General features: G+C 43.0%; 3 protein-coding genes across 10 annotated transcripts; 1 reads left to right on the forward strand and 2 right to left on the reverse strand.

Annotated features, from left to right (window-relative positions):
- Positions 1–18,911: 18,911 nt before the first annotated feature.
- On the reverse strand, positions 18,912–67,298 carry CD79A (CD79a molecule). 2 transcript variants are annotated; one of them, XM_066607112.1, is made up of 8 exons: positions 67,210–67,226; positions 66,964–67,073; positions 61,599–61,656; positions 44,166–44,262; positions 42,158–42,472; positions 37,470–37,588; positions 22,096–22,158; positions 18,912–21,035 (listed from the first exon to the last, which is right to left on the reverse strand). In XM_066607112.1, the coding sequence occupies exons 2-8, from the start codon at positions 67,062–67,064 to the stop codon at positions 20,922–20,924; spliced, it is 867 nt and encodes a 288-aa protein (XP_066463209.1). In that variant the 5' UTR covers positions 67,065–67,073; positions 67,210–67,226; the 3' UTR covers positions 18,912–20,921. The 2 variants fall into 2 exon arrangements, with proteins under 2 accessions (XP_066463209.1, XP_066463210.1); XM_066607113.1 differs by lacking the exon at positions 66,964–67,073 and having other exon boundaries at positions 67,210–67,298.
- A 26,479-nt stretch (positions 67,299–93,777) lies between these two features.
- ARHGEF1 (Rho guanine nucleotide exchange factor 1) lies at positions 93,778–187,997 on the forward strand. Of its 7 annotated transcripts, none has more exons than XM_066607115.1 (33): positions 93,778–93,934; positions 128,998–129,058; positions 135,067–135,138; positions 136,830–136,943; positions 139,435–139,533; positions 140,808–140,850; positions 145,948–146,053; positions 149,868–150,008; positions 154,422–154,451; positions 155,060–155,162; positions 156,673–156,748; positions 161,526–161,561; positions 163,349–163,513; positions 163,800–163,905; positions 164,814–164,825; positions 167,009–167,185; positions 168,915–169,093; positions 169,842–169,985; positions 170,069–170,151; positions 170,786–170,911; positions 171,691–171,805; positions 172,080–172,180; positions 172,424–172,501; positions 175,682–175,757; positions 175,869–176,036; positions 176,470–176,557; positions 178,942–179,049; positions 179,778–179,845; positions 181,281–181,436; positions 182,242–182,439; positions 182,677–182,801; positions 183,509–183,588; positions 185,084–187,997. In XM_066607115.1, the coding sequence occupies exons 2-32, from the start codon at positions 129,041–129,043 to the stop codon at positions 183,581–183,583; spliced, it is 3,186 nt and encodes a 1,061-aa protein (XP_066463212.1). In that variant the 5' UTR covers positions 93,778–93,934; positions 128,998–129,040; the 3' UTR covers positions 183,584–183,588; positions 185,084–187,997. The 7 variants fall into 7 exon arrangements, with proteins under 7 accessions (XP_066463212.1, XP_066463211.1, XP_066463213.1 ...); XM_066607114.1 differs by having other exon boundaries at positions 93,779–93,934; positions 182,242–182,448; XM_066607116.1 differs by lacking the exon at positions 164,814–164,825 and having other exon boundaries at positions 93,779–93,934; positions 182,242–182,448.
- Positions 187,998–192,898: 4,901 nt separating this feature from the next.
- ERFL (ETS repressor factor like) lies at positions 192,899–204,691 on the reverse strand. Its single transcript, XM_066609395.1, has 5 exons — positions 204,626–204,691; positions 200,763–200,997; positions 196,512–196,689; positions 195,693–195,807; positions 192,899–193,446 (listed from the first exon to the last, which is right to left on the reverse strand). The coding sequence occupies exons 1-5, from the start codon at positions 204,687–204,689 to the stop codon at positions 192,899–192,901; spliced, it is 1,140 nt and encodes a 379-aa protein (XP_066465492.1). The 5' UTR covers positions 204,690–204,691.
- Between the last annotated feature and the right edge of the window lie 83,667 nt (positions 204,692–288,358).

Genomic DNA, 288,358 nt, shown 5'->3' on the forward strand with positions numbered 1-288,358 from the left:
AACACAAGTCCACTATTAAAACTGGTAATGTAGAAGTGACGGCGGCCAAACCAGTCATTCGATCAGCCAGCTTTGGTACCGCATAATTGATGGGGTCCCACACTCTCTCCGTGGTGGCGATAGAAAAGGTAAGCTGAAATACTTGGAGCTAATGTGGATCTTTAGGCTGGATACCCTCCAGCCTAGAGATCTCAATAACGAGTACAATCCGATACCATTTTTTTTAACACACACCATAATATTAAATGATCTGCTTCTCTAGTATTTATATCTGTTTTAGGTTTTTGTATATTGAACTTCATTTTTGTTACTTGGTTTGTTTTATGTATACAATTTGCATGTTTTATGCGTTCTTATGTATATTTTCTTGTATTTTAGATGGCTGCGGAGGAGGCATCTGGGTGTGGAGCAATTTTTTGTCAAGCATACTATTGATGGACATATTTTTTTCAATGTAATTTGTATGAATTGGGTGTGTTTAAGTCTCTAGCTATCACTTAGAGTACTACTAATTGATCTATGGGTGCTGTTAGGGCAGAGTGGACACCTGGTTTTGGGGTTTAAATTTTAGCACATAAACATTCAATCATCTCCATAACTGTTAGGGCGCCCACCCACTGGCGTTTGCAATTTTCGTGCGTGAAAAACGCCGCGTTTTTCGCTGCGTTTTTTGCCGCGTTTTCGCTGCGTTTTCGCGGCTTTTCCATTAATTTCCATTGACTTTCATGGGTGCATTGGGAGAAAAATAAGGACACATATGCAACTGACAGTTCCTATGTTAAAAAACGCAACGCAACGCAAAACGCCAGTGGACAGGAGTACATTCAATTCTAATTGCTCTGCAGAAAAAACGCAAAGAAAAAAAAATCGCCAGTGGGTGGGCGCCCTTACGCCCCACTATGCGGTCACCAACTTTTGGTGAGTGTTCACTATATACATTATGTGGCCCTCAATGACCACCTCTATACTGCCTCTACGACTATCACACTGTGCCTTCTAAGGCTGTGTGTGGTCAGGAGTTGTATACATTTTTCTATTCACTATTATGGATTAGCCAAATACTAGACTTGGCATTTTCTATTTGGATATTGTATAATAGGTTTAAAATGAACACATTTTGAGGTTTGCTGCCAGTATACATTATAGTGATTACTATGTATCTCATAAATTCATCACGTGCTCTATTTTGAGCTTCAGCGTAGGCGCATAGGTACGCTGCACTACTACTCCAGCTGTGACAGCTGGCATATGCATTGTCTTTTCCGCTGAATCTAAGTGAGCGTCACTTTGGGGACTGCCTTTTTACGCCTGCGCAGCATGTTCAGATTCTATCGCGAGATCCAACGCGACTACTTCACGCTGTAAGCCTTGTAGGTTGTGTGGAGTGCCGGCAGTCCATGACGGACTTATTCCATATGCGCAGATTGTCCCGTTACTATTGCAAGAACTGCCGTGGCTGACCTACTTCGCATACCCCTTATGATGACACTGCACTGAGGACGGATATAACCATCTTAGCCTTGGTAGCTCTGCACCTGATGCCTCGTCTATACGGCCCATCACCTGGGGGAAAGATGAGGGTGTGTTGTCATACGTGTCTCAGTGTTAGTTAGATTGACAAGACCGCAGTGTCGGTCGAAACGTTGAAGATGTGTTCGTGATTTACCAGAAGGTTGTTTGAAGTTTCCCACTGTGCTGCTTCTTGGAATTTCTCTACAGCCTGTGTGAAGGATTGGAGGAATTCCAGATCCTGGACCTAGAGTGTACTATATTACCACGGCTCCCCATGCATTTGGACTTCTCAGGTTGTGCTGCTGGCACTTGGTTTCTTTGGGTTATCTATCTGTTTGGTAGTCACCTGTTTGACTCACTTCTGACTTCATTGTGCAAAAATCGGAGTACCACTTACAAATCGCGTATCCACATGGTGGATCTTCACCAAACTATGTTTGAAAATTACGTTCCACACTAATAACAGATGGAAGATGTGAAAAACGAGGACACAAAATGCTCTATTGTGTTGGATTGCAGCCATTTTGTCTTAGATCCTTGTAGCAAGGACGACGGCAGAATAAGTTTTTGGGACCCATGTCACACAACTGTCTAACAGTAAGTCTCTCCTTGTTGCCCATTACAACTAATTACAGCACAGCTTTCATTTTACCTCAGCAGCTTGAGAAATGAAAGTTGCACTGTGATTGGTTGCTATGGGCAACAAGGACATCTTAATGTTGATCAATGAACATTTTTGAGTTTTTGTTTCCATTGATACCAAATTTCTGTATCTGAGTATCAGTAAAAGGGAGGTATGAGGGGTTTGAATAATCAATGCAATCATTTCTCAATATCTACATATGCATGCGAGAGCTGAACACTCAAGAAAGTAGACAGAAGAATGATGGAGGCCTTTGAGCTCTGGTGCTGGCAGCATGTGCTGCACATATCATAGACTGAGATGGTCACAAACAAGGCGATCCTAGACCATGTCAGATCTAAAGTATCACTAGAAAGCGAAATCACCAAACAACGGCTTTCATACTTTGTCATGTCACGAGCCAGTTCTCTCGAAACAGGATTAATGCTCGTCACAGTCCGTGGGTCCAGAAGAAGAGGATGCCAAAGAACACGCTGGCTAGACACAATCAAGGTTGACACGAACATGAGTGTGGAAAATCTGAAGGAAGCGGCCAAAGATAGGGAAGCAGGGCGTATACTGATCCACAAGGTGACCAAAAGTTGGCAACGACTGAAGGTAAAAATCATCATCCTCAAAGAGCATTTTACATTGGAAAGATCATTTGTAATTACCCCATGTATATTGTGACAGATGATGTAGAGACATTTTCGATGTAGGGTATATTTCTCCCAGATTTATAACGTCATCCATCTAAGTGTACATTCACACAGGCGAGTGCATCATGAATACTGTAAAAAAAGGAAAACATGTAATGCCAAAATTGCGCTTTTTTGGTCACTCCGTCTCCAAGAAGAACTTGATCAGTGATCAAAAAGTGGTATGTACCCCAAAATGATACCAATAAAAACTACAGGTCACCCAGCAAAAAAGTGAGCCTTCGCACAGCCATATTGATGAAAAAATAAAAATGTTATGGGGTGAAAAAATGGGGACATAAAGCAATTTTTTTAAAATAAAAAAAAAATATTTTTAAGTAGTCTTATATAAAAAGCTCTATAAATTTGATATTGCTGTAATCATATGAACCCATAGAATAATGAAAATGGCATTATTACTGCACCATGAGCGCCTAAAAAACAACCGACCCCCACAAATTGTATAATTGCATGTTTTCCCCATATCACCCCACTTAGAAATGTCTTAATTAGAGATGAGCGAACGTGTTCTTCCGAGCTTGATATTCGTGCGAATATTAGGGTGTTCGGGATGTTCGTTATTCGTAACGAACACCATGCGGTGTTCTGGTTACTTTCACTTCCTTCCCTGAGACGTTAGCGCGCTTTTTTTGGCCAATTGAAAGACAGGGAAGGCATTACAACTTCCCCCTGTGACGTTCAAGCCCTATACCACCCCCCTGCTGTGAGTGGCTGGGAAGATCAGGTGTCACCCGAACATAAAAGTCGGCCCCTCCCGCGGTTCGGCTCAGATGCCGTGTGAGTTAGATGAGGGACAGTGCTGTTTGTACCGGAGCTGCTGTAGGGAAAGAATTGGTAGTTAGTGTAGGCTTCAAGACCCCCCAAAGGTCCCTATTAGGGCCACTGATAGCTGTGTGTTGGCTGCTGTTAGCAGTGCCATTTTTTTTCTTCTCAAAATCGCCTCTGCAGACCGTTGCACCCGGCATTAGGGACAGAAGTGCTGCATAGGCAGGGAGAGTGTTAGGAGTGAGTGTAGCCTTCAAGAACCTCAACGGTCCTTTCTAGGGCCATATTTATCCATGTGCAGTACTGTCCAGGCTGCTGTTAGCTGTGCTGCATTTTTTTTTGCTTCTCAAAATCGCCTCTGCAGAGCATTGCACCCTCCATTGATACTGCAGGGAAAGAATTGTATAGGCAGGGCCACAACACAGTTATTATTCATTGAATATACGCAGTGCTGCCTTTTGCTTGTAAAACAAGTGAAAATAATTCTATTTGTCCTGCCTCTGTCCGTCCTAACGCCGGTGGACATGTGTCGGCTGCGTGTGCAACCTGTAAAAATCATACGCACCCAGCTACGTTTTACTCCTGGCTTCGCCATTTGCTTTCCTTAATTGGGAAAAAAAATACCTGCTCTGCCACAGTTAATAACTCTGCTACCCTCACGTTCTGTGACACATTAGCAGGAAAACAGCACAGTTATTAAACTTCTCATGTTCATAGAATATACGCAGTGCTGCCTTTTGGTGCAAAAAAACGGAAAATAATTCTATTTGTCCTGCCTCTGTCCGTACTAACGCCGGTGGACACGTGTCGGCTGCATGTGCAACCTGTAAAAATCATACGCACCCAGCTACGTTTTACTCCTGGCTTCGCCATTTGCTTTCCTTAATTGGGAAAAAAAATACCTGCTCTGCCACAGTTAATAACTCTGCTACCCTCACGTTCTGTGACACATTAGCAGGAAAACAGCACAGTTATTAAACTTCTCATGTTCATAGAATATACGCAGTGCTGCCTTTTGGTGCAAAAAAACGGAAAATAATTCTATTTGTCCTGCCTCTGTCCGTACTAACGCCGGTGGACACATGTCGGCTGCGTGTGCAACCTGTAAAAATCATACGCACCCAGCTACGTTTTACTCCTGGCTTCGCCATTTGCTTTCCTTAATTGGGAAAAAAAATACCTGCTCTGCCACAGTTAATAACTCTGCTACCCTCACGTTCTGTGACACATTAGCAGGAAAACAGCACAGTTATTAAACTTCTCATGTTCATAGAATATACGCAGTGCTGCCTTTTGGTGCAAAAAAACGGAAAATAATTCTATTTGTCCTGCCTCTGTCCGTACTAACGCCGGTGGACACGTGTCGGCTGCGTGTGCAACCTGTAAAAATCATACGCACCCAGCTACGTTTTACTCCTGGCTTCGCCATTTGCTTTCCTTAATCGGGAAAAAAAATACCTGCTCTGCCACAGTTAATAACTCTGCTACCCTCACGTTCTGTGACACATTAGCAGGAAAACAGCACAGTTAATAAACTTAGATTATTCATTCACTAGAGGCAGTGGGGCCTTTCGTTTTCAAAAAAGGGAAAAAATTATATTTGGCCTGCAGTCTTGCGCCAATTTATTAGCTGCCTGTGAAATCAAATCACTGGTAATACAGCATGCTGAGGGGTAGGGGTAGGCCTAGAGGACGTGGACGCGGCCGAGGACGCGGAGGGCCAAGTCAGGGTGTGGACACAGGCCAAGCTCCTGATCCAGGTGTGTCGCAGCCGACTGCTGCGCGATTAGGAGAGAGGCACGTTTCTGGTGTCCCCACATTCATCGCCCAATTAATGGGTCCACGCGGGAGACGGTTATTAGAAAATGAGCAGTGTGAGCAGGTCCTGTCCTGGATGGCAGAAAGTGCTTCGAGCAACCTATCGTCTACCCGCAGTTCTGCGCCGTCCACTGCTGCCAATCCGAATCCTCTGTCTGCTGCTCCTCCTTCCTCCCAGCCTCCTCACTCCACTACAATGACACCTGCTCAGGAGCGGGAACACTCCCAGGAACTGTTCTCGGGCCCCTGCTTAGATTGGGCAGCAGCGGTTCCTCTCCCACGAGAGGAGTTTATCGTCACTGATGCCCAACCATTCGAAAGTTCCCGGGGTCCGGGGGAAGAGGCTGGGGACTTCCGCCAACTGTCTCAACAACTTTCTGTGGGTGAGGAGGACGATGACGATCAGACACAGTTGTCTTGCAGTGAGGTAGTAGTAAGGGCAGTAAGTCCGAGGGAGCAGCGCACAGAGGATTCGGAGGAAGAGCAGCAGGACGATGAGGTGACTGACCCCACCTGGTGTGCAACGCTTACTCAGGAGGACAGGTCTTCAGAGGGGGAGTCAAGGGCATCAGCAGGGCAGGTTGCAAGAGGCAGTGCGGTGGCCAGGGGTAGAGGCAGGGCCAGACCGAATAATCCACCAAGTGTTTCCCAAAGCGCCCCCTCGCGCCATGCCACCCTGCAGAGGCCGAGGTGCTCTAAGGTCTGGCAGTTTTTCACAGAGACGCCTGACGACCGACGAACAGTGGTGTGCAACCTTTGTCGCGCAAAGCTCAGCCGGGGAGCCAACACCAACAGCCTCACCACCACCACCATGCGCAGACATATGATGGCCAAGCACCCCGCAAGGTGGGACGAAGGCCGTTCAGCGCCTCCGGTTTGCACCCCTGCCTCTCCCCCTGTGCCCCAACCTGCCACTGAGATGCAACCCCCCTCTCAGGACACAGGCACTACCGTCTCCTGGCCTGCACCCACACCCTCACCTCCGCTGTCCTCGGCCCCATCCAGCAGTGTAGTTCAGCGCACCGTCCAGCCGTCGCTTGCGCAACTGTTGGAGCGCAAGCGCAAGTACGCCGCCACGCACCCGCACGCTCAAACGTTAACCGTCCGCATAGCAAAATTCATCAGCCTTGAGATGCTGCCGTATAGGGTTGTGGAAACGGAGTCCTTCAAAAGTATCATGGAGGCGGCGGCCCCGCGCTACTCAGTTCCCAGTCGCCACTACTTTTCCCGATGTGCCGTCCCAGCCCTGCACGACCACGTCTCCCGCAACATTGTACGCGCCCTCACCAACGCGGTTACTGCCACGGTCCACTTAACTACGGACACGTGGACAAGCACAGGCGAGCAGGGCCACTACATCTCCCTGACGGCACATTGGGTGAATTTAGTGGAGGCTGGGACAGAGTCAGAGCCTGGGACCGCTCACGTCCTACCCACCCCCAGAATTGCGGACCCCAGCTCGGTGGTGGTATCTGCGGAGGTGTATGCTTCCTCCACTAAAGCACCCTCCTCCTCCTCCTCCTCCTCCTCTGTCTCGCAATCAAGATGTGTCAGCAGCAGCATGTCGCCAGCAGTCGGTGTCGCGCGGTGTGGCAGCACAGTGGTGGGCAAGCGTCAGCAGGCCGTGCTGAAACTACTCAGCTTAGGCGATAAGAGGCACACGGCCCACGAACTGCTGCAGGGTCTGACACAGCAGACCGACCGCTGGCTTGCGCCGCTGAGCCTCCAACCGGGCATGGTCGTGTGTGACAACGGCCGTAACCTGGTGGCGGCTCTGCAGCTCGGCAGCCTCACGCACGTGCCATGCCTGGCCCACGTCTTTAATTTGGTGGTTCAGCGGTTTCTGAAAAGCTACCCACGCTTGTCAGACCTGCTCGTAAAGGCGCGCCGGCTCTGCGCACATTTTCGCAAGTCCCACACGGACGCTGCCACCCTGCGCACCCTGCAACATCACTTTAAGCTGCCAGTGCACCGACTGCTGTGCGACGTGCCCACACGGTGGAACTCTACGCTCCACATGTTGGCCAGGCTCTATGAACAACGTAGAGCTATAGTCGAATACCAACTCCAACATGGGCGGCGCAGTGGGAGTCAGCCTCCTCAATTCCTTTCAGAAGAGTGGGCCTGGTTGGCAGACATCTGCCATGTCCTTGGTAATTTTGAGGAGTCTACCCAGGTGGTGAGCGGCGATGCTGCAATCATTAGCGTCACCATTCCTCTGCTATGCATCTTGAGAAATTCCCTGCAAACCATAAAGGCAGCTGCTTTGCGCTCGGAAACGGGGGCGGGGGAAGACAGTATGCCGCTGGATAGTCAGGGCACCCTCCTGTCTATTTCTCAGCGCGTACAGGAGGAGGAGGAGGAGCATGAGGAGGATGAGGAGGGGGAAGAGACAGCTTGGGCCGCAGCTGACGGTACACCGGCTGATTGCCTGTCATCCTTTCAGCGTGTATGGCCTGAGGAGGAGGAGGAGGAGGAGGAGGAGGATCCTGAAAGTGATCTTCCTAGTGAAGACAGCCATGTGTTGCGTACAGGTACCCTGGCACACATGGCTGACTTCATGTTAGGATGCCTTTCTCGTGACCCTCGCGTTGCACGCATTCTGGCCACGACGGATTACTGGGTGTACACACTGCTCGATCCACGGTATAAGGAGAACCTGCCCACTCTGATTCCCGAAGAGGAAAGGGGTTCGAGAGTGTTGCTATACCACAGGACCCTTGCGGACAAGCTGATGGTAAAATTCCCAGCCGACAGCGCTAGTGGCAGAAGGCGCAGTACCGAGGGCAAGGTAGCAGGGGATGTGCGTAGATCGAGCAGCATGTACATCCCAGGCAGTGCAACAGTCTTTAAGGGCCTGGCCAGCTTTATGGCTCCCCACCAAGACTGTGTCACCGCTCCCCAGTCACGGCTGAGTCGGCGGGAGCACTGTAAAAGGATGGTGAGGGAGTACGTAGCGGATCGCACGACCATCCTTGGTGACGCCTCTGCCCCCTACAACTACTGGGTGTCGAAGCTGGACACGTGGCCTGAACTAGCGCTGTATGCCCTGGAGGTGCTTGCTTGTCCTGCGGCTAGCGTCTTGTCGGAGAGGGTGTTTAGTGCGGCTGGGGGAATCATCACAGATAAGCGTAGCCGCTTGTCAACCGACAGTGCCGACAGGCTAACACTCATCAAGATGAACAATGGCTGGATTTCCCCAGACTTCTGTTCTCCACCAGCGGACAGCAGCGATACGTAAGCAATACGTAGGCTGCACCCGCGGATGGAAGCTACGTTCTCTCTCACCATCCAAAACGGGGACATTTCTGCTTCATCAATCTGTGTCTAATATTCCTCCTCCTCCTCCTGCTCCTCCTCCTGAAACCTCACGTAATCACGCTGAACGGGCAATTTTTCTTAGGGCCACAAGGCTCACTCAAATAATTTTTCTGAACAATTTTTATAAGTTTCAATGCGCTTAAAAGCGTTGGAACTGTAACTTGAACCAATTTTTCGTTACACTGGGCTGCCTCCAGGCCTAGTTACCACTTAAGCCACATTAACCAAAGCGATTAATGGGTTTCACCTGCCCTCTTGGCTGGCAATGGCCAATTTTTGGGATGTACATTAGTACTGTTGATACAGCAATTTTTGTGGGCCCTCGCCTACAGTGTAATCAAATTAATTTTTAGCCCACCTGCATTCCAGCTGACATTACCTCAGCTGTGTTGGGCAATGCAATGGGATATTTTTGTGTACCGCCGGTGGGTTCCAGGGAGCCACCCATGCTGTAGGTGCACACGGAGTTTTTAACACATCTGTCCACTTGTAAAGAACCCCAGTCTGACTGGGGCATGCAGTGTGGGCCGAAGCCCACCTGTATTACGCACGACATTACTACCTCAGCTGTGTTGGGCAATGCAATGGGATATTTCTATGTACCGCCGGTGGCTTCCTGGCACCCACCCAGGCAGTGGGTCCACAGGGAGTTTAACCTACATGTGTCCACTTCTAAAGAACCCCAGTCTGACTGGGGCATGCAGTGTGGGCCGAAGCCCACCTGTATTACGCACGACATTACTACCTCAGCTGTGTTGGGCAATGCAATGGGATATTTCTATGTACCGCCGGTGGCTTCCTGGCACCCACCCAGGCAGTGGGTCCACAGGGAGTTTAACCTACATGTGTCCACTTCTAAAGAACCCCAGTCTGACTGGGGCATGCAGTGTGGGCCGAAGCCCACCTGCATTATGCACGACATTACTACCTCAGCTGTGTTGGGCAATGCAATGGGATATTTTTGTGTACCGCCGGTGGGTTCCAGGGAGCCACCCATGCTGTAGGTGCACACGGAGTTTTTAACACATCTGTACACTTGTAAAGAACCCCAGTCTGACTGGGGCATGCAGTGTGGGCCGAAGCCCACCTGTATTACGCACGACATTACTACCTCAGCTGTGTTGGGCAATGCTATGGGATATTTCTATGTACCGCCGGTGGCTTCCTGGCACCCACCCAGGCAGTGTGTCCACAGGGAGTTTAACCTACATGTGTCCACTTCTAAAGAACCCCAGTCTGACTGGGGCATGCAGTGTGGGCCGAAGCCCACCTGTATTACGCACGACATTACTACCTCAGCTGTGTTGGGCAATGCAATGGGATATTTCTATGTACCGCCGGTGGCTTCCTGGCACCCACCCATGCTGTCGGTCCACAGGGACTTCACAATAGGGAGTTGTACCTGCCTGTGTCTATGAATTAAAAAGCCCGGTCTAACTGGGGCATGCAGACACCTTGACAGAATGAATAGTGTGTGGCACATAGGTTCCCCATTGCTATGCCTACGTGTGCAGCTCCTGATGGCGGTGGCACAGGATTCTATTTCTCATTGCTTCTGTACAGCATTGTGGGCTATCGACCCGCCACTTTTAAAGAGGGTCGCTGCCTAGCCGTGCCAACCCTCTGCAGTGTGTGCCTGCGGTTCCTCCTCATGGCAGACGCACTTCTAAATAGACATGAGGGTGGTGTGGCATGAGGGCAGCTGAAGGCTGCGCAGGGACACTTTGGTGTGCGCTGTGGGGGTTGGTCAGCATTTAACCCAGGAGAAGTGGCAGCGGAGTGTCATCCAGGCAGTGATTGTGCTTTGTTGTAGCTAGTGTGGTGCTTAGCAAAGGTATGCCATGCTAATGAGGGCTTTTCAGAAGTAAAAGTTGTTGGGAGGGGGGGGGCCCACTCTTGCCGGTATTGTGGCTTAATAGTGGGACCTGTGAACTTGAGATGCAGCCCAACATGTAGCCCCTCGCCTGCCCTATCCGTTTCTGTGTCATTTCCATCTCTTTCTTGAATTGCCCAGATTTTCACACATGAAAACCTTAGCGAGCATCGGCGAAATACAAAAATGCTCTGGTCGCCCATTGACTTCAATGGGGTTCGTTGTTCGAAACGAACCCTCGAGCATCGCGGGAAGTTCGTTCCGAATAACGAGCACCCGAACATTTTGGTGTTCGCTCATCTCTAGTCTTAATGTTTTCCAATACATTATATAGTAAGTTATATGGTGCCACCGAGCAATACAATTCGTCCTGCAAAAAACATGCATTCATGTAGATCTGTCACTGGGAAAATATAAAAGTTATGATATTTTGAAAGTGGGAATACCAGAGCTGCAGAATGTGACCTGGACACAGGAGCATCAATGACCCTCGGTCATGAGAGGGCTAACTGAGACCAAATATCAACTTAGTCCTATAGCTTTATATGCCTTTGTGTCTCACACTCAACCCCGGTTTTCAAATGGAAATCGGACTGTATATTGGATTTCACATATCCAGATAGCATCATCTCAAATGTGCAGCTGGAATTTCTTGTGGTAGATAAACCAAAATGTCCTACCTTCTATATGCTACTGAAGATTCACAAGTCTACAATAAACCCACCAGGTCAGCAGATTGTAGCTGGAGTTGGCAGGATCTGTGAGCAAGCTTACATTTATTTGCATTTTCACCTGCAACCGTCTATGGATTCTTTACATTTGATTGACCACTTAGATGGTTTGACTGTTCCAACCAATGCCATGATTGCTTGTCTAGTCTTAGAATCTTCTTCTACTAATATAACACATGATATTTATACGAGGGGGTGCTGATAAGTCTTTGGCTTTGTGTTCTTTTTTTTGTTTCTATGGTAACAAATGTTACATCTAGAGATGAGCGAGCATACTCGCTAAGGACAATTGCCTGAGCGAGCATTGCCCTTAGCGAGTACCTGCCCGCTCAAGAGAAAAGGTTCGGGTGCCGACGCGGGGGAGCGGGAGTTGCGACAGTCAGCAGGGGGGAGAGAGGGAGAGTGAGATCTCCCCCCTGTTCCTCCCCGCTCTCCCCCGCAGCTCCCTGCCCGCCGCCGCCTCCGAACCTTTTCCCTCGAGCGGGCAGGTATTCGCTAAGGGCAATGCTCGCTCGAACAATTGCCCTTAGCGAGTATGCTCGCTCATCACTAGTTACATCACATGAAAGCCTTATGTGTCTAATATATGTTTTCAAAATGTTGTGTTTGTAGCTTATGGCAACAGTGATCTAGGCACGCGGGAAAACAACATGGCGGAGTCTAAGGCGATATTCACAGCAAATGAGAGCAGAGGAGTGATAAAATTCTTGTTTTGCAAGGAAAGTCCGTGAAGGATATTTATGGTGATATGTCGCAGACATTGGGGAATCAATGCCATTCATATTCTATTGGGAATGGAATTTACACTGGATGAGTATCATGTTAGAGGAGTGTTAAATTATATATATAGTGGGAGAGGTGAGCATGTTCGGGTTTGTTGTTATAGTGCATGGGGACGGGTTTTACAGAAATATGACAACTTGGACAACTTCTTTAACTATTGTGCAATCTTATGGAGAAAAAGCGTGAACTTTATTGTAAAATGTTATGCAAATTTTAAGTCTTTTCCACCTTTCTGAGGAGCGCTGAAATGTAATTAATATTGTTGCCGTTTAGAAGAAAACTTTTTTGCTGCAAGAAAACCACCCCTTCTGTCACCACCACACCATCACGATCCATCCAACCTGCTGTCTCTTACACAAACGCAAAGGGATACAAAAGAACATCATGAGGGAAAATGACGCAAAGGGATACGAAAGAACATCATGAGGGAAAATGACATTTACCCCCCATTACAAATTTACTAGATAAGGAATTATTTACTGATGCTGTAGAGACCAATGAGGCCTGTACTGTGGGAATCCGAAAGGAAAAAATCCTAAGGTTCCAATAGATGCTGCTTGTTTCTAGAGGTAAATATCTCTGTACACGTGGCACTTGACAGAGATGGTATGGTAACACGGAGACTATACCGAACAGCCTCCATACCCTGAGATAAGGCTCTGTGCACATGTGCATTAGTCGTAAGTAATTGGTCTTGTCACATTTATTGATTCCAACCCGAAATGTGACAGTTGAGGAAACGCCTTGTCAAATAAACATTTGTATTGGAATAAAGCTAACCTTTTAAAGTAAATTCATGCCTTGTTCACTCTCGTTATCTGTGAAGGAAGTCCTTATTGTGATTTAGTACAATTAAAACAAAGGCAGCCAAGGATCCAAAAGATGATAACTGAAGATAAAAGGCTTCTAACAGAAGACGACTCACCTGGTGTGAACAGCCAATCCTATGAAGGGATGACTGCCACACCTGTTCCGGGTTAGCATAGAAATTATATGGTTTTTCCATTGGCAGGAACCCCTCATTCTTCCAGAACATACAGTAGTGGAGAGCGACTTTCCACTTTTTTACTTATACTGCCTACATCATTGTGATTTAGAGAAGTCTGAGTCTTCTCTGTAGATATAACATATAGTATAAATTACAGCTGTAGTGGCCCGGAGTGAGCACTACATAAATGCTATATTTAATTACATTTTAAAATATGTATATATCATTAAATGTGTTTTATAGTGATAGGGTTTTCTTGTTTGGAGAACACCAGTTGAAAAAGGGTTAAGTATATTCTGCTTGACAACCAATCCATTTCCACATTGGCTTTCAGCTGCCCTACTCCCTGTTGGCTCCTTTGCAGGATGGCAACAGCTGTGGGATTGACTGGCAGACAGTGGTTGACAGTGAGAAGAGGCCCGTGATTGGATCATCACTTTCCAGTAGAAATCCGTAGGTGCACATTAAACCATGGCTGCAACATACAATAGAAGCAAAAACCAAAAAGTGGCAACAGCAGGCAAAATACATTTACTATCTGAAAAATACATACCTAAAAAAATACACTAACCACATTAAATAATTCGAGGTTCTTGGTATATAATTTGATCAAATCATATTGGCCCATCTACCAACGTCCAGGTGACCAAGCTATCAGATGGGTCCTAACACTAATACCAGGTGGTCTAATCTTAACCTTGAAAAGATGGGTACCTACCTTTAAGAATGCATCTCGAGATTAAGCCTACAAATAAACCCAGGAAAGTAGGATACTATTAATATGGTCCAATAGGAGGGACAGAAGGTAAGTCGGCAGGCGTGATTGATATTGCATACGACTGCGCTATGATTGAATGATTGATTGCACACAGGATCAGATCAAGGTCTGTGGAGACCCCTAGCCAAAACATATAAACCAGCACACCCTATAATTTGTTTGCAAATACCAGTAGTTCTTTACAGACCTGCATAAAACAGCCATATAGTGCAACATTATAGCGGTAAAGTACCAAACAGTGGCCAATAAAGTGCTATGCCATACCTACACAATGCCCTACACTATTGGTCAAAAGTTTTAGGCCCCCTGTCCACGGGCGTTGCGGTATCCCGTGGCGAATCTCAGCTGCGGGAGCCGCTGCCCGGGAGCAGGAGCCGGTGAATTGCCGGCTATGAGTGGAGAATCCCAATGATTCTCTGCTCGTAGACACGGGCCTGGCGCTTTCCATAGCAACACTATGGAAAGCTTCAGCCGGCATGATTCTCTGGCCATTTACAGCCGGCCAAATCACGCCCGTGGACAGGGGGCCTTTGAGTGGCTCAATTTTTACAGTTATTTTTTACATTAACACAGTTTAACTCCATCAAATAACGTGAAATGGTTAAAAGGTTCAAAAGTAAGTTGAAAACATATAATATTATGAATTTTTTACCTGAAACGCAACAATAGTCTGAATTTATGATTTTAACCAAATGGCTTTTTCAGAGAGCACATCAAGGACAGCTGCTCTTCAGAAAGCAAATTATGGTTTGAAATTGGATGCAAACTATTACTACAGATGTCTCAACCTCTGTACATTACTTTCAAACAATCTGATTCTTAATAACCAGTATTGGAACAGACTGCATTACAGCACGCTATAGGGCAGGATTTGGACAGTTTTGTACTTAAAGGGGATGTCCCGCGGCAGCAAGTGGGTCTATACACTTCTGTATGGCCATAATAATGCACTTTGTAATGTACATTGTGCATTAATTATGAGCCATACAGAAGTTATAAAAAGTTTTTCACTTACCTGCTCCACTGCTGGCGTCCTCGTCTCCATGGTTGCCGTCTAATTTTCGCCGTCTAAAATGGCCTAATGGCCAAATTAGACGCGCTTGCGCAGTCCAGGTCTTCTCCTGTTCTCTATGGGGCTCCGTGTAGCTCCGTGTAGCTCCGCCCCGTCACGTGCCGATTTCAGCCAATCAGGAGGCTGGAATCGGCAATGGACCGCACAGAAGAGCTGCGGTCCACGGAGGTAGAGGATCCCGGCGGCCATCTTCACCGGTAAGTATAGAAGTCACCGGAGCGCGGGCATTCAGGTAAGCGCTGTGCTGCTCTTTTTTTCAGTCCCTGCATCGGGGTTGTCTCGCGCCGAACGGGGGGGGTTGAAAAAAAAAAAACCCGTTTCGGCGCGGGACAACCCCTTTAAGGACAGAGCACATTGCTATTGGGTCATTCCATGTCAATTGGCCTAATTTGGTAGAGGGTCCCTGCTCAACCACTTCCAATTTTACTGAAATTTTTACAGCATGGTCATATACCACCTGTATGAAGTACTGCAAAGTTTTGGCGTGTACAACCAGGTAGAGGCGCGACTACACATTCTGGCTGGCTGGCCTCCATGCCCCAGCCTCCAGATTGTTTTGACTAGCCTCTATGTTAGACTAGTCCAGGCTCCACACTTCCAAGAAGAACCGAGTCCCTAGGTGTAGGACTACAGTCCAGATAGGGTGGTTGCAAGACATAGGGGGAAAACCTTTTTTCATAGTATCTTTGACGAGAGGCTGTATTGCCGGCTCCATTGAATTCAATGGGCGTACATCGTTCTTCTCTGCCACAGCTGTTACAGAGCAGATGCTCGCAGACACTCGCAGAATTCTCGCAGCCGGATCCGACCTGGCCGTCTGCAGGCGGCCTTACATAGAAAGAAACTAAGGTAAAAGAGAGATAAACTGCTGTGAAATCAACTAAAATCAAAGTCAGATGCAGAGAACCACTACTGATAAGTGCTCCTGTATGTAGGACACAGCAGGGAGTGGGGAGAGGTGAGTATATTTGGGTTCGTTATGTTAGTGCATAGGGAACAGGTTTTACAGAAATATTACAACTCGGACAACCTCTTTAACTATTGCGCACTCCTATGAAAAAAACCGCAAATTTTATTGTAGGATGTTAGGTACCTTTCAAGTGTTTTCCACCTTTCTGAGAAGCACTGAAATGTAATTAATATATGTTGCTGTTTGGTAAAAAGCTTACTTTGCTGCAACAAACTGCCTCCGTCTGTCACCGCCACACCATCGCGATCCATCCAACCTGCTGTCTCTTAGGCCTCATTCACACGGGCTACAAAATCTCACTACAAAACGCCTGTATGTGAAGCTCATGGTTCCCAATGGGTTTTTTCAGGCTACAAAACAGCGATGATTTTGTATCAAGATTTTGTTGCCCATGTGAAAGAGGCCTACACAAACACAAAGGGATACAGAAGAACATCATAAGGCACATGTGCATGAGTTGTAAGTAATTGGTCTTGTCACATTTATGGATTCCAACCCGAAACATGACGTTCGAGGAAATGCCTTATAAGATAAACCTTTGTAGTGGAATAAACCAAACCTTTCCAAGTGAAATTCACGCCTTGTTTACTCTGGTTATCTGTGAAGGATTGGATGTCCTTGTTGTGATTTAGAGAAGCTGAGTCTTCTTTGCAGATGTAACATATAGTGTAAATTACAGTTAGCCATGCACAATAGACTAAGGCCCTTTAACACATGATGATCTATCGTTCAGATTTCTGTGACCAATGGCAGCCATGGCATTTGACAGGTGACATAACTTGGCAAAATGGCCCGGTGATGTCCAATACACCTGTCAAGTGGACTTCTAATGTAGAAGTCCCAATACAGTTTTATGGCACATCACTGATGATGTCTCTGCCCAGCCTCCTATTGGCTGCAGCAGTCACGTGGCTAAACAAGCCATATAACTGCTACAGACCAACAGAAGCTAGAATGATGGTGGGGAGGCAGCACGGCAAGCAAGGAGGTATTTGTTTATTTTTTATATACAACTCATCCGTTTACTCTCACCAATGATCTTGAATGCGGAAAACCCCTTCAATCCTTTGGTAGTCCTGTGGATTTGCGGTTAGTTAAAAGACAGATATTAGAGTGTTGTTGTTAGCAGTGTGTATTCTGAACAGGGACGAGTTACAAGTGGTGACCACAAGGGTCTGTCCTGGGTCCTATTCTCTTTAATATGTTCATAAGTGACATAGGAGAAGGTTTAATAAGTAAGGTCTGTCTATTTGGTGGTGACATAAAAGTGTGTAATAAGCTTCACTCTCTTAGCGATGTCTTGAACATAGAAAACAATCTGAGAGCCTTCACACGTGATTGAATATTCCACAACAGCATTGCGGAATATGTCCTCCTGCAGAATATTCAGCACCAAAATCCATACTGCTAACATGCAGATTTTGGGGTGGAATTTAAAATAGTAGAATTCTACCAGTAATTCCGCATCAAAATTCGCAGTTAGCAGCTTGGATTTTGGTGCAGAATTCCAAAACGGCATATTCCAAAAAAATGTTGCAGAATATTTTGTTCCGTGTGAAAGGTCCCTTTAAGCTTTACTGAATAAATGGTCAAAACAATAGACACTGCAGTTCAACGTTTCCACATGTAAAATAATGCACTTGGGGAGAAGGAATCCTCAGACTGAGTAACATATTGGCTGTTCTGTGTAATCCAAGACTTCAGAAGAGAAGGATTTAGAGGTTCTGATTTCTGACAAGTTTTAAGTGAGTGCACGGTGTGATCAGGCAATAAAGTAAGCAAGGAGCATGCATAGAGGTATGAACAGTAGAAAGAGGGAGATTATGATTTCATAGGTAATTAAATAATTCTTGTATGGATAAGCGGGACTGACTTCATATTTGAAATAAAGGCTTTTTGAGTGCAATTCCTGCCGACAAATATGTCCGTTATCTCCACAGAAGTTTTTATGCTTTTTATGATGTCTTCCTCTCTCATCATTTCCACCGACCGCAGCTCTACTACAATGTCCAGCATCCTTACTGCTGTCATCTTAGTCAGCGCTTCGTCTGCCCACTTCCACCTCAGCTGAAGTTGGCTGCGGTGAGGTTGCTGAGTGCCGTGTGCAGTTCCAACAACATGATGGGAAACTGTGAATGCTCTGGGACACCATCTGGTCCTGTCCATCCACACATCTGATCAGAGATGACAAGCCATGGACTGGACTGGAAATCCACTAAATCAAGCTGATGCTCAAGATGTCAGTGAAAGGGCAGAAAATGGAATTAGATGGTGTCACATGATGGTCAATAAAGTATATAAAAAGTGCCTTATTAACCATAATTAACATCAAAATTGCCCAAAGGGCAAGAAAGACCCCGATTGAATACCGTCATTAAAATCAAACTTTTATTAAAACTAAATTAAAATACTAAGAAGCATAAGAATTAAAAATACAACCCCCTGAACAGCAAACCTGGGAGTGCTAAGACACCTATAATATAAGTGCTGCTACAATATGCTTTACACTGTGCTTTATAGAGCTCTTCTAAATAGCTAGTAGCTATATAAGACATCAAGCAGGTCACTGCTGCAGACTAATGACTCAATATAATGCTTAAATAATAATGCCCGGTCTGCGTGCTTGAGCTAAAAGAGACATAGAAACCCCTCCAACATGTTTTGCCAACATAGTGGTGTCCTCGGGGGTCTGGGGTTACTAGTAGAGATGAGCGAGCATACTCGGTAAGGCGATATACTCGAGAGAGCATCACCTTTTTCGAGTACCTTTTGGCTTGTCCCAGAAGATTCGGGGGGGGTCGCGGGCGGCGCGGGGCAGCGAGGGGGAGCGGAGAGGAGAGTGAGAGAGATCCCTCTCTCTCCCGATCCCCTCTGCAACCCCCCGCGGCCCCCCCGAATCTTCAGCTACAAGCCAGCAGGTACTCAAAAAAGGTGATCCTCTCTCGAGTATATCGCCTTACCGAGTATGCTCGCTCATCTCTAGTTACTAGGATGATGGTTGATGGTAGATGCTAATTAACATAGAAACAGTACTTGGAGGCATAGTGAGAAAACTACTGCTTTGAATTGTAAGATTTAAAAGGTCCCAGAATATCCTTTAATATAGGATCATTGGCCTAGACCAATATTATCTGTTACTTTCAATCACTGGCCCTAAGAAACCAAGTTGTACATCTTTACTGCACTATCATACTGTACTTTTCATACTTCGCTGGAATTGTCCTCAAAGGGGGGTATCCACTTTAGACACTCTCTACTTGTTAGAAGAGTTCCTTCACAATCAAATGAACACAAAGTGTCCCCCTGCTTGGATACCAATAGATCAGCCCTAATCTGTGGGGAAACCTGGCAGTAAGTGTAGAACATTCCTGCAGAGCCAGCATAGGTGAAGTTACACTTTTATCAATGGGTTGTCTGTCTAATGCAGGACACGATAGGTCATCCAGAGTCAGAGATGCTCTTTGTAACTGCTTTCAGCTCTTGCAAAGAGATGAGGGTCCTGAACAGAGTACCCCCTCTAATAACTCTATTATAGGGATGTATAACAATGGGTTTTCTAAATTGGACGACCTTTTTAACCCCTTAAGGGCATGTCCCTTTTTTTCTATTTTCGTTTTTTCCTCCCCCCTTTAAAAATTATAACTCTTTTATTTATCTATCGAATTAGCTGTATGAGGGCTTGATTTTTGCAGGACGAGTTGTATTTTTGAATGGTGCTATTTATTGTACCATATAATCTACTGAAAAACTTTTAAAAAATTCTAAGTGCAGTGAGATGGAAAAGGCCTAAAATTAAGCTATCTTTGAGTGCGTCTTGTTTCTACTGCGTACACACTACATTAGAAATGACATCATAACTTTATTATATGGGTGAGTATAATTACTACCATACCAAACGTATATAATTTTGTTTTTGCTGTACTACTTTTATTTTCTTCAAAGATATTTAATTTTTTTAAATTATTTTCTGCTGCCATCTTCTGACCACAATAACTTTTTTATTTTTCCACTGACTTAGTTTTGCACCAGTTTATTTTGTGCAGGACGACCTGTAGTTTCCGTTGGTAGCATTCTGGAGTACAAAATTACTTTTTGATCACTTTTTACTACATTTTTGTTTGAAGACAGGGTGACCAAAAAAAGCTCAATTCTGGTGTTCTTTCTTTTCTGGGGGCATTTTGTTTTACATTTATTCCTTTTTATTTTTTTTAATAATTGGTAATACTTTTTTAAACTTATTGTACCCAGAGGGTACAAGAACTTGGGATGCATTGATCGCTCCTGCAATAAGATGTAATGCCATAGCATTACATTATACGGCAATCTGACAGGCAGTCTATCAAGCCACACCACATGCATAGCTTGATAGACATTCTACTAAGACAGCCCTGGGGCCTTTCAGATGGCCGCTTGGCTGCTATGACAACTGCACAGCAATCCGCGATCTCTCTTCATACATACCTTAAAGCTGCAGGACGTAAATGTACGATACTATTTCGATTGAAAATGATTACATTACTTATCATTTATTGCTCATTTTAAGCAGACATAAAAGTCATCATTCACTCGATTGTGAGTCGTTATGTGTAAAACGTGATCATTAAGTTGTTCCCATTTATTGGCACGGTTTCCTGAAAGATCAATGATCGGGTGAACGAGCAAATGACGAAAAAAGTTAAATGATTATTTGCACTTGAAAACTGATCTGTCATCATTTGCTCGCTCCAACAATTTCTCGCTCAATGTAAAAGGACCCTTAGTTGCACTTTACAAATACTGCAGACATGACAGAGGTGTACACAATATAAGAACATTTAACAAGTTGGGTGATACAAGGTGAAGATCTGTAATTTTTGGTGATTGAACACAATGAGGTCATCTTGCAGACTCTAGTGATATAAACACAAAAGCTGGGATAGTTTCAGATGATCCACTATTTGTTTTTCCCATGTGGCACAGATTTCAGGAGTCAAGGCTTCTCCAACTGAATATCTGTTGCTCGCAGGGTGCCCACATCTTCATAGGTGGCTTGTAGACCACGGCAGATATCTTCATACAATGAACAGTCCTCCAAGTTAAGGCCCTTTAAAGTCAGATAAATAATAACTTTTTAATAGTCTTTCAATAAAGAATTCAATCAAGTATAGAAAAAAATTCCAGGCCCTCAAACATGTCCATAAAATGCCAAACATATACCAGGCAGAAGAATAGTGGATAATAGTATGAATGTGGACCATGGATCCAACAAATGTGTGCCTAGGAGGCAGCTTTATGCAACTGGAAACTTTCTACATTGCTCTTACTATAATGAATGATCAGACAAGTTAAACCTCACTCCCTTAGCTAAGGCCCATCGTGCCTGCCATCATCTGCTGAAACACAAGATATTAATAAGGACTCCCACTGTATAAAAATGCCAAAACACATTATATGAATGTCAGCTGAAGCTGCCCATTTCAATAGAAACATCCAACCATCTAATCTGGATGACGGTATTCCAATTCTCCCCCAATTGCCGATATTTAAAGATAAACTGTTGTCAGAGTTTTCCAGCAGCAACTTATTCGCTTCCCTCTATTAAGAACACAGGCATGCTTGATCAATCCCATCATGCATGTCTTTAGATAGTTTGGGGGGAATAGCTATTAGCTATTGGCCAAATAAGAATTTGGCCAACAGCTATCTAAAGTATATTGCCACCTTTAGCCAGATGACCACAAGACTGTGCACGACTGGCAAGAAGTATTGCAGATTGAAAAGTACTAGTGAATGCGACTCGATGAAGTTTTAGTGATATTAAGATAACTATTGCTTGAGGAGAATCTATCAGTTTCCATTTCTCTTGGGACCAGCTCCAGTTGTACATAGGTCCTTGGCCACTAGAGTCACGGTGAGCTATCAAACTGCCCTATCTCTTGGCTAGCATAGACCATGTTTATCCAGACTAGTATGGGTCCCTCATGCTCAGTGGGTTCTGACATCTGTCCTGTCTGTACCAGTTCTAAGACTTCTCCCACCTAGAGATTACAGTACACATGTCTAAAGCTAGGAGACAAGAAATATACCCCATCTTGAAGTGAAGCATTTTGTTCCCAACATTTCAGAAACTAAAATGGCACAAATGTTACCAGCAAAATTCTCACCTCATAAAGATTTTCTCCTTCAGCTTCTTTCAAAGATATTGAGTTCTGATATTCCAAACGTTTCTGTTGGCAGAATATGCAAGATCATGAGTCAATAATGAACCATGTGCTCCTTTGAGAAATCTCATTTGTAGATGGAGCAATTAGTAAATAGGAGACAGATTATAGACATATTGGTTGGCAATAAAAGAAAGAAACTCTGAATAATTTCGCATATGATTGCACTATGATTGATTGCACACGGGATCAGATCAAGGACTGTGGAGACCCCTAGCCAAAACATATAAACCAGCACACCCTATAATTTTTTTTTGCAAATACCAGTAGTTCTATACAGACCTGCATAAAACAGCCATATAGTGCAACATTATAGCGTTAAAGTACCAAACAGTGGCCAAAATGCCTACATAATGGCAGGGTTGTCACCACGATCTGCACTATGGATCAAAAGTTTTAGAGTGGCTCAATTTTTACAGTTATTTTTTTACATTAACACAGTTTAACTCCATCAAATAACGTGAAATGGTTAAAAGGTTCAAAAGTAAGTTAAAAACATATAATATTATGAAATTTTTACCTGAAACGCAACAATAGTCTGAATTTATGATTTAACCAAATGGCTTTTTCAGAGAGCACATCAAGGACAGCTGCTCCTCAGAAAGCAAATTATAGTTTGAAAGTGGATGCAAACTATTCCTACAGATGTCTCAACCTTTGTAGATTACTTTCAAACAATCTGATTCTACATAACCAGTGTTGGAACAGACTGCATTACAGGACCCTTCAAGGCAGGATTTGGACAGTTTTGCTCTTAAGGACAGAGCAAATTGCTATTGGGTCATTCCATGTCAACTGGCCTAATTTGGGAGAGGGTCCCTGCTCAACCACTTCCAATTTTACTGAAATGTTTACAGCATGGTCATATACCACCTGTATGAAGTACTGCAAAGTTTTGGCTTGGTGTATAGCCTGGTTGAGGCACTAGAGACTCTTCTCAAAATTGAAGGTGGTCGAGCAGGGACCATTAGGCCACTTGACATGAAATGACTATTATGAACAGCAAAAAGGCAATTAACCAAAGAACACAGACAATCATCACCCTGTAGGCCTGGCCTACAGAGAAATCGCCAGGCAAGCCAAGGTGGCAGACAGTAGAGTGCCCTATACTATCAAAAGGCAATTGAAAACTGCAGGAAACTCTGACAGGAAGAGGTCTGGCAGATCACAAGCCACTACAAAATCAGATAACTTTTTGAGGGTCAACAATTTGCATGATCAGCGCCTCACAGCACAAAATCTTCAAACACAGTTTCATGTAGGAAAAAATAAATAAGTTTCAATTTCAACTGAGAAGAGAGGAATTCCATCTGCAGGTGTAACAGGTAGAGTATCAGTAAGCAAGTCACTGCAAAGACTTCAAAATAAAAAAAAAGACTTGCCTGGGCAAAGCAGCACCTCCATTGGACTACTAAAGAGTGGCAGAAGGTCTTATGGACTGATGAATCTTTGGTACATCACGCAGGGTTTTTGAATGCCATTGAGTAGGTGAAAGAATGATTCCTGATCCTCTGACACCAACTGTCAAACATGGAGGAGGAAGCATGATGGTCTGGGACTCTCTTGCTAGTTCCAGAGTTGACAACTTGCACATAAGACTGCCGCACTGGGCAAAAAGGACTACCACAATATCTTGATATGCCATGCAATACCCTCTGGTGTGTACCTAGTTGGTCAGAGGTTCATATTACAGCAAGACAATGATCCAAAACATACTTCTAGATTATGTTAAAACTACTTAAAAAGACAAAATGAAACTGGTAGGCTTCAAAGAGTGGAATGGCCGGCATAGTCCCTAGACCTAAAACCCAATGAGCTTGTTTGGGATGAACTGAACAGAAGAGTGAAAGCAAAGCAACCTACACATGCAGAACATTTGTGGGAACTTTTGCAACAATGTTAGGAAGAAATTTCTAAACTATATCTGAATACAATTGTAGAAAGAATGCCTCAAGTGTGTATAGCTGTCATATTAGCTAGGAGGTGGATACTTTGAAGATTCGAAAATACAGATTTAATTTGGTAAAACAAAGTTAATCCATTATTTTATTCATTTTTTCTATGCTTTCATTTCAAAGTACATTTGAGCCATTAAACTATGTTAACATCAATAAAAAATGGAAAAATTGAGATGTTCTAAAACGTTTGACTGGTAGTGTATGTTTAAGATGATCTACCATTGAAAAAATTTTGAGTAGGCTGCATGTGGTGGTAGTTATGGCGTGCCAGTTATGGCCTTTATTATTGAAGGACTAGGGAAAATTGTGTATTTTTGCCCATGATATACTCCACATGTAGTGGCCCGAAGTCTATATATCTGGCCCCTCCATAACTGTCATACATGTCATGTCTTACGTGGATGCTCTGTGCAAATTGTCCTGTCACTAGTCATGTGTGATAAGCTGATCACGTACTTTATTAAATAAAAGGAGAAGTTTTCCACACCTCTGGTCACTTCCTACATGCTTTAACCTGGAGTGTTGCACCTTCTCCCCTACCAGTTTTTTAGTCCTATTCTCTTACTCTGTCACGCCCACCCAGGTGGTGCGTCATCTAGTCACGCAGCACCTCCACTATTGAAGTTACCACTTCACTCTCTTCACCACATATGTAGTGTTATTGTTCACAACAAACACAACTGTATGGGTTTTGCTCCACCCCTCTTTTTCCTTCTCGTCCACAATGTCTATGAATGTCTGGGATATGTCTGAGAAAAGTAGTAATTTATGTTGTTACCTGGGTATGTAAGATATAAATATGAGTGCGAGGTGAGGTGTAAGAGAGTTCCATTTCTTCAACTGCTTTCCAATGAGCTATTAACCCTTTCCAATCCAATTATTTTTTCTCATCCATTCTCCCCAGCTCCAAATAAACTGGAGCTAGTGAGAATGGATGAGAAAAAATATATTTACCTGCACCGTCCTGAACTGACAGAGTTCAGGAGGGTGCAGATGCTCACTGCACCATGGGGGGGGGGGCTGCTTACCTGTCCGGCATCTTCCGCATTCTCCCTCTGCCTCCTGGCTCAGCGATCATGTGACCGCTGGGGTCAGGTGGCACCCAGCGGTCACATGATCACCGAGCTGGGACACAGAAGGGAGAATGCGGAAGACGCCAGACAGGTAAGCAGGCCCCCTCATGGTGCAGGCTCCCGGCTCGGCGTTCATGTGATCACTGGGGGTCAGGTGACACCGACGGTCACATGATCGCCGGACGGAATCTCCGTGCATTACATAGCGCTAATTGAGGGCTATGTAATGTGTAAAGGAGAAGGCAGAAAGGGTTAAAAACTCTTTCTGCCTTTTCCTCGGGGGTCCTCGATGAGGACCAGTGCAGGAGTGCATCTGCACCCGATGTGTCTGATGATTGGGTGCAGATGCACTCCTGCACTGCAGTGTCGGGCCTGCCCCGACATCGGAGCTGTGGAGGGAAATTATGATGTCGGGGCAGGCACGACATTGGATTGGAAAGGGTTAATGAGGACTGTATGACAGTACTGGGGGATGATGGAGGAGATCAGGAGGACAGAGCAGCAGAGTAAGCTACTATTACAGAGAGCTGTAATTTACTCTGGGTGAATTTCCTACTCTTATCAGCAGTAAAGGGAAATGGGAATAGAAGTTCCTCAAAGATAGGATGAGAAATGGTTGTGTAGTATTAAGTGGGCATGGTTATGCTACACAACCTCTGAAAGAGAAGAGGGGAGGGGGAGCTAGGCTGAGAAAGACCAGCTGATGAGTGTTGGGAACGCTCCCTCAGCCAGAAACATGAATGTAGGAGAGCCTGCAAACCAAGTATGATGTTTTCTAAATGCATGAGAAGGAAAACTCAATTCAAAAACAGATACTGAAAGTATATAATTTTTTCTGCAGGCACTTAGTAAGATGTGTGTGTTGATTTTTCATGCAAAAAGGTTCCCATGGCCTTTAAAAGAGATCCATCTCTAGAATATGTCAAAGCTATTGGGTACACACACAAAACATACATACTACAGCTAAATAGCATGCACCAGAGTCTTCTAGGCCAGCAAAAAGCTCCAAGAGGATCAATGTAGGTGTATGTAGGGCAGTGTTCTAGTGTTCTCCTTTAAATGAAAATGTAAACAGAGATAGATATAGAGTACAAGTTCTTTAACATTTCTTAGAACTGGTTCAATAATACTTGGCAGTTTCAGTAAACACAGTGTGTAGAAATATTGGCAGTTGCAAGATGCTAGATGGCACCATAACTTGAACATTATGATTAAATGCCAGATAGTGGCAGTTCACCATACCAGTAGGCAATGTACCAGGAGCTGAGTGCACTGGTTCAATACTATAGTACCTGTTTCCTTGAAAATAAGACATACCCTGAAAATAAGACATAGCATGATTTTCCAGAATTTTTGAGGATGTAAAATGATTTTTCAGGCTTTTTGAGGATGCTTGAAATATAAGCCCTACTCCAAAATTAAGCCCTGCTAACAGTTAATTAAAAATTTAAATAGTGTCCAGGCAGCTATACATGTAAAAAAGTTAAACCTTTTTGAACAAAAATTAATATAAGACACTGTCTTATTTTCGGGGAAACACAGTATCAACACAGAAAATAGTATGTGAGAACAACAAATAAAACCGTCTCTCAAAGCTACAGTCACTACAGCATATTTATATATGAATGTAATAACATAAGAGGAGCAAAGATCTGAGTACTCTCTTAGGTAACAAATTGTCCATGTAAAAGAACATGCAGTCTTTTTTACCTGCAGGGGAGAAGGAGAGACATGGTGTCCCACCCCCTTCTCTCATATGCAGAGAAACTCTTCAGGCAAGTTTTGTTTTCTTCACATATTACCAAGCAATATGTGACTATTTAATTTAATTTACAAAAAATAAAAAAATGCGCAATTTGCCCTCGTGATATATGCTTTTAAAGTCACCACATATTAACTAGTTGCTGTCATGTATTTTTAACTTCCTCTCTCTGTGCATTGTTAGCATGACAGAGACAATCACTTCCTACTATATGATTGGTCAGTCGTCCACTTTAGGGGTAGTGACTCAATTAGTGCAATCATGATCATGTGACATTAGTTTTGATTGGAAATCCTATTCAAATCAAATAATGCATGTCTGCCAAAATCATATTTTGAGATGTCACTTTGTATCCCTACCCAAAGCCTATTCAACTGTAGTGGGACCGTGGTATTCTGTATTATGCTAGGGCTTGGAATACAACTGAGAAGCCAGTTTGTAGTATTTCTTGTATTCAGAACAACTAGATTTTGACGGGGTATAAACAGTGTGAGTTAACAGTGAGTTATCAAACCTGATGCTTTTCACAACCAAAATATATCCTAAATGTGTCCACTCTAAAGGTAAAGTCCCCTGGTGTAAGCACTGAGTCATGACTGATTTCTAGGGTTGATGTCACATTGTGACGTTTTCTTGGCAGACTTTTTTGCAGCATGATTTGCCATGGCCTTTCCCAGTCATCTTTTAGCCACCGGTAAGCTGGGTACTTATTTTACTGACCTTGAAAGGATAGAAGTCAACCTTGAGCCAGCTACATGAACCACACAGGGATTGAACCCACAACCTTCAGGTTGTAAGCCACACGGGTCACTACTCATTAGTAATTATAACAACTTAACATTATACTGCTCGACCAGGACAATAAAAACACTGTCTGATTAGTCTGTTTATATTGTTGTTAAAATGTGGATAAATCCAACTCCTTGTAATATTTTGAGTCTAATAATGTAACCTCTCATAGTGGTTTGGGTGCCCTGCACAGCTTGGGAAGCCCACCAGTACACAGCAGGTCAAATGAAGGCAATAACAGTTCCAAGTTCAAAATGACAGTGGTCGGCGACTTGAAAGTTACAGTTTCAACTTGATTGCTTTTATGTTCTTAAGTGTGCACACTGTAGTCCTACCTTAGAGACTGGTCTCTATAGCGGTTCTCTGTAACATGACTAGGTACAACGGAGTCGTCGCTGTGACCACTTACCCCCCCATTACCCCTTTTAACCTAGCTTATCTAAAATAAACACCGACAACTTCTTTTTGGATTAAATTTGGCCACAGCAGCCAATTTTATTATAACATACAACAATAAATCCTGAATAACACTTTTTTAACCCTGATCCTAACTACTATGGAGAGATCCTTGGAGTTCCCCACAAAATTATCTGTCGCCTCACCCAAAAAACAAGGAAGATAGGTGTAACTGTCTCCCGTCTCCTAAAAATCCTGACTCGGGAAACCCTATCTTCCAAACTACGCCTCCCGTCTCCAATCACCTGACTCAGGAGACTCGCCATTTACCTCGAGTCACCAACCTCCCGACCCCGAGGCTATCTAGCCATACCCCGGCTATTAACAACCACAACTTTAGCAGGTAACCCCCTGCCAAACAAGAGGCGACAGACCCACCTACAATTTAAAACTAACCAGAGGGGGGAGGAGGTAACTCTACTAACCCCTGCCTCCCCCCTTACCCCCTCTTATATTGACTCCAAGGACCCCTCCCTAACCGCTGCTATGACGATTTACCTAACCCCCTCCTACCCCTAACTCTAAGGGCGGGTGGGTGGGACTCTTCTCCCCGTCCAGGTTCCAGGTCCTTCTTCTTCCTCTGCTGCTCCCGGAATGACTCCTCCCCCTTTTCTTCCCGCTCTTTCTATCCCATAAACCTTTGCTCCCCCTCATTACACCCCCTCCCTTTTAACCTCCACCTCACCTTATTTTCATTTAAAATATTAACCCTTTCCTCCCCGTTAACCCCGTCATGATCGCCTTCACCTACGGCCCTGCGGGCCCCGGTTCCGGCCTCCCTTTTGCAATGTTTCTATGAGTTGTGTATGGCTTCATTGCTTCTTTTCTCTCTGGCAGTGCTGACCCATCCTCTTTTAAAAGACTGGCAACCTGTGCTCTTACTGAACAATTTTCCTGTGCTCTCTCAGTGCAGATAGTTGTCCTTCTACCAGCAGAGTAGACTTGGGGGACCCGTGTTCACTCCTCCTGAGTTACTCCAAAACTAACTGTATCACCAGTTCTCTAGGAACGCACCTCATAAACCCTGTTTCACTCCTTTTCTGTCAGCTTACCCGAAGACTACCAGTCAGAAAATTGTCCAGAGTAAAGTAATTCAGGGGGGTTGTTATACAAAATAGCCACTAGAGTTCATCATAACATCAAGTTTCTCATCACATTCAAAATATTACAGTTTACAAGTACCATCTATGTTTTCTTCATACATTCCGGCAGCATAGCTTCCTACACAACAGCAAACTAGAACTTCATGAAACTCTTTACAAAAAGTTGTATGTTTACTCAACAGAAATGCTTCTGATCAAAGTCTTCAAGCTCAGGAGTTGGAGGCATGGGGAAAGTATTGTGGCACCTGGCAGGCATGGGTGGCTTTTAGGTCTTCAGATGGGCTTGGCAGGTGGATAGAGACGGGCATTCCCTGAGGAGCCTGGATTTGGAGTGAGGCCCGGTCAAGGGGGGAACCAGATCTAGGATCTGGGTGTCTGTCACCTCCTCGCCCGTTCTTGTCACTTATGTTCAATCCTGGATGTGACCCTTCCTGGTCTGTGTATTTGTCTGGAATCCTCCCTATATTTATATGTTTATCTGTTTGGATTCTATTATCGGGTTTATTGTTGGAGGAGCAGGTTTGTGGGAGACTGGTTGGCGGGAAGGCAATTTGCCGGCAGAGAGGAGAAAGCCTTAGCTGAAAGGGCCCATATGGGTACGTTCAAACTGACGCCCAGAAGGGCACTGGCTTACCCCAGCACTGATGGTTTTCTCCACTCGGATTCTTAGGGGTCAAGTTGATTGAGTCTAGTTGCAGTCTGGTGACCCCTGTAAGGTACAGTTTTATTCTTTGCGAACCTGTCAAGTTAATGGTCTGTACTGTCCGATCGGGAGGTTTCCCTATTCTGTTTTATTCTTTCACTACCAATGAAACTGTAATACTGAGTAATGCTTATGAATGCCCTCACTACCTTAACCTTACCCAATTTCCTTAACCTTTGTTAATGTTATTATGTATGTTGAAAAATGTTCAATAGAAACTTTTTGAATCAAAAAAGTCTTCAAGCTTAACCCAAAAACTTAGCCCATGTTTTAGACCTGATCTGATTTGCTTTTTATTTTGTTGAAAATGACACAACAGCACATTATAGAAGAGACCACATTTTATTGTTAGCTTTCTACCAAATACATGAATTTGAATTCACAGAGAACACAACACATACTAGTTATCTCTTTGTCACAAGTAGAGATAACTGAAGAAATGAATGGCTAAGCATTAAAGTAAAAGTAGTAATAAATATATTGATATAAAATGATTAGCCTAAGGCCTCATGTCCACGGGGAAAATCAGATCCGCTGCAGATTCTACATGGAGAATCTGCAGCGGGTCCCTCCTGCCCCGCGGACATGAGCGCTGAAAATAAGAATTTAAAAGCATTTACCTATCCGTAGCGGGCGGGGAAGGTCAGCTGTTCCTCACGGCCGGATCTTCATTTTCGGCCGGCGGATGAATTCGTCACGCCGGCGGCACGTCGCCGGCACGTCGGCAACGTGCCGCGCGCATGCGCCGGGCACATCCGCCGAGCCGAAGCAAGAAAGATGCGGCCGTGAGGAAGAGAAGACCTTCAGCGCCCGCTCCGGGTGAGTAATTCTTTTAAATTCCTATTTTTGGTCTCCCGCGGATCCGGACGGCTTCCATAGGCTTCAATAGAAGCCCGCGGGAGCCGACCCCGCGGGAGACCCGCATGAAAATGGAGCATGGTCCGGATTTTTTCATGCTCCATTTTTTTTTAAATCTCTTTTATTGACGATCCGCGGGTATTTATCTACCCCGCGGGTGGTCAATGCATCCCTATGGGGTGCGGATCCGCGGGCAGAAGAAGAGTTAAAATCCGCTGCGGATTTTAATTCTTATTTTGCCCGTGGACATGAGCCCTTAGACATAGTAGTAATGATGAGATCAAAGGGTTTGCATATTAGAAGGATCCCTCAATGATAAGCTGAATCAATTAATTGTAATTTTTTTTGGTGAAGGTGGTAAGTGTTCAATTTTTCTATACCGCCACCCTAGGGCAAATGAAGTATTACACATTTTCCATTGAAATCAATCTGTTGGTTGTGTAATACATTGATATTTTGAGTTCCCCCAGAGAGAGAGAGATGTTCTTTCAAGCTGCTCTCCAATCTAGTTAGTAGATCTTGGCTAATCAATGGGGTCCTGAATAGCAACCCCATCTATAGAAGTAATATTAGTAGATTAACACTTTTAAATATACATGTTAAAGTTGCAGCCTATTCTAGACTGCTGTCACCCTAGACACTGTTTATTTGACAGTCGATAGGTGGCAACATGACTGATGTGTGGACTATGTCACTCCTTCATATAGCGGATGGCATTACACGGTTGCCATTTAAATCAATGAGCTGTCCATGTAAAAAACAGACATGTCCGGTCCTCCAGAGTGAGAGATGCTCTTTTTAGCTGCTCTACAATACAGCTTACAGATGAAGGTCCCAGAAGAGGGATCCTCCTCAATTCTTTATTCCTGAGGAAGGGGGAGGTTCCCTGAAACGTTGGTGCTGCTGCCAACGTGCCTCCACGCTCAGCTCTCTTGTCTCATCACTCCCTTCTTTTGCTGTGCATGAATTGAAGCACTTTATGCTGAAAAAAAGCCTTGTGTATGTATGCCTCGAAAGCCATGAGATAAAAAAGTAAAAGCAAGCATTGCATTATGAGGTCTGTGATTTATTATGCCAAGCCTTTTACGCAATCTGTCTAGTGATGAAGACATGTTAGTCCATGTTAGTCCTCTAGGACTATCAACAGCTGTTCATCAGTCAGGGACGTGTAATCATTGCTGCTGGCTTTGTTTGTCGTGAAATAAGCTTCCCATATATGCTTGGGCACTTCAGCTTTTTGGCATCGCTATAAGACAGGAATGGGAAGAATTTTCTTAACTTTGCAAAAATGGTTGAAAGGGGGTAATTTATAATCTTACTTACAAATGTAATGTAAAATAATAAAATACTTCTAAGATTTCCTGAAATAAAATACCAGTAAATAGTCATCCTCTCCTGTCTCTTTAGTATTTCTGCGCCTTCCAAGTAACTGCTAATTCTTTAGAAACTATTATCCCTGGAGGAAAAATTTTGGAAATCATTGCCCAATGTTTGTAAAATTCCAAAAGAAAATCATGGCACCAAAAAAAAATTACTATAGCTTTTTGAATTTACCTTATTTTATTGGTATAATAGCAATTTTTATTTACAGCAAACGGGCACAGTAATGGGGCAAAATACACCCCTAATTACACCAATCTTTTTATGTCTCTTTGAAAACAGGTTTTTTCTTCCCCTTCTTATTGAAAATGAAGAATTCTGTTTATTATGTTGGAAACATTATATAGACAACTGTATTTTTACTTGGAGGGGGTCAGAATCCGAATTGTATGTTCTCCTTAATGGCCTAAATGTGAACAAATAGGATATACTATTTTCTTCTAAAACATTTTCTTTATATTTGCAAATTCACACTAAAGTTTAGCAAAAGTTTCCATATTTTGTTCTGGTCATTCTTAATATATAGTCTTATATGACTATATAAGACATATGTAATATATAGTCTTAATGATTATAAGGTCACTGTAGTAATGATTTGAGTTGGTGTGGGCTATTTTTTTCTTTATTTATACTTCTTTTTTATCTTTTGTGTGAATATATATATACGCACATAATAATATGTAATAATATAAATAATAAGATCCCCATCCGGTCATAAAATACTACTGAAAGACATCTAGGCCTCATATTTTTTCTTATTTTGTCATTTTCCATTCAAATTGGGGCATCCATAGAAGCTCCGGCTACAGAAGAACCCTTTTAGTGCTAATGCCCTTAATGAGTAAAAATACTATGTTGTTCAATAGGTTATTGTAATACTTATGCCCACACAGTCCGAGCACTCATAGTTGCATTTCAGTAGGCGCTGGGAAACTGTTGTGTTAATGGTGTCACCATTTCTGTGTCAAGGTATCTTTACACAGAGCAACTATTGTTCAGATAGTAGCTCAGAAAAGTCATTGAAGTGTACGAATGACATTTGTACACTTCAATGCTTTTATACAGAATGATGATAGTTCATTAGTTGTTTGCCGAGATATAGTTCAAAGTGGGATCTCCATGCAAATTTGTTCACAAGTCATTCAAATACGACGGACGGTGACTTTACACCAGTTGACTTTTGATCAACCAGCAGCTAATATTTGTGGTAAGCTGAAACAAAACATTTAATGACTTATCACTCGTCACCCTGCCAGTGGCCATGTTTACAATGAATGACTATTGTTTGAATTCACTCTTTTGAGCGGTTATTCAGCCGATGCTCAAAGTACAGCAGATCAGAGATTTTTTATTTTTTTTTATTTCTTTTTAATATATTTATTAATGACCTGGTAGAAGGATTGTACAATAAAATAGCAATATTTGCAGATGATACAAAACTATGTTAAGAAATAAACACAAGAGAGGACTCAAGCAGATTGCAAGAGGATCTGGATAAGTTGGGAGTTTGGATAGAAAAGTGGCAAATGAGGTTTAACACTGATAAATGTAAGGCTATGTCACCATTACACACTAAATGGGAAACACTGGCGTGGAAAAGGAGTTGGGGTTTTAGTTAACTGTAAGCGTAACTGGAGCAACCAGTGTCAGGCAGCTGCTGCCAAGGAAAATAGGATCGTGGGATGAATCAAAAGAGGTCTAGAGGCACATGACAAGAACATTGTTCTTTCTCTTTACAAGTCACTGGTTAGTCCACAAATAGAATATTGTGTACAGTTTGGGGCACTGGTACTCAAGAAGGACATATCAAAGCTTGAGCGGGTACAAAGGCAGGCAACTAAAGTAATAAATGGAATGAGCGGACTACAATACCCAGAGAGGTTATCAAAATTGGGGATATTTAGTTTAGAAAATGGACGGCTGAGGGGCGACCTAATAACTATGTATACATATATCAGGGGACAATACAGAGATCTCTCTCATCATCTATTTATACCCAGGACTGTGACTGTAACAAGGGGGCATCCACTGCGTCTAGAGGAAAGAAGGTTTCATAACCAACATAAAAGGGGGTTCTTTACTGTAAGAGCAGTGAGACTATCTGAGTATGTACTGAAGGGGCTGTGTACCTGTTGGGATGAGATATGAAAGGGTTATGGATACCTGCTGTGTTGCCTACCATTATTGGGGTCGGTTCCTCTGATGGTTGGAGGGAGGGGGAAAAAGAAAAAGAAAAAAAGGACAGTGATGTGGCACCTGTGGATCTCCAGAGTAGGGGGGACTACTCTTACGACCTATAGGGGACAATAAGAGAGATCTCTCTCATCATCTATTTATACCCAGGAATGTGACTGTAACAAGGGGGCATCCACTGCGTCTAGAGGAAAGAAGGTTTCATAACCAACATAAAAGGGGGTTCTTTACTGTAAGAGCAGTGAGACTATCTGAGTATGTGCTGAAGGGGCTGTGTACCTGTTGGGATGAGATATGAGAGGGTTATGGATACCTGCTGTGTTGCCTACCATTATTGGGGTTGGTTCCTCTGATGGTTGCAGGGAGGAGGGAGGGGGAAAAAGAAAAAGAAAAAAAGGACAGTGATGTGTCACCTGTGGATCTCCAGAGTAGGGGGGGCTACTCTTACGACCTATATATGCAACCAGTTTTGACAGTTGATTTTTCCGGAAGAAGCATAAATATATATATATTTATTTTTTCTCTTTTCTAAGTTTCTTCTATCCTGTTTGGACTTACAATTACAAGAGAGACTTTTCAGGGTAGGTGGGGAGGAGCTGGGGGAGTAGTAGGGGGGTGGGTGGAGGGTGGTATAATGTTCTGTTTTGTACAATTATTTTGTCTATTTTCTTTATATGTGTTGTGTTGTGTTTTTTGTACACCAAAGTGTGTGTTAAGAGGGAAAAAAATGGAGGCAGCACATTTGTGTTGTTTTCACCAATGTTTTCTAAAAAAATTATTTGAATTATTTGCCTGAGGATGTGGTGATGGTGAATTTGATAAAAGAGTTCAAGAGGGGCCTGGACGTCCTTCTTGAACGTTACAATACTATATATTATAATCACTAATTACTTCAAAAGGGTTGTTGATCCTGGGATTATTCTAATTGCCAGATTGGGGAAAATTGGTTTCTATATCATTGTTTTGGGGTTTTTTTGCCTTCCCTTGAATGAACATTGGGGGGTAATAGACTGAACTGGGTGGACATATGTCTTTTTTCGGCCTTACATATTACATACTATATTAATATAGTATATATTAATATATTACTATGTATGAACCAAACCTAAGTGGCACAAACTAGGTGTGGACAGTGAAAGTAGATTATGTCTATGAGAACACAATTATCAGTGATTACAGTTAAACTAAATTGTCTAATGGAAGTATGAGGTAGTCTAACATCCACTTACAGTCCCGTCAGTCGATCTGACGCCATTTCTTAAGATGGTCACATTTTATAAAGTCCAGTTGTGGAGTGTTATTATGAGTGTGCTATATATGGGATCATATAGGACATGTCAAGACATGGCAGAGTCTTAACAACCCCCATTCATGTATGGCAGACAAAAGCTGCACATAAATTAGAGCATGCTGTGGATTTTCAAATGTACAGCTTGCTCAATTTGTGAAAAAAGCTGCTGATTTTCACATCAGATTTCACCATTTATAATGCCTAAAATAAGGGTGCACAATATTTACCACAGAGGCCACATGCAGCCCACAATACCATTCTTTGTAGCCCAATTATCTGGACACAGAAATATCTAAGTGTGGCTGCTCACATGTAGTTTCCATGTCAGGGCGAAGAGGAGTGGCAGATAGCAGGGCAACAGGAAGAGACAAGTACTAAGGATGCACTGTATAGCCATGTCTGGGTATATTAGGACAAGTACTAAGGGTGCACGGTGTAGCCATGTCTGGGTCCCCTATATATAAGGACAAGTACAAAGGGTGCACTGTGTAGCCATGTCTAGGTCCCCTATATATTAGGACAAGTACAAAGGGTGCACTGTGTAGTCTTGTCTGGGTCCCCTACATATAAGGACAAGTACTAATGGTGCTCTTTGTAGCCATGTCTGGGTCCCCTATATATAAGGACAAGTACCAAGTGTGTACTGTGTAGACACGTCTGGATCCCCTATATATGAGGAAAATAAAGTCCATTGACCCATTTGGCGCTCCATAAATTAGTTTATGAGTTAGAAGCATCGTATCTGCATGCACGTCTCCATTGTAGATTATGGGACTGAAATGCCAGGCCATTATTTCAACATCCACCATCTACAATGGAGATTGGAGGGGAAGATGACACCTCTCCAGTCCTGACACCTCTCCTGTCCTCCTAAAACTTCGATTTATTATGGCATATACATAGAATATACCAGAAATATCTCAGATGGGAATATCTTTGTGGCCCTTGGAAGTGGTTCAGTATGACAATGTGTCCCTCAGATCAAAAAAGGGTTGTGCATCCCTGGCCTAAGGCATTAGCCATGATGAATCTGCAACTCAATGCACCACTATATCTCCTACATAAGGACTTCCATAGGACTTAGGCCGGCTTCACACGAGCGTGACGGGCTCCGCCGCGGAATATTCCGCTGCGAAGCCCGTCACAGCGCCTCCCAGAGACCCCATACTTACCAGTGGAAGATAGCGTGAAGACGCTTCCCCGCCCACGGCCGGCCTTGTCACGTGACGCGCCGGCCGCGTCACATGACGTGGCGGCGCTAGACGGGAAAGCATTTTCACGCTATCTTCCGCTGTGTTACAGCGGGAGATAGCGTGAACGGACGGCTTCCATTGACTGCAATGGAAGCCGTCAGCGCGTACACCCGCGGCAAATAGAGCATGCCGCGGGTGAGGACGGGAGATTTCACGGTGCGGAATTCCGCGGTGGAATTCCGCATCGTGAGCATTGTGCTATTAGGTTCAATAGAACCTAATAGCAGCGGGCAACGCAGCGGATTTTCGCCGCGAATTACGCGGCGTAAATCCGTTCGTGGGAAGGAGGCCTTATGCATACGTTTTTCTGATGACCGAAAATGCTAAAGATTGAGAAATGTGATCTCATGTGTATAGAGGAAGACTGACGGACACCAAAGTCTGCCACAAGGGAAAAGTAGGATTGGATATGTTCAGTTTAATAAAAGGCCAATGCCTTGTCATCAATGTGTAATATGTCTGTATCACAATACTCCAATAAAATACTGCTATGCTAACCTTATACAGAAGGAAGGTCCCAGGGAGAATAGCACAGAGGAGCAGTATGATTCCCTCTGCAGAGATAAGTCTGTTTTTTGTGGCGTCTGCAACATTAAAGAACAGGTAAGCAGGAGGATCTGAAACATAAAAAAACAGGAGGTTAACACCATGAAGGGTTCAATAACAAAAAGGGCAATGATATCTACAATATAGTATATAGCCAAGTAAAGTTTAAGGTCATGAAGTCCCATCTGAAAGTGATGCTCCGCCCCGCTGCCATCTCACAGACACTTTTTGGTGCAAACACAAACCATTTACTTCTCACAAAAGCCAGAACAATCTTTTTGGTTACTGTCATAATTGTGAGGCTGTATTTACACAGGCAATTTCCTCGTACGATTTTCTTCCAATTGCCATATGGACAGAAATCGCACAAGAAAATGACCCACCCCCCTGCACTATTTTCAATGAGAAAAGGCGGGACGAGGGCAGGGCTAATTCCCGAAGCTTAGCCCCACCGTCTCTCATTGCAAATAGTGCAAAGGGGCAGAGAGGAGGCAGAGAGGGGGCGGGAGCTCAGAGCACTGCTCCCGGCTCTTCCAGCCTCCACCCCCTGCAGAGAGAGACGCCGTATATCGTCGTCTGAATCTGCCCTTACACTTATGTATTTACATGAGTGAGTGTGATATCAGTTTGAGAAACCTGGACCAATATTACTCTTGTAAACTTGCAATTTTTCTGCGAACACAAAGAGTTTTGCAAGACAAACACATCGCATCTCTGTACATATGAGTTTCACGTGCGTGAAAAAATCACGTAGAGATCGCATACATCTTTTTTGCTTTCCATAGCAAATAATGGGCGATATTGCCCAAAGATAGAACATGCTGGAATTTTTTTTAACTTGGCCCCTGGGTCTGAGATAAAAATTTCTCATGTATATTAATTAACTCATTTAAAATAATGGGTTCTTTGTACGTGCAACACACAGAAATCATGCGTGTAAGTACACCCTAAGGGCTTAGTCAGACGGGCGTTTTTTCGCGCGATTTGCGCATGCGCATGCGTCCGGCGATTTTATAAAACCATTGCTTTGCAATGGTATCGGACACATGAGCGCTTTTTATGCGCTCGTCCGATAAATTATAGAACAGAAATCTCAGATAGCACCTATCTGCGATCTGCGATTCCTGTTCTCTTCTGTATATGCGCTCAATGGGGCCGGCGGCAGCAGCGCCGACCCCATTGAGAACATATAGTAGACAAATCATTCTTCTCTGTCACAGCTGTAACAGCTGTGGCAGAGAAGAACGATGTTTGCCCATTGAAGTCAATGGAGCCGGCAATACAGCCGGCTCCATTGAAAGCAATGGGCTGCCGGCGAGTGCAGGATGAATTGTCGGGAAGGGCTTAAATATATAAGCCCTTCCCTGCAATTCATCCAGAAATGTGTAAAAATAAAAAAATATATATATACTCACCTTGTCCCGGCAGACGGAGTTCAGCCGCGGCCGCCGGCAGTTCTCCTGAACTGCTCTCATGAATTCATGAATGGGTGTGACTGAGAGCTGCCTCTGATTGGTCAGGCTGTGACCAATCAGAGGCAGCTCATTCAGCAGGCGGGGATTTTAAATCCCCGGCTGCTGAATACTATAGAGAACAGTTCAGGAGAACTGCCGGCGGCCGCGGCTGCGCTCCGTCGGCCGGGACAAGGTGAGTATATATATATATTTTTTTTTTTTAACACATTTCTGGATGAATTGCAGGGAAGGGCTTATATATTTAAGCCCTTCCCGACAATTCATTGTGAGATCGCCCGCAGCGCATTGCTTTCAATGTTTCAATGGAGACGGCTGTATTACTGGCTCCATTGAATTCAACGCGCTGGACAGCTCCGGCCCGTTTCTATTGAAACGCGGCTAGGAGCAGTTTTTTCGGGCGATTTTTCGGCCCGGTCACGCCATTTGCGGATGCGCATCCGTCATGCGATAGGCAAATTGCGGGAAAAAACGCTCGTGTGACTAAGGTCTAAATCTTTGACTTTGTGAATGTGTACATGCAATTTTCATTTTTTATGTTTGTCTTGTATTACTGTCTTAAATGTTGAATGCATCAGATGTATGTGTATTGGATGTCTGCAGGCATGAATGGGTTAATGTCTGTTCATGTCTGGTGTTGTCTGGAAATTGTATCGTTTTGTCTATTCGTGGATTGGCTGTTGATCATGTGATGTATGTTTGATAATGTGGTGGTATGTGAGATCCAGAGAGCAGAACAGAAATCCGAATCACAGAGAGAGAGTTCTATGAGTTCCAGGGAGAGGGGAAGCAAGAGCTGGGAGACATGGAGGAGGCCGAAAGGTCGTCTGCTGTTCCTGCTTGGGCCTATCCTTCCCGAGACACTCCCTATACCAACTAGCTACCGAAGTGTGCATGAGCCCGGACTCAGGAAGAACCGCGCGTGTCCGGAGAAATAGTGAAGTTGCCAAGGAGTGACTGACAGGAGAGAGTTACTGGGAGACTGAGTTCCTGCTGATAGCTATGGCTGTAGATGTACAAATACCCCGTGAATGCTCCCTACGTCACTACTGTAAGGACTGCTTTACTGTTATTTATTAACATGATTTAGGTAAACGGATGGAACCGAACGTTCCTGGTTCTTATTCAGAAAAGACACTCTGTGCATCTGAAAGATTCACCGCAGAGGATGGAACGTTGGCATCACGAGTGAGAAACAGGACTACAGGTAACTGTGGTTACTAATTCGTGATCTCCCCCTGTGGGTAATGAGATCGGGTCCCGGGCTACCCTTAGGGAGGAGACGGTAGAGCCCTGTGACAAGGTATTTCTCTACCCCACTGTCTCCTCGGCTGAAGGCCTGCTGCTCGGATGCTGCACACTGACCTGGCCATATCCTACAGAATACTTTTTTGTTAGGTTTTGAAAATGACTCGATCTTCTAAGTTTATACTTATAACACCTTTCCGCTAGAAGGTTCTTCTAAAAGGTGCCCTGCTGAGACTCCCAGCAATTTGCTGTAATCTGTAGGGGAAACTGTCAGCAATCTTTAGTTCTCCTGCAGAACCACCACACTGATGATAAAAAGTGTTACATGGTGCTGGTGCTAATTTGAGTCTGTGGACTGTCCATGCCGATTCCTCCAGAGAGAGAGCTGCTCTTTATAACCGTGCTTTTGCCTGCTGAACTATCGACAAGTAAGTAAGAGGGTAACCCTAATTTTTGGTGTCCTCCCTTTCATGTTAGTATTTGCCTCAGTTAATGTGTCATCATTTGCTGCTTCTGTGTGGTTGCCTGTTTCTTTTTGAATCAATGCCTTGCTCCTTACCTTGACTGGCCGGCATACTGCTGTACACAGTGGTGCCACTAAACCCAGCCAGTGTCACTGGTCACCAGCAAATGTAGTTTTTTTGCTGAGAACTTGCAAGAGGAGGAACCCAACATCAGCACGGGCTTATTCAGGGTTTGATGCTGATGTGAGGGTCAGTGTGGTGGCACAAGTGTTGCACTGTGGCATTGGTGCATAGCTAAGGACCAAGAGGAGGGCTTAAGAGTCAAAAGACGGAAATGAGTCAGAGGTAAGGATGGACCTGCTGTATAAGGTGCAGAGCAGCTAGCCTATCTGCAGCCACTGTAAGACAAGCCCATGGCAAATGCTCAGGGACATTGGAAGCCATTGCATGATCAGCATGGGCTGAGAGTGTCCCAGAGTCGGACTGAACCATGGACTGAGTGGCTGTCCCAAGGCCTAATGTAAGGCCTACTCCTCCAAGCTTAGCGGAGGGAATGAACTAGTGGGGCAAAAAGGATAATTGCAGTACTACACCTCCTCCTGAGTATGGAGGTGAAACATTCAAAAGTTAACATTGTGCTCTACAAGTACTCAGTACCCTGTCTTCAAAAGTTATACTGCTATATTGTTACTGCGATATATATTAAGCAGTCATTTAAAGAGGCAGTACCTTGCTAATAATAACTTGCCACAGCCCATCTCATGGGTTTCATGTAGGTGGGGCAGAAAGTTGCTTCTCAGAGACCTTAAGCAGCACAGTAGAATGGGCTAAAAGTCAAAAGTTACTTTGGCATAGCACAACATGTTGGAACCACTGGTGTTGGGTGAAGTCCTCAAACCCAAGTGAAGGACCAGAAGGTTGCTCAATGTCTGTGTTGTTCTGGTTAGCCCCTATTACAGGTATACCTTCTTTCTACACCCCAGCCATTCCTTGACTCTTCTGATAGAAGTGAGACCAGTGATTAATGCACAGGCTTTTGTAGCCTTAGATCTTGTTCACACAGCAGAATCTGCCACAGAATTTTCAGTGCAGAATCCACCTGTACAATCGCGGCAGAAATCTGTGGCTATTCCGCCGTGGATCCGCATGTGGATTTAGCTCTGTCAATAGACAAAATTCGCATGTGGACTTCCATCGTGTTTCTGCACAGATAGCAGTCAAGAAGTAACACGTTGCTTCTTCTAACGGATCTATGTGGAATCACGTCGGAATTCCGGACATGGATATTGCCATTGACAGGGCTAAGTCCATGTGTGAATCCACAGCAGAATAGCTGCAGCTTGCTGACGCAGTTTTAAGATCAGACTCTGCATGAAAAATTCCATGGCAGAATCCACCATGTGAACATGCCTTTATTCTACAAGTTAGTGCTCATTGCCCTTTGCCTACTACTCACCCTTCACTCTCAGGTAGGTTCCACAGGACTCATGAGTTCTATTTCTTTCAGTCACGCTGCACAAGTAAAGGCCACTATTTAATTTGTTTGCTTTGGTGATGATCAGGTTTTTTGTAGTGACTGATAAATTCTTCCGTATTGTGTCAAAGTATGATATATTGCCTGCTTTGTTATCTGTTCTGTGAATCAGGGCCCAGGAGATTGTCACATCTTCAAACAGCTTCTGGTGGAAGTTGCATGGAATTGTAGCATTCTCTCCAACGTATATGGATATTGAGGTGGGTACCCACAGCATCTCCAGACCCCAGCATGGAACTGTAGAGAAATAGTTTATAGATGTTGTTAGGGATACATATCTATATATACATTTGTATTAATGACCAGTAGGTACTCTATGTGCCTATTCATTATTGGTTACTACACTTATTGGAACACCACAAGATACTTGGAAGCCTCAATTCTGCAGAAAGTACATCCCCATCATTCTTCCCCCCAAACATCTGTCATTGGGGGGTGGGGGGGGGAGAAGTCGGAAGAAGTCAATACACACTAGATAGATGGCTGATGCTGTGGAGATTAGCGAGATCAGTGGCCATTTCTCTAATGTGCATGGCCAGCTTTAGAGATTCATGAGATCAATTTTTTTCTGTAAGTAGTTTAGATGATTTATTTTAGACAGATATAAAATATTTCTCCTCCTTCATTCATTCAGTCAGATGTTGTTTTAAATTCAGCATTTTTCACAAAATTGATGACCTGTCGATCATCAATGGGACAAAGTCTAAAAAGTCCCAGAATGCTCCTTTAAGTCTAAAAGTAAAAAGTTCATGCATGACAAAGGCCTCACCCAGTTCTTCTTTTCACCTGTAGTTATGCTCTCTAGGGAGGTTCACATGATAAATACACTGACGGCAGCTGCTTCCTGTTCCTCTTTCCATTGCATTCGCAATGAAGAAGATATAGATACTTATCTAAAGTGTTTTATCACTGTGATATCAAGTCTACTGTGGTGCCAATTAAAGATTGTGGGGGGAGGGGGAAACCAATCTCAATAGCCAGGACTTTAGACTACTACTTGTGGCCACAGGTTGCAGAAGTAGTCTGAGACATCCTCATAGATTTTGTTGGTGACCAATAGTAGACATTAGCAGAAGCTATGAACTGGTGCGGGCAGGTAAACATGTGTAATGTCATCTACCCCTCTATATAATGTTATATGACCACAATAGATAAGCACTGGCTCTATTAGATCTGGTGCTTTCTATAGCAAGGTTGTTTTTTATTAGCTTATATTGACACATTGTTCCCAGGCATCACAAGATGCCTTTAAATGTATTAGAAAATAAACAGCAACTCCAAAATATATAGCAATTATCAGAATTTCACATTTCCCTCCTGTACATCTTTTAGTAGAATGCAGAATTCCATTTATTTCCTCTATTCTACCTTTGGACCACCAGGTACAGGCTGTTGTAGAACATACTGCTAAAATAACACTTCTTTAATATATTAAGAAAGGTATCAAGGAATATATTAAGGAATCTCAAAATAAAGCAATGAGAGTGACATTCTTGGGCCTTATATCCTGCCCAAATTTGCAAGTGATGGCAGGAGATGTATCATAAGAACATTGTAGGAGCCCCAAAATACTGAACTGATTAATTTCATAACACATCATCGTTATGAGGATGAGACCAAAAATCCAGAATGGAGCAACAGCAACACACATGGAGCACCACTCCATTTATTTCAATGGGGCTGACGGAAATAGCCAAGTACAAGAATCGGCTATATTCGCCAGTCCTATTAAAGATGAATAGAGTGACAACCACTGCATTCAATCCACTCCTCACTGTGGGGGGTGCAGATAGAAAGAGAAAACCCTTGTTCTTGGGTTCAGTGGGAGTCTCAGTAAGTCAGCCTTGCTACAGCCCCTTTAAAATAAATGTTTTTCTCAGCTCCTGTCCACCTACCCTAAGTTGGGTCAATAGTTTACCTTTGAACATACCTGTTAGGAGTACAAGGAACATGACTACAGGTGGTGCCCATGTCAAATGCGGTGCGTTCAGTGGCATCTTCTTCATTCTGATGTCTCTCAAGACGACCTGCAGAAGTCAGCCAAAAATCTTGAGCTATACTGATGCCGGTTGTGTTTATTTCTATGTGGCTGTTCGGTGGGAGGGAGGATGTGACAGGAGATTTGCTCCATTGCTTCAAAGAAAATAAGTAAAAAAAACTCTCCGTTGTGCTGAACCTAAATATATAATACACCAGAACAGCGGGTGAGCAAAGTGGTGAAAACTGGGCAGGTTTATTAATACTTGGAATAAAGGATGAGGATAGTTATAAATAGGGCTCCCTTATAGTGTTAGTTGGGATCACACCCAGTGGTGTAACCATGGGACAGTATTCTGCAACCTATGGCTAACTGGCTATTGTGAAACCACACACTGCGGCTATCAGGGCATGATGGGAGTTGTACTTCCATAACAACTGCAGAGTTATGTGCTGCTATAGGAAATGGAAGGGTGCATCACAAATAGTCCTTTGCAACAAAAGTGAATAGCACTGGTATAATGACCTCCAATGTTGATTGTATAATAAAATTAGGACTGACCAATGAACACTTGACTGGTTTAGTATACATGTAAGGGGGCTAATGAAAAGGTATTAGCGAATATTGGTTCACTTGTGTGACTATTCATTCACCCATAAAATGCAAAATCTGTTTGTTTGTGTACAAATCCACACTGCTGCTCCGATTTGAGTGACATTTTGCATGAGCGTTCTTCAGCACCCGGTGACGAATACTGGCGGAATTAAAAATTGAAAACTCACAGACTTCCCCTGTAATTTTTATTGCCAATAGTAACCAATCACAGCACAGCTTTCTTTTTTTATACTGCTGAGGTAAAATGAAAGCTGCGCTATGATTGGTTGATATTTCTTACACAGCTGATTTAAAATGAAAGCTGTGCTGCGATTGGTTGCCATTTCTTATACTGCTGAGGTAAAATGAAAGCTGCGCTGTGATTGGTTGTTATTAGAGATGAGTGAACGTACTCGGTAAGGGCGATTTCGCAATCGAGCACCGCGATTTTCGAGTACTTCACTACTCGGGTGAAAAGTACTCGGGTGCGCTGTGGGTGAGCGGGGGGTTGCAGCGGGGAGTGGGGGGGGAGAGGGAGAGAGAGAGGGCTCCCCCCTGTTCCCCGCTGCTACCCCCCACTCCCCTCTGCAACCCCCCGCCCCACAGCGCCCCCGAGTACTTTTCACCCGAGTAGTGAAGTACTCGAAAATCACGGTGCTCGATTGCGAAATCGTCCTTACCGAGTACATTCACTCATCTCTAGTTGTTATATATTATACTGCTGAGGTAACATGAAAGATGCGCTGTGATTGGTTGCCATTTCTTATACTGCTGAGGTACGGCCGATCTCGATTAAATACAAAAAAAAAATCATGATCACTATACATAAATGGCTGTAATCTGGCTGGCAAAACCTGTTGAGCATCTGCATTGTCTCTGTGAATCAAAATCCAGGGTGGCCAGTAAGAATGTGCAACTTCTCCCGAATCCAAGAATGGACGTTGACTCACAGTCCCAGCAGAAGGCAAGCTTTCCACCACCTCCACAGGGGCAGGCATAGCCACCACTTCTGATTCCACACTAGCTTCCCTTTGCACACTGGCAGTGTCAAGTCCTTTACTGTCCTTCTTCTGCACTCCCTCACTCATGGCTTGGTACTGATGTAGGGCACGTTTGAGTGCTAACTGTTGGAGTTTCATATCCATTGTGGGTATACAGATGGTTTCCAGTGTGGGTTCCAACATGGCTTCTCCCTCAGAGCTGCTGCTGCCAACCGCCACCAGATCCTTCTCCATCTCCTCAGGACACTCCATCAGTTCTCTTGAGCGCACAATAGGAGGGTTTTTCCAGTGGGAAGTTTTGGCAAAGAAGAGGGGGTGGGCTGGATGCAATTTTTAGAGTCCATCTCTTCCATGGTACGAACGTCCAACAGTGCCACATCTTCCAATAGCACCACACCGTCCCTTTGCATTCTGTAGGGCATTTCTTTCACATACATCCTGTCCCAATCGAGGCTTCCAACGTAAAGCAAAAATAAAGGACAAAGAAAGTCTCTTTCACCATTAAGGCCACAAAGGTGTCATCCTGTTAGTGATAGACGGGCACAGAGGGTTCATCCTATTCGTGATGCCAAGGTGGGGCTCTGCAGCAGCCCAGTACCATCCTTGGCACTGGGGAAGATGGCGGGATAGAACACTTATTTTTGTCACGGGCGGCTCTACCATTTTCTCATTTAAGGCTGCAAAGCGTAGTTAAACCAGCCGCTCACAGGTCCCGTAAATAACACCTGCATAAGGAACCGTTCAATACCTGATTGTCTTCATGACGCCAGTGCCCCTTTCGAATGTTGAGTGTAAATAACAAAGTCCACAGACAAAGGAATCATTTTTCCGAAACCGGAGGTACTCTTAATTCAAATGGTGCCGTTCAATTACACAGTTTCAACACTATTAACTAAAAATATGCGAACACTTGTTCTTAAATTATTCCCTCCAGTTATCTAACAGAGCCTTATTGGAGTGTTACCGTAGAAAAACTACAGTTTTTCTCTTAAATATCTCCATACTCCCAAACCCCAGCTGTACAGTCTCTCTCATGTGCACTCCTTAGTGAAGCAGACATATGGAGGAACCATGTGCACGCCACCGCCGAGTCCAGGAAAACAGTATCTGCTCCCCGATCTCTCCCAAGGAAAGGCCTTCCACTGCTGCGGGAGGGTGCCCGGGACACAGCAGGAGTAAGCTCCAAGACTCCTGCCTCCTCACGCAGTTCCTTTTCTCGATCGCATCTCCACTCTCGAACCACCTCCTTTTACGTCTTTCTCCCCACCACTACACCACAGACTAACTCCTCCCCCTGTCACCAGACTCACTCCACCTCAGGCGCACACACAGAAGGTTAGGAGGGACAATACACATAACTAGACCAAACTGATACAATACCAGACATTAACCCTTTCGTCACCTGTCTGAGTCAATACACATCGCACTACACAATCCACCTCTCAGGACAGAGACATACATAGATACACGGCAGGAACTATTACACTCTCCCCTACAATTGGGCCACAGGAGACGTGTAATTGTTTGAAATTAAAATTGATTGTTCAGAACTTAATTCTTTATTTGTGTGCTGAGTTTTATCTTACTTTGGGCATTTCTTGATGATGTGGCATTTTTGCAGATAGGCGCGATCTGCGATTCCTCGTGTCCTATAATTTATCAGACATCCGCATAAAAAGCGGCCATGTGACCGATCCCATTGCGAAGCAATGGTTCTTTTAATGCGCAGATCGCATGCGCAAATCGCACGAAAAAACGCCCGTCTGACCAAGGCCTAAGGCTGGGTCCCCACGGGACGGAAATCTTGCGCAATGTCCACAGTGGGACTGCATGAAAGTTCTGCGAGATTTCTGCAGCGGAAAGACTGCTTCAAAACCCATGCCAGTTGGCGCAGGTTTGCAGTGGCTAGAGAGGAGAGCCTGCAAACAGTTATACAATTGACATGTCATGGATTTGAATTCCATGCCGCATGTCAGTTTCCACGCAGCTTGTCCGAAGCTGAAATTCCACAGCAATTCTGCCCCGTGTGAACCCAGCCTCAGAGCTCATGTGCTCAGCCATGGACATGAGCCTGTATTCACTGTGTAGATATGCGCAAAAAATAGATTGCAGCATGTTCTATTACTCCACGTACCACGCAGCGTGAGCCCTATACATTTATTTAGGCAGCGTATGCAAAGGTTTTCCATGCAAAATATTTTGTATACAAGCGATTATTCATATGCAACCCCGATATGAAACAGAACGGGGGATTAAAAACAAAAAACAAAAACAGTCACACTGCACATGACCGTGTGCATGAGATACACGGGCATGCATAGCATACTCGCAGCAATACACGGTCTCTGCCGGCAGAGCTGAGATCACAAACGCTGGTAAAACGCTGTTGGGACACACACAGCATTTTAGTTACCAAAATGTCCGTGGACATGAGGCCTTTGACACAGTCAGTCACTACATATAAGCATGGCTGCAAGCACACTGGCTGGATACATACACACATAGATGCATGTGCAACGATCTGAAGTTAGTAAAACCAATAAGACATTTTAGCACATATTTTCACTACTTCTTCTCTTCTTCATTAAAGGTTTTTTTAACACAAACAGTCCCATAAACTAGCAATGAGCTCCTTGGGGTCGGGGGCTGCTTTTAAGCCACCCATTGGGACGGTAATTTTCCTGGTTGGAACTTTCAAATTTGAGTCCATAATTTATAACCCAGGGTAGCAATGGGTAAAGCACATTTCTTCACATTTTGGCACATAAGGCGCAGTGACATCATCCTGTTCGTGACGCCAAAGAAAAATCTGTGCTGCAACGAGTGAGTATTCTAACTCAGGCCTAGTCTTGGTGGTGGCTACTCTGTGTGGAACATTGTACCATTTGCTGTCACCAATCACCCTTGTGAAAATCTGCTTACTGTGGAACATTGACTCGCACAGCAAGCAGATTTTCACAAGGGTGATTGGTGACAGCAAATGGTACAAGTATGACATGATGCCAGTGCCTCTGAGTATGGTGCAATGGTGAAATAAAGAGTCCAGACCAAAGAGCTTTGGTAAAACCAGAGGCACACAGTTTTTACTGACTCTTGCAAAATGACAGGTCACAATTCCCTTGACAGTTTTAGCAGGCAGCAGAAACTTCAACAGTTCTTCTCTCACACACAAAACGACAGATTAGGTTTCCTGAAATCTCTCTTGGAGGATAAGACTGCCAGGCTAAGTTAGCAGGTTGCTGCGCTGGCTGGTTATTTTGGGGGAATGGAGGGACAAGTGCAGGCTCTCTCGTGGACACCCTGACTTCTGACTCAACAGGGATGTGCTAAACTCACGGTTACTAGGCTTGATTTCCTTCTAGCTGTGCGGGGTCTGCACTGACTCAGATGCCTTCTGGTAGGGTAGAAAAAGACTCTCCTGTGGCCAGCTCTACAACTTGAATTCCCCAGGCACCTGACTTGAGCTCAGACCCCACCCAAGCTCTGACCATTTGTACTATCACCACCAACAAAACCTGAGCTAAAGGAAGTTTCCAGTACACAATCCAAGGGCCGGTTATGGGTGATTGACACGGGACAGAGTGAGTTAAGGTAAATTATGCTCAGTCAGACCCAGGTTAGTCAGAGAAGATACCAGACATTGACCTTTTTTGACCTATTTAGGCCAATACACATAAATTAACCCAGTTGACAATACACGCATACATACATATACACACACAAATGAGGTAGCTAAATACATGCTATGGGGCCCCCGCTCTGGCCACTATACATGTTCAAACTGAGTTCATACATGGACCACACATATGAATCCAAACTGCATACCTGCAAGTGCTCACTCACTCTGTAAGTACATGCACAGACATTGTTACATAAAATGAGCCAATGAGTGGCTGTCCTGATGAACTGTCATCCTACTGACCGGGCAGAGGTCTGAGCTCCCATGTGGTGTTTTATAAGTACAGAATGGTAGGCACTGGCTGCTGCTGCCTCTATTATTATCTACAATGCATATAGTGGGGGGATAACCCTGTACAGTGCTGGAATGGGATGCCCAGTAAAATTCATTCTGGAGGTGCACTGTACAGCTGCTTGCAAATTTTACCCAATTACCCAATCCCCATTCACCAATTCCTTACTGCTGCATTCTGTATATACTTCAGAAGAAACAGGGCCATATGCACATGCAATCACCTTTCTGTTGACTCAGTTCACCCAATATGTACAGAACCTGTGTGCCAGGTCAGGGGTTGGGGCCCCACCTTGACTCAGGACCCACCGGGTATTCATTTGTTCCCTTGTGGGCCAATCTAAGCCTGACTCTGTAATATTCCACCTTATGCACAGATCTTGTATATAAATCCTATGATAATTATTGATATGTGAAAACATTGGCAAATAAGTGGTGATTAGACAAGAGGATACTTTCCCACAAATATTGTGTAGCTTCACATTCATATCCCAGGATATGAAGGCCTGACGCCTCTCCCAGTCCGTGCAAGACAGAAGGACAGCACGGCCCTTGGCTCAGATGTCCTTCATTCTTGGAAGCGACCATTATGATCATCTTTCTTTTTTTACAGGTTAGAGCTTTACTATTGCAGCTCTCTGAATCCACTGCATGGGCAATTAACTACTAAGCCGAATGTTGGCTGAAATGCACTGCCAGAGTGATACAGTGTCAGGTGTGTAACTAACAATAGTTTCGCGTGGAACATTTGAAGAGGAAGTGAAATTTTCACATTGAAGTAGAAAATATAAATGGAATTATAAACCAGAACACTCACTTCTTCTCCTTTCAATAGACATTGTGAACTCCTAGAATAAACTTCCAATACTCCTTATGACAGTGCTGATGGAACTATTCAAATCAGAAGTCTGGGGAAGGCACAGAGTTCTTGTGGACTGCAAATAGACACTTCAAGAAAATGGGCCAAAATGCAGTTTGCTGCATCACCAGTAGATGGTGACATACATCTATTTATGGGTGCATTGCTTTACACCAAGATACAGAGAAAAACATCCTGTGACAGTTCCATAATAGAAGTTGTCAGCCACTAGTCCTCAGTGCTAAGTGCTGGACCGCAGTGTATTTTCATGATGTAACAGACTCCCACTTCCCTGACTTTGTTCTGTTTATACATGTGTGAGGAGGGAGGTTCTAAACTATCCTAGAAATATAGAAAATTGATGGCATAAAAAGCCCACATGGTCCATGTAGTCCAGTGATGGGCAACCTTTTGAGCTCAGTGTGCCAAAATTTGCCAAAAAAACCGAGCATAACTCGGGTGGTGTGTCACTTCAAGAAAAAATCCATAAATTCGTGATATTTATAGTTTAAATAACAAAAAAGTATAATTGTAATATATAACTGGATTTAGTAAACCTAAAACACCCATAGCACAGGCTCTCGCCTCTAACAGCCTCCACTTCAATTATCTTAGTAATGATGAGCCCCCAGCAGTGACAGGGCCCCCCCCCCCCAGCACCCCAAGCAGTGACAATGCCCCCAGCAGTGGCCCCCCACAGCGGCACCCCAGCAGCAACAGTGGCCCCCAGCAGCAACAGCACCCCCCCCCCCAGAAGCGACAGCGGCCCCCCCCCCCAGCAGCGACAGCAGACCCCCCCCTAGCAGCGACAGAGGACCCCCCCAGCAGCGACAGCGGACCCCTCAGCAGCGACAGCGCCCCTCAAGCCCCACGTACTCACCCCATCCACGTCCTGGAAGTTCTGCTCCTCCGCTGGCCTCCGCGCCCCCATCAGAGATGATCTCCGGCGCACACTGACGTCAGGGTGCTGCCGGACTCCTCCTCCCCGGACGCTCTCGCAGAACCAAGTGGTAAGAGACGTCAGGGGACGGGGGGAGGAGAATCCCAACTGCACACTGACATCACAGAGTGCGCCAAGATCATCGCTGCTACTGGTAGTAGCGCTGGTTAGTGAATACCAGCAGGGGAGCCACGGCCCCTGCTAGCATTCACCAACAGGGTGAACGGCCGACAGCGGCCGCGTGTCAGCGACTATGGCCACGCGTGTCAATGCTGACACGCGTGTCATAGGTTCGCCATCACTGATCTAGTCAGTCCTTATATTATTCCTTTCTTAGGATAGATCGAGGCTCATCCCATTACTGTTTTAGTAATATAATATTTCCTGACATTACTTCTGATCTTCCCCCAACTAATCTCAGATTGTAGCTCCTTGCTGTAGTGTTTAGTTTCCTAATAAATACACTTCCCATCTGAACCTCATTTATACTGTTAACATATATAAAGATTTCCATCATGTCCCCCAGCTCCATTCTTCCCTCCTGTAACATAAATAAAGGCTTAAATCATGTTCCCTCTCTCCCTTCTACACCAAGCCAGGATTGCAAAGGCTCATAGGTGTCAGAATGATAGATACCCCCACAAATGACCCCATTTTAAAAACTACACCCCTTAATGTATTCATTGAGGGGGGTCAGGGGTATTTTGAGCCCACAGTTTTTTTTTCAGGAGTCAATGCAATTTAGAGATTTTTTTTTCATATTTTTGAAAATATGTAATTTTGAAGACATATTTTTTTCCTATAGTGCACATGAAAATGAGGATTGACACCCCAAAGTGGATACCCCGGTTTGTCCTGTGTTCAGAAACATACCCATTGTGGCCGTAATCTTATGTCTGTTATGCACAACGGGGCCCAAACTAAAAGGAGCAGCCAGTGGCTTTAAGAACAGAGATTTTGCTTGGAGGTGTTTTAGGCCCCATTGCGCACTTGTTGAGCCCTTGAGCGGCAAAAACGATGGAGAACCCCCACAAACTACACCATTTTGAAAACTAGACCCCTTAACGAGTTCATCTAGGGGTGTACTGCATATTTTGACCCCACAGTTTTTGAATTAATCTAAATAAATCAGAAGGAAAAAATTACGATTTTCATTTTTTTGGGAATTATATAATTTTAAAAAACTTTTTTTTGTACAGCACACATATGAATGAAGACTTGCACCCCAAAATGGATATCCCCGTTTGTCCTGTGTTCAGAAATATACCCATTGTGGCCCTAATCTTATGTCTGTCTGCACAACAGGGCCCAAACCGAAAGGAGCAGCCAGTGGCTTTCAGAACAGGAATTTGGCTTGAAGTCAATTTAGGCCCCATTGCCCACTTGTAGAGTCCTTGAGCAGCCAAAACGATAGAGAACCCCAACAAATGATCCCATTTTGAATACTAAACCTCTAATAAATTCATCTAGCAGTTGTCCTGTTTGTCCTGTGTTCAGTAACAAACCCGTTGTGGCCCTAATACTGATGGTAAAACTGACCTAAGATGATCGCTCAAAATTTGCTCAAATGGCAGTTTGAGTGACAGTTTTGAGCGATCACTTTGCATAAACTCTTTAGTAGCTAATTTTCTACTTCAGAGCTTATTGGTGTGTAAATGAAGGCTCCCACTGAATGCATAAGACAGCAGGAGCGCTGTTATCTGCATACAGCTGCTTTGTTCTCGGAGCTATCCAGCTGAGAGCTCCGAGCGGGATACCAGCTGAAACAATACTATCAGCGGTAACTTGGCGCGCGGCACTAATAAGACTCATCACTGACTTTTAGCTTGCTAAAAGTTAGCAATCAGCAAACAGTGCACGAAGAGTGCATGATGGCCACGCGTTTAGACGCAACGATTATTGCTCAAAAGATGGCTTTTGAGCAAATTTTTAACCATAATCGTTGTGTCTAAATGCGCCTTAACAGAAATCTTTATGTATAGGTTTGATTGCTATGTGTCTTTGCTTCCACCATGCTGCTGATGTTCCTTTGCATACGAGAGATTGAGAAAAGAGAGCAGTATCTTTCCTTCTCTGTGTGTACAGAAGATACCATAGCAGCTAGTCTACACCCGCTGGCTCATGGAACTGACAATTACACATATAATCTGCAGAAGAAATTACTGATGAAAAATGTCAAATGAAAAGTGATTTTTTGGGATGTACAACCCTCGATAATCAGGCTTGTAGGGTGCCCTACATGCAGGTGGAATAAAAGATGGAGCAACGAACTTTATTTTGTGGCTGTTTCTGTAATATCGTCACTATAAGGGCTCCCACCCACTGGCGATATTTTCTCCACTGCGATGCGAGACTAAAGTTAAAGTCTCGCATCGCAGTGCGAGAAAAAAAATTGGCATGAAGCCGGGATATCTGCACAGCCCTTTCAGGAGGCGGGGATTTTTAAATCCCCGACTACTGAAAGAGCTTAATAGCAGTGCCGGGGAGCCAGCAGGAAAACGCGGCTGAGCGCAGGAGAGGTGAGTATGATTTTTTTTACCACTTATTGATGATTATCGGGGAAGGGCTTATATTTCAAGCCCTTCCCCGATAATCATTCTGCGGGGCTTGCCGATCCCATTGAAAGCAATGGGCTAGAATGCTGCGGACTTCTGCCACAATTGTGACAGCTGTGGCAGAGGATTCCTTCATCCCCGCGGTCCCCGCGGGGATGAAGGAAACTCCTGCCACAGCTGTCACAGCTATTACAGCTGTGGCAGAAGTCCGCGGCATTCTCCCTATGCTTTCAATGGGGCTAGCGCTGCTGTCGCTGGCCCCATTGAAACAACTTGCGATATGCCGGTTCTATACCAGCCTCTTTCTTGCGCTGCGAGGCGAGAGTTTTCTCGTGCTCTCGCAGCGCAAGAAAGAAAATATCGCCAGTGGGTGGGAGCCCTAAAGGAGATTTTTTTTGCAAGATGAACTCTAGTCTTCATTTACCAAATTTTTGGGAACACATAACACTTTTTTGCTTTCTATTCCATTTTTTTCAAGAGGCAAGATTAACAAAATCTGCAATAATGACATGTTTTGTGTACTAGGAAGTCTACATAATTCACTCGCTACACACAAAGGCTTGTCTATATATTACATTCTACATGTAAAAGCATGTCCCTTAACACTCACTCCTGCTATAATACTCTTCTAATATACATTGTTACAGATACAGTACAGTAGCTCTCCAGGTAATTATTCTAGCAACTATATCCGAACGCATACACAATAGTTGCCCAGATAAATATCCAAGCAATCATTGCATTATCCTAGTACATAGCAGCATTATTAAGTTTCACTACTGTAGACATTGGAAATATGGTATTTCCTGGTTAGCTTCACATTCTATACATCCTATCCAACTAGAATCTATTGAACTTTATACAAGATTATTAAGCATAATAACTTTCCTACTTGCAAAGGGCTCTTCCGACCCCCCTTACAGGCTAATTACCCATATTCACAGTTCTAAGTGTGCCCTCTTCAGGGCAAGATGGATGGCATTTCAGGGGCCATTGAATATGTGCAACTGCTATCTCTGCACCCACTATAGCTACTCCCCTGGCTGCACCAGTTCAGTGCAATGGTTCTTGTTTCCACAAAGCAAATGAACCATTTGATCATAACTTTCTATATCTGTCGGGCATTCTTTATTAGTTTCCATGCCACATGAATGGCACAGATGCTTTGTGACATCTCACTGTACATCCGTTCTATGGTTCATTGTTTACAGTTGAAGACATTTGGTTATTATTTGAATGTCAGTCTGCAGACAGTAGAACAGCTGAAAGTCTACAGATATTTATCACCACCCTCTTGTCTTCTCAGCAGCCCCCTAATCTCAGTGATCACCATGAGTCTCAGCAGCAATAGCTTCAATGATCAAAACTGTTGACATGTTACTCTGACATGTTAAAAGTTCATAAAAAGTTCAGTTACTCTTTAATCTACACTTCCAAAGGCCGAATTACTTTAATTTTTCAGTCTTCATACACAGATGAGGGTTTGTTTGTTGCGGAGCTAGCTCTTTTTATTAATACAATTTGGGGTGCATATAATGTACTGTATAACTTTTATCAATTTATCGTTTTTTACTGTGGTCATCATGTGATATAAATATCATGGTAACTTTTTTCTGCAGGTTGGTACAATTACAAAAATACCAAAATAACATATTTCTTGATATCACATGACTAGACAAACTTGTTACATTTTCCAGACATACCCCAGCCGCTTGCAGACTTTAACCTCTTACATGCTACAGCTGTGCAATACACATTACTAAAGAAAAGACACTTTGCACAGTGCATCCACAATGAAGACATGACATATATGACAATTATGGAGGGGCCAGATATATAGACTTAGGGGCACTACAGTTCCCCCCTACTTAAAATAAGCCGACCCCGATGCCTCTAAAACAGGATGTAATATGCAAAGAGGGGATATCTCAGTGCACTACTCCAGTTCCCTCTAGGAACATTACACAGTCATGGAGCGTGCAAGACGAAACCTGTAAACACAGCTCCTACCTTCCAGTTACTTATACAAAAGATTAAGCCATTCTAGTGTTCTAAGACCACCTGAAGAACGTTACTTTCTGAGTAAGGCATTTTATTATGACAGCATGTATAAAATGGTTTGGCCAAAACCATGAGAGAACTACTACAACGGTGGGGAAAAAACCTCCAAGCATACGCATGTATTACTCACGCCATTCGCTCGTTCACTTAACAGGGGAAATGTCTCTTATGGAAAGAGTGTCTTATCAAAACTGGAAGCAGTTCCTTGAGTGTACCAGCATGACTTGTGAGTCGTCGCTCTCTGAATCTGTTGCGATGCTGATCGGCGTCGGACGACTCTCACTGGAGCTGATTTCTATGATGGAGTTCTCCAAAGAATTGGCTTGAGTGATACTGCACACCTCTTTGTCACATTCATCCATGGAGTCTGATATGGCATAGCTGGTGGTGGATTGTGATGCAGCCAATGATTCTGTTAGGAGAAGACTCACCGCAGGCTGCGCCTGTGCCCGGCGTGGGGGCGTTGTCATTCCTGGTGCCGCTGGCAGTCTCGCTGATGTCTCCACTTGGGGATCCCCCGTGCTGGTGGTCGCTCAGGCTGGTCGGCGGTGCGGGTCCCTCCACGTGCGGGAGCGCATTCGTCTTGGCTGGTCTCGGGACTCTCCTGTTAGGAGGCATGGCAGGAGGTGGCCGGATTTATGACATCACCGGCCCGCATGTCATCTTGCTCCGCCCAGCTCTAGGCGGGGACTTCTGTATTTAGCCTGTCTGGCACTGGATCTCGTTGCCAGTGTTTGATTTGGTTTCGTCCAGCTAACAGCCGTGATATCAGTTCTGCCTCTAGTTTTGACTCTGCTATTCTCTGACACTGAGTTTGTCTATTCCCTTGGCCTGACGTTCCCGGTTCGTTTGACTCAGTCTTCCTCTGACTCTGAGGTTGTCTGTGCCCATGGTCTGTTGTTTTCTGTTAGCTTTGTCCACAATTTGGTTACTACTTTCTCCACTTGTCCCTTCTCTTCCAGGGGTCCCGTTCTTAGTGCAGAGTAGGGACCATCGCCCAGTTGTCGCCCTGGGGGTTAGCCCAGAGGGGCAAGTAGGCAGGGACAGGGGAGAGGGCTGGCGTAGGGACTTCCGCAACCCCTGTTTCCTGGCAAGTCCTGACAGAAACACTGGCCGTACAGTTTTCAAGTTTTGTATTTTCTGGCTCCAGGTATTTCCGGCTATGGAGACTGTGTCAGCATTGGTTAACCAGGTACAAACTTTGACCAAGGTGGTACAGGATTTGTTGACCCGTCTCCAGCACCAGGAGCAAGCTGTAGCTGGTGCCCCGGTGGTGTCTTCTCGTGGTCCTGTATCAGTATGCGAACCCAAGGCTACACTTCCTGACTTCTTTTCAGGTGATCGGAAGACATTTTTTGCTTTCTGTGAAGGATGTAAATTATATTTTAGTTTGCGTGCACACTCTTTTGGGTTGGATTACCAGAATGTGGGTATTGTTATCTCTCGTTTAAGGGGTGAACCACAAAATTGGGCCTATTTATTGCCACCTGAATTATCCTCTCGTCAGACCGTTGATGCCTTTTTCGCAGCCTTGGGTCAGATATATGATGAACCAGACCGAGCAGGCTATGCTGTTTCCAAGTTGTTAAGTCTTCGTCAGGGTAAGAGCTCAGCAAAAGAGTTTTGTTCCCAGTTCCGACAGTTTTGTGTAGATTCTGGGTGGAATGACCGGGCCCTAAAGGATTTATTTCTCACTGGGTTGTCTGAGTCAGTAAAGGACCTGCTGTTGTCTCATCCTGAGCCTAAGACATTGGAGACTGCCATGACTTTAGCAGTTAGGGCTGACACTCATCTTAGGGCCAGACGTAATCCTAGTTCTACCAGTTCCTCCCCCGCACCTAAGGAGCAGAATGCCGTCCTACCCAGCAACCACATTGAAGCCATGGAACTGGGGTACATGTCGTCTCTAGAACATAAGGCATTTTGTCAATTTGGAGTTTGTAAAGTCTTTTGCGTCAGAATTGCGGGACCTGAGTTCTCCCATACTGGTCTCTGGGATTGATTCTACCCTGTTGATTGTGGGGTTAATTAAGAAAACCACACCTGAACTAACGTTCTCAGTGGGGGCCCCACATACAGAGACCTGTACTTTTCTAGTCATGGAGAACTTATTTGTTGATGTCGTTTCGGTCTTACTGTAATTACGTCTTCACAACCCTGTTATTGATTGCACAGCCTCTGAGTTGATACAGTGGGGAGCAGGCTGTGGAGACCATTTAACATCTGTCCAACTGAATTCTTCCAGCTGTGAGGTTCCGAGCCTGCCCAAGTATTTAGAGGAGTTCGCTGATGTATTTTCTTAGCGACTCTCAGAAGTGTTGCCCCTGCACAGGCAATGGGATTGTAAAATTTACCTCGTTCCGGGGGGTAAGATTCCCAAGGGGAGAATTTACAATCTTACCGTCCCCAAACGGGAGGCCATGGAGTATGTAACCGAGAGTTTGGCCAAGGGGCATATACATCCTTCAGAATCTCCTGGGGGGGGGTGGAGTCTTCTTCATGGAAAAGAAGGATGGTAGCCTCCAGCCTTGTATTGATTATCGAGCGTTAAACTGTGAAGAATCAATACTCACTTCCGCTGATCCCCAATCCCCTCAATCAGGTTGTGGGAGCTAGATGGTTCTCAGGGGGAACATACAACCTGATTAGAATCAGAGAAGGGGATGAATGGAAGACCGCATTTAACACCCCTTATGGGCTTTTTGAGTGTTTGGTGATGCCGTTTGGATTATGCAATGCCCCGGCCGTTTTTCAGGGATTTATGAACGTGATTTTTCACGATATTCTGGGTACCTTTGTGGTGGTGTATTTAGCTGGAGAAATGCAAGTTTGGGGTCCAAGAGATCTCTTTTTTGGGATATGTCATAACGCCATCTGCTATTCAGATGGATTCTGATAAGATCCGGGCCATAACTGAATGGTGTCAACCTACCAATTTAAAAGCTCTGCAATGCTTTCTAGGCTTTGCAAATTTTTACCGTAAATTCATCAGGAATTTTTCAGTTATGGCCAAACATCTGACGGGCCTTACTAAGAAGTGTGCTGAGGTAAATGTCTGGTCACCCGAGGCTAAGGAAGCCTTTGTACACCTCAAGAAGGCGTTTTCCACTGCCCTGGTACTGGTCCAACCTGATCTCAATTGTCCGTTTGTCGTTGAGGTGGATGCTTCCGAGCATGGTGTGGGTGTTGTCCTTATCCCAGCGATCTGTCTCTCTCTCCAATCTTCAGCCCTGTGCCTTCTTCTCTAGGAAGTTTAGTCCAGCTGAACGTAATTAGGATATTGGCAATAGAGAATTGTTGGCTATCAAATGGGCATTTGAAGAGTGGAGGCATTTCCTGGAGGGGACCAGACATCAGATTACTGTTTTCATGGATCATAAGAATTTGATTTACCTAGAGTCTGTCAAGCGCCTAAACACCCGACAAGCTTGGTGGGCTTTATTTTTTTCACGTTTTAATTTTGTAGTTACGTATGTACCAGGGTGGAAGAACGTCAAGGCCGATGCCCTATCCCACAGTTTTGGGGTGCCTGAACAAGAGAATTCTCATTCTGAGAGTATCCTATCTCCCGGGGTGGTCGTGGCGGCTTTGACGTCAGACATCTCTGGCCAAATTCTTACGGCCTAACCAGGTGCTCAGAGTGCTCTTCCTGAAGGGAGATTGTTTGTACCCAGTTCCTTGTGTCTGCTTGCCCTAGAGGAGATTCATGCATCGGTTTTGGCTGGCCAGCCTGGTATCTGTGGCACGCTAAAGTTATGCAGACGCCTGTATTGGTGGCTGCAGATGGCCAGGGATGTCAGAGTTTTTGTCGAGTCCTGAGCAGTGTGTGCTCGAGGGAAGAATGTTAAGAGACGACCCGAGGGGCCGATTCTGCCACTCCCGGTTCCATCCAGACCATGGTCCATTTGTCCATTTATTTTGTCACGGATCTCCCTTTGTCTCAGGGACACTCGGTCATACGGGTGGTAGTTGACCATTTCTCTAAGATCACACATTTTGTCCCTCTTAAGAAGTTACCATCGGCTCCCGAATTAGCTTCCATTTTCATGACGGAAGTAGTATGCTTACACGGCATTCTGCATTAGTGTCGGACCGAGGGGCTCAGTTTGTCAGCCAGTTTTGGCGTGCATTTTATAAAAACATCGGTGTTGAGTTGTCTTTCTCTATGACCTTTCATCCTGAATCAAATGGTCAGACTGAGTGCATGAATCAAGAACTTATTTATTACCTCAGGCTATATGTCAGCGATCGTCAAGATCAGTGGGTGGATTTTTTGGTGTTGGCAGAATTTGCTATTAATAATCACTGGTGAAGTTCCAGAAGCAGAATTAAAGTTTTCTGCAATACTGGCTATCATTCTTGGTTTTCTTTTTCTGTTTTTCCTGTTTTCGAGAATCTGTCTGCAGATTCGATGGTTAAGTGGCTTATAGAGATTTGGGGTGGCGTTAATACGTTGGATCAAGATCCAAAGTGGGTGATCCGCCTAGATAAGAGCCTCCGGCACTTTAAAAGTACACATCGGAGGAGAACAGGCCCTGCAGCTTTGCCAGCTCCAGTTTCCTCTAGGCACTCCTCTAGTGGAGGGGAGGCTGGCGAGTCCCTAGGCAACAGTGGCAAAAGTGGATCCACTCGCCAGTAGTATTGGTGTTGACATGGAGGCATTCCTTCAGGTGCTACTTGCACTGGACGTAGTCTGAGATCCCTACGCGGGGAAAACATCTTCACTGCTTGATTGCTGAAGGGGTTCTGTAGTGCATTGTTCAGTGGCTATTCTCTAACATTGGACTCCACATCTTGGGGGCGGTCTTGGATTTCGCGCCAGAGTCCTTTGGTGGGGGTAGTCCTTCCCCTACTTATTTTTACAGTGTTAACCATATGTGGAAAATAACAAAATATTTTAATTTCCTGGGTCATTGTGAATGTGGTAATACCTATTATGTGCTGCTTATTTTAAATTTTCTTCAGTATTTTATTCATTCAAAAAGTGGTTTTGTGGGGAAAAAAAATGTTTATTATTTTAAACTGGATTTTTGTGTGTTTTAATTAAACTTTATTAAATTTTTTCTATGCTATTTTTTAGACCCTCAAGGCGACTTGAAGATGCGATAGTTTGGTCGCTAGGGTAGAACACTGCATTGTTCTACGAAGTCTATGACAGCAGCCTGTTAGACTCTTCCGGGCACGGGGTCTAATAGACTGAGTTACATGGCAGACACGGAGGACTTTGTCAGGTTCTGGATGCCATGTGTCATGTCTAACCAGGATGTACCGAAATCAGTCCCCTGAACAGTTCCCAGGCTATATTTACACAGTGGAACAAAGAACATAACCCACCACAGGTAACTTGTGGAATAACAGATGGATAGGCAATCTTTCCCTATATGATTCAGAATAAGAGACCATACCTGCCTGTAGCGGATGTCCTGTCCTGATAAGAACGCATCTGACCCACGATCATTATCCCTACATGGAACAGAAGTAAACAAATAAGTAAGAATACAACTTCCACTAATAACCAACAACCATCAGATGAAGACTGAGAATAATCAGCACAGGTCCACAGCCAAGACAGGAATAAAAGCCCTCCCTAATTGCTAGGCAGGTTCAACAGGTAGCAGAACACTCCCATAGACACTCTGACCAGTGCTAGAGAAAGATGAGAGGAAAATGCAAAACAGCACTAGCATAAACCATACCTCCGTGAATGAAAACCAAAACCTGCCACAACAGTACCTCCTTTTCTAGAAGGAACCCCTAGGATCAGGTCTATTTTGATTACGTCTAAGAAAATTCATAACTAGACAATCCGCATTGACACATGCAGCCAGAACCCATGTCTTTTCTTCTGGCCCATAACCCCGCCAGTGCACCTCACTCGATGAGAGTCAACAATGCAGCTGACCTCAAATTGAAAATCCCCACCAACCATTGGTGGGACAGGAGGAGACAAGCCATTCCCTGGATCTACATACTTTACAAGATATATGAAACACATCTGTAATTTTCAAAGAGCTGTGAATCTCCAATCTAAAGGATACAGAATTAATTATTTCCGTGATTTTGAAAGGACCAATAAACCATGTACCCAGTTTGTAAGACCGTTGTTTGAGTTTGATCTTTTTTTTAGTTGATAACCTGACCAAATCTGCTTGTCAATTTTGCACCGACCTGCTAAGGTTTTCCTGGATCTCATCTCAAACAGTCTTAATGTTAGAGGAGAATTCATTCTCCTCCGGAACCTCTGAAATAGTTTTGGAAAAAGAACCAAAACATGGATGAAATCCATAATTGCAAAAGAAAGGTGATGTGTGTGTAGACTCCAATGATCTACTATTTAGAGAAAAAACTCAGCTGAAGGTAAAAACTCCAACCAATCCTCCTGATTAACCGAAACATAACATCGCGAGGACTGTTCCAAACTTTGATTACACCTCTCCATCTGGCCATTAGTCTCATAATGATACGTGGAGGAAAAAGAGAGAGTTGTATTCCTAATCGAGTACACACAAACCACCAGGACCTGGAAACAAACTGGACCCCTTGGTTGGAGACAATATTAACAGGTAATCTCACAATATGAGAAAAACAATTTCGCCTAAATTTTAGCATTAGAGAGACTGTGCAGAGCCACAAAATGGCACATCTTGCTAAAAAAGATCAACCAGAACACAGATGACCATGTTACCCTCAGAAAATGGCAAATTCATAATGAAATCCACAGCCAAATGGGTTCAAAGTTTCACAGGAATCAGTACAGGTAACACCTTCCCGGCTGAGAGATTCCAAGGTGATTTAGTTCTAGCGCAAACCTCACACACGGAAACAAAACTAAATACATCCCTACATAAGCCGGCCACCAAAAAGTTCTCATAAGTAGTTTACAAGTGTTATTAATGCCAGGATGACCCGCCAGGACCGAACTATGCAGGTTCTTTCGGAGATGCCGTCTTAAATATACAGGGACAAAAAGCTTTCCCTCAAGTAGAAAGGACTTGAATTTAGCTCCCGGCGGAGCTAAATCTTGTGCCTTAAGAGCTTGTTCCTCCAAATCTAATGATACCGCCTAAACCATATACTTTCAGATAGAATGGGTACTGGAGGTTCATTCGAGACCCCCGTCACAAAACTCCTGGAGAGCGCATCCGCTTTGACATTTTTAGTGCCCCGATGGTACGTAACCACGAAGTCAAAATAGCAAGAAAACCATGACCACCTTACCTGCCTTGGATTAAGTCTCTTAGCTGATTCAAGGTAAATCCGATTTTTGTGGTCAGTAAAGACTGTCAGCTTGTGTTGACTCCCTTCGAGAAGATGGTGCCACTCCCCAAAGGCCCACTTAATAGCTAACAGTTTTCTGTCACCTATGGCATATTTTTTTCAGTCACAGTAAATGATTATGAGAAAAAAGCACAAGGATGAAGACTCTGCAGTGTGCCAGATTCCTGAGAAAGTATTGCACCAACACCAACCTCAGAGGCATCCACCTCCACCACAAAAGGCCTGGACAAGTCTGGCTGCACCAGACACGATGCCATTGCAAAACATTTCTTAAAAACCTGGATAGATTACAGTGCTTTCGAAGGCCACTTGGAAGGAAAACAACTCTTCTTGGTCATGTCCATAAGAGGTTTAACCACCTCTGAAAATCCCTGAATAAATTTTTGGTAATAATTAGCAAACCCCAGAATCCTCTGGAGGGCTTTCACATTTTCTGGCCATACCCAGTCCTGCACAGCACGGATCTTTACTGGATCCATCTTGAAACCCTTTGGGGTGACAATATGACCCAAAAATGTATTGTCTTGAACAGCACAGACTCATTATTCTTTTCTAACAAATAAATCCTTCTACAACAGTTCCTGTAGTACCTAACGAACATGCAAAACATGAGAGTCACAATTAGGCAAAAAGATAACAATATTGTCAAAATAAGCTAGCAGAAACAGCTGATAACCTAGTGAAGTACTTCATTGATAAGGGCCTGAAAAACAGCAGGAGCATTTGTCATACCAAAGGTCATCAACAGGTTCTCAAAATGTCCCTCAGGAGTGTTAAAGGCCGTTTTCCACTCATCACCCTTTTTGACCCAAATTAAATTATACAGACCCTGTAAATCCAATTTTGAAAACCAGTTGGCACCATTCAATTGACTAAACAGGTTAGGGATGAGTGTCAACTTGTATGAGTTACGCTTAGTGATGTTATGGAGCTCCCTGAAATCTGGACAAGGCCGTACACCCCCATCCTTTTTCTTTTTTTTTTAAAGAAAACAACGTAGTCTAGCGGAGAGTTAGATAAACATATATGCCCTTTTTCAGACTATCCTGAATATAAACCTTGAGAGACTGTCTTTCAGGAGCCGTTAGGTTGTACACACGAATTTTCAGCAACTTACAGCCTGGGATAAGGTCTATAGAACAATTCACCTCTCTATTAGGCGGCAACCTGTCTGACCCTTCCTGAGAAAAGATGTCAGCATACTCAATGGTAAGCTCATTTTGTAATGTCCCTTTTTTCCCAATTCACCACTGGGTTGTGCATCCATAACCAAGACAAACCCAACACCACCTGTGTAAACCCTTTACATGCCACGATGTACATAGATCGCCGCATTTAGGGGGTTAACAGCAAGGATTTGTGTTCTTATCTGTTTACTTAATAAATTGCAGATTTATTCTAAAAAAGACTAGCAGTGCCAAACATTTATATATATACAGAAAAAAATGTTACAGTGGAGATAAGGTTTACAGGTATACACAACAGACAGTTCTTAAAATAAAATGAGGAAATAAAGAAAGATACCAGATTTGGGATGTTCAGCCAAAGGTTCTGATTGTGTGGAGTCGCTGGAAACAAACAGGACAGTCAGTACGCAGTAGCGCACCTCTAAAGGTCTAACACCCGGTCTCTCTGACCCCCCCAGTTTCTAAAGTTTCCCCAGAACACACCTCCCCTGCCCCTTCTGAAATTATTCAGAGAAGGGTGGGGTAAATGCGTACATACCTGTGAAAAAACATAATTCCCCATTTTAGCCATATCTCCGCAGGAGATCCTCTGATGTGCTTGGCATATTTTCGGTCATAATTTTATCTACTCAGCGATGTGAAATGTGATACAGAAATTATAATCAGGTATGGGGACATGCCATTTGGGGGAGTTCTGGGACTCTTACCGCAATGATTTCGGATGCATTTTATTCTACTGGCCCACCTGATTCCAAAAATATAATTCATATCAGGCTAGGACCTTTAAGTGACCAATAATCATTATTGAAAGATTTTTCCCTAATTTGAACCTTGGAGCTGGAGTGTCTGTGAAAAACCAGCTACTAGGTGAATGATTTTCCTTGGACTTCATTAACAAGTAAATGGTCTTATAATTTGGTATCCTCATGCTAACTCTAAACTAAATAGACAAGTGGAGTGAGGAGGCCAAGAGGAGTGGAAGGGGCTCATTTACTCTGGTCCAGAGTAATGCCAGACAATTGGGGGAATTGAGAAACTGTACAAAATGGATGACAGTAGGCCTGACACACATTGCCAACATTGCTGATGTCCCACCAGTCTCTATATCACAACTTGGATTTGCAGAATTAATATTTTCCACATATTCGTGTAAACTATTCTACCAAAAGTACATTGGACACCTAAGCAAGAGTAGTAACTATTTACATGTCAAAGCGGCATGTTAAAAATTTTGATGTCTATAGATGTCTGTAAACCTCTAGGCATCCATCTTCAGCTGCCAAGAGCCAAAAGGCGCTTCTACGAATGGTTTGGTCATAACGCAAATGATAAGGATCATTGCCTCATAGTCTCTACTGTATGGAGACAATATCCCCCACTCCCACCCCCCATTTCACCACAAACAAGAAACTGTAATATCTTGTTAACACATTGAAGACTTTGTCAGCATTTTATATCAGTATAACCATTAGCAGAATGGTCTTAAATCCAGGTGAAATCTAATTCGAGGGGTTGTCCAGTTACTGAACAACATTGCCCCAATACCGCCAACTGTGTTAAAATAACAAAAAAAGCTGTCATTTCCCAATCTCTGCCATTGGGATCCAATGCTGTAGCTCCACCGTCCTTCTATTCTCCTGGCATCAGCTCTCACATTCTAGGCGCTATCATGCCAGGAGTTTAGAACTATGATGCTGCAGCCTCCAATTGGCTGCAGCAGTCAGGTGACGTCCTGTGACTCCATCTTCCACAACAAACACTATTATTTGATTATTTTGCCATTTGTAGCACTTTATATTATAAGTATTTGATCAGTATGTAGTACAGTTGTTTGATTAGTGTATGTGCTCCTGGTGTGGGCACTGTTATGCAGGCATTGTATGGTACTGTTATTTGGCACTCTACCGGAGGTGGGCTCTTGTGGTGATAGAGTCTAACTAACACACGCAGCAGCAAAACTGCAACGGTGTATTCAATAGTTGTTTTATTTTACCTGAGTTACTAAAAGATGAAACGAATGTGTTAAATTTATTATATGGGTCATTTCAATTTCAGCTTTAACATATATGTGCAGGTCATTGAAATAATGCTTTAACACATTTAGAATATCAAAGCATCACTGGCAACCCATCATGTACTATAGTTTCTGATATAAAACTACAGCTCCCAGTATGACCCGAGCAATGGTACAGATATGCTGAGAGTTGCAGTTTCACAAACTAAAATGCTGCGGTCCTTACATGTGATCACAATACTGATGTGACAAAGTCAGACACGGACTACACAATAACACTGAGTGACTCACAGACGACATCCTCTGGGTTCCTTCCTTCTCTTCTCCATCTTCTCCAGATGTTCATAACTTCTCCAGCCAATTCTTGCCTCTGGAGTCTGCAGCCCAGACATCTATGGCTGCTGTGAAAATAATAGTGCCACACACCGTCTCACCTGAATATAGTGCTACTCACTGTGTTCCCTGTAATTCAAATATACTGTGCCCCCAGAAATAAATTACAATACAGTGTGCCCCCTGAAATAATCTACATTGTACCTGTTGAGGCGTGCCAGCCGCAACCAGGAAGTGGAACTGGGTGGCATCTCTACATCATCTCAGTCCAAGTGACCACACCTTGAATGCCTCTCTCCTGTCACTGCAGGAGGTCCTTTAGGTGTGGTCTGTCAGAAGTCCCTTTGCAGTAATAGACAGCAATGAGGGATTCTGCACAGACGACACCCAAGGCGTATTCACATGGACCAGGAGGACTTAAGAGCCACCACCGTGGTTCCACCTCCTGACTGTGGCTGGCACGCTGTAACAGTACCCTCGAAATGAATAATAATACACACTGAGCCTCCATGAATAAAAAATGATCTACTGTACATTATGCCCAAAGAAATGACCCTACTGTGCACCCTGAAATAAATAAAACAGTAAAATACCCTACCCTGAAAAATGAATAAAACATTGTACCCCTTAAAATAATAATGCACTGCATTCCCAGATATAAATTATAATACACTGCACTCCCTGAAATTAATATTCTTTTCTTCTCTTTCCAGTTCCATACTGCCATGAAGACTTCTTCCAGCCACAAGTTGGCTCTACACACTATCCCTATCCTAATGCTACCTTGAGAAACCCTCAGTGCCCTACACAGTAAGGTAGAGTTCTTCACTACGCCATGGGATTCGGTCTGGGGGTTATATAACAGCTGCTGAAATCAGAACTATAGCGGAACTCCTGAATGGAAATGATCACAACCACTCCCTGTCATTAGTGAAATGGACTCCATTCTGGTGTCCGTCTCACAAGGGTTCCATTTGTTTCTCTTTTATTTGCAGTATAGAATATTGTGCTCAACGACATTATTTTATACTCCAAATATACTGAAGACGAACAGAACCCTAATGAGATGGACACCAAAGTGCCATCCGATTCACTAATAACAATGACAATGGTTCTGTTTGGGGGTTCCATCACAATGCTGGTTCCGGCATCTGTAATGTAACCACCTAACGGAATCCCACAGTGCAGTGAAAAACTCAGTGGGAACATCCCCTAATGGTGCCCCTATACAGTAACTAGTCCTCTTTGTGGACCCCACACAGTATAATTAGTCCCCTTTAAGGAGGAGGAGGGGGGAGTGCAATTAATCCCCTTTGTATTTCTTCACCACAAAGTAATACCTAGATTTGTGCCTCCCCTTATGTTGTTACTGCCCACATGCTGCCCGGCAGGGTTTGTAATTTCAACCTTGTACCCCTGTCGATTTGCATGCAAGTGTGATTCAAATTTTACCATTGAAAACCATTGCAAACACTTGTGATTTTTTTCATGTGTGTAAAAAAAAAAAAAATCGCAAGTACATAGATGTGATGCGGTTTGTAAACAAAAACACATCATGCTCACATTGCAGATTGCAATTTTATAATTACGATATCGGCCTGAGGTTCTTGGCCCGATATCACGCTTGCCCGTGTGAATGCACCCTTGGACAGGATGCCGGGTACTGCCAGTGATGTAAAGAGCAAATGCACTAATCTTATGTCTCACAGACTCTCTTCGCCACTTTCAAGCAGAGGTGGAAGCTGTGCAAAGTTGTCCCCTCTAGACAGTGGACCCCGGCAGCTGCCCAGGTCTGCCAGGTGCTGGCACCAGCCCTGCACTCTACACTGGTATCTTTAAGGCACTTTATGGACCTATTATTTGAGTTAAACAGTTTGATCCCAATGTGCTGCAAGGATCCCCCACAAAGAAGTGGTCGACTAGTGAAGCAAAGCTTTATATAGTGCTTATTAAAGTCTATGGGTCATATGTTTAACGCACATGCAATCAGAGGAAGAATCAATTGCATTCCTGGAACAACCATCGCTGGTTTCCATGGCGTGACAAGAAAACATATTACGCATAAAGTCAGCAGGATGGTGCAAGAAGACACAAAAAAAAAATTAAGATCAGGAAACAATACTGAGTGACGTGAGTCATGCTGGAAAGAATTCAAATATCTGACATCATCTGTGTTCATTCTATGGTATCACCACCAGGGGGTGCAAGCACACAGAAATGAACGCACAACTTGCTGCAAACTTAGTTTGAAGGTGCGCTTTGCTTAATGTGAACTAGCTGCGTTCCCACAACACTATAAAATAAGTTCTGATGCTATTATGGGACATGACAGTGAGCAGGGTGATGTATATTTTTATACTCACCTGCTCAGGGGATCGAGTGGTGTCCCCCTCTGAAGATTGCGCGCGGCATTAAAATCTGACTCTTTTCAGTGTCTCGTGCGTCTGGACTCCCCTACAAGTCTATGGGAGAGCGCACGCATGGTCAGATTTTTGTGCCGATTGTGGACTTCAGAAAGGGACACCGGTGGGAGCAGGCGAGTATAAAAAAGACATCACCTACTCTCTTTCACGTCCTCTAACAGCACCATTACTTAGTTTATGGGGATGTGACAGCCTCTCTTTAAGAATGTAACATAACTGCACTGGTATTAATTTACTGCAGCATTTATTGCTTCCATTTAACTATAGTATCTCATCACACTAAAGACTCAGAGTGATGCATACAGAAAATTATTGCATGTAGATGGGAGGTTGGCTTAAAACAATATTTAATTGATGCCCATTAAAGGGAATCTGCCACCTACTTTTAGCCCTATAAAAAAATCTTATGGGCTGAAAGTAGGTGACCCGCTGAGTCCGGGAATGTTAGTGTTATACTTATCCTCCCCGTTGGTTCCCTTGTGTCATCGCTGAAAGATGCCACTCAATGTATTCTAATGCCTATAATTTTATAATGGATGGATTACTTAGCAGTGACGCTCAATGCACTGCAGCAGAATCTTTTAGCACTGTGTAGCCGGCAGGGTGAGTCCTTTGGCTGGAAAAGATGGTGAGATAAAATCAAATAATTGGTGACATGTGGCTCTACCATCTTCCCTTTAAAGACCCAATGTGGAGCAGGCCCAGCCGCATACAGGGCCTGGTATAAATAACAGTGCTGGGTAACTTTATTACCTGTTTGTCCTCGTGACGCCAGTGCCCCTTTTGGTAGCCGTTACAGTCAAGAAATGCTTGACAAAGACCCGGTTACTTTGGGTCGAAACGTCGCCATCTTTTGTGACTATGAGGTGTGTATAATATATGCTTATGCATAAAATTCTTTAAGCACATGAAAATCTGCTGCCTGATCCCTTTCTTCATTTGGACACTACAACTGACACTGGCAGAACGACAAGGGAGGCAAGTATAACACTGACATCCCCGGACTCAACGGGTCACCTACTTTCACCCCATAGGCTTAGCTGATGGGACTAAAAGTAGGTGACAGATTCCCTTTAATGCTGTTATGAGACAGGAGTATCTATTCACTTGAATGGGGCATATGGAACTGTGCCTTGCAAACATTGAACAGGTCCCAGTGCTCAGCACCACAGCCCCTTCAATCAGCTGATTGGTAATGGTGTCAGGAGGAAGATACCCACCTGTGTAATATTCATGGATGGTCCATCCTTACGTTCGAACCTCTTCTTTCAGGACAAAAGTTTGTCCTGGGACTGGATGGGGTGGGAGTATATTACCTGCAGATGTTCTTCTCTGACTCCCCCTTTCCCATCCACTGGTTTCAGGTATTATTTTTGGCCTTCCAAAATGGCCAATGCAGTCTTCAGACTTCTTAGTGCTCACAGTGCATTGGCAGTGATAGACTAACCAATGGACTATACCTGCTCTCGGATTGACCAGAGCTAATCACATTATCAGCACTGACCAATCAGAGAACAACACACAGTGTGCGTTAGGTAGTTAGAAAATTGCTGCAGCCAACTTGGGACAGCCAAAAATGGGGAACAGAACTAGCAGATCGAACGGGCTTTATAGAAAAACAAAAACAGCTAATATAACCTTCTCTCCTTCCTCTCCCACAACATAATTTTGTCTCTTATCAGGAGCATCACTTTAAAGGAGTTGTCTACAATTAGAAAAAGTGGTCAGATTTGTTTTTTTCCACCAAAACAAGCGCCACTCTTGTCCATGGGCCGTGTATAGTAATACACCTTTTATTCTCTGCTGTCTCTCTGATTTGCCAGTTCCCGGTCCTTTTTTCAGTCTTCCTAGATGACCAACGCAATCTTCAGACTACCAAATCCCCTCAGTGCACTGATAGTACATTGGTAGTCTAACACCATACCTGCTTCCTGATTGGCCAGAGCTGCTCATGTGATCAGCACTGACCAATCAGATGGCAGTGCACACTGGAAAAGAACAAATGCAGGTATTATACTCCCCTATGTCGGGAGTCCGGGACAGAATCTTGTCCCAAAACTGGAGGGGTGCTTTAAAGTCCTGAAGCTGTAGAAATCAGTATGCAGTGAGATCCCTAGTGGGGGCTGCGTGACAGACAAACATTTTAATAAATTGTAGATTACAAATGTATTTTCCACAGAATGCTGCTTTAGGACTATCCCTTAAAAAAACATAGAATATTTACTTTTATATCAGAGAAAGCTCAACATGCACAAAATGTACAAATCTGAGCCTAAGAAAAACGGAAAATATAAATGTCCATTAATCTGGAAAATCCAATAATCCATAATCCAGACAGTCTTGAATTATTCAGTTCCTCAGAATAATCTCCTTTAGGGATTTGTCAAGATGGGAGGGGGGGGCATACTTGAGTAATGCAGTATATTCCATTATACAGTAACTCGGGTCCTAAGGTTCGCAGCCCTGGACATTTTTTCCTCCAATATACTGTACACCTTGCATCAGTCTTGTAAGGTGTTGGACATTGGCTTCACTGGACCAAAACAGGAGCCTGGGACAGCGCCACTTCAGGCTATATTCACATAGGTGAGAATGATATTGGGCCGAGAAACTCAGCACCATATCACGCTTGCCAACATACGATTTTCACGGCGATGCAATGCGTTCTTGATTAAAAATCCCATCGCTTCTGTGACATTGCAATCTTCATGCATGTGAAATGATTCCAAGTGTTTGTCATAGACTTCAATGGGAAAGAAATCACATTGCACTCGCATGACATGCAGGTGTTTCCAAGGTCCTATAGTAAACAACAGGCGATTTCTCCCGTGGGAATGTCCTGCAATCCTGAGGAAAAAAGTTGCTCCTGTGAATAAATTCATTCAAAAGCATGGATTTCATATGCAGGTCACAAAACTCGCACAAATTTCTCATTTGTGTGAATAAGCCCTTAAATAGTGATCCGGACCGTATGAACACAATACGGGAGAGGAAGTTAAAGAATCCTGTGTGATGCCGTCTTCTTCCAGTGATGACACTTCCTATTCTTGCATTGGAAGACTTCACAGCTGCAGAAAAATGTTTGGAAGCGTCTATATAAGTTCATACAGGTAACAGGGCAGAAGAACAATGACTTGTATAGAGTTAAAGGGGTTGTCCCGCGCCGAAACGGGTTTTTTTTTTTTTCAACCCCCCCCCCGTTCGGCGCGAGACAACCCCGATGCAGGGAGGTAAAGAAAGCTCACCGGAGCGCTTACCTGAATCCCCGCGCTCCGGTGACTTCTCTACTCACCGCTGAAGATGGCCTCTTCCTCCGTGGACCGCAGCTCTTCTGTGCGGTCCACTGCCGATTCCAGCCTCCTGATTGGCTGGAATCGGCACGTGACGGGGCGGAGCTACACGGAGCTACACGGAGCCCCATAGAAGACTGCAGAAGACCCGGACTGCGCAAGCGCGGCTAATTTGGCCATCGGAGGGCGAAAATTAGTCGGCACCATGGGAACGAGGACGCCAGCAACGGAACAGGTAAGTATAAAACTTTTTATAACTTCTGCATGGCTCATAATTAATGCACAATGTACATTACAAAGTGCATTATTATGGCCATGCAGAAGTGTACAGACCCACTTGCTGCCTCGGGACAACCCCTTTAAGGGGGCTATGGGCGTAACACAACTAATCATTTTACAATCATTTCTAAGATTCTGCCCCTGTAAGAGGGACAGACAGATGGGCCCGATGCAACTGCTACCTCTACATCCATTATAGTTATCCCCTTATGTAAGAGGGCATGCAGTGTGAGCTATTGCCTCCATTAGTGGTAGTGTAACGGGTGCCCAGGGTGGCATTCAGTGCCATGGGCAGTTATTATAATGGGGGGCCTGCGCTAACGGGCTGCATACACCTTGGGTGAGAGGGGATGCGGAGTAAAATGGGTTCTGTCACATGGGTGAAGCTTACCAACGGGCTGTAGTCAATTAGCGGAAGAATCAAAGGTCCATGCTTTTTCCATGTTTGCTCCAACTGGTGTTGTAGGCCACTGAGGGAACTGAGGTGAGCGTGCAGCATATATCCTGAGGGTTGTTTCTAATATCTTCTCTTTGGTGGAACCCAACAAGGCGACACTGCAAAGGGCTTTGCAAATGTGTCAGGCCTGTATGGAGAAAGCTAAGCCAGAGCCTCTTTCCACACGCAATCCAATGCCTGGGCTTCCCCAAAAAAGACGTGCAGAGCACAACTAATTATATATCGTGTCACACAGTACATCACCGCGCTCCCTCACATGATCACACTGTCCAATAGTAAAAGAGAAATAACTTAATACAGTAAACCAGGATACCCATGCAATACTTCATATGGCCATAAGGGCCGTGCTCACATCAATTAAACCAACAAACAGTTTTGTAAGGCTGTGAAATGACCCCTCTACAGTAATGTGACAAGCCCTCTAGGTGCCCAAGGCAAAGGTGCCAAGATGTAGATCCAAAGTTTTTGCCTCATGAGTATATACAGTAGCTCTATCTATCCAATGATAGATAGATAATCTTTATTTGCACAGCACTTTTGAGGCCCATGGGGAACACAAACAATACAAAAATGACAGAAATTACAAAAGTTACAGTTATTCAATTATTTGGAAACAAAGGGGGTGGTGTGATACAGAAGGTACAGGGGCAGGAGGTGGAGCATGGGGGGACATAGCAATGCAACAATAATGTGATATATATAGTTTTTTGGGACACGAACGGGGTGGGGGTAAGACAGGAAGTGAGGTGCAGTAAGTGTACATGATAGGCAAAAGTGGAAAGCCATATGGAGGGGCAGGGGGTATATTGTGGAGGTGGGGGACTAGATCAGGAGGTTTGGTATGCTTCTATGAAGAGGTGCGTCTTTACGGCGCGTCTGAAGTTCCGCGCATCGTGGATTGTCTGGATGTTTTGGGGTAGAGCTTTCCAGAGGTTCGGTGCTGCTCTAGAGAAGTCCTGGAAGCAAGCATACGAGGTTCATATTAGAGGGGTTTTTAGCCTGAATGTGTTAGCAGTTCGGAGCACGCGGGATGGGTGATGTATGGACAGGAGGAAAGCAATATACGTTGGCACGGCGCCATGGAGAGCATTCTGGGTGAGGGTGATGAGTTTGAATTGAGTTCTGTAGTATACAGGCAGCCAATACAGCGACTGGCATTGTGTAGGGGGCGTCTGAGAAGCGGCTGGACAGGAAGATGAGTCTAGCTGCTGCATTTAGTATGGATTGGAGAGGGGAGAGTCTGGTGCGGGAAGGCCAATAAGTAGCGAGTTGCAATAGTTGAGTCGGGAATGGATGAGGGCGACAACGAGTGTCTTTAGTGTGTCTGTGGTGAGAAATGGTCCAATTTTAGCATTATTCCTGAGGTGCAGTTGGCATGTTCGGGCCAGAGATTGGATGTGGGGGGTAAAGGAGAGATCCGAATCCAGTGTGACCCCAAGGCAGCGGGTGTGCTATCTGGGGGTTATGATGGTGCCAGATACCGATATGGAGATGTTGCGGGGAGGTGGGCTGGTTCAGGGCGGAAAGACAAGGAGATCAGTTTTTGAGAGGTTAAGTTTGAGAAAAAGGGAGGACATGGGGTTAGAGACAGCAGACAGACAGTCGGGGATATTTGGGAGGAAAAGTGCAGAGATGTCTGGAGTAGAAGGATGGATGGATGGATGGATGGATAGATAGATCTCCAGGTGCCCCTAACTGTATATAAGCCCACACACTATCTATATGTGCTGACGCTGTATATGTAGCATGCCATGCAGTTGCTCCGGCCCCGCGGCCCTCCTCTCCTGCTCCATTGTGTGTGAACATTTCTGTGAGCAGATTCTTTTGTGCAATGACTGAAGTTTTTCATTTTGGTGTAAGCTAAAAATAGTCATGTGAAATTGTTCTCGGCACGTCCCCCTGCCCTGTAATCCTGCGAGGGGGAGACATATTTGCTGTATCTGTTCTCCTCGGTCTGCCCCTGTAATCAGCGCTCGGCTATTGTCAGCCGTCTGGCTCCTTTCCCTTTAATATTCCAATTCCCATTTCTCTTCACTCCAAACTGGGACAAAACTTTTCTGCAACAGAAAACACAACTTGTAGGGTTATTTATCACGCAGCCCCGTTGTAATGCAGCCTTTCCTCCCTCCAGCCTCCCCTTTCTGCCTGCCCCTGTGTGTCTTTCCCTCTCAGCATGCTCTGTTACAGCCTTCATTTCCTTTTTCTGTTTTCAGGCTGTGGGGGTCCCTGGAGGATCCAGAAATAACCCCTTTTATCAGCAGAGTCGATGACTAAAGCGAGCAACAACAGAGACGACATAAGAAACCGGGCCGCATTCAAGTACCCTAAGGCCACTCTCAGCCGAGCGCTTTTTACCGCAGCGTTTGAACGCCGTGCTAATCGTGGTACAACACCCATTGATTTCAATGATGCCTCGCAGACATGCGCTCGAACGCAGCGTCTTCTAATGCCACAATTTTGGAGCGCTGTTGGCTCTATTTTGCCACATCTTTGCGCGTTTTAACGGAACTTGTCAGCCATCACAATGATGGGGTGGATTTAAAAACCGCTGTCGAACGCAGTTGCCTGCATCTGAAATTGGCAGAAAACGCCGCAATCAAAATCGCTGCGTTTTGCCAACGCTGTGTGTGAGAGTGGCCCTAGGGCTCAATCACACGGGCGTATGCAGTAAATACATAGCACTTATGCACAGAAGCAGAGTTGCAAGAAGAACCGAAATATGCAGGGAATAGGTTGACCAAAATCTGCCTATTTCCTGCATATTTGGTCCTTCTTACAATTTTTTTTTTTGCGTGCGTACTTACGGACTAAAAATTCTCCCATTTCCTGCATATTTCAATCATTTTTGTAATTTTTTGCAGCATACACACTGTGTATTCACTGCTGAAGATCAAACAATGCTGCAGCATAGGACTTATGAAAGTTTCACTGCAAATTGCCCTGTTCGCACTATCTTCATAGTTAATATTTTTCTCAGCAAATCCAGTTGGACCCCTTTAATTTTATTGGTTCTTTTGGATAGAACCAAGAATAAGACCAAAGACTGAAACCTAATGGAACGCCATCCAAGTCTAAACAAAGCCTAACCAGTCCGATGTACCATAGAAGAGATGAGCTTTTCCAGGTACAGAAAGACCTTAATAGTATTTTTCCTGATTTGATAGAAGGGGGCGACCCAACTTTTTGATTTTAGGCATTCTATATAAACACAGCAAAATCCATAAGCTTTCGTTATGCTGTATGATGTGTGCCCTTGACTGGCACAGTAATGAGAGGGCTGATAGACAGTCAGGGTCAGCAGAAAGTTGGTGCCAAGAAAGGGTGACTGTCCGGAAAATTATTTGCCTGGAATCAAACCCTCCCTGTTTCTACGAGTGTTTTCTTTGTGATTTTGTGCCGTGTTGGCAGGATTTCTGGAACAGGCGGACTGCAAAGTCTGAAACATAAATTTTAGACATGTATTGGACGCCTGATCAGAAGCCAAGGGTGTAACTATAGCCATAGCTGCCTTGTAACTGCTCCAGTGCCCAGCGGGCAGCAGAAGGGCTTTTGACCCACATGGAGACTTATTTGTTTTCTAAAATGTTGATTTAATTAGGACCTAATTAGTAGTCGTACAGAGGAGAAGTTAAGAATTTGATTATGTCGCTTGGCCGATGCGCTATATTTAAAAGGTCTTAAAGGAAACCTGCACTGGGATCAACCACATAACACAGAGGGGTATTGTGAAGCTCCTCGACACTAGTGACTCCACCTAGGACACATCATGTATAGCCCTGTTCCTTCATAGAAGATAGAAGGAAGTTTTGGCCCAGGTGTAGACTACAGCTTTCTCTCCATCCTTCAAGCGGTATTCCAGGCTTTTAGTATTGATGACCTACCCTCAGCAGTAATTGATTGGAGGGGGGCCACCAATTGGAATCCTCGCTGATCCTCTGGCCTGCTATTAGTGCAGCGGAGCAGGAGATCAGTGGTCAGGACTAGAATTGTATTAGGCCGCATGCACACAGCCGAGTCAGATCCCGCAGCGTAATTCATTCCGCTGCCCGACTGGTTACCCCTGCGTACCGGTCCGGCGTCTTCTTTCATGTGCTGCGGATGTGCCGGCTGGCGCACATGGGCAGTACAGATGATGCCACGCCATCGCAAGGCGATGAGGCGGATCCCGCGACCATTCTGCAATGATGATTGCGAAATGGCCGCAGGACGGGTGGCTTCCATTGACTTCAATGGGCGGGGACGCGTAATCACGCGATACTTCCGCTGTGCTCACAGTGGAAGTATTGACTACAATCGAAGCCGGCCCCACGTTTTCCCACGGTAATTAGAGCATGGTGCGGTTTCTTTCACTCTGCGGAATTCCCTAGTAGAATTCCGCAGCGTGAACATTGAGCTATTAGGTTCAATAGAACCTAATAGCTGCAGCATAACGCCGCGGATTTCTGCTGCGTAAAACTTGGCAGAAATCCGTCCGTTGGGCATTAGCCCTTAGTGATGAACTTTATTTAGGTTTTTGAACCTTGCACTCTATATTATATTGTGTGCACTGCAGGTCTGCGATGGGTTTATGCCTTTGTTTCACATTAATAGAAGTTTGCTGGGGATAAGAGAGTCATTCACTGCCTTTAATTATGTACCTATCATTGTATAAACTTTTTGACATGCCAGAAGTTTCGATCAGTGGGCTTCTGGGTGCTGAGACCTACAGTGATTACTGAAACAAGGGGGCAGAAGCAAGCAGCTGAGCGCTGTGCCCCTTCCCTTAACTCTCCTCAATGAGAGCAGAGTGGTGAACGGGCTCAGGAAGTCTACACGTCACCCTGCTCGCTCTTCAAGGTGAGCTGAGCAGAGTCAATCAGAGCCAAAGGGACAGAACGCTCAGCTGACTGCTTCTGCCCCTTCGTTTTAGTGATTAATGAGAGTCTCTGTACCCAGAAACCCACCAATCAAAACTTCTCACGTCACTCTGATCTGTCAAAAGGTTTAAAAGATGAGAGTTACACATTAGGGTGTATGCGTAAAATGCTGCGGACCTCCCCGTAGGGCTTCACTCATTTTGTAACTATACGCACTGCCAGCCAACACCACGTATGGCTGCGTATGGCACTGCCCATGCCCACCTATCACACACACAGTGTGACTTTTTTTTCAGTCCCCCTTTCTGTTCATAGGGCTCAGGCTGCGTGATACACAGAGACATAGAGCATGCTGCGATTTATTTTTCTTGTGTATCGATGCACAGTGTCTACACGCTGGTGTGCATGGATCAATGAAAGTCCATTGACTTTCATTGACTCCATTCATCGCCCATCACACGTCCGTGCATCGTAGTCAAGGCCTCACATCCAGTCCAGGAGAGAAACGGGAAGTATAGGAGCGAGTGGTGCTGCAATCCACTTGAATGGAAGTGTAGCTGGCACTTGTACTTCCTTCTTTGTCTGCACTGGGCAGCAGGGCGGATGATCAGCTGATGGACGGACGGGTGGCCTGAGATGCGGACCCCCGTCCAACTACTACTCTCCTATCTAGAGGACAGGTCATCAGCAAAAAGGAGGGCAGACAACCCCTGTAAGTCCAGACAGTTTAGTGCATTGAGGATTCTGTAGAGGGCTATCATTGTAGCAAATCCTCACCTGAGAGAGTATGAGGCTGCTTTCACACCTGTGTTAGGTCTCAGTTCAGGGTGTCCTTCTCCCTGCTCCATTGTTGGAAGAGAGAAATGGACATAAATCAGAAAAAAAAAGACTGATCCGTTTTTTGCCCCATTGATTTCAATGGGGTTTAAAAAAAAAAAACGGAAAGGGAACAGAAAGGCTTCCATTTGTTTCCATTCTGTTAGGTTTCTTTTTTTACTTTACGGAAATATAGTGTAGTCTTCAGCGTTCTTTTTCCATCCAAAAAACGGAAACCTAACAGATTGGAAGCGGACAGAAGCCTTTTTGTTTGCTTTCTGCTTTCTTTCCTTTTTTTTTTAAACCCCTGTTAAAATCAATAGGGAAAAAAAAACAAAAAAGTTTTTTTCTGGGTTTATTTCAGTTTTTCTTCCAAAAACGGGGCAGAGAAACAGAAACCCTGAACTGAATGCTGACGCAGGTGTGAGAGCAGCCCTAGGCCTGCTTTTCAAAGTCAATAATTCACTAACAACAAACAGATAAAAAGTATGTATTAATATTTCTAAAACATTTCTCTATTGACAAAGAATAGAATTATTGATCAGAGAATCTGCAAGGAATACGCCGGATTAAATTGCTCCCCCGTGTAAAAGGAGTGATTAGGGTAAAGGTAACAAGCAACTCCCCAATACAGTGTCCCCAACCTGTGGCTCTCTAGCCATTGCAAAACTACAACTCTCATCGTGTTCTGACCACCATAGTGTCTATCCTGCAGGAAGCAGAAACAAATCAGTTTAATTAAAAACTGGACAACTGCTCCTGGTACAATTCTTCTCCGCCTCCTTATGAGCCCCCCTGTATGTGTTTTACTTAGTTTTCACGACTACCAGCAATGTTATTGTGATACATTTATCTTCCTCGCACGAAAGCAAACATTTTAGGGCCAAAAAGTTACAAATATTATTTGCTAAAAGTCAGACTATTCCACAAGTGCAATGCAAACAAATCAAAGGCCATGCCAGTGCATTCTGGGAGAGATTAGTGCGCTAGAGGGGGTCAATGGGGGAGGGCCAGGCACATCCCTTACAGACTGACAGACATAAAAAAAACGTAACCGCATGGCTTCTGTGAAATGAATGTTGCATTATAGTTTCCTGTTCTCAGCGGAAGTCAGATAACAAGTTGTGACAAGCCAAATGTAGAACGGCTTCAGGCAGACAAAAGCAGAATTCAAGTGAAGCTCTGGTTAGGTGCCGTCTTACATTTCATATTAGGGAATTGCACTCTTAACAATTTCCTAGTAGAATTAACCACTAAAGGGATCTAATCATAATCTAATAAGTCATCCGTAGTATATAAGCCGCATTTACAGAAGTCTGTGTGATTGGGCAAAATAGCAATTCATATAGCAGAACTGTATTGGGAAATTGCTCAAAATGCAATTCTATTCACTTTTTATATCTTTTCCACATTTCCCTAGTGTAAGCTCCGTTGCATTGGTAGACCTGCGGCGGAGGATTGCATCAGAAGAAAAGTTAGATCTTCCCGCCTCAAAGTTTATTACCTTGATGCTACTGAATGTCATGACATGTGCAGCAAGTCCAGCAGTTCTATAGGCCTGTGTCGTTTGCTTGCCAGTATTTCCTAGCCCCCTACTGCCAGTAGTAGCTGGGTGTTGACTTTCCTTAAGCGGCTGTGGTTTTAGTGGTTCAGGGTGGAGCATGGTTAAAAATGTATGGAATTCACAATTGGTAATGTTGGCAGTTACATAAAGGCATTGCTGAGTAGAGATGAATGGATGGACGGACGCACAGATAGGAGCTGAGTTACAAATCACTTTATCCATTTACTGTCCTTTGGCTTCAGATTTCAGGTGTGTATCTAGCAGTTTGTTATGTGGAGAAGTGGAACGAATATCATGGGGACTGTATATGCTAAAGATAAGACCATAGTAATGATGGCCATAGACATTACAAGAAAGTCCATCAGCAACTAAGCACATATCAAAGTCTGTAATTCTCTGGAGTTGATCTGTGGTGTTCTAAACAAATTTTGGCGCTACTTATGTCATACTGGACAAGGTGCGGTCTGTTGTGACTTACTGCATGCAATTAAATTCACAAGCCAAATTCTGATTAATGTCTGACCACATTTAAAGACTTGGACACAGCTAGTGCTGGGCCTCCTGGTTTAGGAGTATAATCCAAGAACTGCAGTGAAGACTGACACATACACAGGGCTGGGAGAGCAGGAGAGATTTCATTTTGCATTTAGGGTACATGGAAAGTTTGGTGATGGCACTTATTGGCATGCAATGTCACCCAGTATCTGCAACCTGTGAGCCATGGTAGATAATAAATGGCTGAACACAAATCGCAGATGAGGGTAATTCAGAAACTAAAAGGTATAGTCAGAAGAAAGTATGGCAAGCCAAGACATAAAGAGAGAGAGAAAAAAGTGTCACACTGTACATGAATGCTTGGAAATGAGGCCTAAGGCAATATAGATGTCCCAGGGCATGCAGCAAATATCAGCCCAACTGCATAGCAAGGTGACCAGATTTTCCCAGGATCAAAGAGTGACAAAGGGGTGTGCTCAGGGGGCGGGGCTTATCACAACATATGATTTTTACCTCTGTCGTTATAAAAAGGCTGTTTCAAAATAGACTAAGAGCAGTAGTATGTGGCCTTAATAGTGTCGGCTATATCAGCCCCAGTAGTAATAGTGACACCTACAATGGCCTCGGTAGTAATAGTGTTTCCTATATCAGCCCCATTAATAATAGTGACCCCCATAGTGGCCACAGTAGTAATAGTGTCCCTCACAGTGGCCCCAGTAGTAATAGTGTCCTTCACAGTGGCCCCAGTAGTAATAGTGACCCCCACAGTGGCCCCAGTAGTAATTATTGTTCCCCACAGTGGCCCCGGAAGTAATAGTGTCCCCCACAGTGGCCCCAGGAGTAACAGTGTTCCCCACAGTGGCCTCAGTAGTAGTAGTGGCCCCAGTAGTAATAGTGTTCTTCACAGTGGCCCCAGTAGTAAGTGTCCCCCACAGTAGCCTCAGTAGTAAAAGTGTCCCCTATATTGGGCCCAGTTGTAATAGTGTTCTATATATTTGCCTCAGTAGTAATAGTGTCCCCCATATTGGCCCTAGTAGTAAAAAAGTGTCCCCCACAGTGACCCCAGTAGTAAAAGTGTCCCCCACAGTGACCCTAGGAGTAATAGTGACCCCCACAGTGGTCCCAGGGGTAATAGTGAGCTCACAATGGCGCCAGGAGTAATAGTGACCCCTGCAGTGGCTCCAGGAGTAATTCAGACCCCTACAGTGGCCCCAGTAGTAATAGTGACCCCCTACAGTGGCCCCAGGAGTAACAGTGACTCCCACAGTGGCACCAGGAGTAACAGTGGCTCCCACAGTGGCACCAGGAGTAACAGTGGCTCCCATAGTGGCACCAGGAGTAATAGTGGCTCCCACAGTGGCACCAGAAGTAATAGTGGCTCCCACAGTGGCACCAGGAGTAATAGTGGCCCCACTGTGGCACCAGGAGTAATAGTGGCCCCAGGAGTAATAGTGGCCCCCATAATGGCCAAGGAGTAATAGTGGCCCCCACAATGCCCAAGGAGTAATAGTGACCCCCACAATGCCCAAGGAGTAATAGTGACCCCCACAATGCCCAAGGAGTAATAGTCTCCCCTATATCAGCACCAGTAGTAATAGTGACCACCACAATAGCCCCAGTAGTAATAGCACCATGAAAAGACCGATACACTTAGCTCCTTCTCGTCTTCAGAGTGCTGCTGATTCTCTGCTCAAAGCTGCTGCAGGTAGAAGTGTGGGCACCAGGACGCCTCCTCCAGAACCAAGGAGGAGAAGTCACAGGAGGAGGATCTTGGTTGCACACACTGTCATCAGTGTGTGCGTTCCGCAGCAGCTCCACTGAGCGATTACCAGCCGGAGAGTTGCAGCACCTTGGCTGGTAATCCCCTTCATGGTGACCAGACATCCCGAAAGCTGGTCAAAAGGATGTCCTGCTTAGGGACTCCCAAAGCTGGACTGTCCCGCCTAAATCAGGACGTCTGGTGACTTTAGCATAGACATATAAAAATGTCCACATACTGTATGATGTTTAGAGGTAGTTTATGGTGCTCTGCTGTAAGTAGACCTGGCCATGCAAACATGTGGTCATCAGTAATGCAACCTCTTGGGAGAAAAATACTTTGTATAGTCATAATATCCATGAAATTATTTACAGGGGCCACTTTATTATAGTAGTGAACTGCACTAGCAGCAAGTGCCTCGTATAATGTCATTAGTGGAACCACTCCCTTTACAGGTAGGAATTTCAGTAATAACCTATAGCAGTGATGGCAAATCTTTTAGAGTGCCAAAACAGCAATTTAGGCCGAGCGCAATATCAAGATGTTAGACTTTGCCCCATATATCACGCGCTAAGCACATGGGATGTACCTGCGGATGCGCATGGCCGCATAACGGATGTGAGTTTTTCTGTAAAAAATGCCTCCCATCACTTTGGTGAGGTTGTAATCCTCTGGCACAGCTTCCAGCCATGTCAGTGGATCAGCAAGGGTTTCCCATTGTTTTCAATGGGAAACCTTGCATTGCACTCATGTGCAAATCACAATGTGGGCGATGCGTTTTCCTGTCTCATTTGAAACAATGGGCGATGGAACGGCCAAATACAGGGCATGCTGTGATTTTTTCCGACACTGTAAAGCCGCATGTAGTAATAGTGACCCCCCCAGTGGCCACTGTAGTAATGCTGTTACTACTGGGGCCGATATGGGGACACTATTACTAATAGTGTACACTATATCAGCCTAGTAGTAATAGTGCGCCCCTGAGACAGATATACTTACCTCCTCCTTGTCTTCAAAGCGCTACTCTTGCAGGCGAAGTGTGCACACCCGGACTTCTCCTCTCTTCTCTTCTCCTCCTGCAGAACCAAGGAGGAGAGGTCTGGGGAAGAGGATCCAGGGTGCACACACTGCCGTCAGTGTGTGCGCTCCGCAGCAGCACCACCGAGTGATCAGGCGAAGAGTCGCAGCACCCCAGCTGGTAGTCACTTTAATGGTGACTAGACATCCCGAAAGCTGGTCAAAAGGATGTCCTGCTTAGGGAATCCCAAAGCTGGACTGTCCCGCCTAAATAGGAATTTCTGGTCTGTTTAGCATCGGCATATAAACATGTCCACATACCACCTCTTTGTTGGCTTAGTTTCATGACAAATTTTGCACCACAATTCTGATGCATTTTGGTGTAAAGCCACACCCCTTTTCCCATGAAGCCACGCCCCCTTTTCAGACTTGCCCAAAAGCATGTCTGTCTAAACACATAAATGTGATGTAAAGCGCGCAAGATATTAATTTGCAATTTGCACCAGAAAACTAGCTCATCGTCAATACTAAATCTGCCCCAATATTGTAGCAGACGCAGAAGCCATCCATTCAATAAGATACAAACTACCCTAACAGGAAAGCAGCTAAAGGGGAACTCGAACAGAGTCCTCTACTAATCCACTCTAGTCCTGTTCAAAGCCAAATATATGCCCACTGTGGTGTCCTCCTCTATAGACCTGTGTAATGTTGGTTCACAATGGCTGGCACAGGACAGGGCAGTACCAGCTAATACAATGGGACCCCTGTGGAGCTCTGCAGGCTGCATTAATAGTATGCTCAGTATTGGACGTAGCACCCATAAGTGACATATCGGGGGAAATTCACATATTTCTTCACAGCACAACTGACTCAATACCCCATAGAGCGACAGTGGAAAGTGTCATTTAAAGGACTTCACCATTCATGAGAAAAGGAGTGAACTTTGCCTTATGTAGGAAAGCAGGGAAGATCGTACTTTGTAGATATACAGGCTATTCACGCAATTACCTTTGTACAATTTGGGGAGAGTTTCATATTTTAGGCAGCAGAAAGGCTAGATGCACTGCAGGGCTATCACTCCCTTATGTTGCAGACGGGTCGAACTAAGGGACTAATGAGCAATAGCTTGCTCAGCACCCCGTCGGGTCCTGTGTTTACATGGGACAACTATCCATTAATCTAATAGTTTGCTTCTGAGCCCACACCGTCCACTGCCGAAGCTAGCTGTGACTGGCAGCCAGCTTCCCACTGCAACAGCCATCATTGGTGAGAACACCAATCCCCACGGTTAACCTCCCACATGCTCCGATCGGCATGTATAATATTTACAGAAGGAGGGCTCTATCTCTGTAACGTCATTGGTAGAGATGAGCGAGCGTACTCGCCAATGGCAAATACTCGAGGGAGTATTGCCTTTTGTGAGTACATGCACCCAAATCTTTTGAAACGAGCAGGCAGGTACTCGCAAAAGGCAACACTCGCTCGAGTATTTGCCCCTAGCGAGTACGCTCGCTCATCTCTAGTCATTGGCCATCCATTATGTAATCGCAGAGATCCGATGGGTTACCATGGCAACCAGATGCCAGACAGTGGTGTCTGGGTCTGCCATGGCCTGTGATTGCTATGATTAGCAATAATACATTGCAGTACAGTAGTACTGCAATGTATTAGCACAGTATCACAGGCTCAAGCCCCATACAAGGGCATAAATGTAAAAAAAAAAAAAAAAACTGCATGTGCATGTTCTCCTCTGTTTAAAAAACGGGGGGAAAAGCCCCTTATGCAGCATGATTAACGCTGTAAAAAAAAAAACACAATACATGAATTGATATATTTTCCTCCCTGATCCTCTTCTCCCCAAATATATAAATAAAAAAAAATGCTATCAATAACTACAACTTGCCACGCAGAAAAAAAGTTCCATGGCAACGGAAAAATTAAGTTATACCTTTTGAAAAGTGAAGATGAAAACGACAAAAAAATCTTTGCTTCCTTAGGTCTAAAATAGGCCACGTTACGAAGGACTTAAGAAACCCAGCCGAAGAAGCGGAATGTTTCGCTAGACCTGGGCCAGCAACCATGAAGAGTAGTAGGGACAAGGGCCCAAGCGGAACTTTTTGCTACGCCCCTGTTGTGGTCTGCTCCTCACACCCTAGTGCCCTCTGCACCTTCACCTTGTCCAAAATTATCTAACATATTAAAACCTATAGTTTACATACTACATACTTGTTGGTGTATTCATATGTACATTTACCTTTCAGCAGACCTCTTTACCCCAGTGCTGCCTTTAAGTAAATCCATCCCTGCTTCTAGTTCTGTTCTAGTTCCTGTGTGCTTCATTTAGAAGCATTCATTCATGTGACCACGATGGACGAGGGAGCACACATGACAACATATCACCCACAGCAGCATTGTTTAAGACCAAGAGGTGGCCGAGATAAGTGGGGACAACTTTAAAGAACACCTGTAAGGGGATTTATTTTCATTGCACACTTGTGAGATTGGGGGAGGGGGGGGGTGCAAATTTTACAGAGTATTAGTAGTATTAGCGTCATACGGCAGAGCACACAATTCATCCATTAGCAAATACATGCACATTGATATCACCGGTGTGCAGTACACCCCACGGGGATGCATTATCCTTATTCTTTAAGTCGCTGTCATATCATGTGTCATAATAGAGCCATTTATCACAGAAAGCACCATCTGCTTGCAACATGCATAAACTATGAAGCAAGATTTCAGCTAGGGCCAATGAAATCAGGAAGATGGGACCAGGTTACTGAGAGTTCATCATATGGCAGAAGTTACATAGGGACGATAAGATTATATGCCTTAAAGGAAAAACACTCACCATGGCCCTATAGATGCTGTATAGAAGCTTAGCCCAATTATTTCCCACTACTCTCATATCACATTCTAGTCATCACTATTACAATGTGAGCACTGATATGGATAGTCATGTGGGACCAACAAAATAAACAAATGACAATACTTATCTGCCAGGTTGCACAGGTAGAAGCATTTCCATATTTCCACCAGCACCAATGACCCTCATTGTGACAGTCTACAAGATTCATTCTTGCATACATGGGCATAACTATAGGGAGTAAACCCAGGCTCTGATGCCTAAGAAGGCTGAAAAGGTCTCTTGCACATTAAAGCCTGTCTGGATCATATTACCCTATTAATTAATCCTAACATTAGGCGGGCAAATTCAAGGCAAGTATAAGCACACCTCTGTTGCACTTCAAAGTGCTGCCATGCCACTAACATCGTTCTTCTGCAGCGCGCTACATACGATGTCTCAAGCTACTATGGTGCCCATGAGCTGGCGGGGGGGGGGGGGGGGGGTTCAGGTGTGGGCTTCAGCAGCAGCAGCAGCATCTCCATTGTCGCCCGTCTCACGTACTGTGGCTGCGGGAAAATGCCACAGCGTGAACTGTGTTTCTAGTTTGGCGTTGGGTGCTACCCTCAAAGACGGGCAGCAAAAGATGGTGCATTGTCAAGTTCATAACACCAGTCCTTACATAGGCCGGGACCCACACCGGACAAAATAATACTGAAAATGGAAAACACAAGATAAAAGGAAAATTGTCCTTTTCCTCCTGAAGTGTAGTGTGGTACCTTAGTGCAGAAGTTGTAGGGGATGGGAAGGGACTCTAGGAGACAGGATTAAACAGTAAAAAAACAATTGGGCGTTTTATGGGCAGAGAGTGATCCAAACTTTAAGGCAATTATACATGTTCAATTACGTTTACTTGATACAGATGATTACAATTGAATACAGGGTTCACTTTTTCCTACATTTGGGAGTCATTGGTTGGAATCCCCCTTTGTCCACTTTACTTTACACTCCAGGTTTGCTGTCTGGTGTTGACTATAAAGATTCCCTTCACTCTTTCACTCTTACTTTCTCTAGGTTCTTAGTAGAGTTTTCTTCTTTCTAATTTCTCTCCTACGCCATCCCTCTCTTCTGACTTTCTGTCTGTTACACATAAACTGGTTTTAGTACTCTTACTTTTTCACTTCCCACCGCACTGGCTCCTCTGTTCTTAATTCCTAGCTCGTTCTTCTTCCCCCTCACTCAGCTCTCCTTTCTCCTAGACCCCATTAAGCTCCACCCACTCACCTTTTATCTCCATCCTCTCACCCAACCTGTGTGGAGGGCTTATCCTCCAATCATGGGGCCTCTATCTTCCTACCATCTGACTAACCACTCCTCAGGCTGTTAGGTGATGAAAACCAAATGAGAATCAGGGAGATGTCACTCGATAGAATGGTGGTGAAGTAGAACATGCAAGGAAAAACACAAGCTTTAAAAGACCCTCTGCACACTGCAGAGCCAGACTCCACATGCAGAATCCCGCAGTGGATACCAGCTTTGCCAGCAGCGGCGCCAACGCGTACCTCATTACTTTCTTTTTCTTCTGTACTGTCGATGGTCCACAGGGTGCGCCAGCAGACATGTGTAGTACAGATGGCATCCACGACCTTTCCACAACGTCATTGTAGAAACGCCGTGGATTGGACAGCTTCCACTGACTTCAATGGAGCATGCTGCGATTTTTCCTCAGCTTGCGGAAACTGCAATCATTTTCCGGAATGAATCGATTTCCAATAGCATGCTAGGGGTATTAATTGCTGCAGAACCACAGTGCGGACGCCCGCTGCAGATTCTGCAGGAAATATCTGGCCATGGGCAGGAGCCCTAACACTTACAGCAATAATCACATTTTACCATGAAGTAGCCATAAAAGTGCTGTAGTGACGCTAATCCAGGTCACTACACTACCAGCAAGAAGGACATAGAAATGTCAATCATTAGGCAAAAAGCAGGTTTAAGGGAACAAGCAGACCACACATCAGACAGCTGGTGACCAACTTGCATGTAACACGCAGCAAGCCCCCACACCACACAATTTCAGGGGCATGATAGCACTTTAAAGTGAAACACTAATGCTTGTACTTGCCTTCATGTTACCCACATATTGCTTGGACTGAATTGTAGGGTACGATCATCATGACAGACTCCCTCTAACATATTGCGTATAAGGAATAAGCACATTTATCTGGACCTCTATACAGGTTATATTGATTTATGTGGGAAGCAACCTGCCTTACAAATCATATACATTTTGTAATAATTACACAGGATCTAAGGTGGAGCCTGCCACTGGGATACAAAGAACACCAACGAGTGAACTCTATAACATGTATGCCTACCCAGACATAGCACATTGGGGCAGATTTAGGAGACTGTCTAGAAGAAAACAGTCTTTGTTGCGCATAACCACCAATAACAGCACAGCTTCCATTTCATACAGTGCTCTTGGGATATTAAAGCTGCGCTCTGATTGGTTTCTAAGAGTAACTAAATTTTAGACAGTTTCATAAACTTGCCTCTTTGAGCTTAGAGTTTCTTTAACAAGAAACTTTGCAATCTACAGTAGTAAATCAAAGGTAATTGTTAAGCATTGCAGACTTGGTGCGACACTTACATATACTGTATATATTGGTTGATGTGTTAGTGAAGTTTGCACTTCTGTTACTAGGCACATGTTGTTCAGAGTACATCTGATACTTTGTTCTTCAATATTTGTTCAGATTTTCAAAATATATAATATTTACTTTTATTTGCTACAGTTGAAATATTTTTAAATTTATGATCTAAACACTGGGGCTATAGAAGAATCCAGGCCATGCACAGTATAGATATATATTCTGCCTTTAGGGATAATGCCCACGGACAGATTTATGCCGCGTTCCCCACGGCATAATAACGCAGCCATTAGGTTCTATTGAACTTTATAGCTCAATGCTCACATGCCGGATTCTGCTGCAGATTTACACCGCAGGAATAAAAATCACGGCATGTTTTATTTTACTGCGTTTTTCAGTGGTGGGAGGTGTCCATTATTATTGTATTAATGGAGACCACGGAAAAAAGCGCATTTTTCCACAATCACCATCGGAGACATTTTTGTTTAACCTCGCGAGATTCCTGCGGCGTAAAACCGTGGGTGTATCCTGGTCCATCTGTGGGCTTGAGCCCTAAAAATTGCAGCAGAAATCAACAGCTATGCATAGCAAAATACATGGCCTCTGCTCACAGATATAGCCCTTGTGAACGAGCAAATTCCACACATAGAATTTCTCTTGCAGATTCTGCAAAGATTTGCATAAGACTGCCTGTCCATGGGAGTTATGGTAGCCCACCGCGGGAGCCGCCGCCCGGGAGCAGGAAGCGGCAGACGGATCTCCGCTGTCAGCATGTTGCGATTTGCCGGCCGCGAGTGGAGAATTGCATTGATTCTCCACTCCTGGACAGGGGGAAGTGCTCTCCATAGCAACGTGGGGAACGCAATGAAAACCCGCCCGTGGACAGGCAGGCCTAAGAAGCGGCTTTTCACTTCCTTTTTTCAGCAATGTTGATTTCAAATCTACGGTGAAAAAATATTTACGTTGTGAAAACAGCAACTTGGATTCCCATTCAAATGCATGGGGCATGGATTTGGTGTGGATCTTGGTGCAGAATACATGCCAAAGTCTTCCGTATGAACATATTACCACACAGGTGGGCATGATATCACACTTGCCAACATGGATTTTTGATGCTAATACAAGGTGTTTTTCATTCAAAAATGCCTTGCATCATTTCTGTGAAATTGCGATCCTCAGATGCTTGGTTCACATGTCAGAAATTCTCAAGTGTTTGTCATTGCAAGCGCAATGCAATGTCTTTTAAGGTGGCCCCCTTGAAAACAATGGGAAAGGCGTTCCGAGGGGGTGCCAAAAAATAGAACATGCTGTGATGCTGATCATCGCAACATCGCTGTGAGAAAAAGAAAATCACTTATGTGGGTAAGACCACCCAAAACAATAGAGTTTATTCATGCGAGTTTTGTGCGTCTCATAACACTTTATTTTAAGCATCACGAATGTCTGTTAGTTGACAGAGGATAGACTAGCATCATCTAGAAATAGGCCACTTTTGAATTTTTTTATATTTAAAAGCTGACCAATCTTTCATCCTAACTAAAGATCTTTCACAAACAGTTGCAGAAAGATCACTCAGCCACGACTGTGCATATATGTCAGTTTATTTCAATGCAGGAAGTGCAGTCCAGGTAAAAGGACCACCCCTTAAACCTACTTCTATCTAATGCGCATGGCCGCATAACGGAATTGTTGCAGAATTTCAGCTACGAAAGGCAAGCCAAAATTCTGCAACAATGTACAGTACAATGTAAGTGAATGGAGTTTTAGCAAGGCAATGAATGAAATCTGCAGCAATGTCACATGTGGATTTATACTCAGACATGTGATCAGTCCCTTAATGACAGAAGCTTCAGACAAAATCCATGAATCTGCATAGAATGGTAGAGAACAGCTCTGTGGGTTCATAGGTTCATTGCATTAAAACGAATAGTGGACAAAAACAGTCAACTGGATACAATTGTAGATGTGTACTAGTAAAAAAAAGGCCCAGGATTCTTAAGCCACAGCCTCTATTTTCTGTTTTTGCACAGTCCTATTTAAAAAAAAAAAAGGGGGGTTTTCCCCGGTTTCTTTTGCCAGAATTTTAGTCTGCTTTTTTATGAAAAAAAAGGTTGCATTCAGCCCTTGGTTGTAGCTCAATGGGAAAATGTGGAACACACCACAAACAGGGCGCTTTTTGAGGCATTTTGCCTTGCTTTAGATGCATTATTTAAACAAATGGTACTTTTTGCAAATTGTGACATGCTGTAGGTGTGCATTTACCAGGTGGTTTCCAATAGATTTCTCTACAGAAAAAAAGAAGCAGCCTAAAATACGCAAGAATTCAAAAATTTTTTTACAAGCTATAAGAAACTCTGCAAAAGCTGCATGAGAGGGAGGCCTGTGGGTTGTAAAATAAATTCTACAATGCAACTGAAAAGTGCAAGGCCCATTTAGACACAATGATTATCGCTCAAAAGCCGTCTTTGTGTCTAAATGCACTGACATCGTGCAGTTTTCGTTAAGCCGTCGCTAATCATTGTCTTTCAGCATACTAATAGACAACCATCAGCCTTACCAGGAATTCACAGCGGGATACAGCTGATACTATTGTTTCGGCTGCATTCACACAAACGTATATCGGCTCGGTTTTCACGCCGAGCCGATATACGTCGTCCTCATGTGCAGGAGGGATGGGGGGATGGAAGAGCCAGGAGCAGGAACTGAGCTCCCGCCCCCTCTCCGCCTCCTCTCTGCCCCTCTGCACTATTTGCAATGGGGAGAGGCGGGACAGAGGCGGGCAAATTCTCGGGACTTAGCCCTGCCCCCGCCTCCTTTCATTGCAAATAGTGCAGAGGGTCGGAGAGGAGGCGGAGAGGGGGCGGGAGCTCAGTTCCTGCTCCTGACTCTTCCATCCTCCCCCCCCCCCTGCAGATGAGGACGACGTATATCAGCTCGACGTGAAAACCGAGCCGATATACGTTCGTGTGAATGCAGCCCACAGCTGTATCCTGCTCCCTGAACACATGCTGGTATGAAGAACACAGCGGTCCAGCTGTGTTCTTCATACCCCGCTTGGAGCGCTCAGCTGTATCCCAGCCGGGTGCTCTGAGCAGAGAACAGCTGGATGTAGAAGACAAGCAGCCATGCTTGTGTTCTGCATCCCCCGCTCGAAGCGCAAGGTGATCGCTAAATGTTTGAGCGATCACCTTGCGCTGAATGCACACAACGATTATCGCTCAAAAGACATCTTTTGATAATCATTGTTTCATACAAACTGAACACATCACATTTTGAAAATTAATAATTTGCACAACTGGCACATTGTTCTGAACACCTACAGTAACAAATGAAATTTTGCCAATAATTTTTGTCTTCTGCCTAGAACACAACGCAGATACAAAGTCATGTTTTTGTAGCTTGGTTGTAGGGGCGAAGGTCAAAAAAAGAGTTACACAGCAAAAAAAAAACAACAAAAAACATGCAATTTTCCAGCAAATTGGTCCAATTTTCATGTACGGTTTTATAGGTAAAATACACTTGGGGGGGGGGGGGGGACACATGCAGCCAAATACCACAGCAGAAAGCGATGTAGAGTACTACTGGCTAATGCAAGCACACCCTTGTGACAAAAGAAAGATGCAATATGGTCCTAAACATCACAAAAACGTCTCAAGATGTGCCCAGTGCACCAGTTTCATTATAGAAGTTGCCAAATCTAATACCCTCCAGTAATTGCTGCACACCTTTAGTCTACTGGCCAAAGAAAAAAAAAGTTTGCACATGCTGCCAGCCTCCGCTCTGCTTTGCTTGGAATGCAATTATATTACATACAGCAAGAGAAAAAAACTTTTGAACAGTTTTTGGCAGCAACCCTACAGCAGCTGCATTGCCTTGTGCAGTTTGTATGCTGCATTCTTCAGACATTATGAGAACTATGCCACTTTCTATTGCCAGTCTACTGCCCACATGAAGGTCTTCCATGAGCTCTGGCATTCCACAATGCAACTGGAACTGCAGGTGAGAGTGCCTTTATCTGCGGCCCATAGGCAGGAAACAACTGATACATTGTATCTACTGAGAACGATAACATAAATGTTTTGTTTCCTGGTACATTCTACCTTCACTGTGCAGCAGAGGAAATGCAGCCTGTGCAAACCAACACACAGACACCATTCCTGCATTAGTCCTCCCTCCCAATCTAACTAGTTCTCACCCCCAGCCACTCACTCATTACTCCCCACCCTGCCTATCTGTACATGCAGCCCCTCCCTGGTGTTTCTGCCCTCCCCTGGTCTCTTTCCCAGTAGCTCCCTCCCCTCCCCCTGTCCTCCTTCCTGCCTGCCCTCCCTTCTGCTCATTGCAGTCTACTTTGATGACAACTGGAGCTCTGTGCAGGGACTTTCTCACCCAGTTTAGCACCCCAGACCGGGTCCCTCCATGTGCAAAGGATCAGAGTAAAGCTGCAGGGAGCCCTGTGCCCAGGGAAGAGGTAAGAAAGGAACTGGCAAGTTGGCATGAACACCTTTTGTACCCCCCCCCCCCCCCCCCAAGACACCTCTCAGCCTGAGGAGCTCACCTTTTTGTTGTTTTTAAAGCACTTATTGTTTGAGTTGGGGGCTGGAAGTGTCCTTCTAGGGATGATACAAATAGGCTCTGTGTGTATTTTATACTAGGAGCCCTCTACTATTGAGCTGGGTTTACTTTGATGTAATGGAAGTTCTTGCTACGACTTGTATGTGAGTGGGTATTAGGAACATTGCACCTTTTGTGCCCTGTACTTCCCCTACTGATTCTGTGAAGGCTGATGTTGGTATTTGCGCTATAGGGTGATACTAGGCATTTATTTGCTGTTTGTCTATTCATATTATGGCTATTCTTGCCTGTTCTGTCACTGCCATAGATTGTATCTGTCATTATGGCTCCTCTTAGTTCATCGCTTCCTGTAATATACATTGCTTATTTTCTATGCCACCTATCGTTATCACTCTACTCTCAGACTCTTCTTTATATACCTTCCTTTCTCTGCTCTCTCCATAATGTTCCTCCATTGTGTGGTTGGCCATGGAAGTAAAACTTGTAATCGGTACAGTGAAACAGTATTCAGTGTATCTGCCTGGATATTTGGCTACAGTCTCAAAAACCATTCCTTCTTTGTAGTCTGTGTGGTTGAATATTTACCTGGTCCCACATGGGCAATCCTTGGTCATATAGTAGTGACTTGCCATCAAGAGTAATTGTGGGGTATGCAATACTAGCAAAGCTATGGGCCATGTCATCTGCCTATCTGCCTCACCAGTGTGACTATGATAGGTAGGCCCATGTACAATGGCCACTGTAAAGTAGTTCTCCTATCATCTCATATAGATTGTATTCTTCACACGTAGGCAAGATTTGTATAAAGATGTCCTGCTATGGCAGGTTTGTGGTTCTCTACAGATTTTTTCAGCTGTGGTGTCAGGCTATATCAAGTCTCACCAAGCCTATGTGGTGTGCCATTGCATAATTTCACCGGAATCTTTCCACCACTAGAATCACGCGCTCATAGACAATAATGTTATCTACTTCATACCTAGTGCTTGCTTATCGAGTTGTCACTGTTCCCTGAAGGCCTTTATTTGCATCTTCACAGTACCTGGCTTATAGCACCTGCTGACTGCTTTTTATGGCTCTTGTTCTTACCGTATCCATACCAGATCCCATCTTTTGGTTATGCCACATTGCCCTCAAGTCATGTGCTGTTGGTGCTACTACCAGTAGTGCCAATTTCTCGCATTACATATAGCTGCCCTTCTACCATTAGTACTAGCCATACTATACCTGCTCCTGCGCTGGGTCTTGCACCCCATTTAAGATTAAACATAGACATCCAATTGGTTGACAGATCCACCTAATTTTGGTAGGATCTGTCAGCATTTGTAAGCTTCCCATATATATTAGATGAATGTTGCAGATCTCCTTCCTTTTGGTGAGATCTGTCTAGTGTGTATGGGGGCCACTGACTGGCCACAAAGGCTTTCAACATGCCCAATCTCTTGTAGTGCCAGGAGATGAGCTGCTGCAAGAGGTGTCTGCCAGCCAATTGTCTTCTTTTTTCCATTGAAATAAGCATGCAGAATCAGCCAAGTTTAATGTGCTGTTTAGGTGAATGGGATGTAAGTAATTGGAAACACTGACCATTTCACCTGCAATTTCACAGCCATTTTCCTGCATGTACAATGCATTTTTGGGATAAAACCACATAATTTGTATTAAATTTACATCCATTTTTTGCACGCCTAAAAAAAAAAATAAAAAAAAAATCGCATGTGATTCCAATAGTAAAATGCTTGAAAAACACATAGTACTCCCATGCAAATCTCATGGCACGTGAGAGTGATGCATTTATTTCATAATCCCATAAAAAATGAGCGATTCTTGTAGCAGAAAAATAGGATATGCTGTAATTTTTCAATCTTAGACTATCTGTCTGAGAGAAAAATCACTTGAGTTAAGCCATTGAAATCAATGGGCTCTTTTCCTGAGCAGGTTCTGCCCATCCTGCAATTGGACAGATCTAGTGCAGGAAAATCACCCGTGTAAATACAGCCTTAGGGCTTATTCACACTGACGTATGTCAGCCAGGTTTTCACGCCCCGGCCAATATACGCTGCCCCTCTGATGCATTGGTTCACAATTCATCAGTGCACAGGTGCGTATTTCCGCAGTGTAAAAGCACCCGGTTGGGCGCCTCTACGTCGGCGGCAGCTGCATTGACTCCTATGGGAGCCAATGACACCTGCAGGAGAAAGGAGGTGAGAGGAAGTTTAGCACTGTGAATGTTAAACTCTGTCCACCTTCTCTTCTCCTCTCATCACACGGTAGCGTAATAACAGCCGATATACACTCGTGTGAATAAGCCCTTATGAGGTGAACGGCGGCGTTCGCGTTTAACCAACATCTCTCAAAATGTATCACGCTCATGTTCCATCGGATAGCTGTATGGATGGAACTCGCATGTGAAAATAACGCATTGACTCACATGAGAGATTTTTTTTCTGGCAGCAATGCTGCGAGATTGAAAAAAATCGCAGTCCTATTTTTGGGCGATTTCTCTCAAGGAATCGCCGATTATTTCCTATCAGGCCTTTTTTATAAATTGAATCGCACTTGCATGCCATGTGATCTGCATGCGAGTGTAATGTGTTGTTTACCATTGAAACTGTTGGAAACACTTGTGATTTTTTTTATTTTTTTTTCATTGCAAGTACATAGATGCGATGCGTTGGTTAAGCCAAAATGCATTACACTCGCACTTATAAGCGCAAGTTTAACTCGGACCAATTCTCATACTTGCCCGTGTGAATGCATCCTCATGCGTATGACCTGCTATAGCGAACCATAGATATTAGACTATTGACAATTCCCACCAAATCGGGCTGACTTTGCCCACACACATCTTGTGTCTATGGGCAGCTTGTTGCCAGCTTACCTACTTTGAAACATGGATTTCGGACACCATTTGTTTGTCACTTTGGAGCTTGAACAGGGTGTCCCCCCTGCCCACTTGTCAATTGGCATGGAATGAGGTAATTGCAGAAAGTCAGATTCTTTCACGTGGAGCTTCTGCGCTTTTTCAAGCGCACCAAAGTTTTAGGCCTCTCTCACATGGGTGATGCGATATCTCTTGAGAAAATCGCAACAATATTGCATCAGTGCTCTGTGTGATATCACTGCGTTTTCTCATGGCGAAATCGCAATTTTGTGACGCTGCAAAGTCGCACAACTTCGTAGCGCTCTTTTGCTGGGAATTTTTTTCGGGGGCTTGAAATATAAGCCCTACCCCTGAAATAAGCCCTAGCTGTGTTGATAATAAAAACTAATAATAAATCTCCACTCAGGCACTGTCAGCTCCCTGTGTGTCTTTCCTGAAGCTCTGGCAGACTTGCTTGATGTCTTCTGCCAGCACTTCCTGGATTGGACGTTCAAATTCCCCACCTACAGGAAGCGCTGGCTGTGATTGGTTCTCGAGCGTCGTGGCTCAGCCAATTAGAGCTAGTGCCTGATGAACCAATTACAGCCAGGAAGCGATGACAGAAGACTTTAGGCAAGTTTGATGGAGCTTCAGGGGAAACACGCGGGAAGTTGAACATCTCCTGTTAGGTGATGGTCTCAGTTGTTTTTTTTTCTAATGCCCACAGTACACGTTGACTATAGAGTCAGTCATTCCTGCACCCAAAGTCCTGCATCTTCTCATCTCGTAACCCTTTGTACTTGACTCAGGGTTTGCAGCTTCACACTGCTGTTTGGAGCTTGCGCCCCATTGACCCCAGCTCTCTTCCGGCTTGGAGTGTCACAAAGCTCTATAGTCCCACTGGTGTATAGAGCTGACCCGGCTGGTTTACTCAACCATTGGACAATCTACCATTAACTCCTTCATATTACAACATGTTTTCCTCCATAGATAATAACTTTTTGGATGACATTTTAGTATTTTTTATGGCTTCTTCGCAGGTTATTATCAGCAGGTTATGCTGTGGTCGCAGCTAGTTAGTAGATCATGTCTACACACCAATTTTTATGCCCTGCTGGTTTCATACGTCGTTCATACAAGGAACTGAGACGTTCAGTTTTTCCAGAGAGCAGGCCACGCTTCTTATGGTGAGAGGATATGATGCTCAGAATATTTCCATCTACCGTTTTCAGGCCCTTATGGTACATGTGCAAGTACTATTTATTTTGTTTTTTATTGCTTGAATTTACTGGATGTTAACCCTTTCCAATCCACTGTCTGACGTCTGAAGACATTCTAATTGAAGGCTGTAAAGCTTTGATGTCGGAAGATGTCCAGCAGGGTATTCTTACTGTAGATTACTGGCCGCTCTGTTGTCGGGGGCCTCTCCAGCATGTCCCATACCACAGTACTGGCTCTAGCCAGCAGACGGTGCCATCATATAATGGCAGAAAGAGAAAGCCCAATAGGAAACCCTGAATCCAAAATTGGATTGCAAAGGGTTAAAGTATTACACATCAAGAAACTCTCCCCAGAATGTGCCCTCACAGTTATCGCTGGGTTACCTTGCAGGCCTTCACACTAAGGGCTCCTTCACAGTGGCGATTGTGATATCGCTGAGAGAAAATCGCAGCAAAATCACAACCTTTTTTTCTGCAGTGTTTGAGCGCCCAAAAACATCGCTGACCTTTTTATTTTTTTTTTCCCTCGCACAATTTTGCCGCAATCTTTCAGCGCGAAAGTCAGTAGGACTTTCTATTGTTAAAATCGCATTGCATAAAAATCGCAAGTTTGAGCTTTGTGATGTGATAAAAAGGAGACTCTGTAGGGAAACATGGGAGATTTTTTAAAAACGCAGAATGATAGGAAATGCCACCATTTTTATTCTCTCGCAACGTTGCATGAGTTAAAACATCGCAAATGGGAATGAAACCATTGAAAAGCATAGGTTTCATTATTCTGCGTTTTCACTCACTCTTGCATCGCTCAAAAAACGCACAATTTTCTCGCAAGTGTGAAGGCGCCCTTATGATGGCAAAAGTGATACACTGCAATACCGCAGATGCTATAGATGAGATATTGCTTCTGCTGTCGACGTTTGTCCATGAGGATGTTATCGGCCTTTAGTGACAGGGACGCCGATAGTCAAGGTGCAGGAGCGGTGTGGATTATAAAAGGAAAGTAGATAACAGCAGTAGCAGCAGGTCAACGTATCGCACTACTTCACCACTGTTGTTTAAGCATTTTTTGGCCAATATGACTGTTTCCTCAGGCCATGTTCACTTGGGACGGACTCTCTGCATGGAAAATTCATGAGATTTACAGAAGCAGCAAAGTGGATGACATGTTCCAAATTTTGACAATCTGCTGTGGAAAAAATCTGCGCAAAATCGGTGCAAAAAATAGTGGTGTGAATTCTGGATCTGCCGCCTGTCAGTCATAGCAGCGGGTTTGTGCTGTGGATGCCACATATTCAAATGATTGGGTGAATTCTGCACCAAAACCCACATGTGGATTTTGACACTTCCTTTGCGCTGCAGATTGGCAACGGACCCTCCACAGCGAATTCTGACCTTAGTGTTGGCCTACTCTCACACACAGTGTTGGCAAAATGCTGCAATTTTAATTGCAGCATTTGTCAGTAATTTGTTACTGCTTTCAACAACACTTTTTAACGTACCCCATCATTGTGATGGCTAACGAGGTGCGTTAAAAAGCATGAAAATGCACCAAAATAGTGCAGACAGTGCTTAAAAATTGCGGCGTTAAAAAACAAGTCTGCAAGGCCCCATTGAATAAAATAATAATCTTTATTTGTATAGCGCCAACTTATTCCGCAGCGCTGAAATAAATGGAAGCCTTGTACGGCGGTAAAAAGTGCATAGAGTGGCCTTTGAGTACATGTATTTTTCGAAGCTGAAGATCCACAATAAATCTGCAGCAAAATCCACGTATGTTACATGTAGATTTAGGCCTCTTTGACACCGGCTACAAAATCGCAAGATTTTGTAGTGATGCAACATTGCTACACAGTGCATGTATGCGACGTCTGTGGTTTCCAACGGGTTGAGTGATGTTTTGTAGCCTGAAAGAACCCATTGGAGACCATGAGCTTCACATTCATGCATTTTGTTGCAACGTCACATGACTACAAAATCTTATGATTATGTAGCCCGTGTGAAAATGGCCTAAGGCTGGGTTTACACGTACATAATTGCCACAGAATTTCTGTGTAGACTTTCTGCACGGAAATCCCGCCCGTGACTTTTTATCCCGGGATAAGATTTGCAAAAATCTCGTCCACACGCTGTGGCCGATCCGTTGCGGCTAAGCTGCGCGGAATTCAAAGACGCAGCATGTCAATTCTTTCCACGTTTCCACGGCGGCCTCTATGGGGAGAGATGGCCACAGCAGAATGCAGGTGGCGAAGCTGCTCCAAAACCCGCGGTCTTGCATTTCTCCCGCAGAAATCTTGCGCTATTTCCGTGCAGTCATTCCATGGGATTTCAGTCCCATGTGAACCCAGCCTAAGGCTGGGCTTACACATGCTGGAATCCCGGCGGAAATCTCGCGGTTTGGCCGCAGTGAAAAAACGTGAGATTTCCGCCGGTAAAAGCGCTGCTTCAAATCCCGCAGCACTTAGCTGCGGCAAATCCACCCAGTGTCAACCCAGCCTTAGGGTGGCTTTACACTGGATGACTGTCTGTCACATAAGCGCCTGGTAGTTGTTCCAAGACTTTCACACACACAGGAGCAGTGGTCATTCAGAGAATGCAGGCAGGTCGCCCCATAGATCTCTTCTAGTCGCACGCCTCTATTCACTGTGAACAGGCAGTCACTCATAGATGACCACTGCCTGTTTACACTGAGCGAGAACTCTTCATTAGTCGCTTTGTTTCCGTGAGCTAAAACGAAGCGATTAGGGACTACTGAGCAATTTCTCGCTCTGGTTCTGTGTTTACACAGTACGACTATTGCTGAAAATCACTAATTTGAGCAGTTTTTCAGCTGGTAATAGTCTCATGTTAGGCCACCCTTTTTGGTGCGTAATTACTGCCGATTTCACCCTGCAGCGAAAATCTGTAGTATATGTTGACATTCTGCAGATAAATCCACACCGCAGGTCAATTTACACCGCGGATTGTTTTCTCTGGGTTGAAGTTCAGTAAAATCTGATCACCTATTCTGCTACTATAAAAGATGCAGATTTTTTGCCTGCAGTTCTGCAGTTTAACCCCTTCCAAACCAATTTGTATTCTGGTTTTCCTAGGGGACTTACTCTTTTTCCGGCATTATACAATGGCGCTATCTGCTGGTTAAATCCAGTACTGCATGAGGTGACACGTTGGATAGGCTCCGACAGCAGAGAGGCTGGAAATATACAGTAAGAGAACCCCGACGGATTTTCTTCCAACATCGGTGCTGTACAGCCTTAAATCATAATGTCTTCAGAGGTCAGACAGTGGATTGGAAAGGGTTAATCTGCAGCATTTAGGCCCTGTGTGGATACAACCTCAAAGGGGGTTTTCCAGAGCTGGCAAAAGGGTCTGCAGTTTTTCCAGAAATGGTGCCATGTCTGTCTATAGACGGTGTCTGTTATTGCCATTCAGACCCACTCATTATAATGAGGATGGGCTGCAGTGATAGATGGCCTTATTCCAGTCCTGGACAACCCCTTTAGCACAGGAATATGCTGAGACTGTAGAGGGTCTCTTGATTTCACCCACCCCCATTTTTAGCTGAGATCTAGTCTGACATAAAAGTCTATGGAAATTCCCTCCTCCCTTAATAACAGCTAGACGATGGAGATCGGCATTAAATGTGAGAAGTAGATGATAGAATCAATACCGCAGTACAGTAAAGTCCTTTTATTATACTATTAACCGTTTCATCAAACATTGTCGACTATCAAACTGTGGTTAAAAAACCTAAAAAATTACAAGAACCTTTAGGGATGAACAGCCAGAGGTTTGGTGAAGTCTCTAAGTATATCTGCTCAACCTTCTTTTGAGCTTCCAGATTGTCTTCCATGTTTCGGTCTATCAGAATTGCTGGATTATAGCAATCTTACTATAATACCGCTGCGGAGATTTGTGGCTCTATTGACTATATACTTCTTTGTCTGCTGCAGCCAATTGGACTGGGAAGGTACTTTTAGCCACTAATAGATCACAACATGTGATCATTTCTCATTGATCGGGGAAGTGATTGGTGTGGATCACAAGGATGTCCATCCTACTGAGGACCACATACGTTCATTTATTTTCATTTTCCAAAATGGTTCACCCTCTGCTTATCAATTAAAGGGGTTATCCAGTAGTAAACTATTAGTGGCTTATCCTCAGGATAGGTCAATAATAGATCAAAGGGGGTGATTTAACAGGAACCCAAATTAATCAGCTGTTCCCAGGGCCAATGCCCGTTTGTGCTCTAAGCTGTTTTCTGCAGGAAGTAGGCAGCTCAGTTCGCACTGCAGTGGTCAGTCTTGGTATTACAGGAAAAGTTCCCAATGACATGCCAAGCCACTGCAGTGGGAATGGGGCTGTCTGCTTCATGCAGAATTTGGCTCAGTGTACGGGCACATAGGCAAAGTGAACAGCTGATTGGCTGGAATCATGGGCGGTAGCCCCTCCCTCATCTATTATTGATGACATATCCTGAGGACAAGCCAATTCCAGAGGAATTCACCATTAGCAACCTGTTTTGTGCATATCCCCCCTCTTCCCCTCTGTATCCCATAGAGTGCATGAGCCTCCGGTGGGACATGATGCCACATGGATGACTTTATTTGTTGCTATATTGTTTGCATACAATTATACAGTTTGAGCAGGCTACAGGTTAATGCACACGGGTGGAAATTCCACAGCGGGATTTCCTGCAGAATTTCCGACCATGTCCGCTGCCATAGGACTGCATTAGATAATGCAATCCTATGCAGACAGCCGCGATTTGATCGCGTGAAATCTTGCGTGGTAAACAAATCGCGGCATGTCCTATTTTTGTGTGAGCTTCGCAGAGGCCCACGCAGGAATGTCACTGGTGACGCAACGGCTCCGCACTGCGCATGCGCCTGCTGGGCGGCAGCCGACACATAGAGCGGAGAAGACGCCAGGGAGGAGGAGAGCCGCAGCAGTCACTGCAGGGGCACGGGTCGGATCTCGCAGCGGGATCTGACCCGGCCGTCTGCAGGAGGCCTAAGGCAAGAACAAAAATGTTAACTCACTATTGAGCCATTACTTTATTAAAGACACACATCCATGTATTACTGTAATAAGTTGAAATCTCGTTTGCAATTGTATAAACTGAAAAAATAATTAAAACTCCCCTTACCGATCCCTGTTGGATACTCTCCAGACCACCCATTTGTCTTTTGTTTTCCTAGTTCCAGCACTGTTGTGTCATCTTGGCACTTGACTACTGCAGCCAATCAGTGGTCATAGTGGGGGCCTCAGGGGTGTTGACATCTTTGACGCCCAGTAAACAAAGACTGCCAGGAGACCAGGAATGTTGGGGGATTGATAAAGTATTACTCATTTGGTTAGTTTAGCCCTTTAAAGAAACACTATGGGGTGCAGAGGTAGGTCGCACCTGGACCCTGGTTTCTGCCATGTAAGTATTATATATGTTGATGTTGGGTATTGTAAAAGCCAAGTGCTCCATATCTCTTGGTATTTTGTATCAGTTTTTCTAGTGTAGCATGTGATGACATCAGATCGCGGAGATCGCTCCCTTTGGGTGGTGTTACATCTCTCCAATGTTTGGCTATCAAATAAGATGTGGACATGCAGACCTTTTTCTAAGAGGTGGAGGGAAACTTTCAAGGTTCCGGAGCAGTAGAGCCTTTTCTGGGTCTTTGGAGATATTGGAATTTGAGATGTCTTTGATCAAAAAGAATATCTCACTCCAATATGTGTTCAAGCATGGGCATTCCCAAAAGATGTGGAGGAGTGAGCCCTTGTGACCACAGCCTCTCCAGCACTGATCATCCTCACAGAGGCCTCTGTTTTTAAGGACTGCTTGGGTTAGATACCAATGTGTGGCAATCTTGTGTCTCCAAAATCCCTGTACCCTTGGTTTCCTGGGTGCCAGTTTGAATGCAGCTCCCCGAGATTCCACTTTGAACACCGCCCTGAGGTCCTTTCCCCAATTTAGCATATGTATTTTTGTAATTAATTTTATAGTTTCCCGTCAGGCAATCATTGATGTCTCCTATATGGGATTTGTTTGTTGAAGATATTTTCTTTAAAATTTGGAGGACCAATTGGGGAATCTCGATTTTTGTGGATGTTTGAGGAGCGTAGAAAAGAGCATATCTGAAAATAATGCAGCCTTTCACCTTCTGGAAGGCCGAATCTCTCCTTCAGAATGTCAAAGGCTACAACATCAGCTCCCTCCATTATATCATCTAAGTGGGTTATTCATTTAAATCTCCAAGCCTTTAATGAAACATTTTTTATATAAAATTCTAATAGTTGGATAGGTAGTTTGGGTTGTTTTGTTTGATCGGAGGTGTGTAATTTTTTAACAAAACATTTCCAGTTCTCTAGTGAAGCTTGTGTGGTAGGGGATCATTTTAAATTAGAAATTTTTAATGCCCACCAGTATTTTATAAGAGCAAGACCTGTCCATTCATGGGTAAGCAGTGACATCACTGATGTACCTCTGGCTACTGCTGAAGAGAAACCATTAAGGGTCCTGGGGTTGGTAGAGTCTTTAGATTGGTTGATCCCTTTTTAATAACATGTAAATGGCTTCTACTAAATGCAGCAGTGGTCTTCAGCCTTTACCTCCTCACCTGTTGGGGAACAAGTCCAGCGTGCTCTGACATCCGCTGGCCATAGGTATGCTGGGGGTTGTAGTTTTCCCCACAGATGGACATCTACGGGTTGCACTGCAGTACAGGAATGCTCTTCGCTCTGTGCCAGTAGGAGGGTGCCTGTGGACTGTCCTATATACTGTACATAGACTCCTATGTAGAAGATACTTCAGTCGCTTCTTTCTTTCAGTCCCATTTAGAATGTCTTATTTTCCATATACAAACACCTGTCCTAGAAGAGAAGCTTTGTACATGAAGACAAGGAGTTTCTTGGTAATGTGGCCATTGACAAGGGTGCTAATGTGTCTGTCATGGTAATTTTTGGTAACCTAGCAAAGCCCTTTTGTTACTGAGCAGTCACAATACATGCTCTTCAAGGTAGACATGGGAACCAAAGCCTGACTCCCGGTAGAAGCCATTGGTAATTGTCACCTTTATAGATTGTGGTTCTATAACCTTCAATAGTCTGCTATGGGGCGTACACAACTAAATTAGTTTGAAACCAATTGATGATGGTGAGATACCTTTAAAGGGGTTGTCTCAGCTGTACAACTCCTGCCTATATGTTCTTTTCAGGCATATGGATCTTATAGTGGGTAGGGGGGGATAGAGTATGGACACCCTCCATGAGGCACAACGATACTACACCTTGCCTCTAGTAGACACTGCATAGGCCATGAGTGCAGCAAGCAACTTTTCTCCTTGATAACAGCTAATTACTGGAAAAACTAGACTTGCAGGTTGGGAGTTGTAGATGTGCAACAGCTGAAGAGCTGTAGGTTGGAGATGACGACTAGAGTGTTGTATGTGTGTTACATAGACGGAAACTATAGACTTCAGCAGACCATTTGTTTATCTTAGTGGTCCCACAATGGGAATTTTAATACATGGAAAAATTTTAGAACACCGGCCTCTTTAGAGTTCTTCAGTCTTCATACATACCCCATTATCAGTGCTTCGTTTTGGTAGGTCACAATAAGGGTATTTTTACACGGGACAATATTATGCTGGTTAATAAATGCCAACCAACAATGTGTCATGTCAATTAGTCACGGGAAGAGGGTTGGTAGTATGGGGACGAAAGATCATTGCTACGATCATTTGTCCCCATACATAATGCATTAGTCTACTGCACATCTCCCTGCTTGTATAGGGTGATGCGCTGTCAATAATCTAACATTTTTATACCCGCCTAAAAGATTGTCATCCGACAGATGAACTTTTGCTCCTTCATCAGTTGATTATGGTCATGTGCACATGGACTGATGATCAGGCGATCAAACGTTCATGCCCAATCATCAGCCCGTGTAAAAGGGTCTTAACGCAGTGCTTTCTTAAAGGGGTTGTCTCGCGGCAAACATCTAAATTTTACCTTAGCCCATTCCCCCTGTCACCCCCCTGGCATAAAATAGCAATTTAAAGCGGTTTTTAAACCGCTTGCTACTCACCGATCTGACGAAATATGAAGTTATAAAAATCTTCTCCCTAAGATGGCCGCCGGTCCTTTCCCAGGGATGCACTGCGGATTTCTCCCATGGTGCACCGCGGGTCTTCTCCCATGGGCTCTGTGCGTTCCATTGCCGATTCCAGCCTCCTGATAGGCTGGAATCGGCACACGTGATGGCGCGGAGCTACGATGACGACGCGGTGACCAGCTCTCCGGCACGAGCGGCCCCATTCACCAGCCAGAAGCACGGACTGCGCAAGCGCGTCTGAAAACGCCAGAAGACATCAGAATTAGACGGATCCATGGCGACGGGGATGCCAGCAACGGAGCAGGTAAGTGAATAACTTCTGTATGGCTCATATTTAATGCACGATGTATATTACAAAGTGCATTAATATGGCCATACAGAAGTGTATAACCCCACTTGCTGCCGCGAGACAACCCCTTTAAAGGGGTTGTCTCACGACGAAACGGGTTTTTTTTTTATTCAATAGGCCCCCCGTTCGGCGCGAGACAAACCCAAGGGATGGGTTAAAAAAAAAAAAAAAGTTTATTACTTACCCGAATCCCTGCGGCAACTTCTTTCTTCCTTTACCAAGATGGCCGCTGGGATCTTCACCCACGATGCACCGCGGGTCTTCTCCCATGGTGCACCGTGGGCTCTGTGCGGTCCATTGCCGATTCCAGCCTCCTGATTGGCTGGAATTGGCACACGTGACGGGGCGGAGCTACAAGGACCAGCTCTCCGGCACGAGCGGCCCCATTCACCAGGGAGAAGACCCATCTGCGCAAGCGCGTCTAAAAACGCCAGAAGACAGCGAATTTAGACGGATCCATGGCGACGGGGACGCTAGCAACGGAGCAGGTAAGTGAATAACTTCTGTATGGCTCATATTTAATGCACGATGTACATTACAAAGTGCATTAATATGGCCATACAGAAGTGTATAACCCCACTTGCTGCCGCGAGACAACCCCTTTAAGTTTGATATTTGCCTCTTCCACACCTTTTTAAAATGATCGTGGCCAAACAAAGATGGCTACACCGGTTTTCTGTGCATTGGTAGTTATTACCGTACATTCTGCACTGACTGGCCAGTGCTGCTCACATGGGCATCACTGACCAAACTAAGCAGTGTGTAGTATCTTAGACTAATGAAGCATACTAGTATACAATGTGCATTAGATAGTCGGAGAAGTGGTGTGGCCATTTTTAGTTGTACAGGACTGGAGGGTTGCTTTAAAGTGAGTTTTCTGGGTTACTTTTTTTTCTAAACTAGTGTTCCCCTAATGCCAAAACATCATAAAATTACCTATACTCACCTTTCCCAGTTCCCCGTATATCCTGTACTGGCAGCTCCAGGTCTCTCCCGTAACTCTGTGTTTACAGACTGCAGCAGCCTGTTCACAGGGTATTACATGCTGCTGCAGCCTATCATGGCATGGAGGAAGGAGAGGCAGCGCGGGACATGCAGGTAGCCAGAAGAGGTAAGTAAAGGCTATTTTATTATGTTTTAGCTCAGGGAACACTCATTAAAAAGAAAACTTCCAACTTTTAATAACCCCTTCAAGGTCACTAAATGACTCTTGAACCAACATATTAGTTTGCAGTTCTCTGACATGTAAGGCCTTGTTAAGTCTATATAATCTTGTGTAACCTAAACAGACTCCAACCTGATATAGCCGAGGGCTTGCTCACATTATCGATTAGCTCTCTATTCTTCTGTTCTTTCATGTGAACAAACAAAAACAGAAAATCGGATCTGTCATATGATAGAACCGAGCAGAATTGGATAGATCCCATTGACTATAATGCTGGAGGAAATAGCGCAGCATGCTTCACTACTTCCTCTGGGATTTTAGGACAGATTTATGCTGGGGGATCCGAACTGAGCCCATAGCGCAAATGGAGCGAACTTTTACCTACACTGATACATTAGAACAGTTATCAGGAGAGAAAAGAGATTTGTGATGCTGATGTATCTGTAAGATTGGCTCTACTAGATACAATTGTAGCACATTCCTAGTTATGAAATAAATGTGTTAAAGGGGTTATCCAAACTTGTAAAATTAATGACCTAGGCCAACAATTGAGGATAGGCCAACAATACCTGATCGGTGGAGAACCCTGCCGATCAGCTGATTGAAGAGACTGTTGCAAGCGCTGCTGCCTTCGCCTCAATGTTGACATCTGAGCATGAACCTGTTCATCCTCAGAATGCCATATTTATAGCACTGTTATGACTACTACATTAACTTTAATGGGACCGGCCAGTAGTACTCAGAATGGCTGCTATAAAGAATCCGAATAGTTTTGTGCTCCGATGTAAAATTGAAGAGGCTGCAGCACTTGCACAAGCGTCATGGCCCCTACAGTCAGCTGATCGGAGGGAATCCCAAGTGGCGCACCCCCACCAATCGCATACGGATAGCAGGCCATCGATTTTAAAAGATCGGCTAAGTCCTTTTAGATGTACATGGTAATATTCTATTCATTGTCAGTCAGCAGAGATATAAGGAAATGAAACACAAAGTATATATCAGACTGTTTTATTACACAATGATTAACCTTATACAAAACCAGCACATCCAGTTATATCTGATGAGAGTTCTGGAAACATCTGAAGATGTGTGGCCGCTCTCCTCTCATATTATCTTAGCGGCCGCTACCGGCCAAGTATGTATGGCACACCGCGCCTAGGGATCCCTGTTCTCCCGATAAGTCCCAAAGGTTAATATGCCATGACTGTGACCGCTCGGGATACTGCTTTAATATGTGACGTTGGGTTGTTGGCAGCGGTGGAGTCAGCTGCTCTGGATGTGCATTGCCATGTGCAGAAGAGTCAATTGTTCTCTGCAGAGTAAAGTAGTTGTTTGGCCTTGACCACCTCCTGATATTGTAAAGGTCTTGGCTTCCTGGCATTTTCCTGATAAATGCTCTAGCAGAACATTGCTCCCTCTCCAGGCATCGCTGGAGGTTTACAGACGTGGTAGCAGAGGAACGTATCTGAGGAAGGGGCTGTCTGCAAACAAGGGCCTATGTTTAGGCCCCCTGTTTACATCAGGAAGCCTGGGACACATACAAGTGCATTACTAATGGGGGCTGGGAACGGCGATCACCATTAATAAGAAGGGTAGTAGGCTTAAACGTCAGCTGATTTAAAAAAAAAAACAAAACAAAAAACATTCGGTAAGTACATAAATACCAATTCCTTAATATTACAACCTATACAAATTACTCTATTTAGTTGCAGGAGGTTTCCAGTAATTGCCTGCAGGGATGCCGGGGTTTTCTATGTTCTCCATAAAATGTCTACGACTTGCCTAGCGCTGGGATTAAACTGGGGTCTATAATGGGGTCCGTTCTGTTTTCGCTCAGCTGACAGTTTGGTTTCCTTTTTTATTTGTTTTTTGGTTTAAGTGGAACAAGTAGTGCTGCAGTCTGCGCTATTTTATTTGCGCCGTTTAAAAACCGTAAACCAAACGGGATGGAAACAAATGGGAAGCTTTCCGTTTTTTTTCTTTTCTTTTTCAAACCCCTTGAAATCAGTGGTTGGAAAAAACATCAGTTTAGGGCTGCCTTCACACTGCGTGATTTTTGCACAATGCGAGAATTATGAAATTATGAAAATGCAGAAGTATGAAACCCATGCTTTTCAATGGGTTCATTCACATCTGGAATTTTTTTTTTTTTTTTTAATCTCATGCGATGTTGCAAGATTTAGCACTGCCTGCACCATCTTTCTGAGCTTTGCTCTTTATCGCCCATGCTTCCCTATGGAGCCTCTGTTTTATCACATTGCGACGCCCGAACTTGCGATGTTCATGCGATGCGTTCTTAACATTAGAAACTCCTATTTTCTATCGCGCAAGAAAATCGCAAGAGGCAGTGATGCAAGATAATTTGCCAGGAAAACGCATCTCTGACGCTCACACATCGCATGAGCACATATGCGTTTTGGGGGGTTTTTTTTGCCATGATTTTTTTGCAGCAAGATTGCGATCGCCATTGTGAGGGGACCTTAGTTTTGTTTTAATTCCATTTCTCTGCTTCAAAACCAAAAGAGAATTACAGAAAGCCAAAATGAAGATTAAACACTAGTGTGAATGAACCTTAAAATAAAATCAGATTTTGTTAGTTTGACAAATTAAAAAGGTTGTTTAAGATTAGAAAAACAGGGCTGCTTTTTTCTGAAAAATAGTGCCACTCCTGTGCAGAGGCTGTGTGTGGTATTGCAGCTCAACCGCATTCACTTCAATGGAGCTGAACCATAATACTAGACACAACCTGCGGAAATGCGTAGCGCTGTTTCTCGAAAAAAAGCTGCCATGTTTTGCTACTCTGTACAACCCCTCTAAATACCTATTGAAGTATCAAAATGTATTCAATGTAGTAATTGCTTAAATTTCAGCTACAATATTAATGCGACCCTCCAGTCCGGGCCAAACAAAGATGGCTGCACCGCGTCTCTGACTGCCTGATCCACAAGGTCCATTATTATGTACTGGTAGTCTAAGACACTACTACTATACAGCAGAAGTATAGCGTGACGGCCGGCTTTCATTGACTACAATGGAAGCTGACCACGCTAATTGCCGCAGCAATTAGAGCATGCCGTGGTTTGTTTCACGCTGCGGAATTCCGTGGTGGAATTCTGCAGCTTGTACATTGAGCTATTACATCCAATAGAACCTAATAGCTCCGGGGTAACGCCGTGGATTTCCACGACGATGAACGTGGCAGAAATCCGGCCGTGGGCTTTAGCCCAAAGGGCCCATAGCTAGATTATTATTTTAGTATAAATTGCCAACCTCCGTGGCCGCCCCTGGTGCCGGACATAAAGCAGGTCCTAAGGAGTGCCAGTATCCTTGTGCCTCCCTCCTGTGGTCTTGCTGTATTGCTGCTGTCAATGGGGTATTTTATTTTAATGATGTTTCATATATATTTTTTGTATATACAACTTAATTTCAGATATTCTCCTTGCTTTGAAGAAAGGAATATGACACTGTTTTCGGGAAGGGGGTCGTAGTGCATGGAGAGAAGTGACAGAAACTTTCACTTTCTAGCTGCTCTTGTAGTGACCGTTGCCTGTGACTGTAGATAAGACTCCGCGGCAGGCATGTATTGGGCTGTGTTCACATCAGCATTTTTAAATCCATTTTTAACATCTGTTGTGTTTTTTTTTTTTTGTTTTTTTTAATTAAAAAAAAAATGGATATCCAACTGATGCAAACCAAAAAAAAATCCTCCGAACTTTAAGGCCTCATGTCCACGGGGACAGATCTGCAGCGGGCCAACCGCACGCGTGATCCGCACCCCATAGGGATGCATTGGACACCCGCAGGTGTTTAAGTACCTGCGGATGTCATTTTCCCCTGAGGCGCGGATTGCATGTGTGGGAAAACACCCGCTGCATGCTCCATTTTAGTGCGGGTCTCTCACAGGCTTCTATTGAAGCCTATGGAAGCCGTCCGGATCCGCGGCACACCCACAGCTGAATTCCCGCTCTCCGGCGCAGGAGAGCAGGTGTTTAAAAAAAAAAAAAAAAGTGCGCGGCGCATCGTGCCGCGTACATCTGCCAGGCCGAAGAAAGAAGATCCGGCCGCGACGGAGGGCAGGTAAGTAATTCTTCTTTTTAGGCCTTATATCAGCGGGAAAGGTGGGACCCGCTGTGGGATTCTGCATGAAGAATCCGCGGCAGGCCTGATTTTCCCCGTGGACATGAGGCTTTAATGAATCTGTTGAGCAGATCAGAAAAAAACTGTAGTTAAGTTCTGTTTCCATTAGTTTCTCTTCTGTTGTTAGTTATTAACTCATCCGTTTTTTCCTGCCTCTGCTCTAGTTGGTGTGCGCAGTGTGGTTTAATGGATCCCTTAAACAGGAGCCCAAATAAATAGTTTCTGTCTGTGCATTCCCCCCCCCCCCCCCCCCCCACCACCTGATGAGTACACTTTAAAGAAGAATGGAAAGCTTCATTGTATTCGTTTTTCATCCTTTTCGATGGACGAGAAGGTCCCGCACGTCAGTCTTTTCTTACCATCACAGAAACCAGATGGAAGGGAAGTGGGCCGAAGCGAAATAAGTGCCATGGAAATTTTACTGGATCCATTTTTTTTTTCAGTTTTTTTTTTTCAGCTCTTCGAGTGAAACTCAAAAACAGAAAATGAAACTCGGACGTATTTTTGCTATATTCTATGTATGGAGAAGCCGGCAGCGCTTCCCTGCTCTGTTGTAACACTCCTTCCTACATATCACAAAAATAATTCTGATAAGGCCGGATTCAAACGTGCGAGCGCGATATCAGGGCGAGATGTCCCGCTTGCCAACGTGTGTTTTTCACGTAGATGTGAGGCATTTTCCATTCAGAAACGCCTCACATCGCTTCTGTGGAATTGCGATCCTCAGGCGCATGTTTCACACATTTCAGAGTATTGCTAGTGTTTCCCATTGATTTAAATGGGAAATATCGCATCACACTCGCATGCACATCACATGGCATGCGGTGTCTTCAAAGGTTCCATTGCACTAAACTTGCGCAAGATTCTCGCCTGTGTGAATGTAGCTTAAAGCCGCCTGCCCATGGTAGAACCGGATTCCGCATGCGGGAGCTCGCAGTCGAATCCGACCCTGACAGTAGCGGCATCTGCGTATACCTGTCATTTCTTCTCTTCATCTATGAGATGAAAATAGTGACGTGGTTAAGAATAATGTTGACAAGGCCGAACTTTTAAATTCCTATTTTGTATTCATTTTCTCTCAAACAGTAGATGGAACATCAACTGATCTTCCCTGTGCTATTGGTGGAATAAACGCAGGCTATCTATAAGCAGAGAGATGGTGAGGGAACTTAGCTAACTTAAATTAATTCAAGTCTCAAGGTCCAGACTAGGATACTAGGATACTAAAGGAAGCAGCGGAGGTATTTGCTGAACCACTCGCCATAATCTTTGAAAATTCCTGGAGAACAGAAGTCCCAGAAGATTGGAAAAGGGCAAATGTTGTCCCTATCTTCAAAACAGGGAAGAAGGTGAATCCAGGAAACTACAGGCCTGTGAGCCTGACTTCTATACCGGGAAAGCTCTTTGAAGAAATTATTACACAGCATTATGCAACTACTTGGATAAGAATGGAGTAAAGCCCCCTGTCCACGGCAGTGTATTCGCCGATGGTAAACCGCCGGCGAATCACGCCGGCCGGCTCTTTCCATAGCATTGCTATTGAAAGCGCCGGCCCCTCTCCACGAGCAGAGAATCATTGTGATTCTCCGCTCGCGGAGGGCAATTCACAGCATGCTGCAAATTGCCATGATTCTCCGCGGCCAGCCTATCTATCAGATAGGGCTGACCAGCGGAGATTTGACGTTTGTCGTCGCCGCCCGGGACTTCGCATCACCTATGGACAGCCGGCCTTATTCACCAAAGCCAGCATGGGTTTGTAATAAACAAGTCATGTAAGACTAATCTCATTTCATTCTATGGCAGAATCAGGGAAATGCAGTGGATATAGTATATCTTGACCTTAGTAAAGAATTTGACAAAGTATCTCATACCATACTAATTGAAAAAAGGACCAAATATGGGATTGACAAGGCAACTGTTAGGTGGATTCACAACTGGCTGAGTGATCGTACTCAAAGAGTCGTCATAAATGGCTGCACATCCAAGTGAAAGAATTTATCAAGTGGGAGGAATTGGGCTAAGCGGTAGCACATCTGAAAAAGACTTGGGTATACTAATAGATGATAGACTGAACATGAGTGAACAATGTGATGCAGCAGCCAAAAAAGCAAACACAATTCTGGGATGTATTAAGAGAAGCATAGAGTCTAGATCATGTGAGGTAATTATCCCCCTCTACTCTTCCTTAGTCAGACCTCATCTGGAATACTGTGTCCAGTTCCGGGCACCCCACATTAAAAAAGACAAACAGGAGCAAGTTCAGAGAAGAATTGCCAAGATGGTGAGCGGTCTGCAAATCATGTCCTATGAGGAACGGTTAAAGGATCTGGGAATGCTTAGCTTGCAAAAAAGTAGGCTGAGAGGAGATTTAATAGCCATTCAGATATTTGTAAACAGCTGTCACAGTGCAGAGGGATCAGCCCTATTCTCATTCGCACAAGGAAAGACTAGAAACAATGGGCTAAAACTGAAAGGGAGGAGACACAGATTAAATATTAGAGGGTGATCAATGAGTGGAACAAGTTACCACGGGAGGTGGTGAGTTCTCCTTCAATGGAAGTGTTCAAACAGAGGCTGGACAAATATCTGTCTGTGATGATTTAGTAAATCCTGCACTGAGCAGGGGTTGAACCTGATGACCCTGGAGGTCCCTTCCAACTCTACCATTCTATGATTCTATTATTCACTCTGGGTCAGCACAATACTGGTGATGCAAAATGTAGAAGTTTTCATGTTTTTCCAATTTTGCACACTAAAACACTTTCTTTCTATCGCTACATTCATAGACTCCTAATGGTTTTTCTATTTTTGGTCAATGGTGCTGTGTGAAGATTTTTTTTTTTCCACGACAAGTCGTACTTTTATGAAAATACCATTCATTTCAGTTTTTTTTTACGGCTTTCACCGTGTATATCTACTACCTTCTTTACTTGGATCACTACAAACACGGGAAAACCAAATTTGTGAAGGGTTTTCTTAGTGGTTTTTAAAAATTTTTTTTTTTTTAATATGTACATACTAAGGAGGGAAAGGTGGGGTTTTGAATTGAATTTTAGTTTAGGTTTTTTTTTTTCTTTTTTTTTTTCCTATTGTCTGGGGGGGGGACTGGGGGACTTGAACGTCATCACTTTTTCATTGTTTTTATAACACATTACTGTACTTCAGTATAGCAGTTGTATTACACTCATTTAAAAAAATCAAGCCAATATATAAAATAGAAGGAAATCAGCTCACCCATTCTTCTTAACTCAATTTGGTTGATTCAATTTACAGGAGTGCAAGGAAAACCCTGTGGACTGCTGGTAGTTGTGTTACTCCGGGAATGACTGCATAAAATTCCAGCGCTTCCTTAAAAATGTAGCTTTTATTTGTTAATCCAAACAAACAGTTTCCGTGGTGTGTACACCAGAGCGCCTCCGCTTAGTCATCACTGAGAGCGGTAATGCTAGAAATCAAGGAAACTGTTGTTATGGATTAATAAATAAAAGCAACATTTTTAGGGAAGCGCTGAAATTTTATGCAGTCATTCTGGAGTTAAAAAAATATCAAGCACTTAGAAGTTGTTTAGGTGGAATGAAACTTTCTCTGTGTGATTGTAACGATATAAGTAAGTGATTACAGTATCAGAGCAAAAGGATCATTTATTGCAGAAAACTGACCCCTGTTGTGATACGGGTGGACATGGAGGCTCTAGTACCCTGTTGTACTGCCTCTAGCTTGGATGCAAGATGTGATACGGGCCGGCATGGAGGCTCTAGCACCCTGTTGTACTGCCTCTAGCTTGGATACAAGATGTGATACAGGTGGGCATGGAGGGTCTAATACCCTGTTGTACCACCTCTAGCTTGGGTGCAAGATGTGATACGGCGGGCATGGAGGCTCTAGTACCCTGTTGTACCCCCCTCTAGCTTGGATGCAAGATGTGATACGGGCAGACATGGAGGCTCTAGTACCCTGTTGTACCGCCTCAAGCTTGGATGCAAGATGTGATACAGGCAGGCATGGAGGCGTACAATTTCTGTATGGTATCCTGATGTATAACGGTCCACTTTTCCTGTAACTGATCCTCTAGATCGTGGAAACTTATAGGCTGTGGAAATTGGTGTTCCTGATGGTCCCATGCATGTTCTATTGGCGTTAAATCTGGTGACAGTGGAAGTGTGGAGTGTTGTGGAGGCATTCCTGTGACCCCCTTGCTGTTTGCGGCCGAGCATGCTTGACAAAGACAACTCGTGTTGAAATGTCGCATTTTTACGGAGTTACAATAAACCTGATGGATTCTCCTTTTTAAACTTTAAAAAAAGTGGAATTGAGTTCCTGAGTGCCGCTCCTGTCTGTGTATGTAAGATTTGTAGCAAAATCCACTTAGGTGCTAGATTTTCTTTCTTTTTTTTTTTTTCTTCATCCCAGTTCCTATGTTTTTGTGCATGGTTGAGGTGCTTGGCCTTTTTGGCCGCAGTTCTTTCATTAAGACAACTTCTCCTGGCAGTAGATGGGTTTACCTGGGTCCTACTGGAGGGTGACGTATAAAGCCATGCATGCTCCTCTGGGAAATATATGCAAATAAAGAAGATGGCACAGTACCTCTGCAGTGCCACCAATTGGATTGCAGCATTCCTTCAAATCAATGTCCAACCCTTTATATGGGTCTTTGTAACACTGATTAGGAATTCACAGCAAAATAGATCCTGCTGTGATTTCTTTTTTCTTTTCTTCCACTCCCAGAAATCGCAATTTGTTGCTGCGAGTGTGAATGAAAGAGAGAGTTTACATGGCATGTCTTGAGAGGCATTTGCTGCGGATCATCCATGCAGATTTCACAGTGAAAATCTGGTTGTGTGAAGCCAACCTTATTTGAACATACATATGAAAATGATGATCATAATCCCGTTTGGTTATATTTGGGTAATCACACACCTGACTAGAATTCTACAAAATACCTGACTTTAGGCAAGTGTACCTAGAAGAATTGGATTCTGCTGCGGGCTCTGTGTATGATTGTGCATAGAGAAATGGCTGTCAATCACTGATTGGACCGCCCACTGGACCCCTAAACTCAGAGGGAGCAGGGATTTCAATGAGTAAAATATAAGTTCTGCTGAATCTTTCCCCATTAAACTATATATTAATCTTCTCAGCTCCTCCTGCTCTACAACATGATGCCTGCAGTTTGGACCGCATGTTCAAGGTCACAAGTGGCCTCTAATATTTTACCGGTTTCATTGACCCTTGTATACTTTTAGTATTAGGATTTAGTAATGAGGAACTCCGCTGTGTAATGGGCTTGTCAGCCTGTGTCAGGACAATGCTATGCTGTATTACATAGAACATATGCTGAGAGGTAGCTATGTCTTTGTCTGGACAATAATGCTCTCAGATATTGGGCTCCTTCCAGATGATGTGATCATTGCCTCTGCTTTCTAACAGTGGCCGACTGTGGAGCGCAGGGCGCTCACCACCAGCCTGCAGAATGAAGGTTTTGTGAGCTGTCTCCTGTGAAACGAGGCTGGGTGTTCCTCTTTCCACCAGCCACTGGGTGGAATGGCAACTTGGGCATCTTAAATTACCTTTTTCCCTTTCCTCTTGAGTCACTGAGAGGTTTTTGTGCTCTTACAGACGGTGTATTCATTGTGAGCGTCAGGCTAGAAGGGGCCCAGGACACTAGAATAACAGACAGGGGTGCTGTCAGGACTATGACTCACTGTACCCGTGTATGTGGTGGGTACGTGTGTGCTTGTCATAGTGCCCATCTGTGCTGTGCCTGCCACATACATCTTTTCAATGCTTGCATTGTAACGTTGTAATACATATATTAGTATAATAAAGTATTATACAAACATAAAACTATAAAATATGTATATTAAAGCACCAATGTGTCGCTGCAAGTTCTATTGAGCTACTTTTTTTTAAAATTGGGAATCGAATAAAAAAATCCCCCTCCCCATACTCAGAACAGCCCTAAGGATGCCCAGGCTGCAGACACACTGTCAATTATTCCCATTGCTGCAAAAGTTTTCAAAAACTTTCACTACAAAGTTTTCAGAGAGCCACAAAGTTTGCAGCGAGTGAAGTGTAACTTCAGAATTAATATTCATTGCTCTCCCTCACAGAGAGATGTGCAAATCAGCAGCTGGGGGAGCAGTAAATATATAAATATTAATGAGCCGCACTGGACTTGTTTCTGTGGCTTGCAGCAAACTTTAAAGGCATCCTTCACACGGGAGAAAAAGTCGCGCGATTTTGTCGCGTTGCTACGATGCTACAAATCGCATGTATGTGAAGCCCATGTTTTCCTATGGGTTCCTTCACACATGGGAGTATGGCAATATGCCCGCAACATGCGAGGTTTTGTAGCCCATGTTTCCCTATGGAGCCTTCCTCTCTGTTGCATCTCAGCACACGAAAACGCGATTTTCATGCGATGCAACTTTAACATTAGGAAATGCTACTGTAGAAGCCCTAACCAAAGCCCTAGATGCAGAACACAAAGGCCATACATCACCTAAGCAGCACTGTTGGCTGCATCTTGTTCTCTGGGTCCCCGGTACTATTCTCCTTCATCTCTTCTGGCTGGGGTTTTGAAAAACCCCGCCTCCTGGAAGCGCTGGCTGTGATTGGCTGACGCTTAGCCAATCACAGCCATTCATTGAGCACTGGCTCTGATTGGCTAAGCATCAGCCAATCACAGCCAGCGCTTCCAGGAGGTGGGAATTTTCAATCCTCGGACAGAAGAGATGAAGAAGACAAGTGCCAGGGACCAGGAGAGAAGCTGCAGCGGAGCTCTGTACAGTGCTTCTAGGTAATGTATGCGTTTATTTTTATTTATTTATTTATTTTTTTCTGCAGTTAGGGTATTCTTCGGGTAGGGCTTATATTTTGATTTTCTCATGGCGATGCTGTGTCGCCTGTGTGAAGGATGTCTTATAAATATAAGTTTTCCAAACCAAAACTTATGTAGTGATTTGTACAAGTGAAATCAGTGTGTTTGTCACTATACTGTAGTGCCTGCAGTACAGTGTAGTGACAATTAATGGTGCATCTTGGTGCATCCCAGAACTGTGGATGGAGACATGGGTATGTCCTGATGGAGTAATAGTGAACGCCCACAGCTTATGATCGGCTACCTGGACACCGGGTGAAGACTACCGATGATGGCCTGCGTGGGACGGGGAAACTGAGAGCAGCCCTGACTTCAGCGTTGGTGATGGCTGGGAGGATTACAGAGCCGGCTTCTGCGGTGGACGGGAAGAGACATTGGCTGCCAGCGGGGAGAGTGACAGAGGCCGACGGGAGGGTGAACAAATCCATCACATTGTACATATCACATGAGAGCATAAAAACAAAAGCAAGTGACTTGTCACAGTGCAGTCTGAGACTTGAAGGGATTAACCAGTTTTGTGTGATTGCTGGTTTATTTTTTCTTTCTTAATATCAAAGGGGTTGTCCAGTTGCAAACTATTAATGGCCTATGCTCAGGATAGGCCATCAATAGCAGATTGGCAGGGGTCAACAGCAAGGACCCCCAGTGATGACCTATTTGCTGGGCTCATGCACAAAGCTCTGTTCTCTCTGCAGTGGCCAGACTTTGTATTGCACCCATTCACTTCAATAGGAACTTTGCTTGTAATGAGGAAATCGGCTCAGTTCACAAGCGCATCAGCCCCACAAACAGCTGATCAGCGTGGTTGCCGAGTAGTGAACCCTCGGCAATCTACTATTGACAACCTATTCTGAGGATAGGCCGTCAATAGTTTACAACTGGACAACCCTTTCAGATATGTGTTTGCATTAAGTGAATGAGAAGACCCTTCTGTACAGAGCTAGTCCTGTTTTCAGTTGAGAAGTGGATATAATTGTATCCAGTTTAGGCACACGCTAAACTGCACAAATCTCACTGATAGTTTGCTGTATGTATCAGTTGCTCATAGAGCATTACCTAGAATGGAAACAGTTGTATCTACTTCTCATTCACTGACCGCAAACAGGTTTTGTAAGTCCCTAGGATCTGAAGCACAGGCTATGAGAAAGTTTTAGAACTCTGCATTTATACATTGATTTAAACTATATGTACACATCCAGAAAACTTTTATAAATTACCCGTCTGACTGCTGATTAGTCTTATTGGCAGACATGACATCATGATGACAAGAGCACTCCAACCAACAACCATTAGTGAAGAGTACCAGTCTGGGGGTTGGATAGAAGAACATTTCTGAGTTTGTGCCCTTCAGAATGCAAATCGTAAAAATATGGAAATATAGTATAACTGTAAATAAGCCTAGAATGGGGCATCCCTGGGGAACTGTGAGCTGTGCAGGCAATCTTTATCGGTATCGTGCTAATGGTTGTTCTCCAGCTTTACAACATATGTATACCTATGGGACTCGGTAGGTCAGTGATTGAGTATGCCAGGTTGTGACCAGGGGAAGCTCAGTATCCCAAAGTAGCTGATTATGCCAATTTTTGCTTCACAATTTTATTTTTATAAGGGAGAAAGTGATTTCTCCAGTAACTGGAGGGTGCAGTTTATAACTTGCCAATGAACTCTAATTTACCAAGAATGTGTGAGAAAGTTGTGACCAAGAGTGGTAAATTGTTTTGACTTTTGGCCGGTCATCTCCCTCCCAGGTTGGAATTGCTGATGACAGGGAAATAGGTAAAATTCAACTACACTGCAAAAGAAGAAAAGCTCAACTCTAGTGGTTTAGTGACTGACTCTCTTCTGGTGTGCACATATGTATATCATTTGTGTATTGCATTTGTCAGTGCAGTTAAATCATTAATGTTGTGGGTATATTGGTAGCCAGACATCTGCTCTCAACAATGATTCAGTTCTAAACTGCTCAGACCAAAGCCAAGACGGTTAATTGATGTCTGAGGGGTTTCCCTATTATTTTCTTGTTGCCTGTAAACAGTATTGTGTCATTGCGGATGGCAAACCCGAGCTGTGGAGTAAGCATTTCATGTGGCATGGGTCACCCTCAGGCCTTGCGCCTCTGGATGTTTGTGAATTCTTTGTCTTGATCGCCTAGAGATGCACATGAGGTTGTATTATTGGCCATCGATGCTGTGTTCCCTCTCAGTTCCTCTTTTAAAAAAAAATATATATATATATTATATGACTGTCTGCAAATAATGAAACCCTCTTGTGTATTACTACCTACACATTCATAATAATTGGTTCTGCTCTGTTATACATCTATTGATTTTTCTCTTCTGCTCTTTTTTTTATTTTTGCACCTTCTTGACACCCCCTGCATCTCATCCATGCCACTTTCACATTCCTGTCGACTTTTGCACCCTCTTGCCCCTTCATTCTATCTTTTGCCCTTTTCGTCACCTCTCCTCCATGTTTTGCTTTGTCATCCAGTATTTCACCCTTCTGTCTTGCCTTTCCCAATCTTTCCCCTCTCACTTTATGGCTTATTCACATGGCGGTTTTTTATGAACCTTGTGCTGTCCATGTATTTGAGAGAGCATGCAGACCCATTATAGCGAATTAGACTATACACACAGGTGCCTTTTCACCCACATGAAAAAAAATCATAGCATGTCCTAGTTTCATCCATATCATGGACAAGCGTCAGATATGTAATGCCCACTGCGAGGACAGCACACCCTGCTTTTCACCATCTCACTCACCTCTATCTTCTGCCCTCTTTTGACCCCCTCACTATTTTTTGCCTATTATTGTATCTTGTCACCACCCGGAAGCTAGGAGTTTGACAGGGCCTCTTTCTTGCTCTCTAACCTTCTCACTTGTTCACTTTGCACCTTCTATCTCCTGTTCTCTTTAGCACGCTCTTGCCCCTCTACTCTCAGTTGCACCCCCTCTGTCTCATGTCTTTCTTTTAGCTCACTACCATTTATCTCACTCTCTACTCTGTTTCCATTGTAGTAGGTCTGTTTTTTTACTTCTATATAAGTGTTTGTATGCGGATGAGAACATGAGATATCCAGGGCATATACCACTACTGCCCCCCTCAGAGCACGTGATCAATGCATGGGCCCAGGATTTCCAATCTGCTCCAGACCCCGATTGCTGTTTCTTTGCCAGCCTTAGAGCGTTACTCCAGTCAAGTGTCAGCATGTTGGCGGTTCTTCATATTGGATAGTGAAAGCAGCGCTTTGTTCAGGGCCGATTGTGTGTCTTGTTGTGTCTACATGTGGTCCGTTGTTCGTGTACGGTATATACTGTATCAGTAGTTCTGTGTTTGTCTGTGGTTAGGTGGTGTTTTGTATGTTGTCTTTAGGTGTGGTTTGCCTACATATCTGTGGCTACCTGTTCACAGCTGTCATGACTACTTCCTGCCTAGTATACAGCATGTGTCAAACCTAACCGCTGTATTTCTTCCAAAGAAGAGTAATACAATTTAATACCCAACTATACATAGTAATAATTAGATGCTTCCCCTATGAGTTCTGAATGTTGCAGCTAATGCCATATAGACTGGACCAGTAATGGCCAAATAAGCCAGATTGGTGGACACTAGTGGTCTTTTCTCCTAGACTCCTCATGGGTGGGGAAAGAATTGAGTAACGGTGAAGACCAATGGTATGTTGCAATCTGCTGTACTCATCAGTCTTTGTGTGTAACAGGGGACTCCTCTTTTTTTTCAGTTAAGACATATATGTTCCCCTGTTTGGTTTTTGTAAGTTGTTGGTATGGCTTGACTGCTAGGCCAAGGGAGAAAATATTCTGTTTTTAACTCACTTGGCATATTTTGTTTTTCTGATTTGGTTTTAGATGGTCAGGTGCGCAGATGTTAGGACCTTAGGCACGCTCAATTTAAGGAAGCTATGCCATGACAGAAGAGTTCTTTGTCTCCAGAAGCCTAACGTGATAGCAGGGATATTGTAGCTGACCCTCTGCTAACAGTGTCCCATCACGACCCGGTGCCCTGGTTGTGATTGCTGATAGCGGAGTGGTAGTTGCCACCGCCCAGCACTGCCAACGGCCGTAGATCCCAGGTTCTGAACATAGAGCTGAACTTGGCATGTGAAGAGGTCCTAGCATCTGCCCCCCTCCTAGGCAATACCTTTGAATCTTAAGGAGTTTGTATTCTCCCACTACTGTGAGTTGACTGTTCGGAGTTCTGCTCAAGAAAACAATTTGAATCATCGGACATGTGGGTCTTGATTCTGCATCTACAATGCCAGAGACCAACTCTACTATGTGCCACCTGTGCAACCATGCTCATTTATCCCAGTACGGCCTAGAGACGGGTGTTCGACTTCCTGCACCTGCAGACCTTCATATCTGAAAACCTGCTGGTGGCCCCTGCTTCAAATTGGAGCCCCCTACAAGTGTGCTAAAAAAACTCATCGTGTGTACATGGAAACAGTCTTCCAATTTGGTGCCTCAATGTTGAAATCTGAGAGGTTTTATTTTAATCATGCACCAAATGGCTCAGAATGAATATCGCTCCCACCCAGACAGGACTGGAAATATTAGTTTATATGAAGGTGGAATTTCAATTTTCCTGCTTGGTTTCCATTCTCCTTGCGCTCCCCGGTACCCTGAGCTCGCTCTCTTCATTGCGCTCGTCTCGTTACCACAACTAAATAAGTTTGTGCATTAAAGTGTATGATTTTCTCTGGATATTTGCCAGCCTAGGGAGGGGGCATGAGGAGATCAGCAGACGGAGGGATTGGGATAGAGAGTCTGGCGGGGGCTGGGCACATACCTGGGCATTTCAGCCTTATCTTCAGCTGGTCTGCTGCATAGTTGCCATATTTTTACTCTTCGGAGGAAATTGGTGTATAGCTGCACATGTATGAGTGCACAGAGTGTGCATATGACTGTATGTGCAGAGGTAGCAGGAATGTGCCTGTACATGTACAGGTTGTAGCAACAATTACGTATAGCTTCAATAAACTAATAAACCTTATACAGGGCCTAAAGGAACAAAATACATAAAGAACTACTTGGTTTTGCTCTTATTGCATGTCTCGGATTTGAACCGGTGAACGTCATTTAGATATTAAGCAGAGCTTTCCCTTTTAAATGAAAAGTGAGTCCTTGAAATCTAAAGTCTTGAGTCGCCATCATACGTGACGTCTTTAAATATCCTCTTCAGCCATTTCTCAGTTTTAGTGGCTGAGGCTGCAGGTAACAGAGGCTGTGTGACTACAGCTCACGACCGCTATTCTAATACCTGGAGTAGTATTGTCATTTGGTTTCCCGTAGACCGAATGCTGTGCAAAACCGCAACATTTGCACTTCTTGCTCTTTTTTTGTTGGAGTACATTCCCACGGGGTGGAAATGCTGCGAAATTTGCTGTGGAACTTTCCACTATGGAAAATTCTGCACCATTTCTGCACTAAAATCCATAACATAGTAACAGTTTGTAACATAGTATGTAAGGCCGAATGAAGACAATGTCCATCTAGTCCAGCCTGTCTATCCTCCTGTGTTGTTGATCCAGAGGAAGGCAAAAAAAACCCCCCAAGAGCAGAAGCCAATTAGCCCTTTTGGGGGAAAAATTCCTTCCCGACTCCCTAATGGCAATCAGACTGTTCCTTGGATCAACCCCTAATAGTTCCTACCTGCCTGTAAACCCGGATTAACAATTAACCTAAGAATTATAACCTATAATATCCTTCCTCTCCAGAAAGACATCAAGTCCCCTTTTAAACTCCTCTATGGATTTTGCCATCACCACCTCCTCAGGCAGAGAGTTCCACAGTCTAACTGCTCTTACAGTAAAGAAGCCTTTTCTGTATTGCTGATGAAACCTGCTTTCTTCTAGACATAGCGGATGCCCTCTTGTTATCGTCGCAGTCCTGGGTGTAAACAGATCATGGAAGAGATCCTTGTATCGTCCCCTCATGTATTTATACATAGTTATTTGATCACCCCTTAGCCGTCTTTTTTCCAGGGTGAATAATCCCAATGTTGATAGCCTCTCTGGGTATTCCAGTCCCGTCATTCCATGTATTAATTTAGTTGCCCTTCTTTGAACCCCCTCCAGCACTGTAACATCTTTCCTGAGCGCCGGTGACCAGAACTGTGCGCAGTATTCCATGTGAGGCCTGACTAGTGCCTTATATAGGGGGAGGATAATGTTCTCGTCCTTCGCCCCTATACCTTTTTTAATGCACCCCAAGACTTTATTTGCCTTTGCAGCAGCTGACTGGCATTGGTTACTCCAGTTTAGTCTGCAATCCACTAGTACCCCCAGGTCTTTTTCCATATCGCTTTTCCCTAGCAGTACCCCATTTAGTGTATATTGGTGACATCCGTTTCTCCTGCCCATGTGCATAACCTTACATTTATCAACATTGAACTTCATTTGCCATTTTTCTCCCCAAGCCCCCAGCTTATCCAGGTCCGTTTGTAGCCGCACATTGTCCTCCATTGCATTAATTATATTGTATAATTTTGTGTCATCTGCTACTGAGTACTATTAGTAGTTTGGAAGTGGCATCACCTGACCAGCGGAGCTCCACTCATTACAGGACACCGGGTACTGGGAGAAGGGTTACACGCTAAGAATTGGGGGGTGAGATGAGCCCTGGATCTGCTGAAATCAGCTGCAGGTACACATATAGGTGTGCGATTTGACTCTGTTTTGGATGCAAAATTTGCCGCAGAAATTCTGTGGAATCTCCGCCCCATACAAATGTATCCTTAGGCAGTGACATCACTTCTTGACGTGATCAGGGATTACTCTGGCTACCATTATGGAGTCGGGAAGGAATTTTTTTCCTCCAAATGAGCTAAATTGACTAGTTTTTTTTTTTTCTTTTGCCTTCCTCCGGACCAACGAGGTGGGGGGGGGGGGGGTTAACAGGCTGAACTAGATGGACATTGTCTTCATACAACCTAACATACTATGTTACTATGACTACGACTATGGACTCCACACCATATGTATGCAGTATCCGCTTCCTGAATTCTGCACATGGCTTTTTTTTTTGAGAAGCCCTAAATTCCCATACAGATCTGCTCCGTTAAACATTTGTATAGCCGCGGCAGAAATTCCCTCAGTTGTGGATTTTTACCGCAGTTTTTAGAGGCGGAAAAATCTGCATCAGATTCCGACACACCGGCGAGGGCGATATTGGGCAGTGATTCACGGCCCAATATCACCCTCGCAATCCTTCTGAAAAAACCCTGAATGTGAGGCGTTTTCACATGGAAAACAGCCTCGCATCGCTGCGGGGGTTCCCTATATCCCTGCCGCAGCAGGAGATCTGAATGATCTCCCACTGTTTTCAGTGGGGCCAACGCTGCTGATGCCGGCCCCATTGGAGATCTGTGAAAACCCCTGGATGCAACAGCCTGGCATCCCTGTGGGGCTGTAGGAATCCCCCACCGCAGCTGTCGCAGCCGCGACAAGGGATCGCAATGTTCTTCCATTGTTTTCAGTGGGGCCGGTGCTGCTGCTGCTGTCAGTCCCATTGTAAACAATGGGCGATATCGCAAATGGAAAGGACATGCTGCGATTCTCTTTCCACGCAGGAGTGAAAACATCGCAAATGACAATGAAACCATTGAAAATCATCAGTTTCGTCATCATGCATTTTCACCCAATCTTGTGCGATTTCTTTTTGGTGAAGGCATCCTCAGTGTCAATATTTTCTGTAGGCCTTTAAGTCTATTAATGAACTAGGAGGCTCAGGATGAACACTGCTTTATCCAGACAGGATGGTGTTTGAAACTATTCTGTAGCACATAACATTTTGGGACATTGATAAAAACAAAAATCTAGATGTGTTTAATTCCAGTTGCCATGGATACAGCCAGGACCACATATAGATCAGTGTCGTAATTTTATTTACTTATTTATTTCAAAACCCATTCTCATATACTTTTTCTTAGAGAATACTGAATTGATACAGGGAATACGGGGAAAATCACCAGCCACAGTGAAAGGCGGCCACAAAGAGTCTCTCTTCCTGGAGGACATGGCAGGTCCGTGTATTACATAGACAGCCCATTGATTTAAGTTGGAGCTGTGTAATACCTCTTTTCTCCTGTGGTGGTGCTGCAGGTAAATGAAACCTTTACTGCTGGTTTCCCGCACAGCTTGCAGCGGATTGCTGGAGGTCCAGGACTTCTAACAAGAATGGATATTTCAAAAAGGACAACTCCTTTATTACATTTATGTTGGTACATAGCTTGGTAACCGGAATGCTTGCATTCAGACGATGTTTCCTCTTTGTAGATGATCCTGTAGTAACATTTATTTAACAGAATATTTATTTCCTAGATCAAGTAAAATTTCTCATTCGGATTTTTCAACAGGGGAAAGATTTTGGTCGTCGGTCATGTGACTGCGCCCTGTCGCGGTCTATGGCTCCTCGCTGCATGTTTATTTTGGTACATGAAAGTTTTACGATCTTTTTCCTTCAGTGTATAAATCAGTTTAATTAAGTTTTCCGTCAGCCGAGGAGGAGTTGTTGTTTTTGTTTTTAGAGCTGCCCAGACTACAAGATCTTTCTATGAGCTAACATGGGCAGTGCCAGCTATGCACATGAAGGGTTAGCATTGGCATGACAGAGGGCATTGAGCTTGACTGTATGTAACAGAGACTGGGATTAAACTGCACATTCCAGCTGTACCCCTCTCCAATGGGCAGCAGCTGTCATTCTGAGGGAGGAGGATGGGAAGGGGGATGAAATTGACAATAGTGACGGTCCGGGTCTGTGCCACTTTTGCTGAACAGTGGGCTACCATGGGGCATGCATAGAGTGGGGGCATGTGGAGATTTATCTTCTACATACCTGGGATTCCTCTCGCCACCTCCTGACGGGCCATCCCGTGCTCCGCATTCTGCTCACTCATCCTTTTTTCTCATTCTCACTCATCAGCTATCACCCCCCCCCCCCCATCCTGTTCTTCTGTATGTGGTACAAGGAGCAGGATTGACACCTCCATGCTATTTTGTTACCTGTCAGTCCAAATGCTTGTTGTCGTATCCTAGCATGACAATATATATGTACATTATGTATAAATACAGACTTGTAAAAAAGTTTGGGCACCCTTTACTTACATGCCCTGTTGATTTTCTGTGGGCCATCTGTTGGCGTCAACAAGTTCTGATCATCAAGATTGGCATTTTTTTTTTTACCTTGGCCTTCAAACAGGCCAATCAGACTCTGTAGGGGGACAAATGATCGTTCATATGATTGCTCGTTCCCCATTATAATTGCTGTTGGTCACTCGCTTTTGTTGGCAGCACAACCCACTTTTGCACAAAGGATGTGATCAGCTGATAAATGAGCATTTTCTCATTCGTTGGCTGGTCGCTGCTCTGTCTACACAGGGTAGATGTTAGGTGAACAAGTATTTTAATGAATGCTCATTCATGATTGGCTCTAGCAAAATGGTCTTAAAGGTCATTTTACAGTAAAAGAAAAGTGCCGATCAAAGAGGTTGACACTCGTCCACCGAGTTTACACACTGGCAATTCGGACCCTATTACCGGACGAACGATCAGTCATACAAATACTCATCCCCATAGACCTACATCATTGTCAGCAGTACATCCTCTGTTCACACGGGGAGATGTTGCACTGCTAACTATAATTTTTATGTTGGGTAAAAGTTGAGATCACCTGATGAACGCTTGTTTGTAAGATGATCGGCCGCACCTTTACATTTCCTGATGATGGGACAAAAGAATATTCCTAGGAACATTCTTGGCAAATTATCGGGTCATGTAAAAGGCCCTTAAAGGGGTTGTCTGAGTTCTGAAAGTGCAACCTAAAGGGTCCCCCATGATATAATGTAACAAATAAGCTGATACTCTCCTCTTCCAGCTCGTCCTTCGCCACCATCTCCGGTCTCCCTACTGGCGTCCTCTTTACAGGCTGCAGCCAGCCTGAGTTGTCTCCAAATACGCTGCTGCAGCCAGTGGTAGCATTCAGTGATTATTGCTGTCATTGGTTGTTATGACATGTTTATGGGACATCACAGGCTGTAAACAAAACAGCAGCAGACACCCAGAGCCGGCGGTGGGGAAGAGCGGGCAGACGGATCAGCTGTTTTGCTATTTTTCAGCATAACAGGAATTCTGCTCCTCTGCATCATTTGGGCTTATGTGTATTATATGGGCTTTGAATAATTGTCTATTGAAAATGTTCAGTAACTCTTCCTTTCATCTTTTTAGGTGACTTGTGCTCTCTGGGTTCCCTGTTCAACAGATTATTAAAATGGATCAAGAAGATGGGGTGAGTGTTTCCAGTGGTCATTCTTGAGATCTATCAGTAGATATAAGGACTCGTATCTAATTATTGGCTCCGTTCACTGGTCCTGTCGGTGTATACCTTTAAAATCCCGAAACGGAATCCGTGCACATAAACTGGATGGAACCTATCTCGGGCATTATAGAAAATGGCCGAAACAATGAACCACAGGTCTCCGTTTTGGCAGGTTTCCGTTCATTTGTGATATTTTGTGCTGGAAAGAAAAGCACTGTCTGCCATGTTTTTCTTTCTGGCACTAATGAATGGAAACCTATTCATCTCTGTTTTAGCAGTTTTCTGTAATACTCGAGAGAGGTTCCATTTTTGGGATTTTAAATGTACACCTGAAGGGACGGGTGGTTAGAGTTGCTAAAGAGATGTGAGCAAGCCCTCAAAGGGTATTTTTTTCTCCTTTTTATGCAGTTGCACCACATTGGTGTCAGTAAAAGGAGGGATGGGTATTCAAGTTGTGTCAAATGAGACTGTTGTATAAAAGCTTGTTCATTGTATTTTTCATGCTGTACTTTACTTTGTAAATGCCAACCAGCAAACCCCAGATCTCTTTTAGGACACCCTGTAGCAGGTGTGACTAGCTAACTGTCCTCTTGCATCTAAAATAAAGGATAGCTGTCATTTGAGAGCCTCAGTTATGGCAGGTTTGAAGCAGGTGCAACAGATGCAACACTGACCATAGTTTTAATCCTAGGACTAAGGCTTCTTTCACATGAGCGCATATTGGCCGGCCATTTTCACAGCGGCCCGATATGCGCTGTGATCTGATGCGTTGGATTTCAGTGCATCAGATCACATGGGCGAATTTCTGAGACGTTAAAAAGCCCGACCATGCCAATATAGTGCCAGGCTTTTTTATGTCGGGCCCAAAAGATAGTCCTGGAACTATCTTTTGGGCTGGAATATGTTGGCCGCTGCATGGGCTTCTATGGGAGCCCATGGCAGCAGACGTAGGTGGGAGGGAGTTTAGCAGCGTAGCTGCTAAACTCCCTTTCTGTTCCCTTCCCACCCGTGCAGGCTCACCTCTCATTCCTCCCCGCTCGTTCTGTGCAATGGCGGGATGTGGGCGGGGCCAGCGCCCTCCCTCTTCCTGCCCCTTGTCCATAGCCATCAATGGAAGGAGGCAGGGTGGACCTGCGCTTAGCTTCGCTCCGTCCCACCCCCTCCCATTGCACAGAGTGAGCGAGTAGGAACAAGAAATGAGCCTGCGATGGGGAGGGAGGGGAAATGGGCAGTGCGCATTTGCGCCGGCCTCACCAGGCCATATGAACGGGCGCACAAACGTTTGATTTGTGCGCCCGTTCACCAGATTTTTACTCCCAACGTAGTGTGTATTGTCTGGCTGTGAAAACGGTATGCCGATATGCGCTCATGTGAAAGAAGCCTAATAGTGTTAAGTGCCCAAATCTAGTGAAGTAACCATTGACTCCTGAATTGTTTCAAATAGTAGTCCTTGTGGGAGAATACTTGCATACTAGGGTTACATAATAGAATCATAGAATGGTAGAGTTGGAAGGGACCTCCAGGGTCACCTGGTTCAACCCTTTGCTCAGTGCAGGATTTACTAAATCATGCCAGACAGATGTGCCGATGTGCAGCCTGTATTTGAAGACTTCAATTGAAGGAGAACTCGCCACCTCCTGTGGTAACCTGTTCCATTCATTGATCACTCTCACTGTCAGAAAGTTTTTTTCTAATATCTAATTTGTGTCTCCTCCCTTTCAGTTACATCCCATTGTTTCTAGTCTTTCCTTGTGCAAACGAGAATAGGGCTGATCCCTCTGCACTGTGACAGCCCCTCAGATATTTGTAGACAGCTATTAAGTCTCCTCTCAGCCTTTTTTGCAAGCTGTCCATTATTCAAGCTCGTCTACATCTGTTTGAATCCTCTCTCTCTTCTTTAGTGTTAGCTATCCTTCCTAGCTTTGTATGGTCTGCAAATTTGATCAGTTTCTCCTCAATTTCCTCATCTAGATCATTTATAAAAATGTTCAAAAACACTGGGCCTAGGACAGAGCCTTGTGGTACCCCACTCGATACATTCTTTTAATTAGATTTACAGCCACTTATGACCGCTCTTTGAATACAATAACTCAGCCAGTTGTGAATCCACCTAACAGTTGCCTTGTCAATCCCATATTTGATCTTTTTTTTTTCAATGAGTATGGTTGAGATACTTTGTCAAATGCTTTATTAAAGTCAAGATATACTTAATCTACAGCATGTCCCTGATCAACCCAGTTAGTGATTCTGTCATAGAAGGAGATTAGATTAGTTTGGCATGACTTGTTTGTTACAAACCCATGCTGGCTCTGCTTAATTACTCCATTCTCATCCAAGTACTTGCATACATGCTGTTTAATAATTTTTTCAAAGATCTTTCCTGGTAAAGAAGTCAGGCTCACAGGGCTGTAGTTTCCTGGTATTCCCATTTTTGAAGATTGGAGAAGTGGATATGTTATTCCCATCTTCTGGGACTTCTCCTGTTCTCTATTAATTTTCCAAGATTACAGGGAGTGGTTCAGCAATTACCTTTGTTTCTTCCTTTAGTATCCTAGGATGTAATTCATCTGAACCTTGAGACTTGAATTCATTTAAGTGAACTTATGGCCTATTTACACGTAACGATTAGAAATGAGCGAGTATACTCGGTAAAGGCAATTGCTCGAGCGAGCATTACCTTTAGCGAGTACCTGCCCGCTCGAGATGAAAGGTTCACGTGCCGGCGCGGGGGAGCGGTGAGTAGCGCCTGTCAGCAGGAGGGAGCGGGGGGGAGAGAGGGAGATCTTCCCTCCGTTCCGCTCCGCTCTTCCCCACAGCTCCCTGCCTGCCGCCGGCACCCGAACCTTTCATCTCTCGCTCATCTCTAGTAACGATATCACTCAGAATTCGTTCAAATGAACGAATTTGAGGAATATTCGTTCATTGTAAATGCGAAAAAAAATTGCTCACTATACGTTCACGATTGGATCATCACTAATTTTCATAGAGCAAAAGAAAACAATCACTAATTCGTTGGGTTCCTACTGAGAAATCTTTCAGTCTAAATGCTGTACATGAGTGCTGACGACATTAGTGGTAATATTAGCGATTGTGCAGTTATTTAAACGACTGCTGGCCCATGTAAAAGGGCCATAGGTGTTCCCCCTCAGAGAAAACAGATACAAAATAGAAATTTAAAACTTCGGCCTTCTCAACATCATTCTTAATCAATTCACCATTTTCATCTTGTAAGCATCCAATAGCATCTTTGACTCTTCATTTGCTTTTGATATACCCCCAAAATCCTTTTTTATTGCTTTTGGCTTTTGTTGCAAGCCTCAATTCATTATTAGCTTGAGCTTTTCTGACACTTGCCCTACAGACTCTGCAGACCGCATTATATTCTTCTTTAGATATTCCCCTCTCTTTCCATTTGATAAACATATTTTCTTCCTTTTTAACATATGTGCGAGTTCTCTTTAAATGCTTCCCAATCTTCCTTCTTTTAGGGATTGTTAACGATTGTGATTTGAGAATATCATTTCGCAATATTTCCCAACCTTCTTGGACCTTTCTGTCCCTGAGAACATCCAGCCATTGGAGTCTTCATACCCTCTTTCTGAGTCCATTATAATCTGCCTTTCTAAAATCCGAACTTGAGGTCTGAGTCTTCTCAGGTCTTTCTCCCCTTTTTATCCAAAATTCAAGAATAACATGATCACTGCCTCATAAGGTCCTAGCTACTTGTATTTCATCAACCATTTCCTCCCTGTTAGTAAGAATTGGGTCCAAGATACGAGATCTTCGTGTTTTCTCTCATACTTTTTGGAAGGTAAAGTTGTCAGCAAGAGCAGATAAGAATTTGTTGGATCCATTACTTTTACCTGAGAGAGATTCCCAACAAATGTCTGGATAGTTAAAATCTCCCATGATCATATATTTTGTACTTTTTTGAAAACTTGGCCATCTGATGTAAAAAGAGTTCATCCATATCTTCTGCTTGTCCAGGTGGCCTATAGTAAATGCCTACAATGGTGTCCTTTCTGTTATTCTCTCCTTATAGTCTTACCCAAACCGTTTCTACAGAACTCCCATGCTCTGAAGCTTGAATCTCCCCTTTTATGAAGTCTGTTTCTTATAAATAAGTTGTATCCTTCAAGCCTTGTATTCCATTCGTGTATATCTTTCCACCAAGTTTCCGTGATGCCTATGACATCCTATTTCTGTTCCTGTGTTAGGAGCTCCAATCCCTATTGTTTGTTTCCCATGCTCTGGGCATTTGTGTATAGACACATTTTAGTTTGTGATCGGTGTCTCTTGCTCCTCTACATTCCTTCAGAATTTTTTGTCTGTGTTCTTTCTTTCCACTTCTAATAGCAAGGTTCTCAAATGTATTCATTACTTGTTTATTTTTACCTGGCCTTTCACTTCCCTTCCAATATTGTTTTAGTTTAAAGCTTTATGGGCGAGTGTAGCAAGGTGCCTGCCAAATATATGCTTACCTGTCTTTGTAAGGTGCAACCTGTCTATAGCAAGGAGTCCATCATATAGGTAATTCACTCCATGATCTAGAAATCCTTTGCTGATGCCACCATCGACGTAGCCAATTGTTCACCTCCAGAATCCTGTTCCATCTCCTTATTCCATGGCCATCCACTGGGAGTATAGATGAGAAGATTGCCTGTGCTCCTAGTTCCTTCACTTTCCTGCCTAGATATACAAAGTCTCTGCAAATAGTTACAGGGTCCTTTTTGCAGTCTCATTTGCTCCTACATGTATTTGTAAATTATCTTCCTGAAGCTCCAATCCCTGTACTAATACAGTAGTGTCAACCACTGTACAGCCAATTTAGGCCAGTAGTGCCAGTAGAGTAGCAACATCAACACAAAATTGCCTGTAACTTTGCGCACACTTTACAAAATGGCCATAATTTTGTGTCCGTAACAGCAGTGCTTCTAGAACACCGCACCATAATCTCTCCTCCATAGTCCTACACTGCTGTCTACAATTCAAGGACTGCAGATTGGGCAGAAAGGATCACATGTGTTGGGCAGTCAGGAGCCACAGGAAATAGACCGTCAAGCTGCATGTGGTTCCTGGCCACTATTGGCCTACAGTTTGAATAAAATGTCTTCTTCCATATCTGAAGGGTCTATGTTTGGTTATCACAAAATGTCCTTACACTCAAGCATGTGTTTCAGTAATCATAAAAATTCCAGGGTTTGAGAGTCCTTATCTTAAAAGTTTGAAGTATTTTTGTATCTCTTCTCGCCTCATTTTTTCTGCTGCATGACACATAGCATCGTGTAGTTTCTTTTTTAATGGGTGCACTTCTGAAGTTAGATAAGTTCTGGAACAGAAAATAATGGGGAGTTTCCTAGTCGGTGGATCTGCTTCCTGCTGGCTGGCTGATAACATGAGCATTATTTATACTTACAATATACCAAGTATTGGACAAACTACGTCAAAATAAGGCTCTGTTCACATCTGCGTTGGAGGCCTCCGTTGCAGATTCTGTCACAGTTACCAGAAAAGATAGTGTAGCATGAAGCACTGTGTTTTGTTTTTTTTCTGCCAAAACGGTGGACACTATAACCGCGCCCAATGGACTCCAGTATAAGTCCGTGGGGTCCATTATGTGATGGATCTGGCACTCTTTCATTTTCAGATTTTTACTTTTATGATGAAACAGAAAAAAAAGGTAATTGCAACACCGATATGATCTCTCTTGGCCTTAAAGACCTACATATAAAAAAGTGTCATGGGTCTCCTAAACCGTAGCTGTAAGCAGTCGTAGCTGGGAATGTTCTTATCTAAGCCCCTTTTGCTATTTTTTGTAATCTGTGACATTTACTATCTCCAGTGTATGTAAATCTTGTTTGTTTTTTTTTAATTGTGTACTGATAGAATTAATATGTTCCTGTAAATTATGTTATGGCTTCGGTTTTCCTTTGGATTGTACACCAACATTTTCTCTGCTTTGTTGGCTATCCACGCAGGGTTTCCATTCCATGGGGGCTATGTCAATCATTGGAGCAGAGGATGAAGACTTTGAGAATGACATTGAACCAGTAAGTGTTGGTGGACAAGAGTTTTGTAACTACTCTACTCTATTCATACTCCCTTCATCTAAATCTGACACTCGTTATGGTTTCATTGACTCCTCATCACCAAGTCATTGAATTAGGACCCCCTTATTTAATATCTATACAGTTAAATTCAACATATCCTTCACATATAGACCTTAAAGGGGTATTTCAATCTTGGAATGGCATATTACTTGATATACCATATTACTTCGGTCAAGGGGATCAGACATCTGGAATCCTAGCCAATGCAGAGACTGAAGTCCCTGCGCAGCTTAAGCACTGTGGAATATGTTGGCGCTATACAAATAAAGCTACCCGCTATACAGGGAACTGCAAATACAGCAATACTAGAATACCACCGAGGCTCTTTAATTCTAAGGATTTCGGTGGGTCCTGGTATTCTGACCACCATATTCTGTAAGTGATGGCATATTATAGAAAAATACACAGTCATTTACTTTAGTGAGAAACCCCTTTAATATCTCAGTCTACTTTCTGTTGAATTGTGTGATGGACCCAAGACCGTTTTAATCATTAGGCCAACTCTGCACATGACTAGGGTCCAGAATCAGCAAGGGCTGGTAAGATATATAAGAGTGTAAAAAAGCGAAGAAAGACTGACCGAAGCTGTAGGCTGGGTGAGTGGAATGCTTGTAGGGATGCAGGCCAGCCAGAGGCCTATCGGTGGGCCATATAGAATGAGATGAAAGTCATAGTACGGCCCGCGGGTATTGTGTTTTGATGTGTGTGATTTAGTGAGCTGAAAATTCTATATTCCTATTTTAGCAGAATAGATCTCTAATTTTTAGTTCTCTTTGGGCTGGTTGGAGGAGCCTTCTATTATGATTTCTTTTACACACTAAACATGGAGAAAACAGGCTTTCTTCATTAACTCTCTATAGCACACACAGAGACATAACATCAGCATGGGAGCCCATGTGTCCGACTTGTGTAAATTGAAAATGGTTTCTTTTGAAGAAGCAAACAGAATTTGCCCTTAGAACAACTTGAAAACACATTTTCTGAATAGTGAATTTCTGATATGACCCTGACCAGCTTAGACTGCTGTTCTTTTGTACATGGATAGTAGTTTGTAAATGCAATCCAAAAACATACTACTGCTCCACCTGTGACCTGATATTGACTTAGGAGTAGTTATTGTGTATATTTATGTTTGGAAGGGGCCTAAATTCACCTTTGCGCCTAGGGCCCAACACATTGTTCACCCAGATCTGCTTGGACTTGTGTCTTCGCCTACTCACTATTTTACTCACTTGGCTATCTTTTTCCTTTCGCCTTTCTTCTTCTCGTCACCATTTTATTCCTTTGACTGTCTCTGCTCTTCACCTCATGTTTTTCTTTAGATTGTCTCCATTTTTCACACCACCGTCTTATTCCCCTGATTCTTTTCTTCTGCTCACCATCTTCACCATCTCTTCTCCTGTCTCCATTCTTCATCTCACCGTCTCTGCTCTTCATCATCTTTTCATTTTATCATCTCGTACACTTACCTCTGTCCTCCATATCTGTATGTTTCCCACCTACCCCTACCTCACTATCTCCTTTACTAGACTATCACTTTGAGACCATCGAATTCTGCTGCCTCCGACTGATTTCTACGCTCTCCATGGCTTTCTCCTTCCATTTACTCTTTCCACGGTTTGTCTCCCCAGAATGTGGATGACCAGCAGAGTTACTTCCAGAGTATTGAGCTTGTAAAAGATCATCCTGCTTATATTATGGTCTTCCTGAACCATGTTGTACTTCAGTTTGACCCAAGCCCACTGGTAAGAAGATATGTAACCAAAATCGTTTCTCGTACTAACACGGATTATATTTGTATTGTGTTTTTAATTACTGAGAGAGTTATGAGATGTTTCAAGAATAGAACCTCTCCATATTAGATAGAGTATGAACATGTGCAAACCAGTTTTTCCCAAATCAAATTCTTATGTCAGACATATTGATGTCTGGTTGATCATGATAATGAATTTACTCCAGATATCCTACGGATGTCAATCCCAGTCAATCTGGTGCAATATTTTAGTTGACCATTTTTATTATTTATAATATATATATTTTTTTATTTTTGCTAAGGAATCTGAACTTTTTCATATGTCACAAGCCCCTTCCCAATATTTAAATCCCCGCTTATCAGATATTTTTTAAACTGCCCCTGGAAACACACAGAAATACCCACTTTGGGTATATTTAGTTATTCCTCATCCCTTTTTAAGGGTGTGTCTTTGGTGTGCAATCCCTTGCAAAACCAGACATTTAGAAGGTATGAGCAAGGAGTAGTCATTAATATGTTACGATTAGAGATGAGCGAGCGTACTCGGAAAAGCACTACTCGCTCGAGTAATTTGCTTTATCCGAGTATCGCTGTGCTCGTCCCTGAAGATTCGGGTGTCGGCACGGAGCGGGGAGCTGCAGGGGAGAGCGGGGAGGAACAGAGGGGAGATCTTTCTCTCCCTCTCTCCCACCCGCTCCCCCCTGCTCCCCGCTGCGACTCACCTGTCAGCCGCAGCGGCACCCGAATCTTCAGGGACGAGCACAGCGATACTCGGATAAAGCAAATTACTCGAGCGAGTAGTGCTTTTCCGAGTACGCTCGCTCATCTCTAGATACGATGTTAAAGACTTAAAACGACCTTTCTATACAAAATTTTGTTCTGAGGATGGAGTGAGGCTGTTGTATCACCTGCTGTTGGTCTTCTGATGCCCCTCTGATCCGCTGGTTTAGGGTCATGTTTTCAGCTGGCCAAGATGGCTGATGCAATCTTTAGTCTACCTACAGTGCATTTGACCACCAGTGCATTATACCTGCTCTACACTTCGCCAGCACTGTTCACATGATCAGTACTGGCCAATCAGAGCAGTGCACAGTGTGGATTAGGTAGCAAGAAAATTGCTGCAGCCAACTTGAACAGCTGGAAACTGGATCCTGAAGCAGTGAATTGGGGGGACATCGGCATAGAAAAATGACAGCAGGTGATATCTTCTCCTTTTGGTCCAGGAAAATAATTTTGTCTTGAAAATAAATGGTCACTTTAACCTTGGGTTGTCACTGTACATATTGCCCAACCTGTGGCTCCTCCGGCTGTTATAATATTACAACTCTTACCCTGCCTCGAGCACCACAAGTCTGGGAATATTGAGATATAACCTCAATCGGCCATGGCTTATTGTATAACGTGGAACAATCTCTTTAAATATTGAGCTTATATCCCATGAATGGACCCTCTTCCAAAATAGTGAGAGCCACAAGGTCAAACATGTAGCTTCTGTGATGGACGTTGTCTGTAATGGTTGTGCTTATTTATTCTCTTTCTCTCCTTCATGCTGCTCTCAGATGCTCATCTCGGTTATTACAGGTGTGTCCGATCCCTATTATGTTGAGGGTTTAGTCTCAATCAGTAGATCAGACGTACAAATGTCAGCTTTTTATTGTCATTTATGGGACACTTTTGACAGAACTAGTGGTCTATACACGTATGTAGTCGTTACAATGCGATTTTGTAGGGATTGAGATCCGGCAATGTGAACGTCACCTGCATTAACCATATAAAAATGGATCCAATTTATAAAAACCTTTGTAGACCAGAACAGGATGTAATGCCCTGGACAACCAGTCAGATCACTTGCTTCATTTTCAGACTTTCTGGGTGATTGAACAACATTTCCTATTGTCTGTAGAAGTTTACAGAAGTTTGGTCTACTGTGTATATGAGACCTCCTCTGGACCTTTGTGGAGTTCAGCTGTTTCAGTGATGTGATTCACCCTCAATGGCTTCCACACCTTCCATGATGACACACACTGTTTTATATCACATAGCAAAATTGGCCTCCTATAGCTAGCATTATACTTGCCAGATCACAGTACATTTTAGGTTCCGTCCCATTCTGCTCAAGAATGCCCCCAAAGTTTTCAGTAATGCTCCTTACAATGCTGATTAGCATGCCCCTTTCTGTAGTCTATGAGGAATGATCCTGCAGTAATTGGACTTTTTTCAAATGAATGGCTTTGAGTTGCAATACCAGACCCAACAATGGGCAAAAGTGGCGCTGTTTGTTCAAAATTACCTTGTAATGGCATACAAACCCTTAAAGTACACATAGGTTATACATACGGTCTGAGCGCTCATTGGCACACAGTGGAAAGTGTCTATTGAGATGCTTGACCTTGCCAGCAGGTGGCAGCAGATTTTTGCTTGATGGGTGCATTGTGGTTTATACAATATCATGTTTATTGTTCTCTAATCTTTTTTTTCTGCAGCTCTGCTTCTTGCATGTAGAGATTTTAAGGAGTCTTTCAGCCAAAGAGGGAAAGAAATCCTTTACAGATTTCTACAACACATTCCTGATGAAGGGTGCAGTGAGTATGCAGTATTATAGTCAGCTGTGTCAGTAAATTTTTATTCTCTTTTTTTGACATTTGTATCATCTTTCCTGGTCTTGTATATTAGAGAACTACCATCAGTCTGTGATTAGAGGAAGTTCAACTATTGGAAGTGCACCAATAAAGATAGCAAAGGGGTTACATTGCTTCACATCCTTATTTACATAGGTGCAACAACCTGTTTGTACATGTGGCTGTTCCGGGTAGTGCAGTTTGTTCAACTCAAGGTTGGACCCGGAGTGACCCAATATTGATGGCCTATCCTAGATATAGGCCATCAATGTTATAGTTTCGAAGAACATCTTTAAAGCAATTGCCCAATCCTAGCGGACAGCTCTGCACATTGCACAGTGGCGTGGTTTGGTATTGCAGGCTACTGAAGTTAATGGGACAAAGCCTGCTCTACCAACCCAGGTTATTGCGTAATGTACAGAGCTGTCTGCTTCCTGAAGGAAAATAGCTAGAAGTGGGACAAGGTGTATTGTATTAGAACATATTATATGTGTCTTACATTAGGGAGGGGGAGGATTCCTGCTTTATGTAAATAAAGCTTAAAGTGAATCTCTGCCTTTTACTACTATGCAGAGTTTGCTCAACAATGTCTTTAATTTTATACTACAGTAAATATTTAGAAGGTTCGGCTACAGATCTCTAAATCTTCTGCTTAGTCATAGAATAAAATAATAAAATTCTACTTGCCATCACTTACCATTAGGGGGAGCATACTGCACAGTGCAATATTGTTGTGTTCAAGGTTTAAACAGTATACAGTAAGTTCTTTAGCTCCCTCTAGTGGTGGCTGAAGGCCTCCAGGATTTCATGATTCAACAATATCTATTCAGGGCATTTGCAGTTCAGTATAAGAAAAACATAAGTCCTACTCCTGCAAATATATTTTAGCAAATTACCAAGCACAGAATTTTGGATCTATATAGATAAAAGCTGTTCATAGGTGGATATTGACTTATTAAATAATCAAAAGTGATGCAACTTTCTCCTGTAATTCCTGGTAGCTCTGCCACTGCTGTGTAGGGGTGAAAGGCATAGTTTAGGTGTGATTTTTGGACCCTACCTCTTAGTCGCTGCTGATAATTGGAGTTCTTGTACAAACATGAGCCTGAGGGCAAATCTTTCACTGCATTGTTCACCAGTGACTCAAACATTCCTGAGCGTCTGCAGCTCTTCGCTGAACAGGAATCGCTCTAAACTCTTCAGTAACTAACATTTGCTTTTCTTTTCTTCCCTTATAGGTTTTGCGCGTCCCAATTCCACTTAGTGTGTCCTTTGAACTGGGTGAGTTCTTATATTGTGGACTTAGAACTTCTAAAATAGACTGCAATCTGTTAAGACATAAAGTTTTTGCCCCTTTATGACTCGAGATTCGCAGTCATTTTCAAGACCAGGTTACCTCTAGATAGCACATTATGGTATGAAGATTTTACCTTCACCTTTCTGGAAAGCTGGGTGACCATGTATGTTGTAACGATGGCCAGATTGTTTGGCATCCAGCTTTACAAGGTTATGAAAATTGTAGACAATCCTGCAGCACAAATCCTGATAGTTTGCTGCAAGGTATCCGTGCAGGTAAAATGTATCTGCCTGGAGCCCTGTCAGTTTAAAGGGAACTTGTCAGCACTTTTTAAGACAGTAAACCAAGCTTAGAGCTAATCACTTGCCCTTGTTTAGAAAACTTACTGTCCCATGTTAATTTATAAAGCCATGCCTGTGTAAGCACTGTTCAAAATGTTCCTGCACGGCACGTAAATTAGGAAAAGTGGTTTGGTGGGCGGTCAAGCGAGCTTTGCCAGTAAGCCCACCACCCTCTTCTTGGGCTGCAAATTCTCACGAAGCTCTGACATCACTGACACACAGGTGAGTGCAGCCATTCTGTCCACAAACGGGATAGATAATCCGTGTGTCAGTGATGTCAGAGCCTCATGAGAATTTGCAGCGCTTCCCGAGAGGGGTGGGTTTACGGTCAAAGCTCGCTGAGACGAGAGATGGACCTGACCACCCGCTGGAGCGCTCTTCCTAACCTATATGCCACGTGGGAATATTATAAACAGCTGTTACACCGAGATGGCTTTGAAAATAGGCATGTGACCATTAAGTTTTGGATCTTATAAGATCCCTGGGAAATTCACATGTTCCATGTCCGATGTTGTACACCTGATCCGGTGCAGTAGATGTCCTATTGGGGGCCTTTATGTTGGAGAAACAGGACAAAAGCTTAGAGTGAGGATGAGATCTCACCGCCACAGAATTACCTTTTCCAATTGCAATTTCAAATCCCAACATCACAGAAGAATTTGGGAGTACAAATTTATAATAGCCTTTGACACTGTCAAGACTGGAATGAACCTCGGAGGGGGCTTCTTACATCAGTGGAGAATGAGAAATTTGGAGCAGAGAAAACACGCTGGCCTGGTGACCACCTATCAACAACTTGGAGACCATAAAACTTTCACATCCCTTATCAGTGGACTAATTAAGTATTTAGTCCTCTACCCATCCTGTTCTGGTATTGTTTTAAGTGTGCATTAATCACACCATGTCTGTGCCTTTTCATGTGTATGTATATATAAATGTATGCCTCTTAGGAGCTATTCCATAAGCCTGAGAAAGGTTCAAAAGCTCGCTATAACATCATGTATTTTTGTTAGCCATTAAAAGGTATCATATCTACAAGATTACTTGGTTTCTCTTGCTGAGAACAATCACATTTTACTCTACTGGCTAACACTGTACCAAACTTGTTTTTGTTTTAATTAAGTTTTGTATATGGCGCAAGTCATTATCCTAGAGCTGGGCTTGGTTTACTGACTGGTTCCCTTGAACTCGGTATAGGGTATGTTCCCACGTATTGTGTCCTGTGCAGATCTTAATTTTGCACAGAAAATCCACAGCATTTACAAGACAGTGAAGTGGATGAGATTTAAACAAATCTCATCTGCGCACAGCGGAGCGGCCCTTTTACATGGGCAGATGATCTGCCCATTCTAGTGATCACTGACTGACCGACAATGGGCAAATTGTCAGAGAGCATTGCTCTATGGGGATGACCGATTGGCAACATCATTTGTTCCCATACATCTGTCATTGATGGGCTGTACGTCTCCCCATTTAAATGGAGAAATATGCAGCTGAGCCTCGAGTATTTTTATATTCTCCTAAAACACCCGATCGGTCAACGAATTAGCGCTTTCAGGTTCGACGGCTGATCTTTGGCCCCTTTACATGGCCTGATTGTTGGGTGAGCGATCATTTAGAGGGAAACCGAGGTTTGATAATTGACCCATGTAAAAAGACCATAGAGAATTTGACATGAGGTACAGATTTTAAATCTGCAGCATGTTAATTTATACTGCAGACTTTACCCTTAGCAATACAAAGGCTGTAATCTGCGACAAATCCACAGCGGTTTCCCAACAAAATCTGCAACAAAAACGCCATGACTTGATGGGATTTTTGCTGCTAAGGATTTTCTGTTGTGCCTATGCTAAGCTTATCAGACACTGGATACAATTGAAGACGCTCTGAAGTCTGTACAAGTCTTCAGCCAAGTAAAGCCATATATTACTACTTTTTCTTTTTTTTTTAAAGCTAGGAATCAATGTAGCACTACTACTTGTAGTAGTTGTTTGCTTCGGACAATACCTATTTGTGGGAAGAGTGCGCCAATATTACGCTTATTGCCCCCTCCGAAGAGCACCATAAAATAAAGGTCCCTTTAGGCCTCATGTCCACGGGGAAAAGAAGATTTTAAATCCGCAGCAAATCACCCGCACGCAGATCCGCACCCCATAGGGATGCATTGACCACCTGTGGGTAGATAAATACCTGCGGATGTTCAATAAAAGTGAATTACAAAAATCCTGGAGCATGAAAAAAAATGGACATGCTCCATTTAGGTGCGGGTCTCCCGCGGGGACGGCTCCCGCAGGCTTCTATTGAAGCCTATGGAAGCCGTCCGGATCCGCAGGAGACCCGCACCTGAATTAAACTCACCTGCTCTGGGCGATGCAGATCTTCCTTCCTTCGCGACAGGATCTTCTTTCTTCGGCCCGACGCATGCGCGCGGCACGCAGCCGGCGTGCCGATCACATCCGCCGGGCCGAAGAAAGAAGATCCGGCCGCGAAGAAGAGAAGACCTGCACGGACCACTGCGGGTAAGTTTATTCTGATTTAATGCCTCATGTCCGCGGGGCAGGAGGGACACGCTACGGATTCTCCATGAAGAATCCGTAGCGGGCCTGATTTTCCCCGTGGACATGAGGCCTTACACAAGACGACTATCGGGTTATTAGGGCTTGACAACTGTCCCAGCGACTATTGCTCATTGCTTTTACACAGGAGCGATACTAGTTCTGTGAATGGGGGTGAAGCGAGCTGGAGATTGGCTCCATTCACAGTAAACAGGCAGTTGCAAATCAAAGAATACTTCTGGGTGGAATTGCCCTTTAAGACATATAATCATTCTGTTACAAGCTGTAAATTATATTTTGGGTCATGCTTCATTAGGACATTTCCTTTACTGCGTGTGTGTTTAGTGCTATACTGTGATTACTTTGTATTTCTCACTCCGGTCTGTTGAAGTTGCCTTTTTTACTTGTAACTTTTTTGTTGTTAGTATGGCAGCAGAAGCCCCAGTGTTTCTGTGCTGAGAACTGTGTGTGTATAGTTTGCTTTGGTGCAAAAAGGCAAATCACTTCCTGAGGAGATGCTGTGAGGCTGATAAACTCAGCACAGTTTTCCTGTCTCCTCCCTCCATAAAGTTGTCAAACTTTTATGTGCAGGGACAGAGCCATCTTCTGGTCATGTGTGGTAATGCAGTTTGGAAAGTGCCACATAGCAATTTTTCACTAATTCTATATGGAATGTCATAGGTATATTTCATGCTATTTTCAGAAAACTTACAGGGAGTCTATCAGCTTGAACATTCTGTCCAGACTGCCGGCATCATGTTAGAGAGCAGGAGGAGCTGAGCGGATTGATATGTAGTTATTCTGAATCTTTCCCCTTAAAACTATACATTCATTTAAACCTCTGCACATTCTCAGCTGAACAGTCCGATAGGTGGTCCTATCAGTGATTTGACAACTATCTGGGTATGACTGTACATGTAGGGATTTATTTACCAGTACGGCCTAAAAGTTAGAGAGTCTTAAATAGCACCAAATTTATCACAGTGGCTCTGTTGCCTAATAAATCTGTTGAATTTTAAGACTATCTAGTCCAAGTTTAGACCACCTATTAATTGGCTTAGTTTGCTGCAAATTGTGCCAGAACTTTGGTGCAAATTTTGGGGGTTATTTTTGGTGCAATTTAGGCCACACCTCTTTTGAACAAGTCTGGAATACTGCTAGGAAGTATCTAAAAACGTGAATGTGATGCATGGCATTAATGTTAAGCCCCATTTACACTGATAGATGATCGCTCAAACAATAGTTTGAGTGACAGTTTTGAGCGATCATCTTTGCATACTTTATAGTAGCTAAGTAGCATAAACATACAGCTGTATTCTTCTCCCCTCTGACTGCCAGTATCCCCACTGTGAATTCGCAGCAGGACACAGGCACAGAGGATCTTATCAGAGTAGCCGGCTGATAACAGCTGATTGCTCAATTCTAGCAAGCTAGAATTCAGCGATCAGTGACTCATGCACAAAAACTGCACGATGTATGGCATTTAGACACAACGAGAATCGCTCTAAAGACTGCTTTGACCGATTCTCGTTGTGTCTACAAGGGCCTTTCTGCAGAGATATAAATGAATATAATACAAATTCTACAAAATCTTTCCCCATAAAACTATATACTGTATCAGACCACTCAGCTCCTTCTGATCTATAATATGATGCCTGCAGTTTGTTCAAGCGGGCAGATTCCCTTTTAACGCTTTCGGTCCTCACTTAAATATTACTTTTCTAGTTATGCTAGTTTCTAGGAAAGCCAATGGGCAACCAATATGGTCACCAGTACAGGGGATGTCACTCTCATATGTCCCTGGTTAAGTATGAAGGGTTGCCATTCAGGTGTCTGAGGAAGCTGTGTGGAGATCTATATTAGTGTGCAACTGATGGCAATATTGTTTGTCACCCAACTTTCCAAGAAACAAATATAATTAGAATCTACTGAAGAGAATTTTTAACATATTTTGCATTAATGCATTTTATATTTAGTTACTCTGTTTCTTTGTATGCACTAGCAAATTTCTAGTCTGCCAGCAGAGGGCACTGTATTAGAGAAAGTCCTGGGTGTTATTGGGACTTACTTTAGTCAAGAGCAAGACAAAAAAGTTTCTAAAGAAGGTTATCTTCATTCCTTAGATGGGGTTCTGTATGGTGATAAGCTGAGAACACCGTATTAAATATCATGTTTCCTATCCTAGATCGCACAAGGTTAGACCTTATCCAGGATGACATGCTGAAGAAATATATAACAGAGATCCAGAGTCATCAGATCCCAGAGATCTGCAGGCAGCTGGAAGATTTTAGGTAAGTGCATGTCGCTACTGTATAACTCCACCTATTAGGCCATTCAGAGATAGAATAGTCGTGACAGATTGATTTTCTAATATCTTTGTATCATCTTTAGAAAAAACATCATCTCAATTAGACAGATAAATAGATGAATAATCATGTGATAGATAAAAATGGGCTTTTGTGAGCTTTTATATACTTTTATGCAACATTTCAACTCCTGAAGGGTCTATCCTGCACATACAAAGTGCATGGTGCAGGATATTCACAGGAAAATAATGATACCGTTCCTCAAGTAATTAATAACAAATACACAATTCATCCATATAATAACATTAGTGGCCGTCTAAAAATGGGAGGTCCTTTTTCCAATCCTGGCACCTGCAGTGTGTGACGGAGCATTGTCATGCCGCGGGATGACACCTTTTGGAGAGCTTTCCTCAAGGTTTTTTTTTAACATTTTGCCTCAGCTTTGTCCATAATGAACAGTAATATTTTGCATTGATGGTTGAACCCTTTGGGAGGCAGTCCACGAGCAGAATTCCCTTCTTATCCCAAACATGGTTGCCCTGTACTTCTGCGCTGACCTTTGCACATGCAAGTTCTTTGGCCTGGGGGAACCGCTGTGCCTCCATTCCTTAGACTGTTCCTTTGTCTCTGGATCATAACAGTATTTCCATATCTCATCACCAGTTACCAGTTTGTCCAGGAAATCTGACTCATTTCCTACAAAATGCTCCAAAACAGCCACCGATGTCTCCTCTTCTGTTCAGTTGTCAAATGTATTGGGATCCACTTGGCTGTAAGCTTCCTCATCCCCAAGTTGTGGATAATGGCGCCAACTCTCTCAACGTGATACCCCCAGATATGTAGCAATACTTTTGACTGATATTCAGAGGTCCTCCATGATCATGTCATGGATGGCTTTCACGTTTGCAGGCAAGGAGATGGAGACAGGCCTTCCATTGGGTTTCTCACATTCAACACCCAAATGACCAGTTTTAAAATTTACAACCCAACGTTTAACTGTTGCATATGAAGGGCCGCTGTCACCCAAAGTTTGTGACATTTCATCATGGATCTGCTCTGCACCTTTCCCTTGGAGAAACAGGAACTTGATTATGGCTCTATGCTCTTCCACACTGAACGTCCTTGGAGATGCTGCCATGTTCACTTTGGACTGGGGGAAAAAAAGCTAAGATGAAATCCTAGGTAGTTGATTTTTTTGTCTATATTCATTGAATATAGACAAGTTCACCCTGCAATTCACAGCTTCGTAGCTCAATTTTTTTTTTCTGGGTGAGGCTCAATACTTATCAGCATCGTCTCGTATATAATATTATAGCCCACAGATTCTAAGATTGGGTGTCCCATGCCCCCCTCTTCTTATCACTGTGGGCTCACAGCATCCGCCTTCACTGAAGTAGATATTGAATATATTGACGCTGCTCCATTCATTTCAATGGGCTAACTGAAAGAGCCGAGTTCAGGCATTCGGTTATTTCCAGCAATGCCCTTGAAAATGAATGGAGTGGCATCGTGCATGCACTACCACCACGCCATTCAATCTCCTCCTCAGTGCGGGGGGTTCACGGAGCTCAAAGTGAGATGGAAAGTGGGACATGGGACTCCTATTCTCAGGATGCATGGGGGTGACAGCGATGAGACCCCACACCGGTCCCACTTTTATTATCCTATTGATAAATGATAGCCAATTGTGGTTCAACCTCTTTAAAGATACATTGCAGGCACTTTCATGCAATTTTTCATACAAATTGATACTAGTGGCTAAAAGTGTAACCAAAGTAGAAAGATATATGCAGCACACCTCCTGGGTGGTTCAATATGTGCAGAGTTAAAGGGTTTTAAACCTATCCCCTATCCACAGGATAAGAGATAACATACAAAGCTATAGGGATCCAACTGATGGGGGGGGGGGGGGGGTTTCACACGGATTCTAAAAGTTGGGCTCTGGTGCATTCTGAAGTGAGGGCAAGGGTAGTTGTACATGCGCACTGTTGCTCCAATCATTTCAAGGGGATCTCTGGAGATAGCTGAGCACTTGAAATTTGGCAGTCCCATTGAGATGAATTGGATTGGTGGTGCACATGTGCAACTGCCCTTGCCTTCACTTCAGTATACGCCGGAGCCTTGCTTTGAAATTGATAAAGGTCTCAGTAATCAGACCCCCACTGACCACTGTGTTCACCAGGATGTGTCTGTGACTCACAGGAGTTATTAAAAAATACATTAAGGCAGTCATTTGCACCTAGAACTCATGCAAGCTGAGGTTTACACCCAGACACAATGTAAAAAAAAAAGATCAAGGTGTGAAAAGTTCATATATACCACAGTCCTCTACATCAAGAAGAGCTTGTGCTCTCATAAATGCTGGAACTAAGGTCCTGCAGTACTTGGCCAGCATCCACAAATGTGTTAGGATGGTTCCACATTTGCGTTGGAACCTCTGATCAAAGGTTCTGTCGCAGATCCAGCACAAAATACACGAAGAAAAGGAGCTGCATGAGGTGCTTTATCTTCTGTCAAAAAGGCGGGCAGCTGGGCGGAAAGCGAACAGACCCCCATTATAGTCAATGGGGTCCATTCGGTTCTTTTCGGTTCTGCTCGGATCTGTCCTAAGACTGAGCCATTCGGCCAGGTGATTCCCTTTTCCTGCCCCCCAAATGGAGCATGAAAACAGAATCCCCAACAGAGATGTGAACACCCCTTCAAAAAGCTATACTGCAAACAGCTGTTATCGTCCCATATTGGACATCTGTTGGGGGCACACGGCATTCCATGTATAAAAATAAAGCTTAATGATTTCTATACAAAGCCATGTTCATCAATTTTACATCAAACAGTGAATACAAGCAAAAATTGCACGAAGATTCAAATTTGCAACTAAAATGTATCGACAGATTCTATATAGAAAAATGATGTACTGTGCAAAAACCTAAGATGTGAGAATATCATATAAACCACACAAGGTGACATTCAGAGGTGTGGGTGTTAAAGAAACACTAAAACTGCAGAAATGTGCCAACCGCTTTTGGAATGCAAATTAAATTGGGATTACATAGGTTCAGATTATTCTGTCCCCTATACAAACTTTTCGGGCTGTATCACAGCTAGAGAAGAGTTCTTGGTCTTGCTTTAAGACTTATGCCCACAGCCGTGGCGGATTTAGCCAGCGAAATATCGCAGTGAAGTCCGACACGGTGTCCCCCCAAAGACCCCATACTCCCCTCTCTGGATCCGCCGTGCGAGCTTCGTCTGACGCGCCAGCAGTGGGCAGTGACGCGGAAGTATCACGTGATGAACGGCTTCCATTGACTACAGTTGAAGCCGGTTGCCCGTTTTTCCACGGCAATTAGAACATGCCGCAATTTCTTTCACTCTGCGGAATTCCGGAGTAGAATTCTGCAGCATGAACATTGAGCTATTAGGTTTAAAGAACCTAATGGCTATGGGATAACACCACGGATTTCTGCCAGCATTTCACGTGGCAGAAATGCGTCCATGGGCATTAGCCCTTAAAGTCAAAGATGTAGTCAAAATATGGCTTGTGATAATGGAGGTTGTAGTGCGATCTGCCTATACCTGCAACTCTCACTCCCAACTGAGTTTCTGCAGGCTGTATATAAGGCTAGATTATATGCCCATGTAAACAGACCTTTAGAATGACTGTGATGCTTAATTGTTATGCAAATTTCTTTTTTTTTTTTTCAATCTCTGTCAGACTTCATTATTTTGTGCTGATGACCTTCTGTTCCTGTACACCTTGCGCTGCAGTCGCTGACACTTCCTCTGCTTTTTTTTTATGTAGGGCCAAACGGGTACTTGGTATGACTCCCGGAGAGCTGGAGCTTAGTGAACTGGAGTCTTATAGGACCAATGACAGATATATATTACAGTCCAAAGAAAAACAGCTAGCAGAACGTCTGCTGGGGAAGTTGGATGACGTGCAGTGAGTAGTTCCAGAATAGCTGCGGGGAGCGCAGCGGCAAAGCTGCTGGATGAGCCCAAAATTGTGGAAAGACAACATTGTTTATACAAACTGCTTATGTAACCAAACCTACTTTACCCACTTGCTGGACTATATGACATCGGCAATGATTGGCACACACACAAGTGAACTCTGGTTATTCTTGCTGTAGGACATTTTCCTAACAATTGTTTGCTATAGAACACATCATGCTTCCTGCGTTACAGGTTTAACCACCTTTGTGCAATGTCTACTGCAGAAACATGGCATCCTCTTCAGTGCTCTTTGTGCTGTTATGCCATCCTCTGCAGTGCCTCCATACCATGTACTGCAGTGCGTCTTCCATTTTTCTGCCATCCTCTGCAGTGCCTCTGTACCACTTACTGCAGGGCGTCTTCCATCTCTCTTCCATCTCTGCAGTTTCCATCATGCTTCTGCACCTCCTGCTTCAGCAGCTTAGCGCAGTGCTTGTTGGTCCACCTGCCACTTGCCATTGGGCCTGCCATTCCCATACTTCTTGTTGCGGTGCTCCTTTCTGTAATATTCCTTGTGCCTCCTAGCTGCATCACCTGAAGTGGTCCTTTTTGTTACTTGCAACAGTGCCCATCATACATCCATAATGCTTACTGCAAGGTTGTTGGGGTCCATATTGTTCGCTATATGATCCATTGTTCCCCCTTGCAATTTGCCTCTGTACCCCTTCTTTTCCCATGCTAATTAATATACTGCTAAGACCTTTGTTTCTCGTTAACAGCTGTACATAGTATGTCAGGCAAGCCTCTGCCTTTGACATACAACCGGTTAGGAATTGCAGTTTTGCAACATCTAGAAACCTCTGAAAAATGAGCACATTGTAGATTCCTTGAGGACTACACATCTGTACCTGCACAAAGTTACCTCCCCTATCCCATTCTCACGTACCTCTTGTATTCTGAGAATTACTGTCCCACACTCCAGATGGGCTGCTATATATAACTCTGCTCAATCTCTGAATTCTCCCAGGCTGGGAACACTGGGACCCTTGATTAACCCAGGCAGCTCTGGGAATTAATTCTACAGAGGAGCGCCACATTTTGCATCTCTCACTCCTTAACCCATTCACGGTCTACTGCATTGGCCAGACCTTGCAGAACTCATGAACCTTGGAGCTTCTGTCAACCAAAGAGTTAATACCCAGGAAGTGGTCTTGGAAAGTATCGCAAGTCTCCATTGCCTAACTCAGAACATCTGTCTCCCATTGTTTCAGTGGGTTGCATCATCCTGCTGCGTGGCGGGGTATATAAGTCCGGCGTTGTCGCTATTGTCTCCACTTACTGTACTCTGTACTTGGAGACACTTGTAGAAGCCTCTCATACCATGATCAGCAAGACCATCTGTGCCCAATTCACTCTCTCTAATCATGATATTCTGTGGGTGAGTTTCTTGGGTAGGGGATGAGCATGCAGAACTCATGGAGCTAACTTTAATATTTTCTTCTCAGCTGTTTCTTATGTATCATTATGCATTGCTATATGGAACAGTCAGGTGTGTAATATCTATAGGAGTGATCTACGTGGGATTTATAGGGCAGCTGTCACTAATAAGATGACTGTTGACAGCCAGATCTGGATGTGCTGTTTAAAGGCGGTTGTATACTTATGGGTTAAATGTGTTTTACATTGTAGAATGGAAAGTATGCAACTTTCTAATGTACTTTTGCTTTTCAATTTAACACTATATTCAAAATCTCTGCTTGCTCATAGCCAACAGGGTCTTGTCTGCATCCAGCTGCAAACCTAGTAGACCTAATATTTCTCACAGTTGATTGTTACAGTTCTATCCATTCTAAATTAATCCTCTGTGGACTAAACAGTCTAGGCTTAAACTGATACATTTTACCCGCCCTGATACATTGTAGCAAACTGTGCAATGTATTCAACTGACAGAAGATTGTCCAGACTGGATACAATTCGAACAGTTGCGCAAGGAATAGGGCAACACTTCTGCATCACTGCCATGTTTTCTTGCGCTCCTGTGCAGGATCGGTTTATCAGTTTGCATTAAACTTAAATCTGATTTATTGTGTCTTTTACTGTCTTAGTTGAATCAAATGCCTGCTTGTTGCATTTAGATGTAGCAACTGTAATGATGTTGTGGAGGGGTTAATGTAGACAATGGGGGAGCCTTGTGCAAGTGGATGTAAACGGTAGGGGACCCCTGTGTAAAAACCATTTATGTGCTGCCCACCATACAGCGCCACCCTCAAGTCTCTCCAGTAATTCTCTCTCTAGTATGACTGTTGCTGTGATGGATTGCAGTACACCAGTAATTATACGCTATGCAAATCTTTTAAGAAGTTGTCATTCCTGCCCCTTGCCACCAGAGTATACTATACATGTGGCATGTCAGCCCTTGCATGGGGTTTTACAACTCATTAGATTTTACTTAAATACTTTATATTACTTATCCTGAACTGGTCCCGATTTACATCCTGTATTATACTCCAGAGCTGCACTCACTATTCTGCTGGTGGAGTCACTCTGTACATGCATTACTTATCCTGTGCTGATCCTGAGTCACATCCTGTATTATACTCCAGAGCTGCACTCACTATTCTACTGATGGAGTCACTGTGTACATATATTACTTATCCTGTACTGCTCCTTAGTTGCATCCTGTATTATTATCCAGAGCTGCACTCATTATTCTGCTGGTGGAGTCACTCTGTACATACATTATCCTGTACTGATCCTGAGTTATATCCTGTGTTATACTCCAGAGCTGCACTCCTTATTCTGCTGGTGGAGTCACTGTGTACATACATTACTTATCCTGTGCCGACCCTGAGTTGCATCCTGTCTTGTACTCCAGAGCAGCACTCGTTATTCTGCTGGTGGAGTCACTGTGTACATACATTACTTATCCAGTACTGATCCTGAGTTATATCCTGTATTATACTCCAGAGCTGCACTGACTATTCTGCTGGTGGAGTCATTAGGTACATACATTACTTATCCAGTACTGCTCCTGAGTTACATCTTGTATTATACTCCAGAGCTGCACTCACTGTTCTGCTGCTGGAGTCACTGTGTACATACATTACTTATCCTGTACTGATCCTGAGTTACATCTTGTATTATACTCCAGAGCTGCACTCACTATTCTGCTGGAGTCACTGTGTACATACATTACTTATCGTGTACTGATCCTGAGTTACATCCTCTATTATACTCCAGAGCTGCACTCAATATTCTGCTGGTGGAGTCACTCAGTGCATACATTACTTATCCTGTACTGATCCTGTGTTTTATACTTCTGAACTTTCACAGTTCTGTAGTTCCCAGCATTCCCTGCTGGGTCCCATAACTTCACAAAACTTTCTATAGTGATTTCAAATTCTGGAAAGTATTATTGTTACCCCAGACACTATACAGGCATCTGATGTAGATACAAGAAAACTGCCTGCCGCTGCATTATAAGAGGTCAGATAAGTACTTATAGTTTGTGCATGATAACAAACTTGCTGACTGTTTGCAGATCAATTGTGAATGCAGCTCTGGAGTATAAAGCTGTATTAACATGGGCCAGATTTACGTGTGAGTAGACAGAACTCGCACAGAAATATTTTTCATGTCTTATTCTGGTCTGATTCTTGGGACAAGATTAGGACATGTAATGTGTCCTGCATGTCGGACAGTGCACAGACGGGCGTGATTCGCTCTCAGCCATGTGAAGTAATGTCATGTATGTACTCAGTGACTCCACCAGCAGAATAGTGAATGCAGCTCTGGAGTATAATGCAGGATGGAACACCGGATCATTAGAAAATACGTGATGTAATGTTTGTACTCAGTGACTCCATTTTTTATGTATATTAAATCTATATACATGATGGTAAAAGGTGGGCTTATGTTTTAAAGGGATGCGGGTGTTGAGAAATGTTTCTTGTATAACTCTATACTAAATCAATTGAAGAAGTGAACTATAAAAAAAAGTCCTTTTAATCATAGAGGTTCATTTTATATACTTTTTGCATGACAGTTCATTAGTCCGAAATATTTGATAATCTGCTACTGCTCAGGTCCCAAGAACATTGCAGTAAAGGAATTTCGTTAAGATTTCTCCCGCCCCTCAATTTGACAAGGGATTATTTCTGCAGAACTTTGCAGTCTGCTTACTGCTGAACATTTATATAGCACTCTTAATTGTCCCACTGAGCGCTATGCATGTACTGCAAGCATACAGTCTGCCACTAGAGAGCAGTACTGAGGCCTAGTGGCTGCCAGCTGTGCACTTTAGTACATGGCTAGCTGTCTTAAATGCATTTCCTTGTTTATTCTGCGGCGTCTGCTTAGAAATTAAAATCATGATTCCTGCAGTTACCAACTCTGAGCTCTGATATTCTTCTTTTTACAGCCCAAACATCTCTGCAGACGAGGAGAAAAGGTAATGAATGCCTGGCTGCTGACCAGATGTGATAGTATGAGCCCCATCCAGTGACCATTTCATGTATAACATGCCCCGTTTGGCATACAGTAAATGTGTAAATTCCTTGAAGAAGTCTTAGCTCTGCATGTTCTTTATAGCTCTTGGAGGGTACTGTTCTCTTTGTGGAGATCCATCTGGTGTAGGCAGTCTTGCAAGCAATGCTTCCTGGGAAAAGTATGGAAATTAGCTCTCCTCGAGAAAGAAGAAAATGGTCTCTCTAATGCAGCCAGTAGGTAGCTATCCTGTGAGTTAGTGACTGATCCATTGAAGAACTTTGAAACATGACTAGGGATATCACCCAAACGGATAGCCCTAGTTTAGTTATATTTCAATGGGTTGGCTAATTATAGGGTGGCTACCTATAGGTGGTGCTAGAAGCCTCTTCCTGTTTGTTGTAGAGTATAGAAGAGTATTGCTATATAGTCTTTTAAGCCCCTCTTTTGGCTTGGTTGGGAAACAAATAAAGCCCTATGGTGGGAGGTAGGTTAGGGAATGGGGGGTGTCAGTGTGCTGCTAGAATTCCCACTTATAGTCATTGACATTTTTGTTTATTCTTGTCCCTGCAGTTCTGCCATTGTCCATGCCATAGCTGCCTACATGAAGCACATCGGGGTGAAGACCAAGGTGGCGGATAGCAAAAAATCAAAAAGTGGCTTTTTCAGGAAAATAGTAAGTGATAGTGAATGGTCTTTTTTTTTTTTTTTTTTTTTTTTAAAGAATCGTTGGATAAACAGTGTTTCTTATGTTTATTGATCCATGTACTACCTCTATTAAGATCTCTGCTTCCTGTCAGTGAATGGCAATGTTCTTGTTTTCGCCCAGAAGTTCAAAGCCCTTCATGACTATGTTGCACTGTAATGAGCTGTGCACCTACGTTGGTGTATCAGGAGCTCGTTCATGCAATGTCCCAATTGTGAAGAGGTAACTAATTTGTCTTTCCCTTTTTTGTACTGACAGTTTGTTCTTGTGCCAGTTCTTTGGTTTTAGGCCTTATTCACGCAGGAGAATGCGATTACGGTCATGAAAAAGCTAATTGATTTCACTGCGAGAACATGTGCATTGTACTTCCGTTTTTGTTGTGTTTCTGCATTTTTAACGTGCGAGTGTCATCCAAGTGTAATCTGTCACGTGTATGGGGAAAAAGGGAGTTGGCCCAGTTGGTGAAATTTAAAAATGGCCATTAAAGTCATTGGGAGCGTGAAAAAAATGGTGGACCGATATATGCCATTCAAGTGCGTTCCGTGTTTTTCATGCAATTAATGACTTTAATCCGTGGTTTTTGATACGTGCAAAAAAACACCAAAATAAGACGTGCTGTGATTCTCCAACATCGACTATTGGTCCGTGAATAAAACTGCATGTGTGACTGATTGTATTCGCTTTATTGGGTCTGAGTTCTGGCAGTTGCAAACTTAGACGGAACTTGGACATTAAACTCTCCTGTGAGAATAGACCCCTGAAGATAATAAATTCTCTGTAAATCCCATGCAGGATATCCTGATGGCAGAGAGTGAAGTGTCAAATTCAGTTCACATAATGTGGAATAGATGGGTTATAATTGTCCTAAAGGGGTTGGCCGCCTTATAGCTTTACAAATGTTAAAGGGGTATTCAGGGACTTTCGTTATTAATGTCCTATCCTCAGAATAGGTCATCAGTAGTTGATCACAGGAATCTACTGCTCAGGATCCCCATCAATCAGCTGATTGTCCGGCAGTGGGTTGGACGCAGGCGCGTAACTATAGGGGATGCGGTTGCTCATTGGCCCTTAAGGCCTCTCTTCTCCATATAGGGAGCCTAGTAGTATGAATAAAGCATTATAGTTGGGGGCCCTGTTACAGGTTTTGCATTGGGGCCCAGAAGCTTCAAGTTACGGCTCTGGGCCTGGACGTCCTCATTGGTGGTCACAGCCGGAAGTGTAATAGCCAGCTTCACTCCCATTGTAATCAATGAGACTGATTCCTCCTATTACACTACCAGAACATGTTCTCATGTTGTTCATGCCTCCCCATCTGGAACCATTTTATAAACCAGAGTGCAAATAATAATCACATCAGAAAATGCTTACAAAATGCCATAAAAACGCTGTAAAACGGCAATACAAAGTCATGGGGAAAGAACACTTTAAACATTGTGTAATTTTTCTGCAATCATGTCCTCCTTATCTGGCTTCTTGGCAGAGACCTGGCAAGAAAGAAGACGAGACCTTGAAACCTAAGAAACCGTCCTTCTGGAACCGCAACGAAACTCCGCACAGTGAGTACATGGTGATGGATGAACCCCAGTTTTATATATGGGACAGGTTGGGGTGTGATATGATGGTGCCCACTGATACACATGCACTTTGATGGGTGCACACTACTCTTCTTTACTGCGTAGTTTGGTTCCTTTCCTCCTTATCAGTCAATGCCATTAGATGCAATACCAGACATGGCCCAGGGATAAGAGCAGCGCTGTGTCTGGAGGAAAGCAACGGTTTTGCTAATCTCATACAACCCTTATTGTCCAGACTATTTTGTGTCTTTAAGAGTTGGCAGTCTCTCATTCTAAGACCCATAATATTTCTATTGTCTCGTCAACATATAAGAATGCTATTTTTTGCAGGGCAAGTTGTATTCTTAATGGCACCTCTGTAGGGTATAGGCACGGTTTTAAATTTTTTTGTAATTTTTTGGTTGGAGGGAGGGAAAAAAAAACCAACCTAGAAATGTCCCCCTGTTTTTTTGCCATACGGTATAAATGACATGTTACCTTTACTTTTGGGCCGGTCTCGCACGACCGGATTTGTATTGCGGATACCGCAATTGCCATCTGCACAGACAATCCGCTGTAAGAAAAACGCCATTGAAAGGCATGTACTTTCGATTTTACCTTCACACTCATGGATACAAATTGCGTATTCCGCAAGCAGAAGAAAAATCGCAGCATGCTCTGTTTTGCCATGGAATCCCCGTGAACGACCTCCATTGAAGTATGGGCTGCGGGTACCTGCGTTATCGGGAAATACAAACAAAAAAAAAACTGTGCATGACTGCCTCTGAGCCTCTGCGGTCATGCACAGTAAAGTTTATTGAGGCATGCAAGGTCACCAGCCAGGTTCACAGCCTCCCGCATGCAGAATCCGACCAGTTAGTGTGAGCCCGGCCTTAACGTTATTCTGCTAGTCATAACAATTAACCCTTTGCAATCCAATTTTAGATTTAGAGTTTTCCTAGGGGGGCTTTCTCTTTCTGCCATTATACAATGGCGCCATCTGCTGGCTAGAGCCAGTACTGAGGTATGGGACATGCTGGAGAGGCTCTCGGCAATCGAGCAGCCAGTAATATACAGTAGGAATACCCTGCCGGACGGCTTCCGATATCGGAGCTGTACAGGCTTCAATTAGAATGTCTTTAGACATCATACAGTGGATTCGAAAGGGTTAAGGGGATACCAAATTTATATTGTTTTTTTTTTGTTTGTTTTTACTGCTTTTGCACAATAAACTGTCTTTAAAAGAAAAATAATCACATTTTTATCACAGCATTCCATAGTTTGTCATTTCTTTTTTTTTTTTTCCCAAATGATCTGTGTGAGGTCTTTATTTATTGCAAAAGAGTTCTAGCTTCCATTGGTACCATTATGTGACTTTTTAGTCACTTTTTATTATGTTTTTGTGGGATACTGATGAATGGAAAAATAGCAATTCTGGCTTTCTTAAAACTTTTACATGGCTCCTCATGCAGGGATAATGGACATAATCTTCTTACAGTACGGGTCATCACAATGCCGCAGTACTTAATGTTTATTTTTTGTGGGATGCTGGTGGGTGCTATGTGGAGCCCCCTCCTGCTTACATCCACTTACATGATGCGATCGCTATTGTTCGCAGCATATAACACATTAAATAGTTGTAAATAACGCCGCCTAAAGGTTTCCATAGTGTTGGAAAACGTTCGCCCCGTGTCCACGAACAGAGAATCATTGCGATTCTCCGCTTACGGCCGGCAATTCACAGCATGCTGCAAATTGCCCCGATTTTCCGTGGTCAGCCTATCTGTCAGATAGGCTGACCTGCGGACAACCGTCTGCCGGCTCCTGCTCCCGGGCGACGGCTCCCGCGGCGGAGATCTGCCTTGGGATACGGCAACGCCTGTGGACAGGGGGCCTAAGGCCTCTTAATAATTGCTATAAAACACATACATTTGGTTGCTAAAGCGTTAAAGGTTGCTTTGAACAATGCCTTCTCATGTGGTGAGACCCACCCTTCCTTACTCAAAAGTGGCAATGGGTAACCTTGCCATCCTCCAGTATTGAGAGCCATATTGGACATGGGTCAACCCTAGATCACATCCGCATGGCAATAATTTTGGCTTGTGTTATGTTCTTTGGTATTTTTCCGAGGGTTAACATTTTTTCTTTTTAAATAAGAAATATGTAACCAGGTATTCCCATCCTAGCAAATTATACCCTATTCACCATTGGTGAGATCCAACCGCTATGACCCCCAACCTAATCTCCGATGTGTCTGAAGTTCTGGCAGTGGAGACGGCACATGAGCGTCTCTCCTCCATTTACCTCACCTGGACCATTGAAGATGGCTAAATTCAAGCACTCAACAATCTCTGGCTGTCCCATGAAAGTGAATGAAGTAGAAGCATGCTTCCACAGCCTCTGCTGCCAGGAAGAGGATGAACTCTTGGAATTGGTGGTGGACCCAGCAGTCAGTCTTGCCAATCAGCAAGTTATTTCCCATCCTGTGGAAGAGGCATAACTTGCGCAGATGGGAATATTCCCTTTAAAGGGTATGCTCATTTAGTGTCAGAACGTTTAGGGAAAGCTAGGTCATGGAAACACAATCTCCAGGGTAAGGTGGTTCACACATGAAGAAACTTCCCTTCAGCACAGGGGATTTGGTTCAAAACTGGAATGATCCCGGCACGCTCTGCCTCCATTCACTTAGCGATGCTCATTCCTGTGTAAAGGTACAGGAACAATTATCACAAGGGTCACCTTTTGGGCATCTGTGCCAGATATATCATCCTGTGTAAAGGCACCCCTAGGCCAAAAACACACAGACGTCTTTGTGCGCAATACAGAGTGACTAGAATCCATTGATTTTGGTCGTGGAAAAAAATACCCCAGCATGCCCCACTTCTCCACTTCACTGTGAGTTTTCTCATCAAAGTGCCACATAGAAGTCAATGGGGGATGTGCAATTCCGCTGAAAAAAAACACATCTGGAACTCATTGGACAGACTAGCCATTTCATTTGGTCCGTGTTCGTATGTCGCACGAAAATGAACACGCTTCATGGGTGCACAGTAAAATACACCAACGCGGATGCAAAAAAGCATCATTCAGTGTGCAAATTTGTTGCGCTGAGATGTGCACGAATGTGCATAAGTGAATGTGAAGGGGGCCTAACAGGGGGCGCTGTGGAGGCATTGTTGTATCTGCTCATGTAAAAAGGAGGCTGCCAGAAATGTAAATTGCCTTGCGTAGACTTTGTATGCCCTAAAGGGGCATTACTAAATTGAATTTGTTCAAAATAACCTTTTTAGGGCAGTTTCACGCGGCGTTTTTAGGAAAAAGTCACGGTATAGTGACTTTTTTTTTCTTTTTCCCCCTACCCTTTTTTTCCTTTTAAACAAAAATGCAGCAACCAATAGAAAATATTTAAAGTGCTTCGAGCAGTATGTACTTTTTCTTTCACTTGACATGCCTTTTTTGGGCCAGTGGTGCATTTTTGCAATTGCAGTAGGTTTGGTCCTTATTTATCTATCTACAGGAGAAAAACAAGCAATCTAAAAAAACACCTGACAAAAATGGCTGTAAAAAGAAGAAACAAAAAACCACAAAAACATTTGCACTTTTATTGCAATCCTAAAAAACGCCACAAATAAGTGTGTGAGATCGGCCTTTAGGATGTTTTTTCCTGTTCTGTGATTGCATTACTCGGTAGGGTTGAGTTTGCATCTTCCATTTGGCATGATGGTCCTAGTATACCCCTTACCCCTCCTTTTGCTCCCTCTCCTTTGCAGCCCTTATCAGTAGCGCACCTCTCGTTGTACTTTCATGCTGTATTCCATTTCATGCTCTTATGCATTTCTCTTTTGGCTTAGTCGTCTCACTAAGTGTCTTCCCTCTCTCCCTCTATTCCAGACTACTACTTACTTACACTTCTCAGTTTTGTCTTGTAGGCTCCTATGGCCGTTGTGCTCTAGACATGCATGGCTACATTACACGGTTGTTTCTTGCTTAAAGATCAAAAAGCACCAGTAAATGTTTCTGGACTCTCCCACTTTTTTCTTATACATATCTCTTTCCGTAAAAGCTTGATGACAGCTCATGGATGTTTACTGGTGATTTTTTTTTGAGTTGTATTCTTTAAAATGGACCCGTCACCACTCTTGCCATAGATGTTTGAGTACATACTTGCATTCCCCATTAAATCTCAATTTTGATGCGTCTTTTATCAGAACCTTCATTTCTGCTATTCCTATTCTTTCTGGAAATGTATGAATTAATTGACAACTGGGTGTTACTACTCCCTTGGGATATGTCCATGCATTGACCTTGTCCAATCCACTCGGATGGTGTCAGACTCTGTAGGGATACCTACCCTATAATATTGATAATGTTAATGCCCAGATGTCATCTACTACAGATATGTCCAGAAGGAACAAAAGAGGATTAACACAATGCATAGTTCTAAGAAAAGATGCTCTAGCATTACTTTTTTCTTGGGATAGGCAAGTCTTTACTAAAACCAACACCTCAGGAGTGATGATGGGTTTTCTTTGCCTGGTTCTAACTTGTACCCAGTGAAGGTAACCGCAATGTGGGTTCAGCCAATATATGTAAGGATATATAGGTTCCTGTGGAATGAAGCAAGTATTCTTCGAATCATTACCTTAACTGTGCACAATGGACGGCTCCACAGTATTGCTCAGGAAGCCATAGGGGTTGTGGGTGGTATGCTCTTATCCCGGCTCATCTTCATCGCTTGTTTTTTTTTCTTTTCTCTGCTCCTCCGTGTGTTTTTTCACAGATGTTGAAAACAGACCGACAAAGGTTGAGGCTGAAGGTATCTTCAGAATTTAGACCCACCATTCTTTCTTCTTCTCCCCAAACAACTTACCATATCATTAGCTTTACTGAACCAACCGCATGATGGAATGTACCAAAAATTCACCAAATGGTTGGGTGGGGGTCTGGTTTGCAGCATGGGGGCCACTTCTGACTAATGCACTTAACCTGTTTATGACAGGACAAATTATATGATTTGAGCCCTATGTGTCTATACATAAGTTAAAGCCTCAGTCCCACAAACTATGAGAGTTGGGATTGTCCCCGTGTTTTAGTGCATTCACACTAGCACTGTGCGTACTGCGCAATTTCCATTCCTCTGTTCAGTCTTTAGTAACAAAAAGACAAGCCTACACTATTCTGCTAACCTCCCCACTTATGGGGGTTTATGTTTTTACTTTTTTTCTTGTTTGCTTCCGTTTCGTGTTTTTCGTGGAAACAATAGCGCAGCAAAATGCACTGTTTTGGTTGTCAAAAAAGGGAAACCGAATGGAAGACAAATGTAAAAACAAAAAGCCCATTGAAATAAATGGGTAGAAAAACTGGAGCATTTATTTCAGTTTTTCTGTTACTAAAGACAGAACAAAGTTATGGAAGTTGTGCTGTACACACAACACAAGTGTGAATGCACCTTTTAGCACCTGTCGTAGCACAAAGATTTCAAAATCTTGGTTGGCAACCCAACTGAAGTCCTGGGCTTGTACTCAATGGATGAGATGAAAACTCATTAAAACACTGCAAATTTACACTTTGAGCCTAAACAATATTGCATCTTCAGTCTCAAAGTCATTCAAGTCATATTGGGCCACATAGACTCATGCATATACATAGTATAGTAACCTAGTAACATAGTATGTTAGGCTGAGGGGCATACAGTGTCCATCAAGTTCAGCCTGCTTCCACCCCCTCCCCCTTTGTTTATCCAGTGGAAGGCAAAAAACAATGAGGTAGAAGCAAATTAGCCCATTGGGCGAAAAAATTCCTTCCCGACTCCATAATGGCAGTTGGAATTATCCTGGATCAACATTTTGAGAGTTCCTACCTGACTCAAGACCCGGATCAACCACCCTGCTGGTTATTTAATGTCTATATATCCTGTAATATCATAGCACTCTGGAAACGCATCTAGTCCTCTCTTAAACTCCTCTATCGATTTTGCCATCACCACGTCCTCAGGCAGAGAGTTCCACAGTCTGACTGCTCTTACAGTAAAGAACCCCCTTCTGTGTTGGTGATGAAACCTTCTTTCCTCTAGACGTAGCGGATGCCCTCTTGTTACTGTTGTAGTCCTGGGTATTAACAGATCATGGGAGAGATCCTTGTATTATCCCCTAATGTATTTACAGAGACATTTTACACTAATAACGGGCACGTCTTTGGCAGCCAATCAACAGCTGTGGGCGTTCCCTTTTACTAAGGACACCAATCAGCAGCTCTGGGCATTCCCGTTTACTTAGGACGGCCAACCCATGTCTCCACCCATTTTTCTGGTGAAGACATATTTCATGAATACCTACTGTTTGATGGGACTGTGGCTACTGAGTTAGTAAAACAAAAAAAAAATTCCCCACACCCGGAGTGGGCAGAGAGTTCCCCTTTTTATTATTTCACCTACTAACAATAGATGATTATTCTTTTTTTCATATTGCTACATTGTATATATGCTCTTGTAATCACAATAAAGGGCGATTTAAGCGATGTTTGGAGTTTCTTACCAACCATTTGTGATGCAGGAGATAGGAGAATGGTGTTGTGTGTTTGATGTTCTTCATTCTGCTCCCTCAGCTGACAAGCCAGTTGTTCCAGAAAGGAAGATCAGTCATGGGCAGAGGAACTTTGACCGAAGTGATAGCAACACAGTGAAGCCTAAGACCTCCATAGAAAGTCCTGACCCAGGAGTGTCGGTGACTATTCATCCTCCACCCAGCGAACCCAGTGATAGTGAAACGGGTAGGTTGCATAGAGATCGAGTATTGTGTTGAGAAGGTGAAAATGCTGCAATCAATTGAAGGGGGCAGTTACTTTTACATTGTTCCCATGGGTGCTGGATAAATTGCACTCTTATCCTGCCTGCTAATATTAATTTTTTTCTGCATCTGCCAATCCCTTGGTGTATCTTGCTATGTTTGAAATCACTGCTAGGTCTGTGAGCATATTTACATCCAGTTTTCAAAAGACCACATTTAGACCCTACAGAAATTTTTTTGCAAACCTCTTTCTTTTATCCCCAATCCAGTGTCTGATGGTACATCTTCACTTGATGCCACTGATGTGGTCAAAGGTTCTCCAACTACAGAACTCTGCCCGACAGAACAGCAAGAAGACAGTGCAGAAAATGACAGGTAAGACATCAGAAGTAGACCATTGCATAAAAAGATGGTCCCAGTGCAGCAGCGACCCCATGTCTCCCAGTTCCTGAGGCCTTGCTATGCAATTCTTACCTGCTGATGGATTTCTCTCCAAACCCTTTCTCCTGCTCTGAATGCCAGCTTGCAGTTATCCAAAGCAATGGATGGAATGATTCTCAGATCTTGCCATTTGCTTCCATTTCCCACTTTTCTTTGTCACTACCCCTGGCATTTCTAAACATGTATTCCATGAAGTTCACTCCACCCCAGTACCGTGGAAGACTGCTGCTTCAACCTCAGCTCTAGATCCTCCATCCATCAATGAGAGGAATTTCTGCTCGGAGCTTTTGCTTTTGCAAATACTTGATGTTGCTTACCGGAAGAAAACAGAATATAACAACTCTCGTCCTTTTGTAACGCAACCATTTTTGGTTCTTGTTGGGCAACAACACTGGTCAAGATTTAGTTCCTCCGCATTTGGATGTTTTTGTACCCCTGTCCAGATGATATAGCCCAACGTCTGTCCTGTTGGCTCTGTTGTCCATGTCTTTCCCCTAGTGTATCGCTCTATGTATGCCTTGTTCCTTGACCTCGTCTTGGTCTAAACATTGGTCCTTAATACATCTGTTGTGTCTGTATCTCAGAATTACATTTGTTGCGTGCTTAAGTTTTTGTGTTGTCCTGCTCTGGCTCAGGTGACTTGTGCTAACATGGTCCTTCATGTGTCCAACAGTCAGATTGCATGTAGGCTTTGACAGGTGGATATGCTATGTTCTGTGTTACCATGCTGAGTAACACAATGGTCTTGTTCTTGGATGTGGTGCAAGTGTCTGCTAAGCTTTCGGTACAAGTACTAGGGCATTTGTATGGAATGAATTAACCCTTGCCTGCTCTGTTCACAGACGGAAGAAAAGGTCAGTGCATGTTTGTCATCTGATATCCCGGGAGATTTGCTATAGGCTTGTTATAGAGCCTGGCTAAGTATTATACACTTTGCCCAGTTTCCTCCTCTCTTCCTTGCTTTGTCGATCTGCAACCCCCCAGCTACCTTTACTGCTGCCCCAATGAACGTTTTATCCCAGAGCTGTGGGCCGATAGATTTGTTCACGCATTACTTTGCTAGACTTTGAAAGTTATGTGTCCACTTGAGGGGTTTTCTGTGTGATTATAACCCATATGGATACAACTAACTTCCCTATACTGGTTTAGTCAGGTGTTTATAACCTTAATGAGAACCTATGATCATGACAGGGTGCCTTTTAATTTACAGTGGAAGTCCAGGATTAGAAGCACCACTCTTACTGCAGGTCTTCTCGTTTCAATATAAGACACAGTCCATGTATAAGTGTGCGATACTGTTTTTGGCGAAAATATTGAATATTGGTTAAAAAAAAGTGTCTGCAACTCTTTTAAGGCATTTTAGAGATGTGCTACCAATGCTGAACTAGTTGACACAATTGCACCTACATGCCAGTCAATAAAGCTGGAAAAGTTGTCAGTTGAGATCTTAAGATTGGATTTCTGCATATTGCTGAATAAAAAAACCACTCAAATGAGTTGTAAATTTTTGATGACTTGTCCACAGGATAGGCCAATAATAGTAGATGTGCAGAGCTCTTCTGATCAGCTGTTCACTGGAACAGTGTGAGCTGACTTTTGCAGAAAGTGGACAGCTCCATTCCCACTTCAGTGGCAAAGCTTGCTGTTGCAGGCAAAGTTCTCATTGAAGTGAATGGGAACTTTGCCTGTAATACCCTGCCTGACCACTGCAGTGGGAATGGAGCTGTCTGCTACTAAACATCTGATTGGCAGCAGACCCCTGCCGATCTACTATTGATGGCTTATTATGAGGACAGGCCATCAGTAGTTTGCAACTGGGCAACCCCTTTCAGAGACCCTTTCTTGTTTGCCTAAGTGGACAAGCTGGTGACATCACCAGCTCATCTGCGCTTATGCAGTCTGTTCTTGTGCACTAGTCATTCAGTGTTTCGTATTTCCATAATTCAATTCCCAGTCATTGTTACAAGGCTTGTATAAAGAGTCTAACTTTGGCTTGAAGGAATGCTGCCTTCCAATAGATGGCACTGAGGTGGTATTATTCCATCTCCATTAATTGCGCATTCCCACAAAAAACACTGTTCGTCTATTTCTGAACGATATTTGTTCCGTCTAAACGGGGAATTAAACTACAATAGTCCTACAGATTGTTAGCAGAGTAAGCATAATGTGTCTGAAGAGGAATGACTCTTGTAATTGTAACCTTCCTTGCTCCATCATACAAAAACAATGGAGCTATGTCTCCACATTTGAATTGCCCTTTAGTCAAGGGTCAGACAGACCCAGTAGCTCCTAGGATCTGACACTATAATGAGGGCCAGCAGTAGATGCTTTCTTTCAGTCCGAGTAGATAATCCCATGTGGAGCAGACAATAGAGCGGCTAACTTGCTACTTTATAGCTGAATATTTGGTGTGTCAAGGATATCCATGTCAACGTTGAACTGTTCTCAATGTAATTGGCCCTTTCATATTGGGTAATGTATGATTTGTCCAGATTCCAGCTCACAAAGAGAAAATTTGTTAAAAATTAGGATCATATCTATTGCTTTAAACTGGTTTTCTCCAAGGAATGCATGAGATGGTAATACGTTGTATAGGTATCTAAAGTGGATTGTTCAATGTATGCTGTGGATGATTAGATTGGTGGTTGATTCATAGTCTATGGGGGTTTTTATGGATTTTGCCAAAACCCTTGCTTACATTTCAGCTACAGCCCTTACCCTATTACTGGTCAACGTTATGACCTATCTCTCTCGTCCTATGCTATGTACATGTTATTGCATTTCCAACAGTATACCATCACAGCCTATATTTTTGTCTCGCTTTCCCCAGTCACAGATTGCTTGATCTTCCCAGTTTCATCCTATGCTTTTTCCATTTCTTTATACTTTTTATGTCCTTAATTAATCTCCCATATGTCCTGACCAAATCTGTCTACTCCTCCATTGCATGACTGCCCTTACCACACACCATCTCCTCTTCATTGCTTGATGATGTTCGGGATACCATCCTACCAATTCTTTGGCTTCAACTGGACAGACATATCAGTAAGATCGTGCGCTCAGAGAGCTTACGAGTTTACGAGCGCAAGCGTTCCCAGCGAGGCTCAGCCAAAGGCAAGCAGACACGCTCTCGCAGCGATGTGGATCTGGAGGCTGCCGCCCGAGCCAACGACATGCAGGTCTCGTCAAGCAAGTCAAAATCAGGCAGCCTCACGTATGTTTGGGGGATGACTTTTTCTAATGCAATTATTATTATGATTATTGATAACGGATTTATATAGCTAATTATTTATATATTATGTATTTATTTTTATTTTATATTTTTTTTACATGACATTGTGGTCAGTGATTTGTCCAGAACGTATATTACAACAAGTTGGACTTAACCCTTTCCAATCCACTGTCTGACGTCTGAAGACATTGTGATTTAATGCTGTACAGCTCCGATGTTGGAAGACGTCCGTCGGGGTTCTCTTACTGTATATTGCCAGCCTCTCTGCTGTCAGAGCCTATCCAACATGCCACCTCATGCAGTACTGGCTTTAGCCAGCAGATAGCGCTGTTGTATAACTGCAGAAAAAGAGTAAGCCCCCTAGGAAAACCAGAATACAAATTAGATTGGAAAAGGTTAATTAAGGGGGATCTGTCATCACACATACTTTTATGCTGTAAGTGACAATTAGAGTGTGACATCTCTACAAACCTAGTACTCGTACAATGCTATGGCAGCTTCATATATGATGACAGGTTCCCTCAAATTTAATGTACTCTCATTCAAAACATGCATGAGAAAAACATTATAATGCATTGCAACTCAATTGACCCAATATTTTTAGAATACCTTAATATGGGACTACTATAGGACACTTAAGTGCCCGACAGCTGCCCCAACGATTATCGCTCTTGTGCTTTCCCAAAGAAGTAGCGATCGCTCACTGAATGGAGGTGGAACGCACCAGAGATCTCTTGCGGTTGCCCGCCTGCATTCAGGGTAAACAGGCAATTGTTCATAGATGAACAACTCCCTGTTTAAATGGGTTAACAGTCGCTTGTTTTTTAGGTGAGCAAACAAACAAGTGACTCCCACTCACTTGCCCTGCCCTGAATTGTCCCATGTTTCCATGGGATGACAGTCGCCCATAATCGCTCTTTGGCGCAATTACTCAGGTGACTAACAGCCTGTGTTTAGTTACCCTTAGCCTTTTGCCATGCATCCAACATGAACCATGCAGCTTCCATTCCAAGATCAATGATCTCCAGATGTTTATCAGCCAGAAGCGCCTACAATACATTTGCATTTGATCTTGAATTGTTTTGTTTTTTTTTAACCTATTATTAACTTTGATTAATGATGACCCATTCTGTTGTGTGAAGTCTTATGTACCCTAGTTATAGCTGTAGCTTGGTGACAACCTGTATGGTAGACATTGTCAACCTTTCTAGTTATACAGAGGTTCAGGCGCAAAGGGGTGTTGTGTAATACTAGGCCGATCAACAATTCCGGTATCTGGAAAAGCTATGCGATAGCCACTGTAGGGGTTGTAATGGTGGCCATAATGATTATCACCTAGCTTCCCAGGAAACAGAAATAAGTTTGAAAGAACCAAAATGGAAGAGGATTGAAGGAAGAAAAGCTTGAAATATTTGACCATTTTTTTCTTCTTTCAAGGATTTTAAACTGTAATTCCTTCACCATCCGTTATTAACCATTTCCAGCCTTTCAAAGAGCTAGAAACTAGCTTTTATGACAGTCTATAGTCGGACTAGATGGCCTGACTGTAGACTGTGGGATGCTCCTTGGCTTGGGAGTGACTATGTGGCATTGTTTGTGTAGAGTAACTCCAATCTAGACAAAGTCTTTAAAATATCTACAACCACATGGGGGTTCTAGTTTCTGCTGATTGAACCTATATTTTGTAACTTTTTACCCTTTTTGGTTGCAGTCCTGAACCTGGAGGGAGTGGAGAAGGTCAGCAGTCCTTTCTGCTTCCCCAGTCTGAGGAGACTGAGCCGCGCGTTTTGGAGGCCGAGAATGACCCCCCAAACTGGAGGGATCTCGTCCCCCCTGAAACACTCCTCAGGCTGAAGAAAAGTGAAATCAAGCGGCAAGAGGTCATAAACGGTATGAACAGCTAATAAGTTTTTTGTTTTGTTTTTAATTTTCTACTGAAGTTTTTGGAATGTACTTAATAACAAAAGGGTAGGAATGCGATAGATATAGATGTGCAGCCTCTTTGTCAAAAGAAATCAAGCACTTAGAAGAAGTTGTCGTCTTGCTGAAAAATTCGGCATGCAGTTCCATCTCAGGCAGATATACAAATAATTAGAGTTCTGGTGTGATTAGAGGTACGGTCTTGTCACCTGTAGCCCTAAAAGTGGTTCCACCCTTGGCATCTAAAAAGGCTCTCCGAGGCTACTTGTGTGTAGTGACCTCTACACAATTCTAACAACTAGGTGCTTGTAAAAAAATAAATAAAAAATCAGTGCATGTGTGTATGGATATATGATTACTGCTACATTAGCAACACAATGACACCTGACCATGGTGCTGTATCTGGGACCGCAGCTCCACCCTGTTCACCGTGTCAGGTACTGTAGTAAAGGGATCATGATCTATCACTGTACATGATGCAGGTACGGAGAGGTCGGCATGGCCCTCCTCTTTGACTCGGAGCGCTGTTCCGAGTTCAACTTTAAAATGGACTTTAAAATGAACATCTATGTGAATTCCAATTCTTAAGATTGCCAGGTTCAATTTCTTTGGGTTGCCAATGTAGGAACTGCAATGGTGAAGACCATGTATGTCATGGACAAGGGAAGAGGAAAGCATTCTATTGGTGATTAATCACAACAAATTCTCTTCGTCTTAGAACTGCTGTTCACGGAGCACGCACATGTTCGCATGCTGCATGTCTTGCATGACATTTTTTACATTCCCATGAAAAACGTCTGGATCCCCACTATGGAGCTTGAGAACATTTTCCCAAGTCTTGATGACCTAATTGAGGCGCATGGTGAGTTAGTATTGTGCTCCTAATATAACGTCACTATATGTTCCTAACGTCTGGTCTTACGTGTCACCAATCTGACTTTGTAGCTTTGCTCTTGGACAACTTGAAGAAGTTGCGCTTGGAAAACAACTCCATCATCCAGGAGATTGGGAGCACGCTGCTGCATCGGGTGAGTGGGCCTTCCAGAAGTGCTTCAGGGGGAATCGGACTTACTCTTGTCTAATCTTATTCTTAGGCCTCTAGCACGTGGTCCATAAACTTAGTTTATGCTGCTGTTTGCAGGTGGCTGGTTCCCCTCAAAGAGGCTGTCAAGAATAAGAAAAGAAGGTTTGCTGTTTCCAGAAACAGCACTACTCTAGTTCATGGGCTGTGTGGGGTACTGCAGTTTGTCTCCATTCTAGTATATGGAACAGAACTGCAATACCAGACAGCCAATAGACAAAAGTTTTTCACTTTTTATGGGGAAAAACACTTTTTTTTTTCCTTTTTCCTACCCATCTACAATCCATTAGGACTACTTTTATGTAGAATGCATTTAGCTCAGTCCCTGTATTCTATACGTGCCTATCCATACAGAGCATGCTATTCGCTTGATGACACTTCTGCTTTGTAGAAGCTGCTTAGAAACTTTTCCCTTGGGAGCAGCAACCCTGAGCTTTTATAGACAGCAGTCAGCAATGTCTTGGGAGTATTTCCAGGCAACTGTTATTTGAGTCGCCTCTACACCAACATATCCAGGAATAAGATCAGTAGACGCACTGGGAAGACCAATTATATACTCATGCTGCTCTATATCTCTGCAGTTTCATGGTACGGAAGGGCTCTGGTTTCAGAAGATTTCCTCAAGGTTTTGCAGTCGCCAACCATTTGCTCTGGAGCAACTCAAGCAGAAGCAGAAAAAAGATCCTCGTTTTACACAGTTCATTCAGGTAATTTGTGTTCTACAATTACCAGCTTGGCTAGTTAAAGGGAATGTCTCAGGATAGCAGGGTCAGATGACGGAAATTCCTTGGCAATTGCTAGAACAAAGTACCATGACACTTCACCTCGTGTTAGCTCTGCTGCGCTTTCTCTGGAGGCTGCATGGCTGGTCCTTTATTGTCAATGACCAGCCGTGATGCTGCCGGCATCCGCAGAGCTTACAGGAGACAAAAGCGACACTACACATGCTGCGTTCGGCAAAACCGCGGCTGCGGTCGCGGCAGCCGCGGTTTCTGCCTGATTTACCGCAGCGGATTGGCCGTCCCGTGTGGACGAGATTTCTGAGAAATCTCGTCCACTTGGCTGGCTAATCCCGAGATTAGCGGCCGCATGCGGATTTGCCGCAGCAAAATTCCGCACGGAATTTCCGCGGCAAATCCGCTTTGTGTGAACTCAGCCTTAGGGTGCTTTCACACATCGCTGATTTGCTGCAGATTTTGGTGCAGTAGTTTTCATCCCTTCAGTTTGAACGGGTGAAATCTGCTGCAGATGTGCAACGAAATCCGCAGCAAATCGGCGTCGTGTGAGTGCAGCCTTAGACTAGAAATAGTGCCACCCTGTGGCCTGTGTCTGCTATTGCAGACTGACCTGCAATTTCAGACACAGCTCGCAGACAAGAGCGTTGCTTTTTTGGGGGGGTGGAGGAAGGCTTTTTCAGATCCTAGAAACCCCCTCCTTTAAATTTATGTTTTTTTTCCTTTTTATGACTCAATGTTACTCTTTAAAGGAAGCCGAAAGCAATCCACAATGCCGGCGTCTACAGTTGAAGGATATTATTCCATTTGAGATGCAGAGACTGACCAAGTACCCTCTTCTGCTGCAGAACATTGCTAACCTAACTGGTGAGGACACATTTTTCACTTACTTTATCACTGTTTTGCATGACTATACAAAATAATGCATTCTTTCTCATTGCACTTGAAGGACACCTGTCATATTACAGGCTGCTCCAAGACACTGGATGGTATTTCCTTACCTCGCTGCCAGTAGCTTGGCTATTATAGCCACCATTAAACAGAGATAAACAGTTGGAGCTCCGCAATGTTTACTGATCAAATGATGATCAATGTCTTGAACGTTCTCTTCCATTGACTTGATATTGTTAAATATTAACAGAGGAAGAAGAGGAGAAGCAGAGGGTACAGAAATCAGCTGAATGTTGCCGGGAGATCCTAAACCACGTGAACACTGAAGTGCGAGAGATGGAGAACAAAATGGTAAGAAACACCTGAGGGCCAGGGAAGTGGAGGAGGAGGATGTTTGGTCAATTTTGGACAGCCTTTCAATATCTCTAGATCTTGTAGATTGGACTAACCCAGTTATGGCTGACATACTGCGGTTTCCCGAAAGTAGCAGAAAAAGCGGAATCCCCAACAAAAGTGTGAAAGGACACTAACACCATCTACAGCAACTTTTTCATTCTCTGTTTTTAATTTATTTTGTCTTTGCTACCTTTGCAGAAACTGATTGATTACCAAAGACGTCTTGATATGTCTAACTTGAAACAGTGCAATGATCCGCTGTTCATTGAGTTCAAGGTAACGACTGTAGTTTCTGAATTTCTCATTGTGGTCGTTGCAATGCTGGGTCACTTGACACATTATTGGACTGGGATTCCTAAGACCCCCCTTAAAAGTGATGATTCTGAGGCCCCTTCTCCATCCTTACAGACCATGTGCATGTCCCACTTTAATCTTATTAGATTTGTTGTGCTCATCTAATCACTCCTATACACCAGTTAACCCCATATATGCCACAGTCCTTCCTGACTGCAGCATCTCAACATTTTCAAAGAAAAAAAGGGGGGAAATGCAAAGGGGAGAAAAAACACATTCATAGCGGCCCTTACTATAAAATATTATCGTATTTATCCAGTATGGATCTTTCTTCTCCAAAATGAGAATAAACAGTAATCAAAAAGTCGTATAGACCTCAGAATGGTACCCTTAAAAACTAGAAGTCATCCTGTAAAAAGAAGCCTCGTGCAGGTCTGTCGATGGAAAAATAAAAATGCTTTGGTCTTAGAATGTGGTGACACACACAAGTTTTTGTTGTTTTTTAAAAAAAAAGTTTTTATATTGTGCAAAAGTAGTAAAAGGTAATAAAACCCCAATAAGTTGATGTTATAATTGTAATGACCTGTAAAATAAAGTTATGGGGGATTCTGAAAACCGGGCAATTTCCCTAATGTTTCCACTTATCACCATTGTTTCAGACAATCATCTAAATCGTCAAACGATTCCGTATCTTTATTTACCGACCTGTCCCACCCTTGCTGGCCAGCCAGGATCAGTACAAAAACTACAGCCACCCCCACCCCCCACAATGCCCGATTGCCAGTTACTGACGAGTGCCCATTCACAACTGTACAACCTATCATCATTACAGAATGTTAAGGTGCTGAGCATGCTGGACCAGTAAACGGCAGAGCCGTCAGGACGTAACCATTAGATACCAATGAAGAACTAAAAAAGGGGGAGACCACATGTAGAGCAAGATCTCTGCAGCTTTGTAAAACAACCTTTAACATTATACTGCAAAATGACAGGTTATCGCCTTATGAAACATATAGTTTTTACTTTGAATCACCAGAATACCCCTTTAACATTTTTACCACATGTAAACCCCATAAAAATAAATCACAATGGTCAAACGGTTTTTTTGTTTGTTTGTTTTTTTTCATTGCCCCTAAACAAAAAATTAACAAGAGTAATTAAATACATTACATGTCCCCAAAATTGGTTCCAATAATACTAGAACTTGTCCAACAAAATACAAGGTGTCCTACAGCTAAATTTACGAAAAAATACAAACAATATCAACGGTGGAACACAGAAGGGAAAATGATTTATGGTTTGGACAAGCAGAGATGGCCACACAACTTCTTTGACTACTTTGTGCATATTGTGTACTAGTTTCGTAAGGGTAATCCTCACTCCTTAAGAAGAGCACCTAGGAGGTGAGTGTGAAGACTTAGAAGACCATGCATGCTCCTCTGGGAAATATATGCAAATAAGGAGGATGGAACAATACCTCTGCAGCGCCACCTATTGGATGGCAGCATTCCTGCAAATCAAATCATTGTCTGACCCTTTTTACACTTCTATACAACAATGATTTGAAGGAATGCTGCCATCCAATAGGTGGCGCTGCAGAAATATTGTTCCATCTTCCTTAGTTGCGTATGTTACCCAGAGGAGCATGACTCGTCTTTTAAGTCTCCTCACTCACCACCTAGGTGCTCTCCTTAAGGTGATGTTACCCCTTCTGATCCACATCATAGGCCTCTCACGAGCCAAGCCAGAAACCTACTGCACACTTATGAGGGTCAAAAACCCCGAAACGGCTGTCTGTGTATGGATTCTCACTTTTTATTTTCAATTCCCAATCATTGTTGCATAGACCTGTTTAAAGGATCGGACATTGATTTGCAGGAATGCTGCCATCCAATAGGTGGCGCTGCAGAGGTATAGTTCCATCTTCATTATGTGCACTACTATGTATCATTAGTCTAATACACTACATGCAGCTTAGATTGATCAGTGTTGCCCATGTGAGCAGCACTGGCCAGGCAGAGCAGCATGCAGTGTCTTAGACTACCAGTCTACAGTATCCTAATACAATGAGAATAAGTTGGTCAGAAAAGCTGTGTGGCCATCTTTGCTTGTCCCAGAGGGTTGCTTTGGGCCAAAATTAGTAATGTAACTAGGGGTTTATAAAGTTATTAGAGTTATTTTTTTATTGTAATTTTTTTGCTCCCGCCGCAAACTATATGTGATATCTTTATCTAGTCTGCTAGGGGTGGGCTTATCTTCTGGCTAGTTACATCACAGGGGCACCTCCTTTTCCCGGCACTATGAGTGACTTCAACAGTTCTCTCCCCCAGCTGTGTCATTGACCATGGTTGAGGCTTCCTTAACCTGGCACTCACAACACCTTGTCTCTTCTGTCCCAGCCGCACCAATGGCAGGTAGTCAATGCTTGCGCCCAGGACCCTATGGAGCTCAGGCACTTCAGTGGAGAGAACATGGATCACTCCATCCATGATGTTACATAGCAATGGGCAAATAAGCATGGCTTCGGCATTTGGGTAAAAAGACCTCCAAAATATAAAATAAAAGATAACTACCGGTAGTGTAGCTCCCCCGCCCCTACCAATCGGCGGCTCTCCTTCCCTGTGATAGAGCAGACCCAGCTGGCAGCTGTGTGATAAGGATGTGCATTCCTTATCACACAGCTGCTGGCTGGGTTCGAATTTCGAAAAGTTAGGTCTATAAGATACGCTGCCTTTCCTCCAAATATTTACCCACCAAATATTTTTATATGATAAATAAGTTCAAAATCTACAGTAGAAAAAAGTGACATTCCAGTTTTTATGTGACTATTAGGTGGTTGAGGGGTGGTCCTCTTTAGAGAACCCCAGGTTAAATAACTGATTTAGACATGTTGAGAGAATGAAGGAAGATCCTTCATTTGAGACCTCCCTCAATTAGCTAGACTTTAATAGTCATAAATTACTATAATATAGCGGCAACATATTCTGCTGCTCTTTATAAATCAGGGGCCCATGTACAGACAAGGTCAGATATTGCAATCCGTATAAAGCCAATAACTAATTTTCACAGTAGGCCTGAGGGTCCTGCTTGCTAGTGCTTGCATTCATGCTACTTGTTTTTTTCCTAAACTTCTCTAAGGAAATGCTGGTTTATGTTTTCCAGAATATTGACATTACAAAGAAAAACCTCATATATGAAGGAGCCCTCACATGGAGAGTTAGTAAAGACAAGTCTGTTGGTGAGAGTTGTATATTTTCCTTTAGCTCCTCCTACTGGTGGATGGTCCTTGGTCTTGTCTAGGATAAACATCTAATGGGCTCCCGTTTCTTTTCTGCTCCTTGTTCTACAGATGTTCATGTTCTTCTCTTGGATGACATCTTGATGTTGTTCCAAAAACAGGATGAACGTTTAGTTTTGAAGTGCCAAAGTCGGACAATCACTCCAGCTCCAGATGGCAAACTCATGCTGAGTCCAATCATAAAGCTGAACACAGCAATGGCCCGTGAGGTGGCTACCGGTCAGTACCTCCAGATTCACTGCTAGGGTTCAGGGAGTATTAGCCCCTTTGGGCACATCTTGATTCACGGAACTATAAACAAATGGACAATGGTTGGGAGAGCGTCTTGTCCTACAGCCGTAAAATCCACATGTGTTCCATGTGGATTTGTCATGGGCCTTGCTGCGGATTTCTTCTGCATTGCAAATGATGAGAATCCGCAGCATAAATTGATAGGGTTCCCCAAAATTAAGCGGACAATATAATGTTTTGCTGCTGACAACCCCAGTGATCAGTAGCCGGATACAGTGATAAGCTTCTGGGGAACATGGCAGCAAGTGTTCTTTTTTCCCTGCAGCTCCTCCGCAGGGAGAATCAAGCATTACATGATGGCCATTCGAATCAGAATCCTGCATCTCATATGTGTCCTCATATAACATATCATCTCTTGCAGATAACAAAGCCTTCTTTGTCATATTCAAATGGGAGGACAGAGCACAGATCTATGAACTGGTGGCACCTACCACGTCTGAGAAAAAAACGTAAGTACAAAGAAATCGGGTAGCATATAATGTATATCGATCTGCAGGGATAATATATTGACTAGTAGGGCAGCTGATTTCAACAACTATACATATTCTTTAATAGGGAATGCATATTAAATCTGAGATTAAAAAAAAATGTGCATTTGCTCTGCAGATAAGCCGTGGCTTTTGGGCTTTATCTGGCATTGCTTCTTAGTCTTAGGCTGGCTTCAAGCGGGCTATAAAATCGTGTGAAATTTGTGCATTGTGGGACACACAAATATGAACCTGCTCTTTTGAATGGGTTCATACACCTGAGCGATCTTTACCCGCGTGGTACTGCGATGTGATGCGGGAAACAAATCGCAGCATGTTCTATCTGGCTGTGAGATCTCGCATCGCAGCACCCTTTGTTTTCAATGGGGTTGGCATCATAATCGTGGGCCCCATTGAAAGCAAAGGGAGAAACTCCACGATCCTCTTGTGTTACTGTGACAGGCAAACTAGAGGATCTCTGCATGCCCGAAGTAATGCAAGGCTGCTTTGCCATGAAAATATCTTGCATCCATCGTGATCTCACATAGATGGTGAGTGTGATATGGGGGCGGGATTCACGCTGGCCCATGTGAAGTTGGCCTCATTCACTTGCATGAAGCTAAGTTGCCATACCAGAAACGGCTCATGCGCATGGCTTGTAGCTGAGTTAGGACTCTTTAAATCCCCTTTACAGTATTCTTTAATGATAGCCCATGCTGTACTTTATAATCAAAACTAGCTGGAGTGCTAGTGTTAACCCATTAAGGACCATGCACGGTAAATATACCGCGCCTGGTCCTGGGCTCAAAACCCTGCCGATAGTAAAATTACGGCGGGGCTTTAAGCCTCCTGCTCTGCAATCAATAAGAGGCAGGACGGGTTATCAGCTGTTATCAGAGGAGAAGGCAGGAGGGTTTTTTAACCCTCTCTGCCTTCTGCTTCCCCAAGTATGCAGTGCTCAATGAGTGCTGTGTACTCAAAAGTGAAAGTAAAAGTGTAACTTTCACTACAAGAGTCGGGGGTCATGTGACCTCCGGGATTCCATGCTACAGCAGAGCTGGAGGGTCATACCAAACCCTGACCAGCTCTGCCAGTAACTAATGTCACTACAGTGGTTGTTTTCCCATGTAACTGGGGCTTCTATGGATACCCCAGCTACAGCGGGAAAGTGTCAAATAAAAAAAAGTGAATGTCCCCCAGAGGTCTTATGGATAGTAAAAAACATAATTCCATACATCAGCAAAACAAAATTACAGAATAAAACAACAATATATACATAAGAAAGAGAATAACACAAAGCCGACACCAACCAAAACCCCCGCCGTATGCGCCCTGTAAACCAAAACCATACATACTATATATCAAAACGTTCGAAACAAATAGAGGAACCCTTTCCTGTACTTTATTTTAGCATAAATATACTAAATTAATTTTAAAAAAAACTATAAATGTTAAAAAAAATCATTTTCTTTTTTAGCATTTTACCCCAAATAAAACTAAAAAACAGGAAAAAGTCAGTGAAAAAGATATTTAAAAAAGCACAGTAAAAATAATTTTGGTAGCTAAAGGAAACAAAATACTGCAGTAAAACCGCGACATGGGTAAAATCCCTAAAAAGTGTCTGGTCCTTAAAGGGGTTGTTTCGCGAAAGCAAGTGGGGTTCAGCACTTCTGTATGGCCATATTAATGCACTTTGTAATATACATCGTGCATTAAATATGAGCCATACAGAAGTTATTCACTTACCTTCCCTGCGCTGGCGTCCCCGTCTCCATGGCTCCGTCTAATTTCAGCGTCTAATCGCCCGATTAGACGCGCTTGCACAGAAGGGTCTTCTGCCTTCGGCTCGGTTCGGCGGCAGCAGCGGCGTTCTGGCTCCGCCCCCTTCTACGCGTCATCGCGTAGCTCCGCTCCATCACATGCGCCGATTCCAGCCTCCTGATTGGCCGGAATGGCACATGTCACGGGGCGGAGCTACGCGATGACGCGTAGAAGGGGGCGGAGCCAGAATGCCGCTGCTGCCGAGCCGAAGGCAGAAGACCCTTCTGCGCAAGCGCGTCTAATCGGGCGATTAGACGCTGAAGTTAGACGGAGCCATGGAGACGGGGACGCCAGCGCAGGGAAGGTAAGTGAATAACTTCTGTATGTCTCATATTTAATGCACGATGTATATTACAAAGTGCATTAATATGGCCATACAGAAGTGTATAACCCCACTTGCTTTCGCGAGACAACCCCTTTAAGGTACAAAACAGCCTGGTCCTTAGGGGGTTAAGTTGGAAAAGTCGCCGATCACAGTTGCTGTATTCTACTTCTGATCTAGCACTGTTCTTATAAAAGTAACAAAACTTTTTGTGTCCTTACAGATGGTTTTCCCTAATCAGTCAAAATACCGGTCGCCTGGAATCCTCTGCTTCTTCCAAAGCTAGGCGATCATACAATAGTCCACCCATGCTTCCACAGAGCCCAACCTAGTAAGTAGATGACATTTCAACAACCTCTATCCATACGCTGCTATTTGTAGTATCAGATGCCTGTACCATATAAAGGAGTCTGTGCTCTACATTGTATGAGCTGTTTTAGAGAATTACCTGTTTGCATATCATATTATTGGTCTTTCTGGTGGCTACCCTTCTATTTATTCTTGCCTTGCACTTTCCTTTCAGGGCTGGTTTTATGATATACAGTATGTGGCATCTTCTATTGACATCCCACATATGCTGCAGTGTCATATAGTCTGCAAATAACTGTACCTAATCAAGTGTCGCGCAGGGTAGGGGCAAAATAACAGCACTATACATTTGCCAAATACCACTTGAATATACTGTATGGTTGTCAAAGTAAATAGTGTCATACAGTGCTCAAAAAATACCAACATACAATGACCAAAAACCATCTCCATACATTAGGTAATCTAATAACATTACTGCTGTACAATTAATATTTGTTGTAGTAAGAAACCTTGGGTGCCAGGCCATCAGTGGAGACCAGGGATTGTCGACGCACCCTTTGCGGTCACCCAAGGTGCTTGCCTCTAGGGATAACCCTGGTCCTAGCAACTTTGGTTTTGAGTTGTACCGTGCATCCTCTAATAAACAGTATGATGTACATAGTCACTCATCGGAATCCATTAGACTCCTGGTGTCTTTTGGACATTATAATCTGAATCACCTCTCATTTTAACTATTTGTTCTTTTTATAGCTATAATGACCAATTACTGGGCAGTTCTGAAAATGGAGGTTCCATGAAAGAGTCTGTAGCGAAGGATGGTAAGTACTGCAGGCCAAACACATCCGTACTAATATTAACGCAAAAGTAACTCTGTCTGTCTGTTACTTTTTCATGGCTAAACCGCTGAAGCGGTTTTGATGAAATTAGCAGGGAGATAGCTTCCATCTTGAGGAAGGACATAGGCTACATTTTATCCCGATGATTTATAGAGTTCTCTAGGGAGCGCGACCAGACAGATTTCTTTGATGATGCCAAGTGCCATTCTGCGAGGGGGAGTGGTTGCACATCATAAGCTAAGCCTACACAAATGGTCAGACACGTAAGGGAAAACGTCGTTGCCACACGTATGCGATTATTAAGTGTGGTGGAGCAGAGGGGAAGGTGGTGCACATCATAAGCTATGCCTATACAAGCGGGCAGACGTGCAGGTATACCCGCTGTTGCCTGGGATTAAAACTTGGAACGAAAGACACTTTATCATGGATTGAGATTTTAAAGAAAATCTGTGTTGGCCATACCAACCAATCACATATCCTAGCAAAAGATGGCAAGACCAAAAACCTAGTGTACAGAACTGTGCTGACATAACAGATTGCAGTGATATAACTTTCACTATTTCAACTTGTTTCATTTCAATATACAGCAAACACAGATTAGGTAAAAAAAAAAATATACAAATTCCACGCGGACAAAGTCGTGGGTAACAAGCTAGTACAAGACAGATAGAAGCTGTGTCAGATACACCAAGTAGCCCATGCAGTGTGATGATCATCTTGCATCTTACTAGACATGTTAAAGGGGTATTCCCATCTCTACTTGTCCTAGCCAAGATGGGAAGCTACTGCTTTGGTTACCGGCCGCCCAGCGGAAGCCTATGGAGACAACCATGCGATTCAGCACAGCGTTTTCCGTTGCTTTCATTGAAGTGAACGGGAGCTGCGGAAGAGCGCTACACTGCTCTCTTAACTTGGGGGGTTATGGGAACGGTGTAGCACACTGTGCCCCGCTGTTTCCATTGCTGTCATTCACTTCGACGAGAGCAACGGAAACAACACTGTGTTGAAGTGCATGGCTGTTATGGGCAGGTGGTCAGAAACCGCAAACTGGGTTTTCTCATGTCTGCCATGAAAAGCCGAGATGGAAATACCCCTTTAAACACTTTTCTCTACTTGTGCTACTTCTTGGCTGGTTTACTTTCCACTAATATTTTGTTAAAAATAATTGAGCACACCACTGGTTAGTCCGGTGCGTTTTACTACTACTTAGCCATGCTCCTTACTAGATGTTTTTCAAATCCTAAAAAGTGTCTAAAACCCATAATTCAGGTGCATTTTGCTTAGTAAATCTCCCCTGCACTTGACTTGGACCCCCTCAACCACTAGGCCCTTTGCAGCTGCCGCATACTACACGTTTCCTATGTGCTACATGTCACCTAGAACATCTCCATTTCCCTCACTGCCCTTCTCTTAACAGAAAAGGAGGAATCTCTTGAAGATGTGGGCTTAGGAAGTGAAGAGCATTCTGGAGAACAATCAACAGAACATCTTCTTGACCATGGTTTTCAGGCCTACAAGCTGAACCAATACACAAGCACAGGAGGAAATGTGGCCAGCGAAGCTCTAGAAGAAGGTAAGGGGAGCAGGGAAACCTAACAGAATGTTGAACTTTTGCTTTCTTGTCCCGATATTGTATTACACTCTGTATTATTTTTCAGAGCTGGATTCACAATTTTGCTGGTTGTTATTGGAAACAGTCAGCAAGCTTGTTGTTAGACTCTCCGCTAACTGCTTAGCTGAGCATCTGTATTGCAGAGGACTACTACTTTTTTCTACCTCAGATTACTATATAGTGTGTGGTGTAAAGAATACACCTCCTAAGAGTGTAAATGACCAGGGAAACTGTTCTGTACAGCTGCTGAGCATGCAGGGAATGCTGGGCCATTTCAGCTCTGAAGCTTGTAGTGTTGTCAATGAAGCTCTGCGCTATAATACAAGATGTAACTGAGGATTAGTACAGGATAAGTAATGTGCATACACAGTGACCCCACCAGCGGAATAGTGAATGCAGCTCTGGAGTATAATATAAGATGTAACTCAGGATCAGTACAGGATAATTAATGTATGTACACAGTGACTCCACCAGCAGAATATTGAGTGCTGCTCTGGAGTATAATACAGGATATAACTCAGGATCAGTACAGAATAAGTAATGCATATACACAGTGACTTCACCAGCAGAATAGTGGGTGTAGCTCTGGAGTATAATACAGGATGCAACTTTGGATCAGTACAGGATACTCAATGTAATGTATCTGCATACTGACTTAGCTTTACATTTAGATGCCTAATATGTAGAAACTGAAAAGTCTGTTCAGAGGTGGGCATACCCTAAGAGTGGAATGGATTTTGATATTTCTCCTTATCTCTTTTGATAGTGTCGGTGTTGAAGAGGCTACTTGTACGTAATATCCGTCTAAGTCTGGACGCTGACTCTCTCGCGACCCTCGATAGCTGGTCTGACAATCCCCATGATGATGCTGGAGTGCTCCAACCTGCACAAGATGAGAAGGCCACTAACGGTGGTCAAGAAGAAGATGCTGCCGCAGAATCTGACAGGGAGGCCAAAGAACAGGGTAAAAATGGTGAGGCTATAACCTGGGTACAGAAGGGACAGTATGGCAGAGAGTAGAGCACCATCGCTTGTCTACATTGTAACCATGCATTACCAATTTCCACCTATCTGTTTGGGTTTGTTTGGTGCTTTGGTTCACATCTAATTTTTGTGGTCAATGCGCTTTGCGATTCATTTAGTACCCTATATGGTAATTTAGACCCTCGGCCTAATCTGTTCTGTTGCTTGTGTCCTGAAGGTCGTGATTTAGGTCCAAGAGATGTTGGGGAGTCTCTATGTGCTCCAATTGTATTGTCCCAAGAACAATCGGAGGAAGTTCGAAGACACATCCTTCTCCTGGAACAGCGAGTCCAGCAGCTCAAGGTAAGACAAGATGATGATGATTGCTATGGCATTATTTTTTCTTTTGATGTTTTTTTTATCATTATTACTGTAAAATTCCTTTAATCAGGCATCTGATAGTCTAGAAATTTTAATTGTGGGATTTTCTGTTCAGTATAGAGCTGCAAAACAATATGAAAAGACCTAAAGGGAACTGAACAGAGATAATCTCTAATTTAAAAGGGTTGTGTCAGTCAACCCTGTCCTATAAGTCTGACTGGTGGGGGTTTCACCACTGTGACCCCAAAGTATCCCAGGAATGGGGGTTCTGTGCCCTTTCTCCTCACTACGAGCTCACTGCAGCCCCTCAGTGAGGAAAAGATTGAATGGAGCGGTGGTTACACATGCCCAATGCGGCTCCATTCGTTTTCAGTAAGCCTGCTGGAGATGGCCATGGGCTGGTACTTGGCTATTTCTCTCGGCCCCATTGAAATGTCTGGAGCGGTGTCACACGGATGTCACAGGATGTTTTCAATGAGACAAGAGTCACACAGGATGCACAACTAATATCCACATTCAACTTCACTCTAGTGAGCTGCAAAATATACAAAGCACATATGTCTGATGACTTTTGCAGCACCCGGTACTAGTGACAATAGAACACCATAATCTGGATTTATAATGCCTTTAGTTTCTGTATTGTTCTAGAGCATCTAATGTTTTACCTTTTTGGCCTTCTTTCTCCTTAGGTAATAGAGGAAGATTATATTCACCTACAGAGGACAGTTGCCAAATTTACTGTATCTCAAGGAAGCTTCACATGAAATAGGTAAACTTAGTAGTGTTTAAAAAAAAAACTGATTATTCATGGAGATACCTGTTTAAAGAAGGTTTACATTACTGCAATAGCAATTCCCAAATATGGTGTTACTATTGAATGTCCTATAGCAGCCGGAGTAGGGACTTCCTTGACGCCACTCTACTGTTAACCTACAGGGTGTGATTGCAAGGTCAAACTAGAGTTTGTTTTTAGTCTGTAGCCACTTAAGTCTGCATATGAGCTGTATATATAGAACTGTGGGTTTGAAATCAATAATATATGCAAAGTTGCTGTATTTGTATGCTCTGGCAGGGCATATGAACGTCACAGTGTGTGCCCCACTTGGAATCCCCTCTATGAGCCATAATGGCGAGCCGCCTTGTAAGAGCTCTCGCTCTAGCACGCTGAAGCCATTCGTATAGTCAAATATACGATTGCCATTTAATTCTACATTTTCTTTGAAGTAGACGAGGGAGGGGGTATGTCTTGCTGGCTGTGGCTTCCTACAAATAGTTGTTTGCCGGGGGCGCTGATGGATGGCGGCTCTCATCTGTAAAGGGTTGTCTGATGAGGAGATCCCTTTTAAGATGCATTTATACACAAATGAAATTGCTTGCAACTTTGCTTTTCTTTAGGGCTCCTTCATATAAGAGTAAGCGCATTTGCGCATGCCTAAGTGCTGCTTTTTTGCACATGTATTGGTGTATTTTTACTGTACTTTTTCCATCCACAGGGCATGTTCATTTATGCATAGCACACAAAGGGCTTAAAATGGCAGATTTTTTGAATCTGTGCCAGATGTGTTCTTTTTGTAGCGGAGTTATGCAGCATATTGCGTATTCATTTGCACACCCATTATTAAATTCTATGGCGATCTTTGCGCAGAAAAGCAGTAAATGCACGTGCAAAATACTGAAATATGAATGACATCAATGTGTTGTATTTTTGGGGTATTGTGTGCACAAATACGTCAGTCTGAAGGAGCTCTTAAAGAGGCTTTTCTGGGACTTCAAAAAAATTGTCAGCGGCTCAGAAATGTAAAAACTAAAGAAAAACACTTACTTGCTGCAGCGGTGCCTAGTGCAGCACTGGAGCCACAGTGCTAGGAACTCAGCGGAAGCCGGTGGGTGATCATGTGCGATTCATTATACATGTGACACTCTGCCAATCACAATCTTCAGCAGCTATAGAAGAATCGTCCCGGAAGTCTGTGATTGGCTGAGCAGGCAAGTGCATGATGAATGTCATGTGACTGCTCACCAGCCTCTTCTGGCTTCCGAGGGGCAGGCATCAGTCCTCGAGCACTGGGTGGGTTGCTGCTGGAACAGGGGAGTATATGGTTTTCTTTATTTTTATACCTTTCTGAGCTGACATTTTTTTTAAGCCCTGAAAAGAAAGTTATTTCTTATATTTTTTTTAGAGATTCTCCAGTAATGCACTCCTGTCTAAAATAAGGTCTTTTACTTGAGGTCCGGTATCTCACATGTTTGTTCTCATTCTTCAGGTCAAATTTTCCATTCCAGAACCTTCTCCTGGTTAACTGTGCTACACACCCTGCCAAGAAGGATGGAGACACAACCTCTGCGGTGCTTCTACCAGATAAAGGATGATTTCCAGGGTGGGACTTATGGGACTAAATGGACTGCCAGTCATAGGATATGGGAGGGTGGGAGGCCTATTGTTGGAGGGCACACGATTTTATGTAATTTGGGTGACGCCTAAGTGCCTTATTGTTTTTATAACTTTTTTGATTTTTTTTCAGGGACTGTCTGAGGGCTTGGGAGGGCTGCTCAAATATATATTCAGTGTTTTTGGTTTTTTTTTATAAATATATATGTCAAATAGCAATTCTTATTGTAGCTGTACAGTAAAATTATATGGTCTGCTTGCTAGAAAGACTTTTTTTGTTCTTTTCCCCCACATTAATAGAGTTTATGTATAATAATAATAATTAAAAGAAGCAAAAAAAAAAACCCTTTCATCTCTATGAGGAGTATGGGGTTTCCTTGTAGCATGGATACCTGGATATGAATGAGGTATTGAAAATGTGGAGGGATTCAGGCTTTGAAGGCTTATGAGATGATGTATGAAGCAGATGTACTGTGGTACTATTGGTAAGAGATGTAGGCAAGAATAGATGCAGCCGTCGACTCCAACCTGCGGTTCTCCTCCCAGCGACAGTTGGAGGATTAGAGGTTGTGGCAATATTATTAATCTAGAGGATCAGCAGATTTCATTGGGTAATTTCCCACATTAGATCTGATCTACACAGCAGTTTTTGCAGAAGCAGGAGTCATTGCATGACTATGACTCACAGGTGGCTCAATGTCACCTTGTACACCTAGTCATAAATTGTTGGTTCATTGGAACTACTGTTTTCTAATTATTCTTAGCTGTATCCAAATTCATGTTAAAGCATGTCATAGGTACATAAAGCAATAGGGTCCTTGTACTGGAGCCCCCAAACCACCTCCAAATGGAAGGGATCCTGCTACTCAGGATCTGCTATTAGTTACCCTTGACAAGCCAATGCTGAGGGTCCGGATTTTTATAGAGTTTTCGAGCATTAGGCTGAAGGCATTATGGAGGTGCCTGCTCTCAGATCTGGACGCTTTCTCTCAGGTGGAACAGACCTGTCAGTAAGTTTGAAATAGGGAAGGTCTTTAAGTGCTCTTTTGTATTATGGCTTAATGCTTGATGTAAATGGGTGGTTTGAGATTAGAAAAAATGGGATTCATTTTTTTTTTTTTAAATCCAAAACAGTTTAAGGGTGCATTCACACTTAACATATTTTGCTGTGGATCCATACCAAAATCTGCTATATTTAGTGTGGTTTTTGCCACGCATTTCACCCTTTCAGTTGAAGGGAAGAAGTATGCTGCAGATACGCAGTAAATTCCGCTGCAAAATTTGCATCAATGGTGCAAATTTTGGTAAAATTTTTGGTGCAGATTTTCCACTGCAGAAAATCCATACCAATTTGGCTACATATGAACGTACCCTTACTCTTGTATCTGTGGGCTAAACCTATAATTGCAGTTCATCAGTATTCAACTGCGCGGGAGAGAGAGAGATCCTCCCCCGCATGGTGTAATCAGTTACTCGAAAAGACCGATGCTCGCTTGAGCATCAGCCTTAAACGAGCATGCTCGCTCATCTCTAGACACAACCCATGGATGAACGTGGCACTGCTTCCAAATAAGTAGATTCTTCAGTATTATGACGGCAATAAATGTTAAAGAAAAGGCGTGAAATGTAGGTGTTATTAAAGAGCTGGTCTAAAAATGTGTTTTCAGTGGTTGTAGGATGCAAATTATAGAAGAAATTTCATTGTAATCCAGGCAAACATGCTATAAGAATAGGATTGTGTACTAATGATTTGCACCTTCTGCTATATATTATATTATAATATATCAGTACTTGGGGTGGAAGCATTACTATGGATGGCGTGACTTAAGGAGGTTCTCCAGCTAAATCTTTTTTTTAAGAAAAATCTGATTAATTAGGCATGTTTAGGTTTGAGTGCTGCCATACAGCTCTTCTCCTCCTCTACTATCAGCACTGGGAAATCCATATGTAAGCTGAACATTGGCATCATTGCTAGGAATATTCAGCCCAGCAGCTACACTTTATTCAAAGCTATTGTCAGGCAGCACATTCCTACCAACTAGTCGAGCTCTGGTTGGCTTAGATGGCATAAAGAAGGCTTGGATTTAGCCAAGCCAGAGTTTTCTATATCACCTAGGGTAGCGGTTCATGGTGAAAGTGTGGCACAACCTCCAGTGTTTCCCTATGAGGAAAAAAGTTATAATGGAAAGAATTCCCATATGGATTCTAACTCTTACGATCATTTCCAATTGGGAAACATTGAAAATATGCAATGGTCACAGTAGCTAATGAGTTTTAAAAAGTTACCATGGAGCTCTAGCCTTAGTGACTTAGTAGTAATCATAAGCTGAACTTGTAACTTCTAGCTGCCATACAGTTGTGGTGAAACTATGTCCCAGGGTATATCCGTAATTCTACCAACACAGCTGGTGAGCGACAAAATGTCTACCTCTACTCTAGAGGACCCTAAACGAAAGAAATACTTTGTATACAGATGTGTAAAGGGCGGGTATTATATATATATATATATATGTTTTTGTGTTTTAGTCCGATGTGGCTTGATATTCCGTTTGGGTATTTAAATATCATTCCTATATATATTTATATATATATATTTGTGAAGCTTTGGGATTTTTGTTTTATATTTTGGTAGGTTTATGAATTGATGCTCTTCTGTGTCGAAAAGGGATAATATCCCCTATAAGATATTTTCTCCATATATATATGCCAAAGAATTTTTTTTTTCAAAAAGTTGTAAATTGCAAAAATGTCACCAAAAAATTAAAGTACTTTTTTTTTTTTTCCTTTGACTTGTGTGTTGTGCGTGATTTTTCTTTCCACTCCAGCTTACAATACAGCAGACAATAAACGGATTTGTTTCTCTTTTTCTTTATTGCTTTTCTCTGTGATTACTGCGGCTCATCCATTTAACTCACAGATACAAAAAAGAAAATAATAAGCATCTGCTTTTTATTTCAGAATTTTTTTTTCTTCCCTTATCTCCCCCTCCATAACGTTACCACACACATCTTGACAGAACACTGGATGGGGAGTGGTAATAGCGGATGTTGAAACATCGATACGCATCATAAACTGGACATGGTACACAGGTGACACTAGGAATGCTGGTTGGGTGAATGTGTTTGTGTTTGCATTGACTTGACAGATTGAGAATATTGAGATGCACCCTTAAAAATATTAAAAGGGGAATGCATTTTTTTTTAATGCCCCATAGACCTGACAGGAGATTGCGTCTGTTGTGGTCCATGAGCTAGGACCTAGTTGATTGCTCACTAGAGGAGCCACAAGTGCCCTGTCGAGACCGGGAACCTCTTCAGCACCATTTTAACTGTGTTCTACATAGCAACCAATCGGATTTCTTCTTCCATTTTCAAACGAAGCTCTGAAGAATGAGAGTTGGAATCTGATTCATTGTATGGACAACTTCTCTACTTTTTTCCTTTGTGCTAGGTTTGATACATTTTCCCCAATGTTCTACACAGGACACTGTTGGAATTAACAGTATGCCCCTTACAAGTTAAAAAAAAAATTGTTGGGGGTCCAATCTGTAAGACCTCTTTTAGATGTTTCCTTTTTAAAGAATGGCTTTATGATAATTGTTTTAGATGGATTTCCTCTTTGAATGGTCTAGTGGGAGAAATTTATGAAAACTAGTGCATCAGACAAAAAAGGAAGAGCCCATAGCATACAATCGAGATGCTGCTTATATGTTTCAACTTAAATTACTACAGTGAGGTTGCCCATAGCAACCAATTAGTTTACATCTGTCCATATTCTAAACAGGATGTAACATTTTGAATACATTGATTGCTATGGAAACCTTTGCACACCGTTGCATTCTCTTGCATAGCAACCAGTGCTGTGTTATAAATTATTATAGAATGTGCTGCTATGGATCAGGACTAAGGATGAGCGAGTATACTCGCTAAAGCACTACTCGCTCGAGTAATGTGCCTTAGACGAGTATCTCCCCGCTCATCCTTAAAGATTCGGGTGCCGCTGCGGGGGAGAGCGGGGAGGAACGGAGGGGAGATCTCTCTCTCCCGCCCGCTCGCTCTCCTCTGCTCCCCGCCGCGATTCACCTGTCAGCCGCGGCGGTCCCCGAATCTTTATGGACGAGCAGGGAGATACTCGTCTAAGGCACATTACTCGAGCGAGTAGTGCCTTAGCGAGTATACTCGCTCATCCTTAATCAGGACACAACCAGGGACATTAGCCTTTACATATTCTCTAGGGGTCTCGTGTATAAACGCTAGACCAAACTGAAAGTGGACTTTTTGCCAATTGCAACCAATCAGAGCTGTGTTTTTTTTTTTTCTTTTCTTCTTTAACATAGATTGGGTTATTATAAGGTAAAATCTGATTGGCTGGTATGACAAAAGCCACTGCACTGTGACAGAACTAGTTTTTATACATAAAGCCCTATAGAATTTGTTGTATTCATTAGTTGGTGATGGTCCAGGTGACAATTGCAACATTCTTAGTTAGAATCTTTACATTTATAGTGTAATTCTGTGTATAAGGACTTTTTAGATCAATATAATAAATCTGAGTAATTTCAGGAATAATCAGATTACTGATTTTACTTTTCTAAAGTCAGTTTGTCCTCCTTGCAAACGGGCAGCAGCTTGGCTCCACCACATCGTCAGACATGCAAAATTGTGCTTGCAGCTCTGGATTTAGCAATGTCCAATTCAATATTCATACAAGAGAACGAAATGGAAGGACTTCGCAAAATTTTGTGTAACTTTTTGAGTTACTAAAAGGGGTCTCTGTAACTTTAAGGCTATGATCACATCTGTGCTGTGAGCTCTATTTTTCTGCTCCACTATGGAAGAAATAAAACAGAAACCACTGGCCGAAAAGAACCATATTATGAGAGAACGGATTGGTGCCAGACGGACCCTATTGACTATAATGAGGTCCATTCGGTTTCCGTCTAGCATTTTACTGAACAAAGGAGCAGCATGCTGTGATATTGTGTCTTGGATTTTCACAGAAATTAGCAACAGAATTTCCGACGCCGATTGTGAAAATCGCCTAACAGTGACAGCCTGTCTCAATATTTGAGTAATAAAAGTTGGACCAAGAGATCCTTTCTAACTTTTGAATGAAATGAGCTACAGGACCAGTTGCAAGTACCCATATGGCCGAGCCACTGAGCCTGTGTAAACAAGGTGACTGTGGGTCTATCATTGTGCTGATCTACAGGGCTGCTGGAGGTTGGACTGCCACCCAATCAATGTATCGATGGTCTAGCCATTGGATAGGTCATCAACGTTAAAGTACCTGACAACCTTGTAATGTATCCCAGAAAGGTGCAGAAGGGAAAAAGTTCAAGAATTTCCTTTATTCACTATGCCTTTGTTTTTGTAATTGAGGGGATGACTGCCTCTTCCTAATACTAGAGAGAGTGGAGCTTGAGCTAAAAAATTGCCCCTTACTCTCTATTCAATTAATGATTTACTATTCAGTCACATTTTTTCCTGTTGCTTTTAAATGTCAAACTCTGCCTATAGTTCTGTGTGAATCAGCTCAGCATAGGGATCAAGATGGGGATTGTTGTGTAATGCATATAGAATTGTAAGTAAGAGCTCCACGTTTCAAGAGGGTTTCCATTTTTATGTAAAGAAAGCTTATTTTAATCTAAAATCTGTAGATATTTTAAGCCTCAATCGACTTTAGCCAAGAATGCCTCCAAAATGACCTGGAAATGCCTATTTTATGCAGACTTGCACAATCTATGCCCCTTTTGAGGTCCACCCTGCTTGGCAGCTCCATGATAAAAGCACAAGTGTGTTGGCAGGTCAGTTCTTGCTGTCTGTAAATGGCTCATTACAAGATGGTGCTGTCAGCTATAAGAGCCCATTCACACGAGTGTATTTTCTGTTCATATTTTTTACGGATTGATATGGAAAACACGAACCCATTGAATTAAATTTGTGTATTCAGACTTGAGGTTTTTTTTTACGGACTCGTGTGCATAAAAAAAAATTGTAGCATGTCCTATTTTGGTCCATATTAACGGACCAACATTTCCATTTACAAGTTTACAGGTGCGTAAAAAAAAGCAGCATCAATGTTCGGTGCAGGTTTTTGGGGTTTTTTTGGAGGAGGGGGGGGGCAGTTGCACATGATTTTCTTCGGGTTTTGACAAGACTGATCTCACTTGAGCCTTTTTCTGTTTTTTGGACTGAAATTGCAAACACCTGTGTGAATGAGCCCTAAGACTGCAGCAAACTTTAATGATTTAATAGTTGCAGTGCAAAGGAATACCCTTGGATGGTACGGTACTATTGTATCTGGTCACCACCGGAAGTAGGGGTGCTGACAAGATGTAAATGGTACTGCAATTTACTTGAGATAGAGACTGTGTTTTGGGGCTGTTTTTGTTTAATTGTACAACCCCATCATTTTTGATTCAATTTTAAGTAGGGGTGGAATGAGGGTGATTTAGATTCACGCATTAAAAGTCAGAGGCCCATTAATAACATTTATAGCTGTGATACACTGAGTAATAATGGGCCCTCAGGCACTGCTAGAATCATTATTCAGACCCTAACTTTAGATAAACTCTGCTCATTTCCCATCTAATTACATTGCATTTCCCAGTTAAAACCGATTCACAATATTGTAGTTTATACACCAGCCGACAACGAATGCTCCAATGCGTCCATAGATTCTTATGCGCCCATCCTTCGGCCATAGCCATGAATTGTGCCAAATGATACATTACAAAATGTGATCCTTTACATTTTTGCTTGATGTTCTACCCAAGATCCCTTTAACTATGTAGATTTTGTTTCATTCAAGCCGACAATTAGAAACCTAGCCACTAGGGACTCTCCCGCATACAACCATTACACTCTGTACTTAAATGAAGCTTGCTTCTAAAAACTTGTGTGAACTAATTGGCAGTAGACTTTTTTTTATTTGAAGATGATTGCTGAGATCCCTTCTGCAAACACCAAATAAATGTGCTATGTGAATGTGGGGTTCACCTGTGTCCCAAATAAACACATACTGAAGTGCTTTAGTAGAAAAACAGACACTTGGCAACTTCTCTTCACCCCCTGTTATTCTGTAGTACCCTGGCACCATGGAGAGACTCCTTCATCCCCAAGGAGTTCAAGCCACATTTGACCTTGGGTTGACTTGTACCTCAACAGTCTATGTGATATCTTTGGTGGTATGATGACCGTATACAGATGTTTGAGCCATATGGATACACGCATATATCAGCTGTGGGCAATTACATTGATGGTGTATTTTTTCGAGACAATGCACAGGTCAATACCGCAGCAAAAAATATTCAATAAAAGGAAGGATTCCACCATAAATGAATGTGAATATTCTGCTCTTGTGGCAGCATTGCAAGTGTCTGACTTCTAGAACTGGAAGCCCTGTGAAGTCCAACGCCAATGGTGTCCAACTAGTAAGTCCAGCTGCTGAAAAAAAAAAACTATAGCTCCCAGCTTACAAAAACAGACAAGCCAAATGAACTTATAAAATACTGGTTTTGCTACCACTGTATCATCGTAAAAATGTTAATTCTTACATATTCTCCTTCTAGGTAGCTTTCAGGATGAAGGGGTTGGTGCAACACGCATTTTGACCCATATAGTTATATATATAATATATCTATATATATAATGTACATTTAGATATAGTTTCTGTTTAAACATCAACTCTAGCTTTGTTGAGCAACTGGTTTTTCTTGGGATATTTTGGTGGCTGCTGCTTTTGGTCGTTTGTCTTCTGTTTGACCTCTTCTTCCTACTGAAGATCCCGGACAAGGTGGACTATACCCGCACCCCTCTGCCTCTGAACTGCAGTCGCTCACATCTGTAATTTCCAGGTCTGAGTCGGATTCTGGCTCTGGTTTCCCTTCAGGCTGCTCTACTCTGTCTCTTCTCACTGCCCCTGCGCCAACTAGCTCTCCACTTCCTCTCAGGGGCAGTGGGTGAGAATTAAGGGTTGCACACAGCCTTTGTGGTATAGTTGGTAAGATGGTGGTAGACCTGTCCATTGACTCCCCTGGAATTAGGGAGACAGGAGGAGGGAGTTGGGAGAGAGAACTCGGATAAAACTGCGGTGGATATAGGGAGGTGGGTAACTTCGAGCCAGTTAAGGGGAAAGTACTGGATAGGTAAGGGTTGAACCCCCAGGTGTAATCAGGAAATGGGGTGTTTCGATTGTAGGGGGGCAACATAGTTGGAGGCTTGGTGTAAGCGGAACCTATAAGAGAATTGAGAGAAGTCATATAAATGAGTGAAAATGTACGGTAACTAATAGCAACCCAAGATTAAATACATTGGAAAAGAAAAACTGGTATAAACACTGTGCAGCACATTTATTGTGTGTTCTAAATAGTTTTTGCAACTCGCTTGACAAGAGGGCGTGGCTTAGTGCTAAAGGCTGTGGCTTAAATGTACCAATGATGTATCATATTGGCATAAATTAAGCCAACCAATAGGTGGGGTAAAGTTAGTAAAAAATGTCTAAAGATATGCCACAGTTATCGTACAGCACTGTGAAGAATTTGGCTGATTTTCAGACTTTTTAGTCTAAGTTTATGCTGTCTAAATATTAGACAAAAATAGTAAAGCTGCCCCATTTTGCCAGTTCTCCATTTTTCTGATACAGATGTCTGCTAAACAATTCTGACTCCTTGCAATCAGTACTAGAGAGATTTAAGTTGAGGACCTTACTGCTTACTGACTATAAAGTAAACTCAAGCTCTATGCAAAAAGAATAATGCTCCCCCACAGCTGCTTGAGGTTTATTGGGTGCAGCAAACCAAGAGTGCCCCAAATCTCTTTCAGTCCGTATCCATATGTTTTGGAATGTGCTTCACGGGAGATTAAAGAAAAGATGTCAGTTGAGAAGTGATTGCCACTCCCAAGAGTTCCACACAAAGTACCAATTGCCTATGAGAATAACGTCCGCACATTTTGACCTATCCACTTCCAAAACCATCTGTCAGCTGCAATACAAAGGCAGCAGACAGGATATAGCAAAATAAAGCTTTGTCAACAAAAGAAATCTGGGTACGTCCCTTTTATTGGACTCCACAAAGGCATAATTAAAACGGCATAAACACAATCCAACATGGAGAGTCAGCTGCCTCTGTATAAGAGATGACAGATGGTTTTGGAAGTGGACAGGTCTAATTGTGAGGAAGCTATCAGCATAGAAGACTGGTACTTGTGTCCAGGATGCTTGGAGTGGTGATCAGTTCTCAACCGACACTCTATTCTTTAATCTCCGGTGACGTGCGTTCCGTAATGTATGAATAAAATTGTATGCAGTAAGTTCCAGGGCTCCTGCTAGTGGTGGCCAAAAGCAACCAGGAGTTTATTCTACTAAATGCAATCTGGCTTGGTTTTCAATTCCCAATCATTGCTATAAAGACCTGTATAAAGGGTCGGACATTGATCTGCAGGAATGCTGCCATCCAATAGGCAGAGGTATTGTTCCATCTTCCTTATTTGCATATATTTACTAGAGGAGCATGCATGGCCTTATAAGTCTCCTCACTCACCTCCTAGGTGCTCTCCTTAAGGAGAGATGATTCCCCCTCCCAACCCAGATAATTCACTGTGACACATCAAGAGATGCCATAGTAAGGGGTATCTGAACTCAGACCTCCATCAATACCCAGATCCCAAGGCCTAAACCTCCTTCCAACATTGGAACAGTGATTTGAACAGAACTAGGGTTCAAATTTCGTTAATTAAGAAATCTGTAGGGGCTTGGCCTCCCACTAATAGCATCTTCTGATATGTCACTGTGATTTGTTTTGTGAGCAATTGTAGGAAGGATTCTTTTGTTTCTACGGCCTTGTTCACACAAACATATATATGCGGCTAAATTAGCCGTGTTACAAAATTGCAACGTTCTGAAGCATTGGATTCCAATGTATTCATTCAGATTAGTGATTTTTACGTATTTGAAAAAAATTGCGCTGGTAATGATAGGACATCAGCGACCAATTTTATACAGCACCTGAAAAGATAGGTCTTGCGCTATCTTTTGCCGAGATACACTAAAGGCTCCCATAGGCTTCTATGGGAACTGAAAAAAAGGAGCTGGAGGGAGTTTAGTTACATCCAATGCTGGGAAACAAAGACAGCTGGCTCTATTTAAGCATTAATCATTCCTCCCAACTGAGGGATTTCTGCGCTGCAGCATATTTTTTGCCAATACCTCACAGCCAACCAAATAAATAGACAAGAAATTGTGGCTAAAGCTTGGGAGTTGTTCGCGGCTATTCTTCATTCATGCAATTTTTAGCTGCGATCGGCTGAGCGCAAAAACGCATACAGTTGTGTGAAGAAGGCCTAAGTCCCATACTAAATAACACAAAGACAATGAGCTAGAGAAAATAAATCTGGATTGATAATACAGGGTGTATAGAAAAAACTGAAACAGACTTCATAACATCGTGGCATCTGCTTGTCACCATCTACATGTAACCTTACCTGAGCTCAGGAAAGGAAAAGCAGCTTCAAGGCGAAGCTTTTCTGTCTCTGGAGTAGAAAGAGGACGATCTAGTAATGGAGGCCGACCAGTAGTAGAAAAGAGAGACTGCAAAGCCTGGAAAGTAGGATACAATTATCGGTATTGGCCCACTTCCCTGTGTTATGGTGCATTGTATGAAACCTGACGCTTAAGGCACATAGTCATTACATCTCCTAGTGAGCCTTAACCCTTTTCAATCCAATTCGTATCCTGGTTTTCCTAGGGGGCTTACTGTTTTTCTGAGGTTATATAATGTCACTATATGCTGGCTAAAGCCAGTACTGCATGAGGTGACACCTTGGATAGGCTCTGACAGCAGAGAGGCTGGCAATATACAGTAAGAGAACCCCAACGGACATCTTCCAACATCGGAGCTGTATAGCCTTAAATCATAATGTCTTCAGACGGCAGACAGTGGATTGGAAAGGGTTAAAGGAGTTACCCAATAATATTTAAATAGCATTTTTATAATTGAGCACTAGACTATGTAATACCTAGTATAATTTCAGAGAAAAGTGTTGAGGGAAGGGGTCGAATTGGTTTTCCAATGGATATCTATGGACCTACTTGACATTTGTATTACCTATAAGGGTGTTAATGGTGGAAGAGATGTTCCCATAGATAAATATCCCATTCCTGATATTCTCCCTTCATTGGCTACCTATAACCCCATCCTCTATAGCAGCGATATGCACTTGGGGAGATATGATTCTGCATTCTACCGTCCCATCTTCTAGAGCAGATGTATCATGATACTATTGGTATAGGTTTCATCCTACCTCAGGAGTGAAGGGGTCATGTGAATGTGCCCCAGGAAAGGGGTTCTGTCCAAGAAGGAGTGAAGAGTTGGCCATGTCCAGTAAAGGATAGTTGACAAGAACAACTTTACTAAAGTTGAACTTGTAAGTAAAGCGCTTTCCCTTAGTCTTGTGCAGAATTCTCTTGTTGTAATAATATCTGGAAGAGAAATGCGTATAAATCTATTATTAATTCCATCATCATCTCAGCCATAAATGACCAGAAAGATTTTGCAGGTCTCTTTAGAAGTCTTACATTTTCTTACATTCTCCTGTCTGGTCTACACTTGTCAATATGATTTCTTTGTTTCTGTGACCTATTCTTCAAACCAAACATAGGCATCATATAAGGAAACCTGGCCAGTTTTAGATGAGCGTATTGTAACACATTCGTATTACGGATGATATTACAACCATTTGTTATCAGTATTTGATCTTTTTTTGCCTCCGTATATGTTTTCTACTGGACAAATACTGATCCGTATTACAATAATAATAGCAATTCGGAGGCAAAAATGGAGGAAATAGGTCATATTACGTTAAAAAAAACAAACATGGCCATTAGTGATGAGCGAGCATACTCGCTAAGGGCAATTGCTCGATCGAGCATTGCCCTTAGCGAGTACCTGCCCGCTCGGGAGCAAAGATTCGGCTGCCGGCGGCGGGCAGGGAGCTGCGGGGGAGAGTAGGTAGGAATGGAGGGGAGATCTCTCTCCCTCTCCCCCCCCCCCCCCGCTCCCCCCTGCTGACTGCCGCAACTCACCTCTCACCTGCGCCGGTAGCTGAACCTTTTCTCCCGAGCGGGGAGATACTCGCTAAGGACAATGCTCGATCGAGCAATTGTCCTTAGCGAGTATGCTCGCTCATCACTAATGGCCATGTGAATAGATTTACATTAGCTCCATATTATGGTCCACAAAACATGGCCAAAATACAGACGTAAAATACACTCATCTGAAAGCAGCCGAAGGCCTCTTTCACACCAGCGTCAGCTAAAACATGGTGGTTATCAGAGCGTTAAATCGCGTGTACGAATACTATGCCGTGAGCAAGTCGCAGCTGGTATTCGCAAGTAGGCCTCTCCCCCTCCCGCATCCTTTGCCAGCCAGCTCCCATAGAAGTCTATGTGAGTCACCGACGTTGTCCTAGCTTTTGATGGAGAGCAATCTCGGCGTCAAATCTTATGACGCACAATTTTTTAGATGCGTCAAAAAATTGTTCGTCTAAAAGAACCCATAGGTTCTTCTAGATACGATTTTTTGACGCACCTAGTCTTTGTCAAAATGATGCTCCTGTAAGAGAGGCCTAAAGGTAGACTGTATTCTACAGTTCTTCTCAAGATTCTAGACAATGTGTACCTAGTACAATGAGCTGATCACAAAGTGTTCTCCTGCGGAGCCCTTCAGCGATCAACTGTATTGTGTGGTAAAACTGGGAAGTGAGGCCAGGCTCACATGAGCGTAATTTAATAGAGTATTAATAGGGCAATGTATGCACATAATACTTGGTGGATGGAGTCAATGAAAGTACATTGATTTTCATTGATCCATTGACAATTGCGTATATACATATCATATAATACATACGTAAAAGAAACGCAGCATGTTCTATTTTACCGCATATTACATGTGATAGAGCCCTATTGTTCTCTATGGGGGCGTAATACGCTGTACATACACAAGTACATTGCATATGTGTGGCAATGTTGCTAAATGACAGAGTTGGAAATGAAAAAAAAGAAACAAGGAAGACTGCGCAGGACAGCGTGCGGAGATATGCTATCATGTGCAGTCCAAAATCGCTACTATGTGAGGCGATAGGCCAGACTCACAAAGCGGTAAATCGCTGCATTATACACACAGCATTTTACCGCGCGCTCGTGTGAGCCCAGCCTAAATATTCAATGTCTGTGCAGCGCCACCACTGGAGAAACGAAGCATTACATCGTTCCCACTCATACCAATACCAGTATCAATGGGTTTTTACATTACACAGGATAGGAGGAAGTCTTTCAGAGTGAGAGGTGCTCCTTCTAACTTGTCTCCACTCTGGCTGAGATGAGGAACCTAAATAGATGACCCCTCTATTAACTGAGAGTTCCCTAATAAGGTATATTAAGGTGGGTTTTCATAAACTGAATAACTCCTTTAATGATTTGCATGTTCTATTAAACAGATATACTAATTGGAATCTTGATGAAATCCATTATATTATCACACTGTATGCTTTGGGGGAACACATTGCTGGAGATTTCATTCCTCTGTAGGTGTAATAGAATCACTCTGTGATATATCAAGGAGATTTCATTCCAATAGAACATATTACGTTGTATATCGTGTAATGTATGTATAAAGAAAATGAGATGTATAGTAGCTGCACATCCACACATATGACCCGTCCCCTCCTCTCCAGAGAGACTCTGCAGCATTCACAGGGCAAGCATATCACCCATGTGTTAGGCCAGAGAAGATTTTTGAAATTAAATGTCAAAAGTGATTTTTCGCCAAAGGGATGAGGATCCTCCTCCTCGCTTCACCCACAGGACCACAGGGACCGTCTGGGCTTGAACCATATATGAACATTCCAATATCACAGTGAGCAATACAGCTCTTCTGTACATGGCTGCTGTTCTCATTCTGCCGTAGTCTATTCCAGTGTATAGATGTAGCAGATCTGAGGTTTTCATTTAATACGAAGATAGAGTTGTTGATAGAAAATACTAATGATAATCATTTTGCAATAAAATAAAAGTTTCCAGCTTTCCCAGACTGCCAAAGATGAGGAACTGCATTGAATTCAGTGTAAAAAATGGTAGGAAGGCTGAGATTATAGGAGGCACTACACATTTCTAAGGGACCTTTTACACAAGCAGGATGCACCACAATATGTGTGGATTTTGATGCGGAGTTGAAAATGGCTTAATTCTGCAAACAACTCGATATCAAAATCCACACGTAGCTGCAGATTTTGGTGCACATTTCCACAGTTGCAGCTTTAGTTGACTGCAGCCTTGCATCCTTTGGTCTGTGTGAAAGGCGCCTTAGTGACTGTGAATAAAAGATGGCTTCAAATGGCTCCTATTACTTAAAGTATCTGCACGTTCAGATGACTCTTTGAAATAAGTTGCCATGTATGCACATGCCCAATAATACTATTTCTGGCCATTATATGACTTCTACCCTGCATTTATAACCAGCTTTTCACTCTGCATCTCTACCTTTCTTCTATAAAGGCACCCTGATCCAGCTTAATGGATCTGAAATAAGTTTCTTTTGTGGCAAGCGATGGAAATGAGGGAGAGGGTACAAATTTGTTATTTTAAATATAGTCTCTGCCCCCTTAGTAAGTATTTCTAATTTCCAAGTCATTAAAATATTACTATTTTTTATTAAGGCTTCTCTATCTAAGAAAAGTCTAGATTGTGTCCTAATAGTGAAAACCTTGGACTGTCCTGTCCCATGTATTAAAGGGGTTTTCTGATTTGGACAACCTGTTTGTTAGGAGGCCTCACTGATAAACTGATTGCAGTGTATTCTATTGCTGGAACCACAAAGATAAGCCTCAATCTATAGGGAGATCTAGCAAGTGTTCCATTTCACTGCAGCACTTCCACAGGAGAAATGAAGCATTGCACAGTTCTCATTGAATTATCTGTGTAATGTATGAACATGTTAGGGTCCTCCGGGTGAAGAGATGCTTTTTATAGCTAAACTCCACTCTTCTTTATAGGTGATATTTCTGAACAGAGGACCCCCTTGATCAACCCCTGTAACATCTACTGCGTATATTCAAAACAACTGGATTTTATCGTTAAAGGGTTTTTTTATGATCAAAACTATTGGTAGCCTATCCCCAGGATAGGTCACTAATAGCAGATTGGCAGGGGTCTGTCACTTGGAATAACTTGCTGATGAGCTGACAAGAAGATGATATGGATGGCTGCAACTGTCAAGACATAGTCCATAGTGTAGTGGCCTAGTTTAGTATTGCAGTTCTCTCCCATTCACTTCAATAGGATAGAGCTGCAGTTCTAAAGTGGGCTACTGTTCTACAGATGATGATTTGGTAGTTCTGTCCATCCATAGCAGCTTGTCATCTGCTGACCAGTGAGGTTCCTGAGCCGTGAACCCATGCCATGCCAATCTGCTCTTGATAACCTATCTTGAGGATAGGTCACCAATTGTTTTGATGTTACATAACCCTTTTAATGTACTTGGTTGGGTGGAATCATACCTAAGTGCTCGACTCAATTTGTCATAGTTCATGTGAGGTTTGCATTTACGTATACCCCATAACCGAGCCACTTCATCAGGGTCCTTGATAACAAACTCTCCATAGTCTCCTTGCCAGGCAATGACATCATGATATTCCTCTTTCTGAAGAAGTTCTAGAATAAAGTGCCAGAGCTGGATTTGTCTGGAGCCCGGGCTGGACTCCGGCTTATAAGCCCAGTCAGGAAAGGCAAACCCTGGAATGAAACAAACAAAATGGGGACTGTTGAAACAGCACTAATAAAGCTTATATTAGTATAATATATTAATGGGATTATAAAGTAGTGATCATGGTGGCGAGAAATTTTCTGTACTTCGTGTCAGTCAACCCTGTAGTTTGTCTATTCGCAGCCTGAAATGGCTAGTAACCAGTAATAACAGCTTGCATTCAATTACACAACTAATGAAGATAAGTATTGAAGTTATCCCAAAATCCTGATATCAAGGGAAAAATGCTAAATAAAAATCCAACAAAGAGGAGAATAATTTTGCAGAATGCAATTTCTACCTTTTCTACAGAACTCTTCTAAAGTCCAGTTTGCTGTCCCAGAAATGAGTGGGGTTTGGTAGAGAAACCAAACTGAAGGTTGCTCTTAAGTTCTGGTCTCAACATTTTGGGGCTGTATATTTGGCACGCAGACTTGAATAAAGTATATACCCAAGATGTATGCTATTATATGCTTACATAGTTGCATAAGTGCGGCACTTTTACTTTTATACTTTTGTTGTATAGCAAGTTTATACTGAAAGCAGAAGTCAACTACACTTTTCAGTGAGGTTAAAGCAAAGGTGTTCTGTCTAAAGCTACGCTGAAAAGTTACTCCTTTGACACCTGTTTGGCTAAAAGAAGTCAATGGGCACATTGGGGTATACATCATGAGAATTTATGCTAAATATGGCACTCAAACAAAGTGTAAACAGAGCCTTACTTCATCTCAGATAATTGTAGCAATAACAGAAAAAAACCCATAAACAACTCCAGGGAAGGGGGGGGGGGGGGGGGGGGACTAATAAAAAAGAAAGATATAAACAAATTAAATAAATGAATAAGCATAATCATATAAATAATAAATAGTATTACATTAGTAATTCCGCGCTGCGGAATAAGTTGGCGCTACGCAAATAAAGATGATTATTATTACATTAATAATAAATGATCCAAATAAAATGTAACAGTAATAATAATAATAAGTAACTGAACTCTAATAAGGGAGACTTAGAATATGTTAGATTTTTATGTCTAGGAACATGTTAAATGTATATAAAACTATAATAATTATTATAAATATTAATATTTATTGGTTCAATATAGCATATTATGTCTTATTATGCAAATGTTTCCCTTGACTTGTAAAGCACTGCGGAATATGTTGGTGCTATATAAATAAATAAATATTTATTGTTATTATTTTTTATTAATACTTGTATTACCATTATTAGTAGTAGTAGCAGATGTAGACTTTATGATGGTAGATTCACGATTTTGTTGTTATTCATTTACAATATAGTAGCAATAATAACTATAATTTTAAAAATTACATTTTAAAATGCTCCCTTTTCTAATAACTTTATCATTATTATTCCCTAGTTATGAATAATAATTATTACTACTACTATTACCATAATTAGGATTTTTGCTTTACTATTAGCTTATTATAGTTAATTATTACTACCACTATATAGTTCTCACTAATCATGAGTATTAATAGACAAGTCTACTTATATATTGTTTTATAAATACTGTTATAACCCTTAATTAACCCTTTGACATCCAGGCTGCTGTCACTTTGCCAGTAATCTCTCCCCATCTCTGGTATAATTCAGTCTTCCATCATCCTTTCTTCCCTGTCTCCAGCTCTATCCATGCTCTGTGATACCTCTGACCCTTCTCCAATTATTGTTTATTTTCAATTCCCATTTCTATCTCTCCTCTTTCATGTTTCTGTTTTTCTCTCTTCTATTTCGATCTTATTCGATGAGAACTTCACTTCTGCAGCGTCCAATCCAAACATCACTAAGTACAACCCGTACAGGGCGCCTTCACTCACATCATTCGGGGATATTTCGTTGCAGGTGGAATTATTGGCAATCTGCAAAACTATGTTTTACCCCTAAAGATTAAGCTATGTGACATATTGGTCACTATTGCACCTCTGTGTCAATACTACTGTATCTCCCGATTACTCTGCCCTACAAGGGAAAATGCATAGAAATCATTCACAACACACAGACTGTAGACTAAGAACATGATAATAATTTCCATAATTGAATAAGACAACATAATAATACAATAAGGACATTGAACATTAACATTTGATGAGTGACAGACAGGTAGAGATAGTTGATAGATAGATAGATAGATAGATAGATAGATAGATAGATAGATAGATAGATAGATAGATAGATAGATAGATAGATAGATAGAACATAGCTACAGTACATAACTGTATTTTAATTAGTAAACACCAGTCAGTCTTTATCGCTTGTACAAGTACAGATGTAGCAGCGTTCATCTGCTTTCTTATTTTATGCATAGAGATTCTCAGTTACTAAGCTATGATTATGCAGTAGGGTTACCTGCACTCCCACCAAACCCCGTACAACAGACACATCGTTATATCACCACCATGATAGTGCGAAGTTACAAACTCAGCTGTACTACATTGACAGATACCCTACCATAATCTGCATTAATCCTTCCTAATCACACTGACACCATGCTATTCTTTCTTACTTCATACATTTCCCACGTCTTGTGCAAACGAGCAATTTACTTTTACAAGTAATTCATTTGGAAATTTTATTCCAATTCTAAGAGTTGTTGAAATCACCGACCTGGGATCTGGGAGGGGAATGAGAGGAAGAAAAGTTAAAGTAAACGCATGTAAAAGTTTGGAAGAGTCCCATTACTTTGATTTAAAGGGGTGAAGAGTATTTCGGTGCTTGTACATATAAGATTGCTGGAAGTTGTAGTTTCACAATTGGAAAGCCACGTCTTGCCGAGGGGTTTGAGTTTAGAAGATAGAGCATCTAATCTAAAATTCAACCATTTCTCATAGCGATCCAGATAATTTCACCGAAGGTTCCTCATAAGAACTTCTCTGTTATAATAATATACCCCTATGCTCCTCTACTAGCCTCTTCTACTTTCTCAACCACATCTACGGTATAGATTTCAGCATTCCTGTTCTGATACCGGGACTGTAATTTTACTTCTCCTGTCTCCAACAATACGTCTCTGCTGAACCTCCCGGTAATAGTTTCCTAGCTACTTTCAGTAAAACTGTCACACCAAAAAAACAAAAAACTCGAGGGCAAAATATAGCATCGTGATCTCTTGTTAAAGGGACAAAGAATGTAGTATTGGAAAAATCGTGTCCTTTTTCAATCATACGTGACACTATTATGTTAAAGTGACTCGGCCAAAGTTGCAACAAGCAAGTCGCAGTAGGAAGGTGTAGCTCACGCCCTTTGAAAATAATGAGCAGGTTCTACACACCGCCTCACCATACGACACCAATACAATCTCCACCTCCATACATCTTCTTTCCTAACCAAACACAATGAGGATATGCTTGGTGTCCCACATGAAGGTACATAGTCAGATAGCAATGACATATATAACAAAACTTTTCTGATAAAACTAGCAACACTGACATACCAATATAATTCAATTAGCATATATTACACATGTATATATGATATACATTACGTTAAAAACAGATAGATAGATAGATAGATAGATAGATAGATAGATTGATTATGAATTAGATTTGCGACATGCCATCAAGGTAAGTGCACACGTATATGTTTGTATCAAGTTACCTGGAGTCCAAAGAGCAGGCATAGAAGGAGTCAGTAGAATATCAGACACGCAGCTGCAATCCATGCTTGAGTCTGCAGACAGGGGTAAGAGGGAAAGAAAAGGGGGGGAAAGGGCAAATAAAAAGGAGAAGAAATGGATGAAGAGAGAGAAGAAACCCGACTTGGAAGACGAGGCAGGAAGGTTTGTTGATTTGAGGATTAGATGAGAGTAACAGAAGATCAAAGAAGAAGCAAGGGAGAAAATAGTTGTCACAAGCAGAAGAATCTCAAAGACAGAAGGAGAAGAAAAAGAGTTGAAAATGACAAAATGCGCAATACATGAGGAAGTGAAGATGAAAGTCATCCAGGCAGGAGATCCAGGGGGTGGTAAAAATGACACCAGTAGGAGTTAAAGGAGAAGTAGGAGTAAACAGGTGAAAAGCAAGTGATGAGAAAATCATAAGCAGATGGACCAGGGATGATAGGGCATAAACAGGTGAAGAAGACGTGATAACGGTGAGAAGAACAAGAGTTAAAGATTAGAACCAGGTGAGGAAGTGAAGGTGACATAGGACAGAAATGGGAAAGGAAGTTGAGTTAATAGATGAAGAAGAAGATGATACGTAGTAACAAAGACAGTAGGGCAGCCAGTAAGGAAATGCAAAAGTGAAGGAGAAGTGAGGGGAGCATACAGTAAGGCAATCAGTACGGTTGAAGCCGATGACAGGAGTTGTTGAGAATCACCAGGGAAAGGTGGAACAGGAGATTCAAAAACGGTGAGGACCAATAGGATGAGTTAATTATATGTAAACATTATAATTAAACCAGAAAACAGTTTAATTATGGAAGTTGAACAATGAAGAAGGTCCAGTGATGAAGAAGAAAAGAAAAATAAGACGTTCCAGAAAAAGGAATGAGAGGACCAAAACAAGGGAGAGGATGGCAAGCAGAAAGAAGAAAAACAGATCAGCAAAGCTTCCCATCTCCTTATATGATATATAAAGTAGTTACTATAGGTCATTAATCTATGGCTTTCCAGTTATTGCAAAACTACAACTACCAGCATGCCCTGACAACCTGCTGCTGTCAGGACATGATGGGAGTTGTAGTTTTTCAAGAGTTGGAGAGCCACAAACTGTATCCCATAACCTGGTATCTAGAGTACAACTACCCCAGAAGTTTGCAGACCCTCAACAAGTGCAATAGCAGAGGACCTGGAAAGCATGAAGAACACAACAAAGTTATAACAGGTTTCTTATAAATCCTACTACATATAATACAAAATTCTATGTGAGTGTTCTCCATACTGCACAGTGCTGCTGACAATACCTGCCCTTACTCCATGTGCAAACAACTTGATAATATAATAGGGAAGCGAAGTATCCTGCTCCTTCAAAGCCACAAGCAAAAATCAGACCCCCACCTTCCTCCTCTCACACCCCCTCCTGTGCTTGATCTTTTCACCAAGACTTCTGTGCTGCTCTCCCCCTCCCCAGCAGCCCCCCGGCTGTCTAAGACAAGCCAAAGCCAGATAATGATCAACCAAACAGCAGATGGGGTGCAGCGGAAAAGTGGGGCCCTAGGCAGAGTTTGTGTTGTTTTCACGCCTCTTGTGTGACATGGAAGCTGGGGGTATAGTGGGAGGGGGTGAGCTGATATGTGTAAGGCCCTTCTTCTTCTTCCTAGAGGAAACTACAGGAAATAACACTACCTTTCCATGATCTACCAGCATCAGTTTATTCTCCTGTTCAACACACCTCTAAATAATATCTATCTATCTATCTATCTATCTATCTATCTACCTATCCATCCATCCATCACTTTTATATCATTTTTTTTTATCTCTATTATACCTGTCTCCTAATTTTCTCTGTTTTATATTTAGTTCCTAACTCATTCATCTACCCATCCATTCATTCATGCATCCATCCATCCTTCTCTATATGCGGTGTGCAAGATCATACATGCCATAGAGGCAGACCATGCGACTGCTATGGGGCCCCTTGGAGAGATGGAGCCCAGCAATGTTTGTTCCCACTCCCTTTCCACTGGGTGGCTGGAACCAGCATGGGATATCCCTCCCCAGAGGAACTGACTGCTCAAAAACAAAGGAGTTGGAGTTTTGTCACTCTTCTGCCCTGGGTGACAAACTCCAGCGCGTTATTAACGGGTCCATGTTTATCTTTGCTATGGTACTCTCTGTCTTCTATGTACTCTACTGGTGGAAGGTATATGTCTTTCCTATAAGTGCACCTCCCAGGTTATACATACTCTTCTATACTACTCAGCTTTCCCATCTCCAGCAGCACATTCCAGAGGTGAGCACTGCTTGCCGGGCCTGGAGTTAATTCAGCCAGACTAGAACACAGTCCCAATGTGCTTGGCTAGTCGGTTTATCTTCATTAAGCTCCTGTTTGTTTCTTCTCTTTTGTTTCCCCTCCCAGCTTCAATTTTCAGCTCAGAAACTAGAAGAAGGGAAACTGCTGGGACAATGTGAGGCAAGGCAGGCAGATAAATGGGAAACGGCAGAAAGAAAATAGATAACCCACTGGAGAGGGAGAGAGTATTTATAAAGGAAAGAGACGGACTGAGAAATATAGACAGAGCACAAGCGCTCAGACTTCACATGTAGGAGATCTCCTAGTGAGAAACCAGAAACATAGTTCAATTTATGAGTGAGAAGTGGAGATCAACTTCCCCAGGTGTCACTTCACTGTAATGATAGATTGTCCTCACCTGCTACGACTTTGCAAAGTTTTCGTCTTTTTGTTGTTTTGACTACTAATATCGCAAACCGCAGGCAAATGTGAGTGCATCAATAAAGCAAAGCTAAGCTCAAGAAACAGCTGATAAAAAAGATTCTGCAATCTTTCACACCTATGCACGTTCTACTATTAGTCTAAAATGTCTGCTAACAGGGAACAATAGATTATATTAAATAGCACAGCAACTGGAGAAAATAAGAATCTTTATTTGTATAGTGCCGACATATTCTGTAGTGCTTTACAAATTAGAGGGTACATATGGATACAAAGCCAGATGTTACATACAGTATAAAACTAACAGTCAAATAGAACAGTTGGGTGAGGGCCCCTTTTGCGAGAACTAATCTATGAGGGAAGGGGGTGATACATGAGGGATAAGTGCTTGATCTGAATAATGGTCCGGGCATCTTATATAAATAGGATAATATATATTTGTGAGCCATGGCAATATCTACATATGTACATACGTGCGTTTGTATGAGTGGGGTGATTGGGATCCTGTGATCAGATTGGGATAGAGAGTGTAGAAACAGGATGGATGGGGGAAGAGTAGATTGGAAATTAACCTGATTCTCTGGAGTAGTGCATACCAAAGAACTGGACTTATAATAAAAAGCCTGAAGTTCATTGCCCCTGTAAATGCAGAATGGAAGGCATAGGAGGCTAACTGACTTATTCAAGAATGGGTTAATCTGTCATGATATGCTCCCCCTTGTTACATTTCCACTATGTTAGAGCCGCCAGCACCAAAGATAGAGCCAGCATCACTCTCCATGGTGCTGAAGTAAATTCCAGGGGGTTAACTGTAGTAATGTGATACATGTATACACTGTGGTGGGGAAGTGAGTGTTTATTAAGGGAAAATTGGCATACAAAAGTTGCAAATTTGGTGCAATTTTTCTACACTTGTGAAAAAAATGTGCAACTTTTTACATTTACACCAACTTTAAAAAAGTGCACATGGTTTGTCATAAAGAAACTTGGTTGATAGGTTTAAGTATGAACTAGTGTAAAATATACCAGAAATCTCCTCCTGTTCCTAGTTGCCATAGATTTCTTTTTAGGTGCAAGGACATTAGGTGCATCTTTCTCCTGCACGATTTATCTTAAGACCACTACTTGAAGTACCACTCTTAATACATTTTCCCCTATGTATATATAAGACACACTTTCAAATAACTATCTGGTATTGGTCAGAGGTTTGCAACCTGTGGCTTTCTAGCTCTCCTGAAATTACAACATCCAGCATGGCCATCAGTACATGTTGGAAGTTGTAGTTTCACAACAGCTGGAGTGCTACAGGTTGGAGACCTCTGGTATAAGCTCAAGAAGAATCCCATTCTTGCAAAATAAGGCAAGGTTCACATATATCAGTTGTGTTTGGGCAGTTGTTTTATCTCTGGGCTGGATATAACTGATCACAAAGTTGTGCTGCATTTTGTGCACAGGTCCAGCAACAGTTTTCTGTCCAGTGCAGTGAGACTTCCAGAGCCTGTACTGATGCCACCAGATGCAAACCTGTTCCACTTGGAAACTGGGATCAATGTTTTCATCATTTTCCCTCTGCATGTTTTGTACTTTCTACAGCAAATCATGACAGGAGGCCTAAACATCTGTGAAGGAGGCCTAACTCCCCTATTTTAAAAAGTGGGGCATCCCTACCATCACTATTTACATGCAATGATTGTGTGAATATTGGGATCATATGATAAATATTTTGATGATGGTCTTATCAGGAGTATTACTGAAAAGAAAGGGAGATGGGGGAATAGGTGTTCTGGATGCTGGATGCCTAGTGGGACACCAATGAGCCACTTTACTTTGCCTACAATATTTAGATACAGGTCTAGGGCAGCATGCTTAAAGGGGTTGTCTCAAAAAGACAACCCAACTCCATAATTCCTTTAAGTGCCTTCTTCAGATGGGCTTGATATATCATTGAATTTCATGAACATCCATTCATCTTTGTTAGAACCATGGGATACTACCGCTGCTGTAGGTGTACTTCTTGGCTGGCCCTAGTTTTCACCAACAAAGTCACTTGTTTTCTAAGGATGCCAGACTGGAATTATTTTCTGATTCCCCTGGGTATATTTTTAAAGTGTTTTTTTTTATAAGACAACCCCTTTATTCATATTCCCCTGGTGAAGGAAAAGGTAGCTAAGCTTCTGATGACTGGACACTATTAAACTGGCCATACATCCACAATGTCTAAATTCAACCATTTTGGCATGAGTTATGGATTCTGTCAGCTAAAACTATGTGTATAGAGGGATTAGTCAACTCTGACCAGTGCTTCCACCACATTCTTCATGATGTGATATACAATTGGTTGGCTGCACGTTGGTCCTTTGTCATTAACTGTATTTAGCTACATTTAGACGTTGTCATAACAGTTAAGAGTTTTCATCAGACTGTAGCAATACAAACCATGTATTAGGCATTAAACAGTGTCAATAGTAATTTTATCTGCAGTGTTATTTCAAGCATAAACCCCTCATCCAAGTCAAATTTATTTGAAGGATCTTCTTCATTTAGTTCATGATCTATCCAGTTGGGGGATTTGTTAAGTGATCTTTTCCAATCAGGATAAGAACTACAGGGGAAGCAGTGCCACCAAGGCTATATGCTATGGGGGCCAAAAAGCCTCTCTGTCACATAAAAGGACAGAGGTTTTATACATAGCACATGATAGTTTTAGGTGGGGGCATTACTTAATCTGCATAAGGGCACTGAAACTTCTAATCATCCTACTGAATCTAATATATAGCTGCTGAAGAACTATAACTCCCAGCAGGAGGGCTGAAGAGTTCACGACAGCTGAGAAGCCACAGGTTGCAGAGCACACATCTACAAAACAAACAGAAGGCTATGAATTCTATGCACAAGCACTTGGAACAGTGCTACCCCTCCAGCTGTACTGCAAACATCTATGGAAGTGGAGAAGGTTCCAATATCAATATAGGCGGTGATGCCAAGGGAGCCAAGTCCTCAGTAAAACATTAATTGGGGATTTGGGCTGTGGATGTAGAGGACATGGTCCCAGATCTGCTCATGGCAAACTGTCTCTGTGTTTCCTTCCAGAACTTCATCCCTCCCCTCCTCCTTACCCTTCTTGTTTCTTGATAGAATTCCTCCCTCCCCAGTCCTCAGTCTCTCTTTCTTTTCTAAGTAATGTTTCGTTTGATTTCGGAGGTAATGCATTTTTTAGAAATCAAAGCTGATTCTAGAGATCCCCTCTCGGGCCCCAGGACGCTCTGCCCAGATGAGAGACACCAATCATTTCCTTGTTAGTTTTGATTTTAGTTACAAGAGCTTTCAACTTGCTTAAATCTCCTGGAGAAATGTTATAACAAGCAGCTGAGGGAATACCCTCCACACCCTCCAATCCCAGTACCTCACCCCCTACCCTCCTCCTCCTCCTTTCAGCTCTTCTTTGCATTTATTTAAACAGAATACACACTATGAACAAACACACAAAACCAACAGTGGTCTGCAGCATGAAGCACCCTCCTGCAATATTGTCTCCACTGTGCCCCCTACTCCCTATACACACACTGTACGCTACATCTCCATATAGAGATATACATTCAATGTGAAAGGATATGTGGCAAGTAAAATCGATACTTTAAATTATTCATTGTCATTAATTATCGATTTATATATCCGACGGCAACATTTGGAAGAGTTGAAAGGAGGGAAGTATTTTTTTTCTAGTCATAACCTCATTGTTTTATAACCCCCGGCAAAGCTACAAATCCACAGATACCCTGTCTCTCCAGCAGCCCCCACCCCACCCAACTAGAACGCAGCATGTTAAGCTAAACCCGACTTAATCAATGGGGATCAATGACAGATCTTAACTAACAACTACAGAGAGTCTTTCATGTGAAATCCTAGATCAAATGTCATACACACTACCTGCTAAATGAGAGGGCAACTGCTCATTACACGGAGCTGTATGCCTGCTTTGTACTACACTATGGAATGTGGTGACCTAAAATAGAGGAAAAGAAGAGAAAGAGAAGGAGAGAAAGAAAGAAAGAAAGAAAGAAAGGAAGATATATAGATAGATAGATAGATAGATAGATAGATAGAAAGAAAACTAAGAAAAGAATGCAATATGGTGACTTAAGATTAATTAAAGGAAGGAAAAGAAGAGAAAGAAAGCAAAGAAACAAAAAGAAAGAAAAAAAGAAAGAGAGAGAAAAAAGATAGATAGATAGATTAGTTAGTTCCACCTACGTCCCAGGTCCGACATAATAAAACATTGCTATAATATAATTTACGGGTCGCTACATATTTATTTACCTCTCTTAGATCTCACGATTCCCCTATCAACACCTCAGATATTTGCCTTCATCAAACACATTTCTTTTGCCGAGGGTCCAGATGAAAGTGTGAAGTGTCGATCCATCAGTAGCTCCCATCAGGACGACTTATAGCGTCTATAAACTTTATGGGGGAGCCTGAGCTGCATTCGGCACAGAAATGGTTAACTCAAAATTCTTCCCACGAAGCGATTTATTTTGATGTTGATTAAAATGCAGCGGAGAGCAAAGTGTCTGAAAACTCAATATTTTGCCCAAAGTCTTTGAAGACCGACATAAAACGGTTCCACCTCACACCGATCTAATAAGAATCAATACATCCCTTCGTTCGGTAGTTTGAAGATCTGTTGACTTTCTGAGGTGATGAAAATGTTTGGAACATGCAGAAAAAAATCATTTTTTTTAAAGAAACGAACTAATCTCGTTGCTTTGTAACACACCTGAAGAGTGGATCTTTGAGTTGCCGCAAGAGTAGAAATTATAGTTACCCCAAGAGAAGCCTTTCAGTTACAGCAAAACTAAACACTGAGTTACCTCCCATAGATCGTGAGTTACCCCAAGAGTAGACCATGAAACTTTGAGTTACTATGAGAGTTCAGTCTCCTCATAAGTACATGTCATGTTAGTGCAAGATTAACCCTCGAGTTACTGAACGAGTTACTTTTACCACAAGCGTAGACTGACAGTCCCCACAACACTAGACCTTGAGTTATAGAAGGGGCAGACCTTGAGTTACCATAAGTGTAAACTTAACTCGAAAGTTGACCTTGGATTACCGATAGACAATACCTTGACTTTGACACGAGTAGACCCTGCATTACCCGAAGAGGAGAGCTTACTTTACCATAGTACTGCACTTTAGGTTACAGCAACATTAGACCCTGAGCTACCCCGAGTAGATTTTCAATTACCTCCAGAGAAGCCCTTGACTTGCTGCAAGAGAAGACCCGGAGTACTCCAGGAGTAGACTTCAAACTTCTCAGGAGTAAACGGTATGTTACCGCAGGATTAGCTCATACATTGCTAAAAGAGCTGCTTGAGTTACTGCAAGAGTACACCCTCAATTATAAGGACAGTGTACCTTAAGTTACCGCAAAAGGAGACACAGAGTTACTCAAGAGTACTACTGCAAGAGTGAGCCTTGCCTTACCTCAATAGAGGACTTTGGGTTACCGAAATATTAGACCTTGAGATACCAGAGTAGATCTTAAATTTAACCACAGAGTATACCTTAACTTGCAGCAAGTGAGGAATTTGAGTTATTTATTCCAATCTACCCATGAATAGACGGCATGTTACGGCAAAATTAGCCCAGGGGTACTAAAATAGTTACTTCAGGTACTGCAATAGTAAGTAGATCGTGAATCGTTGAAAGACTAGAGCTTGAGTTATATAAGAGTGGAACTTGTGCCCCCTCAGTAAAGGACCTCGAATTACCGGAAGAGTAGGCTTTGAGCTTCCACAAGAGCAGACAAGGTGCAATGACTTAAACGTATCGTTTCATCACAACGCTAATTTTCTGTAAAAACTCACATAAACCTATGTAAAGAGCCTTACGAGTCTTCAAAGAAACTGCTCAGGACGCCTCCTTGGATACATCTCAATAAAATTCAATCCTTGGCTTGTAATGTTGTCTACAATAAGGGGAGACAGAAAAGGTGAGGATAATTACTGCTACTTGGACAGGAAGAAGAACTGGAGACAAGTTCTTGTATTTTCAATTCTTCTTATTTCTTTTTCATTTAAACCATCTTCAAAACTGGAATTAATATTGATTTTATTTTTTTCATTTAACAGCTGTCCAAAGACTGGAGATTATGAATTGTAAAGTGAGTGGCCCATGATTAGGTTTCCTCATAACCCCCCTTCCTCCTGCAGCACCCAAACAACTTCCTAACTTACACCCAAGGATGGGCTCATTGTATAGTCATTAATAAGTGCCCCCTCACCTTCCTGCTCCCACTGACAGCTGAATAATGACTAGTGGAACCACTTTATAAAGCTGCCATTCCTAGACTGGCAGGAACATCAGATCTCTTTTTAATAAGGGGATTGTTTTCCCATAAGTCATGTCTGTATTAACCCTTTCTCGACCAAGTATGATCAGCTATACCCTTTATAATGTAATTTGGTTAAAAAAAAATCTTATGGGAATTATTGTAATTTTAGTTCTATTTTCTCATGTATAACTGCCACTTTTAATAATAATTGTACAAAAACACTACAATAATAACAATAAAAAGTGTGTTGACTTTAATTCATCAGTTAAATCTTGGTGCTGTATATAAAACTGTCAATAAGAAATAATGTTATAATGACAAATTGTGCAAAATTGATATCTATTCTACTTTAAAAGACCAGCAACTAGTGACTGACTCCTTGACCTGTCTTCTTTAAGTAGGAATGGATTACTGGAAGGTCATTTATTGCTTGTATAGAAATGACCCTAGTTTAAGGTGCCTCTTGTCCTGGGAAGTGGACAGATCTGAAATTTAAAGGGCAAATGCTACTGAGTTCTAAAATGTAACTACTGCTTTTATTTATCAAGGATGCTGAAGTGTTATTCCCTCAATATACAGGTATAAGGCCTCCTTCACACAAGCGTATGCGTGTCTATGCTCACAACATCGCCGCCAAAAATTGCGTGCAAAGAAAAAAGCCGCGATCAAGTCTCGATCTTAATTTATGTTTTCTTATTGATTTACATGGGCGGCTGTGGTGTATTAGCGAAAATATACACAGCAGCGTGTAAATCCCTTGGTCGGCAGAAGTCCTCGGAATGACTTCTAATGGATAAATAGAGGCAGCTGTAATCTTTTCCCAGTGCTGGATGCTGCTAAACTCCCTCCCCCTTCCTTTTTTTTAAGCTCCCATAGAAGCCTATGGGAGTCTCCAGTGTATCTCGGCAAAAGATAGCGCAAGACCTATCTTTTCCCACAGTGTATAAAATCGGTCACTAATTTTGGTCGCCGATGTCCTATTTTTCTCAGTGCAATGTTTTCAAATAGCCAAAAATCGCTCATCTAAATGAATACTTTGAAAACCAATGCTTCAGATGGTCACAATCTTTTGATGCGGCTAAATTAGCCACATATATACGCTCGTGTGAATACGGCCTAATATACAGGATATAGTCAAATAGATTGATCCAGCACTATATGTCACTACTAGTGTCCTATATTGAAATACCAATAGCGTACTTGAATAGGAAGTCATGAATGCGCTACACGATGGTATGGAGCATGGGGGTTCCTGGGGGCCCGAAACATGGATTTCAACTTCCTGTAAGTGATAGAAAGTTGCAAAGTTGACGAGCAGCATGTGAGAAGTAGAAATCCACTTTCTGCATCTCTCTAAGTCCCGTGGGACTGCTGCTATCTCTGAAGATAAGGAAAGCATACTCGAAGTGGCCTCCTTCTGCTACGATACATACATGGAGCCATTGTTGGACCTGTGTTCATTCCAGGGACTTTCAATATGGATCAGTGCCTGAATCTCTTGTAGTTGATGGTGGACGACTTCCTGGATGATCTGCCCCTATTGTAGCAGAAGGAAGCCACTTCGAATACGCGTTTCTTACTTCAATCATAGCAACAGTCCCAAGGGACCTAGGGAACATGGAAAACATTTTTTTGATTTTTACATGTTACTCTTCAACTTTACAAATGGCTTTTACTCTCTATCTCTTACTGGTGCCACAACACAAAATTGAAATCCATATTTTGGAGTCCCTGGGGCCCATGCGCCATACCATCGTGTAGTGCATCTATGCCTTCCTATTCAAATACGCTATTGTTATTTCACTATAGGACACCAGTATTGAGATATAACACTGGATCAGTCTTTTTATCTGTGTATATAAAGAAGTTGGTTTTGTCATTTGCAGCTAAGCTGAGTATGTTGCCTCAACCATTCTGTGGCTGTACATACTGCAGGTAAACTACTAACAAACTTGCCTGCTAATCGATTGGAGAATCACCCCAAAGATTCAACTTCAAACAATACAATGACACATCTGTATTCATTACAGCAAATGACCTCTTCAGTTCTTCTATGTTGTGGACAGATATTTAGTGATTTTTCCATAAGCCAGTCCTCCACTTCCCTTCTTTGGTTTGTATAATGCTCCCCTTGACACATCCACAAGGATAACAATGTGTGGAATTCTATATGGAACCTTCTGTTTGTTCTTTAATCCCCCCCATTCCTGTCTCCCTACATCACCCACACTCCCTCTTTTCCAATAGTCAGTAGTTTCTCTTCTCCCAAAGCTTTAGGATGAGTTCTATCGAGCTGGGAATTTTATTAACATCCACAAACACTTTGCAAACACCCGCAAGGCTTGTGGCATCGATTTCTAATTAGGCTCCTGTAATATGCAGCAGATTATAGTGAGGACAGTAAGAGGGGTTCCAGCACTTCAAAGAAAATAGCTGGCCAGGGGGACAGAGCTGCAGGCAAAGAATTACAGACAGGCAGCAAATCAAAGGGGTCTCTGAGCAGAAGGAGGGGGGCAGGTGTCCCCCCCCCCTCAAGAAATCACTCCTACACAATCCGGGGTCTTTTATCAATATCCCAAGAGCTACTAAAATGCTACGATTTTGTGTTTGTGTAACTAACTCGTCTCAGATTTAAAGCAACAACAATATTACGCCTGTTCGGGAGAAATCCCTTCAGTGTTGTCACCAGGATCCAACTGGGAAGAACCAGCTCAACTTTCTGCATGCTTCACAAAAGAGTAAGGCTACCGTCACATGTGTAGTATTAGCTGTGGGCTTTCCACAGTAAATAAGCAGGAAAACCATAGTGACTAAATCCACACCGGAATGCTGCAGATTTTGCAGTCTTTTTTGGCAGCAGATGTATTGTGGATTTTAACACTTGTATTTCAGGCCACCTACACACGAGCCGTATCCGCCGAGGGCTTTCTGCAGTGGAAAACCCACAGCAAATAAGCAGGAAAACTGCAGCGACCAAATCCGCACTAAACGGTGTGGTTTTTGCAGCGGATTTCCTGCGAGTTTTATTCCCTGTATTTCGAGGATTTAAATCCCCAGCGTAAATCTGCAGCATAAATATGCATGCTATGGATTTAGGTTCCCTAGTGTTTAATGCTGCGGATTAGGTGCGGAAATTCTGCATTGCATGTTAAGGAGACCTTGGAAATCTCCACTTGGCTTGTACTGTAAATGCTGCAGAATGTCTGCAGCATAGTCTGCTGCTATGTATGAAGGCAGCCTAGGGGTATGTACACATGTGGCTGTGAACCTTTTGCCATGGATTTGTGTGCTGAAGAAACATAAAGCATTATAGTACATTTCTTAGTCCCACTAGAGGACTTGAACTTGTGATTGTCTGATTGTGTGTACAATATGTATACTGCAACACTCCTGTATCACAGTAAATTGTACCCTTCATTATTGCCTATTAAGCCCTGCCCTAGCCAAACTATCTATTAAAACATGGCAGACCTGGGAGCCATCATTAGGCCCCAGGTTGCCATAGCAACCCATCAGCATCTATTCATGTCCAGGGGGCCGATAAGAGCAAACGAAAGGCTAACGACTTAGATGCCATGGTCAGCATTGCCTGTGATATATAGGTGGTTAAAAGTCTGCAATTGCAACTGTTTCACACAGCCAACACCTGCTACTTATCTTATCACATTGGCTGTAAATATGTTTCAAGAGAAAGATATTGCATGCAAGGGTTGGTTGGTTGAATCAACGGGTGAAAGGAAGCTGAATAGTAAATAAATGAATGAATGAATAAAATATAGAGTAGTGAATGAACGAAGGAATGTATTGATATATCTATCTATAACTGTATATATAACAGAATATAAGGATGGGTGAATGGATGGTTACATTGATGGTTGGATGAGGGAATGAATACATGTGGTCACTTTGTTGCTTAGATAGATAAATTGAAGAAATAATGAATAGTTGACTGGTTGGTTGGATGGATGAAGGATCAGACTGGACTACAGTATCTTGAGCCCACAATAGATAAGACTTAGGACCCACCATTCAGGTATACAAAACAGGTGCATGTCTACACTTAAATATGTTGTGAACTATTCATGAACACTCTTGTGGCTGGGCCCATTATCATGTCAGGGCTTGGGCCCTCTGAAGAATCCTCTCTCGGAGGGCCGGACTGACCATGGATAGATGGATGTGATAATATGTGAACATAGGAGAAGGGTCAACCAGAGTAGGACTGGTCAACTAGAAAGCCAGATGTTCTGCATTATATTTGGGCCATGCCATAGTACTACCTATGTGGTCCAGTAGAAGATAATTTCACCTAAATCTGACTTTGGAGCAGATCCCTTAGTGCAGGTGGTCTGTCTTTTTGGGTTATTTCATAAATATCCCTTTACCCTGCTTATTAATAGTATAACCTGTGTGTAATAATAATCACAGAATCTATGATATGATTATAATTCATCACTGCATTTGGTCTTGGAGCGTATGGCCAAGATGAAAGATGATCCTGTTATTAAAGTCCCAGATCCAACCTGTGGAACCAACCCATATTGGAAACTCTTAAGGGGCAACCTTATATTTCTTAATTAATCAATGTAAGAGCTTTGAACCAAAATACCCTTCATCACAAGTAGTACAGGGCCCCTAAGGGTGTATGTATTATACAGGTCACAATGACTTGCCACAACACCTCCTCCCAATTGGTGCTGAAAAATGATGCAAGGATCCTCATCTCCACACACACTAAAATAGTCCATACGAAGCACAATGATTGGCTCCAAGGTTATCTGCAAATGGCGTTGTCTTCTACTGGACTTTTGGGGACCACTAGGGTTGTTTCCCACACACTTTAAAATAAAATAAATACAGTTTGATAGTTTTTTATGCCAAAGCCGGAAATGGAATCAAAAGGAAAGAGTTGTACTTTTCATTCCTGCTGGATGCAGTTTTGGCTTTGGCAAAAAATGGTATAAACTATTTCAGTGACGTTTTTTTCAAAAAATATGCATGAAACTATCCTTAGTGCTTAAACACATGGTAATCATGGCTGCATAATGGGACAAAATGATACCATTGATTTCAATGCTTTGGTTTTCACTAGCTCTTCTCTCAGGCGTGAATACTACACCCGAGAAAAGATAGGACATTCCCTTATCTTTCATGCACATAGTTAATAGGTAAAGATAGGGTAATATCTATCTTCCCGCTGTTTTTTACAAACCCCTGTGCTATGGCCCGGATTTCGAACGGCCATAGAAAAAAAAATAAAAACATTCATGCACAAGTACGCTCTGTAGTGGCAGGCGTGGTTACGCATAGGTCCGTGTGTTTTTGCCCTTATTGTGTTAGAGGATGGGTTGAACAGACGTTCCTCTGCTACTCTGCAGTACTTTAGGTTTTCAGTCACCAAGTACTTTCAGGAATATTACCATATTTTTTACTATATGAGACGCACTTTTCTTCACCCCAAAGTGGCGGAAAAAGTCAGTACGTCTTGAACATAGCACATAGAGTGAACATGCTATTTGTTTGTGCGATCGCGAGTCTAACACGCGACTGTGCAAACAATCAGACAAAGAAATGTGTGATCATTTAGGAGAGCAGTTCTCTCTCTTTTGCACTGCTGCCCGTATGTACCGCTGTTGGTGGTGAGTGCCGGCGGGAACTGCTGCTGCTCCCTCGCCTCCACCAATCAGATTCTTCCCTTCCTCCTGCCGTACACAAGCGCCGCTGTGACACGGAGCTCTGGTGTTTCAGACCTCTGCTGCGCCTTCTCCTTTGTCGCCCGATACTATGCCCTGTACTGTCCCCGGGTGAGTTCAAAATATTTTTTCTCTATTTTCTGCCTCTGAAACAGGGGTGCGTCTAATCGATCGGTGCGTCTTATAGAGCGAAAAATACGGTATATGTTTATAAAATTTATATAAGAGTTGCAATAAGAAGCGGGGCAAGTGAAAAAGATCATGTAAGGATCTCAACTTCATTTACATTCCAGTGAAGAATGTAATGTTAACGTTACAACTTTTTTCCTTAATCTATAGGGTATTGTGAGCAGACCTAATGAAATTGTAAATTAGATCAAGTCAGAAAATATGTTCTCAGCATCAAAATGTGGAAAAGGTTGGAACTTTCAAAGGTCAGATAAAAATAAAAGATCAAGAGAAGCTTGGATAAAGATGAACAGAAGACAGGGGGAATAAGTAAGAGAAACACTAGTACTACGTATCACACAAGTGGAATATTTCCACAATCCACGCCAAAGGATGCAGCTTAATCTGCTGCGGATTTCTGTTATATAACACGCATATATACATGCGGCCTTTAGTGTGGAATTTTCCGCATCACTCTGTCACCCATTGGACACTGTGAGGTCATGACAGGGTCTCGAATGGTTACTATTAGAGATGAGTGAGCGTACTCAGTAAGGACAGATACTCGAGTGAGTATCGTCCTTACCGAGTACCTGCCTGCTCGCCCACAAAGATTCGGGTGCTGGCAGGGGTGAGCGCTGTGTTGCGAGAGTGAGCAGGAGGGAGCGGTGAGGAGAGAGATCTCCCTCCTGTTCCCCCTCCCCCCACTCTCTCCCCCTGCTCCCCGACCCCCAAATCTTTGCAGGCGAGCAGGCAGGTACTCGGTAAGGACGATACTCGCTCGAGTATCTTTCCTTACCTAGTACACTCGCTCATCTCTAGTTACTATGGAACCTGGAGACTTGAAGATGTCTTCTGGCTGAGCTCAATTGGCAAAATAATACACTACAATACTGAAGTAATGTAGTCTATGATAGAAACAATCTAAAGTTATGAACTTCAAGTCCCTTAATGGGACAAAATAATAAATCAAAAAGTCAAAACCCCACCTTTTCCCCCTTTAGGGCAAAAACACATAGGGGCATATGCGCAACTACGCACCTCGCTACACAGTACGCTGAAAACAGAACCCATTGATTTCAAAGGATTTATTCACATGCGTATATTTTTCTGTGCATTTCAGTCATGCAAAGAAAAACCCAGCATGTTCTATTTCCTGCACGTTTGCACACCAAAAGTCCCCATAGAAGTCAATGGGGATGCGCAAATGTGAGCAATATACGTTAGGAGATGCGTGGAACACTGCATAATTGCGCAGGAAAAAGAGCACATCTTGATCTCATTAGAGTAATGATGACTGGGAGCATCTATGCTTATTTTTATTTAGCGTGCGCAATTGCGCATGACTTGCACTCGCAATAAGTTCAGTAAATTACACCAATGTGCACGTAAAGAAGAAGATCGGTTTCGCAAAAATGCTGTGATCATGCATGTACAAATACGCATTTGCTGGTGTGAATCCGGCCTAAGTATACCCCAAAATGATGCCATTATAAATACAACTCCCCATGCAAGTTCTCATGTGCCTTTTTCGATAGAAGAGTAAAAGTTATGATTCTTTTACTACGACAACGAAAAAAAGTGTAGAAAATAGCCTGGTAATTAGGGCGTAAAATAAGCCCCCTACTAAGTGGGTTAAAGGAACATTCCAAGCAAAACTGATAAACTGTACTTAGTGCAGGACCCGGGACATGACAAAATTCCAAAGACCCAGAAGAGAATCCCTGTGCCATGCTCTGCCTCCTCTGGTCCTGCTTTAGACAAACACAGTACATCTGTTTTATCCAGGCGTTGCTCTAAGGATTTCTTCACATCGGCGTATGCACAACTACGCTTGTCTCTATGGAGCGTAGCTGCACCTGAACAAGGTAAAAAAAACCAAAAACTTCTGCCTTTCAAACTCTCCGCTATTCTGCAGGGGGCGGCGTGGTGGAGCGGGGGGCAGCAGTGGGGAACAGGGGGGAGCTCTCCCCCCCCCACTCCCCTCTGCAACCCCCTACTCACCCCCGGCGCCCCCCGAATCTTTTCGTCCGAGTAGTCAGTTACTCGGAAAAAGCGGTGCTCGAGTGCAAAAACACCCGAACCGAGTACGCTCGCTCATCTCTAGTCCTGCCCTATCTTTCTCCCACCCTAAGGGCTTGAACAGATTGTCGTGACTTTGCCCCATTAAGTGGCTGTGATAATCCTGGCCACATAACGGGACGAAATGAAACCATCGATTTCAATGGTTAAGTTTTCACTAGCGGTATTCTTGTCGTGATAGTACAGGCGAGAAAAGATAGGACTTGCCCTATCTTTCTCGCACGTAGTTAAAACTTCCCACTTTTTTTTTTCAAACTCACGTGCACTAGAATGTAATTTGATTGGCCCAAAAAAATATCAAAACCCCTGATTCATGCGTTATTACGCTCCATATCGGAAAACATATTAGCGCATGCCTCATGTATATGTTTGTTACATGATCCTTTTCTCACACATGGCTTAATCACATATAGTTTATAATTATGATTATGATATCCATAATGCAACGGAGAATAGCTCTCCATGAATTGAATTCCTTGTAGCATAGTATGTTAGGCTGAAGGGAGACAATGTCCATCTAGTTCCGCCTGTTTCTACCCGTCTTGTTGATCCAGAGGAAGGCAAAAAAAACCTCCAATGAGGCAGAAGCCAATTCAGCCCACTGGGGGAAAATATTCCTTCCTGACTCCATAATGGCAGTCAGAATAATCCCTGGATCAATGTTTTGATTGTGAGTTGTCAAGAAACGTTGCAGTGGAAAGCATTGAGAGAAACGATGAGACACAGTAATGCAGGGCGTATTAGCGCATGAACCGGAGTGAGATTTCCACAGTGGAACTTTGGCGCAGGATTTGAAGCTTCGTTCCGCTGCGGGAAACTTTCCCCATAGAGAGAAGTGAGACAGCAGCAGAAACATAGATACAATTGACATGGCGCGGATTTGAATTCCACGCCATATGTCAGTTTCCGCTTTTTTGCAGCGGACTGTCCGCAGCGTGTGGATGAGACTTTTGCGAATCTCATCCACTTTGCTGCTTAGTTTCAGACTTAAGAATGCGTGTGGAATCTCCATGCGGAGAGTCCGCACGGAAATTCCGTGGCAATTCCACCCCACGTGAACCCAGCCTAAGTGCCACAGGACAGCTGCTATGACTACCATAAGGAAACATAACTTCTAGTAGTATGGCCTATGCAAAGGTATACTCGAAGGAAGTCCAACGCAGATCAGTGACTTCCTGGGTAATCTGCCCCTATGGTAACAGAAGGAGGCCACTTTGAGTACAGTTTTGCATAGGCTGTACTAACAGAATTTACGTTTCTTACTTCAGTCATAGCAGCAGTCTCACGGCAATTAGAGGGACAAGGTAAGTGGGTTTCTGCTTCTAACATGCTACTCTTCAACTTTGCAATTGGATTTTACTCTCTCTTACAGGGGCCACAACACAAAACTGAAATCCATGTTCTAGTGTGCCCATGGCTCGTGGTCATACCATCATCCCTGGCTTCCTACTCAAGTAGACTATTGTTATTTCAATATAGGTCACTGGATAGCGCTGGACAGGGGCGTAACTATAGAGGATGCAGGGGATGCAGTTTCACCCGGGCCCAGGAGCCTTAGGGGGCCCATAAGGCTTCTCTTCTCTATATAGGGAACACAATAGTATGAGTAAAGCATTATAGTTGGGGGCCCTGTTAGAAGTTTCGCATTGGGGCCCGGGAGCTTCAAGTTACGCCTCTGGCTCTGAATCAGTCTTTTTGACTGCACCCTGTATAAAGAAAGGGAAAGTAGGATGTAGAAGAAGCATAGGAAAAGAAGCTTAAATGTGTCATTCGGAGAAGACAGATGATCAAAAAGAAAGAGAAGGGAAGAAAAGTAACTGTATAGAAAACACAACTGAGGAAAGCAAATAGTGGGATGGGAAGTCAATGGGAAAACTCAAATGTCATAAAGCTGTGGTAATATCCAATATTTGGATTACTTGTATTGCATTGGAATATATAGCAGAAATCCCTTGTCTCCAACTTCTTGTCTTAAATATGGGAGAAGGTGGGGGGTGCTGATAGAGAGGAGCTGGACACAAGCTTCTGAGATTCAGAGTCGCACATAATTTGTTAATTTATCAAAGTGACGGAACTTTGATTCCCATCTTTCATAATGATAGGATGTTAATTAAACGTGTAAGGTCACTTACACCGACGACTCACTCAGTGTGTTCACTAATTGAACTCTCGGCTTCTCAGACTCTGCATCATTTGTTCCTCCTGTCAGGGCAGTCCCCTTAACTAGTCTGCCTGACTCCACTCATTGAACACCTTGATTCTCATACACAGAATGTGATGGGAGCTCTTTGCAAACTAGGTTTTTAGGATAACACATAAATCAGTGGATCATAAGAGGGCATAAGACCCTATTAGTTCATATTGTGGAGCAATAGGCCCTCTGTCATATGGCATGAATCATATTTTTTATGTGTTTTTGACTCTTTTTGTACCTACTGTGACAGTTTTAAAGGGGTGTTGCTATGAGAAGCTGTAAAATGCATCACCTTTGATAAAGAAGTCCTCTGATTTTTGGTGAAAATACTAATGTACACTCTTTGTCAAAAAAATTCAAGCGCCTAGAAGAAGTTGTTATTTCGCTGAAAAACTTGGCATGCAGCTACATCTCAGACAGATATACAAATGATTAGAGTTGTGGCGTGATTAGATGAACGATCTTGCCACCTGAGGCCCTAAAAATGGTTCCACCTTTGGCCCATAAAAATTCTCTCAGAGGCTACTTGCGTATATGGGATCTTTTTTGCCGCTTGTGTAGAGCTTGTTAACCACTATATATGCTTCTACTGTGCAATCAAAGAGATTTGGGCCAGTTACCAGATTTTTAGAGGGGTCGCATTATTGGAAAGCTGGATGGTCCTATTGATAAATTGCCCACTACCTGAGCCATTCTGACCAGACTGTTAAGAGGTGTTGGGCCAGTTGATGCATGAGGGCACACAAACAAGCTGACCAGGCTCAGGATGCCCGTGACAGACCACCAGTAGAGAGGAACAGTTGATCGTCCGTAATGCACCAACTGTTTCATTGTCCACCATCCAGAGACAGGTGGCGCTATCATTAGAGGCTCCTGTGTCCGTTGAAACCATTTCTAGGCGATGGCTGAAGGACATTTGGTATCACAGCACCCATTACATGTACTGACTTTGACACCCGCTGTTGCCTCCATTTGAAGTGGTGTCGTGAATGATGAAACTGATGCTACAAAGTGGAACTAAATTGTCCTCAGTGACGAATCCAAGTTTAGTTTGGGCACTGATAACAAGCGGTTTGTATCTAGAGACCTAGGTGAGTGTCTCAGTCCTGCCTTTGCTGGTGTGATGGTCTGGTGGGCCATCTTATAGGACAGTCAGTTTACCCCTAGAATGAGAGATAATGACAGCTCAGCGATATGACATCCTGCAGCCACATGTGTTCCTCTCATGGCAGCTTCCAAGAGGCATTTTCAAGTTAGGTAATGCTTGGACGCACATAGTAAGGGTGTCACAGGCAAACCTCCACAACTTTGCCACACTTCCCTAGCCTGCCTGGTTGCCAGATTTATTTCCAATAGAACACATATGGACCATCTGGGACACCAACTTTGACGGCCTACGAGTTTGAATGATCTAGAGGCAAATGTGGACCAAAATGCTGCATGATACCATACGCAACCTGTATTCCTCCATGCCCACTCGTATCACATCATGTATCCTAGCTGGAGGTGGCCCAACAGGGTACTAGAGCCTCCATGCCTGCCTGCATCACATCTTGTATCCAAACTAGAGGCGGTACAACAGGGTACCAAAGCCTCAATGCCTGCCTGTATCACATCTTGTATCCAAGCTAGAGGTGGCCCAACAGGGTACTAGAGCATCCATGCCTGCCTCTATCACATCTTGTATCCAAGCTAGAGACGGTAGAACAAGGTACTAGAGCCCCCATGTTCGCCCATATTACACCTTGTATCCAAGCTAGAGGAGGTACAACCGGGTACTAGAATCTCCCTTCAAGTGCTCAGTTTTCCACAATAAATTCTCCTTTTGCTCTGATATTGTAATCACTTATACCAACGTTACAATCACACATAGAAAGTTCCATTCCATTCTGACAACTCCTTCTTGGTGCTTGATTTTCTTCGACAATGGGGGTATGTGTACACAGATACAGAAAACTTTAACTTGACACTTAACACATTAAATACACAGCTGCAGCAAACGTTAACGTCTTCAATGACCTTGATTGTGTTAAGTGTCATTATAAAGATCGCTACAACAATGTCTTTAACGCACTTAAGTGCAAATCTAACGTTTTCTACATCTGCACCAGGCAGCGTACAAAAGAGAAAAGTGTCTAAAATGGTTAGCGAGTTGTTTCAAATTTTTCATACCATATGCGCCATTTTGATAGATTTTGTGTAAGGGTATGTTGGGAGTCTTAGAACAGCTCTAGAGTCAGATCTTGGCAATCACTGGTGTGCTATAATTATAATATATAATGCTGTGTAGGACATTTGCATAAAGCACAAGTTAGTATTTTGTCATTTACACCCTTTTTGCAGTGATATTGCGATGAGTTATCTGTGATTTTACATAGGATTGCCGAAAATCCTACCACATTATCTTAACTTAGCAAAAGCATAATACCCAAAGGAGACAGAGAGGTATTCCAGTGAGGGTGCGGGCAGACGAGCGTAGGCGTATTTACGTTCGCACAAGCGCAACGTATAATCGCCCAAGAGAACGTTTTTCACCGATCACAACCAGAGCTAGAAAGCGTATTTTCGTTTGTTCCTACTTTGCAAACGGTCTTTTCGGCCATCGAATATGCGTTGGCGCGTATTTCGGTCGCATATGTTTCGTTTTTTTTTCGGGTTGACGTTTTTACGCGCCGTAAAATCGCCAATGTGAACGAATACATTCGAAACCATTGCCTCAGATGGTCACGTATATACGTTTGGTCGCAAAAACGCGCCGTTTATGCGCTCGTCTGCCCGCACCCTGAACGTTATATGCTTCAGAAGGTGATGATGGAATTTGGCAGTAACATGTTACAGCTTGTTTTACAAACTGCAGAGATGTAGCTTTACCTGTGGTTCCCCCTGCTTAGTTCTCCATTGGTATCCAATGGTTACGTCCTATAGGCTCTGCTGTTTTACTAGTCAGGCATGCTCAGAGCCTTCACATTCATCAGTAACTGGCAATGGGGCATTCTGGGAAATGTAGTTTTGCACTCCCTGACAGCCATTTCAAAAACAATAAGGGCTCCAACCCACTAGTGCCTTTTTAACACGGGGATATCGCAGCATTTTTTTTAATGCAAATGTCATTGGGACTTTCTAATATTAAAATCGCATCGCAAAAAAGTCGCAAGTTTGGGCTTCTGCAAATTTTTGTGCGATGCGATTTTACATTAGAAAGTCCTATTGACATTTGCATTAAAAAAACGCAGCGATATCCCAGCGTTAAAAAAACACTAGTGGGTAGAAGCCCTAAAATGGAAATCTGAAGATTGGAAATCAGCGCAGTTTGGTAAAAAAGAAGTGCTGAGGTTCAGGGCTCATTCCCATGAGCGTATATTGGCCGACGTTTTCACGGCCGGCCGTTATACGCTTCCAACTAAGCAGTCCCCACTTTACTCTCACTCATCGACTCTCTGCCTCTCTCCTCCACTCCTGCCTTTGCAATGGGAGGGGGCGGGGGCGGAGCTAAGCTTCACTATGTCCCGCCCACTCCCATTGCTGGCTATGGACAAGGTGCGGGGAGGGGTGGGAGCTTAGCTTCACCCCAGTCCTGCTCCCTCCTATTGCAAACGGCTCGGAGGAGAGGAGAGAAACATAGAGTCGGTGAGTGGGAGGGACAGTATATATTGGCTGGGCGTGAAAACCCAGCCGATATACGCACGTCTGAATGAGCCCTCAGTTTCATGATTTAGATGGATGTTTGGAATAATGTCAGTTACTGGAAACGTTAGAGAAATTTTGGACATTTCGCCCGGTCTCTGGAATACCCCTTAAAGTGATATATTCAGTTCTACTATACCTGTTAGCACATATTACAGCTTGATATGTGCCAAAAATTCTGTTAAATGAATATGCATTTTACTGATCCTAAAAGGAAGAAAAACCATGAATGCATAATTAATAAAATATAACTTTTATTAGTACAAAGTGAAATTAAAGTGGCGAGGACGCAATCATAATGACTACCAAACTGAGGGGTACAACAATTCTATTATTTAACTTTATATTATGGATTCCTCCCTCTGCATATGTTAAGTTGCCATTGTAGGACTTTTGCATTCATGAATTGCTGGATGTTATATTTTGGGGTTATTATTTGCTGGTGGAAACTTACTTTGCATAACTATTTACATTTTTTCAGCACTCAGTTTGGCAGTCATCATCATCATCATTGTGTCCTCGCCATTTTTACGTTAATATTTTTATTCCTTTTCTAATAAAAGTTGTATTTTATTATACACTAGCTTAGCCGTCGCGCGTTGCTGCGAAGACAGACATACATACATACATACATTCGTTTTTATATATCTAGATAACAACCAATCACAGCGCAGCTTTTTTAGGTTACCTCAGTGGTATAATATATAACAACCAATCGCAGCACAGCTTACATGTTACCTCAGCTTTATAATATATAACACCCAATCACAGCGCAGCTTATATATTACCTCAGCAGTATAAAATATAACAACCAATCACAGTGCAGCTTTCATGTTACGTCAGCAGTAAGAGAAATAACAACCAATCACAGCGCAACTTTTATTCTGCCTCAGCAATATAAAAAATAGCAACCAATCACAGCGCAGCATTCATTTTACCTCAGCGGTATAATATATAGCAACCAATCACAGCACAGCTTTTATTTTACCTCAGCATTCTCAATATCCTATTTATGACATAATCAATGCTCGTGCCAAATTTTGCGCATAGGATTGAATAATCGAGTTGGGACCCATTAACTTTTCCTATTTATGACATAATCAATGCTTGTGCCAAATTTCCCGTTTCTATGACACCGTGAAGAGAGAGAATTAGATTCCGTACGTAAAATTTGGATGCTAATTCTTTTGCACATAGAAATGAATAATCAAGTTGGGACCTATTAACTTTTCATATTTATGACATAATCAATGCTCGTGCCAAATTTCAAGTTTCTATTACATTGGGAAGCGAGAGAATTCGATTCCGTACGTAAAATTTGGACGCTAATTCTTTTGCGCTTAAAATTGAATAATCGAGTTGGGGCCTATTAACTTTTCCTATTTATGACATAATCAATGCTCGTGCCAAATTTCGAGTTTTTATGACATTGCGAAGCGAGAAAATTAGATTCCGTACATAAAATTTGGACGCTAATTCTTTTGCGCTTAGGATTGAATAATCGAGTTGGGACCCATTAGCTTTTCCTATTTATGACATAATCAATGCTCGTGCCAAATTTCAATTTTCTATGACATTGGGAAGCGAGAAAATTAGATTCCGTACGTAAAATTTGGACGCCAATTCTTTTGCGCTTAGAATTGAATAATCGAGTTGGGACCTATTAACTTTTCTTATTTATGACATAATCAATGCTCGTGCCAAATTTCAATTTTCTATGACATTGGGAAGCGAGAAAATTAGATTCCGTACGTAAAATTTGGACGCCAATTCTTTTGCGCTTAGAATTGAATAATCGAGTTGGGACCTATTAACTTTTCCTATTTATGACATAATCAATGCTCGTGCCAAATTTCAAGTTTCTATGACATTGGGAAGCGAGAAAATTAGATTCCGTACGTAAAATTTGGGCGCTAATTCTTTTGCGCTTAGAATTGAATAATCGAGTTGGGACCTATTAACTTTTTCCTATTTATGACATAATCAATGCTCGTGCCAAATTTCAAGTTTCTATTACATTGGGAAGCGAGAGAATTCGATTCCGTACGTAAAATTTGGACGCTAATTCTTTTGCGCTTAAAATTGAATAATCGAGTTGGGGCCTATTAACTTTTCCTATTTATGACATAATCAATGCTCGTGCCAAATTTCAATTTTCTATGACATTGGGAAGCGAGAAAATTAGATTCCGTACGTAAAATTTGGGCGCTAATTCTTTTGCGCTTAGAATTGAATAATCGAGTTGGGACCTATTAACTTTTTCCTATTTATGACATAATCAATGCTCGTGCCAAATTTCAAGTTTCTATTACATTGGGAAGCGAGAGAATTCGATTCCGTACGTAAAATTTGGACGCTAATTCTTTTGCGCTTAAAATTGAATAATCGAGTTGGGGCCTATTAACTTTTCCTATTTATGACATAATCAATGCTCGTGCCAAATTTCAATTTTCTATGACATTGGGAAGCGAGAAAATTAGATTCCGTACGTAAAATTTGGACGCCAATTCTTTTGTGCCTAGAATTGAATAATGGAGTTGGGACCCATTAGCTTTTCCTATTTATGACATAATTAATGCTCCTGCCAAATTTCAAGTTTCTATTACATTGGGAAGCGAGAGAATTAGATTCCGTACGTAAAATTTGGACGCTAATTCTTTTGCACTTAAAATTGAATAATCGAGTTGGGACCTATTAATTTTTCCTATTTATGACATAATCAATGCTCGTGCTAAATTTCGAGTTTTTATGACATTGGGAAGTGAGAAAATTAGATTCCGTACGTAAAATTTGGACGCTAATTCTTTTGCGCATAGAATTGAATAATGGAGTTGGGACCCATTACCTTTTCCTATTTATGACATAATCAATGCTCGTGCCAAATTTCATGTTTCTACAACATCGGGAAGTGAGAGAATTAGTGGCAATGATGGAAATCGAACGATCTACGTGGGGGGGTCGTAACCGACGACGACGCTCGCGCATGCGCCATTTATCATAGAATATTTGTACTATGCCTATAATCTTCCCAGGAGTGCACTCAACAACTTCCCAAAGTTTCATGGCGATCGGATGAATGGCGTAGTAGCGCATAAAGGACAAACAGACACGCACACAGACACACAGACATACCTTCAATTTTATATATATAGATTAATGGTTTTTGTGGATCACCTCTCTTTTTTGGTTTGTATTATTTATTGAATTTACATTTTAGTATTGCATCTTGTCCTAAAAGGCTCATTCACACGGGCGTGATTTCATACCATATTACGCACGCGATGCACGCCAGCGTAGTACACGGTGAATGAAGTCAATGAAAGTATATTGATTTTCATTGATTCATTCACATCAGCGTATATAGATTGTGTGTAGATACATGCGTTAAAAAGATCGCAGAATGCTCTATTACACAGAGTATCACGCACGGACAGCCCTATTGTTCTCTATGGGTAGCATTTGCAATGCTGTCCATACACGTATGCAATGCCGTAATGAGAATAAGTGGGGAATTTAAAGAAAAAAGAAACAAGTCACACTGTGCATGACAGTGTGTGTGAAATATGCTCCGATAGCTGGCTTACCACTGGCTCCCAGGGCGGTAAAACGCTGTATAATCCTTGCAGCTATTTATGCACACGCTTGTGGGAATGCGCCCTTATAGGTGGTATAATCCTAAGGGCGAGCACCCACTTGCGTTTTTTTACCTGCGTTTTGCGTTTTTCCTGCACAGGCATAGAGATAACATGTGTTCCTGTCCACTGGCGTTTTTTTTGCGTTGCGTTTGCGTTTTTAACATAGGAACTGTCAGTTGCATATGTGTCCCTATTTTTCTCCTAATGCACCCATGAATGTCAATGGAAATTAACGGAAAACGCCGCGAAAACGCCGCGAAAAACGCGCGGAAAACGCGGAGAACGCAAACGCCAGTGGGTGCTCGCCCTAAAGGTAGAGAAAATGTTGATGGTCACCACTCAGAGGTTCTGAAGAAGGGCATCCACTTAGGGTCTATTCACACATAGCATTCATATATTGACCATGATGTGTGAACAGAACCTTACTAAACTCTGTATCCAAGAAAGTAGGGCATTTGTATGTCACTTAGGACACTAGTATGTGAAGGATGCCCATTTTAAGGCAAATCCAAATAAATTCATCCTTTTTTGTGGTCCCCATGAAAAATAAGATAATTGGCAAATATGTAGCCATCAGGTTTGGCGAGACATGTTTATCTATGGCTCCAGTATTATATATGTGCCCCATCCAAACCAGTTTCATTTAGCCTCATGAAGGGTCTAAAGCTCGCTGTAACATCATGTATTTTTGTTAACCATTAAAAGTTATCATATCTACAAGATTAATTGGATTCTCTTACTGAGAACAATCACACTTTGCTCTACTAGCTTAAACTGTACCAAACCCCCTTTTCTTTGTTTTACTTTATGGCTCCCTTTGAGCCACGTACCCTGATATCTCTATGGGACGCAGTAGAGAGGTAGAGATGGATGAGTGGTACATGTATGATACAGTATCAATACAAGGCATGTGTGAAAGGTATGCATCTTTGCATGTACATAGGTGCACATAGCCTAATAGCTATGAAAACCAGCGCTCCACGGCTACTAAACATGTACAATGATTGTGAGTGCATGTGCCTGGTATATAACATTGCTAGACTGTGCTATACTTAATGCAATATTAGTCTTCAGGATTGTATTGGATGGACACATGCAATAGGAAATAGCCTAAGGCCTCATGTCCACGGGGAAAATCAGATCCGCTGCGGGTTTGTAACGCAGATTTGGGGTGCGGATGCACTGTAATAGTCTTTTATTTTTCATGCGGCAGATCAATTGAGCTATGTGCTCTATGAGCTCCCGCACGCGTGATCCGCACTAAAATGGAGCATGTCCATTTTTTTTCATGCTCTAGAAATTTTTTAATTACCATCCGCGGGTATTTATCTACCCGCGGGTGGTCAATGCATTCCTATGGGGCGCGGATTTTAATTCTTATTTTCCCCGTGGACATGAGGCCTTAGGCTGGGCTCACACGAACAGGTCGGATTCCGCATGTAGAAATCTGTAGCGGAAGACCTGTGTTCCATTGTGGAGACGAATTGCAGATGGACGCGTTCGGTCGCTGGTGCGTGCAGTTTTCTGCATGGATTGACACGTATAGACAGTGTATCATCAACGCGGAAAAAAGATCGCAGGCAGGGAATGACAGAAGAAAGTAAGAGAACATCACTCAGGTAAGTCTCTCTCCTAGCAGATTGCGAGCGACTCCGCTGTCCATAAGAACTTTTAATTGCGCATAGGTTGCAAGTCGCATGCATACATGAACATCAATGGAATCTGTACACATGGAATCTGCGCTAAAATAGAGCACGCTGCGATTTTTCTTCCGCTCACGAAATACATGCTGTTCAAAATTGTGCACCAAAATTTCACAGCAAAGTACATTACAATGTTAGTAAACAGGGTTTTAAAGAGGTATTCTGGGCTTTTACTATTTATAACCCATCCTCACGATAGGTCATCAATAGTTGATTGGCAAGGGTCCCCACCGATCAGTTGATCCTCTGGTCTGCTGTCAGTGCAGCAAAGACGGATGTCATCATTGGTGGTCTGGGCTGGAAGTGTACTAGGCGGCTTTACTCCCATTTAAATCAATGGGAACTATGCCTCCTATTACACTTCTGGCTCCTAATTGCAGTCAGAGTCGGAGGTATATCAGGGGGCATCATTCCTATTGATTTCAATGGGATGGAAGCTGCCTATTACACTTCTGCACTTCTGGTCCTGTCCACTAATGATGACATCCGGCACTGTTGCACTGACAGGAGGCCGGAGAAGAAATTGATCAGCAGTGATCTCGACGATCAACTGTTGACAACCTATCCTGAGGATAGGTCAGCAGTAGTAAAAGCCAGAAATACCCTTCTAACAAAACCCCATACCCTCACAAAAAACTTACAGCAGATTCTTGACAATTTTTAGATTTTTTCCAATTCACAGCATACCCTTTCTGTTGTGATAAGCTGTGGATTTACACAGCGGATTTCCGTGCAATGAATGGAATCCACAGCAACTATATCGGCACCAAAATCCACAACAAAGTCATGCGCCAATTTAATTTTATTTTGGATCGACTGTATAATGGCTTAAACACTCAAGCGCATGTGTAAATATGCCCGGGGCAACTGAGCGTATTTGCGCATGAACCAGTAAGAAGTCTTCTTTTTTTAAACTGTTCAAACTCCTTGCTATTGTGCGCAAGTATAAAAAAAACAAAAGATAGAGCAGGACTTATCTTTTTTCGCACGTATAAAATTTATGTGCGAGAAAGCGAGACCAAATTTCCCAGAGGAGCACGCATAGCCTTATAAGTCTCCTCACTCACCTCCTAGGTGTCTCCACCCACCTTCTAGGTGCTCTCCTTAAGGATAGACGATAACCCTCCCACCATACGTGAACACACCCTTTATGGGAAGGCCCCAATTCCTAGTTTTGCTATGACATCCTATGGATTCCATGTACACCCTTACCTAATAAGATATGCAGAAATGGCTTTTTCAAACTGGACAACCCATTTCAGATAATACATTAGATTTACCTGCAGTCCTCTGCAGAACCAGAGATGATGGTATCAACTAGAGTTGTACCAACTGATAAACTGAACTGCACTACATCAATATGTAGACTGTTACATGAAGGTGCATAGCCTGGCCTCTATATATGGAAGGTAACAAGGGAGCTTGGTGTGCAGAGATTGGGCATGGGCCAGGCCTCTGTGCTCTACTCTATATAGGCATTAGGTGAGCTGTAGAAATGCTCTCATTGTTCCATTGACCTCCTTACACAATGAGCCGGGCTGAGTGCTGACTGGTGAGTGTGTTTTGCTTGGAGGTAATTTCGTGTCGTATAGATCTGTGTTTAGATAAAGCTTTGGAACACATCACCGAGACACTTTTAAAAAGAATTTGTCATTAGAGATATAAACAGCAGCTCGATCCCAATCATACACCTGGATAATTTCAGCCATCTAAATGGCAGACACGCTCCCCCTCCCCTTCTTCTCAATTGGCACCCTGATTTTTGAGAGGTTGTAAACAATATGTATATCCCCTGTTTTCTGCTGCCTCCTTAACCCCTTCACCACTGGCAGAACTGTGGAGGTTAAATGAAGCGCTTCTTTAGGTTTCCACTTATTTTTTTTTTTTTTTATTACCACTGGAGATAAGACCGCCGAAATGGGATAACGCTGAAAAAAAAATCAATTGAAATCACACCAATGTTGTGGAATATCATTCAAAGTTAAGGCCTGAGCAGAAGCTTACTGACCTGGAGAATAACAGACCGTTAGTGCATATTTACATGAGACATTTTCCGGTCCATGGTCAAAACGGTATCAAAAAAATGCATTGAAAATTACATTTGATTGTTGTTTTTTTGCAATGCAGTTTTTAAAACGTTAGTTTTACAAGTTTCACCTCCACAAGCCGCGTGGCTAATAACCACGCTGTAAAATGTCTGGCTTTAAGTACGATTTTTGATGCAGTTCTGACCTTACGGTTGAAAACGTCTTCTGTAAATGTACCCTGAGGCAGGCTTCACACAGGTCTTTTTGCAGAGAATAGAACCCATTGATTTCGGTCGCGCAACTCAATCATAGTCATTAGTAAGGCCTCTTTCACACCAATGTCATTTGGACGCAGAGTAGGCGCATCACAAAATCGCATCTCAAAGAACCTATGGGTTTTTTCAGATGAACGATTTTTTGACGACGAGATTTCTCTCTGTCAAAGATAGGACTTGTCCTATCTTTGACGGCACAACACCAGCAGCTCCATAGACTCCTATAGGAGACTATGCGAGCCGGCCGACAAAGGGAGTCCCCCGCCGTGGGGATTCCGTTCATCCCCGCATGATTCCAGCAGGCCCAGCTGACGTTCCCACCACTACAAAACCCCTCTGGGAATGTAAAGTATATAGAGTATCACATTTTATCACCCTACCAGTGCCTTAATAGAGGAAATTATGGAAAAAAACTAGAGGAGATAATTAGAAATGGGTTATTGATTTAACGCATATTTGTACGTTGGGGTCTGATGAGCTATAAAACTGCAGTGCGTGAAGCCTCGTTCTCACAGTCATAATATGACTATATATTAGTATCTATATTATGGCTACAACACCCTTATCTCATAAATATCTCTATCATGGCCAACGTATGTAGCACTGCTGTAGTAGTGCCACTCCCAGGATGCCCCTATGGCTATCTGGGCATGTTGGAAGGTATAGTTTTGCTACAGATGGTTTTATGGTTGATTGTTCCAGCCCAACCACGAGCTTACACCACCATAGATCTCTCCACTGCTGCGAGTTCAGGTCAGTAGACCCATGGTCAGGCTCGGACACGCATCTGTAGCATGCATGCACAAAGGCGCCTATGTAATGCTTGTCTGAAAGTAGCCTCAGGCTACCTACACACGGGCAAGCGCGATATCGGGCAGAGCTCATCAACATGATTTTCCACGTCGATGCAAGGCATTTTTCTGGCAAAAACGCCTACCATCACTTCTATGAAGTAGCGATCCTCTGGCGCGGCTTTCAGATGCATTAGAGGATCGGCAAGTGTTTCCCATTGTTTTCAATGGGAAACCTCGCATTGCACTCGTGTCCGCTTCGCATGGTGGGCAAAGTGTTTTGCTGTCCCATTGAAAACAATGGGCGATGCATTCTGAGGAGCGCAAAAAGATAGGGCATCTCTCATATGCATGTCTCCATTCAAAAGAAGGGTGTTCACATTTGCGCGAGATTCTCGGCCATGTGAAACTGGCCTCATGCTGGTATCACACGGCCGTAAGCATTTGCGCCACATATTTGTGCAATGAGCGTGCATATTTCCATGTGAATGTGTGTGTTTTACTGTACTTTTTTCGGCGTGCAAATCATGTACATTTGCCCGCGCAAAAGAAACACACGACCATGCTCCTATTCATTGAAATGGGCAATTAAGTTCATTAGTTCAGTATGTGCTATTTACAGCTGGAAAATGGAGTATGTTGAGTATATTTTGGTATGAATGAAAAATATGCGCATGTGAACCAATTGAAATGAATGCGCTCTATTCACTACGTATTGCGCGCACAAAACGCCGTGCAAATATGTTTGTGTGACAGAGGCCGAGAGATGGGCATAACTGGAAGCTACACAGGCTGACTCCAAGATCTGTAATAGGGGCTGCCTGCCATGTGAAATGTTTAATAAAGCTGTCTCCCTATGTAACACGGTTTCCGAGTCCCTCAGACACCAAGGCCCAGGTGTGATTGCCACCTCAGTACCCCATGCAGCTACCCCCCCTAGCTAGAGAACCACAGGTTACACAGCATTGCTTTACATGAACCTGTCTTAAAATGGCTCCACATAAATCCCTACAGAACATAACATAATCTTCTGGACAGAAATGTGTTACGTGCGGTGCAGCCTGAGGGGACGGAGCCGGACACAGGCATTCACTGCGCCCACTCAGGCACTGCAATGGTAGACTTCATTTATTACAACTGTGACAGGAAAGCTAGCCTTGTTGCCCATAGCAACCAATCACAGCGCAGCTTTCATTTTACCTCAGCAGTTTAAGAAATGAAAGCTGCGCTGTGATTGGTTGCTATGGGCAACAAAGACAGATTTTCTTTTAGTCAGCTCTCATAAGAGTGTGGTGCCAGGATACTTTTCCATGGTCCACCTTGTACCTCTGCCTGTACAGACACGCTTAGGCCTCATTCACACGAATGTTTTATTCCTGTCCAGCCGCTACTCAGACGCCTCTGCCCTGTGCCAGTCACTGCACTGGCTGCCCGTCAAATAGAGTACAATTTAAACTCACTACCCTCATCCACAAAGCGCACCACAGCCCCGCCCAACATTGCTTTCCTCATCTCAATTCACCACCCAGCCCGCGCCCTCCACTCTGCTAACGAAGTCAGACTAAGTGTCCCTCTAGTTCGAACCTCTCATTCCCACCTCCAAGACTTCTCCAGAGCAGCACCTGTCCTCTGGAACGCACTACCAAAAAATACCCGGGCAATCACTGACACCCTAAACTTCAGGAGTGCTCTAAAAGCACACCTCTTCAGGGAGGCATACCATATCCCCTAAACCAAACCCCTCTACTCCACCTGATAACATGCTTCCTGACCTACTGACTGCAGTTCCTGCTAGCCCTTATCTACCGGCACCTGCAGTCATACTGATTCCTCCACTTTACGGCCTGACCATTGTCTGTGTGTACAGCATCCCTCACTCCCCACCCCGCCATACAGTGCACATCTCCAGCCCCTTTACCTTCTGTATCACCCCATTATCTGTAGCATGTAAGCTCGTTGGAGCAGGACCCTCACCCCTATTGTTTGCTTATCAATTGATTACTTCATGTAACCGTGGTCTTGTTTTATTTTTCCCATCTTGTAAGCGCTGCGGAATATGTTATTTTACACACATCAGGAAAAGATAGGTGCTGCCTTATCTTTTGGCCACGATCAGCCAGCAGCAACTATAGAAGCCTATGGGAGCCACCGGTGGGGGGAAGGGGTGGGGGTGGGGGTTGGGAATTAGCAGGACTCGCTTCTATGGGAGCTTCTATTGCCGCGATCAACTGGCAAAGGGAGGGGGAGAGAGTTTAGCAGCGCTATACAATTTCTCCCCGGCTGACGGAATTCCGGACTGCGGTGTATATACACTGCACCGGGTTGTGTCAGTGTGTGAGAAAACGCAAGATTTAGTCTCGATGCGGGCAGCTGAATATCGCAACACCTGTGTGACTAAAGCCTTAGTAGCACCAATCACAGCACAGCTTTCATTTTACCTCAGCAGTATAAGAAATAAAAGCTGCGCTGTGATTGGTTGCTGCGGGCAACAGAGACAGATTTTCTTTTAGACAGCTCTCAAAAGGGTGTGGCGCCAGGATACTTTTCCATGGTCCACCTTAAACCCCTTCCTGTACAGGCAACCTTAGATAGGCTTGACAAAGGGGTCCATATATTCTTCCCATGACTGATAGGGAACCAATTTAATTAATTAACTGGACGCACAATCATATCAATACATGTGTCACAAGAAGCATCAGATAGCACCATGGACCTAGATACAGAGGGCCCCTGTGGAGGAGCCTATAGGACCTCTGACACAGGATGGAATTGTCGCAGGACGCAGCACAGCTATGGATTTTGTCAATTAATGCGGATTCTGTTTTGTTCTTGAGGGCTCATTCACACGACCGTATGCATTTTTGCCGTTCACTGCATGCACCGTTAAATCGCGTGAATGAAGAAATGACACGATCAAGTCCTGAGCTTAATTAGTGTTTTCTCATGGCGTATTAGCAAAAAAATACGCCGCAGCCCGGAAATCCCTTGCTCGGCATAAATCCTTGGAATGACTTCAAATGCCTAAATAGAGGCACCGGTAAGCTTTCCCCTGCATTGGACGCCGCTAAACTGCCCACCCTCCCTATTTTTCCAGCTCCAATAGAGGTCTATGGGAGCCGCCAGCGGATTTCAGTCGAAAAATAGATCCAGACCTGTCTTTTCGGGCAGCGTATAATTGTGGTTGACGATTTCAGTCTCATATGTGCTATTTTTTCTGGCGCAATGCTTTTATGTGTGAACATGTGGACGAATGCATAGAAATCCAATTCCTCAGATGGTCGCGATTTTCGGCCAGCGTGAAAACGCGGCTAAATAACACTTATGTGGATAAAGCCTAACTATGGAATGCGTTGTGCGGAACGTCTTGTGGAATTCCTTGCGTTTTATTCTGTAGACTTGCATTGCAGAATGACATCTCCTGTGTTAAAATCCACACCAGTTCCACCAGACGTCCTTGATTTCGCAGTAGAAAGATTTTCCGCTGCAGAATATAATCTTGTGATTTTGAAGTAAAGACACGTGGACTTTAATAGGTGCGAAATTCTAGCCCCATAGAGATAACATTGTGATGCAGAAATGTCCGCACGGACTAATTCCATCCTGTGCGAAAGGCCCCCGTGGCGGCAGGGGGAATGAGGAGCATCATCTATGACTATTGACAGGCGATAAGTGGCAGAACTAATCAATGGCCGTTGTCTCTTTGTAGTGATAACGCAAATATTAACTAGGAAAGACGAAAAAAATTCCGTGTTCTGTCTCAGCGGAGATTACGCAATCCATCACTAATGAGCAATTGCATATTCATTTGCCCTTTGCTTATTATGTGAATGCCATTAAATATTCAAATAAGCTTTAATTGACTCTTAATATATTCAGCCGTCAGCAGCATTCCACTGCAGAGGATAATGGGAGTTGTAGCTAAATTGATGCTGGACCACAAAGATGATAATCACAATCTGTAAGATCACCACAGGGCCCGTTAAAAAACAAAAATGACAGCTATTATATGGATTGAAGGCTAGGTGCACCCTAGCGCATTTTGGGGTGATGTCATTTCATGGGCAGCACTATAGCCTGTGGGGTTATACACATGGACATGTTTCATATGGATCAAAAAACTCCTGGCATGTCCTATTCCTGTCTGTTTTAGAGATGAGAAGTAAGACATGTCAATGTGCTGTCTGATGCGAGTTGTGCCAAGTCTCTCGGGCGCGACTCCCATGTATGGCTAGCGAGCACCTAGCCTATCTGTTTCTTGGAAAGCTGGGTGACCATCAGTATGATGGCTATCACAGCTTTCCTGTGGCTTGTCACCCGGTTTTCCTTAGTTCTTCTAAGTTGTGAAGTGTTAACCCCATCCATACCATTTTGATGCATAGGTAATGAGGTTTAACGTTCAGTAACGTTTGGTGGCGGCCCTAATTGCGTTTCCTGGACTGCTGACCAGTTTCCGAAGATAATAGACTGCTGGTCGACTTTCTCTGAGCAGTCGTTTCACATCTGCGTCGGAAACCTCTGACTATGCGGATGAAAATAACGGGAAAAAAAGCGTTGCATGCAGCGCTTTTTCTTCTGTCCAAGTCAATGGGGTCTGCTCGGCGCTGTTCAGTTCCGCCCAGAGACGGAACCATTCAGCTGCGGGGATTCCCCATTCCTGCTTCCTGGATGGAGTAGGAAAGCGGAAATCCAAGTGCAGATGTGAAACCACCCTTAGGGCTCTTTTGAACGGCGCATATACAAGGCATTTTCACGCCCAGCTGTATATACGCTATACGCTACTGATGTGATGCATTGGTTTCCAATACATCCATTCACATGGGCTATACAGCACATAAAAATGTGGAACTGTGGAAAATGGAACATACGCAACCAAGATACACGCCGACTCATATACGTTGGGCAAAAAGATAGTTCTGGAACTATCTTTTGGCCAATATACGCCAGTGGGTCCCATAGACTCTTAATTCCCCCACTCTTAAAAACGGAGTGGGGGAAGTTTTTGTAGTGGCCAATGCTGAGAAAAGCTTACAGGTGCCTGTATGTAGCCATTAGAAGTCAATTCAGAGGATTTATGCCGAGCGAGGGTTTTCGGAGGTGTGACGTATTTTTTCCCTAAAAAGCACGCGCACGGTGGTGTGAATGGGTGAGAAAATGCAAATTACCCTCTTGGAAAAAAGTCCTTTCGAGCAATTTTACGGCACCTGCAAGAAAACGTGAAAATGCCTATGCCCGTGTGAAAGACCCCTTGGGGCTCATTCACAAGACCGCATGTGACCAACACAGCATTTTACTGCTTCGTACTTGAACAGGAAGGCATGGATGCTCTGCACAATGGTATGGCCATGAGCCCCTGGGGGCCCCCGGAACATGGATTTTAATTTTGTGTTCTGGCCCCTGTAAGAGATAGAGAGTAATAACCAACTGCAAAGCCAAAGAGTAGCATGTGAGAAGCAGAAATTCACTTTCAGTGTCTCTCTGCGTCCCGTGGGACCGCTGCTATGACAGAAGTAAGGAAAGAGTACCTGAAATGGCCTCCGTTGTAATTATTGGGTTCATCCTTCTACTAATAATAGACAAACCCCATTTGAAACAGTTTTTTTCTGGTGATAATCAAATATTTTATTAAAATCATATACATTTGTCTTGCTATAAATGGATAGCTGTCATTCATGAATGAACTCAAAGTTTCAAATCCGTTCATCCTGTTCTATCTGGTTTGTGAATAGAATTCTAAAACTGTAGTGAGGACTGACACATTAAACTGCAAATCAGTAAGGAAGATGGAATATACAAGGCAGGGAATATAATGATGAACAATAGAAATTCATATGCAATGCGGGATGTGTAGAAAGACAACCACTATTGGCAAACTAATAACAACCATTTATGGAACATTTTTTTCTTATTATAGGGCCTTTGTGATAGAAAATGAAGAAAGATTTTCTTCCGGTTTAACACCTTCTGGAGATATCTGACAGCACCAGCTCATTAGTAGTAAATATCGACAAGTTAGCTAATAATTAAAGGTGCATACACTCCAAGAACATGCGTCTACAATGTGTGCATGCCGCAGGCAAACAGCACACACATCTGCACACCATGTATGTATGTAAAGACTCTGCTTGAGACTCCTGCTCTCGGCATGATGCTCAGTGGGACAACCTCTCACACATCTCTATGCCAGGTCCTGTGCCAGAGCAAACCCTCAGTACCTCCGCCTATATGCCACCTCTCCCTCTCAATCAGAGCTAACACTTAATAGAATACATATCCTCAAACAAACACCGCATATCTCATGTGCCGTTACCCCTCTGTTATTACTTCAAGCTGCTTGTCTCAGCAGATGTAACATTTCTGGACTGCAGAGCATTTCACTAAATCTGCAGATTATCACTGGAATATAATACATTGGCTAAATGCCACCTCTTCGCCAGGGCAGCAATCACAGTGCAATATTGCGTGTTAACCTATGTGGTCACATGCAATTGCACATGTATCAGCAATTTCATGCAACTGTCATATTGCAACTGTGTATGTAATATTATGTGATCATGATTTTTGGAGATATTACAGCAAATAGTTGCCTTAGCCGTAAATATATGTTCTTTCATGAGGCCCCCTCCAGCTCCCATTTGGAGCCCCTCCTATTCGCGATCGTAAGGAATTGAAGCCTGTTCAATCAATCGCAGAAGTAACCATGACCAGATCTGAACCAATATAGTTTAGATAATAAACTTATCCAATGAAAATAACTTTATGGACCATTTATTATTACATGGGCTGGCCATGCTTTTTGGGGCATATGGATATCATAGAGGAAAGGAGTGATTCACGTTTGCGCCCTATTGAAAGAATGAATACGTGGTCACTTATTTTCATCTTTTGACATGTATTTCTGCATCAACATTCGGAGATTCTTTTATATACCTCTTTTCACAGTCATCCATGCCTCTTAGGGAAAAAGGGCACGAAAGACAACAGAAGTGGGGATAGGAAACAAAGGGCCATGGAAAATAAGGTTACACTATTCTACTTCATGACTATGCTGCCAAACTCTTCAGACCCTCTCACTTTTTTTACTTTTTGTTTTCTTACGGCCTTGTGCAAATTAAAACCAATTCAAGTTTCTCCCCGTCATACTGCACTCGATACCCCATAATGACAAAGTGCAAACATTTTGCATTGACATAAGTATTCAGACCCTTTAGTATGACATTTGAAATTTAGCTCTGAGGGCTTCCCATTTCTCTTGATCATCTTTGAGATGTTTCGGCACATTGATTGGAGTCACCATGTGGTAAATTCAGTTGATTGGACATAATTTTATAAGACACATCTCTGCCTATATAAGGTCTCACAGCTCACAATACATATCACAGCCAAAAGCAAGCCATGAAGAAGAAAGAACTGCCCGTAGAGCTCAGAGACAGGATTGTGTGGAGGCACAAATCTGGAGAAAGGCCTCTATAATTCATGAATGGAAGACGTTTGGAACAACAAGGACTCGTACTAGAGCTGGCTGACCCATCAAACTAAATAATCAGGGGGGAAGGGCCTTGGTACAAGAGGTGACCAAGAATACCATGGTCATTCTGGCTTTGGGAAAGATCTGTGTGCAGATGGGAGAAACGTCCAGAAGGTCAACCATCACTGCAGCACTCTACCAATCTAGGCTTAATGGCAGAGTGGCAGAAAAAAAGTTTCTCCTCAATAACAGTCAAACGAAAGCCTACCTAGAATTTGGCAAACAGCACCTAAAGGACTCTCAGACTGTGAGAAACAAGATTCTTTGGTCTGATGAAACCAAGATTGAGCTTACTGGTCCCAATTTTGAGTGTTATGTCCGGAGGAAACCAGGCGCGCTCATCCCCTGCCTGATACCATCTCTACAGTGAAGCATGGTGGTGGCATCATCATGCTGTGGGGGTGTATGCCAGCGGCTGGGGCAGGAAGACTGGTCAGGGTGGACGGAAAGCTGAATAAAACAAAGTACAGAGATGTCATTGAAAACCTGATCCAGAACGCAACGGATGTCAGACTGGGCAGAGGGTTCACTTTCCAACAAAACAATGACCCTAAACAATGACATAGCCAAGGAGTGGCTTAGGGACAACTCTGAGAATGTCCTTGGGTGGCCAGCCAGAGCCCTGACATGAACCCAATCGAACATCTCTGGAGACACCTGAAAATGTTTGTCCACAGATGGGCGCCATCCAACCTGACAGAGCTTGAGAGGATCTGCCAAAAAGAATGGCATAAAACCACCAAAGTCAGGTGTGTAAACCTTGTGGCATCATACCCAAGAAGACTGGAGGCTGGAATAGCTGCTAAAGGTGCTTCAACTAAGTACTGAATACAAGGTGTGAACACTTATGTCAGTGCAAAATGTTAGTTTTCATTTTTTTTAAATGTACAAAGATTTCTAACATTCTGTTTTCACTGTCATTACGGGTATTGATTGTAGAATGATTGGAAAAGGCTTGATCTTTTTTTTAATTTGCACAAGGCCACAACATAACAAAATGTAAAAAAATGAAAAGGTCTGAAAACTTTCCGGACCTACTGTAATCTCCCTGACTTTACGATTCTACCAGACACTGACCTAAAAAAATGTATGAAAACCGCATGTGTGAAAGAACTCTAAGGCCTTTTTCACATGGCCAAGAAAATAAAGCGTTGCGAGATGCACAAATCACACACGAATATGAACCCCATTCTTTTGAATGGAGTCATATACATGAGCATAATCCTGGCATGTTCTAACTTTTCGTGCTCCTCGGAACACATTGCCCATTGCTTTCAATATGACCTTTAATGTATTACATGCTTCTTGCATGCGGTGCAACATACATGTGAATGCGATGTCAGGTTTCCCATAGAAAATCTTCCCATTCCCTATGGTGTATGAAACTCGCGTGAGAGGATCGGAACTTCACTGATGCGATGCAAGGCGTTTCTCCCTGAAAAACACCTTGCACCCGCAGCTGCATCGCATGTTCACAAGCGCAATATCAAGCCAAGCTTCATGGCCCGATGTTGCGCTCTTCCACGTGTAGGTACCCTAAAAGTGAATGGAGAAGAACTTTGACAACCCATTGTATTGTCAAGTTTCTTTTCTACTATGCCCCATTTCAGATAAGCACCTTGTAAAATGTGCGTAATATGGACCGTATATCATCAGTATTTTCATCACTGTTAGATCTATATTTGCCCTTGTCTTTATAGTCTACAGGATAAATACAATAAATACAAATATAGAGCCGTGCTGTGTTCTTGAAACACGTCCGTGAGAAATTTGGCAAAATGAATAGCTCTACAGATTTATATTAGCTCTTTTTTGCGGTCCGCAAAACACGGACCACATACAGAGTTAAAATAGACTCGTCTGAAAGTGGCCAAAAACAGGTAAGGATGATGGGTTTTCAGACAAGTAATGGCAAATGACCCCAGCATGAGGCTGGAAGTGCTGTATTTGATCACACCTTCCCTTCCTTGTGAATTGATAGTACAAGTATCAGAATAAGAGTTCATTCACATTGATGTGTTTATGTTGCGTATTATGTGCACAATTTTATGCATATATTACGCAGGGAGTAGAACCCATTGATTTCAATGGGTTCATTCACATCTGCATATTTTTCACGTGATTTTCGTAAGCATGAAAAAATACGAAGCATGTAGAGATGAGCGAGCGTACTCTCTAAGGCAAATTACTCGAGTGAGTATTGCCTTTTGCAAATACCTGCCCGCTCATCTCAAAAGATTTGTGTGCCAGCGGGGAGCGGTGGGGAAGAGCGGGGAGGAACGGGGAGGGAAATCTCTCTCTCCCCGCTCCCCCTGCTCACTGCCGCAACTCACCGCTCACCCCCGCCGGCATCCGAATCTTTTGAGACGAGCGGGCAGGTACTCGCAAAAGGCAATACTCGCTCGAGTAATTTGCCTTAACGAGTATGCTCGCTCATCTCTAGAAGCATGTCCTATTTTGGTGCGTATTACAAACCAAAATAAGTCATAGAAGTGAATGGCACTGCGCAAATCATAGGAAACCTACGTATTCACTGCATATTTGCACCTAAAAACGAGCCCTTCTGCTCATTCCTTGAGCACACAAACGCAAATGTAACACATTGAAATGAATGGATTCTATTGTCTGTGTCTTTGCGCGCACAAAAACGCCCATGTGAAGAAGCCCTAAGGCCTAGATATGCAGGAAATATGCTCACCCCCGTGTGAATGATCCATAAGGGTACTTTTACACAGGATGGCTGTCAGGGGCTAAAGTACCCAACAGCCATCCCAATGACTATCACACCTGTACACACAGGAGCGAGAGTTGTTCAGTGAATGAAGGCAGAGTGTGCTGGAGATCTCTTCTGGCCACCTGCTTCCATTTACTGTGAACAGGCAGTCATTCATAGTCGGATGACTGCCTGTTTACAATGAGTGAGAAGTTGCCCATTATTTGTCTCAATTCGGTGAGCTGATACAAAGTGACTAGTGACTAATGAGAAATTTCTCACTCAGTACCTTATTGGATACAGTGTTTACACAAGACAGCTATCACTTAAGATTGCTCATTGACTAATTATTTTGGCCGATAGTTGGCCTGAGTAAAAGTACCCTAATTTGTATATCATGTGTAAATTGCAAATCCATTGCCCTCATTTCATTCTCCATTTTTTTTACCTTGCAAACCAATTGGCAGGCCCACTTATGATCCAATTTATGGATTTCCAAAAATGTCATCAGTGAAAACAATGATGCATGAGAGAGACGACCTTAAAGGTTGATTATATCATGGATATAAAGCAGGGGAGTCTTGAGCAAATTCCAAGATGGATGCTTCCATTTGTCTTAAACACAGCGAGAGCTGCCAAGTTCTGTGTCCAACACAAATTCAGAATTATACCCTAATCAAGTCACTAAGAAGCATAACTAAATATGAGGTATGAACTGCCTCTTACATCAATAGTAGCACTAAGTTACCATAAGGCTTTAGGTATGCATATCCTGTGCAATGTTAATGTGTACCTGGGTAACATCACCAGTGTTGCCCATCAGATGGCAGTGCCAGTCTCTTAACAACCTCCTACTTGAAATTTCGTGTTTCATTACACTTATCAAGTTCTGTGCCCCCTGGCTCGCTGGCCTTCTGTATATTAGTCCCTCCTTTTCAGGCCTCTTCCTCTCGCTCACTCCCACCCTAGTGGTGTCGAAATCAATTAAAATTTAGATTGGAAGTGTTGCGCGGAGGTAAATATTAAAGCTGCAGCTCTGCTAATTCAGAGCATCGATCAGACGGGATGAGGGTAATACATTATTTTGACAAGATACATTCCTTCTCAGCTGCTCCTATCCACATATTGATTTTCTCTCCACTTGCTGCAGTTTAAGCTAGAGGCACCTAACCCTGTCTATGCCCAATCACCTATCCCCCCTCACCTGCCTCTCCCTCCGCAGCTCCCTCTCCTCAAAGTCTTCCCATCTTTCCCCTCTTTTTTTTTTTTTTGCTACCGTTTTATTCATGTCTCCCTCCAGCCGTACGTCTTCCATATTAATCCCCATCTTTTTATTGCATCATTTTCCAGACTCCGAAGCCATATTTCCTGTCACCGCTCTGTGATGTCTCTGTTCTTCAGTTTTTTTTCCTCTCACACTTTATTTGGTTGCTTATAAATACACCAAATCCCATATTGGTCCTGTAACGTTCCTGCCTCATTGTAGCCTGCAGTCCATCCGTCTCTATATACCACTGTCTGTCTGCTGATATGGATTACTCTTGCGCCTACGAGTAGAAGCAGCTGTACAGCCTGGGCTCCCATTAATATTATTTCAGAGGCAATCCCTGATAATAGGGGTCGCTCTGTAGACCATGTTAGCCATTGAGGCTCATTAAGTCAGAGGCTGGTGAAAGGCATCACTACCCGCCTTGGTTGATAACAAACAAGGGGATACTGGTCAGTATGTACATTTATCAATCAGATGCAGGATCCAATAGTAGATTTCATACATGATGGGCTGGTAGTTAGGAGAGGGCTAATTATATGGAAAGCAATGTAACAGGTGTTGGTGATTAATAGATCGTAACTGACCACTCTTCAATGACTGGCCGGTATGTTAATTTGAAGCCTCTGATATGATGCTTTATAGCTACTGCTATTGTGTTGCTGCATATAGATTACTTGTTCGCTCTAGTATTTTGGCTTTTACTTCTTTTTTTGGATGGTGTTAGCAAATGTGAGATCATGGGTGGTGATAGCTATACGGCATTGGGTAATGATTGTAGGGTGAAAGATGGAGGTGGTTGTAGGTTAGTGGGGGGTGACCGTGATTGTGAAGTGCTTGGTGGTGGCAAGCTGGGTTGCTGGGTTAAGTATGATAGTGATGGCAAAGGGATGAATAGTTGTAATAGTTGTGGGGTAAAGGGTTGTGGAAGTTATGGGTTAATAGGTGGTGGGATAAGATGATGGGATGTTGAGGGGCAATAGGTCTCCGGTGATGTTAGGGGTATTTGTGGTAGGTACATGGTGTTGGGGTGGTACTAGTTTTTAGTTATTAGGTAATGGTAAATATCAGGTGATAGGAAGTTGGAGGGTGGTCTATAATGAGTGATAGTCATGGTAGGATGATGTGTGGTAGTTGTGGGCTGATGGCTGAGAGTGATGCTCTTCTCTTTCCCATTTGATACTTCCTGCTTACGCCACATAAAAGAACAATAAATATAATAATAAATTACGTTTCAGTCGTACATTATAATAAATGTATTTTCCATTATCCCAGTGGGCTCTGAGGCATTGGCCAGATACAACTCTACTGTTCCACAAATATTTACTACATTGCCACTTACCGGGTCATTGACTGAATATGGGGGCAAATTATAAGACGGGATGAAGAATTTCATTTTTCTCAAAAGCCATACTAGTGATTATTACCTCTATTACCCAGACCAACACAGACTGTAAACTCAACAACGATCTCTCTGGGACCATGTGCTTTGCATGAGTTACAGTGCTAAATGTATCACTTGGTTGAATTATTGGCGCATCACATTAACTCTCTTATTAAAATAATTAGGTAAGTTCAGCTGTAGCCCTACAAATAACGGATTCTGATATTACAATGAGTTATGCCAAATTATAAACTTGGCTCTACCATGTCTCGCGAGCTAAGAAACATTCTGACTAAGAAGATGTCGCCCAATACTTTCCATCTTGGAAGGCAGCAATGTAAGTGAACAGTCATAAAGAATATTAACATCTCTTATTCTGGTTGGGGTACTAGTCCGCAGCTCATCATATCTTCATCAGTATCCATTTATATCTAATTAAAATCAAGGCAATGAATGCTCAGTTATTGGATTCCAAGGATTAGGCCTCAGAAATGCCCCCATTTAAAAAATAACCCTTTATTGGCTGCTGTAAAAGATTTTAATGGAAAGGTAATTGGTAAAAAGTAATGATAAAAATTAGATTATGTCATTTAATTCTCGGGCTAATTATTTTTTTTTTTTATTTGACATTAAAATACAAATATGCTGACATTACGTAATGAATTAAATATATATAAAATGAACTGAAGGTAAATATTTTATGAAAAGTTATCGAAAAATGCAATTGGGCTTGGAGATAGTTATTCCTATGTGTTAGACAGTGTTAGAAAGAAATAGACATAGAAACACCCATAAAACATCCGCATAACGGAGTCTGGATAACTAAGTGCAACAGAAAAGAATTCTGGAATGACCCATAGATACATTTGATTGAAAAAACAATTACCCCAAATGAAACATTAGTTATCTCAAATTTTTAAACATTTTTTTGTAAAATATACAAAAAAGTGATATTTTATGACCACCAAATAAAATTCCATTGACTTAATAGTATATTGCTATTTTTTTACCCTTCTGTAGAGATTTCCAAAACTTTTTTTTCCCTAAAAGTTGCTTACATTTAGTGAAATATATTTCCAGAGTTGGTCGCTGGACCATGTACGGTTACATGGTGTACTATTTACCTTTACCAAGTGTCTTACTTTATAAGCTCAAGTGCAATCAATTATTGATGAGTGAAATAGACCTAAAAAAAAATCACGCTTTTTGGTAATTGCAGATTTCAACAGAACAAAAAATTTTTGTTGGAATTGGATTCCACTCAACCTCATTTTTTTGGCCACTGGAAAATAAAAATTGGTTTAGGATATTTTTAAAAGGCTAAATTCATTGGACACTTAATCATATAACAGTATGTAGGGTGAACAGCTTATTTTTAGCAGTCACCGTGATTAAAGAATGCATTTATCATATAAGGTCTGCCAATTGAGGAACCGGGTTGAAGTAAAAAAAATATGGCTAATTTAAATTGATTTGCTATTACTCGAAAGGCTCTCATTATTGTCTACAAGGAAATAAGGACTAGTTTATTTTTTTGTCCAATTGGGTTCATAGTTGACATCATTTTACTTGACCTCATTTTTATTTCTTCTGAAAATGAACATTTTTGAAAATTGACTATGATGGCTAATTCAATTGTCTACAGTTGGAACTGGGAAAAGCCATTGGACTCAAATTTTACTTCCACCATAAAATAAAGATGAATCAAGAAATGTTAAAATCTAAAAGATTGGAAATACATAGAATTTGGCCCTGAAGCAACATGGCTGAGCTGACTGTGTTGCTGTCACTTGTTTAGATTAGAAGGCTGCAAAGCCAATCGAGCTTCTTATCCTCTCGGGAGAGCTCGAAACCAAAAAACATGTCATTTTCCTTTTGTCAACACTGGAAGGTATTAGGAACCTTAATAAAATGTCCCTGACTTGGCTTCTTCTATGACACTTTGGCTAAGATTCCCAAAGCCGTCCACTGTCTCCGACCCAGTTCAGGCGATGGGTCAGGTGCAGACATTGGGGGATGGGGGTTCGGATCTTGATGATAGTAGCTTGTCTCAAACGCCTTTATCATTTTAAGTCCTGTCCAACAGCAGCTTAACGCAAGCAGAATGAAAATCAAATATGCTGGATTCTTATTCGGATCAGACCACAGCCTACGTGATGAGGAGTCGAGCTACCAATGCACAAATTGAAATGCCAATAAAGATGCAGGCAACAAACAAGAAGGGGGAAGGGAGAAATTGTAGTCAAAATGTGTCATTTTACCTTGTTTTCAAAAATAAATTATATAAAAAACTTGACATTTAAAAAAAAAAAAAATCCTATTTTTTAAATAAATACATTCATATCTTTTAAGCCATTGACCAATCAGATTTAAGCTTTTCGCCTGTCTACAAAAGTGCGTCATATGTGCCAATGTAGCCGAGCAAAATTTGTCAATTAAATATTTGAGCGCAGTAGGTTCTACCTCCAAACCTATTAAAAGTCACAGCCGACACGTTGCCTTACCAAGAGGTGTACCAATGACCAACTAGTTCAGTTATGCTCAGCATTGCTATATTTCGTACTTTCTATGACAAATGTGTCAGATGGAGGGTATTCATATATTTAATTTTTGACATTGTTAAATGTTTCACTTTCTGTATGAAATAATCTCAAAGCGATTCGTTTCCTAGATATACTTAGGAGAGCTGAGTTTGTTGATGCTGTATTAATGAGTTTGTCATATGGCACAGCTCGTGGTGACTTCAAAATGGATTTCCATGGTGTTTCATATGATTGTAGGCACATCTATTGATCAGTGAGTTATTACGGTACACAAAAGTAACCATGCAATGACAAATTCGGCTTTGCTACTTTATATGTACAGGTTGTAGAATTATTTGAATGCATGAACAAACCAGAAATATTACTGAATTATGATGTCACGGTTCCCCAGTAAGGCTTCGCCTCTGCGCTTTTTGATTTATTCACTCTCTGATCATCTCTGTTACCTGTGTATATTGAATCTTCACTTCTCCTAAATTTTCTTCCACAATTTTCCCGATGCTGCTACAGTGCGGACTGAATATCTATCTATCTATCTATCTATCTATCCATCTATCTCATATCTATCTATCTATCTATCTATCTATCTATCTATCTCCTCTCTATCTATCTATCGCATATTTATCTATCTCATATCTATCTATCTCATATCTGTCTCTCTCATATCTATCTCTCTATCCATATATCTATCTCATATCTGTCTATCTCTTATATCTATCTATATCTATCTATCTCCTATCTATCTATCTATCTATCTCATCTCATATCTATCTATCTCTCTCATATCTATCTATCTATCTATCTCATATCTATCTATCTATCTATCCTATCTATCTATCTATCTATCTCATATCTATCTATCTATCTCTCTCATATCTATCTATCTATCTATCTATCTATCTATCTATCTATCTATCTATCTATCCTATCTATCTATCTATCTCATATCTATCTATCTATCTATCTTCTATCTATCTATCTATCTATCTATCTATCCTATCTATCTATCTCATATCTATCTATCTATCTATCTATCTATCTATCTAGTATCTACTCTATCTCATATCTATCTATCTATCTATCTCATATCTATCTAGCTATCTATCTATCTATCTCATATCTATCTATCTATCTCTCTCTCTCTCATATCTATCTATCCATCCCCAATTCTATCTATCTATCTATCTATCTATCTATCTATCTATCTCATATCTATCTCCTATCTATCTCCTATCTATCTATCTATCTATCTATCTTCTATCTATCTATCTATCATATCTATCTATCTATCTCCTATCTATCTATCTATCTATCTATCTATCTATCTATCTTCTATCTATCTATCTATCTATCATATCTATCTATCTATCTCCTATCTATCTATCTATCTATCTATCTATCTCATATCTATCTATCTATCTATCTATCTATCTATCTATCTATCTATCTATCTATCTATCTATCTATCCTCAGTAAAAAGCAATTAAACTGCATACTTAACCTGTATACTACAGAGTGAGGTTTAAGTCTATGATAAAACCCCAAGACCAAGAAATAACATTCCATACATCACAGTACTTCTAGAGTACTGTATAAAATGACATCAGGTCTTACCGCACTCAGCGAAGGCCCATATCTATCACATCCCTGTTATTAATCTCATGTGAAATTAATCCCTATGTAAATCTAGCGGGTGAATTTATTAGTCAGTGAACTATTCTCGACACTGATGAATATGATCCACGGGGTAACACACAAATGTGTCTTCTTCATCTTGCAAAAAAATAAATGAAATCTGATTAATCGATGTTTTAAAGGGCCGGCGCATGGGAGACTTGAGCAATTAGAATGGCAGCATTTTGAAAATGTGCAGCTTAAGTCATTAGTCATATGTAGCAGAGCTGGATTTGTTGCTGAACTGTTTATTTGTCTGTAGTACTACATAAGATGCCTTGTAATATGCCGCAATATCAATGTTAGTAAATGACATATTCAGCTCTACTACATCTGTAAAAAGTATAGGCGACTTATACCATCATGTTTAAGAATCCTTTTTCTGCTTGACTTAGCCATATAGGCGACATATTACATTTTTCCAGTCCTCGATAACAATAATTCACATGTGTACTGGATAAACAGAACTCCAGGCTGCTGTTGCCATAGACTGTAAGCTCTTGGGATTCTGCACTCCTCATGAATGCATTTCAGACTCTGCAATCACACTCTCTTTAGATAAAAAGAGAACAGTGAATTCAGTTACAGATGTTGCTGGCCTGTACTGCTGTTGTATTCAATTATACTTAATGGAGGGTCAAAGTGTCAGTGAATCCCAGTGTAAATAAAACATGGGTAAAGAAGGCACAAATTAGTTCTTATTTTCACACCGGCTATATCCCAAACCCCGGTCATAGTTGTGTCTTATGTCATATTGTATAGTCATATTGCATAGTCCTTGATATATACATTAAGATCTAGTGGAGCTGTGTTTGTCAATGTTTCTTTTGGCATTATGATAAGTCACTAAGCTCAGATAAAGAAGAAGAGTTATCTGCAGTCCTATGTATAACCACAAGTAGCACATGCTATTGCAATGTGTTTGATGACAAACTCAACTCCAGGTACCTTGACGAGCTCTGCTATATCTGATACATGAATCAATATTATTTATACTTTTATTCATTTTTCTGCATTTCCAATGTCCAAGGGACAGTCAGTGATAGGATGGGGAACCCGAATATTTGAGTTGGTCATACAATGAAATGAAACATAAATCGTCACAACTCTAAAGTTTCCCTTCAGTTAAAGATGTTAGGACATGCTAGGAGTTGTAGTTGCACATCTGCCGGAGAGCTACAGGTTGGAGATCACGGCTACTGTATATATGATGTTATTTGTCGGAGGTCCACCCTATAAAGAACTACAAGCAGTCAATGAATGAGGCAGAGGTCAATGTTAGCCATACACATCAAGAATCAACAGGTCAATCCCCCCCCCACACATATCAGGAGTTACAGGAACTAGAATGGAGGATCCCGATGTAATATTATACCCCTGATTAAAGGTTATACATGGCACACAAGCGCAGTCTTGTCACAGGCATTAGTCTACATATTTAGTAGGATGAAAAAGACACATGTCCATCAAGTTCGACAAAGGAATGTAACAAAGCTGAATATGTAATGTAACTATTTTAAGTATGTAACTATATATGTAACTATTTGTTTTTATGAACTGCTGTAGTTAGGGTGATATAGTAGGTTAAACTGCAGTCCTGTGTAAAACATAGGTCACCCATGGTGAATTGTTTTGTATGATAAAGAAATGGGCTGCACTCAACACTGCTACATCTGTAGCTAGCTGAGATGTATGAAGACATACATACCCACATAGACAAATATTTGTGGAGCCTATGGATGGGATTTACCATTTGTTTTGTGCACCATGACAGCTTGATGAGTTTTAGGAGAATAAATAAGTACAGTCTTATGAAAAACCTTAAGGGACCTTTCACACCGGACGGGAAATTCGAAAACAACATTGCAGAATATGACCCTCAAATATTCAGCCCCCAAATCTGCAGATTTTGGTGTAGAATTGAAAATAGCAGAAACGTGATGGCAAATCCGCATCAAAATCTGCAGTTAGCAGTGCCGATTTTGGTGTGGCATTCAATGACGGCACATCCTGCAATGCTGTTGCGGAATATTCCGTCCCGTGTGAAGGGTCCTTAAGGGACTTTTACATGTGTGGAATATTCTTGCAAGACGCACCTAAAGACGCAGCAAATTCTGTACCAAAATCCAATCTTTAGGTGCATGTTGCATTAATATTTCATTCATGTCAAAGGTCCCTAAGTAGCCCATGAAGAATAGATTCAAATGATAAAGTCAAATTGACTACATCTCGCAAACCAAAATCTGCTACATCAGTACCAAGCTGGTTTGGATGAGGCCATGTATACATGCATAGAACATACTGATAACTCATTGAGTTAGGGATGGAATTTTACATGAGATTGATTTGCACCAGAGGACACAGCCATGTGGAATTCCACACCAAAATCTGCAGGTCAGTCTGTGGATTTTTATGTGGCAGGTTTTAAACCAATATCAATTCTACATCCAAATCCACAGATAGCCTGAAGATTTGGGTGCTGAGTTTACCGCGACTTACGGTGCGTCATGAGGCCTTTTTCCATCCTGTGTGAAGGGTCCCTTAAGGTAAAGCAGTAGGTTTGCATACAGTCCTATGTAAAGTCTAATGCCAGATACATTTCATAGACTCATCTTCGCTACATGTGTATATATATATATATACAAGAGGGCATACATGCAAACAAAATATTCATAGGCATGAAATGGCCTATATACATACAGGAAATCTTAGCATGATAATAAATGTGATATTTACACAGGAAGCACTTCCTTTCCTTCCCAATAAATACTAATGCCAAGGTGGTATATAAAAAGTATTAGTGAATGAGTATTAGTAATGAGTGAATGAATCAGAGCTTGTAAGACAAGATGCCCTACGGTCCCCACTTACCCCAAAACAAGTCTCCTCAACTTCTAGAGAGAATACAAGATTAATAGCTACCTTACTGAGGTAACAGGATATGACACCCCATCACCTCCTACCCAATGCTGAATGAACTATTCTCTACGAAATACACAACTAGCAGCGTGGAGTTTATCCCATGTAGTAATGCTGACTTTGTCATTTAGCACAACTCATCATCATGTTATCTGCAGTTTTACATAGAACTGTATGTTATCTGACACTGTTATCTCCAGGCAGCCTCGAGGAGGTAAATGACAAATTCAGCTCTGCTACATCTGTGTATTTGGAGTGAACTCTCTTGGGAACCCTCTACCTCCAGCTGTTATTTGCATGTGGAATAGGTAGCCAGTGCACTGGAAAGGTCTTCACATTAGGCCTTTGAGGATCTTGCTAGGGTAAGTGGAGGGTTAAGTGTAGTAGGCGCTTGGCATGCAAGAAGCATCCACAGGCAGCCCCACAGAGGGCAGAGAGAGGCAGTTTAGCTCTGATGGATACACACACTTGTCTCTTAATCTCCGGAGCTCCTGATCAATACGCTATTTCCCTTTGTTGCCAGAAAATTCGATCCTTGCCCTGGAATTAGGTTCCCTGGCTTAATCTAAACGGAAACCGGCCCCAGTTAGCTGCAGAGAGGGGAAGAGACGTGAGAGAGGGGGAGAGGATAAAGAAAGATTGAGGTTTGGCCGTAGAAAATGGAAAAGAAGCACAAGACGCTCTTGGACATAAATCGTGTAACACAGCAAAAAAAACCTAAAACATGGTGCAGGGGATAACATGATAGCATTACTAGAGGAGGAACATAATTATAAAGAGCTCATTATCTCTAGCGGCCTATTAAGCCAGCAAAAAAACCACAAAGTTGAGCGAAACTTGACAAGGCAAATAGCAAAAGTTTAAGTACACATGCAGCAGAGCTGTGTTTGTCATTGTATTAGCGTTGAGTCGCATAACCCACAAGGTGCGATTTGTAGTTTTACATAGGACTGCGGGTAAACTGACTGCATTATCTTAACTCAGAGAGTTGTCATGATAAACAGAAAAAATAACAAATTCAGCTCTGAGGGAACGTTGACTGTAAGACTGTAAACTGGAATTGAAGACACAGCAGGGAATGCAAACTCCAGGGAGCAGAGAGAAAAGACTCCAAGTGTTCAGCTTCTGTAAGTTATTCAGTCAAGACGTTGAAGATGGGAAGGAACTTCACAGCAGAGTTTTTCCCTCTTCACTGCTTGGTAAGCTTTTGAAAGTTGCACATAAAGTGTTCATTTCATTTTATGAACAGTTGGTAATGTGCATGTAGATGTAGCTGAGCTGAATTTGTCATTTCACACAACTCAGGGTGATATCATGATGGGTTATCCATAGTTTTTTGGTAGGACTGCTGGTGAACCTCCTGCTCTGAGTTACAAAAGGTGGAACTACTAACTCATTCACCTATGCTACATCTTATCTTATAGCAATTGCACACAGAAGCAAATTTCACACTTCTTGTTTTACCTGCCTCTCTTCATCTCCTTTCACTTCACATCATTCAGTCAGATATGAGCCTGCACTTCACTAGTTGGGTTATCATTGGCTTCAAAGGTCTTGTCTGATGCCATCTCTAAGAAACAACGTGGCTTTTTACTAATACTGTCTAAGGGTTAGACAGTCCAAACTTAGATTAGACAGTCTTAACATGCGTCAGATGTATTACTGAATGATAAATCTGTTGAATTTTAAGACTGCCTAGCCTAAGTTTAGACCACCTATTAGTTGGCTTAGTTTACACCAAAAATTGCGCCATAATGTAGGCCACACCCCTTTTTGGAAAAGTCAAGAAAACTGTCCGAAAGTGTCTAAAAATGCATAATAAATGTGGTGCAAGCATGTAAGACAGTTTTATGGTGTAATTTGCACCAGAAAACTGTCGCGTTTTGAATAGTAAATAAGCCAAATATGTGCTTACACTACAGTATTTAGACTAAGAAAGCGTACACCACCATAGTTGTACACTATAGCTGATCCCATTCATCTGCTGTGAAGTAACAGTTAACTTGGCTACATGATTCACCCCTGTGTTTTATGCCAGAGATGTCACTTTACGGTTGCACTTTCCACCTGTCTTTGCTCTGTTATAGTAGTCACTGTCTCCTAAACGTGTCAAAGTTGTATTAACTTGTCATATTAGTCACTAGTCCTCTACTCTAAAATATTACACATAACCCACCCAACAAGTCCCTTAACCCAACACACAAACATCAACATGCAAAGACTAGTTCCCCTCCAACAGTCCTACTCACGTTTTCCTTGGCATCCAATATCCTTAGACAGTGGAGCTCAGCTGGCTTCTTGAAAACTTCAATAAAATAATGAAACCCGTTTAAAATGAATCAAAAAGTGAAAGGTCATAATCTGAGTGTCCTTCAATGAACTCTTCCTCCAAGCCAGGAGCCTCAAGAGAGGAGAAAAGGAACCCAGTTGTGTCAGAAGAAAGGGATTGTAATAAGTAAATTAAAGTCTACAGGAAAGATAGAAGCAAGGAAGAAGAGAAGGAGTGAGAAAAAAGAGGAAGTATGGTGCAGAAGGAGGAGGAGGAGAAAGGGGCAAAAGAAGGAGTGTAAAAAAGTAGGGTGCAAGAGTAGGAGTATATTAAAAAGTAGGGTGTAAGAGAGAATGAAGAAGAAGATGTGTAAGGAAAAGCAAGGGCAGCAGAAGAGGAAGAAGGAGAAGAAATGTGCAAGAGAAGATCGAGAGTGCAAGAGAAAAAGAAGTAAGGTGCAAGAACATAGGAGCAAGGAAATAAAAGCTAAGAAGAAATGCAGAAGAACTTAGAAGATGATAGAAAAGGAAGGAGAGATCTCAGATAATAATGATGAAAGAGAGGAGGGGAGTCTCAATGGATAGAAAGAAGAAGAGGAGGAGAAAGGAAATGTGTGTGTGTGCGCTCTGCAGTGTCAGACTAAACTCCTTTCCTGCGCACTCCTGGCTTGAGCTGCAGCAGAAAATATATGTACAGGCAGCCAGTGTCTGGGATCGATAGAATATAATTTTCCCCAAACTCGGAAAATAAAGTTCATAGATGATCAAATTTGAAAACAGATGTCGAATCGCGATTCTAAATAGGATTCGATCCCTCTCAATGCACTGTAGATAATATTTGGCCTGCCACTTGATGAGAATGAGTGATTTCATTTACACAGGGTTGTTAGGGAGTGGAGATAAAAAAAAACTTGTTTTGCTGAAAATGGCTTTTTTTTACCCTCCACCCCCAAGTACCCCCCACCTTTTCCCTCCCTATCCCCCACTCTCCACCTCCTCCTCTTCCTCTTCTCTATATTTGGTTTGTAGTGTCTATATTTTGAGAGAGACCCCTAAAGTGAGATGGATGAATGTCACCCCCTGGGCTCAGTGGAGGGGAGAGAGAGGGGGGACAGATGCCACCAATAAAAAAAGCGACCAAATAAATGAGAATTGCACTAGCAGGACCCCTCTCTCTGCATTCCCTGCCCGCAATAACAATTACTTATCGACCGCTTCTCACTCTAGAGGTGGGGACTGAAGGCAGCCAAAAAGCACCCAAGGTATTTTTCCTGCAGCCTCTGCTACTGGCTCCTTATTTATTTATTAAAGCTGGGACTGCATGGGATGAAGGAGGAGGAGGGTGGGGGGAGACCTGAGGGGGGAACACGCACTGGGAAGATGCTCCGTCTCTGGGACACAGATTCATCATTACAAAGTGCTTTCAAGTGCGGAAAGTAAATTCTCTGGAGCTAAGTATGTGCGTGCGCTACTGACGAGGAGGAAAGTTAACTGCAAACTTTACCAAGTGACTCCGTGAAGGTTCCAGCACAGACACGTCTTTTTAAGTCGACTTTTAATTCGAGAGAACATTCCTTCTTTACCCCCCTTTACCCTTAACCCCCTCTATACAGTACATTTAACTCCTCTCTACTTTATAACATGCTTTCTCTTCTTCCTATACACTTTCCTTCTTCCATTCCTATCCCCCTCTCTCTGTTCACTTTTGTGTCCCGACCCCATGCCCCCCTTATCCTCTATGTCTCCCTGTTTCCCCCCTGCTCTCCCCGCTGTCATACTTATCCCCCCCTATCCCCAAAGTTTGCTTCCCATCTTCCACCCCTTCTTTGCCCCCTTTTCTATCATTCTCCTACACACCCTTCTCTCCTCCAATGAACTCTTTTCCCATTCCCCTTTTTATGCCTCAACGTCTCTTGCCCCTTCTCTTCCAATTTGTCCTGCGCCCTCTCCCATGCTGCTCCTCCTATTTTGCCCCTTTTTTCACATCTGTCCACCTACCTCTCCCAGTCCTCTCTCTACTCCATATTCTTTCCCCTCATTCTCTCACTTCCCCTCTTTACCATCTACACCCCCCCTATTTCATCTCTCCTTTTTTTCTCTCCCCATCTCCTCCTTTTCCCCATCTCTCTTTACCATTCATTGTGCTCTATTTCACCTCTCTTTCCCTTTCTCTCTCATCATCCCTGCTTTCTATCACAGCCTCGCTCTCTAAACTTTGCCACTCTCCTTCCCTGCCCCCTTTTCTATCATCTTCACTCATCCCTATCTTTAAACTGCACCCCTTCTTCTCTGGTCCCTTCTTTTTCCTATCACTCTTGTGCTCTCTCCCCTACTTTGCTTTTCTTTTTCTTCCCCTTTCTCTCACGTTTGTCCACCTATGTCCTTCCAATACTGTCTCTACCCCACATTCTCTATCCCTTTACTTTACTTCCCCTCTTTACCATTAACCCTTTCCAATCCAATTTGTATCCTGATTGTCCTAGGGGGCTTACTCTTTTTCTGCTCTTATACAATGGTGCTATATGCTGGCTAAAGCCAGTGCTGCATGAAATGACATGTTAGATAGGCTTTTACAGCAGAGAGGCTGGCAATATACAGTAAGAGAACCCGACTGATGTCTTCCAACATTGGAGCTGTACAGCCTTAAATCATAATGTCTTCAGAGGTCGGACAGTGGATTTCACGTAGGGTATATTTACACTGGCAACTTTTCTGTCCAATTTTCAGACCAAAAAGGTTGATTTTTTTAATCGAACACTCTAGGCAAAAAAAAGGTTTTTAACAGCTGTAACCATGATGACTATAAAAAAATGAAAAGCACTAGGAAGTGCCAAGCATGGACACTGATGCGGTTTTTTTTTACATGCATAAAAATCTGATGCAAAATGGTTGAAATGCATGTGGAAAAATCACGTAGAAGGTAAAAATCACATAAACACGACAAAAAAATCGGACCGATTTTTCAGCACTGAAAAAAATGTCCATCTGCATACAGCCTTAGAGGTTATTCACACAGGCGTTTGCGAATTTGGACCGTATAATTCAGCTCAGTTTTGCAAATGATTTTTCTGTGATGTTCATGTGCACTTGCATTTTTTTTACATGATCATATACTTTGGTGCGTGTTTTTCATGCGTGTATAAGAAATTGCATCTTTGTTTTCTTATTCTAATTTATGGTTTCCATGGTAACATGCGTTATAATTAGATTGTACTTGCATCATGCGAGTTCAATCCGATTTTTAAAAATCACCCATAGACTTGCATGGGCGATGTTCATCTGAAAATTGCACCAAAATTAGGACATGCTGCCATTTTATTTGCTCTAATTGTTCTTCTGAGTAAAAAAATCGCAAGTGTATAACTATTTAAAATAATCTTTTCCGCCAATTTCGGACTAGTTTTTTTGGTCCATAAATTGGACTGAAAAGTCATTAATGTGAATATACTCTTTACTCTTTCCTCCACTTTCTCCCACTTGTGCCCCCATACCCACTTCCAGCCCTCCCTCTACCCCACCCCCTCTGCCCCCTTCTCTCACTTTTACCCCTTCTCTCCCCTTTACCATCTATCTCCCCTATTTCGTCTTTCCTTTCTCTCTCTACTCCATTACAGTCTCTTCTTCCCTCCTTGTCCCCATCTCGGCCCACATACCACATAGTTCTCCCTATACAGCTGCATGGTGATTTCAGCACCGCGGAGAGCTCCAGTCTACACCGGAGGCCGGGGCGCCCTCAACACTAAGCTATTGACTGATTATCGCACTATTAATTTCCTCTCTAATTGCTCCTCCACCTCTCGATTTGAGGTCCTGCTGGAGTCTGGAATATTATGAACTGCTCGTGTAGAAATCTGCATATAGTCACTCAGTGTGTTGTGTATTGCAATGAGAGGAGAAAGGCAGTGCAAATATATACAAATGCTATAGGAAGAATAAATGGTAGAGTATGAAGATAAGAAGAACTAAATAGTATAAACAGGTATATTAACGGGGTACCTTTGAAGGTTTTTGTTATATTTGGCTACATTTTGATGTGCAGGAATGTAATTACATTCATACAGCATTGTATGATATGTATCCATATCTGATATTACTGTATGTGCAAGATCTGCTTATCGATAAGGAAAAAAGGGGTAGATGCATATGAGTATCCCATTATATTGTTGGAGAAGAGGACACCTGCGACTGCATTGGTAGTCGGAGGCATGTGGAAATGAGGGGGAGATTTGTCTGTACACCTGTGATAAAGGTTCAGGGGGTACAGTGAGTTGTGAAAAACAGCTTGAGGGTACAGAGAAGAGGAGAAGTGAATATAGTCCTATGATGGGTGCAGATTATGGAGCTTGATTGGAAGTTGGGATACAAGGAAAGGATGGGACAATGTGTGTTTGTCCCTATGATAAATGTAAGGTGAAGGGTGAAAGTAACTTCTTAAGAAACTCAAGGTTCAGTAAAGGAAGGGGGACATATGTGCGTACCCCTCTGATTAGGCAAGGTGAGATGGCACAAGGGATAGAGGGCGATATATATGTACCCCAATGATGTTGTAGTGATGAAGTGCACTAGGAACAGCATGGGTGGCTGGGGGGCACAGTGACAAGAGGGGGTGTATATGTATACTGATACAGACTGAGGGGGCAATAGCGGCGGCATTAGTATTTAGGAGGCACAGCGACGGGAGAGGGATGTAAAATGATGCAGGGTGAGGGGGCACTAGGAGAAACTATGACAGCTCAGATGAGACCCTATAATACTGTAGGAAACGAGGGCACTAGGGGCATCATTAGCAGCTGAGGGGCACAGAGGAGTTTGCGCGTACCCCTATAATAATGCAGGGTGGGGAGGCAGCAGTAGTGACATTGGCAGCTAGGGGCATAGTGACGGGCAGGGAGATGTGTCTCTATCCTTATAATGATACAGTGTTAGGGGGCAAGGTGCTGCATTGACATTTGAGGGGCACCAGGGTGGGAGGGGGGATGCGTGTGTACCCCTATAATGATGCAGGGTGAGGGGGCACCAGGAGCGGCACTGGCAGCTGGGGGCACAGGGAAGGGAGGGGGGATGTGTCTGTTTTTGTGTCTGTCTGCACTCTTGGAATTATGAAAAATACCAGCATCGACATTGGACTTCAGCTTCGATTAAGGGAGATGGGACATGACAAGACGCGATCAATACCCAGGCCGGCCTATAAAGTGTCAAGTAATGAATCAATTTCGACTAAATTTTCCATTTTTCAGAAGCCGTTCGGAGAGAGAAGAATATCCTCTTTTGTAAAGATATTATTATCGATTTCGGCGGCAATTTGACATCAGGGGTAGTTAATTCCACTCAGAATAAAATTGAAAACACTTGAGAGAGGAGAGAGAGGGAGAGGAGCTGGGAAGACAAAGGGATGGAGGGGGTGGGGGACAAGGATCCAGGGAGATAGATAGATAGGGTGAGACAAAGAGATAAAGGGGAGAGAAGAGGGAAAACTGATATCAAGGCAATGGAGAGAAAGTCACAGCAACACAAACACGATCATCTATACACATGTACTGAGAAAAAGAAATGGGCACACACATTTTATTTATATATATATATATATATATATATATATATATATAGATTCGGAACAAACTTTTTTACTGTAGGCATCAGCTATTAGACACCTCACAAGGTCAAAGTGTTACATGATGTGCATTGAACGACACATGTTCTTGTTGTCTTCGACGTCAGAGTTGTGACCTTGGCCATAACCAAAAGTAAGGTAATGGAACTTTTTCGGCAGTTAAAGCTGCATTCACGTCAACTTTTTTTACTTGGCTGCTTAGGGCCAATAAAAGTAAATTGTAAAACTCAGGCAGTATGCACGATCCCAACTGTTGTCATGTGGTGGTGGAGGTTCAATGAATGTGGCTTAGTGGTTAGCACTGTTACCCTGCAGTGCCGAAGTCCTAAGTTCAGATCCCATAATGGATAACATCTGCATATGCTTTAAGAACCTCCATACAGATGCTGTGCTTAGTCAGAACTCCAGCATTGCTAACATCTGAGCTCCTGCACCTGCTCTTTCTGCTCTGGAGAAGGAGAATAAACACGAAGAGAACATAAAAACTCCATCTAGATGTTGCCCCTTGGTCAGCACAGAACCAAGAACTCCAGCACTGCAAGGCAGCAGTGCCAATAAGTGAGCCACCATTCTTCCATGCAGATGTTATCCTTGTTCAGACTTGAACCTAGAACCCTAGCACTGCTATGCAACAGTGTTAGTGACTGAGCCACTAGGTGTAATTGAGTGCAAACATTTTGCACATGCAATACACAGAAAATCGAAAACAATGCTTTCAATGCATTCTTTCTTAAGTGTGTATTTTGTGTTCATGTTTCACCAAAAAACCCAGCATGCTCTCTTTTCCTGTACAAGAAAAGAACACATATTGAACTCATTAAACTAATCGGCCAGTAAGAAAACACTGTCGCACACACACATATGCAATGCCTGATGCACAAAAATGTGGTGTAAATCGCCATGCAAATATGCATATGCTCATGTGACACAGGTCATAGGGCTTCTGCAAATGGTAGATTTTGGACGTGTTTTTAGGAACGTAAAATCACTTATGCAAACCACAGAGAGTAGTACCCATTGATTTCAATGAGTTCCCGCACATTCAGCATTCTTGCGCTATATTTTCGCACGCAAAAATATACGCGACATGTTCCATTTTTGTGCATACGCAAGGCAGCATAGGAGTCTATGGGAGTGTGCAAATGCACATCCCATCCGTATGAAATAGCACACTGAACTGCGCGATTTCGTGGTGTTAATCGATAACACCGGAAACTAATTAGGCTGCACAGCCTGTTCAATCACAGCGCAGGTGTGTCCTTTGCAGATGTGAATGGGGTTGGCAGTGCAAGAAAGTACAGTATAATGATGGATCCACTCACAAAAGTGCGTTGTAGTGCTCCCTTCACAGTGCAATTATGTCACACTCTTGAGCATATATACTCTTGTCTGAAGGAGCCTTTATACTTCTCCTTCTTGCTAGATCCACTTCTGGTTTTGGCTCAAAAAACTGCATCAAAAACACGCAACTCAGGGCTTATTCAGACAACTGTATTTATGCAGGTATTTTACGTGCGTAAAAAAGCACACATAAAACACGACCGTGCAAAGCATTGGATTTCAATTTTTTTTCAGATGAACGATTTTTCACCATGCAAAATATTCCCGTAAGAGAAAAAAGGACATACGCGACCATTTTTGGTCATCTTTTTTATATGGTGCATGAAAATATAGGTCTTGCTCTATCTTTCGACGTAATACGCAGCGAGCTCCCATGGACTTCTATGGAAGCTGGAAAAATAGGAGGGGGAGGGAGTTTCCCTCCGTACAACAGAGGGAAAAGAAGACAGCTCTCCCTAATTAGGCATTTAATTGCCATTCTAATCTACGAAAATGGTGTTACACGCAAGCGGGTAAACGGGCAATTTGTTCACCAAAATAAGCCGATCGATCAGCGAGCACAGACATATTAGCCTGCTTCTGGCTCTCTCCTCCCTTCATTTTATTTTATGCAAATGTACAATCCTTACGGGCGAACATATTACGCATACGCTGGTGTGAATGGCTTTAGGTCTTATTTAGATGACCGTATATCGGCTCGGTTTTCACGCCGAGCCGATATACAATGTCCTTGTCAGCAGGGGAGGGAGGATGGAAGAGCCAGTAGCAGGAACTGAGCTCCCTCCCCCTTTCCACCCCTTGCCACTATTTGCAATAGGAGGGGGCAAGACGGGGCGGAGCTAAGTCCCACCGCTTAGCTCCACCCCTGTCCCGCCCATCCCATTGCAAATAGTGGCGAGGGGCGGGGAAAGGCGGGAGTTCAGTTCCTGCTCCTGGCTCTTCCATCCTCCCCCTGCAGAAACTGAGCTGATATACGGTCCTCTAAATAAGCCCTTAAATGCGCAATTTCTGATGGAGAGTCGAGCATGGTAAAACTTCATTCATGTGATTATATGGTGCATACGGACGAACGTTTTAACGCATATGGTGGTGTGAAAGAAGCCTTAGGGTGACTACCCACTACAGTTTTTTTCACTGCGAAATTCGCAGCGTTTTTTTTTCTGCAGGGGTCTATGGGCTATGGGACTTGTAAAGCTAAAATCGCGATCGCGCAAAATAATTTTTTAACATTACAAGTCCCATAGACCCATTTAGCAGTGAAAAAAAACTGTAGTGGGTAGTCACCCTAAGGCTAACTTCACAGGAGTGAATGCGATATCGGGCCATGATTCACGCGCCAACATCCGATTTTCCCCCGGATATGAGACATTTTTGTGTCAAAACTGCCTTGCATCACTTTGGGGCAGTTACAATCCTCTGCCGCGGCTGTCAATCGGCAGACCTCGCGTTAGATTGCACTCACGTGCACCTAGCATGTAGTGCGTGGCTGCCACCAGACCCAGTGAAGCATTGTCTCGCTCATGTGTATGACCCCATTCATATTTGTGTGAGATTTTTGCATCTGTAATGCACAAATGTTGCAGGAGAATATCGCCTATTTGGAGGCCTCTTTCACACGAACATCATTTTAATGCTCTGATAGCCTCACTAATAAATCACGGCTATCGGAGAGTTGAATTGTGTGAATAAAGAGCAGCTGCCACCAAGTCGCGGCTATTTTTCACAATTTTACCCAGCTGCCTGTGGTGTCTTGCAGTGCACTGACGCCACAGTCCCAAAATTCCTCAGCCGCCAGAACAATAAAGGGAGTCCCTGTGGGGATGAAGGGAGTCCCTGCAGAGATGAAGGGAGTCCCTGCGGGGATGAAGGGAGTCCTCTTGGAGATGAAGGGAGTCCCTGCAGAGATGAAGGGAGTCCCAGCAGAGATGAAGAGAGTCCCCGTGGGGATGAAGGGAATCTACCAGGCACTCCCATCATCTCTACATGGATTCCCTTTATTCTCGCAGTGCTAAACTCCCTCCCCCTCCCTTTGTCGGTTGGCTCACATAGTCACCCACGAGAGTCTATGGAGCCCCTGGAATTGTGCCATGAAAAGATAGAACAAGTCCTACCTTTTGACAGAGCGACATCTTGGTGTAAAAAAAAATCGCGCTTATTGCGCTACCTTTTGACACAAAATTTTTTAGGCGCGTCAAAAAATTGTTCGCCTAAAAGAACCCATTGGAAACCATAACTTCCTTTTGATGTGATTTTTTGATTTTACGATAATACTATGTTATTGAGGCACTGCGTTTCATCCACACCATTACTGCGACATTGTGTTACTATAACATTCTGGAAGGTATTTATCAAGGCTGTGTGGTCATTTTCTGTTGTCAAAAAGTTGCAAATTTTTGCACAAGTGGAGTTTTGCTCAAAAATTTTGCAACTTCTTGATTTTGTACGCTTCCGACTCCACTTTTCCAAATTGTCTAGAAAATGGGGCGTGGTTTGATTGTAGTGATTTGAAGTGCTCATGCCCATTACAAAAGTATAGGGCTCACACTGCACGGTATGCAGAGAAATAGAGCATGCTGCGATCTGCATGCAGTGTGTACATGCTCTATTTTTGTGGTTATTTGCGCACCCAAGAAGTCTATGGGGTGCGCAAATGTGCACTTGTCCTGAACTAAGTCAGTGCGCAATTTCACTGTGTTAGGGTGCATTCAGACGACCGTATATCGGCTGGGTTTTCACGCCCAGCCGATATATGGTGTCTCTCTCTGCAGGGGGAAGAGGCTGGAAGAGCCCCCGTCCCGCCCCCTCTCTGCCTCCTCTCCACCCCCCCCCGCACAATTTCAAATGAGGAGAGGCGGGATGGGGCGGAGCTTATTCCCGGAACTTAGCCCCACCCTGTTCCGCATCCTCTCATTGCAAATAGTGCAGAGGGGGGGAGAGGAGGCAGAGAGGGGGCGGGAGCTCAGAGCACTGCTCCCGGCTCTTCCAGCCTCCTCCCCCTGCAGAGAGAGACGCCGTATATCGGCTGGCCGTGAAAACCCAGACGATATACGGTCATGTGAATGCACCTTTAATTATTAACACCAGGGACTAATTATGCTGGCCTGCCTACTAAGGGTGGTTTCAGACAACCATATGTGCAATTACACTTGTCGGTACGGAGCACGTGAACAAGGGAAATCTCTTCCCCTTCTCCAGCCGTTCAAACTCTGTGCCATAGCATATATTTATTTACGTATATATATTTACATATATATAATATGTGAAAAGGCCTTTAGGGCTCCTGCAGAAGAACGTAGGCATAGATACGCTCGCCATGGCATGACGTAATAGCGATGTTAAGGAAGCCCTATCGCACGTATCCTCGCATTTTACTGTACTTTTCTGCATTGTCGTCCCATTAACATAAGCGCAGGACACACCCACGTGGTAATTTAACAGGCTGTGCAGCCTAATTAATTGCCAGTGTTCTCAATTTCCTTGCAAAATCACGCAGTTCAGTGTGCTATTTCATGTGAATCAGGTGCGCACTCCCATAGACTCCTATGGTGCCTTGTGAGTGCAAATGCCCACAAAAATAAATCATGCTGCATATATTTTCGTGGTTGCAAAATTTGTACAAAAAAAATGCATAATGTGAGGGAACTCATTGAAATCAATGGGCATTCTTCTCTGTGTTTTGCGCAAGCACATTTGCACGCACAGACAATCTTGCATGTGCAAAAACGCTCATATGCAGAAGCCCTTATGACTTAAACATATGTCCGTGTTTTTCTCCTGTTATGCGGCTGTTAAAGTCGCAATTACATAAAGGTTTGAAACAAAGCCATTGATTTCAATGGTTTCATTTTCATTATCGGCATTCTCTCGTGTTATTCTATGAAGGAGAAAAGACAGAACTTGCGTCTTCTTTTTCAAACTCACTCACAATAGCGTGGAGTTTGCATAGTCAGAAAAAAAATCTGGGTTCATGCGTTAATACGCTCCATAGCGGCAATCGTACATGTCTTTAAACCCTCACTGTCCTCTTGGCTTTCTAGATCACCAGGCATTCACAGATCAATGTGTATAGCATCCCTGTAGTCAGTCCAGGCGGTGCTTAAATCCGTCTGCCTGGATCTTGAGTCTTGGGCAACTACTTTATCCATGAGCAACTGATGTTTGGTTCCTTTGGTGTTGTTTCCAATGCCGTTCTAAGCTGTGCATTGACCCATATGGTTCTGTAGTTCAGCACTGGGATGCCTGATAGGACTTTCCATGTTGTGGGGAGGCAGGTTGTTGGTCGGTAGTTGGATGGTGCTGTTCCCTTGTGGGGATCTTTCGTGATCGGCACTATCCTTCCTTGGGTTAAGCAGTCTGGGTGGGAGCCTACTACTATCAGCTGGTTCATCTGTGCTACTAAGCATTCATGTACTGCTGTTAGTTTCTTTAGCCAGTATGTGGGGATTATATCTGAGTCAGGTGCTGTTCGGCTCTTCAGGTTGACCTGCTGTTGGAAGTCTGCTAATGTGATGGTAACCAATTCCTCTACTGCTGTTCTCGGCTCTCAGGTCCTGCAGCCACGTTGCACTGGTGTAATATATATTTACTTTTTCCCATATGTTCCTCCAGTATTGTTCAGTTTCTTCTCTGGTTCTACTGTTAGGGCTTAAACAGACAAATGTGTTTGTTCACATTTTTGCACTGTGAAACTCACACCTCTAAAACGTGCAAATCAAATCCATTGATTTCAATAGGTTCGTTCCCATGAGCAGGGACTCGACCTATCTTTCTGCGTTTTATGCAGAAAGCTACCATAAAAGTCTTGGGCAGGTTAAAAAAGCAAGAGCAAGGGTGCATTCACATGAGCATGTGTGTGTGCGTACATAGATGCGCACAAAACCGCGCACCCACGTCCGTGCACAAACACGCGTGAATGCAGGTCAGTGCAGCAATGCTTTCAATGGGTCTGCGGGTCACCGAACACTGTAACAGCACTGTCACAGGATACAGCGACAAGGGGACGTCCCGCAGCGAGTGAAGAATCCCCTGTCACAGATGTCACAGGATCTGGCAGAGGGCAGTTGTGGCAGAGGATCATGATGTTCATCCATTGCTTTCAATAGGATCAACGCTTCTGCAGCCCCATTGAAAGCACTGGGCTTCCGGCAAGCCCTGGATGGATTTTCGGGGAAGGGCTTTCAATATAAGCCCTTCTCTGAAATTCATCCAATTCAATGAATGGCCAAGCGGTGCCTGTGATTGGCTGAGTGCTGTGACCAATCACAGGCACCACTCAGCTGTCATTCAATGAATGGCTGAGTGCTGCCTGTGATTGGCTGAGTGCTCAGCCAATCAGATATAGCCCTTTCAGCAGGTGGGGATTTTAAATCTCCGCATGCTGAAAGAGATTCAGAGCAGTGCAGAGAGAAGACACAGCTGGACACGCCTGATTATTTTTTATCACGTTCTAGGGATGATTTTCAGGGAAGAGCTTATACTTAAAGCCCTTCCCCGAAAATCCCTGCAGGGCTTGCCTGCAGCCCATTGCTTTCAATGGGGCTGCAGAAACGCTGGTCCCATTGAAAGCAATGTGAGAACATCGCAAACTTCTGCCACAGCTGTGGCAGGGGAATTCTTCAGCCCCATGGAGATGAAGAAATTCTCTGCCACAGCTGTCACAGCCATGGCAGGGGATTCTTTACTCCCTGTGGAGATGAAGAAATCCTCTGCCATAGCTGTCACAGCTGTGGCAGGGGATTCTTTACTCCCCACGGGGAGTCCCCTTGTCACTGAACACTGTGACAGTACTGTCACAGTGTTCAGTGACAAGGGGACTGCCAGCTGGGGAATATTGACATGCACCACGGACCTATGGTGCATGCATGTCTTATATTTTGCAGGTACGTGTGTTTGCATACCTGTAAAACACAGGCATGTGAACACACACCATAGGGAACCAATGGTTCTAATAGATGCGTGGTTTTGTGAGCACCTATGTACGCAAACACTCATCTGAAAGCACCCGAAGGGTGTGACCCTGCAGACAAAGCAGGGAAAAGAAGACAGCTGGCCTTTATTAGGCTTTAAATAGCCATTCTATTACATGGAAAAGGAGTATCTTACTTGCGTGGGAACTGGCATTGTGAGTACAAAAATGATATTACTATGCGCTGACTTGTGCGTATCAGCCTTATTATTACCATCTCCAAACCTTATTCATGCACAAATAGGCTCCCTTGCGGCTAGCGTAATTGTGCATACGTTTGTCTGTTAAAGCCCTTACTGTGCTGCTCCATTGCAGATGGGAGTATACCTTGGATGGTTCTTTGGAGAACTGGACATTTATCTTTTTGGTCTCTACTTCTCTGGTGTATCTCCTTAGACTTCCTACACAAGGGCAAGTGTGATATCGGGCTGTGAAACCCGTCCTGATATGTACGAGGTAACCGTGGATGTGAGGCGTTTTTCCATCAAAAATGCTTCCCATAACTTCTGGGAAGTTGTGATCCTTCAAACATGGCTTTCAACTGAGGTGGACGATTGACAAGTGTTTACCATTGTTTTCAATGGGAAACCTTGCATCACATAACAACGGGCGATGCGTTCTGAGGAACGTGAGAAGTTAAGTCCCTTTTACACACAACAATTATCGCTAAAAATTAATAATAATAATCAGTGTGTAAATGTGCGCCCCTCATGCACTTACCGTCCACTTTTCGTCCATCGCTGACTTCAGGTCTGCATGAAATTCTCTTCCTTTAGGATGATAAGATAAGATGAACTGCATGCTGTGTTCTCCATGGGCAGCACTTATAACACCGATACCAAGATGTGAGATAGCGCAGGTTCTGGCGTACGCGGCAGCTTACGTTTTTTGGGCCTACAATCCTAACACCCACATTTATCAGTGTGTGTTTTCTATGCATGCGGTTTGCTATAGATGCTAGAGGAGCCCAGGATGGTATGCCAGTGTGGCATACTTATTTATGCAGGGCAATCCACTGCTTAGTCAGTGTGGGTTGTACGCCTGTATGTGTGGTGCACCTATTCATGGCGGTCATCTTGGTATCGGTTCACATTGTACGGGCTGGGTTTGTTAGCAGTCACCCCTCACCCTAGGTTGAGTTGAGTGGCTGCTCAATCAGCGTGCACATGAATATTTTTTGCTCCTCTATATTCTAATTTGGCTTGCTGCAAGGTTAGATGGCAATCGAGCCTTTCCAACTTTTTCGGAATTGGGGTTGTACATTCAAGCATACAACACGATCAATGGGAGCTGCACCTGCAATTACGAGCACTGGTCACTACAGATGCAACTACCATTGATTTTAATGAGAGCTATGCCTGCAATTATGAGTGCTGACTGCTACACAGGGGATGGAGCAACACTTTCACTCCGGCCCCAGTGTATCTCGGCAGGAGCCAAAAAACACTATAAGCCTGGGTCCTGTCAGGTTTGTGCTGCTGGGATCTGTTGTTCTACAGGTTTCCAGGAGCACACCTTCACAGATGTGGAATAATTGTGCTGGCTCGGTGTGGACATCTCCTACCAGCCAATCTCTACTGGTCTGTTGCATATATATACCAGTCCCCCTGCAAGAGGAAGCTGGTATATCTCCAATCTAGGGCTTGGTTTTCTTGCATGCCTGTTATGTGTTGTGTGTGTGTATAGGTATGAATAGTGTCATGTTCAGTGTCTGTGCAGGTGCCAGACATCAGGTGTGAACAGGCATGTTCAGTATATATGTGTGTGAACAGCAGTGCGATTGGTGTGTCTGCGCAGCTAGCCAGACATTAGGTTTGAACAGTCCTGTTCTGCGTTACATGCTATCCCTAGTGTGTTGCTGTGAACTGTTTACCATCTCTGGGCGAGTTAGGTCTTAAGGTTTCAGTGCAGGGCCGTCCTTATCAGGACAATCACCCAGCTTACAGGCAGGTGTCATGTGGATGTTATCTCATTAGAGCAGGGACCCACAAGATAACGAGGACCTTTGAAGTGGGCTTGCAGGCTTAAGTGACTTAGCCAATGCACAAACTAATACCTCGTATTTATGATAGCTATTCCATCTGGTTTTGCGTTCTGGTATGCAAGTTGAATGCTTTGGCCATTTGTCAGTCCTTATGTTATGTCTGTCCATGAGTTTAGTAATGCATTTACTGTCCCTTTGGTGTTCAGTGTGTGCAGTTGCGCAGTATTTCTGGTTTCAGAACTAGTGCATCTGTGTTGTGGTGAGGTGCATCTGGCAGACGCAACAGGTTCACATGGGAGCAGATTCGCCATGAAATTTACGTGCGGACCCTCCACTTGGAAATTTCGCTGCATTTACGGTAGCAGCCAAGGGGATCAGATTTTAAAAATCTCCTCCACAAGTTGCAGAAAAAACCTGCACAAAACCTGTGTGAAAATTGAATGTGAGAAAGTAGCATTACTGCAAGTCAATGTCAGACCCTTTAACAGGCCTTGTAACAATGACTGGGAATATAAGCCAATGGTATTTCCATAAACTAAAGTTATTGGCTCTTAGGAACTGGGGTGCTGAGTCTCTGGATGTCACTGTCAAAACTTCCTCTCCATTCCCCCACTGTCTGAGCGTATACAGCAGACTACTCATGCATGCTTTCATAATGATAGGGCTAGTCTTCTTTTTTATGAGTGCATGAATGACTAGTCTACTGTATACGTGTACAATGAGCGGCTGCATTGTGGGTGGGTGGCTGGAGTAAGGGAGAGGAATGTGAGAATGAGAGTGACATCCCCAGATTCAGCACCCCAGCTCCTATGAACGTATAGCTTCAGTTTACGGGATCATAGAAGCAGAGTCCCTATCAAGGATATTTAAAGGGAAATGACATCAAGTACTGTATGGGGGAAGAAGCTCTCTGTCGTCTATGTACATCCCTAGTCAGTTGTAATGCTGCTGAGAGATTCTCTTTGAGCCTTGATGTTATGTCGCTTTTCATGGGTCTGTAAAACAATAGGACTTTTGGTTACCACTGATTAACAGATAAGTGTTGTCTATGGCTCTGTCAGTGTCATACCCCTTGACTGAACTGGCAAGTCCTGACTGTAAGTGCAGAGATTCTAATCAATACAGCAAAGAGAAAACACTGGTTTGACGTGTTACGTTTGCAAATTGACAAGTGAATTGTATTTCATAAAGAAGCTGCTGCATTTCAGTACAACTCATATTCCTGCCATGTAACTTCATTTACTATATAGAGCTGTGCAAAGGATCACCCTCTTGTTTATTTTCCGTAACTTCTTGTCAAAATGGCCATTAAGTAAAAGTCAGTCAGAATCAGGGAGAACGCAAAAAAAAATATTAAGAAAAAGTTACACCGAAGCTTCAACAACTAAAAATAACATCACGGCTATCAGTATTTAATGTCTCCAGTCTTTTCTCTTGTGCGCCCTACTGCCACTTTAACATTTCCAATATTAAAAGCAACAATTTACAGCTGTGTCCACCCATAATGGACATCATGTTACCCTTTGTTGAGGGTATATTACCTTAACTGACTTCTCAGCAGATTAGATATAAAACTAGACCTTTTGTGAGGGGAGAGGATAAACAGTGGAAGCCATATTTTTCTATACTTCAAGACAAATACTATCTCCATTGCAAGCATATCAAGTTTTCCATCCCATGAATATAGCCTTGCATGGTGCAGTATTGTGGTGTAAAACAAATGCTGGTCTAATAGTTGGACCATCTATTCATAGTTATGGTACTCAATAGGACACAAGTTCTCAGGATATGACCCAGAGTACTGCAAGTTATTTGACTAAGCATATGCAAGGGCATATGATGAACAATGAAGTCCTTGAAGAGAGGGGAATTATACTTCCCATCTTATTTGCTAGTATGTGACAAATACAGAAATCTACTGCACTATGAAGCATGGAGGGTCCAGTGTGATCTTTACCATCAGTCTCAACTGTTCTGTGTATGCTACTCCTTCTGTATGACCCGCTTAAGTGACATAATTTATCAGATGCTCCCACTCTTGCCAAATGCTAACCCCACCACCACCAATCAAATTCTGATGTTCAATGCAGAGACAGCATCTCTATCTACCCATTAATATAATTAAATGAAAGAGAAGTTGTATAAAGCATCAGCTCCTCCAAATGCTAAACGTTTGTTTTATATTGACACCATCAAGTTGACTATACAAGATCCAATCTTTTGGACAGTTGTGTGAAGACCTGGACCATGTATGGGGCAAAAGAGCTAAATATCAAAGAGATGTCCTTTCAGTTACATCTTCTGATAGATCCTTAAAGGGGTCATCTCATGTACACAACCACTGTCCATAAGCTCTTTTAGAACATATAGACATTACTATGAGGAGGGGCTTCTACCACTCAGGAGTAATTTCCATGAACCAGAAGGGAGTGTGGAAGTGCCACCATCTAAGAGCATCTCCTACCATGACAAACCAAGCCCATTCAAACATTTTTTCGTGAATGCTTAGTACATCTGTACCTCTCTTTATGCATCATTTCCAAGGTAATATCTGATATATACTGTATATATACACATGCTTTGTAAAATAAAAAATCAAACGCCTAGAAGGAGTTGTCATTTTACCATCGATGGCACAAAAAGTAGTTCCACCCTTGGCCTATAAAAGGCTCTCAGAAGTGGCTACTTGTGTAGTGGACCTCTTTTTCTGCTTGTGTAGAGCTTGTCAACCTCTAGACACCTCTATGATGCAATCAAAGAGATTTTACCAAGTTATCAGAGTTTGAGAGGAGTGCATTATTGGAATATGAAAAGCTGAATACGCATATCAACGAATTGCCCACCACCTGGCCTCTTCTGACAAGACTGTTAGGAGGTGTTAGGAAAAATGGATATGAGGGCTCTCACACAAGGTGACCAGGCTCAAGAAACCCTTGACAGACGACCAGTAGAAAGGATCATTTGATCGTCCGACAAGCATGAGCAGATCCAACAACAAAACTGGACTGCAACAGAGTGGAACCGGGTTATTTTCAGCAACAAAATCAGGTTTAGTTTTAGCAGGGACGACGGCTGTTTTTGTGTCTGGAGACCTAGGGGTGAGAGCCTCAATCCTGCCTTTGCTATGGAGTAGAACACTGCTTGTATGATGGTCTGGGGGGCCAGCCGGTCACCCGTAGTAGTGGTACGAGGAACAATGGCAGCTCAGCGATATGTTCAGGACATCCTGCAGCCACATGTGTTCCTCTCATGGTAGGGCCTCCTAGAGGCATTTTCCAGCAGGACAATGGTTGACCGCACACATAAGGGGTTCACAGGAATGTCTCCACAACATTGCCACACTTCCGTAGCCTGCCCGGTTGCCAGATTTATTGCCAATACGACATGTATGGGACCATCTGGGATGTCAACTTCAGCAGCCTATGACTTTGCAAGTTCTAGAAGCTCAGCTACATCAAATGTGGACCAATATGCTGCAGGAAACCATATAGAACCTGTATGCCCATATCGCATCTTGAATCAAAGCTAGAGACTGCCCAACAGGGTACTAGACCTTCCCTTCAAGTGCTCAATTTTCCGCAATATATTATCCTTTTGCTCTGATATTGTAATCATATAGTTATATTAACGTTGCAATCACACAGAGAAACTTCCATTCCATTCCAACAACTTCTTCTAGGTGCTAGATTTTTTTTATATAGTGTATATATATTGTATATCTGAATTTAACCCCAGATTTCATACTTGTTATTAAAGACATACGTCTACCTGATTCTTTCCTCCGCTTTTCCCTTGTGTACGCTCTCTTCACACTCAATACACAAGACCAATGAGTTTTAATGGAGCATTAAAAGGAATAATTAAACAGGATCTTGGAACAATTGTAGTCTTCCTCTGGAACAATTACACAGCTCCTGTGTGCTTTTATTAGACCTGGCGAAGAACAATCATGAAGTTTATGATCTTACCAATTCACTTTTAAGATGTATTCCTATAGAAATGATGCTAAGATTTCCTAAGACATTAGTTCAATATAGACATAAAAAAACAGTGGCAGAGCTATAGCGGTTATAGTGGAGTGTATAGTATACCCAGCATGCTTACACCAAACAAAATTCAGATTTTCCAGTTTGTGTGCATGCATCTATCTATCTATTTATCTATCTATCTATCTCATATCTATCTATCTATCTATCTATCTATCTATCTATCTATCTATCTATCGCATATCTATCTATCTATCTATCTATCTATCTATCTATCTATCTATCTATCTATCTATCTATCTATCTGTCTAGCATCTTATATCTATCTAATATCTTAGCTTTCTATCTATCTCATATCTATCTATCTATCTATCTATCTATCTATCTATCTATCTATCTATCTATCTATCTATCTATCTATCATCTATCTATCTATACACAGACACAAAATTAATTGCTATTAATTGCATAATACATTCTCGTTGTAGTCAGAATGCAATCCGTTTCAGAATCCTAAAATTGTAATTAAATGATACAATTCTATCTCTATGCTGCCATGCAGCCACCACTAGGTGAAGTTTAGGACTAGAGATGAGCAAGCTTACTCGGTAAGGCAGTCACTCGAGCGAGCATCGCTCTTCTCAAGTAACTGCTTAGTGATCCAAGCAGGCTCGGATGGGCTGCAGGGATGAGCGGGGATAAGAGAGAGAGATCTCTCTTACTCTTCCTCCCGCTCCGCTCCCCCCGCCCTGTGCAGCCCACCCGAGCCTGCTCGGATCACTAAGTAGTTACTCGAGAAAATCGATGCTCACTCAAGTAACTGCCTTACCGAGTTGGTTCGCTCATTTCTATTTAGGACTTTACTATATACTACATAGGTATTGAATGCGAAAAGACGAGATTCCCATATGTCCGGGCATCTCTTTTTTTCTTTACTCCACCGTCATATTGAAACACTGGAAGGAAACTGAGGTCAGAACTGATCCCATAGAAAACTCATTCATGGCATTTGGCACATTGGATTTGAAGATGGATGTCACCCTGTGCAGGGCAGAAAAACATTGCATGCAGTGTATTTCTATCCGGCTATTTCAGGCTGTGGGCGCTGAAACACTGTGCAAAGTGCACACAAATGTCATCAGTTATGTCTGGCTCCAGCATAAAACAACTGGCTGGATGCAACCAAATGTGTGTGAGCCCAGACTAATAAAACCGTATGCAGTAAACTCCCTAGTTCTACTTACCTCCACCTACCAAACAGACATAAACAATAAAATTAACGCCATGTTTGTACAGAGGATTTGGACCTCTGTATTTGAAAAACAGATCTTTCACCCCTATAAAGCTGCAATAAGAAATAAACCAGAACTTTCTGTTTCAGAAAAATATGACCTTGAAACCAGATGGTGTCAGAAGGTGGACATTTCCTTTAAAGTTCAGCAAGCAAAGTATGATACCTACTAATACAAACATATAATATTGTAAAGTATGGGCTCATGCACATGTTCGTATAATACATACGTATCTGTTCTCCTATCAGAGAGTCACGTGCTGTATTTGAAAAATACTACTAATTATTAGGAAATTATAGTACTAGTGTTTCTGGTGACGCAATGCACCACACAGCTCTGCTACATGCACATCACACACACAGCTCTGATACATGCACACCACGTACACACATACACACAGCTCTGCTACGTCACACACCCACAGATCTGCTACATGCACGTCACACACGCACAGCTCTGCTACATTGCTTTCGCATATGAGCAGCATGTAATTTAGGAACTTCAGCTGGTGGCTGAGGTGAAATCATGGCTTATCTCTGTGTCATGTAAGCTACATTAGCTTCGCGATGGTGTTGAGCCCTCTGTGGTGACATGTTTGCACAACAGCAACAGTTTGTTTCAACATTGGACAACGGTTCACAATTACATGAAGGTTGGACTGGTGTTGGCGGCATTAGCACTTGAGATGTCATGATATCACGTTCAGGAGATGTGGAGATAGTGGTGAAGGACTATGCTTCAATGTTGTGGGTCAATATGCACCGCCAGCTATGTATGTGGACATTTATGAGGTGTCATTTATTGGAGTTTCCACACAGGTATCCAGCTGTCTCACAACCAGCTACAAACTGCCAGACTGAGTACTGCTGTATCCATAGCAACTGAGGTCATGGGGGTTTGTGGGGGATGTAGTCCGCCCATAAACCCTTATTCAGCTCAGAGTCCATGTGACTGATCACATGGCGAAGACATCCTCACAGGTCCTGTCAGCACACAAGCTATGTATGTGTAAATTTGTGAGGCATCATTTATTGGAGTCTCCACACAGGTGTGCAGCTGTCTCACAACAAACTACAAACTGCCAGACTGACTATTGCTGTATCCATAGCAACTGAGGCCGCAGGGGGTTGTGGGGGGTGTAGTCCACTCATAATCCCTCATTCAGTACACAAGGATAAAGGACCTGTGATGACATCACAATCATGTGATTAAGGGGCAGAGCTAAGAGCCAGGAACTGACATCACAGGTGCTGTCAGGTGCGGTAATGGTGTATCTTGACGCCACCAGGAAGCTAGGGGTTTGACAGGGCTTGGATGCAGGAACGCCCCTGTCACACCCGTAGCTCCCCATAGGCTGACGTCTCAAAGGTCTTAGCCGTGGACGGTTAGGGCTAGGGATAATTTTCCTTTTAGGGTTACATTATTTGTTGTAAATACTTTAATGTAAGGCTAGCACCTAAACAATCCCAAAGCCTAACCTTTGTGGCACAAGAGGGAGCCAGGACAGCGCAAGCCATGACAGGAGGGAGCCGGAACAATGGTGGACACAGCGAGAGCATCAGAAGCGCAGAAAGCGCAGCCCGGGATGAGTCACAGGGGGGAGCCAGCAGCAGCAGAGAAGGGCCACAGGACGCACCACAGGAGGGAGCCGGGAGCAGCTGGAGGGAGCCGGGAGCAGCAGGCGGCCCGGGACGCACCACTGAAGGGAGCCGGGAGCAGCAGCGGACAAGGACCAGGGGACATGCCACAGGAGGGAGCCAGGAGCAGCAGCAGCGGAGAAGGGCAACAGATACTTACTGCAGCAGTGGGGAGCTTCAGCCAGGACCTGCAGGGGAACTATTCAAGCAGCCAATGAGGTAGAGGGGGCATCCCCCGGCTGTCACTCTTGTCTCCACCAGTACTTCCTGGTGGCGTCGAGATGTACCAGTACCGTCAGGCTCTGCATTTAACTCCCACGTCACACACGGAAAGATGGACAAGTGGTCGTTAGCACTTTGATTCTCATGGAATTGTCATAGTACTTTTACTAGAAGGTCTCTTTTACACGGGTGACAGTGATATCGGCACTACAAAATCGTGATATCGCAGCTTTGTACACACGATTTTGTAGCTTCAGTGATGCTTTTTATTGTGAAAGAATCTCGCATCGCGTTGCTGCTATCTGCAATAAAATCATGTCAGTTTGTCACAAGAAAGTTAATTGTTCAAGCTATGCGATGTGATAAACAAAGAGGCTCCATAGGGCTACAAAACATCGCAAATCGTGGCTGTATAGAGCATGCCGTGATTTGTTTTCTAGCAACATAGCATCAGACAAAACATTGCTAATGTGAAAGAACCCATTGGAAACCATGGGCTTCCCATACATGCATTTTGTAGTGCTGTCACAATGCTATAAACCGCGCAATTTTGCAGCCCGTGTGAAAGCAGGCTTAGGCTAGCTCCATACAGCAATCGCGATTTTGCTGTGAGAAAATTGCAGCAAAATTACAATTTCCTTCCCGCGATTTTTGAGCATCAGCGCTGCTTTTTCTTACAAAAACATTGCTGCCACTTGCGATTTTTTTGCGTGTTTTTTCCGAGTGATTTTTCCACCATTTTTTTAGCGTGACAGTCAATAGGAGTTTCTAATGTTAAAAACAGATCGCATCACATGAAAATCACAAGTTCATGCTTTGCGATGCAATAAAAAGGAAGGCTGCATAGGGAAACATGGGAGATAAAAAAGATAGAACATGCCGCGATTTTTTTATCTCGCAACATCACATCAGTGAAAACATTTCAAATGTGAAGAAAACTACTGAAAATCATTGGTTTCATAATTCTGCATTTTTACTCACTCTCACATGTTGCATAGATCACGTAATTTTTCTGGCCCGTGTGAAACCACACTTATGCTTCTTGTCATTAGAAGCCATCAGCAAGCTTGTTACCAGATAGATTTCACAGGCATTGGGGGTTCCGCTTTCCTGCTCCATTCAGAAAGAAGAATTCCCTAGCCAACCGGCTACGTCTTATAACTGTACAGAACAGCGCCAAATGGACCCCATTAACTATAATGGGGTTTGTTCGGTTTCCACTCAGCTGCCCAGTATTTTACCGGAAGACAAAGAGATGTATCACCTGAACGGTGACGGAACCTCCGAACGGAGATTTCAGCACAGATGCGAACCTAGCCTCAGCAGCTTAATTTAGGCCCCGTTCTACAGCGCAGTTTGGCAATTACTGTTTGCTGAATCACATTATGATACAGTTCCTGGTTTAAAGATGACACTTCTCAGAATGCAAATCACTGCTCTATGCAGATACTGAACAAGCAGGGACTGCTGTGGGATTTAAGCTCTGAAGCCTGCAGAATCATTACTGCAGCTCTGGAGTATAAGGTGGACATACTGTATGATTGGCTTTGACACAGTTCCTAAATGCCCAACACAGGTTATCAGTCTATGCATAACACTAGCGGAATGAACTATTCTTATAATAAAGTTATATAAATCATTGCTGATTTCTTTCTAAACAGCAGAAAAGTTGGCGCTCTATGTCAAAGTACCTTATTTCCAAACAAGATAGTGTGGCATCAGCAGAAAATACAGCACTACTACATAAAGTATTAATGCAGCACAGAGCAAAGGGAAACAGCCAAAATGGTATAAAGTTGATTCAGCAATAGACTACATAGGGAGCAGAACATATATAGATATGCAGAAAATAACACAAGGATGTAGTGCAGACACCTTGCAGTGCAGTCAACACGTGGATTCAAGTGAGGGGTTTACCTGCGAGGCAATTACATAATAAAATCTTATTATACATAGTAACATAGTTCGTAAGGCCGAATGAAGACAATGTCCATCTAGTCATTTCCTTGCAAGCCGTAAACAAGCATTTGCATGAAATAAAGATCCAATGATATGCAGGCAACACAGAAAGGAATTCAAGAACCTACTATTACCCTGTCTACATGATGATTAATGGGGCACTGCTAAAGTCTGTTGGAAAACTGGCCTAATGATTCAAGAAGGTGAATTTGGGCCACTTTAAGGGTGCATTCACACGAACGTATATCGGCTCGGTTTTCACGCCGAGCCGATATACGTTGTCCTCATGTGCAGGGGGGGGGGGAGGCTGGAAGAGCCCAGGAGCAGAAACTGAGCTCCCGCCCCCTCTCTGCCTCCTCTCCGCCCCTCTGCACTATTTGCAATGAGAGGAGGCGGAACGGGGGCGTGGCTAAGTTCCGGGAATCAGCCCCGCCCCCGTTCCGCCTCTCCCCATTGCAAATAGTGCAGAGGGGTGGAGAGGAGGCAGAGAGGGGGCGGGAGCTGAGTTTCTGCTCCTGGGCTCTTCCAGCCTCCCCCCCCCTGCACATGAGGACAACGTATATCGGCTCGGCGTAAAAACCGAGCCGATATACGTTCGTGTGAACGCACCCTAAAACAGATTATATAGCATTGTGCAAAGGTTTTAGGCAGGTGTGGAAAAAAATGCTGCTAAGTAAGAATATTTTTTTAAAAAACTTGGTTTGCTTTGAAATCTTTGCCTGTGAGAGTGTAAATGAACCAGCATAACTAACTTTTGTCTAGTTGCAGTGCTCAGTCTTGCCATGGTGTATGACCTGTGACATGAAACTGTCTTCCACAACCTCACCTTTATGGCAAAGTTTGGTAATTTCTCGCCCAGTTTTAAGCCTCCTACACTGCTATTTTTAATTTCAGTTAATGACTGTTTCAACCTACATATGAAGATGCAGATCATTATCACCTGTTTGGTATAATTAAATAATCATACACCTGACTATAATCCTACAAAATCCCTGACTTTTTGCAAGTCTACACAGAGGAATTGATTCTCTTTTGAAGACAGAGTGGTCACACCGCATACTGATTTTTTCATAGAATCATAAAGTTGGAAGGGACCTCCAGGGTCATCTGGTCTGTACCCCCGGCTCAGTGCAGGATTCACCAAATCATCCCAGACAAATATTTGTCCAGCCTTTGTTTGAACACTTCCATTGAAGGAGAATTCCCGACCTCCTGTGGTAACCTGTTGCACTTATTGATCACCCTCACTATCAGAAAGTTTTTTCTAATATCTAATCTATGTCTCCTCCCTTTGTTTCATCCCATTACTTCTAATCTTTCCTTGTGCAAATGAGAATAGGGCTGATCACTCTGCACTGTGACTGCCCTTAAGATAGGGGGGGTCAAACTCATTTTCACCGAGGGCCACATCAGCCTTATGGTTGCCTTCAAAGGGCCAATTCTAATTGTAAGACTGTATAGTAAAACTGAACCCCACAGCGGCCCAATTGGTAATAAGGCCCCCCATAGTGGCCAGTGGCACACACTATTATACATATATTTATGCATATATATATTTATATACACACACTATTATATATATATATATATATATATATATATACAGACGTGCACTATTACACACACATATAACACAGATGCACACTGTTACGCACATATGCGTACAGACGCACTCACATATATGCACAGACACACACATTATATATATATATATATATATATATATACGCACACACACACACACACAGACACTTCTGCATTTTTATACACATTTTTATACTTACCTGCATCCAATGTGGTCCCACTGGCAGGTATACCGGCTGCTCTCAGTCCTTCTTGGTCCCTTGATGTCTCCCAGGCCTGCAACCATGAACAGAGGAAGGACCGATGAGAGGAGGTCAGCGCTGACCAGGCTCTCACCCTGCAGCTGCTCCTCCTCAGCGTCGCTCATGTTCTCTGCAGTTTTCTTCCCTCCTGCGCGGCCATTGTCAGTCTGCTATCGGCACTCCTCTATTACTGTCTGCACAAGAGAGAACAAGCCGAGAGAAGATCGATTACTGACAGCAGCACGGAGGTGAGGGAACTTTGTGCACAGCCGGCGGGCCACAGAAAATGAGGTGGCGGGACGGATTCGGCCCACAGGCCTTGTGTTTGACACGTGTGCCTTAAGATATTTATAGACAGCTATTAAGTCTCCTCTCAGCCTTCTTTTTTGCAAGCTAAACATTTCCAGATCCTTTACCTATTCCTCATAGGACATGATTCGCAGACCGCTCCCCATCTTGGTAACTCTTCTCTGAACTTATTCCAGTTTATCTATGTCTTTTTTTAGTGGGGGGGGGGGGGCAAGAACTGGACACAGTATTCCAGTTGAGGTCTGACTAAGGAAGAGTAGAGGGGGATAATTACCTAATGTGATATTGCCTCTATGCTTCTCTTAATACATCCCAGAATTGTGTTTGCCTTTTTGACTGCTGCATCACATTGTTGACTCATGTTCAGTCTATTATCTATTAGTATACCCAATTCCTCCCATTCTGTATGTGCTTTTTTCATTTTTCTTGCCCAGATACTTTTTTGGTTAATTTCACCTAGATAGACAGTAGTGCAACTGCATTGGTGAATGAATTACTGTGTTGAACAGATGTTGAAATCACATCTGCATTGCTCAGTACTGCTACAGATTGTGCTTAATGCAGATGCTATGTCTGTGTGTGCGCTGCAGAATGTTTGGGAAGAAATTCTGTTTTCTCCATGTGCAGAGCATAAAAGACAGCATAAGGCCCCCCTCAGTCAGGTGTTTGCAGTAATGCAGCGTTTTTCAACGCTGAGTTTACTGCTGTTTGAGCCCTGTTTTAGCAGCACTGGCATGTGTTTTGGCGGTGTTTTCAGCACAGCTAAAAACGCAGCCAAGGATGCTGAAAAAAAAAAATCCATACTTACCTAGCAGGTGCCATCGGGGTCTCCGCTGGTCTTCTCCACAGTTCCTGGCTGGCTGCCGGGCACTTGTCATAATGACAGAGGATCTTTTGCTAAATTGAAGACCCCACCTCCAGCAAGAGATTGCTCTGATTGGCTGAGTCGGCTGAGTAACAACCGGCTCAGCCAAGCACAGCCAGCACTGGATGCGCCAATCACAGCTGATGGCACCTGCTAGGCGAGTATGGAGTATTCTTTTTCCCTCAGGTAGTGTAGCTAGGGCATTTAGCACCGTCAAAAACGCGGTACTAAGTTGTGCCATGTTTTTGGCAGTGCTGAAACCAGTGACTATTCATTTCAATGGGCAACGCAGACCCGAAAACGGCCAAAGATAGATCATGCATCGCTGTCGACATGCATCGCTTGTGTGAACAGCCCCATTGAAATGAATGGGAGCTTTGTACAGCGTTTAGCACTGCACTGAAAGGCAGAGTTAAACTTTGTACAAAAAAGTCTGTGTGAGGGAGGCATAAGAGCAGGCTGCTCCCACTAGCTCAGAGACAACTGAAAATTAGAGACACTCTCTGCAGAGGGGAAGACTGGTGATAAATGCAGTATGCAAGTCATAAATTGGCTAAAAATAGGGTTATTCCTGATGTACACATGTACAAGCACCTGAGGTGGTCTAATAAGGCCCCTGCAGGGTCCTGGTGGCCATCCATATAAGTCCATGGGGTCAGTGAGTACTGGGTGAATTGACCCGATTATAAGGGTGCAGCAGCTCATCCGTAGCAGTTCCTCATGAGCCAGAATTAGCGACAGTCCACACTTTCTTCATTCTTTACATCAAACTTTATTGGCAGCCTCTTCGAACTGCAGCACAGGCGAAAAAGAAGGAAATGGATTGCGTGCATACTGGACTTGAGCGGTTACTGCTTGATCTTCTCTTCGAAGGTACTTAACTTGAGGGCACTTCTGGGTATACCAGTGGGAACCACCAAGACGTCACTGCCAGTGCCTGAAAGATGATGCTGAACTATGTGGAGTAGCCTGATACAGTACTTCTTCCTACGCACATAAAGCTTCAGACTCTCTCTTTCCAGTGTGAAACGGGGTATTTATTTGTCCTGCTCAGCTGCGCATCTTCACTTCCTGACCGCTGACAACCAATTAACTTTAAGACACACTAAACAGAGGGACAAAATAACATAAGTACAGTTTCATTACATGCTAGGGGCCAAGCACATGGCCCTATTTCAACAAACTGTTCGGGTGTCTATAACCACCACTGCAGCTTATTTCAAGGAGCCGCGGCAGGGGCGTAACTATAGAGGATGCAGGGGATGCGGTTGCACCCAGGCCCAGGAGCCTTGGGGCGCCCATTAGGCCTCTCTTCTCCATATAGGGAGCCCAGTACTATGAATAAAGCATTATAGTTGGGGGCCCCGTTCCAGGTTTTGCATTGGGGCCCAGGAGCTTCAAGTTACCCCTCTGGGCCGCGGGGGTACCCTGCAACACATACATTTTGAAAAGTCCTCTGAAAGTGCAAGTACACTTTTTAACTCTTTGCTTACTGAACTGATTTATTGGGACTATATGATGCAACTTTCTTTTCCTTTCCATTCCTATTCTTTTGTTCTCACACCCACACATACACACAGCACTACATTAAATGTGGGAAGCAAAATATGGTTTATTTGGTCAGACTTTTTCTAACAATCTCAATTTCCAAAGGTCTAATGATTTTTGCTAACATTTTATAAAATAGTATTAGTCTTCTCTATATTTTTCAATTATTTTTTATAGGATCCTCCTGCTTCTGGAATCTAGGCACACATGTAGTTGTCCTAATGGTTAACACTGCCCTGCCCCTTTATATGCCACACCCCAATCTAATGCCCTTGACCCCTTCTGTCCACCTTTTAAAATGGTGTTAAATGTGGATATTCCTTTTAAAGGTCAGCAAGAACAGTACAGTAACAAACAATGTAAACATGTCATATTATAAAGATTCATATACACAGTCATATAATAAATGCATGTGGTACGTATCTGTTCTCTGGTGCTCATATCTATAAGATTACAAGAAGAATTCAGATTACAGGCTCCAAAATTAATTTACATCCCATACCAGATCCCACAATTAACTCTGGTCCCTTCTCGGTTGTCTTTATCAAATCTCCAAATGAGTTCAGACCCCTTTATTAGACCCATGAATTTAGTAATTATATTAATTAAGGTTCCCCTTCAAAGGCTGGTTTAGACACAATGATTTTCGCTCAAAAATTGTTCAAAGCCATCTTTTGAGCGAAAATCGTTGGGTCTAACCGCACGGACATCATGCAGTTTTAGTTGATCATTCTCTTTCAGCATGCTGAAAGAAAACGATCAGCCTTATCAGGATTGATACTATTGTTTCAGCTGGTATCCCGCTTTGTGCACACAGCCGGGGTAGGGAGAACACAGCGCTCCAGCTGTGTTCTGCATACTCCGCACGGAGCGCACAGCTGTATACCAGCTGAGCGCTCCATTAACACAGCCGGGGTATGGAGAACACAGCGCTCCAGCTGTGTTCTGCATACCCCATTCAGAGCGCTCCGAGAAGAGAACAGCTGGATGCAGAAGACAAGCGGCCCCGCTTGTCTTCTGCATACCCTGCTCGGAGCGCAAAGTGATCGCTTAAAACTGCCAATCGAACTGGTGTTTGAGCGATCACCTTGCCCTGTAAATGCACACAATGATTCTCGCTCACTATGTTTTGAGCAAGGATCGTTGTGTCTAAACCAGGCATTAGACTCCATAATTTATTCAGACCACTTTATCAGGACCCCAAAATTAATTCAAACCCCTTTATCAGACATCATAATTTATTTAGACCTCTTTATCAGGCCCCAAATTAATTCAGGCCTTTTTATCAGAACTGAAAGTAAATTCAGACCCCCCAAATTATTTCAGTACCTTTTATCAAACCTCAAAGTGAATTTAGACTTCAGACCCCCAAATTAATTCTTTATTCCCAGGAGTCTCCCCGACAAGTGGACAAGTGTAATGAATTAGGACAATTGAATTGGGACAGAGACTTATGTCTGTGAGTACAGTGCCATGGAATATGCTATCACTAGAGATGAGCGAACACCCAAATGCTTGGGTCTGCGTTATTCGAGTCGAGTTTTTTGTAAAATTCGAGAGCTCTACTC

This window comes from Eleutherodactylus coqui, chromosome 6, assembly GCF_035609145.1.
Source record: "Eleutherodactylus coqui strain aEleCoq1 chromosome 6, aEleCoq1.hap1, whole genome shotgun sequence".
Lineage (NCBI taxonomy): Eukaryota > Metazoa > Chordata > Amphibia > Anura > Eleutherodactylidae > Eleutherodactylus > Eleutherodactylus coqui.

Coding starts and splice junctions, on each gene's coding strand:
- ARHGEF1 (XM_066607114.1), top strand. Junction 135,139..136,829: donor TTGAGAATGACATTGAACCA/GTAAGTGTTGGT, acceptor TTGTCTCCCCAG/AATGTGGATGACCAGCAGAG. Junction 169,986..170,068: donor TGACCTAATTGAGGCGCATG/GTGAGTTAGTAT, acceptor CTGACTTTGTAG/CTTTGCTCTTGGACAACTTG.
- CD79A (XM_066607112.1), bottom strand. CDS start 67,064: ATGTCTGGGCTGCAGACTCCAGAGGCAAGAATTGGCTGGAGAAGTTAT. Junction 37,589..42,157: donor AACCTACCTGAGAGTGAAGG/GTGAGTAGTAGG, acceptor TTTATGTTTCAG/ATCCTCCTGCTTACCTGTTC. Junction 22,159..37,469: donor GGACCTTCCTTCTGTATAAG/GTTAGCATAGCA, acceptor TTCTGCCAACAG/AAACGTTTGGAATATCAGAA.
- ERFL (XM_066609395.1), bottom strand. CDS start 204,689: ATGGATTGCAGCTGCGTGTCTGATATTCTACTGACTCCTTCTATGCCT. Junction 200,998..204,625: donor GCCTGCTCTTTGGACTCCAG/GTAACTTGATAC, acceptor GTTTCATTCCAG/GGTTTGCCTTTCCTGACTGG. Junction 196,690..200,762: donor AAATTGAGTCGAGCACTTAG/GTATGATTCCAC, acceptor TTTCTCTTCCAG/ATATTATTACAACAAGAGAA.